The 228,626-nt window shown below is 40.5% G+C and overlaps 8 protein-coding genes across 15 annotated transcripts; 2 read left to right on the plus strand and 6 right to left on the minus strand.

Moving 5' to 3' along the window:
• Positions 1 to 725: 725 nt before the first annotated feature.
• Positions 726 to 31,004, minus strand: LOC113134103 (uncharacterized). Its single transcript, XM_026313339.1, has 6 exons — positions 30,873 to 31,004; positions 14,149 to 15,384; positions 13,578 to 13,792; positions 1,926 to 2,135; positions 788 to 1,037; positions 726 to 734 (listed from the first exon to the last, which is right to left on the minus strand). Exons 1-6 carry the CDS (start codon positions 31,002 to 31,004, stop codon positions 726 to 728), a joined length of 2,052 nt encoding a protein of 683 aa, XP_026169124.1.
• A 28,889-nt stretch (positions 31,005 to 59,893) lies between these two features.
• frrs1a (ferric-chelate reductase 1a) lies at positions 59,894 to 80,956 on the minus strand. 3 transcript variants are annotated; one of them, XM_026312650.2, is made up of 18 exons: positions 80,727 to 80,956; positions 73,582 to 73,814; positions 72,516 to 72,750; positions 72,017 to 72,159; positions 71,820 to 71,914; positions 70,471 to 70,618; positions 70,218 to 70,334; positions 66,004 to 66,075; positions 65,695 to 65,793; positions 64,991 to 65,135; positions 64,332 to 64,445; positions 63,863 to 63,978; positions 63,704 to 63,790; positions 63,231 to 63,328; positions 61,906 to 61,964; positions 61,682 to 61,822; positions 61,500 to 61,558; positions 59,894 to 60,323 (listed from the first exon to the last, which is right to left on the minus strand). In XM_026312650.2, the coding sequence occupies exons 3-18, from the start codon at positions 72,718 to 72,720 to the stop codon at positions 60,231 to 60,233; spliced, it is 1,791 nt and encodes a 596-aa protein (XP_026168435.1). In that variant the 5' UTR covers positions 72,721 to 72,750; positions 73,582 to 73,814; positions 80,727 to 80,956; the 3' UTR covers positions 59,894 to 60,230. The 3 variants fall into 3 exon arrangements, with proteins under 3 accessions (XP_026168435.1, XP_026168436.1, XP_026168437.1); XM_026312651.2 differs by lacking the exon at positions 80,727 to 80,956 and adding an exon at positions 76,746 to 77,209; XM_026312652.2 differs by lacking the exon at positions 73,582 to 73,814.
• On the plus strand, positions 75,431 to 111,145 carry agla (amylo-alpha-1, 6-glucosidase, 4-alpha-glucanotransferase a). Of its 3 annotated transcripts, none has more exons than XM_026312646.2 (35): positions 75,431 to 75,534; positions 77,969 to 78,097; positions 80,884 to 81,094; positions 81,382 to 81,551; positions 82,066 to 82,269; positions 83,741 to 83,922; positions 85,324 to 85,435; positions 85,943 to 86,069; positions 86,364 to 86,466; positions 87,967 to 88,064; positions 90,488 to 90,627; positions 90,777 to 90,964; positions 91,856 to 91,979; positions 92,782 to 92,945; positions 93,205 to 93,306; positions 93,721 to 93,876; positions 95,011 to 95,161; positions 95,285 to 95,409; positions 95,491 to 95,603; positions 97,099 to 97,233; positions 97,589 to 97,719; positions 102,671 to 102,807; positions 103,009 to 103,142; positions 103,267 to 103,442; positions 103,636 to 103,738; positions 103,925 to 104,048; positions 105,782 to 105,883; positions 106,427 to 106,538; positions 106,690 to 106,825; positions 107,231 to 107,343; positions 107,495 to 107,706; positions 107,863 to 107,960; positions 109,012 to 109,099; positions 109,284 to 109,417; positions 109,492 to 111,145. In XM_026312646.2, the coding sequence occupies exons 2-35, from the start codon at positions 78,010 to 78,012 to the stop codon at positions 109,607 to 109,609; spliced, it is 4,611 nt and encodes a 1,536-aa protein (XP_026168431.1). In that variant the 5' UTR covers positions 75,431 to 75,534; positions 77,969 to 78,009; the 3' UTR covers positions 109,610 to 111,145. The 3 variants fall into 3 exon arrangements, with proteins under 3 accessions (XP_026168431.1, XP_026168434.1, XP_033181529.1); XM_026312649.2 differs by lacking the exon at positions 91,856 to 91,979 and adding an exon at positions 92,249 to 92,372; XM_033325638.1 differs by lacking the exon at positions 75,431 to 75,534 and adding an exon at positions 77,290 to 77,427.
• A 3,981-nt stretch (positions 111,146 to 115,126) lies between these two features.
• LOC113133948 (ADAMTS-like protein 2) lies at positions 115,127 to 137,211 on the minus strand. Of its 3 annotated transcripts, none has more exons than XM_026313022.1 (19): positions 137,073 to 137,211; positions 130,924 to 131,013; positions 130,497 to 130,600; positions 127,206 to 127,281; positions 126,952 to 127,054; positions 126,372 to 126,517; positions 126,034 to 126,157; positions 124,741 to 124,821; positions 124,303 to 124,478; positions 123,748 to 124,162; positions 122,502 to 122,853; positions 122,067 to 122,167; positions 121,375 to 121,501; positions 118,769 to 118,982; positions 118,215 to 118,370; positions 117,910 to 118,080; positions 117,578 to 117,754; positions 117,047 to 117,200; positions 115,127 to 116,873 (listed from the first exon to the last, which is right to left on the minus strand). In XM_026313022.1, exons 1-19 carry the CDS (start codon positions 137,163 to 137,165, stop codon positions 116,725 to 116,727), a joined length of 3,009 nt encoding a protein of 1,002 aa, XP_026168807.1. In that variant the 5' UTR covers positions 137,166 to 137,211; the 3' UTR covers positions 115,127 to 116,724. The 3 variants fall into 3 exon arrangements, with proteins under 3 accessions (XP_026168807.1, XP_026168808.1, XP_026168806.1); XM_026313023.1 differs by having other exon boundaries at positions 115,127 to 116,870; positions 121,375 to 121,504; XM_026313021.1 differs by having other exon boundaries at positions 121,375 to 121,504.
• Positions 137,212 to 141,282: 4,071 nt separating this feature from the next.
• On the plus strand, positions 141,283 to 155,966 carry rnf2 (ring finger protein 2). Its single transcript, XM_026313029.1, has 9 exons — positions 141,283 to 142,180; positions 144,217 to 144,313; positions 144,703 to 144,863; positions 146,239 to 146,321; positions 146,446 to 146,578; positions 146,673 to 146,772; positions 148,993 to 149,165; positions 149,358 to 149,547; positions 152,853 to 155,966. Exons 1-9 carry the CDS (start codon positions 141,960 to 141,962, stop codon positions 152,952 to 152,954), a joined length of 1,260 nt encoding a protein of 419 aa, XP_026168814.1. The 5' UTR covers positions 141,283 to 141,959; the 3' UTR covers positions 152,955 to 155,966.
• A 503-nt stretch (positions 155,967 to 156,469) lies between these two features.
• Positions 156,470 to 161,210, minus strand: LOC113133953 (actin-related protein 2/3 complex subunit 5-like). The gene is made up of 4 exons (XM_026313033.2): positions 160,962 to 161,210; positions 159,882 to 159,954; positions 157,824 to 158,000; positions 156,470 to 157,189 (listed from the first exon to the last, which is right to left on the minus strand). Exons 1-4 carry the CDS (start codon positions 161,099 to 161,101, stop codon positions 157,127 to 157,129), a joined length of 453 nt encoding a protein of 150 aa, XP_026168818.1. The 5' UTR covers positions 161,102 to 161,210; the 3' UTR covers positions 156,470 to 157,126.
• Positions 161,211 to 171,816: 10,606 nt separating this feature from the next.
• LOC113133952 (uncharacterized) lies at positions 171,817 to 176,689 on the minus strand. The gene is made up of 7 exons (XM_026313030.2): positions 176,490 to 176,689; positions 174,548 to 174,692; positions 174,331 to 174,426; positions 173,509 to 173,653; positions 173,181 to 173,326; positions 172,924 to 173,063; positions 171,817 to 172,477 (listed from the first exon to the last, which is right to left on the minus strand). The coding sequence occupies exons 1-7, from the start codon at positions 176,587 to 176,589 to the stop codon at positions 172,329 to 172,331; spliced, it is 921 nt and encodes a 306-aa protein (XP_026168815.1). The 5' UTR covers positions 176,590 to 176,689; the 3' UTR covers positions 171,817 to 172,328.
• A 2,500-nt stretch (positions 176,690 to 179,189) lies between these two features.
• On the minus strand, positions 179,190 to 188,010 carry c17h5orf22 (chromosome 17 C5orf22 homolog). 2 transcript variants are annotated; one of them, XM_026313028.1, is made up of 11 exons: positions 187,754 to 188,010; positions 187,127 to 187,222; positions 186,220 to 186,365; positions 184,508 to 184,657; positions 184,273 to 184,406; positions 182,912 to 183,207; positions 182,180 to 182,242; positions 181,032 to 181,153; positions 179,937 to 180,003; positions 179,538 to 179,677; positions 179,190 to 179,446 (listed from the first exon to the last, which is right to left on the minus strand). In XM_026313028.1, the coding sequence occupies exons 3-11, from the start codon at positions 186,303 to 186,305 to the stop codon at positions 179,290 to 179,292; spliced, it is 1,215 nt and encodes a 404-aa protein (XP_026168813.1). In that variant the 5' UTR covers positions 186,306 to 186,365; positions 187,127 to 187,222; positions 187,754 to 188,010; the 3' UTR covers positions 179,190 to 179,289. The 2 variants fall into 2 exon arrangements, with proteins under 2 accessions (XP_026168813.1, XP_026168812.1); XM_026313027.1 differs by lacking the exon at positions 187,127 to 187,222.
• Positions 188,011 to 228,626: the final 40,616 nt, after the last annotated feature.

A 228,626-nucleotide genomic window follows, 5' to 3' on the forward strand; every position in this document is an offset into this window, starting at 1 on the left:
TAATGACTGTAGGCTGAGGTTAGCGTTAAATTAAGATTAGGTAAGGGTTAGGGTTAGTCAGGTAGTGGTTATGATTAGGGTTAGGGTAAGTCTCCAGGAAATTAATATAAGTCAATGTAATGCCCCCACAGTATAAGTATGTGTGTGTGTCAGCCAACCTTATGGTCACAAGACAAACTGGATCGTTCCATTTTACGGGTCCTGGAGGGGGATGAAGGTGAGGAGACACATTTGTCTCGATCTTCTGGTACTGAAATAGCATTAAAGGAAAGACAATTACAAAGAAAACAAATATAATGTTATTAGATTATCATGAGACAGACAAAAACAGCTGTACAGCTCTCTGTCTGGTATTCAGTCTGGTATTGGTGTTCAACAACTGTTACTGAAGGGTAAAACATCATCTGCGGCTGCATTGAGTTCAGATACATGGACATGGAGATGGACATGGACAATACGTACCATTGCATCTGATGTTATTGTGCAGGCCTGGAGACACCAGCACAGTATCGTACCGCTCTCTCCCTCTTTTCCAATCCTCCTCTCTATTCCTTTTCCACATCTCCTCCCTCTGCCTCCGCCACTCATCCTCTCTTTGCCGCACCATCCTAATTTCCTGCTCAACCAGTGATTGGCTGCTGAGGGAGCGCAACTTAAAAAAGGGATTGGAGGAGAAAGTGCTTTCCTGCATTTCCATGGGCACAGGAGTGGAACTCAAGCAGAACTCAGAAGCACTGCGAATGATCAGATTGGAGGTTTCCACAACAATAACATTGGCAGATGTCACTGCATCCAGGCTTGTTGGCCAATCAGAAAGACCCCCTATTGCAGAAGACAGTAGGTGGTTCCTGGAGGCAGAGTTGGAGGAATCAGGCTCCCTGTTAGGCTCCAGGATGATGACATTGTTGGCAGTCATTTCGTGGTAGACAGATCGAGGAAGGGAGGATGAGTAGGAAGAAGAAGGTGAGATGGACAGAGTAGGGGTGCGGCAGGCCGGTGGTCGGGGTGGCGACCTTCCTGTCTGTAGGGTGGATGGTCTGAACACAAAACAATAGAAAACACACAAATGCAGTTCTCCCAAAATGCACACAAAGTACCCTCTTTTAGCTCATTGTTTTGGTTTTCTAACCTGTATTGTAAATAACACTCTTAAACTTATTTACAAACACAGCAGCAGTTTTCAGAAAAACTACTTTGATAGACCCACTGCACAACACCTGTCTCACACCAAACAGCAGACAGACACAGTTGGTGGCAAAACAATGAAGTATATACAGTGTACAATAGCTTAAGAGCCAGATATTCTACTTAAGAGTAATAATATCATTGTAAAGGGAGCTAACATGAGAGTGAATATTGGATTTATATTTGTCTGATTTGCAAGTAGGTTCTTATTTACTACCATAAAAAATAAAACTTGATAATATGTCAGTGTGCATGATGCCAAAAATGCAGTCTTAAATTAATTTAATCATTGTGATCTTTTAAATTTCAGTCCTGAACATACTGGCATAATGTATTTACATTTATTCCATAGTGTAACAACTTTGAATTGTCTCTCATTCTAGCGTCTGTATGGTACTGGCTCAACTGTAGGGTCAGTTTGGCCAGTTAAATTAAATAAATGGATCCTGGTGCAAATATATGAGTTAAGATTTAGACAGTTGTCTTCCATTGCAAATGTACAGCTATAGCTCAGTTGACAATGGAATCACGTCCATGAGGTATATCCTAAGGTATGACGTGCATTCACCTACACTCTTTGACTCCCAGTCTACAGCACAAAACTCTTGATTTGGAACTGCATTTATACTGATGAAACGTTTTTTAAAACAAACCCAAAGCGTCACTTAGGATGCCAAAAACAGCTCATGTAATAGAATGGTGGCAGCAAAGAATCTCAGTCAATGGATCTATTTGTTTACCTGGGTATAGCCAGACCCTGTGAAATAATCCCTCTCTCCCTGCGGTGTCTTTCGTCTCTCTCCAGAGTCAGTCGGATCTCTTTTTCCACAGCACTCTCTGGCTCCTCCAGGGGGCTGCGGTATGATAGGTCATCAAGGCCTGAGTCCTCTGAACTGGGAGACAGTGTGCAGGACACAGGGGGCTCCCTGGGGAATGGGGGATGGATCTCCCTTTAAGAGGAAAGGAGGTGTAGTGATTTTGACTTTATTCATTTTCTTATCAATTATCTGTGAAAATCATCAATGAATTACCTTGGAGCACCAAGTTATTTTCTGGGACTAGCCGTTGATATGAATGCAATTATCAAATTTGGAAATCTGAAGAACGACTTCAGAACAGTAACCTAGTAACCTTATAGCTTCACAACCAACAGAGACCAGGAGATAAGGACTGAGGTTTCTGTTGGGTATTGAACTTGTTGGTATTTTGAGCCATTCTGAAGAAGCTAACATAGCTGTATGCTAATTTTGAGTGTTTTAAACTGAGGAGTTGTTGATGCTAATTGTGATTAGCTACCAAACTAACAAGTGAGCTAACAAGCTAAACTAAGTAACGCCACTCAAGCTGTGTGCTGAATGAGAGTCAAGCAGCACGTACCTCAGTGAAACACTATGCGGACAATAGATGCTAATAAACTTAATGGAGGATTGCTGAGGTTCCCCTGTTGATTTAACAGTCTCAATCATTGATCTTTTTTTAATTTAGTTTATATCACTTTCCTATTCATATCACAGTTATAATTGATTTTGTTACTATTATCAGCTTAAAGGTACTACAGCCTAAGGTACAATTGTCTCATTACATTATGCTTTTCCCTTTTTGTTGTGCATAGACCAATATATACAACCACTGTAATCACTGCAGAATTTTTTTATTTTTTATTTTTCTTCAATAACCTACTGTCAACCTAAGACAATTTTGATGACTTTATTGCAGCTGTAGGCTTAACTGCTTTATTTAGCTCTAATAATTGCCTTTTTGTTTAAACACTGTTTACTTGAATTTTGAATTAAATCCTACCACTGGGTAAAGAAACTGACAACTGATTCTGCCTTGACTGCCTACAGAAGCAGATACACACATTAGCCAGCTTACCACTAAAACTGAAGGCCCAGAAACTAAAATGACCCAGGTTGAAGGAACAAACAACACCCTGGAACAGACCCTGCTCATGAACATGAACTGGTGACCATATAAACTCAGCTCACTGAGGTAAGTGAAGGCCGTGACGGAGCGGTCAAGCTGCTTCAGTGGAATTTGGGAGAATGAGACAACTTGAAAGCCCAAGATGTGGCATATGCTCAGCACATGGAGAAAGACTGGGTGGCAGTCATGGCCTAATGGGTAGAGAGTGGGACTTTTAACCTGAAAGTTGTGGGTTTGAGTCACTAGACCAAGGAAAATTTGACTAATAAAGTTCTACTGCAGAGGTGAAAATGGTACTCAAATACTTTACTTAAGAAAGGCATCATTACCAAAATACAGAAGTACTCTCTATACTTTCTGCCGCTCATACAACTGTTCCAATTAAGTTTTGACAGGGTGTGGGGTTTGTAAGTGAAAGTTTGTAAGTAAGTTTTCAAATGCAGGACCATCACCCAAAACGGCATAGACAGACCCGACCCCAATATACTGACCAGAACCGTGGTCTCTCCAAACCACCTTGGCACAGCAAAGATCGTAGGTCAACAAGACCTGTATCGAGTCACCATAAAAACTCCCCAGGGGATGACCACCCTGATGATCATTCTTTGCTCACAATACTGAGCCCAAAAGAGTGAGATGAGATCAAGCAAATCATACGTAATGCAAAGAAGAACAAGAACAAAAAGGCGGATCTCCTTTCAGTGACCTCAACAGTCCAGCAACTAAGAGGCAAACCCCTCCTCCCCCTCTCACTGAGATAGTGGACGAAGACTTGTATTCTCACCCTAGTCAACCTGAGAGTGCTCTAGCACCAGTCCATGCTACAGCAGCTCAACCGAATGCAGCTGGAAGGTCAGAACAGGTAGGTAAAAAAGCCACTTCACCGACTGCATTGCATTAGTGGTGCAGTTGGAGTCCAAAAATGCGCCTCCACTAAATCACGCTTCATTCATGGAACACTACCTTTCCAACAGTTCTTGTGCCACCTCACTGAAAGAGGCATTGCACATAAATTTTACTTCTCTGACCTTGGAAAACGTGCTGACACATGAAGCCCTCCTTAACACAGGTGTAGACATCAGTCTGATGTTGTCCTCTCTCTTTGAGAGGCTGCAATGGAAGTCAGCCCAACATGGTCGATACTTGAAACTACATGATTGTAACCTTGAAGTACAGCCATATGCTACTAAAGGTACAACATTGGTTTCAGTGGCCCTGGTACACATCACCATTGGACCTATGAACCTTGTCTACCCTGTGTATATCTCCCCTCTTGACTCCATTCCTCTCCTCGTGGGCAAAGACCTGCTCAATCGCTTTGAACCACTGACTGACTTCAAAAGCTTGCAAATCTCGGCACAGGTCCGTCAACCTCTGCCTATCCCATCTCAACCAGTTGCAGAACCACAATGCTGCGTTCTTGATGTCACATCTCCGAATGATGTAACGGACCAGCAACCCAAATCTGACGCAAATCCTATCATGACCATGGCTGCAGAAACAACACAGCAACCATCATGGCCCCCAGTTGAGCTCTTGTCATGACACACCTTCTTATGTGCTTTGACTAAACCTGCTTCGGACACAGAATACTGTCCGCAAATCCTCCAAGGCATCATGCTTAATGGGAAACAGATTGACGATGTCAGACTGACTTTGTGGTCTGAAAGGTCTGCCATCAGCAGAATACTTTATGTTTCACTAGTACAATCTAACCCTGGTCTCCATTAGCAACTAAGCCAGTCTGCTTCCCACAGGATCCCATCTTATGGCCGTGCTGCCTGCTGATGGCGTCTGTGCCCTGCAGACACAGTGGAACCAGCAAACTTTGACTCATTCCTTTCTGTTTGTTCCTGATCTGCCTGGTGCGAATAGATGTACGTGTAGACACGATAAACAACGTTTTATGGTCTTTTACTGGACCTCAAACTACCTCCTTGCAGTATGATCTGAAGAACTTAAAATCAGGCCAAATCATACCAGAAGCCTGCCAAGTTATTACTGGACACCAAGTAACTGTGCCAGCTAAGACACTGAACGTGCCCCTTCGGCTGCATATCAGGCCTGGGCAAAGCCTCAACCACACGCAGGCGTTCTTCCAGCCAGCACCTTTGTTCTTTCACTTAGGACTGACGTTGCAAGTTAGCCCACTGCTAACACTGACCGTAAAATCTACATGTATCCAGGTGCATAACCGCACCACAGAGGAGATACTGATTCCCAAGTACACCCAATTGGGATGACTTATATGGTCAGATTTTCATGACTTTATGTTGACGGTCCATATGACCGGTCACATCCCACCTCCGCTACTGTCTGAGACTTCAGACAGTCCAGTGGTGCATACTAAACCATCTCAGGCCATAGCTATTGCCCCTGTTCTGATACAGGTGGATGATCCAGTGTTCCAGTTTGCCCTCACATACAGCCAGCATATGACACTACAGGCAGTTACTGTCCTGTCTGTCAGGTCTGACACAAATCTAACCCCCCGAACACTCTCGACACCATTTCTTTGACCAAAGTCTATCAGGATAGTATCAGGAGTATGTCAGGACATGGTCGCATGTTTTGGAAAAGCAATCTTAACCCTCTGGGGTCTGAGGGGGTTTTGGGGTCCTGGACAAATTTTGACATGCTCTGACATTTGTGCTTAAACATATTAATGGCTAAAGTCTGATAACACTGTAATCAGCACAAACTGGGCTACAATATGTTAGCAACTTTATACATGATTGTATACATATACATAGTGTTATCCTTAGAATACGGGTCTAAACAGCTGTAGACTTAAATAAGGGGTTTGGAACCTCCAGCTGTAGTCTACTTGATCCTAGACATAAGAGTCCGGGACTCAGGATCGTCTCCGCAGATAGTCTGTGTTGAGGTACTTTTAGTCCATCGGGGATGGGACAAACTGAAAGTAGGGGACCCACAAATATGGGTCAGCGTGGTCCGATAGTCGATATCATAGGGGGCAAATATGGTGACAAAGCGGTGGCATGCCTTTTATTTTTATTCTTGCTTATGTATTTTTAACCTGCCTTTTATTTCTGTAAAGCACTTTGAATTACTCTGTGTATGAATTGTGCTATATAAATAAACTTGGCCTTGCCTTGCCTTGCCATGATTGTGTTTTTAAGAAAACAGTGTTTATGCATGGTTAGTGAAAAACTACAATTTTTAAGTCACTGAAATAAGACCATAAAACACAAACAGAACATTGGTTCACAAGACTTTGGAGAAATGCATCTTGTAGTGTAAAGTGTTTACTTCAAAATTATGTGAAAGTCATCTTGTTCACTCATTCACAGTAAACAATACACTGATTTAAATTTTTTAATTTGTTTAGAAAAGACATATGCAAGAAGGTGTGTCTCAGGATGAATAGTCATGTGATTTACCTGAGAAGACAAAAGACGCACTTAACGACCAGACAAAGACCCGCATAATGAGCCTTTCAGTCAATGTGGCTGATAGGGCATTAGTGCAATACAATACAATACAATGCGGTGTCAAACGTTCGTCATTTGAGTCGTGTTTTTACTCTGAGGACAAACTAAACTCTTCATCACTGTCTGGAATATACGAAGCGCGTCTTCACCTGTGTGTCGTGCCATCATCCAAACGCACAGAAAAAGTGAGTAAATTCTATGATGAAGTTTGACATTTTATGCCATTTCTTGGGGGCGTACACAGAACTACCTGGCTTACCTCAAATTATTTCCATATGAACAGTGCGCTCAGTGCGATGTGGGATCACATTAGCTATAATGAGGTGAGACAGGAGAAACTGTACTGCTCCTTACTTTCATACGGATTAAATAAAAAGAGATGATTTCTTTTTGACTTGACTTGTTTCATTTAAAAGAAGATATTTCAAAGTTTCTAGCCATGTATTTCTTATTTTTATGAGGCAAGTATTCGCTGAGTCAAGGTGGCAGTGAAGTAATCACGCCATTTAATGAGATCCTCTGAAATCCACAATTTTGAACAAAATAATATTTTCCCTCTCTGTAGTCCTTGCTCAGAATTAATTTATGACTATGAATTTCCCGCCTCTCGGCAAGAATAGATAGAAGAGACAATTTGTTCATCCTTGCTTCGCCCTTCTCCTCTTTCCGCTTTGCTCATTCCTCTAGGTCAGTGATTCTTAACCATGGGTCCGCGGCCCATTCTTGGGCCACGAGCGCCAAATAGTGGGCTGCAAAAAACTTTCAGCTCTGCACCAGTGGTCCGCAAGGGCCGCGGGACTACAATGCAGCTTCCCACCACTTGGTGGCAGTGAGTCGCCAGCCAGTTGTTTAACACGCTTCAATAAGCAGCAACAGAAGAAGTCAGTTCCAAACTTTTGGCTGAAGATATGGAGAAGTTTTTAAAACTAAAAAATGAAGATTAAAGTGGTGCCAACCCCTCTTCAAAGGCTAAATTTGTGCGCAAGGGTACGGAGGTAGCGAGGCAGAGCCCAGAGCCCAGTGGGTTGAGTGTGGGATAACGCTATCCAACGAAGCACTGAAGCCTTCAAAATTAAGGCGGCATCTAGAAACCAAACAATCAAAGCTAGTTGGAAAGCCGGTTGATTTTTTTAAGAGAAAAGAAAATGGGCTTCTGATACAGAGAAGATCTATCGTGTCACTGACTGGCGACGCTAAATGTGCTTTGAAGGCCAGCTACCTCGTAGCCAGACGTGTGGCGCAGAGTAAGAAAGCGTTCACCATAGCGGAGGAATTGGTTCTGCCTGCTGCTGTGGACATGCGCCGTGAGATCATCGGGGAGGCTGCTGCAAAGAAGCTGAAGACCATCCCACTGTCAAACGACACTGTTTGTCACCGTATTGCTGACATGGCCTCAGACATACAGCATCAGCTTCTGGAGAGAATAAAAAATAGCCAGTTTTTCTCTTTGCAGCTAGACGAGTCGACTGATGTCACAAATGCTGCACTGCTGCTGGTTTTTGTTCGCTATCGCTGGGACAGCAGTTTGCAAGAAGACATACTATTTTGTGGAGAGCTACCAACTCGAGCTACAGCTGAGGAATGTTTCCGCTGCATGGATAACTACTTCACTGAGAATGGCCTGGACTGGCAGAACTGTGTTGGAGTGTGCAGTGACGGTGCAGCGTCAATGACTGGCAGGCAGCACGGCATCATCTGGCAGATACTTGATCATGCGCCAGAAGCTAAATGGACCCACTGTTTTCTCCACCGTGAAAGCCTTGCAGCAAAAAAATTGTCACCAGAGTTCCACGAGGTGATGGATGTAAGTGTGAAAACCATCAACTTCATTAAAAATAATGCTGTGAACTCCAGATGTTTTGCTAAACTTTGTGAGGGCATGGAAGCAGATCATGTCCAGCTGCTCAATCACAGTGAGGTAAGATGGCTCTCAAGAGGACTTGTCCTCAAGCGATTGTTTGAGCTGAGGAATGAGGTTTTCTCTTTTCTCACTGAGAGAAAATCTCATCTTGCACATTACTATACCAACACCAAGTTCACAGCTAAACTTGTCTACCTCTGTGACATTTTTTCTCTGCTGAACCAGCTGAACATCTCACTTCAAGGGAGAAATAGCAACATATTTTTTGTTGCAAACAAAGTTCAAGCTTTCAAGAGGAAACTTGCTTTGTGGACTAAGAGGGCCCAGGAAGAGAGAATGGACATGTTTCCACTTTTGTCTGGCATTTTGGAAAACTCCCCTCAGGTGAAGATCAGTCATTCAGTCTTTCAGCACCTCTCACAACTGGCAGAGAAATTTAATGAATACTTTCCTGAGGATCCCAGAGAGGGGACACATGTGGGTTGTGGACCCATTTTCAGTGGATACCACAGTGGATACCACTGAAAATGATGTTGCTTTGCCCTCACATCTGGAATCACAGCTTCTGGAAGTTTCCACTGACAGCACTTTAAAGGGGCAGTGGGGAAAACTGGACCTAGGCTCCTTCTGGATTGTTGTCTCAAAGGAGTACCCACGTCTAGCACTGAGGGCTGTGAAACTCCTTCTCCCATTCACGGCTACATACCTGTGTGAATCAGGGTTCTCCATTGTGGCCACAACTAAGACCAAAGCTCGCAACAGACTCAGAGCATCACTGGAGGCTACCCTGAGAGTGAGCCTTTCCCCCATTCCACCCAGACTGGATCTGATCATGTCTGAGAGGCAGGCCCAAGTGTCTCATTAAGAGGGGAACATAAATTGGGAGTTGTAGCATGTTAAAAAAATGACACAGTCACTGTTGTGACTGTTATTATTCATTTGTCACAGATTTAGAGAGTAACTTCTAGTTCTGCCATGCAAAAATTAAGAATGCTAAATTGTCAAATTCATCAGCAGGTTATAAGGCAAAATTTAATTTGCACTTTATTTAAATTTCATTTACAGTTTATTTATTTAATTTAAAACTTTTATTTTAAATGTATTAATTTTATTACCACAGAATTTTATTTATCAGAATTTCTGTTCAGTTTTTTGAGAGTATCTAAATATTTTTGGAATTCTGATTTATGTGTTAATAAGCTTGACTTGAGCCTTTATATTTGTTCCTGTAGCAACTTGATTTGTTATAATTGCTAGCCTGTTCAATGCTGTTGTATCGTGTTACATACACGATCGAAAATAAATGTTATTGAGATGATCACAGTGTATCATATCATTTATTTCACAAGGTTTTAGCTTGTTAAACCTTAAGTGGACTTGATTTAGTTATTAAATACAAATCAAACCAAGAATCAGATCAATTGAAATTAAAGTGTTAATATTTGAATGGGCCCCGGGCCACTTTGCACTGGGAAACTTGGGCCCTGGGGTCAAAATGGTTAAGAACCCCTGCTCTTGGTCTTTTGCCCTTTTTACAGTTTTTGTATTTTTTTGCTTCAATTCGAATTCTTGGTCCTTTTTCTTACTTAGTTTTTTTGTAACTTTAACTTTTAAATACCTTATTTTTCTGTAATAATCAAGTTACCAATGACAAGTTAGATAGCAAAGTTTTTGTGTTTTTTTTTAATCACTAATTGAAGACGTACGGCAGCAACTCACCAGCCCAGCTGAGTTTCCAGCAACTACATCGCCAGGCACCCAAAGCACCCCTCTGACTCTCCAGGTGATGAAGAGGTGTTTCAGGTTCGTTAACCCGAAGTTTGCCTCCCAGATTGAACGACATTGTGGGTTACTGCCAGCCAGCCTAGGCGAAACATCATCAAAGTAGGCTACACCTGCCTCTCTCTATTCTCTGAATCAGCTGGTGTCTCACTTACTGCCGCACCAAATAATTTTCCAAATTGTCCACGTTTATTAAGTAATTCCTGTTGCTAGTTCCTCTTCTAAGGGTCGGTGATCAAACTACAATGCCACTTTGACTACTAATAATTAAAATCACATAGAGGTAGATTAGTTCAATTGTTATTCATGTTATTTGCAGTAACACTGAAGTACACAATTCTATCATTTATGCTCAGTTTTAATAAATGGCAGAAATCTCAATCCTTCTCTTCTGGTCTCTGTTGGTTGTGAAGCTATAAGGTTACTGTTGGGTATCAAACTCGTTCTTCAGATTTCCAAAGTTGATAATTGCATTCACATGATTTGAATGGATAGTCCCCAAAAATGACTTGGTGCTCTGGGGTAGTTCATGGTTTTCACAGATGATTGATAAGAAAATTAATAAACTCAAAATCGCTACAGAGGCATGGGCAGATTATAGGCCAATGGGCCCCATGTAAAAAGCCCATATCCCTCAATTTTGTTGTTTTTTATGGTAGTTTTTAGTCATTTGATTCACTTTCAAATGGAAAGGTAAACAGCATCTTCACGGTTCTTGGGGCCAGGGACCCCCCTGCAACCCAGCTACTGTAACTTCCTACAACCTTGCAAATAAAAATCATTGCTAAGTCAAAGAAACTATTAAGGAGAAGAAGAAGAAGAGTACTTTATTAATCCCCAAGGGGACGTTCAATTGTTACAGCAGTTATTCTAATTTAAAGTTATTAAATGTCATATTATTTAAACTACTATTAATTAATAGTAATTAATAAAGTAATAAAATCTTCTTTTCCTTTCGGCTGCTCCCTTCAGGGGTCGCCACAGCCAGTGTTAATTTTGACAGCAGATTTTAATTTAGTTTTAGTCATAGTCTTTTGACTAAAATGCAATTTTAGTTTTAGTCATATTTTAGTCATCTGCTTTGTTTTAGTTTTAGTCTAGTTTTAGTCGACTAAATCTACTGTAGATTTAGTCGACTAAAATCTATTGGGTTTAATTTAAGTGTAATTTAGTTAAACTATTGTAATGTACAAAATAACTTAAAATTAAATTAAAACAAGTTTCATTAAACATATGGAATATAGCCTTTTCATAAAAGACCAAAAATTAGATATGCATTGTTTATAACTTGCATATGATATTCTTCATTCTTTAAAGCAAAAGTGTTTTTTAAATATTTAAAAGAAAAACTGCTCCACATGGTTTACACAAAGTCTTGTGTCTGTGGTACTCTTTCTTGGCATGAAACCATGCTGCTGCTCACAAATGCTTACTTCTCGCCTCAGTCTAGCCTCCACTACTCTTTCCCATAACTTCATTGTGTGACTCATCAGCTTTATTCCTCTGTAGTTTCCACAACTCTGCACGTCTCCCTTGTTCTTAAAGATGGGCACCAGTACACTTCTCCTCCATTCCTCAGGCATCCTCTCACTCTCCAAGATCTTGTTAAGTAGCCCAGTCAAAAACTCTACTGCCTCCTCTCCTAAACACTTCCATACCTCCACAGGTATGTCATCCAGACCAACTGCCTTCCCACTCTTCATCCTCTTCAACACCTTCCTCACTTCATCCTTACTGATCTTTGCTACTTCCTACTCCACAACAGTCACCTCTTCTACTCTGTGCTCTCTAACATTTTCCTCATTCATCAACTCTTCAAAGTATTCCTTCGATCTTTCCATCACACTTGTGGCACCTATCAACACATCTCCATCCCTGTCCTTTATCACCCTAACCTGCTGCACATCCTTCTCATCTCTGCCTCTCTGCCTGGCCAACCTGTACAAATCCACCTCTCCCTGCTTAGTGTCCAACCCATTATACAAATCCTCATACGCCTTTTGTTTGGCGTTTGCCACCTCTACCTTCAATTTACGCTGCATCTCCCTGTACTCCTGTCTGTTTTCTTCTGTCCTCTCAGTGTCCCACTTCGTCTTAGCTAACCTGTTCCTCTTAACACACTCCTGAACTTCCTCATTCCACCACCAAGTTTCCTTATCTGCTTTCCTCTTTCCAGGTGACACACCGTCCTACCTGTCTCCCTGATCACTTTAGCTGTAGCTGTCCAGTGATCTGGAAGAACCTCCTGACCTCCCAGAGCCTGTTTCAGCTCCTCTCTGAAAGCCACGCAACACTTCCACCACTCTTCTGCTCTGCCCTTGTCCTCTTCATCTTCCTCACCACCAGAGTCATCCTACACACCACCATCCTATGCTGTCTGGCTACACTCTCCCCAACTACTACTTTGCAGTTAAACAAAGTAATAAAGTAATTTATTTTGGGGGCTTTGTGTGTGTGTGTGTGTGTGTGTGTATGTGCGTGCATGCGTGTGCAAGTGGTGTGTGTGTATGTGTGTGCGCATTATTGTTTATATTGTGGAATTATAGAGTCTTATGGCCGTGGACACAAAAGACTTCCTGAATCTCTCAGTCTTGGCTTTAGGGGGAATTAGTCTGTGGCTGAATGAACTTCCCATTCGCCACAGTTCATCATGAAGTGGGTGGGCAGAATTGTCCAGTATGGAGTTTATTTTGTCCACCATCCTCCTCTCTGCCACAGCCTCCAGACTGTCCAGTTCCAGTCCAACAACAGATTTTGCCTTCCTGATTAACTTATTTGGTCTGTTGGCCTCACCAGCCTTGATGCCACCTCCCCAGCACACAACTGCAAAGAACATTGCACTCGCTACTACAGACTGATAGAACATCTTCAGTAGCTTGTTGCACACACCAAAGGAACAGAGTCTCCTGAGGAAGAACAGTCTGCTCTGTCCTTTCTTGAAGAGTGCATCTGTATTGTTTGACCAGTCCAGTTTGTTGTTAATGTGGACTCCAAGGTATTTGTAGGAGTCCACAATCCCTACTTCCTCTCCAAGGATGGAGACAGGGACTGGGGGTCTTCCTGCTCCTCCTAAAGTCCACCACCAGTTCTCTGGTTTTCTTGATATTGAGCTTTAGACAGTTGTTGTTACACCAATCAACAAAGCTTTTTATCAAGTGTCTGTATTCCTCATTGTTATCATTATTAATGACAATAACACAATTTAAACTGTTTAAACAGTTTAATATATAAAGTGCTTAACTTTCCTTATAAGTTTAAATCTTAAAATTGTGGTATACATGTATTTTAGTTTTGATCTAGTCAGCAACTTGTATCTGCAAGAAAACAATTAGAAGAGTAAAACTAGCAGTACCTCCAGTATTTCCTACCTGTGTTTGAGGCGTGGGCTGCGAGTTGGGGGGTATAGTGAAGTGTGTGTTCCCTGGAAGCTTCCCTGAGCTCTGAGCCCAGGTTTAGGAATGGGCTGTCCTTTCACTTCCTCCTCCAACTTCTTCCACTGCTGTCGGGCCAACAGAAAGTCTACGTGCTCATTGGAGACATTTTCACTGAGGGTCTCCTGGTGCACACAGAAATCTACAGGAACCTGACAGAAAATATGACATTCAAGTTTGAATTACTAAAAATATAGGATGTTAATGGGACAAATTGGACAAGGCAGCATATGTGAAACACCAGTACACCTGACTTTGCGGACTCTTTTTGACTGTTTATAATGTTTATTCATACCTGTTTTATTTTTGTGTACTAATGAATCCCAAATTATAAATTGATTATCTTGTTGAAAAAAGTAAAATGAGTTGTATACTATAGAATCCTCCAATAAGATTGTGTTAGGATTCTAAGTTTGATACCTGCAAAACTTTACAGTTAATAATCAAGATGTCTGTTGGACAAAAAGTTTGAGTTCACATGTTCTATGTGAAGCTAGAAATAGCTTACCCTCCTGTCAGGGTCTGTGGAGCTGGCTGTGGAACTGACAGAAGGGGACCGCAGGAAAAGATCTCTCCTTGACCTCATCTGCTCTTTATCATCATCCCTACTTACCCTCCTCACCTCATGCTCATTCTCTGTTTCCTCCTCTCTCTGCTCCTCTATTTCAGTCTCTATCTTATCTTCTTCTGCTTGTCTTTCTTCATGGTCTCCTGCTCTCTGCTCTTCCTTGTTCTTTCCATCACATATGCAATCATGTATCCCTCCAACTGCTTCCCCCTGGCTAGTGACATCAGATAGTGTGAAGGCTGCCCACTGGTCATCTCCAGTGTCACTGTCTGAGTACACAATAGCCAGCTCAGCCTGAAGGCAGTCGCTAAGGTGACCATCACTAAGGTCATCTCTGTTGCCAAGGTTGTTAACCCAGGCATCCTGCATCATGGTCCCTGCTGACTGCTCTGAAGGACAGGTGACAACTAGGGGCTCTGATAATGAAGGACACAGTGGACTGTCAGAGATGAAGAGAAGCTCTAATAAAGCATCTTCTTTTGCTTCTCCAACTATCTGGGCCCTCCAATCATCTTCTGCCTCTGTGTTTTCTCTCCCTCCGTCTTTTCCCTCTGTTGCTCCACTTCCTTCATCTTCAGCCTCTATTTTTTCTCTCCCTTCATGCTCTTCATCCATTTCACTTTTCTCCCCATTGTCTTTCTCTTTTTTTCCTTTACTTTCATCTTCTCCTTTAACATTTCTTCTACCTTCATCTTCTCTCTCCAATCCTCTCTCTTCAACCTCTCCTTCTGATTCCCCTCTCCCTACTTCTTCTCCCTCCGCCTCTTCATCCTCTACTATTCCTCCATCTTCTCCCTGTCTTCTTCTCTCTGCATCTTGTCCCACTTCACTTTCACTCCCTCCCTTTTTCCCCGTCTGCTCTCCTATCTCAAACACAAGGTAGTCACATTCATCTCCATCTCTTTTTCCACTTTCAAGTTCTGCAGCGTCGTTTTCCTCCCCATGGACCTCTGGGTACTGAAGCTCCTGCACTTCCTGACTATGGCTGCTAAATAAGTTGCCTCTTTCTAGGTCTGTTGGTGGTGGTGGTGGTGAGCTGATCTCCATGGTAACCGAATCTATTTCCTGCGTAGCAGAGGAAGAGTTTTCCACAAGGTTGTTGTTTCCAGAGCTACTGTTGTTGTGGTTACCATCTGTTAGCTCCGGTGTTGTCCTCCTTAGACCAGCTGTGGCTCTCTGTGGAAACATACATTTACACTATAAGGCCTGATCACCGATACACATAAGTTTTTTTGTTATTTATGCAGTGTATTTTTAGTATAAAAGTAGTAGTAGTAAAAAGTAGATGAAATGTTGAAAAAAATCAAAATCTACACTGTGGTCTTAGGATCTTCTGCATCCTGCCATGTCTGTAACTAAGCATGCACAGAAGTCATATTACAGTGTGTGATGTCACGTAAGGCAATGTAAGGCCTAAAACATACTTTATACAAGTTGTCTCTTCGCACTAACCCTGTAGCGCCCAAATTAAGAAAAAATGAGCAAAAAAATTTTTGACCTCTCAGATATTGTTTTAGGAGGCCTGTGATGTAGGTTTTTCAATTTTTTTACATTTTAGTAAGTTTTTAGGGACACGTTGTCATGTTGCAACGTTGGGCCTAGTTGGGAGCAGAATTTCTGTATTTGTACTCACTTTGTCTGAACAGATATACAAAACATTTAAGCATTCATATGCAGGGTTGATTGCTTACTTAGCCCCACAACAGTAAATATCATGAGTAATAATCTTGGGTCTTATATTGTAGTAGATAAACTGAAAGAATAGGCAGGGTGGTAGGTCAAAGTATTATCATTTCAATGCAAATGCAAAAATCCTCTACATTCAAACAATACTGTCTGGTTGGCCTATTATGCTCTCCATTTATCATACTAAAAGGTACACATGCATCCCCCCACAGCACTTACAGGTTCACATTCAAGACCATTCACATCTGTCCCCGAACAATGCAACAGGCATCCCCCCAAAACATCTAGAACATTCAGATCCTGTTTTTCTATCTCCTAATGCAAACTGCTACTTGGGCAACACTCATAAAAACAATCTCAGGATCATTTAGAAGTTAAAAAACAAAAATCTACAAAGATACAGGGAGTTTCAGATACTGCTTTAGCTGAATTTATTCCTGTGTTTAATTATGGTCTAAGCTAAACTAAGAAAAAATTAACAGAAAAGCACATTTAGAACTTAGTTACAATGAACCATCTAACACTTTAAATTGCTACTACAATTATTTTCAATGCAGTGTCCTTATGTAATGTGTAAGGTGCACAGCCTATTTTGACTACCACTCTGGGCCAACATTGTAGAATTAAAACATAGACATAAGGTGCACAAGATGAAATATTGAAATATTTCAACACTGGTAATTGCAGGGCTAGGGCTGTGCAATTAATCGAATTCTGAATTTGATTTAGATTTTGGGGGTCAACGATCACAAAAACTATGTAATCGAGAAAAAAACATTTTTCCGTTATTTTGACGCACACGCGCACATTTCGCCCAAACTCTCTCAGCCTATACTGTCGGTGGTTTTTGTGGTATCTGGTGGCATTTGAAAATCGACGTGAGTGAAGATGGCAGAAAGCGAGCAGCCACAGAAGTCTTTGGTCAACAAAAGAGGTAGAAGCAGTTCCGTTGTTTGGATTCAAAGAAGCAGATGTGGATCAAAAACATATGTGCAAGATTTGCTACACGGTGGTGTCGATATGACATTTGAATATATTTTATATTATTTGTTCTAAGGAGAATTCAATATTTTGTTCAATAAATGCAACATATTTCCAAAGTCAATGAGTAATTAGTAGGGCAGCATGCTGGATGAGTGGTTAGCGCTGTTGCCTCACAGCAAGAAGGTCCTGGATTTGCAACCCGGTCTTTCTGTGTGGAGTGTTCTCATGTTCTCTCTATGCTTGCGTGGGTTTACTCCAGGTACTCTGGTTTCCTCCCACAGTTCAAAAACATGTATGTCAGGTTGATTGGTGACTCTAAAATTGCTTGTAGGAGTGTGTGTGGTTATTTGTCTTTGTGTGTTTATATGTGGCCCTGTGATCTGATCTGATCTGACCTGTCCAGGGTGTACCCCTGCCTTCCACCTGAAAGAGAGCTGGCCTGTGACCTTGGTTAAGGAATAAGCGGGTATAGAAAATGGATGGATGGAATGAGTAATCATGTAAAATAATTGCGATTTCAATAATGACCAAAATAATCGTGATTATGATTTTTTCCATAATTGAACAGCCCTAATTCGCACCCAAATGACTTGAGCCTGGACCAATGTGTGTCCCCGATGAATATAGCCAGTGCACCTTGGTCGAGTTGGTCAAGCTCATTCCACATCGCTGATAGTCAGTTGTACTGAACATTTGTGTGGTTGAGCTGAAGTCAACCCAAACAGAAGGGGTCAGCTAAAATAGGTTATGACTTAGTAAAAACTTCTGTTTTGCACTAGATCGGTGATGCTGAAGACCTGGATTCATACACTCGAGACATGAGTGCACACAATTGTTATGACCCCCTCCTTGCTTTTCTGTTATTTTGCAGGTGGTGAAGGTGGGTGTGATCCAGAGTGGATAAGCAAGTGGTGATTGAACGGTTACGAAATGAAACCGAACAGGCTCAGATAGCGTTACAATAAGCTAGATTGGAATTGGTTAAGGATGGTTAGCTTTCTAGGGAAAGTAGTCCAGAGGGTATGCGTTTGGTTTCTTCAAGTTCTCCTGTTGTGACTAATTTACGGCTTTTGCCAAAGATCAATGAAAAAGACCCTGATTTGTTTTTTTCTTTATTTGAACGGATTGCATAGATAAGGAATTGGTCAGATTCGAAGCGGATTTTGTTGTTGCAGAGTGTTTTTTTTTTGGTAAAGCACAAGAAGCATATGTGTCTTTGAGTGGTGATAATTTAACTTATAAATTAGTTAAGGATGCTGTATTGAAGGTGTCTGAGCTGGTTCTGGAAGCGTATCATCAGCATTTTAGAACATGGGAGAAGAGGACTAACCAGTCGCATATGGAATTTGCGAGGGAGCTGGCTAATCACTTTTATCACTGGTGTATGGCTTCTGATGTTAATGATTTTGAGAGCTTGACTAATTTGGTGATTCTGCAACAATTCAAAAATACTTTGTCTAGCCGAGTTGGCACTTTTCTTACAGAATGTAAGGTTACAGCTGTCAAGGAAGTGGCTGCATTGGTGGATGAGTATTATTTGATTCATAAGAATTGGCCTGGGGGAGGCGTTTCAGTGACCTCTTATGGAGCGAAAACCAAGGACTGTGACGTCGCCCGGCATGGCGAAGCCGGGGCCCCACCCTGGAGCCAGGCCTGGGGTTGGGGCCCGTTGGCGAGCGCCTGGTGGCTGGGTCTCCTCCCATGGGGCCCAGTTGGGCAAAGCCCGAAACAGCGACGTAACACCGCCCTTCTGTGGACCCACCACCCGCAGGAGGATCCATAAGGGGCCGGTGCCTAGTGGATCAGGCAGTGGTCGAGGACGGGGACCTTGGCGACCCGATCCCTGGATGCTGAAACTGGCTCTAGGGACATGGAATGTCACCTCACTGGGGGGGAAGGAGCCTGAGCTTGTGCGGGAGGTCGAGCGGTACCGACTAGAGATAGTCGGACTCACCTCCACGCACAGCCTGGGCTCTGGAACCCAGCTCCTTGAGAGGGGCTGGATTCTCTTCTACTCCGGAGTTGCTCGCGGTGAGAGGCAGCGAGCTGGTGTGGGCTTGCTCATAGCTCCCCAGCTCAGCCGCCACGTGTTGGAGTTTTCCCCCCAGAGTGAAAGGGTCGTTTCCCTGCACCTTCGGATCAGGGATAGGTCAGTGCACAACAGTGCAGAGTACCTGACCTTTTTGGAGTCTCTCGGGGGGGTGCTGAAAGGTGCTTCTACCGGGGACTCCATAATTCTGTTGGGGGACTTCAACGCTCACGTGGGCAGCGACAGTGAAACCCGGAGGGGCGTGATTGGGAGGAACGGCCTCCCCGATACGAACCCGAGTGGTGTTCTGTTGCTGGACTTCTGTGCTAGTCACAATTTGTCCATAACGAACACCACGTTCAAGCATAAGTGGATCAGTGCACATGGCACCAGGAGGAAGCGGGACAGACTTGGCAGGCCCAAACGTACTATGAGGGTCTGTTGGGAATGTTTGGCCCAACCTGCTGTCAGAGGGGTCTTTAACTCACACTTCCGAGAGGGCTTCTACCCGATCCCGGAGGAGGCTGGGGACATTGAATCCTAATGGACCATGTTTTCCACCTCCATTGTCAACACGGTGGCTAGGAGCTGTGGCCGTAAGGTTTTGGGTGCCTGTCGTGGCGGCAATCCCTGAACCTGGTGGTGGACACCGGAGGTAAGGGATGCCTACCGAGCTTGGTTGGCTTGTGGGACTCCCGAAGCAGCTGGCAGGTACTGCCCGGCCAAGCGTGCTGCAGCCCAGGAGGTGACGGCGGCAAAAACTCGGGTATGGGAGGAGTTCGGTGAGGCCATGGAGAAGGACTACCTGTCATCCCCGAAGAGATTCTAGCAAACCGTCCAGCACCTCATGAGGGGGAAACAGTGCTCTACCAACACTGTTTACAGTGGAAGTGGGGAGCTGCTGACCACGACTGGGGATATTGTCGGACAGTGGAAGGAATACTTCGAGCATCTCCTCAATCCCGTCAACACGTCTTCCATAAGGGAAGCAGGGGCCGGGGATTCGGAGGCTGATTCATTCATCAGCCAAGCCAAAGTCACTGAGGTAGTTCGGCAGCTCCTCAGTGGCAAAGCACCGGGGGTGGATGAGATCCGCCCCGAGTACCTCAAGTCTCTGGATGTTGTTGGGCTGTCATGGCTGACACGCCAGTGCAACATCGTGTGGCATTCAGGGACAGTACCCTTGGATTGGCAGACCGGGGTGGTGGTTCCTCTTTTTAAGAAGGGGGGCCGGAGGGTGTGTTCCAACTACAGAGGGATCACACTCCTCAGCCTCCCGGGGAAGGTCTATGCCAGGGTACTGGAGAGGAGGATTCGGCCGGTGGTCAAACCTCGGATCCAGGAGGAACAATGCAGTTTCCGTCCTGGCCGTGGAACACTGGACCAGCTCTACACACTGTCAAGGGTGCTCGAGGGTTCATGGGAGTTTGCCCAACCAGTCCACATGTGTTTTGTGGACTTGGTGAAGGCATTCGACCGGGTCCCTTGTGACATCCTGTGGGAGGTGCTCCAGGAGTATGGGGTCCGGGGCCCTTTACTGAGGGCTATCCGGCCTCTGTACAAACGGAGCAGGAGCTTGGTTTGCATTGCCGGTAGTAAGTCAGATCTGTTCCCAGTGCACGTTGGACTCCGGCAGGGCTGCCCTTTGTCACCGGTTCTGTTCATTACTTTTATGGACAGAATTTCTAGGCACAGCCAGGGGCCGTAGGGAGTCCAGTTCGGGGACCACAGGATTTCATCTCTGCTTTTTGCAGATGATGTTGTCCTGTTGGCTCCATAGGTTTGCAACCGAGTGTGAAGCGGCTGGGATGAGAATCAGCACCTCCAAGTCCGAGGCCATGGTACTCAACCGGAAAAAGGTGGCTTGCCATCTCCAGGCCAGGGGAGAGATCCTGCATCAGGTGGAGGAGTTTAAGTATCTCGAGGTCTTGTTCACGAGTGAGGGAAAGACGGAACGTGAGATTGACAGATGGATTGGGGCATCAGCAGCAGTAATGTGGTCAGTGTACCGGTCCGTTGTGGTGAAGAAGGATTTACCGGTCAATCTACATTCCTACTCTCACCTATGGTCATGAGCTTTGGGTCATGACCGAAAGAACGAGATCGCGGATACAAGCGGCTGAAATGAGCTTCCTCCGCAGGGTGGCCGGGTGCTCCCTTAGAGATAGGGTGTGGAGCTCGGTCACTCGGGAGGAGCTCGGAGTAGAGCCGCTGCTCCTCCACATTGAGAGGAGTCAGTTGAGGTGGCTCGGGCATCTGTTTCGGATGCCTCCTGGGCGCCTCCCTGGGGAGGTGTTCCGGGCATGTCCCACTGGGAGGAGGCCCCATGGAAGACCCAGGACACACTGGAGGGACTATGTCTCCCGGCTGGCCTGGGAATGCCTCGGTGTCCCCCCCGGAAGAGCTGGAGGAAGTGTCCGGGGAGAAGGAAGTCTGGGTATCCCTGGATTCGGCTACTGCCCCCGCAACCCGGCCCCAGATAAGCGGAAGAAGATGGATGGATGGATGGATGGCATTTAGGAACCCTGTTAAAATTGATCCAATTAATAAGTTACCAATTCCTCGGGCTGGGTTCTAAGGAAAGGGAGCATACCCGAAAGGAGATATGCGTAACTACTGCAGGGAAGTTGGTCATTGAAAATTCCACGGTCCATTGCTGAAAGCTAAGAAACATGCGGAGGGTGGGCGTGTGAAGCCTGTTGTCTTGGCTACAGGTGTTAGTGAAACTGCAAATGTGGAGGGGTCATTTATTCCTTTTGTTAGGAATGGATTTTTGAAATGCTATGCGGTTTCCTGAAATTTTCCTTGTATGTGCAGTGACGTGAGTGATGGGTCGGACTGTTATGGAGACTTCTGGAGAGGTTGAGAGTGTCTTGTCACACTTGCCTGAAATTCCTCTTTCTATTTCTCACGAGTTACAGAATGAGCAGAAGGTAGATCCTTCTTTGGAGAAATTGACTGCATCGATATTATCAGTGGATGATATAAAAGATGTTGTTAATGGTTATTTTTTTCGGGATGGCATTTTAATAAGGAAGTGGGTGCCCCATGGTGAAGATTTTGTGGGGGAGCCCATGTCCCAAGTTGTGATTCCATCCAGATTTCGCGATCAAAACTGGCCAGTTAAAACTGGCTCATGATGGTTCTGGACATTTAGGAGTCAGAAAAACATATGATAGAATTTTGCAACATTTTTTTTGGCTATGGATGAAGAAGGATGTTTCCGCATTGAATATCTGATTATTGACTGTGTTGGGCTGTTGCCTCGTTCAAGATCAGGTTTCCAGTACATGATAACGGTCATGTGTCAAAGCACAAGATATCCAGCAGCTTATCCATTGCGTACCATCACAGCTAGATCAGTTGTAAAAGCTCTAACTCAGTTTATTTCTGTGTTTGGGATTCCAAGGGTTATTCAAACTGATCAAGGTTCTAACTTTACATCTCACCTGTTAGCCCAGGTGTTAAAGTTATTGGGGATCTGTCATAACTACTCTTCTGCTTATCATACACAGAGCCAAGGGGCTTTAGTGCATTTCCATCAAACTCTGAAGTCTTTTTTATGTGCTTATTGTACAGAGCTGGACAGTGACTGGGAAGAGGGGTTACCGTGGTTGCTCTTGCTGGCACGGGAAGTGGTGCAGGAAAGCACTGGGTTTAGCCCAAATAATCTAGTGCTTGGCCACACGGTTTGAGGCCCATTGTCTGTGTTTAAGGATGGGTGGACGACCAGGTTTTGGCTCTTTGCCCGGTGGTGAGTTCTTCTTTTCAGGCAAAGTTTTCTGGTCCATATACCGTAGTAAAACGTGTTTCGGATCAGAATTACTTGATTTCGATTCCTGGTAGTAGGAAGTCTGTAAAAATGTTCCATGTGAATTTATTGAAACCATTTTATGCTCACTCTTGTGGGGTGCGGAGTGCTGCCCAGTCTGAATCACCACTATCACGACCTGTCTTGGTGACGGACACCATGGGTGTAGTTTCAGTTAAGAGTGCAGATAATGCTATTCTTGAAGAGCTGTTGTCTGGCCGATTGAAAAACTCTGAGGCTCTTAAAAACCTAAAGCGGTTATTTGGTCATTTATCTGAATCTCAGGCTGTGGAATTTGAGAAGCTTATTTTAGAGTATCCTGCGTTATTTGGGGATGTGCCTTCTCGCACAGATTGGATTGAGCATGATATTGACATGGGTGACGCACAACCTCTACGTCAACATTTTTACAGAGTTTCTCCTGAGAAGTGACGATATTTGGATGTTGAGGTAGAATATATGGTCACTAATGATATTGCGTCTCCTTCCTTAGCTAGTTGGGCTTCTCCTTGCTTGTTGGTGCCTAAAAGTGATAACACTCCAAGGTTTTGTACAGACTTCAGAAAAGTAAATAGGGTAACAAAGCCGGATTCCTTTCCGTTGCCACGTATGGAGGACTGTAAAGACCAGGTTGGGGCAGCCAAGTATGTAAGCAGGTTTGACCTCCTGAAAGGTTACTGGCAGGTACCTCTGTCCAAAAGGGTGCAGGAGATCGCATCTTTTATTACCCCAAATGGGCTGTATTCATATAAGTATAATATATATATATATATAAATATAATTCATATAAGGCAGAGCCTTTAGCTATCAAGCTCCTCTCCTGTGGAACCAGCTCTCAGCCTGGGTTCAGGACGCAGACACTCTCTGTACTTTTAAGGCTAGACTTAAAACCTTCCTCTTTGACAAAGCATATAGTTAGGGCTGGCTTCAGGCAACCCTGAGCCATCCCTTAGTTAGTTATGCTGCTATAGGCCTAGACTGCCCGAGGACCATCGGTGCACTGAGCCCCCCCCACCCCTTCTCTCCCACCTCATGTATATTCCACCATTGAATGTTACTAACCTTGTGCTCTCTCTCTCCCCTAGTTTGTGCTCTCTCCCTCTCTCTCTGTTCTCTCTGTACCTTCTGCAGGTGTCCCTGGTCCTGGAGCTGTATATCGCTGATGTGCAGTTACTGGCCCCACCAACTTGCAGTGTCTATTTGTTGTTTATTGTTGCTGTTCTTTTCTCTCTGCTCTATCCACTCACCCCAACCGGTCGAGGCAGATGGCCGCCCAAACTGAGCCCGGTTCTGCTGGAGGTTTTTTTTTCTTCCGTTAAAGGGAGTTTTTTCCTCTCCACTGTCGGCAAGTGCTTGCTCATAAGGGAATTGTTGGGTTCTTAGTTTTAGTTTTTGTAAAGTGCCTTGAGATGATTTGTATTGTGATTTGGCGCTATACAAATAAAATTGAATTGAATTGAATTGAATTGATGCCCTTTGGATTAAGGAATACACCTGCCACTTTTCAATGTTTGATGAATCGTGTTGTGACTGGATTGGTTGGCTGTGCCGTTTATCTGGATGACTTGGTAGTGTATAGTGACTCTTGGGTTTCTCACATGCAAAGAGTAAAGGCACTCTTTGAGAGGCTGGCCGAGGCTAAGCTCACTATAAATCTTGCTAAATGTGAATTTGCCCAGGCTACAGTGACTTATCTTGGACGAGTAGTTGGTCAGGGCCAAGTGGCCTCGGTACATGTAAAAGTGTTGGCCATTGAGCAGTTTCCATGTTCTACAACTAAAACGTGGGGCAGTCGTGGCTAGTCGAGTCTCAGGTCCGGCAGGAATTGTCGGTGGGCAGAGTGAACAGCCAGCGCTCTGTCCACCCTCAATGCCACGACTGAGGTGAGACCCTTGAGCAAGGCACTTGACCCCCACATTGGCTGCCCACTGCTCCAGGTGTGTGTGCACGGTGTGTTTGTGTGTTTACTACTGTGTGTGTGCACTTGGGTCCCCTTGTGGGACTAATAAGGGAATTAAGTTTAAGTTTAAAAAGAGCTAATGAGATTTCTGGGCATGGTAGGATACTATCATTTTGTAAGAATTTCTCTACAGTTGTTGCACCCCTTACGGATTTGTTGAAAGCTAGAACTGCATTTGTCTGGACTACACAGTGCCAAGAAGCCTTTGATAATGTAAAGTATCTTTTGTGTTCTGCACCAGTGTTGGCTGCACCATGTTTTGATCTTCCTTTTGTCTTGCAGGTGGATGCAAGTTATGAGGGTGCGGGAGCTGTGCTGATGCAGAGCGATGAGCGGGGGATTGATAAGGCAGTCAGTTACTTCTCAAAGAAGTTGAATTGACATCAGATAAATTACTCAGTTGTTGAGAAGGAAGCCCTGGCTTTGATCTGGGCTTTGCAACATTTTGCAGTATATGTTGCTTCTGACAGTGCACCAGTGGTGGTATATACAGACCACAACCCTTTGAATAAGAATAACAGGAATAAGAAAACCTTTATTTGTCCCACAATGGGGAAATTGCATTGTTGCAACAGTAAGTACAGTACACAGCAGAGAGCCAGAAGCAGCAAGATGTGAGATAAATAGGAAATTAAAAATATTAAAGAAGTACTAAGTACCTTTTTGCATAGCGTGTGATGCCCTAATCAGAGAATATGTTGTTGTTTAGATGGTTATTAGATGGTTGTTGTTTCTGCACTCTTATAATTTGGATATTCGTCACATTAAAGGCTGTGACAATGTTGTTGCAGATGCATTGTCACGGGCCCCACTTTCAGGATAGAAATGATTTGGGGACCAAATGGGGGTAGGTTGAAACATCGGGATAATAAGTGTTTTTGTTGTTTATGTTTGGGTTGATTATTTTTTGTGTTTTGACAGTGTCCTTGTAGGACTCTTGTCTTATGTGAGGGGGGATTACGACCCCCACCTTGCTTTTAATGTTCTTTTGCAGGTGGTGAAGGTGGGTGTGATCCAGAGGCGGAGCTGAGGGAGTGAGTTTCCTGAGTCATTAGTGGAGCAGGCACACCTGGGCCCCGTGTGCTGGCTCTTTTAAACGGCTGGGGAGCTCAATCCTGTCTCTCTCCTCTTCCAGAAGCACCTACCTGGCGTTTGGGCAATGGGGGTTTGATGTTTTAGGGCTAAGAATAAACATACTAATTGGCTTTTTGTGTGCATCTCCCTTTGTTGTGTCATGGCCATGCGGCTCGTTTTGTGACACAAGCATATACATAAAACAGTGGATTAAAGAGTATACTGCATATATGGACTATCATTGTTAGTGGGCAACTCAGTCCTTTATATTGTTACCATGGTGGCACTCTGTGGGCTGTGAGTGGGTTAGCAGAATATTATGGTCTGTTATTCCAGGCATGTGCTGTTGACAGATGGGAGTTATTGCTATGGTAACACTAAGTATAGCTGCAGAAGCAGGGAAGCTGCTAAGTCAGTTTTCTTCCAGTTAAGTCACAATGTTCAGAGCAATATCAAATTACAGTATTTATCCACTGAAGATCCACTGACACCTTGTACACACTTCAAAAGTTATATTTATCAGTCGATGTGAAGACATCACTTTTTTTCCTTTGCTTTACACAGCCAGAAGATTCTGATTGTGTTTACTGATATCTCACCTTTATGGTTAAGGTTTAGTTACATTGGTTTACTCATTTAATCTCCACTTTTGGTTCTTAAAGGCAGTGGTTATGATTAAAAGCATTGACTGCTGGTACAGACAGGATACAACCCTAGATGTCAGCCTCAGAATTCTATACAAATAGATATCAAATGAGGAGAGTGTTAATGGGGTTAGTATCTTTATTGTCATTAATATGTCTTAATGCCACACACAACTCATTTTTGACAAAGAATTGATATTATTGCAAAATGTTACTAAACACGTCAGGAAAAAGTGTACCCTATGTGTTTGAACAAACAACCAATAATGTCATTGTTTATGGATGGTGTCACAATGCCATTTTAAACCTGTTGTTCAGAGTTAATCTTGTTTTTAAGTGACAGTGCTGCTTATTTCATGAATAATTTCTAAGTATGGATAACAGTCAATACCACTCTCTCACACAGGCTTTCTATCAGTGCTCTATCATACTGAGCTCTGTGTAAGGTGAGGAAACAAGACTGATTCATGACTGGAATAAAATCAAAGTCTGGAGTGACTGCCAGAACTTGCTGACTGTTGCAACACATATCTGCCAGGCTCAATCAAATCTCACAGGGTATTGCATACTACATAAAAGCTGCAGAAACAACTTCACGCTTAAAATATGTAGTCTAGCTTTCCAACACCATTATTCACTGTAGGTCACTACGCAAACAGCAGCTTGTAACTAACCTTTGTCATAGCAGACATTTTGACTTGTCATAGCAGAAAAAGCCCAGGTGTAACAACATTAACAATGGGTTTGTTCTCTTTAGGTCTGCTATAAGCCAACAGAGTGAATCAACATGCACATAGCATGAACAGCCCAGATACAGACAGCCTGAATGGAATTCAGGAATGAATAATGCTGCACTTCCACTGCTCTAACCTAACACTGCCAGTTGATCTCTTTCTTGTCATCCTGCCAGGTTAGAGATTTTGGGAACATGTGGTAAATCCGATCAGAGCCCATTAGGTATTTTTCTAGCCATTATTTGGTATTAGTTGAATGAATTACAAACTGATGGATGAGCTCTGATTTCATTTAGTTTTGCCAGAGTACAGCTGTTGTCTACATCTGCCTGTCTCTCATATAACCTTGAGCTGCAGGATCTGTTGCTGAAGTTGGCTGCAATTATTATTGTCACTTATAACCACCTGCACTGCAATTATTAACAGTATGATATATTTTCAAACATCTTCATCCTTGACCTGACACTTTGAATGTTTCTTTGTGAGCTGTGAATGTCCACTGTCAAGGATATACATACTGTAAGTATGGCATTACATCAATGTCAAAACGAGAGGGCACAAGAACACAGGGTGAAAAATATATACCTGCACGTTTTAACAGTTTGCAAACACAAATATCCCACTTACAAGTGCAAATGTGAAGCTTGCGAGCACAAAAGAACTGTGTGTATGTTTAACATATCATACTCAAACTCTCCATTTGATAGTCCTCGGATGCCAAGTGCATTTCCCTTTTCACACTCTGTGCTTGACTGCAGTGTTAATTTCGTTGACGAAATATTTTCATTACAATTTTCGTCGACACGTTTTTACTGACGAAAACGAGACAATAACAAAACAATTAAGTGATGATGACGAAAACTATAATTAAAGTATATTGACATTTTTGTTAACTAATAAAAACTAGACGAAAATGTGAGTGAGACGTTTTTGGAAAAGATCCAATCAGAATTACGTGTAAGATGCATGCGCACATTTGAAAAGTAACTGATCCACCCGGCGACGCGGGATGCACGAGTACACGACATCATCATAGCCTACATTGGGTTTCTGTCTGACTTAAACTATAATGAAATGGCAACAGCTGGGAGAAAACAAAGAGAAGATATATGGGTCAGTTTCATGTTTGATGCAATGGCATTACTGCTAAATACAGTTTTTCTTTTAAATATTGTTGAGTTGCACTTTTGCTTTAAAGAATGAAGAATGTCATATGCAGGTTATAAACAATACATATCTAATTTTTGGTCTTTTATGGAAAGGCCATATTCCATATGTTTAATGAAATTTGTTTTTATTTAATTTTAAGTTATTTTGTAATAGTTTAACTAAATTACACTTAAATTAAACCCAATAGATTTTAGTTAGTCGACTAAAATTTTATGCTGTTTAGTCAACTAAAACTAGACTAAAACTAAAACAAAGCAGATGACTAAAATATGACTAAACCTAAAATTGCACTTTAGTCAAAAGACTATGACTAAAACTAAATTAAAATCTGCTGTCAAAATTAACACTGCTTGACTGACATTTTTGTGCACGAAATAACATGGGGGGTTGCTTTGAGGGTGGGCTCATGGATGTTTCTCAGTAAATGCTATTGGTTACTTTTGTGATGCAATAAAACTGGATAAGCAATTGTCGGCGTCTTTGTATCAGACATATAGTATCGTATAGTGATTAATTTAATAACCCTATAACGCCAAATGTATCATATATGATACATGAGTTTTTGAGCCCTCAAAATTACTAAAAATTGCATTGTATCACATATGATACAAATTGAAACTCATGTACAGAAATTAATATTTGAAATTTTTTTTGTTGTTGTTCAGAATGACCAATAAAGGCTCCAGTTTCAAAGAATTAGAATTTTCTATGAATTGTTTAATGGCTTGGGCTTTACAGGGTTAATGACACTGAGCAGCTGAGGGTGAGCTTAAATCAGAAAAGGTGCGTTAATAAAACAGAAAGGCATCTTGGGGTAACAGACTTAAGACACATATTTGCCATTAGCTGTAATGTTACCCCATGACTTATATTTTGTGTCTGCTTTCCTTCAGACTTTAACTGTGAAAATGATTTACTCTGAGCTCCCAAACACGTCTCCCAATGCCGTTTAAGACGTTTGTAGTATCAATTTTGGTTTCCCAGAATGTACACATTGGAGGTAATGTTAGTGATAGTAAAATTAGCACTGGCTTTCACTGAGTCATCATACGCATTTCCAGGGCAAATTAGTGCTGGGGTGGTCCATCAGGAGGCTGTTAGGCTGCTACATGAACTTGGTGTCTTCACAGCTACATGCAAATGTACTCTATATGTCCAGTTAAATAACACTGAACTAACGTTAGCTAATCAGACATCACATCATACTAACATCTACATCTGAGGTTTTAACACTATCATCAGCTTATAGAATGACTATATCAATACACACTTAAATAATGAACGTTACCAAAAGATAGAGCACAGTGTTGATATATTCAGACAGTCTTTTTCTTCTGCTTTGGTGTGTAATAGTAGATGGCATCCCTAGGTTGCATTACTGCCAGCTAATGTGTGAATACTATACCACCATCCTATTTTATACACTCAGTCCTACTCTTTCCAAATTCAACTCTACTTATACTCATCTCTGATCATTGTGAAACATATCCACCCTTTCCCTAGAGTATTTACTGCATGATATAATGACATGTTTTTCAGATGCTCGCCCTTGGTTGCCATCTTGAACTTCTGGAGAAGTTGTCAATCAATCACTGTCAATCATTCAATGTACAGTCAATCACAAGCCTGTAAGTGGGATATTTGCACTTGCAAACTGTTAAAATGTGCAAGTTATATTTTTCACCATGCAATGCCTTACATAAGAGAGAGATCTGTTGACAGTGCTTGTGGTGCCTCTCCACTCATTTGGTCTATTTAGTCTCAATATAGTGAATCTGCAATTCTTCAGAGAAGTCGCACCATATTAGTAAGGATTGGAGAGATGTTAGCTGCACAGCAGCTGTCAGGTCTAATCCGCATTTCTGATTGCTGCTTGTCTGGATTTGATCCAGCAACTTTTTGGATTACTAAGAAACCTCTCTAACCTCTGTCCACTTTTGCAACTTCCCTTTCAATTTCAGATTTAGAACATATAAAAGCCAGTTTCTATTCAGAATTGCACTGCCATAAAGGGCATTAACATCTAAAGCCACTGTTTGATATAATATTTAGTCTGTCACCTCTGTGCGTGTGTGTGTGTGTGTGTGTGCGCGCGCGTGTGTATTCACAGAGCAGTTTAAAGCAGAGATGAGGAATAAGTAATGGTACCTAGTCTCATTAGTTCGCATTCAACAATTCACTATTGTATTCGATTCTCTAGTGTTGTTCTGTCAGTTACATCTGTTCCATTGTGTTCTTTATTTCGCCCTGTAGTTACATTCTAGAAACATTCCCTGCTACACCATTGTCTTCTTTTACATTCTGTCACAGGAGTACCGAGCTAAGTGTGTTATATAAGACCTGCTTGTACTGGGCACAGCACCAAAATTCGTGACAGATAAGCGTACATACAGAAGTCGAGAAAACGGGCTTTGATGGTAATTCAAGCTGAGCATCGGCTAAGCTTTTGGTGGCCGCCAAAACATCCCCAAATCTCCTGCGCACGAGGAGTAGGCCGTAAACGCCCCAGAAAAAACGTGCTTGATATTAAAGACGTTGCTGCCTTGTGTCATCGATGTGTTTATTTACCTACCAACAGCTTCCAGCACAGCAGCCAAAACGAGATCATCTCCAGGCGACCGCGGCGCGCGCATTCCTCACCACTTCTCCCCAGCGGCAGCGCGAGCAGCCAGGCGGCCACCCGCTGGCGCGAGGAGGGACGCATGCAAGCCGACGGCTGCGATGCGTTTATGTTTGAGTGGTGGAGAGAGGTAGAGAGTGAAGGCAGATGAACAGAGAGAGAGAGAGAGAAGAGAGAGAGAGAGGGAGGAAGACTATATCGACCTGTGCTATTATGTTGTCAGTGAATTAGAGCAGAAGAGATAAATCTATATTGGCAGGCTGCTCTCTCTCTCTCTCTCTCTCTCTCTCTCTCTCTTTCTCTCTCTATCTATCTATCTATCTATCTATCTAGCTATCATCTGCTCCACGCGTGTGCTGCATCTGGCCATTCACGCCCTCCAGGCTCCAATACTGTACGAGTCACCTTTACAAGTAGGCTAGGCCTATAGTGATGTAACATTCACAAACTCACAATCTGATTGGCTGTGTTAGGGTGAGATCACGATTGACTGCACTTTTAATACAACTAAATGAGGTTGGTAGTGCTTGAGAACATTCCATTAATTTTCACTTTAGTTTAATAAATTGTATGGAGGTCTACATTCAAGATTTGGGAATGATGCTGTGGCCCAGATTAAAGACATTATTTGTGGAATCCAATACCATACAGACCAATGCCTATTAGAGTACACCCTGATTTGACATGCATTCACTGGTAAATATTGATGCCTCAGATTTTGTACTTTTTCACTTGTAGGCCCAGGTGTGTAGTTTTCCAGATGAGTAGCTATGATCACCTGGCACATGCTTTTCTTGGTTTCTGTACATCAGTATTCCAACTATGACTGTTATGAAAGTCCCAGGAGAAGTCATCGAAATTTAATGACCCTGCTAGAGTTTGATCCATGATCTTTAACAGTTACTGATGGACTGTTATGTAATGTGTGTGATTGTGTGTGTGTGTGTGTGTGTGTGCGTGTGTGGTGCTGGTGGCGGCGGGGAAGGGGGGGGGGGGGGGGGGGCAGGGGTGAACTGAGGTAAGGTTGTCAAATCACATCTGGCTGAACGGACCAAATGCAAACACTAATACATTTGGACACACCATTGAATTGAATGAGAAAGTGTGTCCAAACTTTTGACTAGTAGTGTATATTAGGTGCCAGCCAGACAGATGAACTGGAAGAGAGGGAGACTGAGAGAAAGACATGGGGAGACAAAATTCACTATTGAACTGCCACCAAAGTGATGTAATGATTTAGGCTTAATTCTGGCAACAATTTGCTTTGAACCTCAATAAATACATGCTGTAATCATTACATCAGTTCAGGGATTATTCAGGGATTATTCTAAATTAGAATGAAGTAGTTCATAGTTTCCCTTAAAAAAACTATCGCTATTGCAGATGATTATAATTAATTGTCTCACATGTGGGCAAATTCTAATGGGTGTCTTTAGAATGTGTAGTAAAACAAGAACAAGCTGAGTCTGGACCAAATATATCTATCTTGTGGTCTCTGTAATACGGAATAATAGATATGCAATTTGTTAATTCTCTTGGAATCAAATAAATGTGCACACTTCCTGTTCATATAATCAATATTATCTCACTCAGCGATGTCACAGCAGGGTTGCTTCACAGCTGTCAAAGGCAAAACAGCTGGTGTGGTAGAACAATTTTAAACTTTTAAACTCTTACAGCTTGTGCATTATAAGTATGGCACTTTGTAACTTTGTTGCAATGGGGGTTTTTTTAGTATGGTGGCACTGTTCAGTCCCTATAGTCTGTTGACTTCTTTCCGTGTTTTCTGTCCTTGGTCACTAGCACCATCAACCCCTGTCTGTAACTTTTTATGGAGCAATTTGTCCTCCAATAGAGCTGGTTAAATAGGGGCTACTAGTACATGATGCAAGATAAATAATAAACTCTCCTCTATTTAGTTTTTTTTCTCTTGGTGTCATGAAAGCTCAGTATTTTAAAGACTACTTGCTGCTCAAACATATGAGTTTGTGTGTCAAATTACACAAGTTGAATTTGATTCAAGACAGACTTGAGTACACTCACTTATGCATTGAATTATTCAATGTGAACTGATTTTGCTGTGGAATTTTGCAGTTTTCTATGTTGGTAAAATATAAAATTACTGCTGTTGTTTGTTGGCAACAAGCACTGTGGATTCTTTTTTAAAAGGGCTGCACTGTGAGTTGAAATTCCTGAGCTGTTTGTAGGTGCAGCTGGTAATGCATGTGACTCAGTATTCTTTAAAGTACACTGAGGGTCTTTTAAGTAATATTAATACCTGAATAACTAAAGTGGAGAAATATAACCACATCATCAGACAGTTGTCTCTTAATATAAGTATCAACATACGTTTACATGGCAAAATGCCTATGTTGTGATTGTTTTGCATGCAGAGTTCAAATCATTCCACACGTTTCTGTTTTGACAAGTACATGAAGGGCATAGTCACAGCTAGATGCTTGTTTTCTCTCCATTTGATTCTGTGTGAACATGAGCTTTGTTTTTTTGCATTGCTCAATGATAGATCAGTGAAGCCATGAGACAAATATTGAACAAACATACCCCATGGGTTAAGACATGGGTCTTAGGGCAATGGGTTGAATAGTCATTTCCCCATTTTTAGGCATTACAGCATATTTGCAAGTGGTAGATACAAATATTCCACTGGTGTTCTGCAAATTCCATCGAAGACCACTGTGACAGATTGTCCAACAGGTAAACTATATCTTCAAGGATGGAGCCTTGTAAAATTTCTTCTGAAAACTGTGGTTGGATATTATATTAAATTAATGAACACTAAAAGTTGCATCAAATAAACTTAAGCAATGTCACTAAACACTAATCCAAAATACCAAGGCTTGTTCCAAGTAAAAAAAGAAACTCACTGGTCTTCAATTTCTCGATGTATTTCAGAAGATACTTCTTGAGCAAAGATCTATTTTTGCAGTCATTTTTTTCTACTTTTTTCCCACTTCTATCTTTGTTAGTTATGTCTCAGATTTATCAGAATGTCTTTAGACATAAATGTGGCTGTCTGGATGAAGTGTGAGTGGCAGTTATTTTCAAATGCCCAAATAACTGTCCGGAAAGGCTACTGATAACCACACTCATTAGGTCTAATGATGCTACTGCTAGTACAGACATGTATATGTGTTTTATGTTGAGCATTAAACATCTAAGAATCTTTAAAAAGAAGCATGTTTTGGATTCTGAAAGACTGAAAATCAAACCTGCCTTAGACAATGTTAAATTAGGTGATCTCATGACCAGGGTTGAAAGCCTGAGAAATGGATGTGCTTGATTTCCAAAGTTTTATCCTTGATTTAACTTCAGATCAGATAATAAATATTACTACAGTATAAATGCAAAATACAAAATACAAAATGACCTCTCCATAAGAAATGGGATGCTAACTATTGCTGAGCTTCTCAACAGAACATTGTGTGAACATCGTATGATGTGAACATACAGCTCTACTCAAATGTAAAAAACAAATAGAAAATCACAGCAATATCTTGACATTAGCAGTTATAATTTCATCGTCTTGCCAATGTGTTTCCTAAGTCCTACAAAAAACTTTAAAAGGCAAGCATAAGCACAGACAACATAACTAGATATGTCCTACCTGCTGTTCCAGTTGTGGATGTGGTGTGTGTCAGCTTTGTACAGTGATATAAATCTATTTCTATCCCACTGCTCTCTTCTCCTTTATATTATTACTCTTTATCCTTTATACCCCCCACCGTCCTGCATACATCTCAGTGCCAGCAGGGGGCATATTGCATATTGAGTGTGTGTGGGCAGCATCCAATCAGAAAACAGCAGCTTTGGTGACATTTGCAGCACACAGGTTTAGTCTCACATTGACACACTTATTATAGCATGGATACAGGCATACACACACATGCACACAAGTGAAGCACATCTATCATCTGTGACCATCTTAGCCAACCTTTCAGAGGATTAGTCTGTTTTCTCTCCCTCGGCAAGCATGTGCAGAATGCATGTCTCTTACATCATTGTGATTTTGTGTCTAATGCAGCACAACAATCCTTGAGTTCCAAATAAGGCAGGCTAAAACAGTTAATGATGTCATACTGTTTTACATGCAATGCTGTGTGGGGTGAGAATGTTATGTAATATACTGATGTACAAACGCAATGTGTAGTATTTTTTATTCACAACTACATTGGATATTAGCTTTGGGTTACAAACATGAAATATAAAAATAACATGTGATCTTATGATATATTATCTGGGTAATGATTCTAATTTAATTTAATTTGTTTTTGTGTGATTTAAAAGACATATCATGGTCAAAATGTCAACCTGCACCCATTACTGAGTTTTATTCTGAAGTTTTTCCTGTCCTCTATGGGTTCCTTTGTGTATCTACTCTTACTTCCTTAGTCAATGTCCTGATTGCCTGTGCATATATCTAGTTAGCATCTTGTGCTTCTGTATATTAACCCTGTTACTTTGGTTACTGCTTTAATCCCTCTGTTCCTAGATTTACTCTTTGTATTGCTGGATTTATGTAGGGTGGTTGCTTGTTCTTTCCCTGTCCTCTGTATTTTTAGCTTTTCCTGAGAACCACTGTTCTATAGACTTTTTCGTGGAAGACTATATCAGACTCCTCAGTCTACATTGTGTTTCCCTTGCCCGTTAAATCCCTCTTTGGATTTAATTGCACTGCATTGTGTGCTCTTTGTGCAAGCTAAAACCATGACATTATGAACAAGCCAAAATGGACCCAGCAGCCAGAGCCAGAGAATTAAAAGTATTCTGGATTTAAGTAAAATCACTAAACACTGACTTGAAAGCCACTGCTGACATCAACAGGAGCATTGACACTTGTTCCTGCATTGAGCAGCTATGTCAGAATTGACCATGTCTGATGCAAGAGTGGGGCATGACCCAGTTTGTGGCCTCTACTGCCAAATTGCGTGCTACAACAGAGGGGCTATGGGCTGCACAAATTCCCCTAACCCCCCTACGGGAGTTGATATTCCCAGAGTTCCAGTCTTCCCCTGTTCTGGTGTTATAATCTGCTCCTCTGTTGGCCCTCCTACCTTTCTCAGTGTGTTTGGTCCTCAGTCTCCAAGTGTATTTCTACCCCAGTCTCTCAATACACATCAGTCTCAGTGTACCTCTACCCCAGTCTCCCAGCATGTCTCTACTCCTGCCCCCGAGTTCTCTTCAGAGCTCTGAAACCAACTAAGACCTGGGTTATCTGGATAAAGCTAGGGCTTAAGCTCAATACACAGGACATGTGTGTGCAAGCCAGACCTGCTAGAGCTCAGGCATATCCTCAGCCAGCTTCATCAGTCCTTCGCAGCTCCTCCAACAGGTCTTGAAGACAGCGTTGCCAACAGGATGCACCTTCGCCAAAAGCCCCAGCTTCACCTAAGTCCCCTGCTTTCCAGTATGAGTCCCAGCCTAGGCCACAGCCCTGATCTTCACCACCACCTCAGTTAATGCACACATGCCACATTACCCGGTGCCAAAGTTGTCACCTCAGCAAGGTAAGGGCCCCCATTGGAATCCCAAAACTTTAGCAGTCAGGGAGGGGCATGTCTTATCCAAGCAGTCTGAAGCCAAGACTGGTCTGCAGACTGGTTAAAAAAATAATTCACAGTTCTACTGAAGGCTAAAGCTATATCATTAGATAACATATTGCTGAGGCTCTGAGGTTTTTAGGCCCAAATACATTAACTTTAGCTTTCTATGAATTTAGAAGTAAAAGGTTACTGGTCATCCAGGCCTTTATGTCTTTATGACATGCTTGAAGTCTACCTTGAAGTCTAACTATTTTCAGGTTCATCAGGTTGTATAGTTAGATATAACAGAGTGTCATCTGGAAGGCAATGTATATTAATATAGTACTTCCTATTAATTTTACCTAAGGGAAGCATGTATTGGTTGAAGAGAATCAGTTTCTTTAATCCCATTCACGTTCCCACCTCTGTCATAAGATGCTATGGTCAGTGGAGTCAAATGCAGCACTAAGATTTGGCAGGACAAGTACAGGTGGTGACTTTTAATTGTGCTGTTTCTGTAATATTATGGGCTCTAAATCTGCTAATCGATGTTAATACTAATACTCATCTATAAAAAAGTGCAGACATTAGTTGGCAGTAACATTAATGCAACCTAAGGATGCCATCCTTAGGTTGCATTAATGTTACTAAGGATGCCATCCCCTCCCCATGGACTCCCCATGGACTGCCACCTTGCCGTGGTGGGGGTTTGAGTGCCTCGACAACCCTGTGAGCTATGCTGGCTGGAGCTGTGTGCTCCTGGTAGGGTCTCCCAGGCCAGACAGTTCGAAGGATAGAGGCCAGATGAAGAGCAGTCCACTGGCCCTCCAGGTTGGGGGTTGGGCTGGGGGCTAACAACCCACTCCTGTAAAAAACAAGCTTGTTACAGAAACCGCAGCAACGCAACCGAAAAGAAGCTTAGCTGGGGAGGATTTCTCTCCAGAAGAGCTCATGACGCGAGCCGGTGAAAGCCTTCGGGAAGCCAGTGCGCCGACCAATCTTCCGACAGTCAAGACTAAAACTAAGATCGGAACCTGGAACATCCGTACTATGTACGAAAGTGGCAAGACAGCACAAGTAGCAAAAGAGATGAAACGATATGCTGCCATAGGCACTGATAGGGTGGGAGCCTGTCTCTGCAAGGATACTGACAGCACGATTCAAATCAAAGGGAAGAAACGTCACCATCATACAGTGTTATGCCCCCACCAACACCGCAGAGGAAGATGAGAAAAACGACTTCTACAGTGCTTTACAAACTACCATTGACAAAGCGCACAGAAGAGACCTCAAGATACTGATGGGGGACCTGAATGCCAAAGTAGGCAACGACAACACCGATAAAGAGTTCATCATGGGCAAGCATGGCATCAGAGACATGAATGACAACGGTGAACTGTTTACAGATTTCTGTGCTTTCAATGACTTGATTATTGGAGGCACCATTTTCCCCCACAGAAGCATCCATAAGAAGACCTGGACATCCCCTGATGGAAAAACAGAGAATCAGATAGACTACATCACCATCGGTCGCAAGTGGAGAAGAAGCCTTCTAGATGTGAGGGTGAAGCGTGGAGCAGACACTGCATCGGACCACCACTTAGTACAGGCTACCATGAAGTTGAAACTGAGAGCCCACAAGGACCAAGCACAGAGATTCTCCTTCAAGTACAATGTCCAATGCCTGAAGGACACCAGAAAAACTATAGAGTATCAATGCAGCCTGAAAAACCGCTTTGAGGCACTAGCAGACCTGGCTGAGGAGATGACGATAGAAGAATACTGGCAGGAGATTAAAAAGATCTGGACAGACGCCTGCCAAGAAGTCCTGGGAAAGAAGACAAGAGAGCATAAGGAGTGGCTGACAGCAGACACCTGGGACCTCGTGGAGGAGAGGAAAGTACTGAAACAGAGGATCAACCACAGCCATGACCAGCAGGAGAAAAGAGATCTTCAGGCAAAGTACTTGGAAATAAACAAAAAAGTGAAGAAGGGTGCCAGAGCAGACAAGAGGAAATTCATTCATGACCTAACGGAGGAGGCAGAAACAGCAGTAGGCAAGAGAGATATGAAGAGGTTGTACGAAATTACCAGGACTCTTGCAGGCAAGAACACGCAACCAATGTGCCCTGTGAAAGACAAAGACGGGAAAACCATCACAACTGAAAGCCAGGAGAGAGAACGATGGGCCCAGCACTTCACCGAAATCTTGAACAGACCCCCACCAGAACAGCCCTCCACTATACGACCAGCAGACAGCCTTCTAGACGTAAAAACCAACCCTCCCACTAAAGCAGAGATTATCAAGGCAGTGAAGAATATTAAAGCAGGCAAAGCAGCAGGCCCAGTCAGCATACCCCCAGAAGCCCTGAAAGCCGATGTCCCCACAACAACCAACATGCTCCTCCCTCTGCTACAGAAAGTCTGGACACAGGAACAAGTACCTGATGAATGGAGACAGGGGCACCTTGTCAAGCTCCCCAAGAAAGATGACTTATCCAGCTGCAACAATTGGCGAGGTATCATGCTCCTGTCTGTTCCCAGCAAGATTTTGACGCGCATCATGCTAGAGAGACTGAAGGAGGCTCTAGACAAGAGATTGAGAGACGAACAGGCAGGCTTTCGGCAAGACAAGTTGTGTATCGACCATATTGCCACTCTGCGCATTATTATAGAGCAGTCCCTTGAATGGCAATCTCCACTCTACTTAGTCTTCGTGGACTTCGAGAAGGCCTTTGACAGCGTGGACCGGGAGGTTGTCTGGAATCTCATGGCACACTATGGGATCCCACCCAAGTTCATTGCCATCATCCAGCAACTGTACGCCAGTTCCACATGCCAGATTATCCACAGAGGCAAACTGACGGAGCCCTTTGAGGTTAAGACTGGAATGAGGCAGGGCTGCTTGCTGTCACCGACCATCTTCCTTCTAGTAGTGGACTGGATCATGAAGAATTCCACCAAGAACGCCAACACAGGAATTCGATGGACCTTCACCAAGCAGCTCGAAGACCTCGACTTCGCGGATGACGTCAGCCTACTGTCTCACCGACAACAAGATGCACAGCAGAAACTGAATAGACTCACAGAGGAAGCAGGCAAAGTTGGACTTAAGATCAATATCAAAAAGACAGAGACCATACGAATAAACAACAAGCAGCAAGATCAAATCCAACTTCAAGGATCCAGTATTAGTGATGTTGACAAGTTTGTCTACCTGGGCAGTGTGGTGAGTAAGGATGGAGGAGCAGATGAGGACATCAAAAGCCGCATCAATAAAGCTAGGCATGCCTTCAATACCCTGCGGCCCATCTGGAAATCTACCACACTCTCCAGACAGACAAAAATCCGCATCTTCAACACCAGTGTGAAAGCAGTTTTACTGTATGGTTCAGAAACCTGGAGACTGACCAAGACAACAACCACCAAACTACAGGTGTTCATCAACAGATGCCTTCACACTATCCTACGCATCAGATGTCCAGAAAGGATCTCTAATACCACCCTGTGGGAAAGAGCAAAGCAGACCCCCATTAACCAAGAGATCCGAAAGAGAAAATGGGGCTGGATAGGCCACACTCTGCGCAAGAGCCCGGATAATGTCACAAGGCAGGCGCTGGAGTGGAACCCACAGGGAAAGAGGAAAGTAGGCAGGCCAAGGGAGACGTGGAGACGCTGCACTGAGCGAGAGATGAAGGCAGCCGGATGGACATGGGCTCAGTTGAAGAGAGATGCCCAGAATCGAGTTCGCTGGAGGAGTGTTGCTGAGGCCCTATGCTCCCAAGAGGAGCAAAATGGATAAAGAGAAAAAAAAGAGAAGGATGCCATCCGCCATTAAACACCAAAGAAGAAGAGGAGACCACTTGAGAGCGAAAAACACATTTGAGGAGGTACAAAACACAATTTGAGCATGATATTATAATAAAACTGCTCGTAGCTCTTCTTTCTGTGCGTAAGCTTCACATTTGCACTTGCATTCGGTTATATATGAGATTGCACTCGCAAACTCTTAAAATGTGCATTTCTGTATTTTTCACCTTGTGTTTTTGTGCGTCCTAGTTTTGACAATGCTGTAACACCATAGTGATCACTTATCAAATCATATACAAAGAAAGGTTTGGACAAAAGAGACCTGATATTTAATAATGGACATTTGACTGTTCTGTTTTTCTATTCAGTAAGAGGAGTGGTCTTTATGAATAACTGCTCTTGTGTTAACTTCTGACTTACATAATTTAGGCATCCAGGGCTCGTCCAGGACCTTTGTATCCTATACAACATGATGCCCAGAAAGGGAGAAGTAGCTTGTGTTGTGAAGAAAAAAATAATAATAATAACGATGGTTGGAAGCGATGGCTAGTCTGAGCAACTTTGTTGAGCAGCCCTGTGTTGAAAAAATCAACTTGTATCGTAAAGACGATTTGTTAAACTTAGCTGCCCACTACCATATAGCAGTTTTGCGCTATTCTGTAAAAAGAGAGATCAAATCAATTGAGGAATTGATTAAGCGGGGAATATTAGTACCAGCTGTGAGTGAAGCTTCACCTCTGTCTGCAGATCCTGGTGTCTGTACTCCTCCAGAGGGGGATGGGAAAGTGGCAATTCCAATGGAATCTGCCACACTTGTGTGCGCTCGGTTTAAAATCGAGGCTGTCCATGCCACACTGAGGTGGATGCTATGAGAATATCTGCCTGCCAGAAAACCCCTATGACTTCTGAAGAAGCCGGCAGGCAAACTCAAATGCAATTTGAAATTACTGAAGATTTCACTCTAGCCCCCATGTTTCGTGACTAAGAAGTTGACTCATATTTTTGTGCATTTGAGAAGATAGCAACCACGATACATTGGCCAGCTGAAATGTGAGCAATATTGCTACAATGTAAGTTAGTAGAAAGAGCACACAAGGTTGTCTCTTCTCTTTGTCTTGTGAACAGTATGAAGAATAAGATTGTTAAAGAAACAATATGATGTGCCTATGAGTTGGTACCAGAGGCATACTGACAGAAGTTTCGGGGGTATAAATAATCTCCTAGTCAAACATATGTAGAGTTTTCTTGAGAAAAGAGTACACTTTTTGATAAGTGGTGTGCCGCTAGTGGGGTTGCTAACAAGTTTAAATCCCTGTATGAATTGATATTGTTAGCAGAGTTTAAGGACAATTTACCAGACAAATTGGTTATGTACCTCAACGAACAGCAGGTTGATTCCATTACAAATGCAGTCACATTAGCAGATGAATTTGTGTTAACCCACAAACAAATGTTTGCATCTTCTCCTCATCCTCCATGGAAAACCCTCTTACCTCATTTGGGGAAGAGATAGTTTTCTCAATGCACAGCTGACAGACCGGGGCGACAAAGTATAGTTTCGGTGATGTTTTTATTGCCATAGAAGGGCTCATCTCATTGCTGTGTGCCCATCACTAAAGTGGAAACAATCACAGTTGACAGAACCTGAGATAATACGGGTGGCTTTAATAAAAGATACATCCAACAAAGAACTGCTGATCAGGGAGAATGTTGAAACAAACCCATATTTTAAACCTTTTCTTTTGAGTGGCAGCAATCTGTTAAAATAATGAAAAATACAGGAGGTTCCCAGTCTCTAATATGGAAGGCATTTTACCATTCTCTACCTAATCATCTTGTCAATCTAAAATGGTTGAGATGGGTTAATTCGCAGCACCTTTGTATTGGATTCACATCAACTCCTTGTTTATGACAGGAGAAGTCAAGGTCACTGTTCTCCCTCAATTGCACATTAAGGCAGTTGATTTTATTCTGGTTAATGACTTAATCAGAGGCTGCCCAGGAAATTCTGGGGAGACCTTACACTCGCAGTGAGTTTATTAAGGCTCAGAAAGAGGATGTGATGCTTTCTAAGTGTCACTCTACAGTCTCCTGAAAAAGAAGATAGTGTATCTGTATGTTGATAGGTTACTGATGCATAGAAGGACTGGTGATCCTCTTCTGATGATGCTAGATGGCCAGCGATGTACCAGGTTGTGGTACCTCTGTTATTTGTAAAGAGAAGGAGAGGGCCCAAATGCAGATCGGTATTTAGCAAGTCTTTATTTACAGGATTTGAAAAAGAAGCAACACGACCGGAGATGAGATGCGTCTTGAGCTTTAACTCCGAGTTGATGAAGACCCCATTGAGACCGGAGTAGATTGCAGCTGGTAGGAAGAATGGCCGCCGGCTGTCGGATGATGACCAGAGGAAGCGGTGATCCTGAGATACTGGTAGTAGGACAGCAGGAGATGTAGGAGAGCAGTTGGGATATAACCGGGAGATCAGTCACGGTTGGCAGACTAGATGAACTGGTAATGTAAGTGCAGGAAACTAGAGCCTTTATTGCTGAATTGGATCATGGAACGCCCCTTCTCTCTCTCCCGACGCACCTGCAAGCCATTAACTAAGGAAGGAGAAAGGACTAGACATACAGTGAGAAGGAGCCAAAGAGGTGGCACTGCTCCTCCTGACAGGAGGGTGATACTGCCGCCTCATGGCAACCTCAACCTTATTGAGCATGAGTCTTGGTGCTAGAACATGATCACATGTGGGCAGGACATCTTGGAGTTACAAAATCTTATCATAGAGTCTTGAAGCTTTTTTTTTTTTGGCCTGGACTCAAAGTCAATGTAGTCCTCCACTGTAGATCTTGTCATGCATGCCAGTTAGTTGGGAAACCAAACCAGAAAATTCCACCAGTTCCTCTTGACCCCATACAATAATGAATGAACCATTTGAGAAGGTGCTAATCGATTGTGTGGGGCCACTGCCTAGAACAAAACCTGGAAATCAATTCCTGTTAACAATAATGTGTATTTCCTCTAGGTTCCCTGGGGCAATTCAACTTTGACACATCACAAGTCAAAGTGTCATTAAAGCTTTAGAAAAGTTCTTTTCAACATTTGGATTACCTAAGATTGTTTCAAAGTGATCAGGGAAATAACTTCACACCGAAAGCTTTCTCCCAAGTCCTTAAGTCATTAGGCATTGAACATGTGACCTCTAGTTCATACCATCCTAAGAGTCAGGAAGCTTTAGAAACGTTCCACCAGATGCTGAAGGCTATATTGAAGAAGTACTGTCTTCATTCACAGACAGATTGGGATGAAAATATCCCCTTTGTCCTGTTTGCCTCTCAGGAGACTGTCCAAGAGTCTTTGGGATTCAGTACGGCTGAGGAACAGTAACTTGGTCCAGAAATTAGCTCCAAGGACATTCCCAAGTATATTAATATAAGTTGTGGGAGTGATTACTGAAAGCTTGTTCTTTAGCAAAGGACACTCTGGCTTCTGCCCAGAAGAAAGAAAGAAAAGCATTGCTATGATTTGAAAGATGTTGCGAGATTCTTTCAACCAGGGAACCAGGTTCTTGTTCTTTTACCTGACTCTGGTGCAAGCCTGTCTGGTAAGTTTTCAGGTCCCTATAAGGTACAAAGAAAGCTGAGTGACACAGACTACATCATACAGACTGAAGGAAGAGTTTGAGGTGTCACGTGAATATGCTGAAACTGTACCATTCCAGAGAAGATCCCTTGGAGCTACAAAACTTGGATGGACAGGTACAAGGAATCTCTCCAGTGGTTACAGTGTCTCAAGTGGAGGGACTGTTATGATGAGGATGAGCTTGAGTTAAGGAAGGTTGTAACTCAAGGGGCTAGACTCAGTAACTCAGAAATACTGGGCAGACTGCCACAACATTTGGCCTATCTATCTGCAGAGCAGTATCGGGATATTCTTCAGACTTCAGATAACTTTATTATTCCCCAGCGGGGCAACTGGTTTGAACAGCATCTGTGAGGTGTGAGGTTCACACACATACACACACCCGTAAATGCCATCCAGGCACAAAAAATATATAAATAAATAAATAAATAGCAATGAGCTGACCAAAACACGAGGAATAATGAGCAAGTAAGATCAAATAAATATATTTTTTTTAAAAACAAACAAACATAAAGAGTTTAAAAGGCGAATTGCAGATGGAATAAAGGATTTAAGGATTTTAAATATTGGTTAGTGTTGGTTCTAATCAAACATTTACACAGAGACTTTCTTTTCTTTGTTCCAGGTTGAGCTCGTGACTTTTAGGAGATACACACTTGGTGCTATCCCCGGCTGCAGCCCCGAGTCTAACCTAGCACACTTTAATTTATATGTGATGTGGTTACATGACTTCCAGGCACCATCTCACTTTACACAATAGGGGAGAGTTGAAACATAGGCTATCTTCAAAGTTCATACAGAGTTCACATCCATATATTCACATGTCTTGGTGATTTGCACAGAAAAACAGAGAACATCCTTAACTGTGATATGCCTGGTTGCACCCTTTACATAAATCTGTCTGCAAAATGACAATTCTCATAACACAGTTAGCAATTTACAATGCCCTTATTCTGACAGTTAGTTTTACATCGGGGTAGAGTATACCGACGATCTAAGGGCAACAAAGAAAATTCATCATTTATAACATGGCCTGGTGAGGCTAAAATACATTGTGCTTTCCTCACAATTTGTTGGTCATAAAAAACCTACAAGTCTCTCAGTTTCACTCCTGGGATTTTTGGTTCTCACAATACTGTTAAGACTATTCCTTTCCTTCAGTGTAAGACAGTGGAACCAACAAATAAAAGAAAAACATAGATTTTAATAAAAAACGGATGAAAATGACATAGGATTGTAAGTAGTAATAGTTTGATGCTGGTGCGCGTGTATGGTGTGAAAATGCATGTACATGAGAGCGCATGTGAATGTGCACGCACGGATTGTGTGTCTCGTAAAGTAAACCATGTCATAATATGACACCGTCACATTGAAAGAAGTGTCAAGTAACACCTTCACAAAGGCAGGGAATGTCATAGTTCCTGAATAGGCAGGATTTAGGTGCATTTGGCTCTAAAATGATATTTCTATGCATCGATATAGGGTGTTATCATGTCGTTCTTTCTGCTCAGGGAATGGTAGGGAAAGGGTCCTTTAAATTACCTTTGACCAATAAAAATACAGTGGAGACAATGTAGGTTTTATGTGAAGGATGAGCCAGAGAGGGTTCCCCTGAAAGACTTAGGGTTTTGAAGGTGGTGGCGCCAGTAGTGGGGAATGCCGACTGCAGCTGCCTACAATAACTCTAAATGTCCTTTGTTTGAGTTAGTGCAGAAGATCTGCACAAGTTTAGGTCAAACTGGGGATACATCCGTTTGGCTCTTCAGGTGCGGTGTGGCCAGTCAGAGGAGTACGCCAGATCGGACCAAGGACTCCCATTCCTGTGTCTCTCCTCGGACTCGGTGAGATCAAAACATTTTATTTTTCTCCTTGGTATATCAAGTGTAAGCGATCACATTTTTTTTTTTTTTTGGCATTTTTGGGTTTTTTTGTTTGCTGGAATAAACAGTGTTGTGGACAACAGTGGACTATTCCATACGTGGACTTCTTTTCTTGGATTATATTTCAAAGACTGAAAAATCGATTATCAGTAACAATGATTCTTCGTTTAAATGGACAAATAGATTAGAATGATACACACACACACACACATATATATATATATATATATATATATATATATATATATATATATATATATATATATATATCCAGCACATAACATCAGGTTGTATATAAAAACAGTCTCAGGATGCTGGATTTGGGGTGAAGTCCTCCATGCATGGTGAAGAGCTTCCTTGTCTTGACATCAGTGGCTTCTATGTCCTCTTTTGAGAACATCCTGTTTATTCTCCATGCTTCTATTTCTCTGGTGTACCTCTTCAGGCGTGTGGCCAGGGCTGTGAGTCGTTGTTTGGCAGTCTCCAGGGCCTCTGGTATGGACAGCCTGCTGTATTTCTTACCCAACTTCATCCCCCTTCTCTGCAGTTCTGATAGTTGGCTAACTTCTCTCCGTGTTGCCCTTATTTTTGCCTCTAACCTCCTTCTCCATGCAGGGTACTGCTCCTTGGTGGTGGAATGTATTTTGTGGCCAAGCATCTCAAGGATCACTGTTGCCATGGTGTATGTCAGCTTGTTGGTCTCGGTGATGGTCACAGTGGGGATTGTTCGTAATGCTGCATTCACATCTTCTAGTAGACTTTCAGAGAGTACTTCACTTAGTCTTGGTAACCAGCTGCGGAGGTTCCAGGTGTCCATCTTGCCTACGATCTTCACTCTCAGGTCAGCTGCTCTTGTGTTGAGCGTGTTGGGGCTTGTCATTGGGGCTTGATACCCAATCTCGGGTGGGGGTGGTGTTGTTTCCCCCCTGACCTGGCATCCTGGCTCCCCCTTGCCGTAGCATTTGTGTTGTATTTCTTCAATCTCTAGTTGTGATAGCAGCTGCGATTTGCGGATGTTGGAACACTGAGCTACTAGATGCTTTGGCCCTAGTGTGGATGGTGGGTTTCGAAGTTTCCATAGGTCCCACATCCTCTTCATGTAACCCCTATCACTGGGGTTACTCATGTAGTAGCACTCCAACAGTTCTCTGTTATCAGCCCTCGTCCACGAGTGTCTTGTTCCAGTAGCCCATTTCTCATCAGGTTGCCCTGGTCCCCTAGCACCTGACGCGGACCTTGTTGACCCGGGCGACGTCAGAGCCGGTATGATTCATTAGTGAAAGTGTGTTAATATGTCAGCACTGTTCCCTTTGTTTTCACAGATCCACTTGAGAATCTCTGCCATCACTGTGGATTGGAAGAGGCGGATGACAAAACATTGGTAAAGATGGAAAAAGTGGAATAAAATAGGAATTTGAGCGATACTTCAAAGCATGGAGAACTAATTGATTGACATATACAATCTTATAATAATGATAAGGTTGGTAAATCAATGGTAAATGGTTGGCGCTTTTATACTATTTATCCATTCACCCACTCGTTCACACATTCATACACTGGTGGAACAGCCACCAGGGGCAAAATTGGGGTTCAGTGTCTTGCCAAAGGACACTTCAGTCTGTGGACCAGGGAAGCCAAGGATCAAACCACTAACCGTCTGGTTCATGGTCGACCTGCTCTACCTCCTGAACCACAGCTGTCGTCAATAAAAAAAAAACAAATGCACATTTAGAAATAATGATTAATAATTCATATCTTTATGGCCTCTATGAGATAAAATGCTGATTTTGCTTAATAATCCAGATTTCTACATAAAAAAAAAATTTAGTTACAGGCCATCAGTTAAAATGGGATACCTTCTGAGTTGAGTTTAAGCAGAAATTCTGGTGGTTCCTCTTATTAAAAAATTTTCGAATGATTATATTGTATTATTGCATTTGTGACATACATTTTTCATATTTTACCTTCTAAATGTGTTTGTATGCGATGTGTGTTTGTGTGCTTGACTATGTATGTGTGTGCATGTTAGTGAGGCATGTGTTGTGCACAAATGGGCTCACACTGGGAAAGAGTGAAAGAAACATTTGATATAGAAGTGATAAGTGTTGAAGTAAAGTAGCCTAACGTTAAACTATTTATTACAGACAGCATGAAAAACAGAAAGGATCAGAAAGGAAATAAGAGGGTCAGAAAGGATCATAAAGGAGATAGAAAAGATGACTGTCAGGGAACATCAGTGGGTTGTTACAGAAAACCGGCAAGGCAGGTTAGTATTGGTTCCAAAACTTCTTGCAAAGCAATAGAAATCTAAGCATGAGGAGCTGCATGAGCTGCAGAACTAAATGAGTGGTGAGCCAATGGTTTCATGAATATGAAAAATTATTGAAGGAACTCAGCATTGAGGACAACCCATCCCACATATGGAATTGTGACGAGACAGATCTCCAAGATTAATTCTCCTCCACCAAAGTGGTTGGACAAGTTGGCCAAATGCGTATGGAGGTAAAAGGAAAAGGGAGAGACGACCACCTGTTTGGCAGCATTCAATGCTGTAGGGACATACACCCACACTTTGGTCATTTTCAAAGCAAAGCAGCTGTGTTCTGAGTGGCTCTCTGGATGGCCAAACAATATATCTGTAAGAGTATCCGAGACTGGATGGATAAATGCTAAGCTTTATTTGGAGTGGGGTCAGATGGTCCTGCAGGCACTCCCAAAGGAGAACCCCAAGCCCCACCTTCTACTCTTAGATGGGCACAGCAGTCATGTTTCTAATCTAAAATTCCTCAGCCTTATGAAGAGCAGGAATGTCCACATCATGTTCTACCCTCCACACACCACCCATGCTCTGCAGCCTGCAGACAAATCATTCTTTAGTCTTAAACATCACTGGCTTGAAGAGGGGAGGAAGTGCACCAGACTTACGGCCGGCCACAGGCTCCCAAAAGTAGAGTTTTTCTCTGTTTACCACCGAGCTTGGAAAAAGGCAGCCACTACTGACAATGCCCAAGCAGGTATCAGAGGGACAGGGATGACCCTCTAAATAAAAAGATACTACCAGAGAGTGTTTTTGGACCAAGCAAAACTACAGAACGTGCCCTGCCACCCACTCTTACTGACCCACCCACCAGACCCCAGTCTCTTCCTGGAACACTTGTCCATACCTCAAACTCTTCCTGACCTGCCTGCTGTCCTGACACCCACTGAACGATCTAAGGAACCACTCTACATCTTCTAGAATGATCATCAGCTTGCAGAAGAAGTGGTGTTTCAAGAGGTAATGTTGGAGCCAGTGCCAGAAGAAGAGAGTAACCTCTTCTATGCAGGAGAGATAAAGAACCTTCCACCTCTACAGTGAGTGAATAAGCATAATATAACACCCACAATTGCCCATATCATATCAAACAAACATTAACATCTCATTTCTTGTTACATTTCTGTTCATTATCTTCTTTTCTCGTAGTCTGTTGTAAGAGCAGTCACATTCAGTGACTTGATTTTATGACGAAAACTAGAGAGGCCCATGAGAAATAGAGCCAAGCCACCTTCTTACCTTCTCACAAGTCAGGAACACCTTGACTACATAAACACAAAGGCAAAAAAGCAAAACAAGGGAAAGCAACCAAGGGGAAAAAAGAAAGGTAAGAAGAACCACAGAGAAGGAAGATCAATGCAAAGTTTGCCATTCCCTCTACAGCGACCCCGGTGACCCAAAGGCAAGTGAGGACTGGGTGTGCTGTGAACACTGTAGTGCCTGGTTTCATGAGCGCTGTGATGGCATTTCTGATGATGACAGCTTTATCTCTGCTTTTGAAAAACCTTCAGATCACACACACACACACACACACACACTAGTTGTTCAGGTTATTGTTACATTTTTCATGAAATTTATGTTTTACTGATGAAATTGATTGAGAGGTTTGAGTGTCTTACCTCTTCTCTTTGAAATTCTTTGCAGTCATCGTCTGTTAACTTTCCAACGGTTCTCTTAACACTACTTGTTATTGTTACATTTTTTTCATAAAATTAATTGAAATTGATGTTTTAATGTAATTCAAATTGATGTTCTCAATAGTAGCGGGCATAAACGCCTGCAGTGTTTTTAATCACGTGACACACCCCATCCATAGACCATCTGGCTTTACTTACATGACGTGCATTACTACCTGATCCAAAAACCCTAAGGATTTTTTTGGCAGGGGGTACATCTGTGAGTATTGTTACAGTACATATGAAACAACTCTACTCCATACTTGCAAACGTCTATGTAATGTTTGTTTCACACAGTGTCATCAGTGCCCAGGTAGAACAGTTAAATGTGCCGATTGTAAGTGTATCTGCAAATCAGAACATTATCAGCAGCACAAATTAACAGAACCCAAACACAACTTGATACCGTGTCAGGAATTTAAATACTGTGAAGCATGTGGTAGAATCTACAGATATAATAAGACGGCTCACAAATGTAGCCATTGTGGCATTCCCACTAGTGTTTCATACAGCCTTCACCACTTAAAAAAGATTCAACATCCACTGAAAATTATCCTCTGTATGATTTTGAGACCAGATACTGTGACTGTAGTGTCCTGTTCCTGATCGCTAACAGGGACACTACTTACTACCAGAAGACGTGTCTGATGCATTTTTCAGCTTGTTGGTGATAAAATCAAATGATGGGCTGTCAGCCATAAGTATGACTTAAAATACTTGCAACTTTATTAATGTCCAAAGATAATAATTCATCAATGTACAATGGAATTAAAAACCAGCCAACAAACCTTCCCGCACAACGGTCAAAGGACTGTTGCTTCCTTCTGGTAGCGTCACTGGAGAGGACCAACTGCGTCTATTTAACAACCCCCACCACAGACACCCCCAATATATATCGTGGTTATGCATTTATAGCAGATAATGTGACAGGTTTTGACAGCTACATTTTAGTGGACTACTTCGTCAGATAGTGGATTGTTTCCAGTGTAATTGTGAAGGGCAGCCGAGTCATTCTGATGTATGACACCCACCACCAACAGCTGTGGAGTGATTCATTTCAGTTTTCTTCCTATAAGTTTGTCCAAAACTCCAGTTGCATTAGGTTTTAGTGGTGAGCTGGCAAAGGGGAAAACAGAAAACAAATTCAACACAGTGGAAAATGAGTCTTATGCTGGTGATAAGGCCAAATTAATGGCATGGTCTGACACTGTGAGAGACAGCATGTTTGTTTTGCAGGATCAACTGGCCTACTACTGTAGAAATGATTTGAAGGTGTTGCAAAAGGCATGCACGATTTATCGCTCAGTATTTCTGCAGTGCACACAGGTGGATCCATTTACTTTGAACACTCTGGCATCAAGCTGCATGGCCGCGTTCAAGACACTGTTTCCACCTAGCTACACTCTGGCTCTCACATACAAAGGAGTGTGTGTACAATAGAATAAAGCGTTTTTGGACATCTCCTTAGAATGGCTGGAATTTGTGAACTCTGAAAATGCGCGATAAGGCACACACTCAGAGAGGGTGAACATGGTGTGGGGCCATACTTTGTGGACGGGTACAATCTGACCACAAACACCTGCTATGAATTTGCAGGCTCCTTTTACCACAGCTCTGTCAAGTGCTATCCAGAAGCCAGCAGGAATTATGCTAGTTTAACAACAAAGTGAATACCATGCGGACATATTATGGTTTCATTGATGTGGTGATGTGGGAGTGTGAGTGGTCCTCCTTAAAAAAGTCAGATCTTGCTGTCAAAGTATCCTGTGAATATGGTAAATAAATCAACTACTATGATTTCACCAGTCTTTAACCAACGGTTCAATTCAAGAAAGACTATCCCACAGGCCACCCACAGTGCTGAAAATTATTTCGACCTTGTCAATGCACAATGTTAACCTCGAATGCACAATGTTAGCACGTAGAGGTCTGTACCACCCCATCTTGCCCTACAGGTGCCACTCCAAACTCATGTTCCCGCTGTGCCATACGTGTGCTGAAGAGCTAAATCAGGTCAGTGAGTGCAGCGACTGTGACAGCCAATTGTCGGGCATGTGGGTGTTTTGACCTTGAAAAAGTGATTCAAAAGGGATACCGGATTTCCCAACAAGACTAACACTTTGTTTAAGGAATATGTCAAGACATTTCTGAAATGCAAGCAAGAGGCATCCAGTTATCCCAAACATGTCAAAACTCCAGAGGATCAGCAAAGATACATAAATGACTATCACAAGCACGAGGGCATCAGGGCTAGACCCAAACAAGATCATGGTTAACAAGGCAGTTAGGAGTTGTAACAAGCTACTTCTGAACTCCCTGTGGGGCCGGTTCAGCGTGAGGACCAACATGGGCTTCAGCGAGCTGATCATAGAACCAGTGAGATTCACTGAATTGATGTTTAGTGATCATTATGATGTGAGTCAGTTCTGTTTCATCTTTGACGAGGTAGCCATGGTTCAGTTCAATTCAATTCAATTCAATTTTATTTGTATAGCGCCAAATCACAATACAAATCATCTCAAGGCACTTTACAAAAACAAAAAACCCAACAAATCCCTTATGAGCAAGCACTTGGTGACAGTGGAGAGGAAAAACTCCCTTTAATTTAATAAGAAATTCAGCAGGTTACTAGCACTGAACACACAGCTTTCAACTGCATGTGATGTCCATTCAATACATTTTATTGATAATTTTAACCATTTCTGAGATCGCAGGCATCTTTTTAAGGGAGATGGATTGTCACTAAATAAATCAGGAGTAAAAGCTTTCACCTCCAACCTATTTTTCTTCCTGTGCCAGAATCTTCCCTCTGCCAAGGACAAGATACGACGGGAATCTGCCAAGGACAAGATACGAGGGGAATCTAAACAAAACGAAGAAACACCAAAACATCCAGAGCCAACACTCTCCCCCGAATGCCCTAACATGGAGAGAAGTCAGAGCAAAGATGTGGAAGCCACACCCCTTCCACCAGCAGACTGTGAGGATTCACTTCCCACAACCCCGCAAACCCTACCTAGTTCACCATCTTCCCGGGGCATCCTATTCCCTATCACCAAGAACCTCGCCAACCTGATGAAGCACATCACTACTGGGCCCAAACTGACCTCCTCCCCCAGTGTAATTTTCACCCCCAGAAGCCCCTCAAAGCGGCATGCCCCACCAATTCCTCAGCAAGCTCTGCTGCAATCATCACAACTGCAGCATCCACCACCCCCTCCTCCACACCGTCACCGAACTCATTCTTTGTCTCCACAGCCTGATAACAGCACAGTAAGCTCTAACTGATATGTGCTGGGTCCAGGCTGTAATACTGTTAGTCATGGCTTTCTCCAGGAAAAGCCGGGGCCCAGTATGCAAATAGCTGTCTCAATCCCAGTTTTGATAGGTAACAGAAAAAGTTTGGTAAATCTACAGAGAAACAAGAATCCCCCAATTCATTCTGCAAATTTATATATCCCTTGCCAACCACAGTATGTCCCAAAACATGGGGAAAACAATGTTTTTAACACACTAAATTTATCTCTTTTAAATGTCAGGTCTTTGGTAGGCAAATCATTTTTAATATTTCTGAGGTGGTGGTGACTGATGTTGCTCTTTCTGATCATTGCTGTGTTGTTTTAAAACAACCACCCCTGCTGCTTTGAACACAGGTGAAACAGAGGTAGTCAATACGCGGAATATTAACGAGAAGAGCTGTGCATTATTCATTCAGGCTTTTCCACCATCAGGAACCATGCCATTAGCCCCTGATGATGATCTTGTAAGCAGTTTCAGCTCTAAAGTTATGATTGTTATTGATTCCATTGCCCCATTTAAGACATTGTCAGCAAGAAAAAAATCACCTTGGAGAAATGCCACAGTGGTTAAAATTCAGAAAAGAATATGCAGACAAGCAATTCAGTTCAATTCAGTTTTATTTGTATAGCGCCAAATCACAATACAAATCATCTCAAGGCACTTTACAAAAACTAAAACTAAAAACCCAACAAATCCCTTATGAGCAAGCACTTGGCGACAGTGGAGAGGAAAAACTCCCTTTAACGGAAGAAAAAACCTCCAGCAGATCCGGGCTCAGTTTAGGCGTTAACACAAACCAGTTAACCAGACTTCAAGCGTGTCTAACTGACATAATTCAGAGAAAAGAGAACTTATTGTATTTGGGCCTAAAAACCTCAGAAATAACTTTTCTAAAATTATAGCTACTACAGATGGCACAGCCCTGGCCTCCAGCACTACTGTGAAAAACCTTTTTGACCAGGACATGTCCTTTAACTCACCCATAAAACAAATCTCTAGAACTGCATTCTTTCACCTGCGCAACATTTCCAAAATTAGGAACATCCTGTCTCAAAAAGATGCAGAAAAACTAGTCCATGCATTTGTTACCTCAAGGCTAGATTACTGTAACTCATTAGTATCTGGATGTTCCAGTGTCTCCATAAAAAAAAGCCTCCAATTAATCCAGAATGCCGCAGCCAGAGTCCTGACAGGAACTAGCAAGAGAGATCATATTTCTCCTATATTGGCTTCTCTTCATTGGCTCCCTGTAAAATATAGAATAGAATTTAAAATCCTTCTTCTCACATACAAATCCCTTCATAATCAAGCTCCTTCATACCTTAAAGACCTCATAGTACCATATTATCCCAATAGACCACTTCGCTCTCAGAGTGCAGGCCTACTTGTGGTTCCCAGAGTTCTCAAAAGCAGAATGGGAGGCAGAGCCTTTAGCTATCAAGCTCCTCTCCTGTGGAACCAGCTCTCAGCCTGGGTTCAGGAGGCAGACACTCTCTGTACTTTTAAGGCTAGACTTAAAACCTTCCTCTTTGACAAAGCATATAGTTAGGGCTGGCTTCAGGCAACCCTGAACCATCCCTTAGTTAGTTATGCTGCTATAGGCCTAGACTGCCCGAGGACCATTGGTGCACTGAGCTCCCCTACCCTACCCCCCCCCCCCCCCCCCCCCTTCTCTCCCACCTCATGTATATTCCACCATTGAATGTTACTAACCTTGTGCTCTCTCTCTCCCCTAGTTTGTGCTCTCTCCCTCCCTCTCTCTCTCTCTCTCTCTGTACCTTCTGCAGGTGTCCCTGGTCCTGGAGCTGTTTATCGCTGATGTGCAGTTACTGGTCCCACCAACTTGCAGTGTCTATTTGTTGTTTATTGTTGCTGTTCTTTTCTCTCTGCTCTATCCACTCACCCCAACCGGTCGAGGCAGATGGCCGCCCAAACTGAGCCTGGTTCTGCTGGAGGTTTTTTTCTTCCGTTAAAGGGAGTTTTTTCCTCTCCACTGTCGCCAAGTGCTTGCTCATAAGGGAATTGTTGGGTTTTTAGTTTTAGTTTTTGTAAAGTGCCTTGAGATGATTTGTATTGTGATTTGGCGCTATACAAATAAAATTGAATTGAATTGAATTGAAAAAGTCTCCAGTTAATCCAGAATGCTGCAGCCAAAGTCCTGACAGGAACTAGCAAGAGGGAAGGGATCATGATCAAGCTCCTTCATACCTTAAAGACCTCATAGTACCATATTATCCCAATAGACCACTTCGCTCTCAGAGTGCAGGTCTACTTGTGGTTCCCAGAGTTTCCAAAAGCAGACTGGGAGGCAGAGCCTTTAGTTATCAAGCTCCTCTCCTGTGGAACAAGCTCCCAGCCTGGGTTCAGGAGGCAGACACTCTCTGTACTTTTAAGGCTAGACTTAAAACCTTCCTCTTTGACAAAGCATATAGTTAGGGCTGGCTTCAGGTAACCCTGAACCATTCCTTAGTTATGCTGCTATAGGCCTAGACTGCCCAAAGACCATCGGTGCACCGAGCTCACCTACCCCTCCCCTCCCCTCACATGTATATTCCACCATTGAACGTCACTAACCTTGTGCTCTCTCTCTCCCCTAGTTTGTGCTCTCTCCCTCTCTCTCTCTCTCTCTCTCTCCGTACCTTCTGCAGGTGTCCCTGGTCCTGGAGCTGTATATTGCTGATGTGCAGTTACTGGCCCCACCAACCTGCAGTGTCTATTTGTTGTTTATTGTTGCTGTTCTTTTCTCTCTGCTCTATCCACTCACCCCAACCGGTCGAGGCAGATGGCCGCCCAAACTGAGCCCGGTTCTGCTCAAGGATTTTCTTCCATTAAAGGGAGTTTTTCCTCTCCACTGGCACCAAGTGCTTGCTCATAAGGGATTTGTTGGGTTTCTCAAGTGCCTTGAGATGATTTGTATTGTGATTTGGTGCTATACAAATAAAACTGAATTGAATTGAATTGAATTGAATTAAAATCTAAGCCAAATCAAACATGCAAATCACAAATATGACTTCCATGGTTAACAACGACTGCCACTGGTGCTGTTGACCTACAGGGTACCAGTGGAAATTGGACTACTGTTGGTCGAAGAAGGAGAGGAGGAAGGCATGTTCGTGGGCAAAGAGAGAAGAGGAAGGGCAGGAGTGAAGGACTTAGAGTAGGGACTTTGAATGTAGGGACTTTGTCAGGGAAAACTAGAGAGTTGGCTGATATGATGGAGAGAAGAAAGATGGATATCTTGTGTGTTCAGGAGACCAGGTGGAAAGGTAGCAAGACCTATAGATTAGGAGTAGGGTTCAAGCTGTTTTATCATCTTGTGGATTTAAAGAGGACTGGAGTAGGAGTTATCCTGAAGGAGGATATTGCTAGGAATGTTCTGGAGGTGAAGAGAGTGTCAGATAGGGTGATGAGTCTGAAGCTGGAAGTTGAAGGTGTGATGTTGAATGTTGTCAGTGGTTATGCCCCAGAGGTAGGATGTGAGTTAGAAGAAGGAGAAATTCTGGAGGGAGATGGATGAGGTGATCCAGGGTATCCCTAGTGGTGAGAGAGTGGTGATTGGGGCAGACTTCAACGGACATGTTGGTGAGGGAAACAGAGGTGACGAGGAAGTGATGGGTAAGTTTAGTATGCAGGACAGGAATGCAGAAAGACAGATGGTGGTAGACTTCGCAGAAAGGATGGAAATGGCTGTAGCAAACACATTTTTCCAGAAAAGGGAGGAGCATAGGGTGATATATAAGATTGGAGGCAGGAGCACACAAATTGATTACATCTTGTGTAGACGTTTCAACTTGAAAAAGATCAGTGACTGCAAAGTAGTGGCTGGGGAGAGTGTAGCCAGACAGCATAGGATGGTGGGGTGTAGGATGACTCTGGTGGTGAGGAACATGAAGAGGACAAGGGCAGAGCAGAGGACCAAGTGGTGGAAGTTGAAAAAGGAAGAGTGTTGTGTGGCTTTCAGGGAGGAGCCGAAACAGGCTCTGGGAGGTCAGGAGGTTCTTCCAGATGACTGGACAGCTACAGCTAAAGTGATCAGGGAGACAGGTAGGACGGTACTTGGTGTGTCATCTGGAAAAAGGAAAGCAGATAAGGAGACTTGGTGGTGGAATGAGGAAGTTCAGGAGTGTGTTAAGAGGAAAAGGTTATCTAAGAAGAAGTGGGACACTGAGAGGACAGAAGGGAACAGACAGGAGTACAAGGAGATGCAATGTAAAGTGAAGGTAGAGGTGGAAAAGGCCAAACAAAGGGCATATGAGGATTTGTATGACATGTTGGACACTAAAGAGGGAGAGGTGGATTTGTACAGGTTGGCGAGGCAGAGAGACAGAGATGGGAAGGATGTGCAGCAGGTTAGGGTGTTTAAGGACAGGGATGGAGATGTGTTGTTGCTGTAGGGGAGTTCAAGGAGGAGGTGGGACTGCGCCAAGGATCGGCTTTGAGCCCCTTCTGTTTGCTGTGGTGATGGACAGGCTGACAGATGAGGTCAGACAGGAATCTGTGGACCATGATGTTGGCAGATGACATTGTCATCTGTAGTGAGAGCAGGGAGCAGGTGGAGGAAAATCAACAGTCAACAGTCCAGAGCAATGGAGAGTGTGGAAAAGAAGTGAAGAGACGTGTGCAAGCAGGTTGGAACGGGTGGAGGAAAGTGTCTCATGTATGACAAAAGAGTGTCAGCAAGAATGAAAGGAAAGGTGTACAAGACAGTGGTGAGACCAGCAATGTTATATGGTTTAGAGACAGTGGCACGAGAAAAAGACAGGAGGCAGAGCTGGAGGTAGAAGAGCTGAAGATGTTGAGGTTCTCTCTGGGAGTGACGAGGATGGATAGGATCAGGAATGAGCACATCAGAGGGACAGCTCATGTTAGATGTTTTGGAGAAAAAGCCAGGGAAGCCAGATTGAGATGGTTTGGACATGTTCAGAGGAGGGACAGTGAATACATTGGTAAAAGGATGCTGAGGTTAGAGCTGCCAGGAAGGAGGCCTAGAGGAAGACCAAAGAGGAGGTTTTTGGATGTAGTGAAGGAGGACATGAGGATAGTTGGTGTGGGGGAGGAGGATACAGAGGATAGGGTTGAATGGAGGCAGATGATTCGCTGTGGCGACCCCTGAAGGGAGCAGCCAAAAGAAAAAGAAGAAGATTGACACTATATGTATGAAGGCATGGCAACATGTGTTGCCAGTCTGTACAGAAGCAGAGCTGTAAAGCATAGCTGTAAAGAAGGGCCGGGCAATTATGGCTGATGATGGTTATTTTGTCTTAATTTTTTGCAGTTACCTGTATGACCTTTTGTCGGCCTTCCGTTGTCACTTGTCTTACATTTGCAAGAAAAAGTAATGACACTGTTTGCAGTTTCCTGGTTTTCTGCATAAACTGGTCATGAAATGTGATCTGATCTTCAACTAAGTCAAAATACCAACAAACAATATTTCTACGCTGATAAAACATAAACAGTCATGATCGTCACCACACCTGTTAAACATACAAAGTGAAAAAAGCAACTTTGTTTTAATTGAATGAACCACCTTTGGAAGCAATAACCTTATGGAAGCTTTTCATGTAGCTGTTTAGGAGGAATTTTGGACCATTCTTCCTTAAAGAAGCCATATTCTCTTAGTCCAGGATGTCTTCTGTGAAGCTCTCTTGAGATCATTGCACAGCACCTCTATTGGGCTTTTTCTTTTAACTGTATGTAGTTGTTTTTGTCATATGGTCGTCTGTTGTTCACAGCCTGTGTCCCCCTCTCTCCATTAATAATCCTGAACATGGAACAATTAATGTTGTTTGTGACAGGGATACGGTGCCTCTCCTTGTTCCATCTGCGCCTGGGTATCATTTTTAATAAATCATAACTCTGTATCTGGACTGGTGACCTGTCCAGGGTGTACCCCTGCCTTTCACCCAAAGAGAGCTGGGATAGGCTGCTTCAGATCCCTGTAACACTAATTAGTAATAAGCGGGTGGGGATAATAAATGAATGAATAATACTGTATCTGAAAAATTTCCTTAGGAGGCTTAATGTGCTTTTTGGAGTGTAAATGTTAAACTTCAAGGTAATTTAATGTGATGACTTTCCACATTCACCCCAAAATTATTTGCTCTGTTTATGGTAAACTGTTTAATCTGAATGCAAAATTAATGTAAAAATGTCAAGAATTACCCGGGAGCAGGAGCCAAGTGCAGTCAGCACAGAGTGACAGGACAGTTCAGTGCAAGGAAAAAAGAGTGCAGACAAGCAAAGGAAAAAACCACGAGATGAAGGTAATGTGTACACTGAGCTCTGGGAGACACCAGCTTTCAAGGAGAATAGAGTCCAAACATGTTTCAGTGAGCAGGGAAAAACAAGGGTAATCAAATGTGGCATATTGACATGAGAAGAAACAAACTGGCAGCGAATGGGTGATTGGGCAGGGCAACAGGGATGCAGAATCTAGAAAGGACCACCATAATGCAGATGGAACAACAAACAGTCCTGGGAGGTGAGCTGAAAGCAGGGGAGGTTCATGGAGGGTAGCCACGCAGGTGGGCTGGAAGCTGGGGTTGCTCTGGAGGATGATCTCTGAGGTGAGCAGGAAGTTGAGGCCATTCAGGAAGATCGGCTTGAGGATAGACAGGAGGCTGTGGTTGTTCTGTGGGGTGGCCTCAGAGTTGAACAGGAAACTGTGGTCATCCTATTGAGTGTTCTCTGACGTGAACAGAAAGCTGGGGCCTTTCAGGAGGGTGGCCCTGGCGGGGCAGAGGCATATGGCAGCTGACGTCAGGAGGGATGTCCAGGAAAAAGTCTTCGGCTGTGCTGGGACAGGAACTGAGGTTCTGTTGTATACTTTATTGCTAATTCAAGAATTTTCTATTAATGAATTTAATAAGGCCTATAAGAGCTACTATTAAACATTAATAATGCATTGAAAATAGGATAGGATGTCAACAGTAAACAGTAAATGCAATCAAAGACCTGAATATGAACAATAAAAACATACACTAAAAGATTTGATTTAAATAAAATTTGCTCTGTGGTTGGATTAATATTAATGTTCCTCATTCTTTCAGTTAACTTTAAATTATACTGTTAGTCTGAGATGTGTTTTGAAAAGTCAACTTTTAAATCTTGTCAGTGTGTCATGATTTTGAAAGATTTTTTAAATGTCAAATATTAGCAATAGAATACAGCAATGTAATTAGACAACCAGTGATTACTAAAACCAAGGCAGCCAAGGTGACAGACTTCATGATGGACCCCTAAAACAAAAAGTAAGGTGAAGGTTAAAAAATAGACCTGTTCTTAAAAGACATTTGTCACAGCACTCACAGCACTTAGCTGCACTTATGTGGCCATGTTCTTGTGAAATATCATCAATGGAGGCCCAAGTAATCAGCTAAAAATGGCTAGGGGTGGCACAGTGGTAAAGCACTTAGCACTGTCTTCTTGGTCTAAAGGTTTTCTATATCACTTATCCTGTACATGGTCACAGGGTGGCTGGAGCAAATTCCAGCTGACATTGAACAAGAAGGGGGGGCACCCTGAACTGATCACCAGACCCATTGAGAAAAACACTCACACTCATATCTATGGGCAATTTAGAGTCACCAATTAGCCTTACACTCGTGTTTGGACTGTGGAAGGAAGCCAGCGCCGTTAGAGAAAATCGACAGGCAACAGTGCGAATCACAGCACCACCATCCACTATGTACCTTAAATTTACATTACAGTCGGGATAACAGGTTGATCACTTAGCTGCATCTCATAATCAACATGGATGGAAGAATCGCTCTGAAAAATCGTATTAATCTATGAACAGCTGAGAAGGTGATTCCACTGATACCATTTCAGCCCTAATGCAAACTTCCAAGTTCAACGTATTAATGGGAGTTATGAGTTGGAACATGCCTGCATCCTAAAAAAAAGTTAAGAATAAATTTCACTAAAGGTGATCGAATGCAAAAAAACAAACAAAAAAAAATTCTTAACGGAAATGAATGTTGTCAAAGGCCCAGTGTGAAAACAACATACAGACCATCTACTTTAGGAGACATAAAAAAAAGCTATCAGACTAACAACCTATACAGACAGATGAGGACCACAAGGTGTTCCACCTGGACCTATGGTGTGTGTTGAAAACACAGTAGAGACACAAGTGTAACAGTGGCTAACATGAACAGTAACAGTATACTGGGACATAGACACCTAACTGCAACTCTTACGAATGTTATTAGTTAAATATGTTTGATAAGTTAAAATGACTGCAGTGAGAAAAGTCGATACTGTGTTACTGAGCACAAAGTTTAAAACAATGAATGGGTGTAGTTTTTTTCTAAAAATACCTAAATAGACAGACTAATAGATATGAAAAGAAACAACATAAAAACCACTTCAGAAAAAATTGCTTTTCACGCTGTTGTAAAGTAGATACCTACCCAATGACAGGGCTCTGACTGGTCAGAAAGAATGGCTTGTTGGTCATCTGACAGCAGTGCTGTAGGTCAAACAAACAATAGTTGGCATACCACAATATCCCTTTAAAGTGTGCTAAGTTTTAACAATTCAACACACTACTCTCAGTAACATTGACTTCATCATCTGTTTAAAGTTTTTGTACATTTTTTGATGTGGTGTTTGTGGACCAGAAGGAGGAACCTGAATAGTGCCAGCCAAGTTACGTAACCAATCAGGACATGCATTGCCCATGGTTGAGGGAGAAGCAGTGATGACTGATGCATCCCCAGGAACATGGCCGCCACTGTAGCCACATATTGAACACAATATAACTTTAGTCAACAAGTTAGGAAGTACTGAGGAATAAATAATTGTGCACAGAATTACCTGCCATGATCTCAGTCACAGAGCCAACTCCCCAGTGGGCCCAGTTAAAGATATATCTCCTGGAGAGATATACAAACAATAGCAATAACCTAATATTCTGTAATAACCAAAATAATTAAATAGAAATAGAAATTATACATCTCACAACAGTGTTCCATTTACAAGCAGAGTTAAAAAGATTACGTTACATTAAGATTAACCCTGAATCTCCAGCCCCATTATTCATAATGGTCTCCTTGGTATTCTCCTTCCCTGTTGGACTGGGCAATAATGGTTTGTTTCTCATTCAGAAAAAAAAAACGAACTGGTCATATTGTGATCCTTCTGGACCAGTGGCAAATCTAGAAATTTTTTACATGAGGTGGCAAAAGGTTTTGGTAGAGTGGCATAAGAAGGTGGCATATGTGGGGGTTCTTGTGCAAAATAAAAATGCAGTTCTACTTCTGTACAAAAGATCTACCAATCAATTTTTACAAGGGGGCACAATCCAGTGTCTTCATGTGCCGGTCCCAAGTCTGGGTAAATGCAGAGGGTTGTGTCAGGAAGGGCATCCGACATAAAATGTAAGTCAAATCAAACATGACTTGAATGTAGGGACTTTGTCAGGGAAAACTAGAGACTTGGCTGATATGATGGAGGGAAGAAAGATGGATATCTTGTGTGTTCAGGAGACCAGGTGTGATGTTGAATGTTGTCAGTGGTTGGTAAATGTGTGTTTCTCTTCCTGACAGTAGATCTATGAAAACAACAGATTCACAGAAGATGCACAGTGAGCTGAAGAGTGACACAAGTGTCAACTTATCGCTGCAATGACTCCTGTGTACACAGAGTTAGGCAGGTGGTCAATGTTATGGCTGATCGGTGTATACAGTACACTGATTAACTTTGTCCCCCTCACTTTTTTGAACCAGGACTGAAACAAAAACAATTTTGACCAGTTCAGCTACCAGCTACTAGCATAGGTACCCTATTATCTTATTCCTGTTAAAACTATCTTATGAATCAACTGCATAAACATATGCAATTGCTGCCATAGACAGAGTATTAGAATACTGATATCATGAATCCAAATTCCCTCATTGCACCTGTTCCCTCCTTAATGAACTAAAAAAAAAAAAACCTTGTATGAAATAAAGTAACATAATTCTTGTGAAATCCTTCATATTGAATTTTATGGGGAGAGTACAAAAGTCACTTTTAAGAATAATGACTCTTCAGCACTTAGAATAAGCCTTAAAAAATATTTTGTTATTTGTGCAAAATTGAAACAATACTGACAGAATGTCCTCAGTGCAAGGAGAGTCACCCACATTCATAGAGTTTACCTGTCAGAGTCAGGTAGTGGTCTGAATGCAGCTATTATTGGCTGAATCAGAGATAATGCCAGAACACCACAACCTAGGTAGGGATGGACACCTGCATGCTGCACATGCATGCACACACACACACGCACACACACACACACACACACACACACACACACACATATATTAAACAGCAGGTCATTATTTTTTCTACAATCTGTGGGTGTATTGAGTTGTTACACACATAAAGTACATAAACTGTGCAGCTGTACAAAGTGCTAACTCTCTCCCACAAAAAGCAAGTCCCCATAACGTCAGCCATTACATTTTTGGGTGAGGACTTGTTTTAAAGTTGGGGTTACGGTAATTGCTAGGGTTAGGTACATAGCAGTTAGGATTATGCTATATGGAAAATGAATGTAAGTCAATGTAAAGTCTTCTGGAGTGATGCAAACATGACTCTGTCTTTATATGGGTGTGTGTGTTTAGTGTACCTTGCTCCAACCCTTCCTGTAGAAAAATGGGAGACCAAAGGCTACAATGGTCAGAGTCACAGTTAGGATCATTAGGCCTCGGTGTACCTACACAAACATGCATAAAACATAAGTGCATTGCCATTTCTTCGACTTAAACTGTGGGTGTTCGATATCTACCTGGAACCAGACTTTCTGACCAAGCAGAGTTTGATTCGGCCAATCAGGTTTATAAAAACTGGCGATGAAGGTGCCAACACTTCCTGTTAGCATCCAGGCTAACAGCATAAGTGCACCTAGAGAAGTTGAGGCAATTCAGCAGTTAATTTCCTCAGCAAAATACACATCCCACTGGAGATTAGTTTGAAAAGTTTACACTGTTTGTTCCAGTTTATCACAACCCTGCATGGTGAGGAACATCATAAGAGCTAATTGTAATAATATGAATTGACACTTGGCTGTGTGTAATTAACTGATTCATAAAGAATTAGGATTTTTACTAGTACTGTATTCTACATGTTGTAGGTAACTCGTAAAGTAATAGAAAAAAACCTGGTTGAGTCTGAATAACATGTTCTTTGATTCATTTGACTGTACCAGACATTCACCAGAGAGTAATATCAATGTAAAAATTACGAACCCAACCTACCATGTAATTTCATTATGGTGGGTGCTCGGGAGCCTGTTAGAATCTCAGGGGGGCTGGTGATACGTTTTCTATGAGTGGAGATTAATGGTTGCCGACTGTGTTTCCATATTTTACCTAGAAGAAAGAGATAAAAGTAAAGTTGAATTTCTCTACAATGTTTTACGTTTTGCAAACATACAGTATGAATACAGTACATATTTATTTATGTATACAAATCATGGTGCATTTAAGACATGGTACAATTAAGTTTTCAATGTTACTGTCAACAGAATCTCAGAGGTCAAATAAATCTGGAGATACTAAGCTGACACATTCTCTCAACAAAAGCAGCAGTAAACTGGCCTTATTCAGTACACACAAATATGGGACAATTACGATTAGTGCTATTTACTGTATGGCCAAACTGCAGCATCTTTATAACATTTCCTTTCATGTCATGTATTCATTCAGTGTTTCAATCTTGCAAGATCAGTTGAACACTAACCAGAATGTTATATCCGTAACATTTCCTAATGACATCCTGTTGTCCAAAAAAGTGATACCCATTGATCAAACTGCCATGTGATATAATAAGAGCTATGACCAACTGATAAGAGCTTTAATTAGCTTTAATGAGACTGATGACTGCTAGTGCATGTGTATTTTGCATCAACTCTTACCATACTGAGCATGTCCATTGGCTATGAATAGAAAGTACTCTTGATCCAGGTCATAGCGGCCAGGATTGGCCAGTTTGACTGGTCTACTGAAAGTGCACTGGATCAATCCGTCTGTGAGCCTCCATGACACTGCAGAGAGACCAGACTGCAAACACAGTCACAGAAAAAACAGCAACAATGTTATGCTAGTTTACAACTTCCTTTCTCAGAGGATATACTGTATATTAATTTCATGGTTGTGTTGAACTATAGAGTTACATTCATAATGTGAGTCTCCTAGCTTAGCATGAAGACAGTAAACAGGGGAAAACAGCTAGCCTGGCAGGGGATGAAGGCCGTGTCTGAAACCACATACTTCCCTACTAGATAGTATGCGATTTTGGCCGCAGTCAATGTCTCTTACTATATCATTGGTTGCCAGGTTGGTGAGGACAGGTTTTAGAAGCTCAGAGTTCCAAAGGCAAAAGGAACTTAGCAACCTTATTTTGATGACCCAGCTGTTGTGTGATTTAAAAAAAAAAACAGCATTTTGCAGGTTGCAACTATGTGGACTCTACTAGCTATCTCCATGTTAACTCCATCTTAAATTGAGCTTTCATCATTATTTAGATGTCAGTGTTCTCTGCTCCTGTATTTCAATTCATGTTGCATTACATTTTATTCAGAGAAAGACTATTTTTGAATGTTAATGTGTTCTTTTTCACCTGTGACTGGTCGTCAGGTTGTGTTCGCCCACTGATGATGGCAGCGCTCACTAATACTTTTTCCTCATCTTTTACACACATATACGCATCATCATTGCCCTACACACAAAATGCAAATATACACATATAAGAATACAGAATGCATATTCTGGTTACATTCAATATGGTATTTGAATCATAGCAGAAAGTTGTTCTCAGAAATCACACACATGATCACAGCTGTCTATTGTCAGTATACACTAACAACAGCACAGCCTACAGTATAAAATACAGTAATGTATTTTGTTTTGCACTGAGGGACTAGCTTACCATCCAAGTGTCCCAGGACAGAGCAAAGGCAACATATCCCTCTGCTGGGCCACTCAGCTCAAATCTTACAGACTACAGATGTGATGAAAATGCAGGAGGTTAATGTTTTTCAACAAAATTCACTGTAAAATTATTCATTTCAGACAGTTTAGTCAAAATGCTGCTATGAATAATATCAAGACATGAATAAGTGAGCAATGGAAATTGATTTTTCTGGTCCATTGAGCATTTGGCATTACTGTATTGGGTGATAATATTATATAAGTATTCAGCATTTGCCTAGGTACTGTACATTGATAGAAACCCAGAGTGGGTGTGGCTTACATGGAGGATTGCAGAATGAATCAATAAAGTTGTCTGAATCTGAATTCAACATGATAGTTCTATTTCATCCACCCTGACCGCCAGAGGGCTTCATGCCAAGGCTGACCCCAAAATTGTTTGTTTATAGACCCTGAGTTGTAGCTGGGACTAGCCCCTGATCTCTATCGGCTTTTCTCCTCCTCTCGCAATCTGAGTGCATTGCCTTTACAATCAGGTAATGTTTAAAGCGCGCATTTAGATTAGTCCTTTTACAATTTACTAATATTTGTGTCTCCTATTTAGGCAGTGGAGTCCCCGCGTGCGGTCCAGAGTAAAGGCCGCAGCTTGGGAAAGGAGCCGTTGCTTTGTTTGGCGTTGTTTATTTGCAATTGTCCGCAGAATTTGGCCCGTCTGACCCAATCCTCCCTGTGGTGAGCGCCGTGGTTGGGGCTTCCAGTGCGCTGTGGCGGTGTGTCAGGTGTGGTCCACCAAAGGAGCGCATTTGCTGTTCAGGGGAAAGGACTCGTTTGGCCCGAGCCCACTGAAAGTGCAGGCAATGGCCTATTATAATTGGTCAATGCGCAAGGTGTGCAAAACTGCCAGGGGTCCCCGCAGGTAGCATGGGGGACTGGCCCACACCCCACCATGACGTGGGGCTGCGTGAGACCTTTCCGAAAATGTATGTTATGATTGACAGGTGGCCGTGGGCCTGGAAATTGTTAGGAATATTTCTTCTTATTATTCTTCAAGTTCTGTAACAACCTCAAATTTGAATTTGAATTTGAATACATTGAGCCTATGGGAGGACGACCGACATTTTTTTCATTGCAGTCACCAAACTCGTCACACCTCTTCATCCTTTGGAGGCAAGAAAAAAAGCTTATCATGTCAAAGTCATACGACCAAATTTGGCACAGACATCCTTTAGGGTATCCTGATCAAAAAAGCCAGTCGAACCCATGCCCTATTTTTAACGCTGTTGCCCTGGCTATGACCAAATGTCACCATTCATTTTCAATGGGAATTTTGCAAAATGTCCAGTTTTTGCACACCTCGTACTTGAATGAACTCGTCCTATGGCTTTTGACCGAATGAGCTCATTCTTGATCAGCATCATCTAGGCATGTGGGGCAGCCAAAGTTATCCAAATTTTTTTGCTAACTTTCACGGTTTTCCCCTGCCAGACCCCAGATGTTGACCTATGTATTTGCCATCTCCAAATGTGATAACTCACACACGCATGGTCGGATTTCAATTGGACCAATTGATGAATTCTAGACCCCACCGGCCTGAACCCATGTGATTTAAGAAAATCACAATAGATGCAATAGCGCCCCCTATGTAGTTACACTTACTTTGTCAGAACTGTACCACATTTGGCACAAACATCCTTCAGGGCATTCTCATCAAAAAATTCATGGCAAATGCTGTTGCCATGGCGACGACTGAAATCAGCTTTTCATTTCCAATCGGAGCTTTATACTACTAGTTACAACTGCTGTATAAGTGCCCACTGTTGGTCAGGGCACGGGTCCACTCAAGGAGGTGGTCCACTGTGGGGGGTGCGGTCAATTCGGGGGGGGGGAGTCGCTTGGGGGGATTGGTCCGTTTGGGAGGGGTCAGCCCGGGGGGGTGGTCCATTCGAGGGGGGCAATCATTTCCGGGGGGGGTCCCTTGAAGGCGGGCGCACAGGGGGGTGGTCCATTCGTTGGGGGGGCGCTTGAGGAGGCGGTTCGCTCGCGGGGGCTATATTTGATTTTGATGTTTTTTTTATTACAGACTTATTTATTCGTTTGGTGAGTTTGATTTAAATTTTTGTGTGCCTTACTTTGTTCTTTTGCTTGCATTATTTGCTTGTATGGTTTGGAATTTTTGGTTTGCATTTTCTTTTTTTTCCCTTTTCTATCTGCATGGTTTGTTATGCTGTGGGTCCTTATAATTCGTGTGCTTCATTGATTTGACTGTGTTCGATTATTAATTATATTTTCTTTTGTCATATCTTGATGCACTGCTTTAGAGTGTTTTAACGTTATTTTTATTTTATTCTATAGGCCTATTGTGTTTTAAATAATCGAAATAAAATAAAAGTGATTTTTGTATTGTATTTAGGGCCTCATGTCCCTCTTTTGTGTCCACACCTAGAAGGGCCTTTATTTAGCTGGCTTAAATCATTTTTCGGGTTCCTGGGGGTCATCTCCCTGGGTGGCGTTGTTGACCTCCTGTCTCTTATCCATCCATCCATCTTCTATCCCCGCTTTTTCCTGAAAGCCAGGGTCATGGGGATCTGCTGGAGCCTATCCCAGCTCTCTCTCGGGTGAAAGGCAGGTGTACACCCTGGACAGGTCACCAGTCCATCACAGGGCCACATAGAGACACACAAAGACAGACAATCTCACACACTCACACTCACTCCTATGGGCAATTTAGATTCACCAATCAACCTGACATGCCTGTTTTTGGACTGTGGGAGGAAACCGGAGTACCCGGAGTAAACCCACACAAGCACAGGGAGAACATGCAAACTCCACACAGAAAGGCCGGGTTGCAAACCCACGACCTTCTTGCTGTGAGGCAACAGTGCTAACCACTCAGCCACCATGCTGCCCCTCCTGTCTCTTATATTTAAAAAAATAAAAATAAAAAATAAACTCACTCGCCACAACTGTAATAACCTTTGTTGGGTATGTGGTGTATAGGCCCTCTCCACCCAGCTTATGGTGCAGTGGCTTGTCTAACAGGTTTATTCCAACTTTGCTGCTTGGTGCGGTGTTGGGCCGTGCACCTGTGCAGTACAGACAGTGGAGCACCTCATCATAATAGGGCTCACTGTTATGTGACCTGTGGGGCTGCACTTCAGGCTGATGATGGCCACGACCTCTGCCCGGCCTGCCTCTCCTGATCACTTGAGGGAAGGGCTGTCTGACAATCTATGCATGAATTGCAGCTACATGTAGCTATGTAGTTATGTTGGCATTACTGTCGTCGGCAAGTGAAGGTGACCTCCCCCCTTCAGGTCAAGAGACATTAGCCCCGCCGAGGCAATCAAAGTACCTAGCTGAGCCCACAGTTTCAATGACTTCCCCTAGGAAGAGGGCAAAATCAGGACGTGGACTCTCTTTGAAGGTTGAGTGGCTGTCTTTTGAGTTAGATGAGATCTAGGCAGGCAGGGCTGTCCACTCCGCCTATTCCTGTCTTGGCTCCGGAGAATGATGTCCTTTCACTGGCCACCTTGGCCTCTCATTTTCTGGAGAAGGATGACGAGGGGGCCTCTTGAGCTTCAGAAGTGAGCTCAATTTCTTCTGCTCGGAGCTCACTGAGTGAGGCAGGAGATAATTCCATGCAATGCATCATGCGCATGGCTCTGGAGCGTGGGTCGGTGCTACTGCTTTTGCTGTTCCCCCTTCCAAAGAATATCTGAGGGAGTTACATGCATGCTGGAAAAACCCTGGAGCCCTTTCACGGCTTTCAGCTGAAGGTCTAGCACTGGCGGCCATGCACAATGCGGCGGAGGCTGGCCTGGAGCATGGATGAATTAGGAGAGTTACGCATGTAACTATGGTTCTATGAATCCTAAATGACCATCAGAGCACTCTTGTCAATCAGAATCCTTGTGTTACCATGAGAAGATTCTTTAGGAACAGAGCCTTGGATGACACCAGAATATATCACCTCCTGGGGTCATTTGGGGTCACAGGTTACTTTTTTTGGTGTAATTACTCGAACTGCGCATGTGCAAAGGGAACATTCAGTGGCCTCAAGGTCAGAACAAAGATTGACTTTTAAACAAGGCAATATAGTAGTTTAACTAAGACAATTCCTAATGTGATGTTTATTCACGTTAAAATACATGTCACATTTAATTGATTATTTGTATTAACTGGATTAATAATTAAAATTGTTAAAAGTAAAACCTTTTTTTCTGGCCCCTCTGTAGTCATGGACAGGAAGAAGCAGTGAGGATCATTTGGATCACAGCCAGGAGGGTCTAGCAGGCAGGATTTTGATTGGCCACAGCCTTCTGAACTTAACTAAAGGTGTAAGATGATGTTGATTTGTCAGTCTGAACATGTTAATACTGATTTCACATTCAGGTTCACTGATTACTGCATGTTCCAATGATAAAATCATTGGCATCATCGTCCATCCAAATGTTGTAATACTCACAGGTCTAAACAGGCTAGGGGATGTGGTCATCTGTACTGGAGGAGAGGTAACGGTGGACTGAGGTGGGTAAGGTGTAACACCATGGTGATAGATGACTGGTCCAGGCAGCTTCACCCATAATACACTGTAGTGGGCAACTACAGTCACACTGGAAAATAAACCCATACCTAGATCCAAAAATTTATCTATATAATAGTTACAGGTACATCACTTCCATAGGTGCCAAGCTAAACAAACCACTAAAGAAAGGTTTAGTTTTAGTTTACACGCAGTCACACATTTCCTAACATAAGCTAAAGACAACTTGTTTATTGCTTACTTGATCTTTTTTCATCTTCGTTTGAAATTTGTACTTTATATGCAGATATAGTCACAACATTCTGGTGAGTATGTTCAAACACACTTATTTTGTGGAGAATATCTAGTATAGAAACTATGATATTAGAAAAAAGACAACACAGTCTCTCTCCTACAAATATGTAGTGAAATTCAAAACACAGCTGTTCATTTCACTCTGCTGTGGTTTTGTTGTTACAGAGATCCATGGTCTAGAATGGCAATGCAAATCAGGTTTTTACAAAGTTACAGATTGCACTAGTCAGTCAGCTGGTAAATGCTTCTGGCAGCTTTGGAAAGATGACAGTTGGTTCATGATTTTGTGGGGTAGGGTGTTCAGCTCAGCGCTGCTCAAATCCAGCAGATTTCTCAGTGCACTATGTCCTCTGTATGAATACTGTGTTAGTGCTGGGACTACAAATACTGCCACAATGTACAAGTATTGCAAGTAATGCATTACATTATAGTGCAAAATGTTTCATGTAAATTGAAATTTCCTATTCAGGAAGTTATTTATGTTACATTTGTTACATCCTCTTTACTATGAAATCTGCCAGTTTATGTAATATACCGTATACTGAAAGCTACTGCAGCAAATCACCTGTATGAGTAAGGAATATATATAAATTCAGTTCCTACAAAATATGGCATCACAGAAACAGATCACGCAATGCAGAATTAAGGGCTTCCTTTACTGTCCACTTTCATTGACAGAACTCAATAACATCAAGTTACATTAAGAAGTAACTGGGCTTACTGAGTCAGTTTGCTGACTTTTTGACTTTTCTGCACTTTTGCTTTTTTAATTATATCATACGTATAACTCAGAAAAGATTTCAAAGGTTAACTTTAAATTAGTATTTAGAAAGAAATTTAGCCATGCAATGGACGTGTCCTGTACCCTGCCTTTCACCCAAAGAGAGCTGGGATAGACTCCAGCAGATCCCTGTGACCCTAATTAGGAATAAGTGGGTATAGATAATGGATGGATGAAAGAAGAAATTTATACTCACAAAAACTGAACTTCATTGGGAGAGTCTTGAGGGGCATTCCAGACAACAACAACCTCTTTCTGTCGGGCATCACTTGTATGGCTCACTGCTGAATCCTAGGCACACACACACATGCACACACACCCCTTAAAGGTTGTGTTCCACTTCTTCATTCTACTATATTGAGTGTGTTTGTGTGCATGTGTAGAGATGTGCACCTGTTGCTTATTACAAGTGAGCAGCTGTGTCCTTTTGGGATCTGTCAGAGTGAAGGTGCCCACAGTGAATGCTGAACCTTGACTGGCTGTACCTTTGGCCTGAAGCAGAAAGCCCTCAAAATGTGATGTTCCAGAGAGGATGACTACAAATGTTGATACAGTTATTTTAGTATAACAATATAATGTAATAATTTTCAGTTCCAAATAATATCTTACTTCTTATGAAGTATTATTGTGGAAGGTAAGAATGACCAGGTTTAATCTTCAATGGAGTCTTTTACTTGGATTGGTTTGGTCACATCTTATTTATATTTAGTACAGATATAAAGAGTTGTGTCCATTTAAAAGCTTCAAGTAAACTTGCTAATAAAAATGTCATTTTAAAATATTTTTTAGGATGAAATGCATTTTCCACTTTCTTACTTGAAAGTGTTACTTGTTACAGCACTAGGTTTTAAAAATATTCCCATTCATACATTTCATGTCAGTTTTGAGCTACCTTGGACATGATCGCCAGGGCTGAACGTGGTGCTGTTGGTTGTTAGAAGATAGGGGCTGGGTATAGTCTGTCCAGGAACACCATGGTGGGGTTCCATGTTGCCACAGGCTTCTGTGACCTTGCCATTGGCATAGCAGCCTGCTGGCACCCAGTAATGCAATGAGACAGAGATGAAGAAGAGACAACACAAACCCACAGACGACATCTACAGGATGGATCAGCTGTCACAACGTGCCTGAAATAGGAAAAGAAATTACTCATTCTTCAACATGACAATAATGCGACAAGAGTAGATAGCAAAAGGTTTCCTTCTCTCTGTGTGTTAAGTGTTCACAGCATGATATGCTGTGTATATGCTCAGCTTCTACACAGTTCTATTATACAGGATTTCCTGACATATTTCTTGGTCAATCTGAAAACGTAGTCCTATTGCATGGTGAGATACCACTGTAGTAATGGCAGCTTATTTACTTCAACCTTCGTCTTCCAGTATTTCTAACCATTTGAGAATTTGGTGTGAAGGGTTGCAAGTCATTTCACAGTTTTTGACATTCTTCCCCCTTTGCCAACATCTTATTAGTAGTGGAATGAGATGGTGAAGAGGTTTAAGGCTTTAGCTTCAATATGTTGGGTTTTCAAGCCAAGGCTGTTTATTTTGATGGATTTTATTTATTCATTCATTCATTGTATTTTATAGAAATATTGATTTAGACACCACTCTATTCCTCAGTGCACACACGACCTGTATCTCTTATTAGGTAAAAAGATACCTGAAGGGGTTTTCCCCCAGCCCCCGGCCTGTTTGATGGCCACGTCTGGCCCATGTATTTGGAACACAACAACAATCTTTAATGTTAATATTTCCAGGAAATGTTAAAGAAAAAACATTTTCCATTTACATATTAAATAAAATGATTTCCATTGTATTCTGTTGAATGCAATATAAGCTGCATCTGATATATTCTACACTTTTTTGGACATTTTACTGTAAAGAAAGGCCCTCCACCTGTAAAAACTGACATATAGAAAAATAAGAGAAAACCCCTGTACTGATGCAACTACTCACCACTTTGTTGCAGTAGAACAAAAAATCTGCCTTAACTCTGCAGAAAAATTGCCATATGTGACCAAGGAGCATGTGAGGGCCGTGTCATTTCCAGTGTTCCAGGGATCATTCTGTTTGTGTCTCTTTTAAAACAGCCGTTTTACAACCTGGTGAATGGACTCTTGGAACATCCGGATATGACTTTTCACTCCAGGGCAGGTGGTTTTCATTACTTTATTACCATTTACAGATACCTGCATATTTGTAGAAGAGTAGAATTAAAGGTGATTATAAGAATGTCACAATTATGCCCTAAAATGAATTCAGTAAAAAGAGAACAGATAGGAAAGAGGAATTCAACAGTATAGAGAGATGCTAAAGTGAAGTGGCAAGAGCAGGGTTGGCTGTTATATGCCAAATTCTATAAGTTTAGATTGAAGTATGATGTGTGAATTGTAAACCACATAGATACACACAGAACAAAAAACATTTCAAGGACAATTGCTGATTTCTGTTTCATGCCAGTATTTGTTACTGATCAGTCTGATGAGATGTTTTGCTTCCGACTGTAGACTTCCTGCCACTGATAAGGGAAGGCACCACATGCTCTGCTTTACAGCAAGTACAGGTAGTTGGCCCAAATATAATATTGCACTATTGCAGCAATGTTTCAATTATACCTTTGTTTTATTGTGAAGATGTTTATTGCTGTTACTTCACATTCACAAACTTTACTGCCATTTCTACTTTTGTGTTTTCCAGTAACTTTAAGAGCATCGTTGTATTTATTTGAGTGACCTGTGTCATATTTTAATCTCTGGGGAAATGTTACCTTAAAAGTTTGGAATAAAGTACACCATGCTTTTGACAAGTACTCTTGCTTGCCTATTTTCCCCTTCAATTTGAGTGTTAGCTATAGTTCATTATTTTATTGAAGTATTATTTATTAAGACAGACTTGATAGGTCACCCTGTTGTGAAGTACAGTCAAGAATTTGATCAGGCAAGGTTATGGCTATAAGTTTTGTTTTCCAAATATACTAAAAATGCTATTTCCGATTATATATTAATTATGCATAATAAAAACAACTTACAATAATCTGATAACAGGAAAACAAATGTAATTTCATTTTTGATTGCATTTAATTGATGATTACATTTACTTTTCTTTTGGATGAAATAATATGTGTTAACTTACTAACAAGTATTCTAGCAATACAAGCCTGGTGGGCTGCTCTGCATCTGGCCAAAAACTGCACTGCCATATGTATGTATGTATGTATGTGTGTGTGTGTGTGTGTGTGTGTGTGTGTGTGTGTGTGTGTGTGTGTGTGTGAGGTAAAACTTAGAAATTGCTCAACAGAAATTTAAAGAGGCAGAAAGCTGTTCGTGTGCATTTTGCCAGCAATATCCAAATACATTAAATAATTTATTTCTAGAAATATTAGCGTTACACCAAATTCCCCAGCAGTAGAGTACATTGACTTACGAGACTTTTTTAAAGCATTTGTTTAACATGTAAAAACTGTTGCGAGAAAACTTGATTGTGTCCATTTACAAATAACCTGCAAGTACAAATGCAAGTACTAAACGGTAAATTACTTTGTACCTTATTTCAGCATACACTGACACTCCCATGAACAATGTGCTAAATTCCTAGCTCTTTCAAGACTATGCATAGGCACAGTACACGTATGGAAGTACTGGGCAGAATGTAAGACGACTGTGTGCTATTAAATGGATTTGCAGTAAACTAGCACAATTTTTTTCAGTTGAAAAAACCCCCCCACAAAGGTTTGATAACATCTACTGCATATCAGAGTAATTAATTGTTCCAATTTACTCGGGTTATTACGGTAATGATCTGCAGATCACGCCTCCTCAGTTCAGCCTCGGTCTACCCAGGAAAAAAAGCCAGACCTATTACGCTGCAAACTGTTCTGTTGCTGTCAAGGACCGGACATACTAGTGACAGGTGAATGGGAATTTACAATGAAATGCGCCTTTGCATTGTCAGATAATATTATTATAAAATATGAAATCTCTGCGAGTTGTGTCCCCAGCTATTGACTGGCAGGTCGGAAGATAAATTACTAGCCACGGTAACGTTAGCTTGCTGACATGACTTTGGCTAACAGCTATTACCTTTATGTTGACGTGAAGCCTGGTAATTCAGCTTTACACTCTTTAACGGGAAAATGCTTTCACTGATGTTTTGACGAACGAATGTAGATGATAACATTCTTTGTTATTAACTAGCTAACGATTATAACGTTATCTTGTTTAATGACGACTGGTTGCTACCTAATGATGCCACATGAAACACAGCAGTATTATTTTAACGTTACTTCGGTAAAATGGTCAGTACAGTGCATTCTGGTTGGGCCGAATTAACCACAACTTAACTGTGTTGTCTTATTGAAAAACGGTGTCCTTTCCACATTTTACGTTTGCCGAATTAATGAGTGGTTACTAATGTGTTTTTAAATGGTACTTTGTATTGAATAAAGATATGCCAGTAAGCAATCAGCTTTAAACTATCACTCTTTTAAGTGGAATTTTGAATCCAGCCAACCTGGACGTTCACTCCCCATGCTTTGCGTCACCGGGCGAGCAATAATCTGCAGTGACCTTTAACTAATTGTACATATGTATCTCTGTCACATTGTATCGGTATGGACTCATTGTGCCAAGCACTCTGTGCAGTTGTGGAGGGAGTTTTATAAATAGATAGCCTGACATTATCGGATGGATTCTTGACCTTGTCTTGATCGGACCGACGCACTGCGCAGACTCGGAGGCAGGGTTCAGTGGGGTTCAGTGACTGCGGATGCATCGACCTGCTCCAATTCTTGTACAGCTAACCCCAAATCTGGTCCCATGTATAAGTCTGGGCTACTGAAAGGCTGCTTCAGATCACAAATGCCTATTTTCTGAGTTTCTGAAACCCTTGGCAAAAATAAATAAAAAAAGGTAATAAGTATGGCATTTATGCACATGTATTCATAAAGCATGAATTCCTATATTTGTTCTCATTAATGTATTACTGTGCATTTGCATTTTAATTTTGTTCAGTTGCAGTTTCTAGGTTTAATCCATTATTAGCTATACCAGCTTGTCCTGTAGCATGCCACAGGAGAGTATGTAGCTGGTCTCAGCTAACATTGGGTGAGAAGCAGAGTTCACCTTGGACACGTTGTCAGTCTGTCTCGGATCCAGTAAGGCTTTTACATTTGAGAAGTTTCAGAGGTGTCGGTCATGACTTCCAAGAAGGCTGCAAAGGCTAACTGGCTATAACATGATCAGTTTTTAGCGGCAGCTATTGTCTGTTTGAACCAAGGTACATACTTTGTGGTGTCCAAAATATTATGACTAACTTCCTCATACTGTGTTACAACAGTATGCTGTGTGTACAAGTTTGTACAAGGCATATCTCAATCAAACCTATTGCTTAAAATTGTTGCTTAACATTTTAACTCTTCTCATCTTCATGCCAACTTTGTTGAATTCTGTCCAGTTCCAACTTGTGAATGCTCAGTTTGGTCAGTGCATTTTGTGTTTGTGATATGATTTTGCAGACTTTTACCATTGACTTGTTCAATTAGTTTAATGCATCTGTAGCATTTTGCTGTTTCTCACTATGCAGGGTACATTAATGGAAATCAGAGGTCAGCAGAAATAAACGATACTGCTCCTTGCCATAGATGATCCCAGTGTGTGGAACTCTACAGGAAGGATAAACACCAAACTATCAAAAGTTATTCCCTCATTCGGTGTTTTGGTGATGGTGGTGGAGAGCGCTGTCTAACACGTCACTCCAAAATCTTCCATAAATGTTTAGTTGGGTTGAGATCTGATGAAAATGAAGGTAATAGCACTCATCAAACCGTTCAGTGAGCCCTCTGCCTTTTATAGAAACATCTGCATTTGTTGTTTCTCTGCTCACTTTTTTTTTGTCACCCATCAAATAGATACTTATTACAAGTGACTCACCCAAGTGACATGAACAAATCCTGAAATCCCTAAAATTCAACCTTCCATATTCAGATACTAAACCATTAACCAAAGAATCCATGCTGATCCGTAAACAAATACCTTTTGTTCTTAATACTTCAACATTGGACCCTAAAGCGAAAATATATCATTATACATACCTCAATCGACAATAAATAGTTTGCAATTACGAACCTAAAAAGCCCAAACAACAAAGATGAGGCAGTTACAGGAGTAGGCGGTTTGGACTACTTCTAAAATCCGAGGAGTGCAATTTGAATTCAGTGTGGCACATTTGCAGTCCCGCAATGCTGTCAATGCATTATGGTGTGGTGGCGAATTCCACTGAACCCACAGAAATCATGTTTTTTTTTGTAAAAAAAAAACTGTTGTAAATCTATGTTTCGTTTTTACAGGAGGCTGGATATCATATAACTTTTGAAGAGAACTTCTTAAGATGTTGCCTCAGCACCTGAAGCAGATAAGAGTCCTAATGCTTAACGACAAGGAGAATTTAGGGAGGACTCTGTTCAGACTTGAACAAGGTAATGCCTTCATAAATAACTGTCTTTTACTTGGTTAAATGATGATTATTTTTCAATTAATAGGTAGCAGGAAGAGGCCTATGCAATGTTCTATCATATACAGTCTAGTTTTATATAAGCCAATTCTACTGTAGTAACTAACATGGATATATACATCACTCATATCTTTTAGGTTGGAGGTGCCGGTAGTTGATATGTTAGTCTGATAGCATTCAGTATATTTTACATGTGAAAATACCAATTCAGTTTAGTCACTAAAAGTAAAGAGATACTCTTGTGTCTTTTATGGAATTGGTCTTGAGCTTCAACTGTGTGTGATAATATGGTTAAATCTGCCCTTGGCAACCAGTGTAATGTTTAGAAGGAAATATATACATCATTAAGCACATACTGTTTATGACTGATTTAAAGGGAAATATCGGATTGAGTGTCTGAAGATAGTGCTTTGTTTTGCTTTTTTAATGTAATGTCAGGCAATCCTAGTTTGTGTCTTGTATGTATAAGTGCTATTGATTTCAACAGTAGTCTTGCTAAATTTGATACAAGCCTAACAAAAATATCCTCCATTTGTGGGAGTTAGAAAACATTTGAATGAGTAAAACAAATAAAAAATATAGTATGAGGTCTACTATTGGTTTATTTGTGATATGTTACGTGTGTCTTTTTTTTTTTTTGTAAAATGCCTTGAGATGATTGTATTGTGATTTGGCGCTATACAAATAAATTGAATTGAATTGAATTGAAATGAAGTGAGTCTGCAATCTATGAAAGAAGTAAATCCTGCTTTAAAGGTGCAATATGTAAAATATAAGATTTATAAAAGATAGATTTAGTGCATCTAGTGGTAAGATTGCAGAATGCAACCTTCTGACCACCCCTCACACCCCAACCCTGTCTGTAGGCACAAGGGAGGGTATGGTGGTGGTCACCGTTTACACACATTGACATTCCCTGTCTGGAGCCAGTGTCTGGTTTGTCTGTTCTGGGCTACTGTAGAAACATGAATGTAGACCCACTCCCTAATGTAGATTGAAATACTCATTGGATGATTAAGGAAATACAATGATTAGTATTTTCTGGTGAGTACACAGTAATGACAACGTAGTTGTGAATACTTTGAAGAGTTGATGAATGAGGAAAATGTTAGAGAGCACAGAGTAGAAGAGGTGACTGTTGTGGAGCAGGAAGTAGCAAAGATCAGTAAGGATGAAGTGAGGAATGCGTTGAAGAGGATGAAGAGTGGAAAGGCAGTTGGTCCTGATGACATACCTGTGGAGGTATGGAAGTGTTTAGGAGAGGAGGCAGTAGAGTTTTTGACTGGGCTACTTAAGATCTTGGAGAGTGAGAGGATGCCTGAGGAATGGAGGAGAAGTGTACTGGTGCCCATCTTTAAGAACAAGGGAGACATGCAGAGTTGTGGAAACTACAGAGGAATAAAGCTGATGAGTCACACAATGAAGTTATGGGAAAGAGTAGTGGAGGCTAGGCTGAGGTCAGAGGTGAGCATTTGTGAGCAGCAGTATGGTTTCATACCAAGAAAGAGAACAGCAGATGCAATATTTGCTTTGAGAATGCTGATGAAGAAGTACAGAGAAGGCCAGAAGGAGCTGCATTGTGTCTTTGTAGATTTGGAAAAAGCGTATGACAGGGTGCTGAGAAAGGAGCTGTGGTTTTGTATGAGGAAGTTTGGAGTGGCAGAGAAGTATGTTCGTTGTGTCACCGTGCAAAGGAAAAGAAGAAGAAAGAAGTTGTGAATACTATATTCCATTTCTGCTAATAAATCCCTCTAAATGTTGTACATTGAACCTTTAAGTTGTAATATGTAGGTTCAATACATATGTACAAAATAAGGTATCCATTTACAGAATGTGTGTGTGTGTCTGTGCACACTGTGAAGGAGCAGCTAGTTGTGTTGAAGAGTACCACTTGACATTTATTGCACTCTGAACCTGATAGGGACTTTGTGAGCCCCCTTTCAAACTAGTCTATATATAGACAATCCTGTCAAGTCCCTGACTGTGAATGACCAGGAATTTTAAAATTTTTTTGGCTCATCTCACTGTGCCTCACTGTGTGTCTGGGTGTGAGGTATTCCTTTGTACATTTCAAAGCAGCAGAGCTGTGTCTTAACATGAGGTGTTTAAGATGGGAATTTCTGGCAGGTGAATGTGGATGAGGGAACAAGCAAATAAATGTAAGTTAAGTGTTTGTTCATTTCAGTACTGCTGGACAAAGTGAATGAACCTTTTCAAAAATTTTGAGATTCCTGTTAATGTTATGTAATCTAAAATTCAGTCTCTAAGTTGTGTATGATGTGTACAAATTACTGAAAAGTTAATGTGATTTTAACAAAGGATAAAAACAAAGTAGACCAGCTGATCCATAAAAAAAAAAAAATTCAGAATCTGAATCTGTTTGGACATCACTTCAACTCCCTGTAGCCCTATAGTCCCAATCCAACCATCATGCCAGACTGCCTCAGTAACCTCACCTTGACTCTCTCACACACTCACACACGCACTAGTAACACTCATGTTTAACTAGTAACACTCATGTTTAGTGTTTTTCATTTATTTATTTTCTTTAATTTGTGAGATGGAGAATGATTTAGATACAGTTCCTCTCTTACCTTTACAAAGTTGATACTGCTGTCACAGTCACTGCTCTTCCTAGTGGCCTTCTGCGCTCCTTGTGCCTCTGGAGCTGGGGATGATTTTCACTGTAAAAGCACAAATATCTAGGCCATAAACATCAAACAAAAAACAGGGACATTTCTGTCTTCTCAGGTTTTGAACTGCAGTTCCGCCTGGGTCCAAGTCTTCAGGGCAGGAAGGTTACGGTGTACACCAACTACCCACTTGAAGGACAGCGGTTTGAACGAAATAACTTCCGTGTTTTGAAGTGGAACTACCCCGCAGGAAGTGAAGATGACTCTGATAAGTTCTGCTCTCTGGACCTTAAAATAGCGGGGTCCTACCAGTACTACTTTGGACATGGGTACAGACTACTTCCCACATATGATAATACATTCAATATAGTTGCATCATATTAACCTCATAAGAGATTATTATTTGAATTTATTCCTTCTGAGTTTGTGTTTTTTGGTGTCATTTGTCCTTTGTTTATTCTGCTTTGTCATGTTTTCAAACTTTTTCTCCCAAAGAAATCTTGTTTATTCCAAGTAGCAGTTCCCTAGTAGCAGAGCACTTTGCTCTCAATCTCCCCCATTGTTTTCCTTTAGCTTGCTCTATCATGATGTACTCACCTTATTCTGTTTCTTGCAGAGACACAGAGAAATCAGGAGGAGGATACATTGTGGTTGACCCTGTTCTACGTGTTGGAGCAGACAACCATGTCCTCCCATTAGACTGCATCACCATCCAGACCTACCTGTCCAAGTGTCTGGGACACTTGGATGACTGGCCAGATAGACTAAGAGTAGCCAAGGAGTCAGGTGTGTAGCTTTTTATTTATTAATTTATTAATGTAGTTATTTATGTCTGTTATTATTATTTTAATATAATTTAATAAGTTGTGAACAGATTAGATGATGAATTAGTTGATAAGTTTAGGGGATTGACAGTTTTCACTTCTAACTTGACTTTGAGTAAAGAGAAATACAGTGTACAACTATATTGGTGAGCAGAGTGATAAGAAAGCAATCGTTGCTCCTTGCAGCCAGGATTTCCGTCTGAAAGAAAAGAGAAAGCGATTTATGACAAAGTTTGAATCATGATGTGCCATCTAAACCTTAGAGGTCACGTGAGGTCACTGGATTATGTCGATCATATTGGCACCTGTTGTTTTTTTTTTTTTTTTTTTTTTGTCCTCACCTGCAACCTGAATGATTGAGCTCAGATGAATTAGGGTCATCATTAATTATAGTATTAAAAAATACTGTATGAAGCCTTATTGATGCTGTGCAGGTGTATTTCAGTAACTGTCTCCTTGGTGTTGTCCTTTTCTAGGGTACAACATGATCCACTTCACTCCTCTGCAGACACTAGGAAAGTCCAGGTCATGTTACTCTTTAGCTGACCAGTTGACCTTTAGCCCTGAGTTCAGCCCAGAGGGTCAGAGCTACACTTGGGCAGATGTAGGGGCACTGGTGGAAAAGTTAAGGAAAGAATGGAACATGATCTGTATTACCGATGTGGTTTATAATCATACTGGTGAGTAAGCACGTTAATCGATGTGTGTGTCTTTTCTTTATTCTAACATATACAACGGCTCAACCAGTGGTAACAACCAAGCAGAAGCGCTCTTGTAGAAAAGATCATATTTTTCATAACGGCCATTGTGAATACTGTGCCTTCATTCCTGTTGCAATCTTTAATCTACAGTGGAAAATTAAGTTGCGACTATTTGGATTATCAGTGAATTCTTTTAATTTATCCAGCAAAAATGCCCAAAATTTACTTTCCCTAGTCTCTCACGTGACGATTTGATTTTTTTTTTTTTTTTTTTTTTTTTTTTTTGTCAGCTGCGATAAACTGAACATTTTTGCCAGGATACATCAGCAATTTTATAATGACACTTTGGCTTCTGGGAAATTGTGATACGGATTTTTCACAATTTTTAGACATTTTATAAATAATACAGTGCTTGAGAAGATCATGAGCAGCTTCAGTTTAGTTAATTGTGACTGCACAAGAGCGTTTAGAGTTACTGCCTAATGGTTAAGTGGTCCACTTGAAGGGTCCACTTTTATATCTCACATTTTAAAATTAAATATACATGCTCTACTGTTTGCAGTTTGTAATGTATCTACAGTCAAGGGTCTGAACTATCACTGGAGGTGATTATGAGTTGGCAGAATCCAGTCTTTTTTCTCTAGACAGTTCATTAACCTTGTTCTCTTGGCAAGTTCATAAGATTGGGTACCTGAAACAAGCACACATCAAACGAAGAGCATGATAAATACAACAGGTACCACAACTGATTCATTGCCTCTTAATCTGACAGTATTAAGTGTAAACTGTATATAGATTCAGTGGTGTATAATTAGTGAACACATGATGAATTTAGAGAGGAGTGGGCACAGGACCAGGGCTAGATTTTTATCAATGTATGTATTTTAGACTGTAAGATGTATACCACATGTATGTGCTGTTTCATTAGCACTGTGTACTCCTTGTGTGCCCGTCATACCATATCACACCAAAGTCTCTCCTTTACAACTGATGTAATTTACACTAAGATGGAAAGACACCTTTATTCCATATTTCCTAAACTATTTAAATAAGGCTGGTTTTCTGAGCTGCAACTAGAAATGTAGCATTACCTGATGGATGCTTTTCTACCTATTTATACCTGTTTATGTATTTTCTCATATAATACCTACTTGTTGTACCGAAATACAGTTTTTGCAGCTTGGGGCTTTCTATAAAAATTAAGTATGGATGCCAGTTTTTGTTCAGTTTTTAAACCTCCGGAAAAACATTACTATAGCTTTTTTTTTTTTTTTTGTGCCAATGTATCAAATGTCATGACACATACCACATCTCAATACTCTATATTTGCAGCTGCAAAATGAAAGTTTAAATCTAACTCAAATGTCATATTTATTTATATTACATAAAATAGTTGAAATACTTAAAACAGTTAAATGGGGGTGATTTAATTAATTGTTTCTACTTATAGCTGCTAACAGTGCATGGATTAGAGAACATCCAGAGTGTGGTTACAACCTGGTCAACTCTCCCCATCTGCGTCCAGCCTGGGTCTTAGACAGAGCTATCTGGCATTTAACAACCAGAATAGCAGAGGGGCGCTACAAGGCTAAAGGCCTTCCTCCTGAAATTACCAATGAGAGCCATCTGAATGTGAGTACATACAATCAGCATGGCACAGCTGTACTGACTATGAAAACAGTGGACATGACACACTTAATGACTGGCATGTCTCAAATGGGATTTCAGCATCATATATCAGGATTAATTAAGGTACTGTATTCTTAATGTTGTGCCTTGCCACTGAAATATAAGAAAGATGCTAACATTTATCTGTACAACCGCTGACAAAATGTTACATGAAGTTAAAAATGTCATTTATAGCCAAAGTGCAAAAAATGACATGTAGAATGTTTTTCTTTGTGTTATTGGCAAACTAACAAAGGACATCATACTGTTTTTGGACTTGGATTGTTTTTTCCTCTAATAGTGAATACAGACAGTGACAATAATTATACAGGGTGGGCCATTTATATGGATACACCTTAATAAAATGGGAATGGTTGGTGTTTTAACGTAACTTTATTCTTTCATGAGTTATTTACAAGTTTCTGACCACTTATAAAATGTGTTCGGGAGACCTTGGGGGCCATTCAACTGGCCCACGACGACCAATCCAGTTTCCTGAAAAGTGGATTGGTCGTCGTGGGCCAGTTGAATGGCCCCCAAGGTCTCCCGATCTGACCCCCTTAGACTTTTATCTTTGGGGTCATCTGAAGGCAATTGTCTATGGTGTGAAGATACGAGATGTGCAGCACCTGAAACTACGGATACTGGAAGCCTGTGCTGGCATTTCTCCTGTGGTGTTGCTATCAGTGTGTGAAGAGTGGGAGAAGAGGGTTGCATTGACAATCCATCACAATGGGCAGCACATTGAACACATTTTATAAGTGGTCAGAAACTTGTAAATAACTCATGGAAGAATAAAGTTATGTTAAAACCAAGCACACCATTGTTTTTCTTGTGAAATTCCCAATAAGTTTGATGTGTCACATGACCCTCTTCCTATTGAAAAAACAAAAGTTGGATCCAAGATGGCCGACTTCCAAATGGCCACCATGGTCACCACCCATCTTGAAAAGTTTGCCCCCTCACATATACTAATGTGCCACAAACAGGACGTTAATATCACCAACCATTCCCATTTTATTAAGGTGTATCCATATAAATGGCCCACCCTGTAGAAGCAAGTAAATTTTGAGTAGGCATGTGATGAGAGATAAGATGGAGAAACAGTACAGTTCCACGCTTTTGGTGTCGATCATGTTAGAAGAACTGTGTGCTTACGGCACAATTCCAGACTGTACATTAAAACATGGAAATCAAATTACAGAATTGCATATCTATTGTACAATTTTAACACCATATTAAACATTGTTTCCTGAACTCCTTTATATTAATACTGTAAAATATCATTTTTCAGCAGAATTTTGCAGGCAATAAAAGCTGTGATATTTATGTCTTTGCTTTTCTCTATAAATGTTGATTTATTAGGCCATCCGTAGTGTGTTGTGGAAGGACATCTATCCTCAGATCAAACTGTGGGAGTTCTACCAGGTCAAAGCGGAGAATGCTGTGGACCAGTTCAGAGCCCTCCTTCAAAATGGTGTGTGGTCCACTGAAGATGAAAAGAATAGCGGTCTACACCTTATGTTTGTAAAACTCAAAAAAAAAACTGTCAGTATATCAGCAGAGCAGGTGAAAAACAACCTGAACCATAAATATACACTTCTCTGTAAACATCTGTATTGACTATAGAAAAGGTGTATCTGTTCTGTCAGATCCACAAAGGATGGATGACTGAATAAAGTGGCTAATGTGTGGCGGAAACACTTAGGAGCTTTTGTTTTAATAAAATGCCAGAGCTTCCAAAATTCAGAGTATATATTAATTCAGATCTGTCTGAGGATGAGTTTCCACTGTGTTTCACTGAACTGACAGATACACTTCATCCATTATCTACTACTTAGTCCTGCTATCCAGGGTCGCAAGCTGACAGATAACTTTTTGCATTATTTGTTGCCATTGTGTTACAAGGAATTCACCGACTGTCTAGTTTCAGTTTGTTTGGTGATTTGCTATTTAGTATCTTTTGCATTATAATTGTTTTTAGGCAACAAGCCAGACCGTAGTAAGACAGGAGGGAAGCAGGGCCTGAAGATCATTCAGGATCCACAGTACCAGCGTTATGGCAACACTGTCGACATGGACTCTGCTCTGGAGACATTTATACCTCACAGGTCTTACCCGACACAACACGCCATCACTGTTATTGTAAAATTTGTGTTAAAATGTATTTGGTTTACTGCCAGCAGCTTTCAAGCACATGTAAACACTGTGTAACAGTGTAGTTTCTTACCATTGAGACAAGTATGAATAGACTTGAACAGCAATGGGAACATTTGTACTTTCAGAAGCACAAATGTGTCAGGGCCTTTATATGTACTATTCCGGTGGACACTTAGAGTATGTATACATTGCAGAATGTAAACTATTGGTATTTTTTGTTTCGTGTTGCCTCTCTCTCGTTACAGCTTCTCCCCACAGCACATTGAGGATTGCTGTGGTTGGCTAAGACAGAAACTGGATGAAATGAATGAGGAACAGTATCAAATCATTCAGCATCATCAGGAGCAGGTAATGTTATGTGTAATGTAGCACTGGGCAGGATTACTTCTGATGGAATCTGTATAAACTATCACAACAGCATAATATGACTAAGTATTAAAGGAAAGTCAGACATACCTGACCACCCCATGTGTAAATGTACATGGGAGCCAGCTGCTGCCAAACCTGATATGAATTTGGGTAATAATATTTTGGGTGATATTGGACATATAAAACACCTCATGTCATCTACATCAAAGGTTTTTCATTTATTTCTTGTATAGCAATGATGTCCAAACTTTTTTTCACTGAGGGCCACATACAGAAAAATATACGGAGGGCTGTACGAAGTTGGGTGGTTGAAATGTGAAGGACATCACAGAGATGGCTGTCAGTCTCAATCTGGTTCACAATCTGCTTTTGTTCAGATTTAACAGAGAAAATGTTTACTCACATATGTTGAGCCAAATAGACTGATCATTATTTTTGTGTGGCATCTCATCAGAGTAATCTTGGCCTCTTTCAAGCTCCAGTAGAAGTTGGGTAGGGAGCGAAGCTGATGTTGATTCTTCAGAGAATCATGTCACTGCATTTCAATAAGTTCTAATTGCAGACTCTTCTTCCACATCTTCTGCATCCATCAGGAACAGCTTGATTTCTTTCTCAATGACAGAAAAATCTTAGAAGCTCTGGCTGAATTCTATGATCACAAACATATATTTGCCCTATTTGGCAGAAAGCTTGGCCTCTGTAGAAGCACATATGATTTCGGACAGGATGGGGAAGTCTGTGACAAAGTTGCATAGTTGTGACTTAAAGAGATGGAGCTTCACACAGAACGCTTTCAAGTGCGTGTTGTGGCACAGGCCCTCTTTGCTGTGCTCTCATGACATGTTATTGAGTAAAAATCAAAAGCACTGACAGTTCATGTTTTAAGTTAGCTGACAAATCCTTCAATTGGCCACACAACTGTGTTTCTGGGCAAGTTAACTGTGTTGAATTCCTGCATTTTCTCCGGGAACATTATTCCTGTGACTTTAGTGAGGCGCTATTTTGAGAAAGGTCTCCCGTTTTAGGCAATGAGTTGCGCTACCTCATAACTGGCTAATTTAGGATTTTTTTGTGTTCCGTTAGCAAAGAAAAAAACTGTTGTTGAGCTAACAGACTAGCTGCCATTCACTTAACTTTCTGTTCTCACTTGGCACCAGTGTAGGATGTGTAAGTCAGATGTTTGGTTTCATAGTGTTGTCGCACATTATATTCTTTCATCACTGCTGTAGTTTCATTGCAAATCAAACAGACACACCCTTGACTTCTATGAAAATATATATATTTATATATATTTTATTTATATGTGTCTGAAATTTTTACAGTTGGCTCGCAGACTGTAGTTTGGACACCCCTGCTGTATACTAACCTCCAAAATGCACTGTTAATATTAGAAATAATCTATGTTGGATAGTCCTAGTATGTATTGTAAAGTGTAATAAAGGTAATAATTTTTCATCATGTTCACCTTTTTCTCTAAAGGCTGTCAGCTGCATTGTGGGAAACGTAGTGTATGAGCGTCTGGCCGATCATGGCCCCAAATTGGGTCCTGTTACCAAGAAGAACCCTCTGGTTACCAGGTAATGCGTTTAAAGAGAGAAAGACAAAATAATGACATAGGTCCTGTTTAGACTTGGTTTTAAAATGTGTCTTGGATGATTGGAATACATAGAGAACTATCATCATCAGTCTACATGTGTTAATGTACATGCGTGTCCCAGTGGTCAGCTAGACTAGACTTCGGTTTGGGTTTCAGTTGCTGGTGTGTGTGCTAAGGTCAGTCTGGCAAATACACACTTATGACATCAGCCTGTTGCCAGACAAGCTCTATGTATCATATGGATGAACAGTAGAAACAATATTTCAACAGTTTTTGTACATGTACGGGCAGTTTCTGCTTTTGAGGTCGACAGGATAATATCATGTGGGACGTGCTCAACAAAGTAAAATTATACAGATGATACATGGTGAAATGCGTACTAGTCTCCTTTGGCAAGTGGTTTCAGTGATGGTTTCGGAATCAGTCTTGGTGGTATACTTTTTATTTTGCGCTGTCCCAAACTTTTCAACAGAACCACCCCGTTTTAGTTAAGAATGTAAGAATAGTTTCATGCACCCCCCCCATGGTATAGGGGGGCATTCACACACACTGAAACACACAAAAACCTCTATTGCTTCCAAATGTCAGTGGAGTTTATTTTAAATATTGTAATTTATACAAAACTGCAACTTGAACAAAACAAAATACATGGCATCTTAACCTATTTGCCCTTTTAAACTGTTAATGTTAGTATTTTCAGACACACAACACACTATGATCTCTCTTCTCATTACCCACTATTGTAATATATGCCTCATTTTATTTTCTTGTCTTTGCTTTGGAAGCTGTGCTTTGAGTTGGTAAAGACTCATCCTCTTCTGTAATGTTGTGTTTACCTGGGACTCCTCTCATATCCTTGTTCCTTTACATCGCCAGTAGGAACACTGAAGTAACAAAAGATGTCTGACATCATTTATACACAACATTCAACAACTCTAGCAAAAATGTTCACGTTTTGATTTGATCTATTAAGATCTCTGAATTTACTCTGTTGCATAGGCAGCTTGGATGTAGCGGTCATTAGTTTTTTTTCAATGTGAAAAGTTTTATTTACACTACTAAAATTAACATTTACAATGCTAGCTGCCAGTGCAGCGTTGGTGTTTGACAAATCAACATAAACATATGTCACTCCTGGTTCTTATTGTACTGAAAACAACCTTATTGTACTCAAATGTCCCTTAAAACAGCTGTTTAAGAACTATTGTAGTTCTCAATCCCTTATCTTTTAATATATAGTAGTTTGCTTTAGCTTTTGTTTTTTTCTACCTCAGATGGAGAGACAGAATAATATTTTGTTGTACCATAATTGTCCATGCCTAGTTTGATGATTTGTTCTGGATCAAAGTGCTGACCTGATAGATGCAGCTAAAGATCTCACACACTGTCATGGAAATGAAAGTGAATCTAAAAATAGTGACCTCTCAAATGAAAGGAAATAAATAGTTGTTGGCTTTTTAAGTGGTGGTTTAAGTGTTCAGTTTATCAGCTTCTTTATATCTGCATAATTTAGGTTAGTTTCAAAGCAATTCCATGGCTCCTAACCTTTATTCACACTACATTGTTAATCCACAACTACAGTAAGATTGTACAAGTGTCCTAAGACCTGTCTGCCAAATCAGTAGAAGCAGCAGTAACAGTAATAGGAGTAGCCAATAAGAGCAGGGCAGCCAGTCTGCAAAAGATTTGAAGATGTTCATCAAGTAGTATGGCAGGGCAGATGGTGAGAAGAGGATGGGAGTAGAGATGGTTGATATAAAGATATCACAGTGTTGGGGAAAACCTGTAGCACAGACTTGAAAGCTCCCCTGACAAACTGTGAAATGTTTTCTTCACTGTAGGTGTTCCTCATTCATTCTGGATCTGGCTGATCATACAGCAAAAATACCCAAATATAGACAGCATATTACTTGGGGACAAAAGCATGCTGGACCACTGGTAAACTGTAATAAAGACGCCTATCGTTCTGTCCCTCTCTGAAGAGGCAAAGTCAGAGCAGCAGGCCTGCTGTAGCTGGACAGATTGCAGTGTGTTCTCCGTCACTGATGAACATTTAATCAAACACCCCCCAGTGCAATAAGTGTAAATTAGTGCAAGTAGTGTAAAATCACAAACTGTAAATATACAACAATCATCTGGAAGCTGTTCTCAATACTTACTATTTCTATTTCTTTTGGCTTTATTCTTCTACACGTATCATGTGAGTAACATGTAAGCTTTGTTTTAACAGTGTAACTACTTTTGTGTAATGTAACAGCTGATTTGGTTGATGCAGGCACACAGTAATCTGAAGAATAAATGGCAGAGTTGAATCATTTCCAGATAACAGTGGTATAAAGTTCACAGTAATTTGAAATATGGAAGATGTTGGTGGAGCTCAATGTTTTCATTTGCCTGTCTCAGGTATTTCACCTTCCCATATCAAGATATGACACTGGAGCATGAGATGAAACTGCTGGACCAGCCGGACAAGACATGTCACTTCCTGGCTCACAATGGTTGGGTGATGGGTGACGATCCCCTGCGCAACTTTGCTGAACCTGGTAAATGCAGAAAAAATGGGACAGAGAACATCATCATCAATAATCTGAGACTCTCATGCAACATAAGCAAATTTTAGGTTTTTCAGGTGAACTGCACTTAAATGTATAAATTATTGTAACTGTTGGATGTGAATTTTTATTCTCTGTAGGCTCTAATGTATATCTGCGCCGGGAGCTGATCTGCTGGGGTGACAGTGTCAAACTCCGCTATGGTAATGGTCCTGAGGACTGTCCATACCTGTGGGCGCACATGCAGAAATACACTGAAATCACAGCCAAATATTTCCATGGAGTCAGACTGGACAACTGCCACTCTACACCATTGCATGTAGCTGAGGTACTGTCATGTTCAGTATTATTTTATGCACTGACTTATCAGAAAAATGCATAATAACATACACTTTAATCAGTAGATTTACAGTATAGTAGACACTTGGATAAGTAGTAGACACAGAGTTCACAGCCTCAGTTGTTCTCAGACTTTTCCCTAAAACCTAACTAATAAATTGTTCGCAGAAACTCCTGCAATTTTGCAGAAACTGCAAATATCCTCTGCAATTTTTATGACTTTTTTTCATGGCAATATATGATTTTTCATGCATTTTAACACAAAATTATTAAGAACAATATAATTTACTAATTTTAGGTCTTAATCTAGCTAATTGCTTGCAAAGAATTTACATAAAACTTTCACTAGTGTCAGAGTTACAGAATGGGAGCTGTATAGCACCTTCAGTATAATGGTCAGAAATAGTCTGACTACATTAGGCCATTATAATTACCAACAGATTTTGTCTTCCTTAATGTAACATCCACCTGAGGATGAGCTGAATTTGCAAAGACAAACATCACCGTCTTCACATTCACATCTCACAGATTGACAGAAGAAGATTGACACAGAAGCGCTGTCTATATTGATGTAAACTTTCTCATATTTATTGTAATATCTATTATTTCATTTGTAATGAAACACAGAGCCTGAAGCACAAAGATTTGTAACTGTCCCGATACTTAGGCTCTTCACTGTATTCCACAAAACCAGACAGACAAATGGTATTTGATTAAGAATCAATAGTAAAAATGTGAATAGTGGGATGAGATATATGCCACAAACCCAGTCTTTCTGCATGCATAAAGTATACTAAGATTTTGTTTATCAGTGTAATCCTGTTAACAGCAGGCTCTTCTTCTTTTCTTGTCTGTAATGGTGGTATATTGTCTTGTCCAGGCCATGCTACATGCAGCCAGAGCCGTCAGACCCAATCTGTATGTGATAGCTGAACTGTTTACAGGCAGCGAGCTCATTGACAATGTGTTTGTTAACCGGCTGGGAATTAGCAGTCTTATACGAGGTATAAACTCTAGTATGAACTAACTGTGCTTTTGTCTCTTTCCTGTGTTCTCAATGCATTGTTCTGCTTTCTGCTCTTTTCTCTCACACTGTTCTTGGACTGCATGGTGTGAATACTCTGAGGCCTGCATCCTCTTCCTTATTAACTGTCCTCCTCCTCCTCATTCTCGCTCTTTCCAATTCTTTTTTTTGTACTTACCTTCTACTCCACCCCTCCCTCCCTACACTGACTGCTTGGTTTTGGTGCCTTGCCTTGCTGTGGTTGACCAGTTCATGCTGGATGTGGCCAGAACAGTGTGTCCTAACCTTTATGTGGTGGCTGAACTGTTCACTGGGAGTGAGGAGCTGGATAATATCTTCGTTACAAAACTAGGGATCACATCACTGATACGAGGTACTGTATGTATTCAAATTGCACACACATTACATGCACCTACAGAATACACTACCTAATGGACAGCTTAGGATACCAACGTAGGTATTTATGTAGATTGTGTATATTATTTACTGTACATACAGCAACAAATCAAAGTGAAAACCACTATGGAGTGTGTCATCAAATCTCCAGAGCGCCTTAGAGCCGTTCAGTTGGTACCAGATAAATGTTCAAGTTTAACCCACAGCTTCAATGTACTGTATGTTTAAGGCATTTTATCCATTAGCTCTCAAAGGCAAAACAAACCAGCCAGGTTGAAATGTGGCTTGAATTGCACCAAGTTTGAATGTGTTAATTCTTTTGTAATAACTCTCCATCTCTGTCTCACCAATTTACCTAAAAATAAACACACACACTATCCATATAGAGGCAATGTCAGCTGGTGACAGCCATGAAGAGGGCCGACTTGTCTATCGTTATGGAGGTGAGCCAGTAGGAGCCTTTGTTCAGCCCAGTCTCCGCCCACTGATGCCCTCCATTGCTCATGCAATGTTCCTCGATGTAACCCATGACAATGAGTGTCCTATCCAGGTGGGTCCCTGTCAGAGTCAGATTAGGATGAGTTTGAGGAACTGAGGTTGCTGATAACTTGTTTTACTGTGTATAATTGATTTTTTTGGCCTTTGTAGGCCACAACAAAAAATTGCAACAGTTATGTCTGTTATCACTTTTGTAGGTTTTCCATTTACTTACTTAGTTATGTTTGTAATGTGAAAAATTCTTATGAAAACAGGTCAGTGTGTTCAGATAGTATGCAGTATATAACTATCTGTTTGACTCTCTTTGATAGCTGCGTTCAGCTTTGGACTCTCTGCCGAGTTCTGCGATTGTCTCTATGGCCTGCTGTGCTACTGGCTCCACCAGAGGATATGATGAATTAGTGCCACATCAGGTTCGCAGACGCACACAGATATTCTACTTGATAGAATTTTGAATTAGCACTTTTTAGCAGTGGGTGTTTTAAAAACAAATATTCAGAATATTTGTCTCAAACACTGTACTTAATAACAGACTTATTCATCAAATTAAAAAGTTATCTTCTAAATCTGAAATACATTTAAAATGAACTCAAAAACATTGATTCCCCACTACTATACTATACAGACTTCGCTATATGCACTTCTAATTAGGTTTAGTCACCAGTTGACTTGACTGAATAAAACTATTGCCAGTTACTCTTCTGTGGATCAATTACTTGACTACTTGTAGTTTACTTAGTATAGAATATGAAACGCCTAATTGCTTTGCTACAGAAGCAAATAGTCGTAATTAGTAGATTGAGTGATTTGTGTATGTATGTGTGTAGATTTCTGTGGTTAAGGAAGAGCGCTTTTACCTGAAGTGGAACCCCTCAGCGTCCCCCACCTCCGCTGGTGAGGTTGGATATCACACTGGCATCATAGCTGGGAAACTGGCACTCAACAAGCTGCATCAGGAACTGGCTGCCCAAGGATTCATACAGGTACAGAAACACGATGTGCCGTATGTACACAAAACACCAGAAAGACAACACACTAAACATGGTTTCCTGTCATTCGACTTTTTGTTTAAGGGTATTCATAAACAGTACATTCAGAAAGTATTCAGACCCCCTTCACTTTTGAAGAGGGGTTGTTATGTTGCAGCCTGGTACTACAATTGTTTAAATTCATTTTTTTCTCATTAATCTACATTCAGTGGCACATAATGACAAAGTGAAAACAGAGTTTTAGGAATGTTTAACATATTAATTAATCCTTTAAACCCGAGGCTGATTTTTAGAAAACTAGAAAAGCCCTTCAGAAACGCCCAAAATGTTTCAATGTTGCATAATACAATTCTAGCAGGATTTAATGGTAAAATACGCTTTAAATGGCAAAAACGAAAAAAGGAGAAATTTTTGAACCTTCTGTCTGGTCTGAGGTCCTGAACACTGGATTTCATTGAAGATATCTCTGTATTTAGCTACATTTAGCTTTTCCTCAACCCTGACCAGTCTCCCAGTCTGCGCTGCTGAAAAACACCTCCTGTTGGGATGGTGTTGTGCTCCTGGGAACCTTCAGTGCAGCAGTTTTTTTTATTATAGCCTTCCCCAGCTCTGTGCCTGTCAACAATCCTGTCTCTGAGCTCTGCAGGCAGTTCCTTTGACCTCATGGCTTGGTTTTTGCTCTGAAATACATTACCAGCTGTGAGGCCTTCTATAGAGAGGTGGGTGTCTTTCCAAATCATGTCCAGTCAATTTGATTTACCACAGGTGGACTCCAGTCAAGGTGTAGAAACATCTCAACAAAGCTCAAGAGAAAGGGGAGGTACCTGAGCTAATTTTCATGTGTTGTTGCAAAGGGCCTGAATACTTATGTAAATGTAATATTTCACTTTTTCCTTTTTAATAAATTTACAAATATTCCTGAAATTCAGTTTTCATGTTGTCATTATGTGGCACTGAATGTAGATTAATGAGGAATTTAAACAATTGTGTATCAGGCTGCAACTTAACAAAATGGAAAAAAGTGACGGGTGTTTGAATACTTTATGAATGCACTGTAAAACAAAGCATTTATTCATTTATCAGCAAACAGCTTGTCAAACTTTAATCTGTAAACATCTCCCTTGTCAGGTATATGTAGACCAGGTTGATGCAGACATCGTTGCAGTCACTCGTCACTGTCCCTCCACCCACCAATCCGTAGTGGCAGTGTGCCGGACAGCTTTTTGGAACCCCAAAACCCACCAGTACAGTACCAGTGTCCCTCCCATGTTCATACCTGGTATGGCAAGAATATCATTACATTATATTATTATATATATATCAGTTCTTCAACTTGTACAACTTAACCAGGTTACCAAAGGTGAGAATATTCCTTTCCCCTGCTCTGTCTTCCACTCTACAGGTAAGATAGAAGAAGTGGTATTGGAGGCAAGGACAGTGGAAAGGGATGCTGAGAATTATAAGAAGGATGACAACTATATCAATGGCCTGCCAGAATACACTGTGGAAATAAAAGAGCATATATCAGTAAATATGACTAGGATCATTTTAGGATTATTGTAAATGTGTATCTTTGAAAAGATTTATCTAAAATAATTATGTGTACAGTTGCAGGAGAGCACTGTGGTGAAACAAGCTGGGGTGACATCTAAAGGTCGATCAGAGTTTGTACAGGAAATCACTTTCCAGAAGTTGACTCCTGGCAGTGTCATTGCCTTTAGGTAAATCACACACACCTAACGAAAAATTGGACATAAAAATTGTCAGTATAATTTGTACAATCCCAGTTCCAAAAAAGTTGGGACGCTGTGTAAAATCTACATAAAGACAATGCAATGATTTACAAATCGTATAAACCCATATTCACAACATAGAACATAGAACATTCAGAACATAGAAAACATATCAAATGTTTAAACTGAGAAAATGTACCTTTTTAAGAAAACAAAATTAGGTAAAAGTTGGAGCAGAGGCAACAAAAGGCTAGAAAAGCTGGAAGAGCATCATCAACTAATTAGGTTAATTGGCAACAGGTCAGTAACATGATTGGGTATAAAAATACCTTTTTAAAGAGTCAAGAGTCTCAGAAGTAAAGATGGGCAGAGGTTCACCAATCTGTGAAAAGTTGAGTCTACGAATTGTCAAAGAATTTCGGAAGAATGTTCCTCAACATAAATTGCAAAGACTTTAATTTTATCATCATCTGCAGGACATAATATCAAAAGATTCTGAGAATCTGGGGAATTCTCTGCCCTCAAGGGACAACGCTAAATTGCAATACTGGATCATGATCTGTGTGCACTAAGACAGCACTGCATTAAAAAGACATGATTCTGTGATGGAAATTACTGCATGGGCTCAGGAATACTTCCAAACATCACTGTCTGTATGCAGTGTTATCCAAAAATGCAAGTTAAAGCTTTATCATGCAAAGAAAAAGCCATATATGAACATGATCCAGAAATGTTGCTGCCTTCTCTGCGCCAAAGCTCATGTGAAATGGTCTGTGGCAAAGTGGAAAACTGGTCTATGGTCAGACAAATCAAAATTTAACATCCTTTTTGACAACCATGGGCGCCGCATCCTTCGGACTAAAGAGGAGAGTGACCTTATGGCTTATTCAGTACTCAATTCAAAAGCCTGCATCTCTGATGGTACTGGGGTGCATTAGTGCCGGGGTACTGAACAGACCTGCCTGCAGTGCAGACCTTTCACCAACTAAAAATATTTGGTGCCTTTTGAACTTAAAAATAGGGCAAAGAAGACCCAGGACTGTTGAGCAGTTAGAATCCTATATCATCCCAGAGGGGAAAACATTCCTTTCCCAAAACTCCTGCAACTGGTTTCCTCAGTTCCCAGGTGTTTACAGACTGTCGTTAAAAGCAGAGGGGATGCTACACCATGGTAAACATGGGCCTGTCCCCATAACATGCATAACATGTTGCTGCCATCAACTTCAAAATTACCTAAATTTTCTCTTCTTAAATGGGAAACTTTCTCAGTTTAAACATTTGACATGTTTTCTGTGTTTTGTTGTGAATAAAATATGGGTTTATGAGATTTGCAAATTGCTGCATTGTGTTTGTATATAGATTTTACCCAGCATCCCAACTTTTTTGGAATTTGGGTTGTACCATTGTTCCGTCTATTGTATATTAATTCCATTTGATCAGCTGTTAATCATAACTGTGTAGTCACTCTCTCACCTCCTCACAGGGTTAGTTTGGATCCCAAGGCCCAGAAGTTGGTGGGTGTGCTGAGGTATTATTTGTCCCAGTTCAGCCCGAAGTACAGGAGAGGCAGCATTGCGGATGAAAACCCACCAGAAGCACTGCAGAAGCCACTGTTAGAGTGAGTACATATGTACACATGTCGCTGATGTGTTATGGAGACAGGACTTGTTTTAATAAGTCCAAGATTGTACTTCTCAAATTCTGTTTACAGGTCTTGGAAAATACTACTACATATTTTAAAAAATCATTTTGGGTAAATTATTTGTATGATATTATGGAGAAGACAATGAGTACCTTTCCTTTTGATGGACTAGTGCAGATACAAAAAAAAAGCATGGATTATGGGTGTGCCATTTAAGTATATAATACTGTAAGACAGTGTGGAATAAGGAAATACCAGTACCAGTGTGAAATAATACTTTGGTCAAGATGCACACGTGAGTTGTTATCTTAAAGAAGTGTGTGTTTCACAGGCTCATGTCCAAGCTGACATTAGCAGAACTGAATATCCTGCTGTTTCGCTGTGAGTCAGAAGAACAAGAAGATGGTGGTGGCTGTTACAGTGTCCCAGGATGGGAGAAGCTCAAATATGCTGGACTGCAAGGTTAGTATTGAATAATATAAGGCGGTGTTGCACATAACATCTACAGGAGTTCAGAATATAGTATTCTAGCAGAGCTATAATTTTCACCAAAAATGAGTAAGGACTACAGTTGTAGCGGTTCCAAATGTCACTTTTACCACAGTATGTCTGGCAGTGGCTTTGCATCAGAAGTGCAATGATTTTAATCCTGTGCCGGGCTGAAAATAAAAAATCCAACATGCAGTTCTCCTTTCTGCCACTAGGTGTCGCAAAACCTATTATTCTGTTTGTGGATGTGCAAATATACAGGTAGTGCTGCAGCTAAATAATTATAATCTGTATCTAGTCAAAGATCTACTACACATGGAGTACAGTGTAGTTTACTAAAATAGTAATAGTAGTACAGTTTGCTAGAATTAAATAGGAGTCGGAAAAAATATTTTTTTTTCTATGAACAATTCTGAATCAATGCGGAAAATTTAATAATTGATTTTAATATTTGATTGAATAAGGTCCACCAGTTGGACACGTTTTACCACTACCGGACTACAAATGCATGTGTGTTGGTAGCATATGCGCTACAAAAACTAGGCTCATATGTTTAGGTGCGTGAGCTACATGAGAAAATGGCAGAACAAACAAAACCTATACGAGCGGCACCTGCTTCATTAAAAGCTACAGTTTGGAGACATTTTGGATTTTATGAAATTGAATCAGAAGGAAAACAGGATTCTACAGAATGTAGATCTATTGTCTGTTTGTATATTTGTAGTAAGTAAACGGCAAAATCAACTGGAGAACAAACAGAATTAAAACTTTTAAATGAGGACTGAAAAGTGAAGGACGATGGTTTCACGGCTTTTACTCCAGAATATTTGTCTTTTGGACTAAAATCTTGGAGGCATTTTGTTCACCAGACTTGCGAATAGACTGATATGCCGTTTCAGTACATGTGTGGATCGTACACATCAGCAAAGGAAGAATTACCATCTTGCTGTGTTTGTACTCTTATTAAACATTAAGGAAGTATTGTCACTGTGATCATTCAATCCTGAATTGGTTTATATTATTTGAATTGTGAGGTTTTCTGCTTTCGATTGATATATAGTTTGTCAGACTTAATTCAAATTAGGCCGATGATCTTTAGAAATACATTTGGAAATGCATTGTCTACGCTGTCCATTTCTACAGGTAGCAAATAACGAAATTATGCATTGATGCCTTGTTTTTAATCGTGGGCCTCCAAATCAAATTCAGTCGTGCAATGCCTAAAGATTCCCACCCCTAGAATTAAAACATCTTTGTGAGCACTCATTTTAAATCTGATATATCACACAGATGCTGTCACAACCGTATATTCAAAAAATGCAGCAAGCCTGAGTACCTCAGTGTTTTCGTAGTTTCTTATGTTTCGTCTTACAATGTGCACTGCCATGAGCAGAGTAGTGTCCGCTAGGGAGGAACTGTTGACCCTGTTGAAGATTGGACCCGAGGAAAAACATGGATGTAGAGCCTGGGCTAAAATCTATGATGAACAATAAAATGTGGAGACATAAGCATTTTCTGTCCTCTGTGCTTATGGGGACTGTTAACTCGTTGCATGTGATGAACTGGGGGCGCTTGTGAGGAACCAACGGCTTTACAAGTAGTGCAGTTTGATATGTCTTGCTGAATCCTGGTTGAACGACAACATACTGGACTTGTGTGGCTATACCTGGCTTCACAGCTGTACGAGCAGACAGAGACCCTAGGATGAGCGGAAGGTCAAAAGGTGGGGGGTTATCCTATTTTTCGACCAGATCTGATCACAGCATAGTCTGTCTTCAGCCCACATACAGACCCTGTGTGCAAAAGCTTCCTGTTACCACAAAGTCTTTCAGGACATGGTCACTAGAGGGACGGGATTCACTGAGAGACTACCTTGTGTACACAGACTGGGATGTACTGATGGAGGAGCAGGACATGGACATGGACAGGAAAGTCCACATCATCACTGACTACGTTAATTTCTGTAGAGACACTGTACTCCCAGTTAGTACAGTACAGTGCTATCCTAGCAATAAACCATGTATCACCAGTGACATTAAAGACCTCCTGAACCAGAAGAAGAGGGCTTTCAAAGACAGGGATAAGGAGAAACTGAGGAATATACAATGGGAGCTCAAAAAGACACTGAGGTGAGCTAAGGTGGAGTACAAGAAAAATTTGGAAAAACAGTTGGAGAACAATAATACCAGGGAGGTGTGGAGAGGGGTAAGGACCATTGCTGGTTACAGTCTGAAGAACTGTCTATGAAAGGTGATGTGGACAGAGCAAATACCTTCAACCAGTATTAGATCAGGTTTGACAATGTGGCTACTTCCACCTACATCTCTACAGCTACTTCCTCCATCACCACCCCAACAGTTGCTCCCTCCACATAGACCTCCATCTCGACAGCTCCTCATTACATGTCATCCTCTACAACTGCTCCCTCCACCTGTATCTGTACGGATCCTCCCTTCACCCTTATTACCTCTGCGGTTTCCCCCTCCACATATGCAGCTGCTCACTCTACCTCCACCTCTGGAGTTCCTCACTACACCTCATCCTCTATGACTACTACCTCAGTCTCCACCTCTGTGACTGCTCCCTCTACCTCCACCATCCCTTTGTTACAATCTGAATAACTGTCTCTAACAACGGAAGTGGTTTGAGCTGAGCTCAGGAGACTTCGGCCAGGGAAGGCAGCAGGACCAAATGGAGTGTGTCCTCGGCTTCTGAAGGACTGGGCAGGACAACAAGCTGTCTCTCTTCAGAGGCTCTTTAATATGAGCCTTCAAATGGAAAAAATCCCCAGGAAGACGTCCTGTCTCATACCGGTGCCCAAAACAGGGCTGAATGACTACAGACTGGTGGCTTTGACATTCCACATCATGAAGATCTTTGAGCGGCTCCTTGTTCGTCGCATGAGACTGCAGGTTGAGGAGGATCTTGATCCCCTTCAGTTTGCCCATCAGAAACACATGGGTGTGGAAGATGCAGTGCTGTACATGCTGCACCAGGCATATGCCTATGTCCCATACTGCGAGACAAGCTTCTATGTATGTGGATTGCCCCCTCCCTGACGTCATGGATTATGGACTATTATTATGGACATCCAGACCGCAGTATGTCAGGCTGGGGAGATGTGTTTCTAGGACACTGGAATGCAGCACTGGGGCTCCACAGGGGATTGTTCTTGCTCCTTTTCTGTTTCTTTTCGGTCTACACATTGGACCTTAGGTATAAGTCAGAGTCTTGCCACATTCAGAAGTATTATGATGATACGGCTGTTGTGGGATGCATGTGTGGTAGACGGGAGTGCAGGGACCTAGTGGAGGCCTTCACTGACTGGAGCAAAAAGAATCATCTTCTCATGAACACCACCAAGACTAAGGAGCTGGTGGTTGGTTTTAGGAGATCAAAAGCAGTGTGCCAGTGAGTCTGCATTGATGGACAGAAGATAAGTGTGCAGACCTTCAAGTATCTGGGAGTGGTACTGGACAGAAAACTGCCAGTGGTCTGCCAATGTGGATGCAGTGTACAGGAAAGGGAAGAGCCGCCTCTTCTTGAGACGGCTCGGTTTGTACAATGTCTGCAGTGACATGCTGTGCATGTTCTACCACACTGCCATGGAAAGACCACTGTTCTATGCTGCTGTCTGTTGGGGGAGTGGCATTATGGACAGGAACTGTAGGCGTCTGGACAAATTGGTGAAAAAGGCCAGTTCTGTTCTCGGCAGGGGCTGGACCCTGTCAGAACTGTGGTGGAGCAGCAGATGTGGAAGAAGCTGCTTTCTATATTGAACAATAATAAACACCCCCTCTATGATATACTGACTAAACAGAGTAGCAGCTGCCGTGGGAGGCTCATCTCACTGCGCTGCAGAACTGAGAAGTTGAGGAGATCCTTTGTCCCCACATTAGACTTTTTAATAGTAACTGTTGATATGTTAGTTATGCTATTTATGTTATATGTTATTGACTGGGTGCCTCTATCTGTTTATTGTATATAGTGTCATTTCTGTGTTATATCTAAATATGAAAGTTGCAGATCTATTGATCTATCTGTCTTGTCTTTACATCATATAAACTGATGTGAACTACTATGCTGTACAGTATTGCAACGTGTATCTGTGTTTATTTTCTCTCCTGCATTCCTTTCTACGTGTACATCCTTTGGCTGTATAAAATAAAAGTAATGACGAGAAATGTATTAATGCTAATAATTAATAAAGTGACAGCTGCAGCTGTCTGACAATCTATACTGTACTGTATATTCAGATCCTTTTTCATTCTCTGTAAATTGTAGTAACTAACATTCATTCTAGGTATACAGGAGAGAGGTGCGTTACAGTGTTAATGGTTTTCCACCTGACGCAGTCTCTTAAAAATTATGTTCCTACACAGCAAAATCGCCAGTGTCAAATAAACTCGGTGTTAATTAAATACCAAAAAGTAGGAGTGGGATCATGTATAAGAAAACGTGTACATGCCATACAGTAATCTTTTGCTCAGCTCAGTTTAAACTCTTGCCAATTATTTTGTTATACATATGAGATACACTTGTTAGAATTTTTTTCATTATCACGACTTACTGTATTTTCTCCTTATACTGACATTTTCTCATAATAAAGTGAGCCTCAAACAGTTACACTATCACACACGCCTGCAGTTTCAGTGATTGTCAACTGTACACCTCAGGTCTGCAGCACTGCAGTAAAGTCAGAAAAATATTCAACCTGTGGTAAGACAGACAACAAAAGTTAAATATTCTGAAATGAATGACAAACAGTCATGGTGAAAGTGGCAACTGACAGTGGCAGAGAGTGACACTGAACCGCTACTACTGCATAAAATTCAAATATAATGTAGTTTTGCAGTGGTCAGCTTTTCTACATGTTGATCATGTGGTTTTAGAAGGTTTGTTGTGGTTTTTGTCAACTCTGCAGGTCTAATCTCAGTGTTAGCCGATGTCCGTCCCAACAATGACCTGGGCCATCCTCTGTGTGCTAACCTCAGACAAGGAGACTGGCTGATAGACTATGTCTCTAACAGACTGATACACAGAGAGGGAGCACTTGCACAGGTGGGGATTTAACATCTTTAAAGAGCTGCTTCACCCAAACTAGTAACTTATTTTAATATAACCAGACAAACAGTTTTAAAGTGTTTCCCAGCAAAACAGAGGCCAATTAAATTTTCTTTATGGCGCTCAAAGTGAAGAAAAACGATGTCAACAGCAGCGTGTTTTTCTGGAAACAGTGTTCTGGTTCCTGTGTGTCTGCAGGTCGGTCAGTGGCTGGCAGCCATGTTTAACTACCTGAAACACATCCCACGCTATCTCATTCCCTGTTACTTTGATGCTATCCTGGTATCAACCTACACAGCAGCCCTGGATGCAACATACCAACTTATGTCAAGGTAGAATAGATGGCTAGAATTGTTGAGATGTGAAACTCAAAGACTTAAGGGCTGAATTTTTCTAATTAGTGAAAATTGGAATAAGCAAATTGCTGACGACTTTTTGTCTCTTTTATCCAAACAGCTTCATTCAGAATGGTTCCAGCTTTGTTCACCACCTGGCGCTGGGTTCAGTTCAGATGTGTGGAGTTGGACGCTTTCCTGCCCTCCCTCCCCTTTCAATGAAGCTAGATGAAGTTCCCTATCGCGTCAGTCCAATCACAGGCCAGAAGGAGCAGTGCTGTGTCTCACTGGCTGCAGGTAGTCTAACAGAAGATGCTTCATGTTGTTTCTGTGGTTCAATTTAAGACAAAACAAACTCAAAATCATCCCAGTGAATTTCTTCAATTATTTTCAGAAAACATTCACATAAAAATAGAATTAATTATTTAAAGTATGGAAAAAGAGGTAGTGAAGATGCCGTTTTAATTGATTGAATGTGCAATTTCTTCAGGTCTTCCTCATTTCTCGTCTGGGATTTTCCGTTGCTGGGGGAGAGATACTTTTATTGCTCTCAGAGGACTGATGCTACTCACTGGGAGACACACTGAGGCTCGGTATGTGTATTCTGGTAACACACAGTATATTGGTCAGTTAGACTTTCAATAAAAAATTATTGGCCTAGAATGTATTTTATTGTTTGTTTTACAAACTTTTATTTTAAATATCAGCACTAAATTTATTTTAAGACATCTTCAAAAGTGCTACATAACGAAATTCTAAAATAAATCACATCTCCATAGTAACATCATCCTGGCCTTTGCGGGGACATTGCGTCATGGTTTGATTCCCAACCTGCTGGGTGAGGGTCGCTGTGCCAGATACAACTGTCGGGATGCTGTGTGGTGGTGGCTGCAGTGCATCCAGGTGGGCAGACGCACACACTATATCCCTGAGGCAGATCCAGTGAATGGTGATATTCCACTGAGTTCTCAAACACCCTGACCAGTGAAGAATGTAGAGTGACTGGTACCTGAAAGCTTGTTATTAAATGGTCGGTTTTAGGTTATTTGGTAACAAGCAAACAAATTTAACAATTGTTTAAAAGGTAAAATGTAGAATCTAAGAGAGTTGGCTAGAAAGATGTCTAGCAAATGCAAGAATTTGCTATATTCATATACAAATGAACTAAACTGATTGAATTCTCCCAGCCCTGCATGCTCATCTACTGAATGATCACCAACTGGCCGTGTGATCCTACCCGACACTGTTTTGCTAATTGTAGATCCGGTGGAAACATTGTGTCCAAATTGGATCTAGAAATTCTCTTACATTCACTTTTGTGAATCTGAATGTGCAAATTTTTCCCTTTTTTTCAGTTTATATGCTGAAACTGTACTAGTTACAGTTGCAAGAAAAAGTATGTGATCCCATCACTTGGATTTCTGCATAAATTGGTTATAAAATGTGTTCTGATCTTCATGTAAGTCACAACAATAGAAAAACACAGTCTGTTTAAACTAATACCGCACAAACATTATATGTTGTCATGTTTTTATTGAACACAATGTGTAAACATTCACAGTGCAGGGTGGAAAAAGTATGTGAACCTTTGGGTTTAATAACTGGTTGACCTTCCTTTGGCAGCAATAACCTCAACCAAACGTTTCCTGTAGTTGCAGATCAGACCTGCACAACAGTCAGGAGGAATTTTGGACCATTCCTCTTTACAAAACTGTTTCAGTGCAGCAATATTCTTGGGATGTCTGGTGTGAATCGTTCTCTTAAGGTCATGCCACAGCATCTCAATCGGGTTGAGGTCAGGATTCTGACTGGGCCACTCCAGAAGGCGTATTTTCTTCTGTTGAAGCCATTCTGTTGTTGATTTACTTCTATGCTTTGGGTCGTTGTCCTGTTGCATCACCCATCCTCTGCTGAGCTTCAGTTGGCGGACAGATGGTCTTAAGTTTTCCTGCAAAATGTCTTGATAAACTTTGGAATTCATTCATTCACTGTGAATGTTTACATGTTGTGTTCAATAAAAACATGACAACTGTATTTACATTTATATTAGAATAGCTGAACATTTTCAAAGTTTCAAAAGACACAAAACCTAAAACACTGTAATATTTTATTTTATTTATTTGTGTAAAAAAAGAAAAAGTTTTATCTATGTTCTGTCAGCCAGAAATTAAGTGGTCATATGTCCTTTCTCTCTCACAGTAAACTCCAGACAATGTCATTACAATCACATCCAGAGATTGTTGGAGTTGTTGTTTTAACACATGCAACCACAGTGAGAGACGGAGCTCATACAAGGGGCGGACTGACACATTGATTCAGGCTGAGAATTTGACTCCATCCCAGGCCACTTGAAATGCCAAAAATATTGGTGGACAACCAAGTGGACGGTTGCTGTGCACTATGGTTGCTATGCTGTATGGTTGCTATGTGCATTGCCGAGAGACGCTATGACTCTTTTTTGGCACCATGGCAAGACTGTCATTCTTGGCAGGAGAGTTATATAATAAGATAAACTTGGTTAATTCCTGAAGGGAAATTCAGTATACATATTTACATTAGATGTGGCATAATTCCCTGTACTACTAATACTTATTATTGACATCTGATGCTGATATTGATGCTTATATTCTGGTCAGGACTACACTGCTCATGTTTCCCAAGGGCATGAAATCCTCCGCTGCCCAGTTACACGCATGTACCCTACTGATGACTCTGAACCTTGCAAACCTGGAGAGGTGGTATGTACACACATATACACACACACGCACACACACACACACACAGGTGACGTGCTGTGCTGTCTTTGCCGTATCTAGCAGTTGCCACCATTTTCAGATTTTAGACAGGGGTTGAAAACACTTCTTTTAACTGTGTGTTCACTAAATAGAATAGAATAGATCTTTATTGTCATTGTTTTGAACAACGAAAGGCTGTTTAGCAGCTCACAAGGTTTTGGCATAACAGCCAAATACAAATAGAAAATAAAGAGACAAGAGGAGAGGTATTCCAAAAGGAAAGCAAGTAGAGGAGGGGGCTGAGGACACACCCCTGTGGTGGTGTAGCAGTGTTCAGGATGAGAGTTGATGATGTGTAACCTCCCATCCTGACATTCTGAGGTCTGTTGTGCAGGAAGTCTAGTATCCATTTGCACAGAGAACTGCCTAGGCCCAAGTTGCTCAGTTTTTGAATGAGGTGGGGTATGACTGTATTAAATGCTGAACTGAAATCTACAAACAGCATTCTTACATCATTCTGTGTGTACTTGTTTTGTGTGTGTTAAGGAGCAGCCTCTGTATGATGTGATCCAGGAGGCTCTGCAGCGGCACCTAGAGGGAATATCCTTCAGAGAGAGAAATGCTGGACCCAAGATAGACATGAACATGAGAGATGAAGGTAAGGCAGAGTGTTTTAAAGTGACTAAAGGTAGAGATTTTGCTTTAACTCATAACATAGTGTGACCGACTTCTTTTAGAAATCTGTGTTGTTGTGAACATTTTACAGTTTATTAGCAAAACTACTATTTGTCAATGTTTATTTTTTTTAGGGTTTGACGTGGTTGCTAAGGTGGATCCAGACACAGGATTTGTCACTGGGGGAAACCGCTTTAACTGTGGCACATGGATGGATAAAATGGGAGAGAGTGAGAGAGCAAGGAACAAAGGCATCCCTGCTACTCCCAGGTAATACACACAATACTTCATAGTTTTCTAACAGCTGTCAGAAAGATGTCACTAATAGTTCCTTTGCAGTAATTATTCAGAGGTTTTGTTGAGAACTCCATTTTGGATTTAATTTAGAAAGAAAGAAAAAAATGCTAAATGCTCTGCTAAATGAGTGAGTTTTACATTGTTGTTTGAGCAAAACAGATAAGTTGAGCTTTAAGAAATTGACTTTTTCTCTTTTTAATTGAGTTTTATAAAATAAATTGAACTTTAACACTGACAATAAATGAAAAGGTAATTGGATTGGTTTTTTTCTTTTTTTTTGTAAAGTGCCTAGAGATGATTGAATTGATTAATCATTAATGTAAATAATGTAGTTAGTTGCAGCCTGATTGGATGTGTGTTATGACCTTGTCTGTCCAGGGATGGAGCAGCAGTGGAGATTGTTGGCCTCAGTAAGTCAGCTGTTCGCTGGGTTGTGGACCTCTATGCCAAAGGACTATTCCCTTATGATGGAGCTAAAGTACACAGAGATGGTATTACTTTCACTCTCTCTCACTCACACACACACACACACACACACACACACACACACACATATACACACAATAACCGAAACATTGCATTACCAGTGTTTTTAGAGAAAAAAATTAATGTCCATAATAAAATGTTTGCACTTTGTTTCAGGTAAAGAGTTGTTTATCTCCTATGCTGAGTGGAACCAACAGCTCCAGCAGTCATTTGAAACAGGTTTCTGGGTGTCAGGGGACCCAAAGGACCCCAATGAGAAACAGCCTGATCTGGTGCATAAAAAGGGCATCTATAAAGACAGCTATGGAGCCGCCAGCCCTTGGTGTGACTACCAACTGAGACCTAACTTCACTATTGCCATGGTGGTGGTAGGTAGAAACTCACTAGATTGATGAGTTTGGTCTTTTATACCACATGAATAGAAATTTGGTTATATATAAATAACTCTTTTTATTTAATTGACAGGATCTTTAGTATATTGTGCGCTAGATTGCTGAGTTGTGATTGGCTTCCTGTTTTTAAAGGCTCCAGAGCTGTTCACAGTAGAGAGAGCCTGGAAGGCTTTGGCGGTGGCTGAGAAGAAACTACTAGGACCACTGGGAATGAAGACACTCGATCCAGAGTAATACCATTATATGCTACCAATACACACACACACACACACACACACACACACATTTATTTTATGGCTGAACTTCAGTATCTATCCCTGCTTTTAAGTAATTGTCCTAATTGTGCCTCAAAGCACACAAAATAGTGTAATTGCCAGCTCAGTTTTAAGCAGGAGTGATGTGAAGCTTGTATATTGGTCAGTAGACTGGTTTATATTACTCTAAGCCATGGACAGTTGCAGGGTTTGTATTTAGGACATAACCACAGAAAAGAAAATTGAATGAATTACTAGGTTTGAGTGAGAAATTAAAAAATCTGTGTTAAAATAATTTAAAATAAATTGTAGAGATTTGACATTTAAAATGACCGTTTTGGCAAAAGGTTCAGCCTGAGGAATGTGCAGATATAGACCAAATTGCATGTGTTTGAAGTTGAGGTGCTCCTGCGAGCATAATGAGTCACTTTTCAGCACAACACCCCTAAGATAAGTAGCTGGCCAGTAAGAATGTAGTACGGTAACAGTCCTACGGACACATTGAGGACATGATCCTGCAGCAGTCGCTCTAAAGCAGCTGTAACACCTGTAACCACAAGGTTTTTGTGCCAGAAATGAACTGAAAAAAATGAAACTGTAAAATAGAAAATTGTAACTGAAAGAATTTAGCCTAAAGACAGAGGTTAAGCATGACATAGCTCTTATGTCTTTGAGTCAGTGGGGATTGACATTAGATAAAGCTGAGGTCTATCTGCTCAGTGAGATGTGCAGTTACTGTGTCCATTGGTGTGAGAACCATAAATATTCTCCTGAATGACTAATTATCTGAACACAGAAACCTGGAACAAGAAGACACCACTGTTGTCCACATGACTTTCAGCCTCTGCAGCTGCAAGTGTCACCACTTGCTGCCACAAATAGCTTCATCACTAGACCTAACTACTCAATAAATACATTTGTGACCAACTATTTTAATTATCGATCTTATTGATTAGTTGTTGCAGCTACATATTTGGTAAGTTTTGTGTTGTACACTTAGTCATATGCTGACATTGTGTTATCCTAGCGACATGGTATACTGCGGCGTCTATGACAATGAGCTGGACAGTGACAACTACAACCTGGCAAAAGGTTTCAACTACCATCAAGGACCGGTGAGTCAGAGCAGTCTGTGCTGCAGCAACAGCCTTATTGCAAACCAGAGGGTGGGGGAATAGTCCTGATTGTAATGATTTTCATTTGTGCAGCACTTTCTGCACTCTGCCCCACTTCACACATATTGGTGCTACATTCACATTCTGTAACTATCTGTGTTTGCGTCTGCGTCTGTCTGTGTAGGAGTGGCTGTGGCCAGTAGGCTACTTCCTGCGTGCTAAACTCTATTTTGCCAGAAAGATGGGAGAAGAAGCCTATGCCAAAACAATCAACCTAGTTAAAAATGTTTTGTCAAGACATTACACCCACCTGGAGCGGTAGGTCTGCACTCTGTTCACCTCCTTCTTGTGTTTGTTTGTTATCAATCTCAACCTGTCCTCTACTTTCCCAGGTCTCTATGGAAGGGCCTGCCAGAACTGACTAATGAGAATGGCCAATACTGCCCATTCAGCTGTGAGACCCAGGCCTGGTCTGTGGCCACTGTGCTGGAGGTCCTCTATGACTTGTAGTTGACCTCAGCACAGCAGTCCACCCAGCCCTTCAGGCCATAGCTCCTGCTGTAGCTAAGGGAGTGACAGAATGCCCCTGGGCTGAAGTTTCACTGAAACACAACTCTGACTCAGCACCAGGTTCAGCCCCATTTATAGTCAATGACTCTGACATCACTTCCTGTGGTCACAGTGGTTTCCAAGCCTCATATATGCTCTGTGGGATAAGAAAGTATATTTGAAATATGTTTGCGTTGTTACTTCTAGTTAACTTTAACACATTTGAGTGCTGCTTTGTGTGAGTTTATGCTTTACAACATAAAAACCAGTGCTGTTCTCCAACTGAATGAACAATGAGTAGTTAGTCAGGTCCAATTTGCCTGCACAGAACAGCTAAGGTCTTTCTTACATTTGGTGGCTTTTATCTCCAAGTTCCCATGTTTTAATAAGAGCTTAGATTTTCCAGTCCCATCTGAAATACAGCATACTCACAGGTTTAGCCATTATTCTGAGAGCGTGTATGGTACCGGTGCTTTCAGCATTCATACTTAAAGAAATACGTTGTTGGTCCATATTAAGTATACTGGTATAGTACATCATTGTCATGGTCTTGACCAAATAATCTTTCACCAATACAGTATGCTATCTGAATCTCACACAGATCTCTTCTTATTGAATTGGAAAGACAGGGCTTAAACACCAATGCAGCATAATTCAGAATGTACATTTTTGGACTTTTCCTTTTCTTTCCTGTTTTCTGTCTAAAATTGCATAAATTGAAATCTGCATATAATAATCCGATTTTAAACTGTGTGTCTACTTAGAAAATTATAAAATAGCATCAGCTACAGACTACATATGAAGTTTGGTCCCCTGCATCACACAACACATTGTAAATGACCAAAACCAGAGGCCAGCTCAAACACCTTTAATTTTATTAAATTAAGGAAGTGGAATAGATTTTTTTTTTTCTAAAAATTTGGCCTGAGATAGCTGTATTTAATCAGATAAAAACCTGTTAGATACTAAATTAATTCAACTGGTGTCAGCCCATTTTACCAAGTATCAGACATCATTGTGAATCAAAGCACTTTGACTAAACATCCAGAAGTGAAATAAAATGACAAAACATCCTTGATATCAGCATGAACAACTAGGGTATGTACTGTCTACAAACCTTAACACCTTCGGTCACTCGATTATACATGGTTCTCCAACTTAAATCTGTCTTTTTCTGGGCCTATTTCCATAAAGTATAAAATACCAAAACCCGCCACCTGATGCCTTTATACAGCAAAATAAATATCATACAAAACTGTCTTCCAGCTGTTTGCTCTTTCATTAATTCTATGATCTGCCATCATTATTCAACTCTGTGAAAAAACAGTTTTCTATGTCGGCATTGTTTTTGCAGAGCACTATGGAGCTCTATGTTTCCAGAGGTTTCTAAAGCAGTTTCTTTTAGTGTGTAACCATCTCTGCTGAAAGCCTCCTACTGTCTTAAAGCTGCAGATGTAATGCATGATGAATTCAAGAAAATAACATAACACATCAGCCTTTCTTTAAAAAAAAATCTAGTGAGAAGGATAACAATATATGTAGCATGAATTATTGTGTGTAGGTAGTTTAAAAACAAGCTACGAAAAGTCAGCGTGTTTTTACACAAACGTAGCGGTTGTTTATTGTAACACTTTTGTTGCTCTGCTTTTGTATAATGCAGTTTACCACTGGCCAGCAGTGCTAGTAGAAAACTAACTTAATTTGCCAGTGAAATAATTGATTTAATGCAAAGCAACATTTACAATTAGATACTAACAAACTTTTCCAGTAATGTCACATGTCCACAACCATTCACTGTTCAGCCATGTGGAATTGTTATTACTTTAATTATTCATTAACCATTAACAGTATGATAGGATTTAAAGTGATAACTGGAATGTTGTCCACTTATAGATGTACCCTTACTGTGACATGCATTCACTTTGTCTGTCTGTGCTCTGTCATGTTGTGTGGTTTCCTCTGGTGTATCTGTTGCCAAAGGCAAAGCCATGCCGAATAAACTGTTACATGACAGATCTTGGTCTCCTCGTGTCTCTGTCTAACTCCTTTTAAAACTGATGTCTCACACTGCATCTTCAGAAGATACTGTCCTGACACAAGCGTTAGGACAGGGTTTCTTTCTGCACATTTAGCTTGAACTAAATTAATGGACACTACACTAATGTGCCAAGTCTCAGCTTTAAGTTACTGTATATCAGTATGGAAAGCACTGTGTGGGGGATGTGTGGTACATATTCCTGTACTAGTCAAGTACCGTTTTTCTTGTCAAGCACATCTTGCTATTTCCAGACTGATCTTGTTGCTTCTGACTCACTAGCCTACCAGCTGCTAGCATGGCCTCTCCTCTCTCAGATGAGGGCTGAAGGGGGGAAGACAAAGTGAATTGGTGTCTTCCAGCTTCTGATTACCTGGATCAGGTGTGTTCAGCCAATCAGCAGTGGATAGGGCAGGGATAGTTGGGAACCACTGATGTAAATCACTGAACATTAAAGAGACGACTTGGTTTAAAGTTAGAGTAAGGTTAGGGTGATGTTAAGGTTAGGTTTGGGTGAGTTTAAGGTTAGGATGAGATTAAGGTTAGGGTTACGGAGTGGTTTAAACCTTAGGAACATCCATCCATCCAACCATTATCTATACTAAGTATACTATTCCTAATTAGGGTCCCAGGGATCTGCTGGAGCCTACCCCAGCTCTCTTTGGGTGAAAGGCAGGGGTCCACCCTGGACAGGTCACCAGTCCATCACAGGGCCACATAGAGACAAACAACCTCTCACACTCACACTCACTCCTATGGGCAATTTAGAGTCACCAATCAACCTGACATACATGTTTTTGGACTGTGGGAGGAAACCAGAGTACCTGGAGAAAACCCACACAAGCACAGGGAGAACATGCAAACTCCACACAGAAAGGTCCCTGATGGGTTTCAAACCAGGAACCTTCTTGCTGTGAGGCAACAGTGCTAACCACTATTCCACCATGCTGCCCTACCTTGGGAACAAGAAAGTATAAATAGACATTTTTTCTGTGACAGGTTTACTTACAGAGTTCATTCACACCACAATAGCTAAGATATACTATATATACAAATGATGACATCATCAAACTAATAACTTGTCTGAAAAAGCAATTCTCCCCCAGTCTACACTGTATGTGACTGAAGTCGAGCAAGTGTAACTGGAACTTGAATTACTTGGCATTTGGTTTGACTGGTCACTGTAGGGAATTTCATGTACTTCCTGACCCTGCAGTGGGTTTTATGAATGTCACAGCTTACAGATGAACTTTGCCATCTGCAAAGTTGTATTTCAGAAAAGATTTTAATAATACTAGACCAAAGTAGAAGGATTTATACTAAAAGGACTAAAAGCAACAAACACAGCACACTATTGCCAGAAGCAAATCCTGACCAACCCCTTATACCTAGCTTATCATGTAGAAGGAACACAGAGAATTTCTTTCTCTGGAGCAAGATTCTCCAAATTCAGCATGCTTCACTGCTGGGATGATATTGGGCAGCTGACGAGACGTGTCTGGTTTCCTCCAGACATAAAGTTTAGAATTGAGGCCAAACCGTTTAATCAGAATCTTGTTCCTCACAGTCTGATAGTCCTTTAGATGCTTTTTTGCAAACTCCAAGCAGCTTTAATGTGTTTTGCACTGAGGAGAAGCTTCCATCTAGTCACTCTGCCATAAAGCCCAGATCGGTGGAGGCTGCAGTGATGGTTATCCTTCTGAAACTTCGTCCCGTCTCCACACAGGATCTCTGGAGCTCAGTCAAAGTGACCATCAGGTTCTTGGTCCACTCTCTTACTAAGGCCCTTCTCCTATGATTGCTCAGTTTGGCAGGGCGACCAGCTCTTGGAAGAGTCCTGGTTATGCCAAACTTCTTCCATCTGAGTGTTATTGAGGCCACTGTGCTCCTGGGAAGCTTCAGTGCGGCAGGTTTTTTTTTATTGTAGCCTTCCCCAGCTCTGTGCCTGTCAACAATCCTGTCTCTGAGCTCTGCAGGCAGTTCCTTTGACCTCATGGCTTGGTTTTTGCTCTGAAATACATTGCCAGCTGTGAGGCCTTGTATAGAGAGGTGGGTGTCTTTCCAAATCATGTCCAGTCAATTTGATTTACCACAGGTGGACTCCAGTCAAGGTGTAGAAACATCCATAGGAACATTATTCTTTTTAATACATTTACAAATATTACTAAAATTCTGTTTTCACTTTGTCATTATGTGGCACTGAGTGTAGATTAATGAGGGATTTAAACAATTGTAGTATCAGGCTGCAACATAAAACTGAACAAAGTGAAGGGGGTTTGAATACTTTCTGAATGCACTGTAGTTACAGTATAATTTGTAAGTCCATATATTGACCTTTGAAATTATAATTTGTAATTGTGCATTTGCTTTGTAATTTTGTCTATTTGAACACTTTATGTGTTAAAGGTCAGACACAGATATTTGTCAAAACTTTTTAAATTTTAATGAAAATAAGACGGAGGTAATAATTTTTGGCCCGGGTGGTACCAGTGGGTCTTTTCCTGTGGACTTGGGCCCTCTGGCACAATTTGGAAAGCCTGTTGTCACTAACCTGGGTTTTAGGTTAGATAACAATCTTAGACTGGACAGTCAGATCGGTGCAGTGGTGAAATCCAGTTTCTTTCAGCTGAGATGTTTAGCGAAGATAAAAATACATTCTATCAAGAGATCTCTTCACAACTTTAATTCATGCTTTCATTACAACTCGGTTGGACTATTGAAACTCTCTATATGTTGGTGTTAGTCAGTCCACATTGTCTCGTCTACAGCTGGTGCAAAATGCTGCTGCACGCCTTTTAACTGGCACACGAAAGAAGGAGCACATTATCCCTGTGTTATCCTCACTGCACTGGCTGCCTGTTCATTTTAGAGTTCATTTTAAGATTCTTTTATTTGTTTTTATGTCTTTAAATGGACTTGCCCCACCCTACCTCGCTGAGCTACTGCACTTGCACTCTCCTTCCCGGTCGCTCAGATCGGCTGGGCAGCTGCTTCCGGAGGTGCCGAGGACACAGCGGAAGCTCAGGGGGGATAGGACTTTTTCCGTTGCAGCTCCTAAACTCTGGAATTCATTGCCATTCCACATCAGACAGGCCTCTTCACTGCCCATTTTTAAATCTGCTCTTAAGACCCACCTATTCTCCTTGGCTTTTGATCCAGCATGAGTTGTTGTTTATACTCATGTTTAGTTGTGGCTATATGTTTTAATTTATTTTATTATTTATTAACTATTTTAATTACTATTAATATTGATTAATTATTATTAATATTAATTATTTTTAGTATTTCAATTCTTGTTATTGTATTTTATTCTAGTTGGATTTTTCTTATGTTCAGCACTTTGGTCGGTGGTTGCTGTATGTAAAGTGCTTTATAAATAAAGTTGACTTGACTTGACTTGAAAAGCTGATATTTTATTCTTTGTGTGATACAGTAAACAAAAATAGCAGCAGTAGCTCTGTGGGCAATGTAGTAACAGGTAAACAACACTGGGAGAGACAATGACCATCATTGGAAAATTTGGCCCCAGCAATTTCCACTGGTGGCCATGTTGGCCCAGTACCACACTCCTCTCTCAGCTGTTGCTGTATTTGCACTATACTATTTTGTGGTGCAAAATAGTAAATTCTGGTGCATTTCTATTTACTTCCAACTTGACCTGTTTATTATGGGTAACCATAAGTTGCTTCCAGAGAAGTCAACACTCACATCTCCCTATTCTCAACAAGTGAACCATTATACAAGTAGTACACTCAAGTGGAGACACATGAACGGATCTGATTGACTCCCATGCACATTCCCTTATGTGAAGCCCATAGAAACATGTATCAGACTTTATTTGTTGTGAATGAGTGCCCTTTTGTTGATGTATTGTTAATATATATCATCCAAGTACTGCAGCAGTGTGTTAGTATAACTATTTTCACTATTATATTTGCAACATTATACTTAAAATGTATTTAAAACCAAATAGATTTTAGTTTAATTACCATGGACCACTGCCCCTCTTGATGTTGCAGTTGTAAAAAAGCAAGTGGAAATTACTTTATTTCTACTTCATCTCAGTTTATTTTGAGTGTCTTCTAGATGTATTATAAGGAGTGCTGCTATTTTGGAGCTGTGATGTGGTCACTGGCAGAAAAAAGAGCAGGAGCTACAAACCAATATGGCACCAGCTGTTCTGCATGACCAAACCATGGAGTGCTGTATTTGGATAACAGGACACAACTAGACCAATGCTGAGATGGTCTATGGTTTAGTCTGTGATGGTTTGTTACCACAGTAACAATACACCTGCCTTGGGGCTTTCATATGCTTTTGGTGCAACTATTTTAGTACATTGTGAGAAGTATGGGAATGGATAGATTATAGACATTTAGTATATGGACCATCACCTTTAAAAGTGATCCACATAGGGAAGGGTTTCCTAACCCTTATAAATGAAGACATAAAAAGCGAAGAAAGAAGGATTATTAAAAGACTGGTTTGCTGCTTTTGTTTTGCAGTGACAGATAACAGCAATCCTAGTGTATTTTCACATTGTCTGGGGAGGAGGTGGTCAATGAATAGAACTAGTAGCATGTTGACTAAATGGTCAGGGTGTCTGTCAGTTGGAGTAGACCAGAAGTAGGCAGTGTTAGGCGAAGGTGTCAGTAAGCTTTCAGTACTGAAGGTAAACATCAAGTTGCTACAAAGCGAGGATTGTCCTGTGTCTGCAAAACAACTTAACTGTTGATTCTTACAGGAAACAATAGGAGTCAGTAGTGATGATAGTACTTTGGTTAAAAAGAAAAAAGGCTATTTACTTTCAGGAGCAATTCTAGGAGGGAACAAGAACAAAGGGATAACATTGGCAAGTAGAAGGCAGTGATCACATGTTAACCTTTGACATCAGTGATAGAATAATAAGGTAGATGTTGATGTCCAAAGGCCACCCGTTGCTAGCAGCAGGTCTCTGTGTAGCACCATTAAGAATATAGTGTGAACTTTGGTACCAGTAGTTGGTATTGAGTGGTTAAGGTGAGAGGTTATGGTTGAGACTTCAGGGCCGTGGTGCCTTACAGGACTGGCAGCAAGCTTTTCTGTAGTACCAATGGGAACACAGTTTCACCTTTAGCACCAGGGCACAATTTGCCGTTGTCTTGTCTAGGCAGGAGTCATCTATTGCTACTGATGCTGCTGGGGCTGCTGCTGGATAAACACAAAGAAAGATGAAAAATGTCTTAATTGTGTTAACTGCCAAATTTCAAGTGCACTATAGTGGTATAGCTAGGAGTTAATCTACCCTTCACTAAAGGAGCTGAAAGTGTACTCAAATGCTGTATCAGCTTTACTAAATGCCTACACACTATCAGTTTTTGTACCTGGTGTGTCTGTTGGACAGCTCTGGATTTCACAGCTTTGTCTGCCTTTTGGCTTGAGGGCAGAGTCACAGCTGTGGCCCCTGGTTATCAGTTCCTCGCCCTGGTAACACTTGACTTCTCGAACCTGGACCCCATTCCCACAGGTCTTACTGCACTGTGAGGGCATGACACAACAGGGCTTGTAATTTTTCTCTACATATTATTGATGACCATATTTAAAGACACCCAGTTCAAATACAGGTGCACCTACAAACAGTGTTGGGAGTAATCCATTACAAAAGTAATACCATTACAGTAATATATAACTTTTTAGCTGTAACACAATAATGTAATGCATTACTAATAAAACTTTGGTAACATTATACCTGCTACAATCTCAAGAACTTATGTTACAACACAGCAAGACATTTCATCACTAGAGAAAAAAAATAGTCTGTCTATTTCGTGTTGCTGGAATTTGATGGCTGAAATGGATTCTACATTTTGAACTTAGAGGAATTTACACAAACAGCCTGGCTTGAGATTAGTTACCTGGGACCATGATGTAGTGAACCATTTTGAGCAGGGTCTTTGGAAGCAGGCGGAGCTAGTCTCTGGTCTGTTAGTTTGGTCACAGATACTGTCTGGAAACTCTTTGAACACACCACCTTCCAGTCCAGCACACACCACCTGACGCTGGCGGACACCACGGCCACATGTAGCATTACACTGGTACACCCACAGAGGAGAAAAAAAAAAAAAAACTCTGATTTTGCTATTTTCTTAAACAGTCACATGTTCTAGCCAGCACCAGCCAAAACATACTCTGCCCAAGACCTCTCAAAACTGAAGTCCACTTACACGGACTGGCTCTAAATGTTTACCTGTTGCCATTCCTGTTCGACCCAATGGGGGGGACAGTCCCTGTCGCCACAGGGGTAGATGGCCAATGGGCGCAGTGACTGGTCACACTGCTCCTCTGACATTACCACCCCACCTGATGATCGACACATTACAGCACGCACCATCCTTCCCTCTCCACAAACACCTGAGCACTGGCCACGATAGAGAATTTTTTCAATGAAATGTAAAAACTACATTTTAAATGAGAAATGTTAGAATGCTTGGTGCAGTAATTGTTCAGTGTGTATGCACACAATGATGAAGCTGTGTGTGTTGTTAAACTCACAGGTCCCCAGTCAGAAACTGTCCATCTTCTGTCACAGGGTGGGCCTCCACATTCCTGGCTTTCTATTGGCTGAGAGGACTTATTGCACAGTCTTGTTGCTGAGGAACAACGAACTTCCCGAGTCTGAACACCCCGAGAGCCACAACGCGCAGAGCACTAACAAACACAGCATCATCTTTAACATGTTGGTATTGATTATACTACTCTGCACTGATATTTATTACCCCTCCTATTATTAGTATGATTGTCTATCATTTTCAAAAGCAGTATTTAGAGGTATGTGGTATGTAGATGCACATTTCCTGAGTTTTCAACTTCACAAAAATGCATCTACAGGGTCACATGGTAACAGAGTCAGAATGACAGACACCAGCATTAAAGCATAATGCCCCACTTCCCATGGACACTAGCACGGTGACAAGTCATAATATTATAATCAATCCATCCTTAGAATGCTAAAAAAGTATGAAATACAATTGCAATTGCAAAAATTTTAATTTTGGTAAATGACAATACTAGTTACATTCAACAACAGAGCTGTAGCATGTGGTTACCTCTGACCACTCAGCCACCTCCCACTGTGGCCCACAGCTCTGACCAAGGCAGACCTTTCTGCTGGCTGGTTTGTGCAGGTCATGTGACAGACACAGCGAATCATAAACAGAGGAGTCGAGACCAGGTGACAGCATCTTCCAACAGCGCACAATGCGGTACTGAACACCCTCACCACAGGTTCGAGAGCACGCACTCCAACCACTGGTCTCCCATCTGAAAAGTGGAGAGATGTGTATTTAGTAAGGTCTTCACTGAAAATTAATTTCATTTCATGGTGGAATATGTTCCTGTTTATAGAAAAAAAAGACAATACCAGTTTAACTTGAATGAATGTTGTCTGTGTTGCATTTAATTGCATCACATTATTGTGTTTGTCAATTTAATGTTGCAATTGGTAAGGGTGGAGCTAGTTAATGTTAAGTTATATATTTGCTTCTAATTTAAGTTATTTTAAATACAGCAGGGTAGCCTGTGAATTTCTTATTGAGGATCACTAAAGTTTAGGATTATTTATTTTTTTTATTTTATTATTTACTATATATACTTTTTATTATAAAACTGATAATTTAACTAGTAACTACAGTTATAAAATAAATGCAGTGAAGTAAATGCACATTATCCCCTGAAATGGACTGAAGTCAACATATGAAGTAGCAGAAAACAGAAATACAGTATTTACTGACTATAGTTGTAGTACTTAAGAATAGTATTTGAGTACATGGACTAAGTTACTTTCACCAATGTTAAAGGTGCAATATGTAAAATGTGAAAGATTTAGCAACATCTAGTGGTGAGATTACAGAATGCAATCTTTTGACCCCTCCTCACACCCCACCCCTAATTTTTCAGACACGAGGGAGGGTACGGTGGCCATCACCTTGAAAACAAAACACAATTCCCTGTCTAGAGCAAGTTTGTCTGTTTTGGGCTGCTGTAGAAACATAGCAGATTCACATGTCTACCTCTGTGAAAGTACGACCCACTCCCTAGGTAGATTTAAACGCTCATTCTAAGAGTACAAAAATGCAAAGTTTGTATTTTCTGCTGTTTGCAGACTAATGGGAACATATTTATGAATACTATATTCCATTTCCGCTATTTGATCTGTCTAAAAATTACACATTACACCTTTAAAAGGTAATATAAATTTGGCATTGTCAGCACCACAGTCCACAAATCAATGCAGTAATTTGTAGAACAAGTCACCAGTTTAGCCATATGCAGTTTGGACCTTTACTAACATTAAAAACAATTGCCCTGACAGAGCTAATGGGACATGGGCTTTACCCTCAAACATATGACTGGATAAACTTATAGCTTTTTCTGGAAACATCTCTGTAAAGCAAAATGGTTCATGACAATTACACCAAGGAGTCATGGGGACACCAGTCACTTAAATATAAGAGCCTAGTGTCTGCTGCAAAAGAGGATGACACTGAGTGAGAGACGGAAGAGAAGCAGTATTTTTCTTCCAATTACTACATGTATTTTTCTTCCAATTACTACATGTATACATATTTTAGCAAGTATTTTCCACCCTGTGAAGAAAAGCCATTTTTTTGACTTGCATGACAAGTTTGGACTACTGATGAATATCATGTAAAAAAAATTTAAATACAAGAAAATTAGTGAATGCCACAAATTCTCTGTCATATTTGCCATTTAAGAATTGTTTAACTTTTTTCAACATAAGGCCCAGTGCAATTTACAGCTGAACCATGACTGATCCTGTCACTTTGCAGACTATGAAACTGTGGAACCATGTACACAGAAGGTAAGCTGATATGGGACAAATCAGTGTGTTTTACACACACAACAGCATGTAGAACTTTTATAAAAATAAATCAGGGCTTTGATTTTAGAAACAACTCATGATTTCTATTATATTTCTGGACATGAATGCCATTGATCATGCTGATATCTAAATTTCAAATTTTGAAAGTTGTGAAAACAACATCCAGAATGCTGCAGCCAGAGTCCTGACAGGAACTAGCAAGAGAGATCTTATTTCTCCTATATTGGCTTCTCTTCATTGGCTCCCTGTAAAATCCAGAATAGAATTTAAAATCCTTCTTCTCACATACAAATCCTTTCATGATCAAGCTCCTTCATACCTGAAAGACCTCATAGTACCATATTATCCCAATAGACCACTTCGCTCTCAGAGTGCAGGTCTACTTGTGGTGCGCCTGGTTCTGCTGGAGGTTTTTTCTTCCGTTAAAGGGAGTTTTTCCTCTCCACAGCCAAGTGCTCGCTCATAAGGGATTTGTTTGTTTTTGTTTTATTCAAGTACTTTGAGATGATTGTAACTGTGATTTGGTGCTATACAAATAAAACTGAATTGACTTGAATTGAATTGAAAATTGACCGCCCTATTCTTTGGTTTGTACTTTGATTAGATTTATTTAGTTTTTCTCTTAACACTTGCTTGATTTTGCCTAAGAGTTTCAGGTTCTATCAGATTCAAGCATGCCTATGTCGTGCAACTTTAAATGTTACTTTCCAAATTCAGAGGGTATCATCTCAAATGTATGTTTTTCTGATCTCTATGAGAAATTTAACAACCATATTATGTCTAGTTTGTGTCAAGTGGTAAAGCCAGTACCTTGGAGGACATTCCTTTCCAGTGCAGAATTCATGTGTGGGCTCTGGCCTGGTCAGCGAGTCACAGTAACTGTCATCAACTTCAGTACCGTCATACCGAACACACAATGCATAGCTAGTAGTGATACCTGCTAATACACATAGTGTTAATAGAGTATATACAGACTGCTGACATACTTTTACTTTAGATCTATAACGCACACAATGCATGTATAGTTCTTTGTGTATATTATAAGAAGATGAAAATGAACAGGAACAAGAAGAACTTTACAGATTATTACAGGTAATAAGGTGATAATGCACGACAGTAATAAGAAAAACAATTGGCAAAAACACTAGTCTACTATGTTCTTTGTTAGGACCCCTCTTGATGCATCACCATTCTATTACAACAAGACCGGGCATGTTTACCAGAGGAAAAAAAAGGAGCAGTGGTAAAACTGTCCTAGTCAGTTTAACCTATTAAATACTTTCAGTAGTTTCAAACCAACGTTTATACTATGTTCTGGGACACCACCTGAAAAGTCCTGATATGCAATATTAATATATTGGATCTGCTATATCAGCAAGTCAAATACAAATATTTTCTATGGTCATGGTAAACAAAATTTCACATCCTGAATTATCAGAAATTCCACATTTGATAAATGTGGTTATCATATTGATGTACTTGCATATAGCAAGTGCATTTACCTGTTGTACAGGTTGAGCTGCACGGCGCATAAGCAGAAACCTTCCAGCGATACATGTCTGCCAGACTAATATCTGGGTCTAGACCCACATCAAAGTCATTGCTAGAGAGAGAGACAGATAAATGCTTTTCTGACACCTAATCTTTTTCCAGTTCATTTTATAAATACCCACTGAAGTAACAATTACTGTGGCTACAAAAGAGGCAAATTATGTAAATTAGGTTACATTAAAAACAACTCAAACTGTAGCAAACGTTTGCACAATTATTAAAATGGGGTGGATACAAAATCACAGAACTGATTTTAATTTTCATAAAATAAGCATTAAAGATTCAAGACACTGAACATCATATTTAGCATAAATGTGCAGTAATTGAGCCCCATGGTATCATGGTTTTTTAGCAAAATATCTTAGCTACAGAATATTTCCTCATACCTTTCTGTGTTGGCTGCCTGGACTGCAGACACCTGTGACAGCTGTACCATAATAGCAGTATATGAGTCTGAGTGTGTGCCAGGCTCTGTTTCCATGAGTTTAACAGAATGTGTTTCGGTAACTGTGAGCATATCTGAGTGAATATCCAGCAGCATGCCTGTATGTGTTTCTTTGTCTGCAGAGGCCGATATTTCCAAATGTGAATTAGTATCATTAAGTGTGTGTTTAACAGTGTATGTGTTCGCATCTGTCTGGTTGTGTTGTAGATCCTCCAGTAGCAGATAGGGGGTCTCGTCAGGTAGGGATGCAGAATGAATTAATGATGGCTCATCGATCAAGTTTGAGGAACTCCCTTAATGGACAGAAAATCAAAAACATTACAAATACAACCTATTAATAAGCCTGGTAGCACTACGTGGCTCGAAAGAAACAACATAACTGAACATTTTGCTAATGTTAATGCTATATGCTCTAAAACAAGTGCTGTTTAGGCAGTCTAAATGGGATTATTGTCTGAAAGCACTGGTATCAAATGGATTAAGTTTCAAATCTGGAAAATGGACAATTATACCAGTGATTGTTTGCATACACCCTGCCAGTAGTAAGGTTGAAGTAAAGTAAGCCAGCTGATTGTTGGCACAGCAACGTCACCTCTGCACAACATTCAACAATGCTACCATAAACTACCATCACTTGTGGTTGCTATTGTACTGAAAAGTAATTGCTAGGAGCTAAAAAAGTCCCACAAATAGCATTTTAAGAGTTATTAGAGCTCTCAGTTCCTGGGGTGCGGACACACAAACTTCCTCCAAAGGTTCTAAGAGCTATGAAAAAGTTTCTCCAGTCTAAAAATGTGTAGTTTCACAAATTCCAATTGGTTCAGGACAAATCAAATCATGACAAATAAAAAAGGATCATTCAATACAGTAGTTCGGTTGACAGTTCTTTAAAATAAATAAATCATAACGACACATCATCAACTATCGATCAAATATCAATATGCAGAAACCCATTAAAACTACAGTGTGCATTGCTGTGAAATTATGCAGACATAAGAGGTTAATCATTGTTTCTGAAAAGCTGTTAACCACATTATTATTTTAGGTTTTAAACATTTATGAAATTATCAAAACTGTCATTGATTGTCAGCTAGCATCAATATATTGTATAGTAGCAACTTCTAAATTTGTTTTTAATTTAAAAAAGTAAAAAGCCTGATTACAAGAGAGACACATCTCAGACTCACGGTAGCTAGATGGTGCTGGAGGTCCCTGCTCTTCCACATCATTGTGGCTGAATACATGACTGGTGACATCAGCCTGCTTGTAGATCAATTTATCCACTTGCGGTGGAGGACTGGGTGTCAGGATCTTCCACACCGCTTTCTCCTCCTCTTCTTCTTCCTCTAGCTGGATGTCTGACTGGTCAGTAGCTCCTAGCTGGGTGTTGAAAGGATGCACAGATGCCATATGCCCTCTGCTGTGGTTTGATAACATAACTTGATCCACTCTGACATCCTCATTGACCTCATTATAGGTGAAGTTGCGAAGAGAGTGGGCAGAGCCTGTGGTGATGCCTTCTGCAGCAGTGAGGTTATAAGACTTCAGGGGGATGGTGTATTCATATGTGATGTGGGGGTGCTTCCCATTCAAGTTGTAGTACTACATACACATAAAAATAACACTGATACTGATTTACCACTTTCTACTGGTATAAAACATAATCTTGTTTTACCAAATATGTAAAACTTTAAGTGCACAAACTAAATGTGTGTTGGAATGCATGTCTGTGTGTGTACTACCATAATATTAAGGCCCTGCAGTACTGGTCCCTGGGCAATGATGTATTCCAGCCCATCAGAGAACACATTGCTTGGACGTCGGTATTTAAACACTGTACCCGCCACACGGAAGTTTTGAGGATTGTCAAACACAGTATTTCCATTGAAGAAGAAATGACCAGCTTCATCTGACAGGGCTAGATAGGAGGGAAACATCAGGGGATGGGACTAAGTCAGTGATAATTACAATTGGGTCAGAATCCATATTGACATGATTACTAATTTCCATTATTGTGGTTCCTGCAATATAGCTGCTGGTTTTTATCTTGTATTGACAGACTAAAAATATTACAATATAAAACATCCTAGAACCACTGTTACAGAGTGCTTTAAATGTTTATTTAGATCAGTTAATTGTATACTCTTTATATTGACCTTAAAGAAGTTGTAGGTTCTCACCCAGGATGTTCTCAGACTTGTGTCTCTCTATGATCTGTATGTCTGTGGCTCCAGGTGGGATGTTTGTGATGAACACATAGCCTGATGACAAATATACGACTTTAAACACAGGTCTGACTCGCTAATGTGAAATATGTAAGAAAAGAGTGTCACAAATGAAACAAAAGACAAACACTAACATGGTTAAATGTCAATGACACAACATGGGCACATATGTGGAACAGGTTAATTTTATTTCACCTTCTCCAGAAGCACTGAAACTGATATCTAGACAAAAGTATCAGACAAAGTGAAATATGTTTCACCTGATGATGGCTCTGGTGAACTTCATGCCCAAGAGGGTTATGGCAGTGCTGGAAAATAATGGTGGTCACACAAAATATTGACACTTTGGGCCCAATTTGGACATTTTCACTTAGGGGTGTACTCACTTTTGTTGCCAGCGGTTTAGACATTAATGGCTGTGTGTTGAGTTATTTTGAGGGGAGAGCAAATTTATACTGTTATAGAAGCTGTACACTCACTACTTTACATTGTAGCAAAGTGTCATTTCTTCAGTGTTGTCACATGAAAAGATATGATAAACTATTTACAAAAATGTGAGGGGTGTACTCACTTCTGTGAGATACTGTATCTCATGTCTCAAAACCAGGAGGGTATTCCAGAAAGGCTTAGTGATAACTTCTTCCACTTCCATGGTGATACAATACCAAAATGCATTAATTTTAGGATGCTTACATCATGGAAAAGAAAAGAATCTTGGCTGTAGCATCTAGTAGCCTTTTAATTTGTTGCCCCCATGAGGTTAACAAATTCTTGTGTCAACAGTAGGATTGTTGTTAGGGAAATTCAAGTCTGCAAAATAATGAAACTGAAAATGGACTATACTGAAAAAAATGATATTTTTGTTATTTTAATTCACTCTTTTCTCCAGCAAACTGCCACATTTCTAGCTTTACTGGATTAAAATGAGTTTCTGCTCTTTATTTATTTGTTGCCATGATAAAATTACAGTATTGGATGTGATAACCTTTTATGGACATTTTAGATTGAGTGAGATCTACTCAGAGTTTACTTCTGAAATACCTCTGTGCACAGATCAAAACAGAACAATCTGCATGCATAGATAACACAAGAGTTAATACAAAAACAATGTCAGAATTTAAATGTGGATTGAGAATATTCTGTTTTACTGTGGCAGTATAATCAAATCCACCACCAGATAAATTGATTTTAATTGTAACTTATACTTGGGTCCACATCTGTCCACATGTGTTTGTGTGTGTGTGTTACCTAACTGTGTGAGTGCCTTCCTGTATGATCCAGAGATGCGTTGGCATGACGTCCCATTGCCTCCACATACTCCACATGTGTCTACTGTCTTAGTGCTATACAGCTCTCCATCACAACCTACAGGCTGCAGAAGAAGAGAACTTAAAAAACAGGTTTGTTATTTATTTAGAGGCTTCATTCATCCAGTCAGTCCATTATTCTCACCAACAAGAAACTCACCAAGAAACACTGGCTTTAAAATAATAGAAAACATAATTTCACAGCACTGAATATATTTAATACATTTTGGATATTCTAAAAGAGGAAAAATATTAAATCACAATCACTGCATTGATTACCTGACATACTCCCTCTATGCAAACTCCTTGGTATTTTGTGTCACGACAGAAGGTACCATCATGGGCAGGAACTAGCAGCTGTCGCTCACCACTGATTGTTGTACACTGCAGGTCACAGGGCTTATTGGAGATGCTGATGTAATCAGCTACACAGGAAAATACATATTTTTAAAGATATTTACTTCATATTTATATGATTTATATGTAATAGTCTATAAAATACAAAAAATGTTACATCTGTTTTAATTTGGAATTGCCTAAGTCCACAACTGCTTAGTGCAGCTTTAACTAAAAATGAATGACAGATCCAAAAACTTCTGTAAATGTTGGACTTAGTAAAACTGAAATACTCCCTGTATGCAAACACAACAATTATTACCAGATACTCATTTGACAATTTTGCAACAATTTACTTCTATTTATTCAAGAAGGAGCAACATGCAAGTTGTAAGCTGTCATGTTCAGTGTAAATAACTACAGCCCACACCAACGCAGTTTGCTTTCCAGTGATTTTGTTAGCTAAATATCTAAATATTGGGACTTGGGAGGCAGATGAAAGAAAGTCTCATAGAAATTATACCTGGGTATAGAGGTATCCACTGGTAGTATCTTCTCCCAAAGGCTTTAGAGTTGAATTGTGAACACTGGTGCTGTTTAAAACTAACACTGGAGCTGGGACAGGGCTGGAAAACACAGATACATAGAAGCAAACACACACAGACACAAAGCACAGAAAAGTATACCTATAGATTAAACGACAATTCAAACTTGACAAATGTCAGTATGTGCTATTTTCAGGTTATCCTTAGTATCAATAGCAGTGTATCATCATACCTGGTTTGGACAGAGCTGGTACTGCTTAGGAGAGCCAATACAATATGAGCTGTTTACATTCTGGGTGGTGGATAGCCTGGGAAAGAGACAGAATACACTTTGTAGTTAATAAAATGTATTACATGTACAACAGACAAAATGCATGACCCCTCAGCATCACATTCAGCAGTAAGCAACATTACATCAGAGAGAGGGGCTGGGAACCTATTCCATGTGAACGTCTTTTCTTCACCAGTCCACACAGTGTAGGAGTCCATACACAGGAAAGATGTGAGGTAGTGACTTAACTCTCTCCTGCCATTTAAAACTCTGTCAAACACTGTGTAAGAACAGTTGATGTTTAATAAGGAATGCTCTTGCTTTAACATGGGACCCGCCAACAATGCCTCTACACTGCCTATTGAACAGCTGAGGCTTAGTTGGTGTTTGGAAATGTATGAACACAATGCGATGAAAAGAAAAGCAAGAATTACTGTTATGGCCATACAGACTTATGTGACTCATAAGTCATGCATTCCTATTTCTTTGTAGTATAAGCAGTGATTTGATGACATTTATCACTCATAAAAAGGTAAGTTTGTCTCTGTAATGAGAAGCTAGAGCAGCCGCTACTATGAGCACACAGTACTTATGTAAACTTTTCAGGCACTTGACAAAAACTCACACAACCCATTCAAAATGCTATATACTGAATAATGCTAAAGGTATCTCCATTACTGTCTTCTATTCTATCCACAAACCACTAACTACCCTGAAATTTATTACCGTCACTTCCATTTTTGGTGACTGTTTCACAACTTCAGAGAGTCCCTTGTGAAGTGCCTTTCTTTCTCAAAAAACCACTACTGAACCACTTTTCTGACCTAAAGAGATATACTGTAAGCACAACCTATATTGATCCACACACAATTTCTAGACTACTTTTATCAGTTATCAGCTCCCCAGTTCATTGACGAAGCAAGAGAGATAGAAAACACAGGGAAGGATAGGGGCAGATGTTTTCAGTGAATACGTTCTGACAAACCCTCAGGTAACTACATTATACCCAGACAAAAACCAGTGGACTGGTGGTCATATAATGGAGCATTTAGCACCTTCACAATTTAGCACCCAAAAGTTTTCTCAGGAGTTGGCTGAGACCAAAAAAAAAAAAAAACAGGAGAGTGGTGCATCCAAACAGGGCTCCAAATGTATATTATGAATGATGAGAACCAGGTGTCTAAAACACTTTTTCTAATACAAACTTTCTAATAAACTATAAAAGGTGTTAGCAGGTGGGCAAAAAACATGTTAATGTGGCCCCAAGTATTAACAATAGGTCATCTGCTACTGTCCCAATACTACATCTATAATGACTGACAGCTCAACAGAGAAATCAAAATGTGACTGCAAAATTTCCCCAAAACACAATCAATCAATTAATCAATCAATCAATAAACAGTAACAGCTAATGGGTCTACTTTAGGTGTAGTAACATGGATATTAAACTTTGCCTAGTTTAAAAGTGAAAACTCTCACCACAGTAAAACTGTGATACCTGATATAGCTATTGTCTTTAGTTTTCTACTGTACGTAGCTGTGTGACCATACTATCAAGTGCCTAGGTTTATGTTTTTAGAGGAAACATGAGATGTGATCAACATTAGCTGATTCTGAAGAAGAGAAAGAACTTGGATTTTGTGACAGTGCAGGAGTAAGGCCCATTTATTTACTTGAAACCAGCTGATGGAAACACATCACAAGAGCCTCAACACTTCAAAGCTTTGCAAAATTTCACAAGTAACATGTGCCTGCAGCAGTTGTACCAAGAACAATCTGTCGGACTGCTGTAATTTATGTTCAATATGATTCTAATTCTGTATGTGTGTGTTGGGGAGGACCTAAAGAACTCCAACATGGAGTTATTGCATGTGTCTTTCATTATCATGTTAACTGCACCCTCACCCACCCACATACAGACACACAAAAATAGTCTATCTGTGTCCCTTATTCTTCAGCCCTTCTTCCTACACTGTTTAGACAGTAAATTAGGAGAGACAGCAGGAAGAGTTGAGTGGAAGGTCACTATGTGAGAGTGTCACACCTAATCGGAAGAAGGTGATGAGGAGAGGACCAGAGAGGAAGAGGAGAGAGAAGAAAAGAAGAGGAAGTAGGCGAAGGAAGCAAGAGAAAGGTTAAAAAAGTGGAAATGACAAAAGGGTGAAAAAATTGAATGAGGATTAAAAGGGGCAGACATAAAAGAAGAAAAAGAGAAGGACATGAACAAGAACAGAAGTAAGAAAAAAGAAGGATAGGAGAAGGGGAGAGAGAGAGCCAACATTAAAGGCAGAATGGAGTTAAACTTGGTTGACAGAAACCTCCACAAGTTTGACAGAGGGGATTCACCCACATTCTGTAAATACTCTATGTATCTTACCCAAGCCTCCGCTGGGCTATTAAGCATTTTTGGCACAGTAGCCAAAGTAAATTACTGCAACTTTTGCATTCACCACATGACGCACACTGGCCCAACAAGCATTTTTCTCATAGACATCACTGGAAAACAAGAGGCTGTAAAATGGTAAATACATTTTGAGTGTCATAAACACTGTGACATGACTCTTTTATGATCAGAATTAGATCCACTGGTCCCAGTATCACAAGGAAACCCTAAGAGAGTCTTAGGATATTTATATTTCTATAAATTTCATGTATTGGGGAACCAATACGAGGCCAGCCGGCCTGCTCAGTTGGAGTTTCAGTAGTGTACATGCTCTATGGACTGCAAAAATGTTGAACCAAGAAAAGCATCAGTAATTTTATGAATAGAATAAAGGAAATAGTTGTATGAACTCATACAATGCAATACAATCAGCCAAGTATAATGCCTACATTACTGACACTCCATACTGCCTGTTGGTCCCATACTACATTCTACCCTCACTATTGAACAAGGCCCTAAAATACTTGAACTCTACTATTTGAAACTTGAATAAACCTTCTCCAAGTCTACAAAATACTTGCAGACTGCATGACCAAACCCCCATGAAAGTAACTGTCCAGTGGTAAAGAGCAGTTGTTCCAATATTAGGAAAGGAATTTCTTTTCCTGGATTTGACGTTTGAAAATCAAACTGTCCCTGGTTTGAACCACCATAGACAGTCACATGCAGATGTGCTTGTACTCTGACATTACACTTGAATTTATAACCCCTTCAATAGTGAACCTGACAAAGATTTTGGGATAGGAGCGTAACGTAAAATCATGTTTCACCTACATGTGTGCAACCATATAATTTTTTAAACACACTACCTCTGTATGAGACAGTGTCTCTCCTGACTCCTCACACCTCCTCCACAGCTTCTGGAACAAGAGGACCAACTGGACCACTCCCCCCACCACTGAAACACCTCGTCCTGGGAGAAAACCGTACAGGACAACAGTCAGAAAAATGCAAACCAAACAAGTGTGTCATTTCAATTAGGGACAGGTTCAACATACGAAACTAAGTTAAAGAGCACTTTTAAAATTGCCCTAAATATTAAGCAGTCTTCATACATCAGAAAGAATACAGAAGTGGAAAACCCTGTGACAGTGACAGGTTGCTGGAATTCTGAAATCCCCAGCATGTTGTGTGCATCTTTGCCATAGTGTTATAATGTTACACATCTTAATCATTTACAATACAAAAGTAAAATACTGAAACATTAAAAAGAGTGCAAATGTGTAATTACAGTACCTTGTTGCCTGTCTGTTTAACATTCAGGCTATCATGGCTGTGTGGTTGTAGAGGGAGGTTATACTGCTCTACCCTTTCTTCACTTCTGTCCTGGCAAACACACACCACATACATAAGACATTAACATTAAAATGGAACACATGTAATAGGGTTCCCACTAATAGGGAACGTGAGCTGGGTTTAGACCGTCGTGAGACAGGTTAGTTTTACCCTACTGATGATGTGTTGTTGCAATAGTAATCCTATTGATACGTATTGGGCTACGTATCAATGGATGCCTCATATAAAGAAATCTCAATTCAGTTGAACTCTTGAAATACACAGGTGAAAGAAACTTACCCTAACCATGTAAATGTTCCAATTGCTGACCACTACACTAGAATGCCTTTGTGGCGTTGTGATAGCACTGGCAAGATCAGTATTCTACTGAACTCTCATTCCCAGCCAGAGTCTTCCTTTGTTGTGTGTTTGTTTATTTCCTCTTTGTCCTTGGTCATGACTATCAACTGCCACACCTTATTGAATCTTATTGTATCTTATTGAATTTGCCTGGGGTTTGTGCCCTCTGCCAGATCATGGCTACATGTTTGTTGCATGTTATGGGCTGCATGTCATTCCTGTGTCTGCGTCAGTCAGTCACTTGTTTCATCCGGTTATCATTCTTGCAGTGGTTCATCATCATCACCATGTGCCTTTTCACCACTCCTGGACTCAACACTCCAACAATTAAACCAGGTTACCAGTAGTGTTTTGATTCATGGACTTTTCTGTGTGCAATGCTTTTTGCTTTCTTGTTTTGCATTTCCCCTCTTAGTTATTTGTATTGGCATCAGTGTTTTAGCCTCTCGTTTTTATGTTTAAATAAACCTGCAAACTCACACCTGACATGGCTCTGCCTCTGCGTTTGGTTCTCACCCTTAACTTCACTCTGAAGTTAAGTATGAAATTTAACCTGTATTCCACAATATTCCCTTGGGGATTAATAGTACTCTATTTATCTCTCTACAGTGTCTACATGAGTAGCTACTTGAGGGAAAATATACTGTAATATGTTTCTATTTCACAAACTTATAAAAAAAATATTTGGGCTTTGACAAGAACTATATTGTTATTTTCAGCTTTTTAGCACATACAAAAATGGCACTGCCAGCTGCTCAGCTGCATTTTGGTTAAATTATTCCTCTCATATTTGACTCTAAATGTGTTTAAGAAGGTGGCTGCTATTTGCCAAAATGTGCTGTGTGCAAAGAATTATTCCTGCAAACCACTGTCTTTTTACTAGTACACTGACCAAAATTATAAATGCAACATTTTTCATGAGCTGAACTCAAAGATCTAAGACATATTCTATGTACACAAAAGGCCTATTTCTCTGAAATATTCTTTCCAACATGAGGTGATGGTCATGGATGAATGGCACAACAATGGGCCTCAGGATATCGTCACAGTATCTCTGTGCATTCAAAATTCCATGAATAAAATGCACCTGTGTTTGCTGTCCATAACATATACCTGCCCATTCCATAACCCCACCACCACCATGGGCCACTCGACCCACAACGTTGTCATCAGCAAACTGCTCATCCATACGACGCCATACCTGTTGTCACCTTTCCAAAGTGCCAGACACCATCGAATGTGAGCATTTGCCCACTCAAGTCGGTTACGACGACGAACTGCAATCAGGTCGAGACCACAATGAGGACGACGAGCATGCAGATGAGCTTCCCTGAGACGGTTTCTGACAGTTTGTGCTGAAATTCTTTGGTTATGCAAACCGATTGTTGCAGCAGCTGTCCAGGAGGAGGTGCAGGTGAAGGGCTGGTGTGGTTACACATGGTCTGCGGTTGTGAGGCCGGTTGGATGTACTGCTAAATTCTCTGAAACGCCTTTGGAGACGGTTTATGGCAGAGAAATGAACATTCAATTCACGGGCAACATTTGTGGCATTGTGCTGTGTGATAAAACTGCACATTTTACAGTGGCCTCTTATTGTGGCCAGCCTAAGGCACACCTAGGCAATAATCATATGCTTGTCTAATCAGCATCTTGATATGCCACAGTGAGATGGATGGATTATCTCGGCAAAGCTGAAGTGCTCACTAACACAGGTTTAGACAGATTTGTGAACAATATTTGAGAGAAATAGGCCTTTTGTGTACATAGAAAAAATCTTAGATCTTTGAGTTCAGCTCATGAAAAATGGGGGCAAAAACAAAAGTGTTGTGTTTATAATTTTGGTCAGTGTAGATATACAACTACAAAAACATACAAAATAAAATACATTACAGTGTACAGAGGTGAGAACATTCTCAACTTTGAAGGTGCAAAATATTTGTTATTGTGACACAAACATTAGGACAACTAACAAATATACTACATGTAAATTAAACACGAGTCACAACATCAGAAGAATAAAATGTGCTTCATCTCAATTAAAAGGCTCCATCAAGCGGGATTTTTTTTATTTCTACACTGAAAAACACACATACACATCAAGGCTCAAACTCCCAGAGCTGAGCTGTCTCAACGAGGCCCTAAACAAGCCTACACAAGCTCCTTACTCTGTCAGATTACCCTCTGGCTAATACAACACATAAACATACACACCACTGTAGTGTGTGTTTGAATATTTGTGTGAGCCATTTGTGAGCCATAATTAGACAGGAATAGGTGCTTACTGTGAAAGCTATGGCAGTCAAAGTGTTTTAATGGATGACATCAGGTGGTTCATCTGAGAAGTCAACTTTCTGTTTTAATCGATGACCCATCAGTGCAAGTACCTTATCATTGTCAGTGACTAAATGAAAAGGTCAGCTGACCTTATATTACAATGTTAAATAATTAACAACCAGTGTTAAAAAATTCAAATAAAAAAAAGTTTAAATCCAGCAGCAAGTTTCTAAACAATTTGGAACTATGGACAACTGAATAGTCTGACGGGGTTGACATTATAAGTCAATATTAGGTTATCCCAGGTACATCTATACAATATATTTACATGACTGCTAAAAATTATAAATTTATTTTTCACATGTAAAATGTCCTGCTCAGAACACAAATTGAACACACCTACTAAATAACAAAATGTAAGGGTTCTCATCAATATATTTATATGTTTTACAGTCTAATATCAGCTGATATATTATCAACAGATCTTAACCCAAATATTGCTATCATTGCATGCATTAGTCCAGGTTCAAGGACACGATTACATATGTGATAATACTGACGTCTCTAAAACTGAGCAGTGTTAATTTTACTTGAGCAACATTCCTTAGTTATAAAATTAGGATTGCTAAGCGGCAAGTGGGTATTAAGTATTATTAAATTCCATTCCTGTTCTCAGATCTCTGCACTGGCTTCCTGTCGCTTAGAGAATAGACTTTAATACTGCACTGCTCTCTCTTCATGACTCTACAGTACATCTCTGACATGTTGCCATACAAACCATCTTGGACTCTTCAGAGGTAAAAAACTTTTCTTTTTACCTATGAATATGACAACTGAAAGTGTTTTGTCTGCACTCATTCTCTTCTATTTAATTTTAAGTTAATGATTTATTCTATTTAAAATCCAATTTTTCTGTTTTTTTATTTTAATTTTTGCCTATGTACTTTTAACTTGTCTTTCATAACTGTAAAGCACTTTGAATTAAGTCTGTGTATGAACTGTGCTATACAAATAAACTTGCCTTGCCTACTTAATGGTTAAATAAAACTTTTTTTTTTCACATTACTTAACTGTTGCTACTGGAAGGCAATGTCTTCGAATAATCTTTGCCAAAAACATAACAGATATGTCAGTTGTAAAATGCAGTCCACAACTTTCCTTTTATATTACTGCTATCATTATTTCTATGTGTAGTAAATTATATACACTAAAGAGTATGCATATATTTTTCTAATCAATTCTTTAGTTTCTTTGGCCAGAATGATAAACTCACTGCTAACCAGACAACAACGGTGAATTTTATCAGCTCTGTTTAGTCCATTCACGTGGCTAGAAAGCAAACAGTGTTTATGGTTTAGACAGCTGAGAAAAGGGTCTGTAAACAATTGTTTGCACAGCCTTTGGTAACGCATTTGTTTAGAGTTTCAACCATGAGACCCCAAATCACCCTGCTGGGCTGGCAGCAGCACACTATCACCATGTTGTCTTCTTTCTACAGTCTATGTAAGCCTTTTGGTCACACAGGCAATCAAGCAGCTCATTTGCCAGTATAGCCAAATGGTCTGTCAGTGATGTAACCTTCGAATATTAGTTCAAAGACATGATGGCTTCCCTGGCAGTTGCTGTCTATTTGAGAGACTAAATTACTAAATACTGTTATGCTTAGCCACATACTGATTTTTTTTTTCCACAACACGTTGTGCAGTTTAAAACATTGCCTTTACTGTCATTAGCAAGGATAAAAATCAATAAAACGGTGAAGTACTTTATGTGAACCAAAACATCAATAAAAAATAAATAATTCGTTTTGTAAGCAGTTACAAACAGCTAGCCTATCAAAATTCCCCAGTGTGTAGTCACTCATCCAATTACACTGTAATTTATGTAAGTTACAATCAGACATAACTACTGTCCAACTTAAGAGTAGGCCTCAGCAGGAAGGTTTTTTTTTCTAATAATAAAGACGCTACACTTCCTAAGTTCTTAGAGGAGTGAAGCATATATTTCTTACACAAACAACAAATATGAGGTTAGAGAGGTACAGAAAGTACAGCACAAAAAAAATGTTTATCTGAATACAAGATGGGTTCCAGTGGTTAGTTCCAAGTTAGTAAAACATCCAGGTTGATTAGACTTTGCTGCCAATGAAACCCTTATTGAATCCCTCACACAGCCTCAGTTAAGTCACTCTTCCTTCTTTACAAAAAGATGTATACAAACACATGATAACTCAGTGGTGGTATTAACAAACATGACAGACTGACCTAAACACTCCAGTCAACAAGTCCACAAGTCAACAAAACCACAAATGCTATGGTTAAATATTTACGTACCATTTAGCATTTTAAAGTAAGAACTTGTGTTATGACACATTCTGTAAACTGTCAGACTCTGTGATGATGTAGGGCAATTAATTTGTCTTCAGGTAAAATAAAGTGCATAATGCTTCAGAAACAGTGATTCATTTAAAAGATTTAAAATTTCAAGAGTAGGATTATTTTTACTTACTTTAATGGCGATTAGTCCTTAACTCACAGTGGAAATCAATTGCGTTTTACAAAGAGCTAGATAATTACATATTATGTTATATACATTGTAAATCAATGAGATTAAAATTGTTTGGCACTATACTGAGTAAAATAAATGGAAAATTTTAAACAATACACAAACATTCAATAGAGGATTCAAAACGGATGTCGATATCGATAGTTTTGAATCCTTTAAAAGTGGATAAGGAATTTTCATCACATCTGAAAAAATGCTGCACAGCCCCGTCCTGATCTGAATTAACTAGGTTAACTGAAACATGAACAGAAAAACTGCAAGCATTGTTTCCGCAAGACCCATCATTCAAAATGATCAAGTGTAACAAAGCTGCTGTTTTTAAACTATTATAAGCAAATATGCAAGTTAATACTGCAGTCCAAAAGTCGACCTCCGTCAGAAAGGGTTTTGGTTTAGGGTTAAGACAGGCCACACACTATGACAGGTTACTCTGTAAGAACGTTTGGAAAAAAGACACGCCATTCATAATACATATAATTTATATCATTTCAATGCTGTGTGTCGTGTCTTAAACACATCTTACAGTGGGGTTCATTCCTAACGCAACATGCAGCCAAGCATCCCACAATACCTCACTATTAGACAGTACTGACTTTTCGAGGAGGTTCGCCGAAGGACCAGTGACATTCCGCATTTGATTAACAGCTAGCTAACTACACTGTCTTTTTTCGAAGCCCGGATTTTAGCTCATACAGTAACGCTATCGTTGCTGAGCCAGGCTAATTAACGAACTGAAAAATGGCTCCGATAATGAAGCTGAAAACTAAACAGTGGTCTACAGAGTCATGAAGCTGACAGACTAGAGAAGTAACGTGAACTACTCTCCCCTGGAGCAAACCACTCAGTCCGCCTCCAAGGCTTCAAGTCAAACGGCCGTTGCGAGGTGAACGGCTGCTCTGCGAGCTACTTACCTTAATGGGCCACTTGCTCCTTAACGGGAGAACCGGGAGATGTAGCAGGAGAAAGGAGCAAACCGGGAGAGCTAAGCCTCCGTTACCGAACATGGTTCATTCATGTCACGGAGCGACAACACTTCCCCTCCCCTTACCTCCGTCTCCGTCCTCACTCCTCTCATCCTGCCCTCCTTGCTCCGCCCATTTCGACCCCCTTCTCATGTAACTACGCCTTCTGGCCACGCTCACGCTCACACAGTGAAGGTTACGCACGCGCAAAAGATACTAATATTTTGATTTCATTCGTTACATCCACATGATGTTTTTCACTTACAGCTGTCCAGTGAAGAATTACAGGAGATCTGCACCGCAGAGACGCTGCTTCATTGCCTGGTCTACTAACCTACACAGACAAACAAATTAATTGGACTCTTTGTGTGTGTGTGTGTGTGTGTGTGTGTGTGTGTGTGTGTGTGTGTGTGTGTGTGTGTGTGTGTGTGTGTGCGCGCGTGTTATTGTTTATTTTGTGGAATTATAGAGTCTTATGGCCGTGGACACAAAAGACTTCCTGAATCTCTCAGTCTTGGCTTTAGGAGGAATTAGTCTGTGGCTGAATGAACTTCCCATTCGCCACAGTTCCTCATGAAGTGGGTGGGCAGAATTGTCCAGTATGGAGTTTATTTTGTCCACCATCCTCCTCTCTTCCACAGCCTCCAGACTGTCCAGTTCCAGTCCAACAACAGATTTTGCCTTACTGATTAACTTATTTGGTCTGTTGGCCTCACCAGCCTTGATGCCACCTCCCCAGCACACAACTGCAAAGAACATTGCACTTGCTACTACAGACTGATAGAACATCTTCAGTAGCTTGTTGCACACACCAAAAGAACAGAGTCTCCTGAGGAAGAACAGTCTGCTCTGTCCTTTCTTGAAGAGTGCATCTGTATTGTTTGACCAGTCCAGTTTGTTGTTAATGTGGACTCCAAGGTATTTGTAGGAGTCCACAATCCCTACTTCCTCTCCAAGGATGGAGACAGGGACTCGGGTGTTCCTACTCCTCCTAAAGTCCACCACATCTGGTTTTCTTGATATTGAGCTTTAGACAGTTGTTACACCAGTCAACAAAGCTTTTTATCAAGTGTCTGTATTCCTTATCATCGTTATCATTATTGATGCATCCAATGATTGAAGAGTCATCAGAGAACTTCTAGAGGTGACAGGTTCCTGAGTCGTCGTGGAAGTCTGAGGTGTAGAGTGTAAACAGGAATGGTGCCAGTTCCTTGTATTGTGTTGATGAGGAGTCAGATGGTGAGGGGAGGGGAGGAGGTATTGGAGATGAGGTATACTTCAATGTTGTATGGCTGCTGATAGAGGAGATGGCATCGGTGGGCAATGAGGAGGCAGCAGAGGAGGTGTCAAATCTATTGAAGAACAGGTTAAGTTCATTAGCAAACTTTGAGTCTCCTTCCACAGCAGTGTGTGACTTCTTATAGGCAGTCATTATTTTCACTGTTACATGTAAAGTGTTGCACCTCTGTCCGCTTGCACTAGTGAGAACCCAGGCAGTTCAAGCGAGCTGCCTGGTATATTTTCATTCAGTCAGGTCTTGGTGAAGCAAATCAAGCTACACTTTCTGTACTGTCACTGGCTGCTAGCTAAAACAGAAAGTTCATCCACTTTGTTGCAGAGTGACCTCACATTCCCCATAATAATTGTTGGGAGAAATGGTTTAAATCTCCTACGTTTTTCTCGATACTTCATTCCTGCTCTGCAGCCCCTCCTACACCTCCTCAGGTCTTGGGGGATTCCAGGTTTTATACCGAGAAGCAGACTTGTTCTCAGTATAGATGCCGTTGCCACAGAAATGTATATATACAGTTTCCATAATCTCCATATAATAGAAGATCCATAATTAGAAAATCCCAACTCATATCAGAGAGAAAGCATAGATCTTGATTTGACTTGGATTATCAGATGATAATTCAGTAAACTTGCAAAAAACAAACAGAGGAGCTGCTGTAACTGGCTGCCACCTAACAGGCACCATCCTAGAACAGAATTTGTTGTAAAACCAAACAATTTTTTAACAATCATTTTATTTTATCACATTCCTCATAATATATAATACATACATATACAAATTTATATGTACAATAAGTAGTTTTATTGGACCTAATGTAGATCTAATGTAGTAATATAGTCCAGCTGCTGGAGGGGGCTATTCCTGCGAATTCTGCCTGTGGATTTTTGTTTTTTTATTTTTAATTTAATAAAAATAATAAAATTTAATAACAATTTTAATAAAAAGAGAAACTAGCCTGCACGTTTCATTTCAGTTATAGGCCTACTTTAAATGTTTACATCCCAGCACTCATTCAGATCCTGTTTCTCTTTATTATCATTGATGAACAAAATTTTGCCACTTTTCAACTCAGAAAGTTTGATAGATTTACTTGATATTTTCACAGATGCACAGATGCATCACACTGAGGAATGAGTTGCTATTACGGCTTTTGATTTAAATCATATTTCTGTGATTTTGGTGATTTAATAGTTATATTAAAGAGCAAATTTTGATTGGGCCCATAGGTAAAATTCATGGGAAATTTTCTCTATGCTGGTATGTGCTGGTTTACATGGACATACTGTAGAAAGGCTTCAGTGGTGTAGAAAATACCTTTAACTGTAGCTACAGGCCTCTCCTCATATGATGATAAATATTGTGTAGGAGTTGTAGTTTTTACAACTTCATTCATACTTTTCTAAAAATCCCAATTTGTTTGAATCTTTGTTGCAGTGTTTGAAATAATGTACACTGGGCTCTATGAAGAGAAACATTCAGTGGCTGTAGTGGTGATAAGCCAACTAAAGTAGGGAGGATGTTGAATTGGTTTTAAAAAATCATCTCTAACTGTGTTTCTCATCCTCACAGTAGAGCTATGAAAACAACAGATTCACAGAAGATGCACAGTAAGCTGCAGAGTGACACAAGTGCAAATCTACTGCTGCATTGACTGCTGTGTACACAGAGTTTGGCAGGTGGTCAATGTTATGGCTGATCGGTGTGTTGTGTCAGTGTAAATGATGTGTTTCTCTGCTTTGTGGGAAATGGCCGGAAGGAGGCGCTCTAAGTGTTACCTTTAAATTCTTAAGAAGGACATGCATTAAGATTTCCAAGCATGTAATACTGGCAACAAATACATTCATTTATGAACTGTATTTCAGTTTGGCCACATTTCATTGGCAAAGAAAATTGTTAAATATATTTATTGTATTTATGTAGTGATGGTGATTTTTATAATCTATTATGTTCAATTTTCCAAAACTTCTTATGTTCACATCACCATGATAAAAACTGCTATAAAAAATAATAGTCCCCATACTCAGAGATCCTTGCTGTGTGGCTCAAAATGTTGGTAACCTACTAATTATGGTAACTCGGAACTAATTTTCTGTTCTGTGGCAGACCCAAATCTGGGCAATGTTTTCCGTTACACTTGATACATTCGATAATATTGTGTTTTTCTCCTCACATTGTGATGTCCTCTATGAGACATACATGTTTTATTGTTTGTGGGACATGTGTAAAGGGTCTTGGAGTAGGACCAAATACAGCAAAAGTAGTAGTCAATACATGATAAGTAGCTTATCCCTGATTGTTACTGTCATGTTTTTTAGGACACACGCAAGTAAACACTGAGAGTCAGTTTACACAGAGGTTTATTAACAACTCAGGGAAAAACAAGCAGGGAAAGATACACTGTGAAAAGAAACACAATACCGTACACACAGAAGTTCAGACACAAGGGATCCACAAGAATCCATGAACACTCATCTAATCCAAACATAGAGGACAGGTTAACAAGACACACCTGGAAACAATCAAATGCTAATGAACAAAAGCAAAGCTACAACAAACAAGAGACACACTAGGAACAGGAAATGCTTTAAAATAAAAGACATAAAACAGGAAATAGGGATTGCGACAGTAACTCAATCTTCATATTTCTTACAGGTAAGCTGACTGTACTCAACACTATGCTAACAGTAGTATGTTTTAGCAGAGCGATACTCTGGTTCTTTGAATTGGAAGACATCTGATCCTGTGTTATCAACTTGGGGCATTTCCTTCAGGACATGCAGATTCGTTTGGTTTGGTCTCTGACTCAATCTCTGTTCCCCACAAGCTGTCTCCTATCCATTTTATGTAGGCTATTGTTCAAGACATAGTAGGCTAGTATCTTTTAAATCATCATATGTCATATCAACCCATTCAATAGAGCATCTTCCACCTAACATCATACGTTTTTAAAAACCTTGTTACTGTATATTCTTTCCAGTCTCGAACATGTCAAACTGTCTCTGCAAAGTTAAATTAAATAATTTGATTATAACTGCTAATAGCTGTCACAGGCAACCACTTTAATACCACCCAGCTGGGAGGTAACTACACTATGCAGTTAAAATATATATTGTGTAATTGACACTGATTTTTACAGTAGCTATATTTGCAATTGACAGTAGCAGCAGTAAAATTATCTACTTAACAGTGAAGTAAAACAATTGAACTGGTGGTAAATACCTACATCTAATCAACAGGCTGTTCACTTCACTAGAGCTCTGAGATCTTCTGGTGTTATCAATGGAAAAACTACATCATAGTAAACAAAGCATAGCCAGCATGAATACAACCTGAATGATTGAAGGTGACTCTAAAGGGGAGATATAATTTAGACGCTGCAAACATGGTGGCTACCTGCATCACTTCTTTTTAATAAATGTTTAATTTCAAAATCTTCTTTCTGTTTTGCCCTTCAGGCCACATCAGGATTTGATGTATTTGTGCCTTTAGATTAGCAGCTGGTAGGCCAGTTCTCACCTGTTTCATTGCTGGGAGCAAGGATTATGTTTTTCTCAAATAATTTAAGTGCCGTTTTTTTTAGACATACAGATACGCTGTCGGTTGTTTTTAGTCATCTCATCCTGTCCTGCCATTACTTTGTGAGTCGGGACCCCGGGCCCCTCTGGCATAGGGCCTCAATTTCCCAGACTACATCGCTTCATGTGCATCCGCCATATTGCTTTCGACTAAACGCGCTGGCAGGATCGGCTCTTCAACTGAAAATGTAAGTAGAGAAACAATCATATTTATATAGTCTGCGAATATTTTGCTTTATTTCTGCATAAGTGTCTCACTGGCCGTCCAAATATTAGAGTGCAACTGTTTCAATGCTGGAAATAAGGTTCGCAAAGCATTTAGACTACCTAGGCTTCAAGACATTGGTTCGTCGGCTCTTTCTGTTGTTGTTTTCTGTCAGCGGCAAATTACATTCACGACCCCCTCTAAATATTTCAGATATTAGCTTTTGTGTCATTAACGTTACAATTTAAATAGACAACATCTAAGTGTTGCGGACGTATATACATGTTTTATGATCTGTCGGCTACATGCATGCCATATCTTCAGCGTATGTTACCTCTAATGTTGGCGTTTCGAAGAATAGCTAGCTCTGTGGTGGGTAGTTAGCATGGACGTGTTAGCCGAGCCCCAGAGGTTTTTATACGAAATCTGTGCGAGAGGTTTGTGTAGGAGTAGCGGTGGGTTACCTAACCCTAATAAGATTGTCAAATGTCAATGTTTTGTTCTAGCAAAATAAACTACACAAGACCGCAAGCCACAAACACACGTATCTAAACTGAATCAGCAGTGGTAATACCTAAGGTTTTGTTTATTAATAACCGTGGTCCAGAAAACGTATAAACCGCCGTGGCGATGTTTCAAACTGTTAGTGTTTTCTTTACGTTCAGCATATGTTAAAAGATCCATTAGCTTGCCTTTAGCCAACGTGTGTGTTTAATCTAGACCACCCCTACTTTCACCTCTTGTCTGTCACGTGTATGGTCACAGAAACTCAGCAGTCAGAGTAGATATGAATAACTCACATTCAGCTTTCTAAAGGTGGTCAGATAACACAGACTGGCCATAGGACGAATAATTTTTGGGAAAACAACTTTCTACCTCTTCTTAGCTTAAAACCTAATAGGACCCATATTTAGTCCTGAGTGTTAATTAGTGTCAGGTGGATAATGCTGCAAAATAACGAACTTTTTATGATTTAAGTGGAGTTGCACTTAACTCAAATCGTGACCTAAAATGTCTGTTAACTTAAGAGTTTTATATGAAAATTCCCTTTTTGATGATTCCTGACTAAATCAGACTAAATCTGAAACACCCCAGACCTTCAGCAGGTCAGAGGAGCATCAGTTATTGCTTTTGGTAACCTACATCAACAGACATGCTGTAGACATCCCATCATTTTTTAGTAGCTATCCAGATAGGAAAGTAGATTGGTAAGAAATGCTTAGGACAGAAAAAACACTTACTTTTGTGGTGTAATTTATAATTTTCTCCCAGATGTGTAAACAAATGTATGTTTATTAGAGCATGACATTTAAAGTAGAATAATTGCAAACTCTATTTAAGTCTTAAATCTAAGCAAATAGAAGTGTGTTTGGAAAGTAGCCCTACTCTAAAACCACCATGTACAAATGCTGATGAGGAAACATAAGCAACACCAAATGCAGATGTTCTGACCTTCTTGAGTGTATTCTCTGTTAGAATATGAATGACATGGCTAGGTGTGAACTTCTCTCTTCCCTTTGAATAATATATGTGTGTAAATTACTAGTATTTAATTGGTTATAAATATCTACTGTTTCCTATAGCTATACTAATGTTAATGTTATTGAGATGCTTTCCAACTGAGTTATTGAGTTTTTTATCAGTCCACAATGCTGTGAACATTTTGGCCAGTTTTAAGTCAGTTACTGCAAAGCAATTTTTGTTCAGCTCATTCTAAGTATTTTTTAAAATGGCCTTAAAATGCATGAATTCTAACGGTAAGTCTCCATGTTTTGGCAAAACTACAGTAGTGTAAGAATATAAGCATAGGGTCCTGTGTAATTTCTGCTTAACCTAAATATCTTGTATGAAACAAAACAAAATAAGCAAAAACTCACACTTAAGGAAAGCCTTAAGACCTACTATTAACCTCTGTAGAAATTGACTGACTTTGTTGTCAACGTCAACTCCATGTTGTGTGGGGAAAGCCAAGTTCTATTCTGCTAAGGTTGTCCAAAACAATTTATTTTTGTGTTGCAGTGTTGCAGTGATGACTCAGACAGTTCAGACCAATGGGGTTCAACCCCTTAGTAAGACCTGGGAACTGAGTCTGTATGAGCTACAGAGAACTCCACAGGTAAGAATTCATACCACATCAGTCCATTTACAGACTATAACATTTGTTCTTATGCTCTTTCTTTCTTTTTAAAAAAAATTTACCACTCATATGTTATGTTTCTTGTGTAGATCTTTAAAATTGTTTTTCACAACTCTATGGTACTGTCTCACATTTAAATCAATTCCTATCATTTTTCATAGTAAAATTGCTACTGAAAATAAAACACTAAGGTGTGCAATACTAAAAACTATGACTTTTCTGTTGTCATGGTTGTGGAATTTTTAGCACCTACAAACATCAGTCACACAGGAACTATACTGAGTCAGTTGTGTACCACTCCACAGATCAGTGTATTTATGTATTGATGTGCACTAATCTACATCTTGATCTGTCTCGGATCGGCAAAGGAGGCTATAACAGATGGACTCGAGATAGCAGTGTCACCCAGGTCCTTGCACAGCGAACTAATGTGTCCCATCTGTCTGGACATGTTGAAGAACACAATGACAACCAAAGAATGTCTGCATCGATTCTGCGCTGATTGTATTATCACAGCTTTAAGATCTGGGTGAGTTTTTAACCTTATAGTAGTAACCAGGAAAACCCCCTCTCCCATCGCCATAGGAACACCATTCCCACTGGCTCATTTAGTCACAGTTGCTGAGGATAAGTAATGGAGACTTCTGAGGGTAGGGAGAGTGTCAGGTGTGGTCTCAATAATCAGAAAAAGCTGTCACTCAAAGACTGAAGCTGATGAAATTACAGCGCATGAGGTATGTGCAAACATGAACTGTTTGACACAGCATTATTGGTAAAAAGATAAGTTCACATTTTTGTCATAAAACAGTACTCTCATGCTGTCGACTGCTTGAATTGTCCATTTTCTGTTTTAAATGTTTTCATCTGTGACACAGATTTACCAAACAGCAGGCAGTTTCACGGTCCATATTTTAATTATATATATTTATAACAAAGACATAATAAAGACCCTGTTATCTGAACATCAGTCACCCTCCCTGCCAAGCATGAGGGACTTAAAAGAAAGCTGTCAGCATTGCACGCCATCATCACCTGACGCCCGAGTGTCAAATGAAGACGGAGTTCACAAATGAGTCCATTCCTTTGTGCCCATTTTGACAACAAAGATACTCCTCAACACAATTCAGCATTTGAATTGACAGAATGACATCACTTACATCTCTGTGTATTCCTAGCTACCATTATCAGTCATTATTATTGTGTATGTTAATACAGTGGAGATCATCGAAACAAATGCTGCTTACATAGGCACTGCTCCCTAGTCAGAGGCCTTCTTATTGCTTTCAACAGTGACATTTGTTCTAATTCAGTTTTGACATTAAACTCTCAAAAGTCAATGGAGAAATGTTTGTGTAGATTAGTTATGCATTGTCTTGCAAAGTGAACTTTAAAGTGCCCACATGTAGCCTCAGGCACCTCTGCGTATTCAGGTTTGACTGGATCTATTTTTTTCTAAGTTTGTTTTAAGTGAAATGTCTTGTGTTAAGATTACAGTATGCTCTGGACACCAAGCTAGTGCTAGTTTCAGACTCGAGAGAAAATCACTCAGGTCCTCCCACCCCTCCCTGTTCCTCTCCTGTTATGCTTAATGCAACCCTTTAACTACATCTTCATTGCAACCTCAGCTGATGCAGGAATTGGGAGCTTCCTAACCTGTGAGTGAGCCATAGTGATGTATTCCTGCAGCTAATACTTCACTGCTGTTAGGCTGTTCAGTGAGCATAGTTCACAGTAACTTTGACAGCACATCTTCATGTTAAGATGTTATGGAGCGAACTAAAATATTAGGAAACAGCTCATGTTGTAGTTTTAATAATAGCAGTTCAAATTGGTACTTCAGCACTGTTTTAATTGATGACATTGATGAATGTTTCAATATATCTCTGTTCACCATGTCTTTCCAGTAATAAAGAGTGTCCTACCTGTCGTAAAAAGCTGGTATCTAAGAGATCGCTCCGTCCAGACCCAAATTTTGATGCTCTGATTAGTAAGTAACCATGAGAAAATTCAAGGGGTTGTCATCACTTAAAACTGTCACAGTTTAGTAGTGTTTAAATGCTATGTACAATATATAGTAATCTTTTGTTTTATGCCTTTTCATCCCATTTTAGGTAAGATCTACCCCAGCCGTGATGAGTATGAAGCCCACCAGGAGAGAGTGCTGGCGCGCATTAGCAAACACAACAACCAGCAAGCCTTGTCCCACAGCATAGAGGAGGGGTTGAAAATCCAAGCCATGACCAGGTAAAGACACCAGTCACAACACACACAGGTAATGCAAACACAAAAAGTTTGTTTGTTTGGTCTAAGAAATTACATTTGCATTTGTTCTTGTTAGACTGCAGCGTGGTAAGAGGCACACAGTGGAGAATGGCAGTGGAGCTGAGGACAATGGGGACTCCTCCCATTGTAGCAACGCTTCTGTCCACAGCAACCAGGTGTGTTATTATATACATACACACTAACATGCTATATAAAATAAACAAAGCACGTGTCACGTCATGGAATCACTGTAGTGCTGTGACCATTTGGCAAAACACAATGGGATTGATGTAACAGATGATATTATTATATTTCTGTTAAGTATTAGGCTATTAGTAGGTTATTTTTCATTGATAATTAATTTTCTGAGATTATTCTAATATCATTTATGAAAGAAATAATATTTTTGTGTTTACCTTTTTACCTACAGTGGGTACGGAAAGTATTCAGACCCCTTTAAATCGTTCACTCTTTGTGTCATTGCAGCCATTTGCCAAAATCAAAAAAGTTCATTTTATTTCTCACTAATGTACACTCAGCACCCCATCTTGACAGAAAAAACCAGAAATGTAGAAATTTTTGCAAATTTATTAAAAAAGAAAAACTGAAATATCACATGGTCATAAGTATTCAGACCCTTTGCAGTGACACTCATATTTAACTCACATGCTGTCCATTTCTTCTGATCCTCCTTGAGATGGTTCTGCTCCTTCATTGGAGTCCAGCTGTGTTTAATTAAACTGATTGGACTTGATTAGGAAAGGCACACACCTGTCTATATAAGACCTTACAGCTCACAGTGCATGTCAGAGCAAATGAGAATCATGAGGTCGAAGGAACTGCCCAAGGAGCTCAGAGACAGAATTGTGGCAAGGCACAGATCTGGCCAAGGTTACAAAAGAATTTCTGCAGCACTCAAGGTTCCTAAGAGCACAGTGGCCTCCATAATCCTCAAATGGAATAAGTTTGGGACGACCAGAACTCTTCCTAGACCTGGCCGTCCAGCCAAACTGAATAATCGTGGGAGAAGAGCCTTGGTGAGAGAGGTAAAGAAGAATCCAAAGATCACTGTGGCTGAGCTCCAGAGATGCAGTAGGGAGATGGGAGAAAGTTCCACAAGGTCAACTATCACTGCAGCCCTCCACCAGTCGGGGCTTTATGGCAGAGTGGCCCGACGGAAGCCTCTCCTCAGTGCAACACACATGAAAGCCCGCACAGAGTTTGCCAAAAAACACATGAAGGACTCCCAGACTATGAGAAATAAGATTCTCTGGTCTGATGAGACCAAGATTGAACTTTTTGGCGTTAATTCTAAGCGGTATGTGTGGCGAAAACCAGGCACTGCTCATCACCTGCCCAATACAATCCCTACAGTGAAACATGGTGGTGGGAGCATCATGTTGTGGGGGTGTTTTTCAGCTGCAGGGACAGGACGACTGGTTGCAATTGAAGGAAAGATGAATGTGGCCAAGTACAGAGATATCCTGGAAGAAAACCTCTTCCAGAGTGCTCAGGACCTCAGACTGGGCCGAAGGTTCACCTTTTAACAGGACAATGACCCTAAGCACACAGCTAAAATAACAAAGGAGTGGCTTCGGAACAACTCTGTGACCGTTCTTGACTGGCCCAGCCAGAGTCCTGACCTAAACCCAATTGATCATCTCTGGAGAGACCTGAAAATGGCTGTCCACCAACGTTCACCATCCAACCTGACAGAACTGGAGAGGATCTGCAAGGAAGAATGGCAGAGGATCCCCAAATCCAGGTGTGAAAAACTTGTTGCATCATTCCCAAGAAGACTCATGGCTGTACTAGCTCAAAAGGGTGCTTCTACTCAATACTGAGCACAGGGTCTGAATACTTATGACCATGTGATATTTCAGTTTTTCTTTTTTAATAAATTTGCAAAAATTTCTACATTTCTGTTTTTTTCTGTCAAGATGGGGTGCTGAGTGTACATTAATGAGAAATAAAATGAACTTTTTTGATTTTGGCAAATGGCTGCAATGACACAAAGAGTGAAAAATTTAAAGGGGTCTGAATACTTTCCGTACCCACTGTATCTTGAACACATTTTGACAATGTCCTTTAAGCCTTACTGCTCATTTTGAATCGATATCAGTGTTGGGAAAAAAGTACATTTTCACTTTTTAGTAGCCTCTAGAGACCCTGTTATCTGCGTTTTTCTTCAGTTTTATTAATATTTAATTTTGTAACTTGTCTCGTCTAAATGGGAATTACTGAATCATTTTGTTATATGTTTCACAATTAAATAATATTTTGTCAAATTTTATTTGGCATTAGTAAATAAATATAAATGTTTAAGGGATATGAATACAAATAGTTTAACAACTAGTGTTCATACAAATACTGTCTATTTTTGTCTGCTTCCTCAGGAAGCGGGTCCAAGCATTAAGCGCACCAAGACAAGTGATGACAGTGGTTTGGACATGGATAATGCTGCTGAGAATGGGGGTGGGGACTCTGTGATTGATGGTGGTGCAAGTGAAATAGAACTGGTGTTCAGGCCACATCCCACCCTGATGGAGAAGGATGACGGTCACAACAGGTAGTGTCACACAGAAATACATTTTAAAGTTAATATAGTTAGTCTATACTAGGGCCTTTACTACATTTTGATTCGTAAACTGAGCCCACTAAAAAAATCAGTTTTAAGTACACAACCACATCTGTACCATGTCTTGTTGCTCTGTAGTCATCAGTTGTTGAGTTACACATGTTGGAATGTGTGTGCTTGTAGCATGGAGTTTGTCCCTCGCTACATTAAGACTTCTGGCAATGCCACAGTGGATCACCTATCTAAATACTTGGCTGTGCGATTGGCTCTGGAGGAGCTGAGAAGAAACACTGAGGCCAGTCCTGTTAATGTGGAGGCAGCTTCAGAGAAACAGTACACCATCTACATACCTACTGCTGGAAACCAGTTCACTGTGAGTACACACACACACGCACACACGCAGACAGCGATCATCTGTGCAGCAAAGATAGCACTGTACTCGGAATTTAATTTAATTAGAATTTTCCGGGTAAATGTAGCAAATCATCATCCTTTTGACTACTTCTAAAATACTGTAGCTTTGGAACTCCATCTATCCATCCATTTTCTGCCAATGATCTGGGCCTGGGTCATGGGGGCAGTGGTCTAAGCATAGATGCCCAGACTTCCTTCTCCCTGGTCATTTCCTCCAGCTTTTCCGGTGGAATACTGATGCATTCCCAGGCCACCCGAGAGACATAGTCCCTCCAGCATGTCCTGGGTCTTCCCTGAGGACTCCTCCCAGTGGGGCATGCCCTCCCGTTCTCCCTAGGGAGGTGTCTAGAGGGCATCCGGAACAGATGCCCGAGCCACCTCAGCTGGTTCCCTCTCAATGTGGAGGAGCGGTGGCTCTACTCCGAGCTCCTCCCTGGTGACCAAGCTCCTCACCCTATCTCTAAGGGAGTGGCCAGCCACCCTGCGGAGGAAACTCATTTTGGCCGCTTGTATTCGAGATCTTCGATCAGGGTAGGAACGTAGGTTGACTGGAGCTTCGCATTTCAACTCAGCTCCTTCTTTACCACAACAGACCGGTACATCAATCGCGTTGCTGCTGCCGTTGCACCGATCTGTCTGTCAGTCTACCGTTCCATTCTTCCCTTACTCATGAACAAAACCCTGAGATACTCTCCTCTGACCTGGAGAGTGCAAGCCCCCTTTTTCCAGTTGAGAACCATGGCCTCGAATTTGGAGGTGCTGATTTTCATCCCAGCTGCTTCACACACGGCAGCAAACCGCCCCGGTGCATACTGAATGTCCTGGCTCGATGAAGCCAGCAGGACAACATCATCTGCAAAAAGCAGAGATGCAATTGTATGGTTCCCGAACTGGACTCCCTCAGGTCCCTGACTGCATGTAGAAATTCTGCCCATAAAAATAGTGAACAGAACCGGTGACAAAGGACAGCCCTGCAGGAGTCCAACATGCACTGGGAACAGGTCTGACTTTCTGCTGGCAATGCGAACCAGACTCCTGCTCCGTTCATACAGAGACCGGACAGCCCTTAGCAAAGGGCCTTGGACCCCGGGGTCCATGCTCGAGGGACATGGTCGAATGCCTTCTCCAAGTCCACAAAGCACATGTAGACTGTTTGGGCAAACTCCCATGAACCCTCGAGCACTCTGGAGAGGGCATAGAGCTCGTCCAGTGTTTCACGACCAGGGCGAAATCCGCATTGTTCTTCTTGAATCCAAGGTTCTACTATCGGCCGAATTCTCCTCTCCATTACCCTGGCATAGACTTTCCCAGGAAGGCTGAGGAGTGTGATTCCCCCTGTGGTTGGAACGCACCCTCCGGTCCCTGTTCTTGAAAAGAGAGACCACCACGCCGGTCTGCCAGTCCAGAGGTACTGTCTCCAATCACCACGAGATGTTGCAGAGTCGTGCCAGCCAAGACAGCCCAACAACATACAGAGATACCTACACTGTACACAGTGTTGGCAGAGCATTGCTTCCCCCTCCTGAGTCGCTGGACAGTTGGCCAGAATTTCCTCGAGGCTGACTGATAGTTCTTCTCCATGGCCTCACCGAACTCCTCCCAGATGCGTGTTTTTGCCTCTGTCACTGCCTGGGCTCTTGCGCTCTTGGCCTGCCGGTACCTCTCAGGTGCCTTGGGAGTCCCATGAGCCAACCAGGCTCGATAGGACTCCTTCTTCAGCTTGACGGCATCCCTTACTTCCGGTGTCCACCACTGGGTTCGGGGATTGCCGCCCACGACAGGCACCGGAGACCTTACGACCACAGCTTTAAGTGGCCATCGTGACAATGGAAGTGGGGAACATGGTCTGTGTGAGCGTTGAAGTCCTCCAGCAGAATGACGGAGTTGGAGCACTTTCCACCACCCATCCTAGGGACTCCAAGAAGGCCGGGTACTCTGTACAACAGTAAGAGACCGATCCCCAACCTGAAAGCGCAGGGAAATGACCCTCTCATTCACCTGGGAGAACTCCAGCACATGGCAGCTCAGCTGGGGAGTTACAAGCAAGCCCACACTCGCCGGCCACCTCTCACCATGGGCAGGTCCAGAGTAGAAGAGGGTCCAGACCTCCCGGTTGTTTCTCTTCTCTATCTGGCCCTGTCATGGACTGTCCAGGATGTACCTCTGGCTTTCACTCAAAGAGAGCTAGGATAGGCTCCAGCAGATCTTCATGACCCCAGTTGGGAATAAGCCGTTATAGATGATGGATGAATGAATGAAATTATCTTTAGGGTGTGGTACATTTCAGTGTATTATTTTGATTAAGACTAGGGATGCACCGAAATGAAAATTCTTGGCTGAAACCGAAAAAGAGGAAACCAAGGCCGAAAACCGAAACACCGAGAGAAATTATGCCAATTATTAGTACCATTGCATTTATGGCTATGGCTATACTTTACTAAAAGCAAGGCATTGCAATTGCGTAAATTAATATTAAAGTTTCAAAGAATAAATCAATTACAAATTATGCAAATATTTATTTAGCACATTGCAACAATGCAGTGAAGTAGCGATCGGAATGTTTGGATTTCAGGTGATAAATTAAACCCGACGTGGAGAAAGTCTTTGCAGATGCACCCCCTCTTGAAATTTCGGCATTACATGTTTTGCAAATCGCTGTCCGTGGGTCTTTCTCAGATACACTGAAATACGTCCACACCGCAGACATGTTGCTTCAGAGTCCGAAAATTTTCGGCCGAAAATGGCCCAAAGGTGCATTTTCAGTTTTCGGCCGAAAATTTTCGGTGGCCGAATATTCGGTGCATCCCTAATTAAGACCCAGTATAATGCAGTAGAGGATGTTTTCTAACTTCTTTCGTATAGAAGTTCAGTGTCTTTATTTAATTTGCAATTAATGTTACAATTGGCAATTCAATATGCAATATGGCGTGTGTTAAAGTTATCTTAGTACCATTAGCTTGTTAGCTAGGTAGTGATCTGATTATCTGCAAACATTACCTGCAAGACAGGTTCTGCTCTTTAAATTAACAGTACTGCTAAGGTTAAATCTGCATGTAACTTTATATCTGAACCTCAACCAGCTGTTGGTGTGTGTGCACTCTCCTGCAGACAGCATAGCTGTATCTAAAACATTAATTTTAATTATTTAACCTACCCAGAGTCTAACTCGCTCCATGAGGCTCTGTGCCAGCAGATGATAACTTGATGGTAATTTTAGAGAGTGGGAAACCTGCTCGATGTTTCATCTGTTAACTCTGTCTGCAGGTTCTAAATGGCTCCTTCTCTCTGGAGCTGGTCAGTGAAAAGTACTGGAAGGTGAACAAGCCCATGGAGCTCTACTTTGCCCCTACTAAAGAACACAAGTAGACATAACACACAGACATGCATACGCACACAAATACATACACACTCACCAGTAGGAAGTAAACAGATGGACTTGGCTACACCTACACATACATGAAACAAGAAGAGAGGAATGTGTATGTCTGAAGGAGATGACAGGGGTTGGTGAAACCCTTAAAAGGACTCTTGTAAAAAGAAAAAAACTTGTTTTATATTCTCTGTATCTTTCTGTGTATTTCTATCATTCTTTCAGTAGAAGGTAGCAGATCAGCACAGCAGCCAGCAGATAAATCAGAGATAATGGACAGCCAACAGTGACTATAGATTCTCTCGAACTCAGAAAACCAGGCTCAATTTCCAGTCTGAATTAGGTGTGTGCCATTTAACATGTAAAGAACATGTATTATACTGTACTGATTTTCAGCAAAGGCCCATTTCCCACTGTGTCCACCCCAAAGGAAAGAGAAATGTGGTGAAGTTGTCAACCCTAAACAGAAATCACTGTTGGACACATGTGCGGGCAGTTTGATTTAGAGCTTCAGAGACCACTTATGTGGACCATACTGTTAAAGTAGAATTTCTTCTACAACTTACAAATTACAAAACACCATTAAGTAACGCAGAACATACTATCCAGCTCCAACATTAACACTCATGAACATAAACACATAGATACCATAGGGGAATATGCTGCTCAACTGTACATGCCCATGTAAGACAAATTTGGCATTTATCAGAGCATAGAAAGGTTATAATGTGTCTAATTTTTTGTCCACTGTAAACCTAAACATCACTGTTGAATAGTTCACATCGAAAATTTAAATGCCTCAGAAACTGGTAGTGTCTTTCTTGGATCATGTGGCTGACAAAATGGACTGGATTAGAGGTTTAGATTAGTCTTTGCTTCTAAACAAATTGCTCTTAATTGATCAGTCAGACACTGATTGCAGCCAAGGTTTTATTAGACCCATATGGTACATATGATGTTATCACATAGTGTATAGGAGCCTATGAAAAAGCAGGTGTTAAACTGTATGTTTGAATAGTAATTGGTAAAAAGTGTGTTCACACTAAGGAATATAATTTTTTTTGACCAGCAAGGGGTAAGCATATTCATTGTCTATATAAATATATGAAGCTGCAGAGATTGAATCAGACAATTTGTTTTGTTAGATTTGTTTTCCTTATGACAATGTTCCAAGTGTTCCTCTTATCCATTTTTGACATGTCTCTGTTGTCTTTCAAATAAAACCAGTGAATGGTGAAGGTTTGAATGGCCATGCAACTGAATCAGTCTAATAGGTAACAAGGGAGAGCACCAAATGAATGTAGCTCTGATGACTGACAACAGTGCTAACAGTGTGAACAGCTGTGCTCCAGCTTCTCCGACAGCAGGGTTTCTACTGCTGTGCTTGGAGCGGTGTTAAGTGTATACTAGAAGAAGCTTCTCTCAGACCCATTTGGAAAACCTGGATTGGGAGTCCCTGGCAGGATCTCATAGCTGTTGTCTTGATCTGTTACCTGTAGAAACAAACTCTGAAATCTGTGGCTGTCCTTTTTATAAATGTCTTTTGTAAAATGGAAAGGAAGGAATGTGTGTGTGTGTGTGTGTGTGTGAGAGAGAAAGAGAGAGTGAGAGAGAGAGATTGGGTGACGATGGGAGAGTGTTTTTGCAGCACCATAGACAGACCATTACAGTATTCACATGTCCTGCACTTTGCTGTTAAACCACGACTGACTCACCACTCACTGGAAGTCACTTCTAAAAGAACGGACACTAACATGATACCCAAAACTCTTCATCTGCAGACTTTAATTGTCCATGTAGCTACCAGCGGGCTCTGAATATTCCCCAAAATCAGAGCTGAGAAAAGTTGTAACACTTTTAAATGTTTGAGATTAAGATTGAGCAAATGTGAAGCCACTTGTTTTTGTACCATAACGTCCCAATATTTACCCTGTTATTTTGTTCTGTACATGATTTGGGCAGTTGTCAGGCTCTGAAAGACCTGTTGGACAAACCACTAGCATCAAACCAGGGGCAGGCTGGGCATCACAAGGCTTTTTTTTTTTTTTTACCATGGCAGAAAAATGTTGCATGAATAGGGTTAATGTTGAATATGATCTGTATGCACTGCCGTGGCCACAAGGGGGCCGATACACTAATCATGAGTGATTGGCTGAGTGTATTGGTACATCATCTAAAATGAGGCCTTGGCAGCCTGTATGTTTCAAAAATTGGATATTTTTAGTTTCACTAAGAGCTGGAAAAAATTTCCAATTTGATATTTTGCAGTAGAGTTAACATGTGACTTATTTGATTCAAGAGTACTATCACCTACAGGATTTTACATGAGGAACAGTTTGACATCCACAATCTCACAGGTGACCTGATAATCATAGGACATTATTATCACATTCGTAGATACATACTTCACTACATTTATAAAAGAATTCAGGCAGTTTATGGTTTCATTTTATAAGAATTTATTGCAATTTAATAGAAAACTTCTGCTGACCCATATTACTTATGTTAATTTGACAAAAACCATTTTTCTTTCAACTGCATCTCAGTCTTTATCAGTGTATAACATTTACTCTACTGTCCAGTTAAAAAAAAAAAAAAAAGTGGATTTTAATTTGGCATTATTTTGTCAAATTTTTTGGACAAGAAGCAAATTTCCCCACTTCATTTCTGTTGAGTTCTTGTAATACATGTTAATGTGCCAAGTCAGTGTATCCTATGTCAGTGTAAATGACTCATTCAACTCACAATGGACAGCAGAGATTGAAGAACTTTCCACCTGGTGTAGTTTTAGGACAGAGAAAACAAGGTTCCTTTTAGCAGTGGGTCAGATGTGTAAAAAAATCTGCTTGAGTCACAACTCCATGAAAACAGCTTCACTCATGTCTCATATGGTACCTGTGTGTATGATTAGCTGTGTGTGGAACCTGTATTGCATCTTTCTGTTTGGACAATAAACTGAATTTGTGTGTTCAACATAGAACACAGTGCTTTTTCCTCTTTTCTAATTTGTTACTCACAAAAAATGAGGTATTGTATCCTGGGTGGTGTGATATATTCACCTTTGGTATAAAATCAGTATTTTACACATCTCACTTCTTTAACTGGATGTTCCTAGAGAAGTTGAGAATTTGTCAAGGTAGATTTTATGCTCCTATACTAAACTACAGCAGGTTATCAATCAGCTCAAACTGTTCTTGTAGAAATTCTTCCCTTCCCAGGTTCAGCGTTTCCTGACTGGTATTTACCAGTTTATTTTAATAACTGGACACTGATAATTAATACATTGCATTCACTGTTAATCTATAACTACTAACCATAGCGTCCTTTAAGGCATTTTTATGATAATATATGACTAATCTGAGAGTACTAAAACTCACACAGCTACTGTATGTGGTTTCAGACCACGCATCTACTAATCCTGACAGCACCAAGGCTGACTCTACATGTAGCAAATTACAGAAATGAGATATTTTGAACTAATACTAACAAGACAGGAACCGACTCGGTCAAGCTCGCATTATTTTGTCTTTTATTTGAGATATAAAAAGAAATATAAGCAATGTGGAATTGGTGTAAGTAGAAAAAAATCAAAGATGTTCAGAAGTTAGAAGGTTAAAGGAAAAAACAACAAAAAAAAAACCTCCTATTCCCAGCATGCACTGGGCCAAAGGCAGGAAAATGCCCTGCACAGCTCACCAGTCTATGACAGCCTTCTTGAATACTTCAATTCAGTGGATGACTCAGAAGCTTCAGGGAGGACAAAGGAGGAGGAAAGTAGAGGAAAGATGTTACAGTGAGCCAGCAGAGGCATCAGAGCAGCTGTGAAGCAGTCTGAAAGGAGCAAGGAGCTGCTGTGGATAGGATGTGTCTGAGTGAAGGGTCTGGTGTGCCTGTTCTCACTGCACAGCTGGCAAACAGACAGTTTGAGGTGCCAGCACCTCCCTGCTTGACTGTCAGCACTTCTAAATCCCAGAGGTGTGACTGAAGATAGTGAATGCAGAAAAAAAGAGGAAAACACAGCATCAGGAAGACACTCAGCTCCAGTACAAAAATAAATGGGATTGTGTCCAAGAATCGAAAAAAGAGGAGGCCTGTCCTGTTATCAGCTCTGGTGACAGATCACTGAGTAACATCTGTTCACAGGTGGAGTCTGTTGGGTCTCAGATGATCAGACAGTCTTCCTGGCAGTCAGGACTCTGACTATAGAGCCCACCCCTCCCACTGCCAGAGCCTGAGGATGGAGACAGACAGACAGACACACATACACACAATAACTACTGCTCATCAAGCAAATTTTGACCAAGTTTTCCACACGCATGTGTTGCCTCTGCAGGGTTTCAGTAAATGTAGCTGATTCCAGAAAAAAAGAAGCAAATTGACATTTTCCTTGAACTACATGTCCTCTGCTTTTCCAATAACCCACTGCTAAAGCACTTCTTTTAAGTAAAAAAACCTGGGTGTAAATTAAACTGTAGACTCCTATTCAACTTCAGAGTTGAACAGGACTGAAAACATGGTGTGAGTCAGATTTTATACAAGTTTTCATATGTTATTAATCCACATAGTTTGTAAAGAGAGATGGGCGCTCTGAGAAGAGTATCAAGGGGTGACAGGGAAGATGAGGAAAAACAGGTGATGCCCATCAAAGAAAGTAGCACCGTTCTTGTTCGTGGGTTTGCTGTTGTTATGGCAGATAAATGTTTGTTGCTAAAAATGTAACTGCTTTACACAAAGTTACACTACCTCATGGACTCGGCTAAGCCCTGGTGACCACAACTATAAAACCCCAATAGTTAAAAAAACACTTAACTCTTGGTTTATTGACAGCACTGCTGTTATTCATTTTATTATTACCAACTACGTACCTTTTCATGCCACTGCAGGAGTACGGCACTGCTGTTGTCAGAGGGTTTCTCAAAGCCTCTGTAGATGTATTTCATCAGCAGGTCCACTCCTGCTCTGTCTAGCGATCCAACAGCCTTCTCTATGTCACTGCTCTTAAAACTGCTCAGCACTTTGACCACCAGCACCTCTGCTCGCTCCTACACAGACACACACACAGACACACAGAGACACACACACACACACCAGAGGTTAATGACTCAGCTTTATCTGCTGAATTTTAACAACCACATAAAATCCATCACTAAATCTTCCTAATACCACCTGAAAAACATTGCTAGAATAAAAGGTTTTCTGCCTAAACAAGATGCAGAAAAACTTGTTCATGCATTTATCTTCAGTAGGTTAGATTATTGTAATGGCTTGTTCACAGGTCTTAGCAAAAAGTCAATCAGGCAGATGCAGCTAATCCAGAATGCTGCTGCCAGAGTCCTTACAAACACCAGGAAACTGGACCATATCACACCAGTTCTTAGATCACTACACTGGCTTCCCGTTAGTCAAAGGATAGATTTTAAAATCTTATTGCTAGTTTATTAAGCACTAAATGGTTATGGACCAAAATATATTCAAGATGTATTAGTTCCCTATGAGGTTTCCAGACCCCTCAGGTCATCTGGGACAGGTCTACTGTGTATTCCCAGAACCAGAACCAAACAAAGTGAAGCAGCATTCAGTCACTGTGCTCCTCACTTGTGGAACAAACTTCCTGAACACCTGAGGTCTGCTCAAACTGTCAGCTCATTCAAATCAGGACTGAAAACTCTGTTGTTTACTACTGCCTTCAAATAATTGTTCATCCTTGTTTTCTTAATGTGCTTTTATGTCTTATTTTAATTAAAATTTATTTTATTTTAAATGTCTTTGTTTTTAAATGCTCTTTTCTATGCTTTTAATGTAATTATATGCCTTGTAAAGCACTTTGAATTGCCTAGTGTATGAATGGTGCTATACAAACACATTTGCCTTTGCTGAAGCTGATGAACTGCTAATTGGAGAACCAAAAGGCAGTCCAGGACCATCCAGGATATTTTACACATGCAACATTCATCCAATTTAAAAGGGGAGCTTAGAGAAGGTGAAATGTATGAAAACAGAAGTGACAGACATCTGTACATTAATTATAATTAACAGCAGAATCTTAAATGCTGCTGGAATATGTAAACAGGTAAAAAAAGTAGATCTTATAACTTTGCAACCAACCTGCAAAAACTAAAAGCCTGCTTGAGTAACACCCAAGTAACAAGATAGTTAAAGGTGTAATATGTAAACCCCGTCTGTAGGAACCAGGGGCAGTACGGTGGACATTCCCTGTCTGGAGCCAGTGTCTGGTTTGTCTGTTCTGGGCTGTAGAAACATGAAAGTAGACCCCCTCCCTATGTAGATTGAAATGCTCATTGCATGATTAACAAAATGCAATGATTGGTATTTTCTGGTGAGTACACAATAAGGGCAACATATTGGCAAACTATTATTAAATTTCTACTATATTCCTCTAAATGTTATACATTGAACCTTTAATTTGCATCTAATTTTGCTTTGAGTTATGTTGTTAAAAGTCAGTTCAGGACACAGTTCCTCATTATTTCTTCTGCACTTCCTCCTTTTGCTCACGCACACAGCTATTAAAAGCTGGATGAGAACATGCTTAAAGCACTGTGCAGAGTAAAGGTATTGATACAGTATCAAGTGACAGTAACTTTTGCAGAACTGATTTTCTTCCACCTGCTGACTGGTCTGTGTTTATTTTAATAGTGTGTCGGCAATCAGGCACCAACACCAAAGACATTCTGCTCCTGATACCATCACAATGAACTTCCAAGAGAATACAACTGATACAAAGACACTGGTACTATGTCAGACAGCTGCTTAATCCTTCAGATAATTTCACTAATGAATGACAAGAGGGATGAGAATATTACAGATCAAAGGGGAGAGGGGGTTTTCTCTACTGACATCCTCTGAGATCATTACTGCAGTTACAGTACATAATACCACTTTGCAAAGACACACACTGGTACCTTGGCGTTCTGGTTCTTGGTGTTGACTGGAGGGTTCTTCAGCACAGCATGAAGAGCTGCATTCATGTTCCCCTTGCAAAACAACAGTCAAGGACTATGTGGTTTCACATGATAGACATCTATATACATTTCCAGAAGGACATGAGAAAAAGTATTTGTCACAGTGCACTACGGTCACAAAATGTGGACTTGTGTTATGCTACTCATGGTGTTAAGTTACTGTTAATCAAATTTTCCAGCTCTTCTGATTTTTTGCAATTAGGTGCGTAGGTAAGAGAAGGGATAAAGATTAACAGCAGCAACAGCATTTCAACACGACAGCCAGCAGCTTGAGTTGTAACATAAAGGCATAAAAACAATATGATTTTAGAAATAAAGGCATGGGTCTAATAATAGTCCATCTTGAATATAGGCCTGGTTCCTTGGTTTAAGGTGTTGACAATGTTTAAAATGTCTGGTACTTGGCTGGGAGCTAATGCTTCATTTTCAATATATTTCTGGATCTAGTGTTCTCTTCCTTAAAGCCGTATCAAGGCTAATCAGTGGTGAGGGTATTATTCAGATCCTGGAAAAAAGGGTCAAGCTACTCTACACAGATGGCCTAATTACAATATAAGATGCTGCATTAAACATTTTCATTGTGAAAGTATGAATATTATGCAGAGTGATCCCTTGTATTGCAGTATTAACACTGACTCACTGGGAATGGGCAGGAATTCAGTGCAGCTGGTTGAGCAGGAACCATTTGCATATCTTGTGCAGTCCAACTCATATGAATGCATCGCTTTTTCCTAACTGTGTCATCTGACAAGTATGTGAGTATGGACGTGTTCATGTACACGTCCATAAACTACTTCATTTCTACTGCTGCTGCTGCTGAATATTGGTAAGACACAGTGTCAGCGCACTGGAGCGACCGCACCCTCCTGTCTGCTGCCACCCGGAAGCCGCACTGACAGTGCCGCACTCGGTCCCGTTCACATGCCGCCGAACTGCAGCACGACATAAATACCTGGACCTGAGTCCACAGCCCTGCTCCAACCTGCGCAGCTGAGCCCGCTGTCACAGCACAAAGGATATTGCCTGAGCAGGGAGTCTACTTCTGCCTCGTCCGGGCCACCCTGGTTCTCTCCTCCGTCTTCCTCGTCCACAAACTTATTCTCGTCGTATTCATCTACGTCTACTTTCCTGAAGCGAGCGGAGGCTGTATTTTTAGACATATTGAACACACTAATGAGGTCTGAGCAGATACTTACAGCCGAACTGTCCAGTTAGCAATCCTACCGCTTCCCTACTTCTTCACTTCCGCTTCTTTTTCTTCTTCACTCACTGTTTTGGCGGTTGATAAACTAGGGTTCAGATACCTCACCGCCACCTACTGGACTGGAGTGCGCACTACAAGATTAATTAAAAAAAAACAAAAAACAATTGTCCTCCACAGGCTGTAGCCTAAAGACAGAGGTTAAGCATGACATGGCTCTTATGTCTTTGAGTCAGTGGGGATTGACATTAGATAAAGCAGAGGTCTATCTGCTCAGTGAGATGTGCAATTACTGTGTCCATTGGTGTGAGAACCATAAATATTCTCCTGAATGACTGTGCTGCCACAGTCTTTGAACTACACTTCATCAATAAATAGAGGTTTAGAATTTGCAATTTATATCACTGGCCAAGAAGGCACAGCAGCATCTCTACTTCCTCCGCAAACCGAGAAGAGCCGAAGCCCCGGCAACCATCATGTGCACCTTCTACAAAGGCACCATCGAGAGCATCCTGACCAGCTGCATCACGATGTGGCACGGCTCATGCACAAGTCAGTCCAACAAGCCATAGTAAAAGCAGCTGAGAAGATCATGGGTGTCTCTCTCCCCTCCCTCCAGGACACCTACAACACACGTCTCACCCTCAACTGGGCGATCCCACCCGTCCATCACCCACCTTCTTTAGTCTGCTGCCATCAGGAAGGTGACTGAGGAGTCTCCAGGCCTGGACCAGCAGACTGAAGGTTAGCTTCATCCACCAGGCTGTCAGAAAGCTGAGCCCCCTGCCCCCTTCTGCCCCCTGCACGCACAAACTCTGACCTCTAACATCCCCTTTCCCCCTTGTTTTATTGCTTAATGACTTTGCAAAGTATTCATCATGGACCTTTGCCCAGATGAGAACACCACATAACTGCTGCTGCAAAAAAAAAATTCTGGCACTTTGCTGGCACTCAAAAAGGCTTACTTTCTCACATTGGATTAACACTTTTCGCTGTATCATACATCATATGAATTTATGTCCATGGTGAGCAACAGGCTGTCAGTGGATAGCAAGTTTATGATATGTAAATGATATGTAAACCAAGGTCTCATAGCCCCTCCTCTTTAGCTTTCCTTTGACTTAAAGAACTGCACCATTCCCCTCAGCAGCTGAATATAACAGTGAACAGTGGTTTTGGTACAGCTTATTTAATAATGAACTGGTAAATTTTACTGTGTATTAGCTTAAAACCTCATGTGAGTATAAGAGTTTCAGAATCTGTACCAAAAATTGTACCAAAACTATTTCACCCACAATGCTTTTCAACCAAAAGTTACTAACTGAACAATTACTGTATTGTCTCACCCCTCGACCAAACCAGAAAATATATACCCCCACCCCCCACTCCAATCCGTGGCAAGTAACTTTAACACAGTTTGTAGCTACATTTGGCATGACAAGAAATACCTAACACAAGAATATCTATACTATCTATATCTATATTGAACTATTATTTCATTTCAAAGTCTGATCTGGTATTATTAAAGTGGGTAAACATTGATTGCATTCGATATGCAAACAGATTGAATGTTACTTAAAGACGAGAACATCTCTGTTTATGTAAATTCTAAATGTACTGTTCGGTGGTTAAATGGCCTTCATTTATATAGTTCTTTTCTGCCTTAACAAGTGCTTGCAGTTGTTGTGAAGGTAGTCTATACTGTATATCCCAGACAGGTATTGATGGTTTCCTCCTATCTATTGTCTTGGCTTGATTTAAATTGGTTTGACATATTTCTCTAAAATAACTATGTAATATGTGATTAAAAGCCTTGGGAAAAGTCAGTGAAATGTTTATTTCCAGCTGTTAAGGCCATTTACCTACATTGCACTTTTCTTGTCTCTACTCTTCTATCTCGCTAGAAGGAAACTCTTCTGATTTCCTTGGCTGTGATTCCCATTCACAGTCTAAAAGTTATATCCAAGTAATTTTCCCCACATCGCCTTACCAGTATGATAATATAAATGTTATCAAGCCTGCATTTAGACATTATGACCAATAGAGGTCAGAAAAACAGAGCCAGAAAACAAAATGAACTGAGCAAAAAAAAAAAAAAAACATTACATCAACCTACCAGGTAACTTTTCCACATAACAAAGAGCTCTCAGTGTCAGATGTCAGAAAGTTTTCTTTGACTTTTAATTGCTTGTGACAACGTTTTAAATTAGAACAGCTGGGTAGTGAAAGTGAACAAAAAAGTTATTAAATAGCCTTCAGCAACCTGCAACATGTGAGTGCATTTGCAATGTATACTACCTGCATGTTGCCACAAACTGAAACTAGAATTTACAGAGAAGGTACCTCCCCTTTCTCTTGATCTTTGCTGAGATGTTTCTACACCTTGACTGGAGTCCATCTGTGGTAAATCAAATTGACTGGACATGATTTGGAAAGACACCCACCTCTCTATAGAAGGCCTCACAGCTGGTAATGTATTTCAGAGCAAAAACCAAGCCATGAGGTCAAAGGAACTGCCTGCAGAGCTCAGAGACAGGATTGTTGACAGGCACAGAGCTGGGGAAGGCTACAATAAAAAAAAACCTGCTGCACTGAAGCTTCCCAGGAGCACAGTGGCCTCAATAACACTCAGATGGAAGAAGTTTGGCATAACCAGGACTCTTCCAAGAGCTGGTCGCCCTGCCAAACTGAGCAATCATAGGAGAAGGGCCTTAGTAAGAGAGTGGACCAAGAACCTGATGGTCACTTTGACTGAGCTCCAGAGATCCTGTGTGGAGACGGGACGAAGTTTCAGAAGGATAACCATCACTGCAGCCTCCACCGATCTGGGCTTTATGGCAGAGTGACTAGATGGAAGCTTCTCCTCAGTGCAAAACACAGAGAATCGTGAGGAACACGATTCTCTGGTCTAATGAAATCAAGACTGAACTGTTTGGCCTCAATTCTAAACTTTATGACTAAAGGAAACCAGACAGCTCTCATCAGCATCACAGTACCATCCCAACAGTGAAGCAATGTGGTGGAAGCATCATGCTGTGGTGGTGTTTTTTAGCAGCAGGGACTGGCAGACTGGTCAGGGTTGAGGAAAAGCTGAATGTAGCAAAATACAGAGATATCGTCAATGAGGGCCAGTGTTCAGGACCTCAGACTGGACCGAAGGTCGAACAATGAGCCTAAGCACACAGCTTTTTTATTTTATTTTCTAAAATTCTATTTTCATTTTTCCCTCATTATGCGGCACTGAATGTAGATTAATGAGGGATTTAAACAATTGTAGTATCAGGCTGCAACATAACAAAACTAAAAAGTGAAGGGGGTTTGAATACTTTCTGTACGTGCTGCTGTCTGGATCTGGTTTACATTAATTTGAGGCATTACTGTGTTGTAAGCCCATGTGGTTTGGGTCTAGTTGTAACCATTACACAACATATCCTTCATTCCTAAGCTCTCTGCCAACTGAAACCATTTCATTTCAGCACAAATTCAAAACACATCATTTTATAACCAAAATTCAAAACAGGTTCTGATTTTGAGAAACCTCAATATTCTATGGAGAATCTGGAATGAACTGAGACTCTGTTAGGTAAATCCTTTAACAAATAGACTCAGAGGACGAACTTTGGTAAGATTATATAGAGGTTTTACTTGCAAGGAGTAACAGTCACACAGCACCTTGGTACAGCATGAGAATCACTGGCTGCTTGCAGCCCAACACATCAGTTTTCATGGAAATACAAAAGGGAGGGGATTTCTCACAGAAAGACATCTGGGCCCTTCTCAAATAGTCAAGGTTAGAGCAAACTGTGCTCACTGAGAGCAAAAATTATATTTCCACAATACACAATAGGTCCTATTCAGAAGTGTTTCAGTTATACTAAAGTAAGGTGGATCAGGTCACAGGAGGTAAACATTTTAATTTCTCTAACAGACTCAAATGTCTTTTAGGTATTTTTATTGTCTTTGCAAAGAGGACTGTCATGACAAAGTAAAGCACTCTGCCAGAGAATGACACAAAGGTCACAATAAGTTTTATACAGTATTATCAGGATGGATATAGAAGCTACCGGAGTATACACAGGTTGTACATGAACATCAAACCTAAACCATTAACATAGATCCATGTTCTCATACACGTGTACATCAACATTATTGGCAATGGCCCGTCTCATCACATTTGGCCAGTTTAGGTTTCACTATGGCATTTTCTCTTCTCACTCATTGGGTGGTATCGGCCCAACCTTCCACACCTCCATCTCAGACAATGAGGCTGTCATTCAAATACAATAGGTACATGAAATCTCGGCTGCCGAAGCTCAAAAATCCCCTTTCCTCCACTCTCCACTCCTCTGGCTTTCATCCTCTCAGGAGCTGATCAGCAGACCTGCCATGGACACAGACCTGATCACTATCTGCAACTAATCAACACACTTAACCACCTGTAAGAGTGAGAATGAGAAAGAGAGGAAAAGAGGGAGAGAGAAAAAAAAAAAAAACGCTGTGATGTAACAATGTGAAACCAAAAGAGTTAAATCTGAATAACCAGTAATGCCTCTGGATGCCATGACACCATCTCTGCTGCTGTAACTGCACAGAGATCTGGGCAGACCTGCAGCAACACAAGCAATTCAATTCAATTCAATTCAATTTTATTTGTATAGCGCCAAATCACAATACAAATCATCTCAAGGCACTTTACAAAAACTAAAACTAAAAACCCAACAATTCCCTTATGAGCAAGCACTTGGTGCCAGTGGAGAGGAAAAACTCCCTTTAATGGAAGAAAATCCTTGAGCAGAACCGGGCTCAGTTTGGGCGGCCATCTGCCTCGACCGGTTGGGGTGAGTGGATAGAGCAGAGAGAAAAGAACAGCAACAATAAACAACAAATAGACACTGCAGGTTGGTGGGACCAGTAACTGCACATCAGCGATAAACAGCTCCAGGACCAGGGACACCTGCAGAAGGTACAGAGAGAACAGAGAGAGAGGGAGAGAGAGAGCACAAACTAGGGGAGAGAGAGAGCACAAGGTTAGTAACATTCAATGGTGGAATATACATGAGGTGGGAGGAGAGAAGAGAGGGGAGGGGAAGGGAAAGGGGGGGGTTAGGGTAGGGGAGCTCAGTGCACCGATGGTCCTCGGGCAGTCTAGGCCTATAGCAGCATAACTAACTAAGGGATGGTTCAGGGTTGCCTGAAGCCAGCCCTAACTATATGCTTTGTCAAAGAGGAAGGTTTTAAGTCTAGCCTTAAAAGTACAGAGAGTGTCTGCCTCATGAACCCAGGCTGAGAGCTGGTTCCACAGGAGAGGAGCTTGATAGCTAAAGGCTCTGCCTCCCATTCTGCTTTTGGAAACTCTGGGAACCACAAGTAGACCTACACTCTGAGAGCGAAGTGGTCTATTGGGATAATATGGTACTATGAGGTCTTTAAGGTATGAAGGAGCTTGATTATGAAGGGATTTGTATGTGAGAAGAAGGATTTTAAATTCTATTCTGGATTTTACAGGGAGCCAATGAAGAGAAGCCAATATAGGAGAAATATGATCTCTCTTGCTAGTTCCTGTCAGGACTCTGGCTGCAGCATTCTGGATTAACTGGAGGCTTTTTATGGAGATACTGGGACATCCAGATAGTAATGAGTTACAGTAATCTAGCCTTGAGGTAACAAATGCATGGACTAGTTTTTCTGCATCATTTTGAGACAGGATGTTCCTAATTTTGGAAATGTTGCACAGGTGAAAGAATGCAGTTCTAGAAATTTGTTTTATGTGTGAGTTAAAGGACATGTCCTGGTCAAAAATAACTCCAAGGTTTTTTACAGTAGTAAAAAGTACAGTAGTAGTACTCCTACAAGTTTACAGAGCATTTAATATTTGATGACACCATACAATAGTATAACACACATTTTTATGTCACAGAGCAATGCTGAATGTGGTAATAAAGAGGAGCCATCCACCCATCTACATCCACATCCACTGCCCAACTACCCACTGTAAGATTGTGTCTCCTGTTAAATAATGAGTTGCAATAATACTAAGTGGCTATGGCACTATGAACATCATTATTTTTGTGTTCTTCTAGCTCCCAGTGAAACAACTGTACAAAGTATACTTGGAGCAAATACACAAAGCAAACCTAGAGAGGGATCATTTAAAACTGAAAATTACTAAGACCCAACAAGAAATCCAGCTGCTGGAACACAAGTTAATGGGTGGGTAAGGTGATATGGTGCTAGTGGTGTATGATGGTTTTAACAACATAAAATGGCCCTTTATTGCATCTGTACTTGCAGGAAATAAAGAAAACTTGATACGTATTGTTTCCCTAATTATTCTGCCATCTGGCACATCTTGAGGGTAGGAAAGATGGACTGTTTCACTTTCTGCTGGTGCAGGACATTGCTCTCTTCGCATTGTCGCTATGTTGTGGAGAACCACACATGCCACAGTAATGTCACAGGCCCTGTCTGGTGTGACCCTGATCCTGTGAAGGCACTGAAACCAGGCCTTAAGTATGGCTGTAGTCATTTCAATTCTGGAACATAGGGAAGTGTATGTTAGTACTCATAGGCAAATCTGTGGCTTAGTGCATAATTTGTGCGTCGTGCACAGATCCTGGCCACTTTGCTTTCACATTCGTTATTACATGTGATATGACCTTAAACACACAGAACAAAAAATCTGCATTAACTGTGATGGAATTATCTTTCATAATGGATGCTAAAGGCCACTGTTTACATTAATGCTGTGGAAGGACTTCCTATTGACATAAGGGAGCCACGATAGTCTCATCTATGCAGCCGATCACGCCTGGAAACCCTAAAATATACAAATTTATTTGTGTATAAAGTGTCAAAACTACAGGCTGAATGTGCCCATTGTTGCTTGTAGTGATTCCTGCAATTTTGTAGAATTCTTCTTTGATAAGATGCATGGTTCTGTGATTGTGGAAGACCACAAGACCACAGCAGACGTTTGAACACAAGGGTCACATTTCTGACTGCGTGACAGGCAGTTGCCTTTGAAATGTGTTCTGCATCACCGATGTTATAAAGGAAATGTTATAAAGGAAATGTCCACTTGCAAAAGAAAGAGCTACTAAAAAAATTTGTTCTGATTTTGGAGTGTGTCCATGAGACGTCATATGGGTATGTAAGAGATGAGGATATCAAGATAATGAAGCAGGCTGGCAGAAAACAGTATCGCTCATAAAGATAGTCTTCAGGAAAAGGAAAGACGTCTAGATGGGGTTTGATTACTCTCTTGACGCAGAATTCTGCAAAGCAAAAGGTCACACCATGTCTCCTGCCTCTTCTTCAGTCTAAATGCCAATTGGCTCAGAAACAACTCAGGGTTTATCAAACCCGTCAGCGAGCAGATTTGGTTCATGAAGTTACCGCAGTAACTGACTCGGTCAATCTGAACCCGCTTTGTGAAACCGAAATCCCTGAGTATCCCTCATCTCCAATTTAAACTCTGGGTTGTCGCTAAACCTGCTTTCTGAAAAAGGCCCCAGGTGTCAGTGAATCAGAGTAATCAGAGTAAGTAAGCTTCTCCAGCCCCAGTGTCCTCTCTGGTTGTACTTAAAACACACAGAATCACAGGTTCTGGAATTAAAAAGAAATTCCCTTAATCACAACCTGTAATTATAGAATCTGTTAACTTTATACAAGGGCTGTTACAGCCTGCCTGTATGTCCACTCAGACACTGAGGCACTGAAGGTGTTATGGTCCTACTCCCAGATGTATAATTAAGGAGAGGACACAATAACATGACCACCCACGAAAAAGCAAGAACAGCCGAGATGTTGCTAGAAAAAATGGGTCTATTAAGTCACAAAACGAGTGAAGTAGGAGACCATAGGGGTGGTACAAAAACAAATGAAAGTAAGAAAACAAAACACAGGCCTCCATGCCACTTGGCTAAAACACTAATTAACAAAAGATATCCTAAAACAAAAGACGATCTTATCTATCAAAATGGCGGTGAAAAAAACCACAGGGAAGCCACTAACCTTTTATGGAGATACTGAGACATCCAGATAGTAATGAGTTACAGTAATCTAGCCTTGAGGTAACAAATGCATGGACTAGTTTTTCTGCATCATTTTGAGACAGGATGTTCCTAATTTTGGAAATGTTGCGCAGGTGAAAGAATGCAGTTCTAGAAATTTGTTTTATGTGTGAGTTAAAGGACACGTCCCGGTCAAAAATAACTCCAAGGTTTTTTACAGTAGTGCTAGAGGCCAGGGCTATGCCATCTAAAGTAGCTATAATTTTAGAAAAGTTATTTCTGAGGTTTTTAGGCCCAAATACAATAACATCTGTTTTCCCTGAATTTAAAAGTAGAAAGTTACTGGTCATCCAGGCCTTTATGTCAGTTAGACACGCTTGAAGTCTGGTTAACTGGTTTGTGTTAACAGGTTTCATAGATAGATACAGAGTGTCATCTGCATAGTAGTGGTAATTAATAGAGTGCTTCCTAATGACATAGCCTAAAGGAAGCATGTACAGGGTGAACAGAATCAGTCCTAGCACAGAGCCCTGCGGAACTCCATAACTAACTTTTGTGCGTGTGGAAGGTTCATCAAGGACATGAATGAACTGGAATCTGTCCGATAAATAGGATTGGAACCATTTTAATGCTGCTCCTCTGATACCAGTCACATGCTCCAGTCTCTGTAATAAGATGTTGTGGTCAATGGTGTTGAATGCAGCACTAAGGTCTAGGAGGACAAGTATAGAAACAAGTCCATTATCTGAGGCTAAGAGAAGATCATTGGTGACTTTTAAAAATGCTGTTTCTGTACTATGATGTGCTCTAAATCCTGATTGAAAATCTTCAAACAAGTATAAAATGTGAGTACTTTTGCCACTTCTGGAACACACTGATTAAATAAGTAGAAGCTTGCTAGACAGAAATGCAAAACAAGAACAAACAGGTGTCATAACAATGATTCATAGTAAGGAGATCTTCATAAAGTTCATAAAATTGATTTTCGATTACACAGTCACCATGCTGAAGACCCTGTGCAGCAGGTTAAGAAACTGGATATAAACAGGTCTTTCACCTCCTGCCCAAGCTTCAATTTCTGTTTAACAGTCCTAAATACTTCTGTAAACTCTCCTCTCCATACTTGTTCTTCTCTCATTCCATTGATTCACATCCTCTCAAAGCAACATAATTAGTGTTTCGTCTTGAATTGTGAACCTATGATCTACAGGGACACTTTCCATGGAAGTATTTTTTTGACTCAGAATGTTCCATTTTGTTTATTACCCAGTTACAACATTTTCATACTCTGCTCTTCTGTTAATAGTTTCACAACCTCACATTTAGAATAATGCATTTTCTTCCCACAGCTGTGCCAATAAGATTGGGATCTGTAAGAATAAGAGTTTTTGGGCCCCAAATGAAATGAATGAATGAATTATAAACAAAGTAAAGTGTTTTGGCAGACTGGTGATCCAGCAGTGTGTGTGCCATTCTTACAATACTGATTAATTTTCCATCTCCTAAAGCCTTGTCCAAAATGGCACAGTATTAACTTGACAGAATGTACAGAGAAGACAAAGAAGTTAGAAATCCTGTTAATGTGCATATTTCCAGTTCCCAGACAGACAATATATGTGAGACAGGGAAAGACATCAACTTAAAGCAGACTTCAAGGATTTGAACCAGAGGTAAACACTCAGCAGTTCAAGTTCCTCCTTTAGTTGGAATAAAACAGAACCTGAGAATGTCCTCTGCATTCTTCTGTGCTCAAACACATTCCTCGTGTTTTACCCATGTTTCTGTGTTCCTCTTTCACAGCACTGCAAGCAAGTCAGCGTGGTGAAATAGATGGAGCTGGCATTAAAATTTACAATCATAGTGTGTCTTTTTATCTATTATGTGAAAGTGAAATTCTCATTCAAGTCACTGAGAAAGTTAAATCAAAGCAAAAATTTCAGCAGTATAAGACAAAACCCTGCTTTGTACAGAGTTTGAATCTACGGAGGGGTCTAGTGACTATACCCAGTGGACACAACTACTGCATGAGCTGTAAAACTTGGATCACACATGAATCTATAGCTGTACTGACAAATCATATGAAATCATATCCTGTTGAAAAATATGTATCACACTTGCAGATTACTCTCAGATCCTAGAACCCAGAAAAACCACAGTGGGCTTTAGGTGAGGGACTGGAAGAGGAAAGATGTTGAGCTGGAGCAGCAGAATGTTATCGGCACAACACGCCTTCTCACCCCAGACTCTTCATCTGTGAAGTCGCAGATGTACCAGACAAAAGCTTTGACGCCAGCATAATTTTACACATAAACACTAGTGTACTTGGAGTTTATTTGCAGGTTTAAGATGTAGCCCTACCAGAAGCCACATGGAGATATCTTCTCTGTGAACTTCCACTTCTGGTTTCTGTAAACAGAAATGATGACATCTGATGCATTTACAGTACTGCTGGTGTTGACATCATGGCAGAAACCTACTCAGCAGCTGCCACATTATAGATATTATGTCAGTCAGAAAACCTCTGAAATTAAGTTATATTCAAGTTATGAAGGGAAAACAGGTTCTGTGCGAACCTCACCACTGGCAATTTATATACATATAATGCAAACTATTTCTTCCAATCAATTTCATACATTTTCAGAAAATCAAACTGTAATAGATGTGAATCAAAATCTTTTATTTGGCAAATCAGAGTGAAATCTAAGCGGTAAGTGCTTTTAGAAAATGTATCTGCTTAGTCAACTAATATGTCAAAAAGCCCAACATATATTGAAGCTGTATCAAATATTGTTACTGCATGGATATGAAATAAAGAAGCCATAAACGCAGTAGCCTAAAAATAGCAATACAAAACAATACTAACATGCATGTTTCTGTATCAAATGCTCTTCATATAGACAATGTAAGTAGTGGTAAACAATCATGGCGGTTTGATAGTATTTCAAAGAAAGTATTTCAGATATGAAAGTTTTGTTGCACTGTCTGAATTTCAGATTGAGAGGAGAGATTTTCCCACCTTCCCATGAACAATTTAACACATGCAAAGTTCTATCATAAAACTTGCATTCCCCAATATACACTGCAGTGGTTTGTATGAATACAAAATCAGTGTCAGACATCAAGGCTTAGAGCTGAGGCCCATCAGTGGCATAGGTGGTGCTATGTTCTAACCATTTAAGTAAAGAGCCTGAACTTGCGGCTGTCAAGGGGTGATACCATGAGCCGAGCTGAACCTGGAGAGTACAGAGGCCTCCACCTGTTCCTCCAGATGACCGTACAGACTCGTGAAACCAGCAGGACACATGCTAACACCAGCAGTACAACTGATAGGACAGAAGAAAAAAAGAGACCAATAGATGATTGGGTCACTTTTGAGAACAAGAGTTGTTTTACGTTTTACTGTAAATCTAAAGAATAACCTTCCAATATAAAGGTGTTCACCTGTGTCATACAGTGGCTTCAGACCCCTTCACTTTTTATAGACTTATTTTGTTGAAGGTATCTTTTAAAACTGCTAAAACATAACATTTTTACCCATCAACTTACCCAACAATACTTAATAGGAGAAAATGGCCAAATCTGGGTTGAGCAAGGTGGATGGATATTTTATCAAATTAAAACACAAAGTGCAAAGTCAATTGGTCTGAACCATACCTAAAGCTACTGTACAGTTTTAATGTCAGGTGGAAAGGAGGTAGCTTTACTAGAAATGCTGAAGCATGGCTGGTGTTTCATCACCTGGTGGTGTTGATGTTTAAGTTCAACTCACCCATGAACACAGAATTTGGAGTGGGATGAGATGGGTTGAAATGTCTGAAGACGTTTCCAACCAGAGCCACAATCACCACAGGGTAGACTGTCAGGATGTTACGCACCCAACGGTCCAGCACCCAATTCTCAAGGATGAACCTAACACACACACACAAATTTCCTCTATGAGCAGCTGTTGTCTTAAGTAACATTTATCAAGGTTCACACCACTCTTGTGAAATGCTTGTCATTGAACCTTGTCCACTCAGACCTTACCATCCCACCACCTCTGCAAACAGGATGCACAGAGAGGCAGTTGCTGCTGTGCTCCTCTCCACACCCCAAAGGTGGAGAACCAGAGAGAAGTTGATCAGAGAGGCGATGGATGTCCATGTGGTGTAGACAGCCAAGCCATTCTGCACCTGAATAAATAAACAGGTACAAGCACAAAATATAAATGACATTATCTATGTACAGATCAGATTGTATATACTGTATATATATATAGTATATAGTAGATCTTTAAAAATCATTATTTTCATTAAACATGTCCTAAATAAATGGTCTTGTAAAACTTTTGTCAGGCAACACAAACTCTGCCTACCAGTATGTTGAGACAGGCCAGATCTTTGCGATGGTATGTCTGTAACCAGAGTCCATAGTAATCAGTGGCAAAGCAACAGAAGAATAAAGCGCTGTAGTTGGAAATCACTATCAGGATTGATACAACAAAAGTTGCCAGCATCAACCTGCAGACCAGAAAGAGTCTCCATGTCAACTGTTTCATTACAATTTGCATTTCAGACATATTGTAGTTAACATTAAATCTGTCTGGATGAATGTAATTTTAAAATCTGTCTTGATATGGTCAGTCATATCATACAGGATAAATGGCATTTTTAGGGATTCCCCAGCAACATATATCAGTTGCTCTACAATGACATTCATAATCGTGTGGTGAACATCTAGACTAAGATCAGGTAGTATGAGCAGTCCCACAACCTAAAGTATTCCCTTTGCACTACTAATTTAATCAAACTAAAAACTAAAATTAGGTACATGTGCTAAAAATAAATTAAGCAAACATAACTAATATCAAATCACAAAACTTATTATAGTTTCAGAAGATAATTAATAAATGTATTTGCAAAGTAACAAATATATCTGAAACCTTTCTGGTGTAGCCAAACAAATTCCAACTTAATAACCACACAATGTTTTATAGTGGGTTGTAGAGAATGGACAAACTCATTTGGCTTCCTCCACACAATTTAGAGTCACAAATCAACCCAACCTGCCCAACCAACTTGACCTAACCTCAACCTATGTTTCCTGCCCACAGCTACCCTCATATGATTGCTTTGCTTTCAAATGTTTATGCAAAAAAAAAAAAAAAACATAAGTACAGCAGATTCCATAAACATACTCTCTGTCCCACAGCAACAGCCATGTAATGTTCATCACCATACTGGACAGCCAGCAAAAATAGAAGGAGTAGGGCAGCAGACACTGAGCCCAGGATCTATTAACAGAAAGAGAAATATCAGTTTCTTCTGCATGGTGCTCTGGAGTAATGAGTTCTATCAGACAGACTCAATCTACATAAGTTAATATTTAAGACTGATGCTCTGATGTCTCCTTACCCTCTGAAGATATATGCAGTGATGTATATAACCATCAGCGTGAGCCAGGTATAGATAACACCCCAGATAGAGAAGGTCCAGCCAGCAGGAGTGATGTCTGTCTCATAGCGGGCTGATACGTTACCAGTACTGGCATGGAAAGGTCCTGGAAACAACAAAGACATTCAGCCACAAGAGCTTTAGCGAGGTCCTCAGACTCAAGTTGTCTGGAAAGGCCTTGTTAGCTGTTGGTATCCCAGTTCATTATCAGATGAACTATGAGGTGCTGGGTGCTGCTGAGGTCAGAGCATGAGAGCATTTGTATACAGCATCATTTCAATGTTGAAACTAAAAGCTCAAACCATGAAAAAGTACAGTATGTGGACAAAGTATTATTCTAAAAACACAGTCATACTTGAGCTGGATTAAAGAGCCCTTGGTCAAAGAATTTCTCAGATCCCTTACCCAAGCAACAAAGGTAAAAGTAAAAAGGTATAGTGTCAGTTGAGCTATCTGAAGATACCCCAACATTCAATAAAAGTACACAAGTTTTCTAAAATGTATTTAAAATATCAAAGTAAAACTTTATATGTAGCTATATAATTTTGTTTTCTGTAATACACTCATGAACTGCAAGTTTATTAAAAGGCAGGGGGAAAAAATTGTGTTCTGTGATAACTTAGCTTTTCTCAACCCTTGAAACACTTAATAAATGTATCTCTTTGGACCTCAAACAGTTTATGAGAGGATTAAAGGGGAAATCTCTTTTTGACGGAAGTAATGACAACTTATATAGAGTACATGTGATAAAGAGCCCCAACTACAACAGTACTTTTTCATAAGGGGTCACAGGTCAAAATGTTTGGATACTGCTGGTTAGATGCATGCTGGACAGCTGCCTATCAGATGTTTCTGTATGTACAGTCTTAACATAAAAAGTAACTACTAACAACAGCTGTCTGGTAAATGTTGGCTACTAAAAACTTAAATATTTCCAACTAAAATACAGCAGAGCAGATGTATAATAGAATAAAACAGAAATAAGTAAAGTACAAGTGTGTTAAAGTTGTATGAAAGTATAGTAGTTAAGTACAGTAGCATGTACTGAGTAAATGTACTTAGTTTCCAACATTGCTGAAGTGCATGTAAACACAGTGCCTTCAGTCTGCATATCCCACAGACCTCAGATGTCAACAGTGGACAGGGACCAGTTTTGGAAATACTGGTGTAGCTAATGGATGGACAGAAGGACAGAAGGACATCAGCACACTGAGGAAACAAAGTGCGCCCTCCATTTGACTGCCTGAAAATGGATTTCCATGCCACACCCTAACTAACCCATGGATGACTGCTTCCTCCACTTTTTCTCTCAAGACCAACATCAGAAACACTCCTGTTAATTCTTCAGTCAAAGCTTATCTGAGTTTATTGGGACTTTTTATCGAAGGTCGCTTACAAGAAGTATAGTGATTTGTGTTAACTGAGACACTCATGTTGATTTCTGCAGCATAAAATAAATTCAACTCTATGTCTGAATGTAAATGTACATGTACAGCTCAACGCCACTATCAGCTAGAGAAGGGCAAAATAACCTCCTTTTGTAATTTGGATGAACCGACCTTTAACCTAACTTTGTTCAAAGACCATCTTGTATCTCTGAAAGTTACTGTGTCCCACGAAACACAGCGCGGTCATGGAAATAAGTCGTGTAACGGGAACACTTGCTGCCAGTCAGAGCTCGGTTTCGTAACCAGTGAAAACACAGTTGTATAAGAAGAAAGTTTGGGTTGTATCAAATTAAAGACTGTTAAAGAGCCAGCGTCGGAATGGTTTTAAAGCAAACAACGTTACATTAACACTAACTCTACTATAGTGTATAACCTACACATGTACAGCAGCATAGCTCTAACGTAGCACTCTGGAAAACATAAAGTGTCCGGATACCGTTAAGGTACTTACTGACCTTTGCCTGCTCCGGCCAAAGCGTTAATAACTAAAACGACGACAAACACCGCGGCACACAAGATAATCACAAGAATTCGGGGTAAACTGTTGTCCTTCATTTTCGCCACTTAGTGTCCTGCTGCTCGGGCCGTAGGATGTCTGTAGCTGTCTGTAGCTGTCTGTAGCTGACTGTGGTCAGGGCGGAGAAACATACAAGCGCACGTTGACTAAGTGATGCGTTCACGTGCTGGATGTAGCCCCCCTCCCCCACAGCCTTGGAGCATACGTGTGTAAAACACCAAGAAATCAGCCTTTTCATTTATGCTGATACTATGTACAGTAATAACTGGACCTTCATCATTGTCATTACGTGTTTTTTAAGTGTTTTGAGCAGATATGAGACGCATTTGGGCTCTAGTAGCGTCCTCTATAGGAAAACTGGAAAAGCAGACAACAGTTCTGCCTACAAAAGTCTACTCTGTGGGTACATGTGCTGTAAAAATATTGTCTCAGATTTGAAAATGTCCATGTTACCTCAGAATGTGTACTGACAGAAAGGTACTGAACCATTTGTTCATGTGTGGAAATAAATATTCATGCACTACGCGTGTCCTGTGCTGAAATGTTAAGTCATTACAACTTTGCCATGAAATTTATTCTCAGTGCTGAAAAGCGTTGAAATTGTCATTGTTTTTCAACCCTATTTCCTCAGTTGATTGAATGAAATCTACACTCTGGGTAGGGTCATGAGAAAGAAAAAAATAATCAACAAATAACTCAATCACATGGACACATTATAGTACTTAATTTGTGCTCTTGGTTTAAACCAGGGGTCTCAAACTCAATTTACCTGGGGCAGCTAGAGGCAGAGTCTGAGTGAGGCTGGGCCGCATCAGGTTTTCCACCAGAAAAGCTTTGTTAAAAAAATTCCAATCTTCTTAAATCTCTTTATTTTTTAACACAAAATAAGATAAAAAAAATAAACAAATTAAGAATTAATAAGAAAATAAATAAAATAAATATAAAATAAATAAATCAATCAGTAATAAATATGATCTTTTAAGTCTGTTATTGTTTTGTTGTATCTGTTGTCTAGGCAACTACATTGTAAAAGCTAACGTTAGCTTGTAAATTTTTTTTGTATTTTTATTAAACAGATGTACTATTCTATTTTAGTTTCGGTTTCAGTTTATAATATCTATATTTTCTATTTAATATTTTTATGGTAATGAAGAATATGCACAATGCATAATGCACAGTGTATATGCAAAATAATGATCTGATGAAAATAATCCTGAATTTTAGATAAGATTAAAAGGACTACGTTTATTATACATTTTGTGTTTACATTTTTGAAAACCAATGCAAGTAGTATTTTGCAGAAGTGGTGTCTTTGTATAATGTATTAACGACGATTTGAGAGAAATATGATGTTATTTAATATAAAACCATGCAGAAGGCGCTCTGTGGCGCGGCAGGAATTTGAACAGCGTCCTGAGTCGTAGCTGGGCGCCACGGACAGACGCCGAACGGGACCGCCGGTGTGCGTACACTAATAATTTTAAAGACGTGGCGCGACGCGACGCGACGCGACGCGACGCGACGCTGCGTTTCTCGTTCGGTGTGCGACCCCTTTAAAGTGCCATACATATCAAACTTGCGGGCCGCACTAACATTAAACTTCCATATTAACGCGGGGGCCACAAACTATCGTCCTGCGGGCCGCGAGTTTGAGACCCCTGGTTTAAACATTTATCTACTAAGCAGAACTTATCTCCATGCCAGTGACTCTCTCCAGATCTCTTAAAAGTGAATAGTTTAGACTCATAGACTGGGATATGTGGATCAGGTTTCTGCTTTGTTATAAACACCACCTTGCATTAATCTTTGAAAGCCCAAGAAGTCAGTACTTTCATTTTTAAAAAGGCTCAATGGCTGGCTGCTCGGGTTTTAGCAAACTTTACTCAAATAGGAGAAAGTAGTTTTCTTCTCACTTTTTTCAGTGGCAGATTAATCTGCATTTAATTCTCTAATATTTGGGCCAGCAGGATGGTGTATGTGAGTCAAAACAAACAACGTGTGTGTTTGTGGTAAAGAAACATGTCATCCAGTGCAAGTGTGGCACACTGATAATTTTTTAATAGATTAGGGAGAGGAATAAGATATTGCAGACTCTGATAAAAAACACAATTTTTATCAGCAGATACCCTCATTCTTGGTTTTGGCCTTCAAATATGGTTTTTTGACTGTGAAGACAGAACCTTACAGTTTCAACCTGTATTTTCACAGTAATCTTGTTTCTTCTGTGCATGTAAACAGCGTCAGTGCCTTCTACAAAAACTAGATCTAGGATGAAAACTGCTATGGCCACTACAAATGTTAACACTTCACATCAAGGACGCACATCCCATGCTTCTCAACAGCCACTGCCCTGCTTGTTTTCCAACTTGTGCTCTACCCACTGCTGATTACCTGGATCAGGTATGTTAGTCAATCAGATACCATCTCAGATGAGGATGAACGGGGGGGGGAGACAAAGTGAATTGGTATCTCCCAGTTTCTGATTGGCTGAACAAACCTGATACAGGTAATCTGCAGGAATAGTTGGGAAACCAGCAGAGCAGTGGGCCTTGAGGAGCATGCTTTGGGGACCCCGCTTTATGTAATCACAGAAAAGTGCTTCAAAACAACCCAGCTGTTAGACACAAGAGTATAAATATTCAGGTTTCAGTGCATCAGTGCTGGATGTATCACTTTAATGTGGTTGCCTTGATCAAACAGTACATCCATTATATCTAAAACTAACATGTTTATGTTTGTCAACAGTTCTGTGATTGGCAGTCTGGAGTCTCTGTGCTATTGTTTTCATAGTCTTTGTGCAAGTCCAGTGGTCCATACAGGCCCTCCAGTACAGCCAACACCCTGCTCTGGACTGAATCCACCTGCTCTACTGGGCAGTATTCATCTAGACTGGACCTGAAACACACACAAACACATTTAACCTCTCTGTGTGTGCTACTGCCTACTACTTCTGCAGATCTTTAACAATGTGGTTCGTGTTATTTACCTAGACATAGTAACCAGTGTAGGTTTGGGCAGAGGCCTCAGAAACAACTGTACAGCTGATAGGAGTCTTTCGATCTCCTCATCTGTGCTGATATGGTGAGGCAGCTCAACAGAATCGCAGGTTAACCCTGCTTGATGGACCTGGGAGAGAACAGATTGTAAGATATAGAGTAGGGATGAAGAGGAAGAGTAGGAGGAAAAAAATGGTGGGATGAAGTGAGCAGTTAACATTTTCTAATTAGCACCAAGTACAACTCAGGATGAAGTGACTGTTAGTGTGGAAGTTGTCTGGTCCTAAACCTAGTCCTGGAGAAATTTCAATTTTGAAATGATAACAGCCAAAGAGGAAAAGCCACAGAATCACCATTACAATATATGGTGCCTTAAATGTTATTCCTACCATCTCATAGTCAGGGCATGGATTTCTTGACTTCAGACTGGAAACCAGTTTGGCCAATGAAGCCATGCTGTAAACACATGCATAAAAAAGTTAAGATAATTCACACTGACCACATCCAGAATAAGAATTTCAACGTTTTTACTAATCACTAATTACTAATTCTTACTTCTGTCATTTTTGCATTTTTTTTTTCATTACATTGCGAATTTCGTTCAAACAAACAAAATCAAGGAGTGTCAATAATACATTATTCAGTCATGGCTCTCTAAATGTCTGCTGTGATTAAGTCCGATAGGTACATTTGTGTTACTAAATTTCATCAGCTTGACTCAGCTTGTCTAGGATATTGTGGCAAAATTTAAATATGCGTTTTTTGCCTAATCTAGTATGTAAGACACCTTGGACCAAGACTCTTTAAACTGAAATAGAAGATTTGTTCACACTTGATAAAGCTCCTCCAGAACCTCACAAGAAGACTACTGCTTACTACTCATACAGAGAACAAACTTATACTCCAGATCAGGCGACAAATTTATTTTACCTTATCAGATTTTTTTACTTTTCATGAAGCATCAGGACATACTTCAGCTCTAGGCAGATGTTGATAAGTTCTTGACTGAAACACAGCAGGTAAGAACACAAGAACGACTCCCAAACTCACTGAAATAAATATTTATTTCCACTGGTTGTTTTTAAGTCAGAGGATGTTTTCTTTTAAGGTGCTTGTGCAAAGCAGTTGTGTTTTACAGAGTGAACAAAGCACTATTTGATTCGGCCTCTGTTTAAAGTATTCCCACACATTTGATGATTGTGGCCTGGCTTTATGCGATGGATTCGCATTTTCACCATGCCTCGGAGAAGAAGCCATTAATTGAAATGAATGTAAACGTGACCGTCGATGCACTTCAGGTACATCATTGTATTTGCATGGTCAACGTAATCACAGCCCTACTGAAATATAAAATCAGATGAGTCACTCATTAACCTCAATATTAACTGTAAACATTGTGAATAAAATTCACAATAACGCAGTATGTGCTTAATGTCCATTCTGTACCAACTGTAGTGAAATAAATCCAGACAAGTGTTAGTTACCCAGGGTTTCTGGCCCAGCGTGTAACTGTCTCTTCTCCATCATCCTCAAGAAGATCAGCAAATGCTGCTTCCAGATCCTCTAACTGATGTATACGGTGATCCACACACTCATCCAGCTCCTCCTGGACACATGCACACACTTATATCAACACTGAACATTTAATTCAGAACAAACAGCAATTCTCTTTGCTGCAGTAATTGAGGTATTGCTGCAGCAAATTACAAAGCAAAATGTAGAACAGTAACTTAAAAACACCTCAGTAACCTGATACTTTATAATTAGAGTAAAACTGAGTGATTCTGAAATGTTTATTGTTTGTAAACCCTACAGTAACTTAAAAATTACATTCTCACTCACTCTTGTAGCAGTAATATGTTGGCACAGCATATGTTGTATATACAGTGGTGTGAAAAAGTGTTGGCCTCCTCCTGATTTCTTATTTTTTTGCATGTTTATTACAGTTTAATGTTTCAGATCGTCAAACAAATATAAATATTAGTCAATGAATCCGATTGAGATGCTGTGGCATGACCTTAAAAAGGCGGTTCATGCTCGAAAACCCTCCAATGTGGCTGAATTACAACAATTCTGCAAAGACAAGTGGGCCAAAATTTCTCCACAGCACTGTAACAGACTCATTGCAAGTTATCACAAACGCTTGATTGCAGTTGTTGCTGCTAAGGGTGGCCCAACCAGTTATTAGGTTTAGGGGGCAAACACTTTTTCACACAGGGCCATGTAAGTTTTGGATTTTGTTTTCCCTTAATAATAAAAACCTTCATTTAAAAACTGCATGATGAGCTCACTTGTGTTATCTTTGACTAATATTTAAATTTGTTTGACGATCTGAAACAAAGTGTGACAAACATGCAAAAAAATAAGAAATCAGGAAGGGGGGCAACACTTTTTCACACCACTGTATAGTATACAACAACTCTGAGTACACCCCTGGCCAATCTCAATAAAAGGTTGAATAATTACAAATCCTATTCATTTAATAGAATTGAATTGGTGTTTGTATGCCTTCATTATTGGTGGATTTGGCGTATGTGTTTGTATGTGTGTGTGTGTAGCAGGGTGGCTAGTGGAGGTAACGGAGTGCTTTGTAAACTTTTGTGAGAACCATTTATAAAGCAAAAAGTCTGACCTGATCAGCATCAGGGCTGGGTCCTCTGAAATTGTAGAGTTCCTTAAGGATGGTGTACTCTTCCTTTACACAAAGACAACATGAAACTGTAGTTAGGTAAAGAAGAGACATTGCATGATACATCTCAAATGGTTATTTACTTATGTAAATTGCCACATTTGTGGTGCTTCAGATTTTGTCTGTTTTTAGCTAAATGGAGTACATAAGTGTAAGACTGGATCCAATGTTGCGCAAAATGTGAACTTTGGGCATATTATGATTGTACTCATAAACTTGGATTAAACAATTCTGAGATCCAGCATAATTAAAACCTGTTATTTAAGAACAGTTTGATGTGTATAGAAGACAAGCTTGGATCACATCACCACATGACTCCTTAGATGTATATGTTCACAATCTAGCCATCACCTTGAATGTGATACTGTATCAGACTCCATTTGTTGTTGTAGCAGCACATTTGTTTGTAGTTCAATAAAGGGTTGTTTCTTTAAAATCCCACGCACTATTTTCTGAGTGATTTATTTCCTGTAGAAACAGGCCAATTCCAAAACATCCTGTTTTTCAGGAAGTAAATTTTTTTCCATGTGATCTTCAGAACACTTGTAAAGTTGTTTGATGTAAAAATAAACTGGTGATAAACACTTTCAGCTTTTGTAGATATTTGATTAAATAAATGATTATAGTTAAAAAGTACAAAAAAATGATCAAATCGTTATGTTAAAATTGATGTACCTCTGTGTATAATTCCTTGAAGGGGTTCTTACATGAGAAGAAATCCAAATCAATGTCCAAGATGTATGGCTCCGTCTCAAGTAGAAATGCAGATATTCTCTTGACAACATAACTGGTTGATCCTTCCTCTTCCTCAGCTCCTGAGCCTATCACATTGCAACCATGTTCCTCTTTGATGTTGCTGCCCTCTGCTGGTTGCAGTGTGTGAGTGGAGCTGCTGGCTTCCTCCGCTTGATTACACTCTGTCCGGGCTCTCTTGGCAAACCACCTCTCTGTGCCCTCCTCGCGTTTTCTTTCTGAAAAGTGATGTCAGATAAAACAGCAAAAACAACAGACCATGAACATTAATGAGAAGAAAATTGCTGTAATCTCAAGTTCAAAAACAAATAAAAGGGAATACTAATAAGTAAGAAATCTATCATTATATTGTATTATGTACTATATTTGAGGGAGGAAAAAAACATACTAATGTGTCATCTCTTGACAATTGTTACAAAACACTACTGGCTTCCTGTCATGGTCCAAATACATGCGGTGACTGGTGACACTAAAGTTCCTATAGGTGTGAATTTAAGGATTTGTATCTGTCAGCTGTTGTTTTCTGTCCATTGTGTACCCCATGTCTCACCCAATGTCTGCTCGGATTGGCTCTAGCCTCCCTGTGATCCTGGACAGCAAGATAATGGATTATGACACAGAGGTCTGAGTTGACTGACGAGAGTTCCAAATAACCAAAATCTACATATTTTCTTCATCACAGTGACTGCCTTAGGAGTATGCTGAAATTGTTTTTTTTTTAATCATACAGCTCTAGTCCCAGTGACACTGCTGTTTTGATAGTGACAGAGGACTCATCATTTGAGTGCCCAGGTTTGTGATACAATCATAAGCAGCTATGTTTCTGACTAGGCATACAAATCAAGAACAAACAGAACAAGTCCAAGTGTTCCTCCAAGAAAATGCGTCATCTTTGTGCTGTGGTAATTTGTGTTTGTTTGAACATGTCCTGACAATCAGCAACAAGCAAGAAATTTCCTATTTTGTTATTGGTGGCTTCCTAGATTTATTCACATTTGCCAACTAGATAGCAGAGAAAAGCTCCAGAGATAAAATAAAAAGCACCTAGTTTAAAGCACCTAGCTTTTCAATTTAAATGCATCCAGTCTGAACACCTGCTTGTCAAGTACAGTAATGGAGATCTCTTATTGGATAAGAAATACTCCAAATCAGAAGGAACTTGTGAGTGGAATGGTACCAATATTGAAAGCCTCCAAGCCTAACTTAGGCAAAACTACAGATTGATGGTAAACACAAGCTCCCTATCTTTTGTCCACCCACCCTCTACAAGTCAAGGTACATACCAGTAAGTGAGAAATGACTTGGATTGACAGGATTGACTTTGACCACGTTCAGTGTTAAAGGCTTAGAGTTTTCCAACTGCTCCTCACAAACATATAAACCATCACTGAGGAAGTAGTTGTCAGTGCTGGTCACCCTGTAACCAAATGAGAAAAGGGGAGACAAAAGAAGGCATAGAGTTCATGAGGATTATGTTGAATCATATGTCAACAATGAATGTTTTAGTGTATATCCTACCTGATGGTGGTAGTGGATGAATCTCTGCCCACAGCCATTCTGTGCTCTCCCTCTCTGATCTGTTGGGCCCAGTATGGATGCAGCCATGCCACACAGGACACATGACCAGCATACACCATGGGCATTATCCAATTTTCTATACTCAACTCGCTGAAAAAAATGGAGAAAATATAACCACTAGTAGTGAATGGCGGCACCCAAAACAATGTGACATTGTTACTTTTGGAACACTATTACATCCATCTATCCAGTACACACAACCACATATGTCTGCAGGTGGCTAGTGAATACAGTATTTCAGCACATATTGGGTGAAAGGTTGACAGGTCACTGGTCTGTTTTTGTTGATGAAATCATCTTGTCATAGCATCACAAGCAAAGGTCAGTTCTGAATAGTTTTGGATTTACTTGTCCAGGTTTAATTATATCTGTCTCTGAGATTTCTGCCTCCAACCAAGTACAACACAAGTGAACAAAAATTTTGTTTGGTGCTCACAGCACTGAAAATGTAGATTTGAAAATTAGTAGCAGCTTGTCTTTCTAGAAACAGTATCTCTGTTACTCTGCAGCCGTCGTTCTCAAACTAAGAGGCATGCCTTCTTGGCAGGGGCTGAGGGAGAGATGTGAGAACAAACTACATGGGATGAAAGAAACAGGTGCAGTACAGTATTCTGGAAACAACAGATAGTCACTTCTCATAGGTAGACCGGTTGATTTGGCCCATTTATCAGCTCATGGATGTAATTAATGCACTTTAAAACCCTTAGTGTCTCTGATAGCTGTAATTAGTGTAAAAAATCATCCTCCTCAGAGTCATAACTCTGTAAAATTTGAGCAGACATGATGCACATTTTTTCAGAGTCATGTGACTTAGATTTTCCAGGGCTACTATTATATGCCAGATATTCATTGCAAATAACTAATTAGAAACCTGACATCATAGAAAAAAAATGCACTTCTAGCCACAGAACCCACCCGAGGATCCCCTATGGATCCCCATGTTTTCATGTTTTATCTCAAATGTTTTGGCATGGTACAGCGCCATACTTTGAACACCCTGCCCAAACATAATTGACACATATATTTGATAATACAAGAGGGACTATTTCCTCAAAATAAAGTGGCATTAGTTTGAGCCCTTTATTGGGAAGCAGCCATGGCTTCTTTAAGAGCAAGGACTCCTCTGTGTTTCAAAACAGGGCCATATATCCATTTTTTCCATGGATATTTGTACATATGGCTGGGAAGAATGATGCAAGAAAAAACAGCCACAATGAGCTGAACAGATATAGATTTGTTCATCACATGCTCTTATACATCATTCAGACCTACAAGTCAAAAGTAGGTATAGTTATTATAACTTCGAAAAACAATATCTTAAGACTAATTAACTCATAAATGCAACTTCTTGCCACTCTTGTCTATTCTGGGTGAACATCAACCAAGAGGTAAGTGGCAACAGTCATACACTGGGCTCAGGTCACAATTACTCATGACACAGATAGAAGTTCTAATGATAAATTGGTTCTGCTGAGTTAAAGCAATGACCTTCTAAAGACTTTTTAGTTTTTTCCCCACTCTTTTAAAGTTACCGCCTGTTGATATAGTCCTTATCTTGTAGGCAAACAGGTCACTACTTGTGGATAACTGACCCAGCCCTGGAATGAGATGAGCTGGGCTGTAACACACTGAACATTTCAGACAAAACTTACCTAAAGAGTTTCTCCTTATCAAAGACCGTGTCCGCACACATGTTCACGGGGATAAGCAGATCAGGATGGGAGTCCAAATGAACCATCTTTATGTTCTGCAGTGGGAGGTGTCTTGACGCGATGGCACGGTAGATGTGACAAACCACCTAGTCAAGATACATTAAAATACGCTATTTTAAATATTTGACCCATTATTATGTGATGAATCATAAAATTAGAACTCTGTAGAAATAAAAATAAAAAAAAAATTCAAATACCCAAGATGTAGAAATTTGCCAAAGCAGAAGCTGACAGTAAAGTTGCAGCAATTGATAAAATTAGTCTGTGCTCAGTTTACTGGAAATTCAGCTGATTTACCCCTGACTTCTGACAAACAGAAGAGAAATTTGGCCCACATCATAAGCTGGTACAGATTTTTGGCAGAGAATGAGTTGTTTACACATCATTCTTATCTGCTGGGACACTCATCAAGGCCACTGTGATATTTTTAAAACAAATTTTTGCAAAAATGGTTATTACTTCTCCACTAGGACTGAATTTAATAATTACCAGAATGAGTATTTTGTCAAGTAAAATGTAATAGAAAACAGAAAAACACCCATTCCCTGATCAGAATGTGCACTTAGTTTTCTAACATAAAAAAACACACCTGAGAAGCTCGAATAAAATGAATATTTGAAATATTTGCTTGAAAAATGAATTGTTGCAGCCCTATTCTCACCATGAACCATAAAATCTGGTGAGACACAAATGTACTTAGAGATGAAAGAGTGCAGTGTAGTATTGTAGCCTACAAATTCATCTGACAGCTGAGATGAAAGAAAGACTAGTGGATAAACCTGGTCACAGAAATGATGTAAGGTACAACTCTTTTTACATGAGTGAGAGATCCATCCATTAGCCATACCCGCTTATCCTGTGAAGGTCATGGAGGGGTTGGAGGGAACCCAAGCTGACACTTGGTGAAAGGCAGCATGGCCTGCTGCCTGGACAGGTGGCCAGTCTATTAAATACAGGCAATTTAGAGTCCAGTCAACCTAATCTGCATGTCTTTGGGCTGAGTAGCAGGAGAAAACCGATCAGGCAGGCTTCAAAGCCAGAACCTTCTTGCTGTGAGGTAATAGCACTAATCACTTCACCACCTCTAACGCCATTAATTACACGTTTAGGTCAGGATGTTGGGCTTGCTTAGAGGCTGGGGTTGGCTGAGGGGCGAGGGGGCGGGGTTTGTTAACAACACAGAAGTGACACGGTGTCTATAATTGTCACTGAACCGCAACCTAAATGCCACCTAATTTTAAATGAAATGTCACCATAAAAACTAATAGTTGTAGAATTAAACTTCACAACAAGGAGCATAATGTAGTAATATCATGTTTTTGTCCAGCAGCTGACGCGTGTGAAAAACATGTCGCAGATGAGGAGCGCACACTTAAGGCTGTGCTTTATGCTCAGTGATAATGCAGAGGGTGAGTTATATCCAGCTAACCTTACAGCTAGCTATAATTTATTATTATTTTGAAGGCAGGCTTACATCGTGGTGGTCCTCCACAATCCACACTGGCAGCTCCTTGTACAGTCTCTTCAGCGGTAAGGTGGCGGAGTTCATTTTAACAGAGGGAAACTAAAACTAGACTTTAGTCATTAATGTCGCGGTATCATATCTCCAGCTTCAGCATTCACGCTGGCAATACTGGAACTACCTTGATATTTTGACTTGGCAAACTACCTATTGCAAATCCACATCGGTCCTTTTACTTCCCCCCCACGCACACGCAGCCTGTCCTGTCTTCTTCGTCGTGGCGATTTGTAACCGGCAGAGCATCATCGCCACCTACTGTTAAATTATAGTACATAATCCTTATATTCTTGCAAACAGTGCTGTGCCTTGGGGTGTACCTTGCCGTTGGGTGAAAAGATTGGGATTGTAGTACACCCATAAAAACTGAAAATCTATTCCTAACCCGATTCTATACAAACATCATCATGCTTCATGAAGTCTTTCAGCCTGACCCTGTGAGGAGTATGTTTGAGATTCTGTCTGAACACACTGGAACTACATTTAATTTCCCATTATAAAGCTAATGGCATTGCCATTATTTTAACAGCTCTGATCAGCTATTCTCTTTGTAATTTTAACCTTTAAGTCAAAGACATAAAAGGGAAAACAAGTTTTTAGATCCATTAATAAATATGCTGTCACATAAAACTGTTCAAATAAGCCTGAAAATTATTTTTGAATGTTTTTGACCCAATATAAAGTCCAATTATTGTCTCCTAATTCCTAAAAACATTACTTCCCCATGACACTGTTATTGTTTATGACATTTATGCAGATTTACCTAATAATTGAACATTCATTTCTTCCCTCTCATTCAAATGGAGTTGACTTTAATTCCCTACAACATAATTACAACGCCTAAGCTTGAAATCTGTGTAACCTTTTTAAAGATGTACACCTATTCAAATACAATACAAACATGATTGAGGCCTGACCTGACTAATTTAGGCAACCTAAACATTCTCTGAAGTAGATTGTAAGCATGTTCGTTTATTGGAAATTAGCAGAGGAGAAGTTCTTTTGGTTCACACAGGTGAATTTAATTGAAATTCCAAACTCATGTATAAGGAAACCTTTCTTGGTCAGAAAATCACAGTCTGCAAGCAGTTAGGTGCAACCAGCCTCGGAAGTAAGAGATGCAAAACAAAGGGAAACATGACATTATATGTCAGCCAAGAATCACATCTTATTGGTTGACTACAGGTGGGGGAGATCACGGTTTAGACTTGACTCACCTTCGTTGGTGCTCAGGCTCAGTCCTGGCCTCTTGGCACTTGTCTCCTCCAATCCCTGGGGGCCAGCGCCCTGTTGTGAGAACTAGGAAGTTAGAAGCTTCAGTCTTACCTGTCATTCCCTTATTTGGAGTTATTCACCAATCATCAGTCGAGCTGCAGTGTCTCCTCTCAGCCTTCAGCTTTCAGTGTCTAATTATCCTGAGTCACAACACATTCTTAACCTGCAATTCATAACCACATCTACATAGGTATATTAGTATGCAATATTAGTGTGAGTGTAAGTGGTGTGTTCCTTCTGCAGGATCCCACGCTCTTTTCAATACCTTGTGTGTTTCTTCACACCGTGGAGACAGTGCTTTTAACCTTCTTTTTTTAGTATGTCAGGTCTGCGTAACTCTTTGCAACAATGTGTGCATAAACAATATTTAACAAGCTAAATAGGATATAATTGCTAATAATATTTTTCCCAACAAGATCTACCAGCTAGACACTCAAGTATCACATTGTATTCTAGACGTTTTATATTTGTCCTTTTTTTTTATATTACTATGTGACCAACTCACCACTGCTCATAAGAAAGGTTTTAATTTCCCCCAGTACCTGACTGCAAAGGCTGAGGGTCTTTTTCTTCAGCTTTCGTCCAAGTAAAAAGACTTTTTGAAATTTTTCTGTACATAATTTTAATCACCACGGAGGAGAGCAATTTTCAATAGTTTCTTCCTGGATTTTTTCTATATATCTGGACAGGACTATGCATGAATGTAATTTATTATAATTACATTAGCTCGAGGGATTTTCTTCTTACCCATATACTTCTGTGATAAAGAATTCCCAACATGATCCCAGACAGACCTACCAAATCCTTTATCCATTTATACATTTCGCCAACAATATCCAAATTGTCTCATTTTATCAGATGACTCTCCTTACAAAATATGTACTATGCCTTTTCTATGTCAAAGAAAAGCATCTTCAGCCTCTTCATTTGCTTGAGCTTTCCTCATGTCTAACTCCAGGCGCATCAGTGAATTTGTCGTGCTGTGCTCTCTTCTAAATCATTCTGACAGAAGGAGAATAAGACATTTTTTTGTTTTTCATCTTTTTCTACCCATTCATCCATAGTCTTGCATATATGCAGTAACACAGCTATAGCACTATAATAATCAACACGTATCGAGTGCTTTTTAATTGAAACAATAACTGAATCTTTCCACACCACCGGCAGCTTCTCCTCCTACCGATTCTATTATCCAGCTCCAATAGCTTTGCCAATGCAAAATCACTAAAACTGAATAACATAATATAGCATTATCTTTTCCAGAAGGATTCATTTTAAACTTATTTGGACCCCTACTCAACCCATGAATGGTAAATGGTCAACATGAATTCATCCAGCTGTCTTCAGTAAGAAAGAAAAAAGACAGAAGCAAGAATCAAAGGCTCCCAGTGTCATACAGCATAAATATGATAAGAAAAAGGACAGGAAACCAGGGTATAAATGGTTAAATTAAGGTAAACTAATCCAAGCAGCCTGTCAGGCTCCATAGGAGAAAATGTTGACTTTAGAGAGTTGCAGCCAGTAAACACATCATCACCACACTGTAATACACACTATCCCAAGGAGACACCGAACTGAAAATAAAAGAGGTGTGAAGCAGCACTGGTTAAAATTAGATGTGTCAACAGCTTTCACATTCAAAATTAGGCTGGAACTAGTCATCTTTTTATATGTATCTGGAATTATCCTTGTATTGAAGTAAAACAAATACAATGCCTGATTCCAAAACACATACCATTTAAATCAAAATATGCAAGCAATAAGCACTGTAGTCAGTATATCCAATTATACTAACACATATTTTCTGTGCAACATATCACAATATTTAGCAATCACAGGTTTAGAATATAATGTTTTCATAAAGAGTATTGTAATAAAGCCTATATGTACTATTATTACACTGGAATTGCCTACTTTAACATTCAAATAACTACATACAGTAAAGACAAAGAATATTAATACTTTTGTATAAATGTGATAAATACTGCAGTTATGTAATGTATTCCTCTCTGCCCTGGGTCTAGTTCAGAGTAGGCCAATACCAATCAAAACTGTGTATACTAACAGCAGTGAGTCTCAACTTTCTCTGTACCATACAACAAAGAAATCAGAAAGCCATAAGTGGGCCATAACAGAAAATATGTATCATATATTGTATAAAAAGGAAAATAAAAAAATAAATGTACAGGCACAGAAAAAAAAAAACATCACCATGTGAAGATTTTGTCAAAAATAAAACCTGTTGCAAACTCAATGTAAAGTCAATAAACCTTACCATATACAGTCTGAATAGTGATTATTCAATTGCAGTTATTATTGTTACATATGTATATCTGGAATTTATAAACTGCATATATTTCATTTATTGTAGTGTGAAAATATTTTTCATTATAGTATGGTTAATAGTTACGTGTAATGTGAAAGAGGAATCTTGTAGAGATGCACTGAATTATCACTGACTCCACAATTCTCCTCAGCTCCACAGTTTTTTAAAGTATTTTAATGCATTGCTTTGTTTTTATGGACTGTAAACATTTGGCTTTCAGTCTCACCACTCATTTTCGACAGTTAATAAAGAAAATATACTAAATATCTAACTTTAACTACTGGCAGTGATAACAACTGCAGTATAAGCGGAACTAGTCATTCTAAAGAAAAAGAAAAAGGGGGAATGCAGAAAAATATATAGTAAAAGCAAAAACTCTTCCCATCAGCTTGTGTAATCAATAACTCACAGACATACATACTGTACCCACAGCTGGAAATTCAACTCCTAAAACCATTTTCTTCTTCATCATTTTAGACTAACTCTTGTCAGGTGGACCAGTGTTCCTGTATAGATGTATGATGGGATTTATCAGTGTGTGAGTGTGTGTGTGTGTGTGTGTGGGTCCGTGTATGTGTGCGTGACTGTTCATATATCCACCCTTTGATCTTGGTGGCCTCTGAGAGCAATGGGAGGCTTTGATCTCTTCCTTTTGGTTTGGACCACAGCCCATAGGAGATGACAGCAGGACGATGAGTGGAGACAGCAACACAGACAGAAGAGGGATGAGTGAGGAAGAAAGAAAGAGCAAGATTACAAGTATAGCAGCATACTTGGTGTAAGTACAGTAGGGGGTGGAAGAGAGTGCAAAGACAGAGGAGATGAACAAAAACAGCAGGAGATTTGTGGTAGATAAAAGAATGAGAGTAATGGATACAAATAGAAAAAAATGCAGAAAAGATGAGAAAAAGCATCTCTGCTCTAAGTTTATGATGCTAACCATATTTCCGGATATTTGGCATTAGCAGTATTAAATTTCAATTTTTCACAACCCTGTAAGGATGAGCAGTACATAAAGGATAGATGAATATTTTCAGTACACCCAAATTACAACAACAAAAATGTTGACTTTCTTTAAGTATGTTTCTTCTACATTTAGTGGTATCTGTCCTTCAACAGAAACAATAATTCACGTTGGAAAACCCACATAAACATTGTAAAGAATTTTTATAGTGGCAGTTTCTTTGAAAAAATGTAGTTCCATACATTTCAATTCAATTTTATTTTATTTGTATAGCACCAAATCACAATACAATCATCTCAGGTACGTCACAAAAAACCCCAACAAATCCCTTATGAGCAAGCACAAGGCGACAGTGGAGAGGAAAAACTCCCTTTAACGGAAGAAAAAACCTCCAGCAGAACCGGGCTCAGTTTGGGTGGTCATCTGCCTCATCCAGGTGGGGTGAATGTATAAGGGGAGAGAAAAGAACAGCAACAAAAAACAACAAATAGACACTGCAGGTTGGTGGGGCCAGTAACTGCACATCAGCGATATACAGCTCCAGGACCAGGGACACCAGGGACACCTGCAGAAGGTACAGAGAGAACAGAGAGAGAGAACAGAAAGAGAGGGAGAGAGCACAAACTAGAGGAGAGACAGAGCACAAGGTTAGTGACATTCAATGGTGAATGTTTTGATCCTTCGATGTCGGCTCTTCCTATCATTGTGAAGCAGAATTCACCAAGCGTTGGATTGTTCACCCACTAATAGGGAACGTGAGCTGGGTTTAGACCGTCGTGAGACAGGTTAATTTTGCCCTACTGATGATGTGTTGTTGCAATAGTAATCCTGCTCAATCTCTCACATACATGTGAGGGGGGAGGAGAGGAGGAAAGGGGAAGGGAAGGGAAGGGATGGGAAGGTTAGGGTAGGGGAGCTCAGTGCACTGATGGTCCTCGGGCAGTCTAGACCTATAGCAGCATAACTAACGGATGGTTCAGGATTACCTGAAGCCAGCCCTAATGATACGCTTCATCAAAAAGGAAGGTTTTAAGTCCAGCCTTAGCAGTACAGAGTGTCTGCCTCCTGAATCCAGGCTGGGAGCTGGTTCCACAGGAGAGGAGCTTGGTAGCTAAAAGCTCTGCCTCCCATTCTGCTTTGGAAACTCTGGGAACCACAAGTAGACCCGCACTCTGAGACCGAAGTGCTCTATTGGGATAATATGGTACAATGAGGTCTTTAAGGTATGAAGGAGCTTGATCATGAAGGGATTTGTATGTGAAGAGAAAGATTTTAAATTCTATTCTGGATTTTACGGGGAGCCAATGAAGAGAAGCCAATATAGGAGAAATATGATCTCTCTTGCTAGTTCCTGTTAGGACTCTGGCTGCAGCATTCTGGATTAACTGGAGGCTTTTTATGGAGATACTGGGACATCCAGATAGTAATGAGTTACAGTAATCTAGCCTTGAGGTAACAAATGCATGGACTAGTTTTTCTGCATCATTTTGAGACAGGATGTTCCTAATTTTAATAATAATAATAATACTTTTTATTTATAAGGCGCTTTAAGAACAGCAAGAGCTGACACAAAGTGCCGTACACCAAAACAAAGAATTTACATATATATATATATATATACATACATATATACACACTTACACACACATACATGAATAAGAATTTTAAGAGTAAGTTAAAAGTTTTTAAAAAAAATAAAAACAATAAAAACAGTCCATGATCATTCCATCACGCCGGTCCAAAGGCTTGAGTATACAAATAGGTTTTAAGTTGTACTTTGAACATAGCTAATGTAGGGGCTTGTCTTATGTTCAAAGGCAAATTGTTCCACAGCCTTGGGGCAGCAACAGAGAAAGATCTATCTCCACGGAGCTTCCTCCTCGTTTTTGGTACCTCAAGAAGCTGGAGGTCGGCTGATCTAAGGGAGCGGCTAGGAGTATAAGGGTGAAGGAGTTCAGTAAGATAAGGAGGGGCAAGACCATTTAAAGATTTAAAAACAAATAATAAAACCTTAAAATGAACCCTAAAAGACACTGGCAGCCAGTGGAGTGCAGCCAGGATTGGTGTGATGTGCTTGTATTTTCGCGTTCCAGTTAAAAGACGCGCCGCCGCATTTTGGACCAGCTGGAGACGTAAAAGGGATGCCTGACTGACCCCAAGATACAGAGCATTACAGTAATCAAGGCGTGATGTAACAAAGGCATGAATTACTAGCTCAAAGTGCTGCTTTGACACTAGAGGTCGTAGTTTTGCCAAACGCCTTAAGTGAAAAAAACCGGATTTTACCACTGCACCGATTTGCTTATCGAATTTAAGATCCCTATCCATTTTGAAACCTAAATTAGTGACCAGTGGTGTAAGATATGATGTCAAGGGACCTAGATTAACACCGGAAGATACACTAGAGGCACTAGAGCCAACCAACATTACTTCTGTCTTTGCCTCATTAAAATGAAGAAAATTTAACGCCATCCAGGCTTTAATGTCATCAAGACATGCGAGCAAACGTGCAATTGAGAAACCCTCCTTTTTCTTCAATGGAAAATAGACCTGGGTATCGTCTGCATAAAAATGGAATGATATGCCATGTTGTCTAAAGATGTGACCCAGAGGAAGCAAGTAGAGGGAAAAAAGTAAAGGGAAAAAAGTAATTTTGTTCTAGAGATTTGTTTTATGTGTAAGTTAAAGGACATGTCCTGCTCAAAAATAACTCCAAGATTTTTCACAGTAGTGCTGGAGGCCAGGGCTATGCCATGTAAAGTAGCTATAATTTTAGAAAAGTTATTTCTGAGATTTTTAGGCCCAAATACAGTAACTTCTGTTCTTATGTTCTGTTCTATGAATTTAATTTTGTTCTATGAATTTAAAAGTAGAAAGTTACTGGTCATCATTAGACACGCTTGAAGTCTGTCTAACTAGTTTGTGTTAACAGGTTTCATAGATAGATACAGCTGAGTGTCATCTGCATAGCAGTGGAAATTAATAGTGTTTCCCAATAACATTGCCTAAAGGAAGCATGTACAAAGTGAACAGAATCGGTCCTAGCACAGAACCTTGTGGAACTCCTTGACTAACTTTTGTGCATGTGGAAGGTTGATCATGGACATGAACAAACTGGAATCTATCCGATAAATAGGATTGGAACCATTTTAACGCTGTTCCTTTGAGTCCAATCACATGCTCCAGTCTCTGTAATAAGATGCTGTGGTCAATAGTGTCAAATGCAGCACTAAGGTCTAGCAGGACAAGTATAATTCAATTCAATTCAATTCAATTTTATTTGTATAGCGCCAAATCACAATACAAATCATCTCAAGGCACTTTACAAAAACTAAAACTAAAAACCCAACAATTCCCTTATGAGCAAGCACTTGGCGACAGTGGAGAGGAAAAAACTCCCTTTAACGGAAGAAAAAAACCTCCAGCAGAACCGGGCTCAGTTTGGGCGGCCATCTGCCTCGACCGGAGTCCATTATCTGAGGCTAAGAGAAGATCGTTGGTAACTTTTAACAGTGCTGTTTCTGTACTATGATGTGCTCTAAATCCTGATTGAAAATCTTACAATAGTTCATTCCTGTGTAAGTGGTCTGATAGCTGCTTAGCAACAGCTTTTTCAAGGATTTTAGAAATAAATGGTAGGTTGGATATTGGTCTATAATTAGCCAAGACTCCTGGATCAAGACTAAGCTTTTTGAGTAGGGCTTTGGTTACTGCAGTCTTAAGTGGTACGTAGCCTGATACTAGAGATAAATTTACCAAGTCTAATAAAGATGAGTTAAGTAATGGCAGGGTGTCTTTAAGCAGTCTAGTCGGGATGGGGTCTAAGAGATATGTTGAGATGAAGCAACTACTGGTGTGAATTCAGTGAGATCTATGGGAGAGAAGCAGTCTAATAACTGAGGTCTTACAGATGATTCAAGAGCTACTACAGTAGTACAATACAGGAGTTCAGATTAATCTTTTAAAGGATTATGGTTGAAGTATATAATTCTGCTGCAGCATTCTGCAGTTATTTTTTTATTTTCAAGATGGATATTTGTCATAGGTATCCCTGACAACCATTCAGAATTGTTGACAACTTCACAAATGTTCACTCCAAGCCCAAAGTTGAAATTTGTTCCAAAGATAGATGTTGATAGCTTTGAATTATTTTTCAGTACAGAAGTGCAAAATATAAGACAACAAATTATTTCCACTGTGATTAATCTTTTCAAACTCTGATTAATAATCACCTAACCATACCCTTAAAAATTGAATTTTTTAGACTATCACGTGGCACGCAAACAGTGTGTGACACTATAGAATTGTTGTATTCTTCCAAATATATCATTCTTGACTGATGTTTTTCCTGATCTAATGAAAAAGATGTGGTCAAATCTCTTCTGAAAAGAAGTAATTTAGATCCATCTCTGATAAATAAGTAGACATCTCAAATTTGCAAATTGGCAAAATCATTCATAAAGTAGTGCTCAGAGGAGTTACTATTTAGACATAATATCCATCCATCCATCCATCCATCCATCCATCCATCCATCCATCCATCCATCCATCATCTATACCTGCTTATTCTTAACCAGGGTCACAGGGATCTGCTGGAGCCTATCCTAGATGTCTTTGGTCTGAAAGGCAGGGGTACACCAGTCCATCACAGGGCCACATAGAGACAAAACAACCTCACACACTCATACTGTATCAGTTTGGCCTACATGGTCCTGCAGTGTTCAGTACTTGGGCCTACTCTTTTTTAATTTATATATGCTGTCATTATGGAACGTTATACCGTAATACTGAATACCACAGCTATGCTGATAATACTCAGATCTATTTGTCTTTCTCAGTTATTGCTAATGCCCTATTAGACCAGTTATGTAGGTGCTTGGATTTTAAAACTAATAGATGAAATCAAACTTTCTACAGCTGAATGAGGATAAGACTGAAATGATTTGATTTGTTAGTAAAAGAAGTAGATGCCAGACCCCTGCATTACCCAGCATTTCCACAATATAAGAACCTGTGTTAAGAATCTTGGAGTTTGGTTGGACTCTGATATGAATTTTGAGAATTACATTAAAACCCTAACCAAGTCAGCAAATAACAATCTCAAAGAATTGACCAGCCTCAGAAACCTAATATCCACATGACTTTAAGAAACTCATTCACAGCTTTCCTCTGTGGAAAGACAATCCAATGGCTTCAACTTCTACAAAATGCAACAGCAAGAAGTGTTAATGAGAACAAGGAAGACTGAACGTTTTGCTACAGTTCTTCAAACTTTGCACTGGCTGCCTTTCTCCTTTAGAATGGACAACTAAATTATACTGCTGACCTGTAAAGTGGTACGTGATCCTGGACCACGATATCTAAGAGGTTTATTGGTGAGGTACATACCTAACATACATCTTGAGATCACAAGATCGTAATTTGTTAATTATCCATAGATTGATAACTAGCATGGGGAAGTTACTTTTAGTTATTATGCAACTAAGACATGGAATGTTCCTCAAGGATTTAAAGTTTATTGATACTCCGACTACCTGTAATGGAGAACTTAAAGCGTTCCTGTTTCTCAAGCCTTTAAATAATTTTCTTGCACTACTCTCGCCTGCACGTTTTCAGTTTTATTGCTGTTTGTATATCATGTTATAATTTTTGTTTTGTCTTATGCTAGTTAATTGTTAATTCAGTTAAAGAGTTTTATTCTATTGTAAGAGTTATCTTTGACAGGATATGAGTGTTAGATAAATTTGAGTTGACTGATATGACAATGTCATGTCCACTGTAGTTTAACACCAAGATGAGAGACCACCTGTAATTGACCAGGTGACAATCATTTTTTCAGACTCATCATCAAAGTGTCTAGGTTGGAGTTGGAGTTTGAATTTCCACTTTTTTCCATTGTCTGTTGTGAAAATTATGTCATCTGGTAGATGTTTTTGAAAGTACACAGAGCTAAATAAAATTAATACTATTCACATTTGAAAAACAGGAATATGTTTGTAAATAGCAAAGCCTCCTTTAAAGGACATTTCTAAAACTTGGTTTGAACGCTCAGACAGAAAATGGGTAAGAAAACCAGAAAATGGTACAAATAGGTGTTCAAACATAATACAATCAAGCAGCTTTTTATTGATCTTCAGGGAGTGATTATATATTTGTGGTTGCAATTAGTGTACAAGAGAACTCTTTCCTCATGGTCACTGATTAGGTTTAAAGCTTGCGTTTAATCTGTGGACTAAATTCAGTCATACTCTACAGGAAAACCAACCTTTAGGAATTACAGGTTGGTTCTTTGAGGTATGTAATTCTGTATCTCTGTGTGTGTGTGTGTGTGTGTGTGTGTTGAGCACGTTTATGATGGATCACTTTAATGAAATTTGCTCAGTACTCATCCATTCACTAACATCCCACTGTTTCCTATCTCTCTCTGTCTTTTGCTCTTTCTACTGACTTTCTTTACTCTGCTTTCATTTCACACTGCCTCTAAAATGAAAAGTGTAAATTGTTTTTCTTTCTCATCAAAAGGATCAAAGCAGGGGTATGCTTGGCTTTGCTGATTGCATTAGATTGGAAGTGAATAGGGTGACACAGTTTTCGAAATTCCTGAATCAATTTTTCCCTCACAAAATGACATCAGACATCAGAGTTCAAAGGCTGTTCAGTGGAGTCCTTGGCTGATTCACTCTCCGTATGCCAGTGCAATGTTTGTGCTATCAGGTTTGGTTAGAGGGACATACTGTACCACAATATATTGTCTTTCAAATAAAATATGATCTGGTTCAGTATATGTCACACATCTTATACTTATTTGTTTCCTCTGAATAGTTTGTATATGTTGAGGAGAAGAGAGGAGATGAGAGGAGACCAGACCAGAGGACAGAAGAGGGGAGCAAAGGAGAGGAGAGGAGAGCAAAGGAGAGGAGAGCAGAGGAGAGGAGAGGAGACCAGACCAGAGGAGAGGAGAGGGGAGCAAAGGAGAGCAGAGCAGAGGAGAGCAAAGGAGAGGACAGGAGATGAGAGGAGAGCAAAGGAGAGCAGAGCAGAGGAGAGGAGAGGAGAGATCCTAGTTGCATTTCTAATTATGCTAATTGAAGTTTAAATTAGCCTATGAAAAACGTAGGTAAGCAAAACAGGTGAGAGATGTTAGTCCACGCCCCTGAGTTGGTTTCACTTCACACCTGGTTTGAATGGGCTCGTTAAGTGACCAAAGGGGTGAACTCATAAGAGGGTCGTTAAGGTCTAATGATGGACTCATTCTGATTCCCCAACAGCCTACAGAGTCTGTCGTTCCTGAGAAACATTGGGTTTGTTCTTTAATTTGCTGGGAACAGATGAAAGAGCAGCCTGGTAGATTGAAGACAGATTATGTCTGAGTCCTCCACACCTGTTGAGAGAGGGTTTCTCCACTTGGACATGGATAGCTTCTCTGACACCTCTTTCAAACCATCTATCTTCTCTGTCTCTCACCTGTTTTGCTTAGATCACTTAGTGAGCCTATTGGGCCCAAGGTGGAGTGAAACCAACCTGGGAAATAAATTTGGAGGTTCCTGTCCAGCCTCTCTCAGACTGATGAAGCCACTTGGACGGGTGGCGAAACGTTACTGAAAGTCCAGTTGCCATGACTCAATACATCACCCCTTTGCTCATATATATCTATACCATCATTTAAGACTAAAACTTACACTTATATCAAGAAATGTAAACAATTATACACTTATAATATGGAGTGCGAAAAACTACGTACCCACAGCGAGCTCACTCGTTTCTGCTGTGGTACGATAAGAGAGGAGATACAAAAGGGGAGGGTCACCTGCAGTACCATGCAAAACCAACAGAGGGGACCTCCGTAAACAGATAAATAAAACCTACAAGAATTAGTGTCATTTTATGGAATTCACACATTCTTTCTTGATATTACTTTCCTTTTGAAACCATGTTACATCCACCCCCACTGAATCACATAAAATAGTAGGACAATGAACATGGTACCAGTAAATCCGCGGTAATACTAGGAACCGCACAAAGAACACCATATGGAAGAATTTCCTATAAGAGGAGCATCAAAAACACAATTATCCCATAAGGATGAAGTGACGAGAGAGTAGTGCTAAGCTCTCCCACCAACTACTGACAGTAAAATTATCATGTTCCTCGAAGCACAGGTCGAGGTGGAGGAGTAGCTGCAATCTTCCAGTCAAACTTATTATTAAACTTTCATCCTCAGAACAGTTATAACTCATTTGAGAGCCTCACTCTTAGTCTCTCACATACAAACTGGAAAACACAAAAACCAGTTCTACTAGTCATTGTGTACCGTCCACCTGTCCCTTACTCAGAGTTTTTAACTGAATTCCCTGACTTCCTGTCTGATTTAGTGCTTAGATCAGATAAAGTCATTATAGTGGGAGATTTTAACATTCATGTAGATGTTGAAAATAACAGCCTCAGCATTGCATTTAATTCTATATTAGATTCAATTGGTTTCATTCAAAACGTTAATAAACCCACCCACTGTTTTAATCACACCCTTGATCTTGTTCTGACCTATGGCATCGAAATTGAACATCTAATAATTTTCCCCCCAAATCCTGTTTTGTCAGATCATTCTTTAATAACTTTCGAATTTAAAATGATGGATCATGCAGCGTCTGGAAGAAAATTCCACTACAGCAGATGTTTATCTGACAACGCTGTTAATAAATTTAAGAAAATGATTCCATCTTTATTTACATCTATGCCAAGTATAAACATAATGGAGGGCAGCTGCCTTAATCCTACTCCCTACCAAATTGATCATGTTGTTGACAGCGCTGTAACTTCACTGTGTGAAATGCTTGATTCTGTAGCCCCTCTGAAAAAGAAGTTAGTGATTCAGAGAAGACTAGCCCCATGGTATAATTTACATGTTCGTACCTTAAAGCAGGCATCACGAAGGCTGGAAAGGAAGTGGCGTTCCACAAACTTAGAGGAAATTTTTCTAGCCTGGAAAAACAGTCTACTAACATATAAAAAAGCTCTCCGTAAAGCCAGAACTGCATACTATTCATCACTAATAGAGGAAAATAAGAACAATCCCAGGTTTCTTTTCAGCACTGTAGCCAGGCTGACAAAAAGTCACAGCTCCGTTGAGCCCAGTGTTCCCTTAGCTCTCAGCAGTGATGAATTTATGAGTTTCTTTACAAATAAAATCACAACTATTAGAGATAAAATTCAGCAGATGCTTCCTATACCTGCAATAAATGAATCTTTTACTACAGTAGCTCTTGAATCATCTGTAGGACCTCAGTTATGTTTAGACTGCTTCTCTCCTATAGATCTCTCTGAATTTACATCAGTAGTTGCTTCATCGAAATCATCAACGTGTCTCTTGGACCCCATCCCGACTAGACTGCTTAAAGGCACCCTGCCATTAATGAACTCATCTTTATTGGACTTGGTAAATTTATCTCTAGTATCAGGCTACGTACCACAGGCCTTTAAGACTGCAGTAATCAAACCTTTACTCAAAAAGCCTAGTCTTGATCCAGGTGTCTTGGCTAATTATAGACCAATATCCAACCTGCCATTTATTTCTAAAATCCTAGAAAAAGCTGTTGCTAAGCAGCTATCAGACCACTTACACAGGAATGAACTATTTGAAGATTTCCAATCAGGATTTAGAGCACATCATAGTACAGAAACAGCACTGTTGAAAGTTACCAACGATCTTCTCTTAGCCTCAGATAATGGACTTGTTTCGATACTTGTCCTCCTAGACCTTAGTGCAGCATTCGACACCATTGACCACAACATCTTATTACAGAGACTGGAGCATGTGATTGGTATCAGAGGAACAGCGTTAAAGTGGTTCCAATCCTATTTATCGGACAGATTCCAGTTTGTTCATGTCCATGATGAACCTTCCACACGAACAAAAGTTAGTTATGGAGTTCCACAAGGTTCTGTGCTAGGACCGATTCTGTTCACCCTGTACATGCTTCCTTTAGGATATATCATTAGGAAGCACTCTATTAATTACCACTGCTATGCGGATGACACTCAGTTATATCAATCTATTAAACCTGTTAACACAAACCAGTTAACCAGACTTCAAGCCTGTCTAACTGACATAAAGGCTTGGATGACCAGTAACTTTTTACTTTTAAACTCGGAGAAAACAGAAGTCATTATATTTGGGCCTAAAAATCTCAGAAATAACTTTTCTAAAATTATAGCTACTCTAGATGGCATAGCCCTGGCCTCCAGCACTACTGTAAAAAACCTTGGAGTTATTTTTGACCAGGACATGTCCTTTAACTCACACATAAAACAAATTTCTAGAACTGCATTCTTTCACCTGCGCAACATTTCCAAAATTAGGAACATCCTGTCTCAAAATGATGCAGAAAAACTAGTCCATGCGTTTGTTTCCTCAAGGCTAGATTACTGTAACTCATTACTATCTGGATGTCCTAATATCTTAATAAAAAGCCTCCAATTAATCCAGAATGCCGCAGCCAGAGTCCTGACAGGAACTAGCAGGAGAGATCATATTTCTCCTATATTGGCTTCTCTTCATTGGCTCCCTGTAAAATATAGAATAGAATTTAAAATCCTTCTTCTCACATACAAATCCCTTCATAATCAAGCTCCTTCATACCTTAAAGACCTCATAGTACCATATTATCCCAATAGACCACTTCGCTCTCAGAGTGCAGGCCTACTTGTGGTTCCCAGAGTTCTCAAAAGCAGAATGGGAGGCAGAGCCTTTAGCTATCAAGCTCCTCTCCTGTGGAACCAGCTCTCAGCCTGGGTTCAGGAGGCAGACACTCTCTGTACTTTTAAGGCTAGACTTAAAACCTTCCTCTTTGACAAAGCATATAGTTAGGGCTGGCTTCAGGCAACCCTGAACCATCCCTTAGTTAGTTATGCTGCTATAGGCCTAGACTGCCCAAGGACCATTGGTGCACTGAGCTCCCCTACCCTACCCGCCCCCCCCCTCCCCCTTCTCTCCGACCTCATGTATATTCCACCATTGAATGTTACTAACCTTGTGCTCTCTCTCTCCCCTAGTTTGTGCTCTCTCCCTCCCTCTCTCTCTCTCTCTCTCTCTCTGTACCTTCTGCAGGTGTCCCTGGTCCTGGAGCTGTTTATCGCTGATGTGCAGTTACTGGCCCCACCAACTTGCAGTGTCTATTTGTTGTTTATTGTTGCTGTTCTTTTCTCTCTGCTCTATCCACTCACCCCAACCGGTCGAGGCAGATGGCCGCCCAAACTGAGCCCGGTTCTGCTGGAGGTTTTTTTCTTCCGTTAAAGGGAGTTTTTTCCTCTCCACTGTCGCCAAGTGCTTGCTCATAAGGGAATTGTTGGGTTTTTAGTTTTAGTTTTTGTAAAGTGCCTTGAGATGATTTGTATTGTGATTTGGCGCTATACAAATAAAATTGAATTGAATTGAATTGAATTGAAAACATCCACATACATTCCACAAGGTCCTTCCATATTCAATCTCCAATAACAAAATAAAGTAAATAGAAAAGAAATGTGCAAACTCCTCTCAAAGCTCGGGGGAAAAACAAAGGTATGTGCTGTCCAACCAATGAATTCCAAAAGTGAAACTGAGAAAATACGACTTTAGACATTTTTAACTTGAACTCGAAGGACATGTAATGAAAAATATACCGTCTTAAGTAGAAACAAATTTTATCACCGACATACGAACAGCGTGAACATTGTGTCCTGTTCCCTGAATAACTGGCTGTGCTGACATGACATGTATCAGTCTGTTCACAGGTTTAATGATCTGACCAAAATGTGACCTGACCTGCCTAAGTGGACTAGCACATAGTGTTACACTGTTAGCATTACCTACAGGTGTGATTGAATGAACTGAAGAGTTGGACTGGGGAACTAGAACTGTCTCCGACTCTGAAACTTGTGAATATGAGCTTCCACTTGCATAGTCCTCAGAAACAGAGGTTTGTCCAGCAGTGGGCAATTCAGATGATAGACTTTCAGATGCTGTATCCGAGGGAGCAGGCAAACCTCCACACTGAATTTGATCAGACTTATGTGTGACCATGAGGTAAACTTGAAACCCAACTAGCAGTTCTGTTCTCAAGTCCAGAATTCTGGACTGACATAGAATCAATCTCAGAATCATTAGTGGTGTCCACACATGAGGATAAGTCCCTGCTTCCTAGCATTATTGATCCATTCAGGTTGTCACAATTGTCATCATCCTCCACCTGATCAGATCCTCCCAAATCACTTTCCAAACTAATGTCTTCTCTCACACATGAAGAATCTACTGAAGTAGACCTCTGACTTGAGCTAGATATTTCCGAAAGATGATCAAACACCAAGGTCTTTTCATCCACTGGTAAGAAATTGCATGCCTTCTCTGTTCCTTGGAGGCGTGTGTACGCGCAATCAACAGTGCTTCCTTTAGATCTTTAACCAAGGTAGCCACAAACTTGTCACAACTGGTCACAGTTGGATCATTCAAGACAGAGTGAAAAACAACGTCAATGGGCAGGCGAGGTACACGACCAAACATCAAATAAAAGGGAGCGTAACCTGTCGTTTCATGTATGCTGCAGTTGTAAAGAAATGTCAGTGTCTGAAGTCGTCTTGGCCAATCCCTTTTTACATCCGGCGACAAAGCACGAATCATGTTTCCAAGGGTTCTGTTAAAGCGTTCCACACTCCCGTTGCCCATAGGGTGAAATAGCGTCGTGCGGTACTTGTTCACTCCAGAGACCTTTAACAGCTCACGAATCAACTTGCTTTCGAAATATGGGCCCTGGTCACTATGAATCCGTTCTGGAAGACCATAAATACAAAAGTACCTATCCCACAAGACCCTGGCAACTTGCTTGGCGGATTGATCCCTACACACAAAGGCACGCGCCAGTCTAGTGAAATGATCAGTCACCACTAAGATGTCAACAGACTTGTTTTTGGAATCTTCGGCAGACCAAAAGTCTATGCAGACAAGCTCTAATGGCCTACTTGTGGAAATGTTCTCCAATGGGGCTCTTGCATTGGGATCAGGAGTTTTGCTCACAGTGCAGCGGTGACATTTACGCACATATTCTCTCACGATGCAATCCATGTTCAGCCAGAAGAAACGCTGTCTGACGAGACTGACAGTACGAGACTGACCCTGATGACCACAATCGTCGTGAAGTCCTTTTAGAACTACATCAACCAGAGATTCTGGGACAACGTACTGATGATGCTTCATTTGCAACAGTTGGTCATGTGACACTCTGTACAATATTCCATGTCTCACAACCAATTTTTCCCAATGCTTCAGATAACGGATGACAACAATTGATTCCTTTGTTCTTTCTCTTCTCGAAGGTCTATGATGCCGCTCAACATAGTACAGGACTCATGCCAAGTGCCTATCACTGAGTTGTTTGTCACGCAGCTCTTGTTCGGAATACGCTGGCAGTGTGTCCTGTCCTCCAGACATCATCTGAGGTAAGTGGTCAATAACGGTCATTGCTCGAGTCCTGGCACCAGCATTCCACTCTACGTGCGAAGTCAATATAGCAGCAAGGTTATGGCATAAATTGATGACACTTTGCCTCTTGTCTGAGTAACATGAGTTTCTGAATGCATTCTGCACTGAATCCGTTGACATTGGAACTACAGAAAAATGTAAACTTGAAAATCCATGTTCAGCTAACTCAGCAATGTATGTCACTTCGACTGATGGAAACAGTTGGGAGTGTGCCTGGACTAAGCTGCTTGCGTCATCACGTTTCTGTGACTGTGTCGAGGTGCATTGTGGAGAATTGGCGGCAGACGATGTGCTCCCAACTTTCTTACTTTCACCTGATGTTGTGGTGTCTAGCTATTTTCAAGGTGAGCAAAACCGGTTATTAGTATAAACTGAGTGCAGTTGCAAGAGATGTAACATGTTTATAATATTTTGAAAGTTGCTCTGGACTTTTAGGCTTTTCGAGATCAACGGTTATGTGTAAAACAGCGTTGGCTTTAGCTAAATAGAAGCTAACGCTAACCGCTAACGTTAGCATTATTCGGCCAGCTTCTGCTGTGTATGCAGTGCCAAGACTGGTTAATTTTATTACTCGTTACTTTATTACTGGTTTTTTGACGTCTCACATAGTTGTGGAGGTGTATTTTCAGTTAGTGAGCTATTTGATAGTTCATGCATATAATTATTTGCGCGAATTTGCCGTTTTCCACGGTGTGTAAATTAATTTTGTAGCATGATGGCTGCTTTCACCTAGAGATTGTGAATACAGTGGATTTTACAGGATTTCTCCCTGTAATATTTCTGAAATATATGCTGGTTAAAAGGACAACATCACTCTATTTTCTTGTTAATATGATGAATTTTCAGATCTAACCAAGCATTTCCATTATGGGGTATTGCAACATAATCTCACAAATATGCTGCATAATTTAGCAATTATGCAGCATATTTGTGAGATTATATCACTGTACCCTGTGATATCAATATCACACTTTGTGCATCTTCTGGAGAAAAACTTTGCAAAATTAACCACATGGTGCCAACAATATAATTATAACTGCTGTTTTCTTTCTTGTTATAGGTCTGTATATTTTGCAGGTTTTCAAGTAAGATAAACTGGTAAGTTATTTTATTTCTCAAATTGCTTAAATTATTGCTGAATTTAAGAGTAAAGGTACTCCAATGTTAAAACCATCATCAGGAGGAGGCACAGGTAACAAAGAAATAGCAGCTAATAAATACCAGGTATGTCAGCTGATCACTCAGGTAGCTCAATACAATACTTTAATCTGAAAGTACTCACAGAACTAATGACAGTGCTTCCCAAAGCCACTCATGATAGTCTAAAGGCAACAGTAAGGCATTTTTGTTTTTTTGAAGACAGGAATTCTAAAGCTTAATGGCACAAAGGATCATGGAATACCATGTAAAAGATAAAGTGATGTTTAAGTCTTTGTTGCTTAGAATAAATTGAATATACAGATTTTTTTAACAGTTTGTACTTTAAATATGAGAAGACTTTCCCTGCTATAACAAAAATGGTAAATGCTATTTTTGCTTTTTTTTGTCTTTCTTTTGCAGGCCACAGATAATGAGGACGTGTTCACTAAGGGGATGAAAGTTGGACTTGTGATGGCGAAAGAAGGAGAAGCTGTCATTGATCTGTCCGCTCTCCATGAGGAGGCAGTAGTCCTCTCGGACCTGAAGGACTTCCCAACTGCCATTGCCATGCTGATGGGCCTTCTTTTTGCCCTCAACATAGACTATCCAAAGGAACTTAGGTACACATTCGAAGTTATTCAAAAGGTCCTCATGAACATTGGCAGTGTTCGTCACTTGTGCATGGTCTGAGAAACAGACTCCTACGAAAAACCATGTGAGACTGTACTCATCTCATTCAAATGCCTGAGTGTTACAAGGGATGTTCTTTTTGGTTTTCAAGTTATTTTGTGGCTGTTTTGCAAAATACTAAATCAGTACAAGGATTCCAGAGAGGCTCCATTTGCCATGATGGTGGTCTAATGGAACTTGGGTACATATTCAGAGTTATTCAGAAGGTCCTCATGGACATTTTTGGACAACAGTGTACCTCACTTATGCATGGTTTAAGAAACTCATGACTTACATGGAAAACAGTGAGAGACTGTGCTAGTGGCTCATCTCATTCAAATGGCTGAGGAGTAAAAGAGAAAGTCCTTTTGACTTTCAAGTTATTATTTTGCTGTGAGTTTTGCACATTACTTTCAGGTTAACTTTTTTCTGCTTTGCACATTACTAAAATAACACTGTTGCACACTTTTTTTTTCAGAGGGTATAGACTTCTCGAGAAAACTACTAGTACTTGAGGTACTATATTGTACAGTCAAAGGTTCAAAGAATATTGGTTGAGGATGTGTTCATTACTTGGGCACTGTTTGAGAAACTGAGTCATGCGGAAAGCTTGTTACTGTTAATAAATGGAAAACAAGATGGATGTTAATTCATTATTTTCATGTTTGCCTTTGAAATTAATTTTATTAAGGGTTTTTAAAATTGTTTCAAATTATTTAAATGTTTTGCATGAAATTTAAATCAAGTCAGATATCAAATGCGGAGGATGACGTAATCCACTTGCAAGCTAAAATTAACAAGTTGTAGTTAGAAACATGACTTTGGAGGATAAACCCGTGGACGTGCAAACCAGATCCTGCCTAAATACTTTGAGACTAGTGGGCCTGCCGGAGGGTCCTGAAGGACTTTCTGGAGAAGTGGATTCCAGAGGTACTGGATGCTGCGAGTCTGCAATCCTCAGGTATTACTGAAAGAGGATGTAGAATTGGGCCAAACAGGGTTAAAATAAGTGGTAGAACATTTGAATAACGTGACACACTTGAAAGTGCTTTAGCGTTCAGAAGCCATTCTCTGGTACTGAAGAAAAAAAATTCTGTTAAATATATACTTTTATAAGACTAATAGACATGGGATATTTTAGTTTAAAAGAAAAGACAGTTGTGGAAGAGATTTAAAGTAAACAAGTTACATATGTTACAGATGAGTGTTAATAGTTGATATAGAATGGAGCCGCAGTGAGTGTTCAGTTAAAGAAATAAAGGGTGGTTTGACTGATATGGTTTGACTAGCTATGGAACGGTCCTTAGCGATTCTGGGAGTCAGGATGTTTTTAGGGGGGATCCCGCAGAAGTGGGAAAAGGGTAGTTCAGGTTCAGTGTGTTGGATGTGGGTTTGAGCATCCAGGTTCGCCATGTTTCCCTGTATTTTTATTTTCATACTACAAGGTAATCTATTTTTAACATTTGTCAGAGGTGTTAAACAAGTCATGAATAAATTAAAGGAAATAGATGCCAAAGTTGTGTTTTTACAAGAAACACACCTCTTAGAAAAGGATATTATAAAGATAAGGAGGAGATGGCAGGCTAGTGTATTTTCAACATTCTCATCACAGGCCAGAGGCGTGACCCTCATTCATAGTACAGTCCTATTTCAAGTGAAATAAGTACTCAAAGATAAGTTTGGAAGATATTTAATAGTTCCTGGCTCTCTATTATCAGAGAATTTAAATTTAGTAAACATGTATGGCCCCAATATAGATGATTCAAAGTATTTTGTTTTCCTTTAACAAATGTGAAAACATGAAACCCATAAGATGATAATAATAATAATAAAGATCAAAATGGATTTATCATGGGAAGGCAGGGTGTCCATAACATAGGGGTATTGAACATTATTCATACTAACAAAGAAATGTCAGATACAGCACTCCTATCATTAGATGCCAAAAAGGCCTTTGACAGGGTTGAATGGCCCTATCTTTTCAGTTTTAGAATTGAAGATAACGTCATAAAATGGGTTAAAGCAATATACAAAAACTCGACTCGAAATAGTTCAAAACCAATTAAAATTAGTAAAGGATGCCGGCAGGGTTGCCTGCTCTCTCCTTTGTTGTTCACAATGGTAATTGAACCTCTCGCAATTGGAATATGTAATATGATACCTGAACAAACATGTAGGGTCTTCTCCAATATGAGCCCACCCCTCTTGACAAAGATATATAAACCTGGTGCTGTAACACTAAGAGGATTTCTGCAAAGGCTCCTCTCTGGACGTCTGTGATTAAACCTGAGATGGTTTATCACACTTGTTTCTGAAAATTAGCAACTCTCCAACTTAAAAGAAATTTCCACGACAGGTATTACGGGGATGCACAGCTGAGATCTGTTATCTATTTTTCAACAAGTCAGTCTCCACATTGGATAGAAATGTCACACAACCTATTCCTACCTTTTCCCTTATACATATGGTCAGATACAGCAAAAAAAAAAAAAAAAACACACTGATGTACAAAATTCTTAATTATAAGACCCACATTTATTGTCTCAATATAGGGTAATCAGTTTGTACCAGGAAAAGCAGATGAAACATTCAAATTGTGGAAACTGAATGGACTTAAAATGATTCAAGATGTTTATTTGACAAACTGATATTATGATGTATTTTGAGGAGCTGAAGCTTAATTTCAACCTCAATAGGAAACATTTTTTTCCAAATACCTCCAGCTGATAAGCTTTGTTAAAGCAAATCAGAATATTGCTCCTAATAGACCCCCACATTCATCATTAGGAAAAATGATAATCTAAGAAAGGGTATCTGAATTTTACGAGTTGCTGACAACTTACTCATCTGAGAATTCACAGTATCAGATAAGGGCAGGGAAGGAAGATTTGCAATTTGAAGTTTTGGATAAGGATTGGAAAGCAGTCTGTACTAAGGTTCACACTGTCTATAAATACTCACCTTAAAACTTACAGTATAATGCAACCACAAGGGGGCACAATCCAGTGTCTCCATGTGCCAGTCTCAAGTCCATGTAAATGCAGAGGGTTATGTCAGGAAGGGCATCCAGCGTAAAATTTAAACCAAATCAAACATGCGAATCACAAATATGACTTCCATACCGGATTGGTCGTGGCCCAGGTTAACAACGACCACCACCGATGCTGTTGACCTACAGGGTGCCAGTGGAAATTGGACTACTGTTGGTCGAAGAAGGAGAGGAGGAAGGCGTGTTCGTGGGCAAAGAGAGAAGAGGAAAGGCAGGAGTGTAGGACTTAAAGTAGGGACTTTGTCAGGGAAAACTAGAAACTAGAGAGTTGGCTGATATGATAGAGAGAAGAAAGGTGGATATCTTGTGTGTTCAGGAGACCAGGTGGAAAGGCAGCAACGCCTATAGATAAGGAGCAGGGTTCAAGCTGTTTTTATCATGGTGTGGATGGAAAGAGGACTGGAGTAGGAATTATCCTGAAGGAGGATTTTGCTAGGAATGTTCTGGAGGTGAAGAGAGTGTCAGATAGGGTGATGAGTTTGAAGCTGGAAGTTGAATGTTGTCAGTGGTTATACCCCACAGGTAGGATGTGAGTTAGAAGAGAAGGAGAAATTCTGGAGGGAGATGAATGAGGTGATCCAGGGTATCCCTAGTGGTGAGAAAGTGGTGATTGGGGCAGACTTCAACAGATGTTGGTGAGGGAAACAGGTGACAAGGAAGTGATGGGTAAGTTTGGTATGCAGGACAGGAATGCAGAAGGACAGAAGGTGGTAGACTTTGCAAAAAGGATGGAAATGGCTGTAGTGAACACATTTTTCCAGAAAAGGGAGGAGCATAGGGTGACAAGAGTGGAGGCAGGAGCACACAAATTGATTACATCTTGTGCAGATGTTTCAACCTGAAAGAGATCAGTGACTGCAAAGTAGTGGCTGGGGAGAGTGTAGCCAGACAGCATAGGGTGGTGGGGTGTAGGATGACTCTGGTGGTGAGGAAGATGAAGAGGACAAGGGCAGAGCAGAGGACCAAGTGGTGGAAGTTGAAAATGGAAGAGTTATATGGCTTTCAGGGAGGAGCTGAAACAGGCTCTGGGAGGTCGGGAGGTTCTTCCAGATGACTAGGCAGCCTCAGCTTAAGTGATCAGGGAGGCAGGTAGGAGGGTACTTGGTGTGTCATCTGGAAAGAGGAAAGCAGATAAGGAGACTTGGTGGTGGAATGAGGATGTTCAAGAGTGTAGAAACTAGCAAAGATCAGTAAGGATGAAGTGAGGAAGACGTTGAAGAGGATGAAGAATGGAAAGGCAGTTGGTCCTAACGACATACCTGTGGAGGTATGGAAGTGTTTAGGAGAGGTGGCAGTAGAGTTTTTGACTGGGCTACTTAAGATCTTGGAGAGAGAGGATGCCTGAGGAACGGAGGAGAAGTGTACTGGTGCCCATCTTTAAGAACAAGGGAGATGTGCAGAGTTGTGGAAACTACAGAGGAATAAAGCTGATGAGTCACACAATGAAGTTATGGGAAAGAGTAGTGGAGGCTAGGCTGAGGTCAGAAGTGAGCATTTGTGAGCAGCAGTATGGTTTCATGCCAAGAAAGAGTACCACAGATGCAATATTTGCTTTGAGAATGCTGATGGAGAAGTACAGAGAAGGCCAGAAGGAGCTGCATTGTGTCTTTGTAGATTTGGAAAAAGCGTATGACAGGGTGCCGAGAGAGGATCTGTGGTTTTGTATGAGGAAGTCTGGAGTGGCAGAGAAGTATGTTCGAGTAGTGCAGGACATGTATGAGAGCTGTAAGACAGTGGTGAGGTGTGTGTAGGGGTGACAGGAGTTCAAGGTGGAGGTGGGACTGCACCAAAGATCAGCTTTGAGCCCCTTCTTGTTTGCTGTGGTGATGGACAGGCTGACAGATGAGGTCAGACAGGAATCTCTGGACCATGATGTTTGCAGATGACATTGTCATCTGTAGTGAGAGCAGGGAGCAGGTGGAGGAAAATCTAGAGGTGGAGGTTTGCTCTGGAAAGGAGAGGAATGAAGGTTAGCCGCAGTAAAACAGAGTACATATGTGTAAATGAGAGGGACTCAAGTAGAACGGTGAGGTTACAGGGAGTAGAGGTGAAGAAGGTGGAGGATTTTAAGTACCTAGGGTCAACAGTCCAGAGCAACGGAGAGTGTGGAAAAGAAGTGAAGAGACGTGTGCAAGCAGGTTGGAACAGGTGGAGGAAAGTGTCAGGTGTGATGTGTGACAAAAGAGTGTCAGCAAGAATGAAAGGAAAGGTGGACAAGACAGTGGTGAGACCAGCAATGTTGTCTGGTTTAGAGACAGTGGCACTGAGAAAAAGACAGGAGGCAGAGCTGGAGGTAGCAGAGCTGAAGATGTTGAGGTTCTCTCTGGGAGTGACAAGGATGGATAGGATCAGGAATGAGCACATCAGAGGGACAGCTCATGTTAGATGTTTTAGAGAAAAAGCCAGGGAAGCCAGATTGAGATGGTTTGCACAAAATGCATGGAAGCTAGAGGAACTTTCACTGTATTTGGCAATGCAGTAAATTATTTTGGGAAGAGGTAAGAGTCATAATTGAAAAGATAATTTCAAAAATTTTACTGGACTCTAAGCTTCTTTTGTTGGGCTTATATTCAGAAAAAAATATATAGAAGTGAATAAGCATTTCTAGACCTCAGCTTGCTTTATGCTTATGTGTAGCTCTGTTGTGGTCAAAAATGCACAGACCAAATACTGTTTAATGGATAAGGCAGATGTCAAGCCTTCTGTTAGTAAAGATAATCTACATATTCTAGGTGAAAGAGCATGTATTTGACAACAATATGGAGTCCTTTGATTACTTACATTAAAGATTTGGATTTAGCAGATGAAATGGATAACTAATGCTTGTGGACAATGTGGTTCTGACCTTGTATAATTAATATTTTTTCCTTTTGTAATCTGTATGATATATGTATATATATATATATATACATATATATAATCTCAAGATTTTATGGGATTTTTCAGTGTGATCAAGTATGGTGGAGTAAACAAGTAAAAGACCCAATCGTCTCCAGTGTTCATTTAACTGACAATACGATCTAGCATCATACAAAGTATTTAAAAAAAACAACAAAAAAAACAACATTACACCCTACATGTCCAGGCTAGACACTTGAATGTAAAATAATAATACAAGCTCACTCTAAATCAAAATATTTCTCCAGGTCATGTCAGTTATCAAGAAACTAGCCTTAAAGACTCGCGTCAGGCAGTCAAAGGTCAGGTCATTTATGGAGTCAGGTAATGACTTTAGGGGATTTGATAAGCTCTTGATGTAAGCGCTCTCAGAAAACAAGTGAATCTTTTGAGAGTCCAGCAACCCACAGGTTCCAGTGCAGGAAACAAGTCCTCAAGGTTCAAGTTCGGACTTCAGGAATCGGGTCAGGTCCTCAGGAATCCAATTAGGTTCTCATGGGTCAGTCTAAGACCTCAGGAATCAAGTTGGGTCCTCGTGAGTCATGTCAGGAATTAAGTTAAATCCTCATGCATCAAGTACTGTCTTTAAAGGTCCCTTGAACTCCCAGGTAACAAGTTTGGCCTTCCATAAACCAATAAGGCATTCAAGGGTCAAGTTAGGCCTTCCGGAAAACAGACTTGGCCCCCAAGGTTCAGGAATCAAGTGTCAAGGTTCAAATAATGCCTTCAAATATTCAGGTCGAGCATCAAATAATCAAGAGTCAAGTAATACCTAGTAATGGGCAAATGATACCGAGGCTTCGGAGCTTGTGTCACTCTTCCTGAAGCGGAGTGATTCGAAACACTTAAAACACATCATATAGGCTGTGATTCCCATGTAATAACCACTTGCCGAACTTAGAATCTTCTTCTAAGTACAAACGAATTGTGAGAGGTCCAGACACACAATTAATGTACATATATCTTTAAGCAAACTTACTTGGGAATAAGTGGCATTCATCAGGCTGAAACAAGCTCTTTATTACAAATTTCTGTAGCTAAGAGCATGCAGAGTGGTGAATCTGTCATGGAACACAAAGAAGTAAGAAAGTTGAGATGGGGGCTATTGCTTATGGTAGAGCTTGACAGTCCTCAAAAAAAACAAACAATAGAGCTAACAAAATAAACAGGGTTGCTGCAGAGGACCCATTGTATGCAAGGAATCAATTTAAATCAATCTCATATAAAAAGCACCTCTCACACTTTCAACCTAAAACCAGAGAAAACACTTTATCTCTTGCTATTTAAAAGACCACGGTGATGTGAACAAGTGACGTCAACACTGGAACCCAGGTTGCTCCTGTTCAATGGGCTACAGTAGATGACTGAATGTCCTGGGCAGCTGAATTAATATGAAGCAAAATGCTTTGTCAACTCCTCTGTATAAGTGAAAAAAATGTATTCATGCAAAAATGTGATAAAAAATAATACATAAAAACTTCAGGTGATATTCAAGGCACATACATTACTGCAAAACGTGATTGCTGGGTTTTTGAAGTTGGTGGTTTGGGTAATCAGTGTTTTGGATGGATGCAGCTGTCGGAGGGAAGGGCTAACGATTGGACTGATGAGCCTGAGGGTGCAGAAACAGCTTAGGGCTGCACAGCCCACACAAGGCTGGCTCTACAGCTTCTCAAAAGTGTGAGTGGGTGGGTTGGTGTGCATATTTTGAGCATATATGTGTTTATGCATGTAGTGTCCTGTGTGTTTTCGTAAGTATTTGCATATGTGTGGAGGCATATATACCAATAAGAATGTTAGGGTTTAGGCAGTGCATTAGGCAGTGATTGACATGAGGTTGTGTGTGTGAGAGTGAGATCCTTATCTACTGTGCTGACTTCTCTTAGAAACATGAAAAGAGAGGATAAGAGTGAATGCTCCCTTTAAGTATTAGAGGACTTGTGTGTGTCCAAGTGTGCATCTGTCAGTTTTACTTCTTGTGTTTAACACTTGACCATGGCCCACAAGTGTCAAGTGAAGCATGAAAGATAATACCACAAATCAATAAAATCTTGGCTTGGATGGTGACAGACAGCCTCAAGGAGACCCATGTTTTTTGGACATATCTCAACTTCTGAACCTTTTCAGGCCTGACTAATCAAGGCCAATTTTCTACATCAGAGTAGCTGTGAACACAGCACATTGGATGTGTGAACATGTTTAGCTAGTGGATCAGAGAGCAGCAGTCCTAGCCAGGCAACAGGCTGTCACAGATCTTAGGGACCCAACGACTGGAGGAAAACCTATACAGCCCCCGCAACCACATAACAAGCACATTTCTTATTTGCCTCTCCCTGGTAATAATTTCAGCATAGAGAAACACTGTAGAACGTGGGACTCATCAACCATGGCCACAACAAATTCTTAGCAATCCATGTCCTCTTATTCACTGTTGTCCTTATATGACACCCAGGAAGCTATTATGTTATTCTGTCTTCTGATTGGTAAATAGAGTCAGATGATGAGTGGAATTTAGACTTATTTGGCACGGGAAGCAGGTTCGGTTCAGTCTCGGGCAGTCTTGGACAGTTCAGTTTGTTGCTGGTTCAAACTGTTTCCTTTGGCTTTTATTCTCTCAGTTAGCTTTTAAACACCACTGTAACATACTGTATAATACAGCTGAGCAAACAACACTGCTGTTTGGAGATAACCTCAACCTCATTAATATACAACTGCAATAGGCTGACATATTTACTATAATGTGTACTGTGCAAACCAGTGTTTTTGTTGAGTCTGCCTTCTGCTGCTGTTCATCTCTGAGTGAAGGTTTCTATGAATGAGGCCCTGAAGGAAAAATAAGGTCAGACAAAAAGAAGTGCTAGTTATTAATCAAAAGAGGAAAGGACATAGGAAATGAAAAACATTAGACAGGGATTAAATTCATTTGTTGTCAGCACAATAACCTGTCAAGTGGCGCATCCTTCCATGATGTTAAATGAAATAATCAATGACTTTAATGGAGAACTCAGATGGAAGGCACTGCAGTTAATGGTTTTATTTTATGCTACAGTACAGAACTCGTTATTTCCCACTGTTTCGTGATGAAATATATGGATTTCAAGATTACGGTTTCCTACATCTCTAAGACATTGCACACCTTTCAGTGTACTACTAGCAAACAGCATTGCTTTTATTATAAATGGATACATAAAACAAGGAATCTTATTTCTACTGGGCTCAGTTGCATTTTTCAGTTCTCTGTAAAAATAGGTTATAAGCAGCTTGTATTGCAGGACCCAAAGCATGTTCAGACACTGTGATGTGTATAAATATGATGGCATTTATATTGCTACATGCGCTCATGTGAGGATGTTACAGTCTCTCTGTACACAGATCTGGTTTTTGTCTCTTTCAATTGCACATTGCATTTCACATTGTGTGTGGTTTTTTTTTTTGATACACTGGTGTTCCCACCAAGTGTAAAGGGCTTTTACAATGTTTTAATTAAAAATGGTTTCTAATTGAAAATGCACATACAATTAAAATCAGGTGGGTGCAAGCCCACTTACTGCTGGTCTGTCTGTCTGCCCAGCACTTTGGTCCACATTGAAATATCTCAAGTATTGCATGAATTTCTGTAAAGGTTATTCAGATATTTATGGTCCCATTAATCTATACTTACTAACCCATAATAACCATAAATATGGCTTATTGCGTTGAGGTTGGAAAAAATAGCAATGCCATCCATTTAAAGTGAACTTCAACAACACAGACATACTGTAATATTGCATTAATGCAACTTACAGGCTTAGCACAGTAAAATGGGTTAATGGGTTTTCTTTCTGAAGTCATTAGATTGGTTCTACACAGTAAATCACTGGAGTAAATATTATTGAATTTAAGCAGCAAAACTGTAAATTCTTTGGTTTGTCACCACTGAAAAAGAAAATACTGTTATTCTCCAAAGCTAAATACACGTACTGACAGCATCCTGGACACGGACAATTTAATTTTGATTTTACAGTATAAACTGTGACTCTGTGCACAGCTTATCATTTACTGTGAAGAAAAGCATTTAGACTAATAAGGCTATTGTAAGATCACATCAGAACATCCATCCATCCATCCATCCATCCATTATCTATACCCATTATTCCTATTTGGGGGTCACAGGGATCTGCTGGAGCCTATCCCAACTCTCTTTGGGTGAAAGGGAGAGGTACACCCTGGACAGGTCACCAGTCCATCACAGGGCCACATACAGAACATTTACATAAATAAAGGTCCCACTATTGTGCCATGTCTGTAAACTGCACATATCCAGAGAAATATATTGATATTGGTACTGTGTAATGGCCACAGATGTTTAAAAAAGTGAAAGAAAAGGACTTACATTCTACATTTGCTTGGTCAGCATGAAACTGTGTCTGTGCTCTAGATTAAAGAAAACTTTTTTTCAGCATTTTAAGAGCAACACATTTTGTCTTATGCTTCAGGTCAGCAGGAACTTAAAAAAAACTTTTTAAATATTTAATCAAAACCCAGAAATGCATTAGTAGCTTAAACCTAAGAGCAGATGAAGTGCTGCTGCAGTGTATCATAAGCTGTGAACATAATGCAGACAATTATACTTACTTCAAAGTCAACTTGGCAAAGGAAATTGCTAGTGTACAATATTTTTTTTGTCCGAAACAAATTGCTTGTTCACATTGCGTTGTGAAAAGAACAACCTTGTTGAATGAGCTAAAATGATGGCTGGTGATTGCAATTAAAACACATCTGACCCTTAAATCAGATGTGTTTGTGGTGGTCTTTAATGACAGGCTGCCATGGATCAAACCACAAACCACATTTGTAGTGTCTCATGAGGAAGGTGAAGCCCTGTAATTCTGCTCTAGTGTGTTTTTTTGTCTGTTAAATGCAGTTTTGCTGTGGTTTCTGTACTGTGGGGTGAACCAGGAATGTCAGTGTAAATGGCAAAAATAAAGATAGGCAGAAATCCAGAGAGCTGGAATGACACAGAGATGACAGTGTCTACGACAAAGTGTGTCTAAGATGTTTTTGTAGGATAATGGAGGATATGGACACTAGAAATTGTTTTATTGACTGCTGTAGCAGAGTAAGAGCACCTGGCTGTCACACACATTAAATACTATTCTCTCTCTCTCTTTTATCTCACAGGGGTTATGACAGTATCACAAGAATGTACTTTAATTTTAATTTCACTCAGTTTTCACTTTGTTTTCTAATGTTTATTTTTGACCACTTTGTTCATTGAATATAATTTTCTACTATTTTTATCTATTCATGCATTTAATGCATATTTTTATTTCCTGTGTTCTGGTAATTTGCTTTGGTCCATTAGTGCTGTAATTTCCCTGCTTTTATGGATCAATAAATGGAACCTTGAATCTTGTGTACAGGAACATGTAGTAGGCAGAAATCCCTGGAGCAACCATGAAGAAACAGGAGTTCACAGTTGACTCTTTCAGTACTGGTGGGGTGCAGGCAGCAGAGCAACTGATTGATGCATCAGCCTACCCAGCCATAACACAATTGAAGATATCTTCCCAGGGTAGGTTATAGAATTAGTAACTACTGAAAAAGATATAGAGAGCTGAAATACTCTGTTATGAAAAGAAATGTTACAGCATAATCTGGCAACAGACTCTCCAACGTGTCTCATTTTGTGCTCACCCAGTTATGTTTTGCACATGCTTGAAACGTAGTGTCAGGACACATCCTCTGCCGACAGGAGGAGTGAACGGATGCTGACTGTGTTGGTGCACAGCTGTAGAGAGAGCTGGAACAGCATGTGCAGCAGCTCCAATCTATTATTTAACAGAAGCACAGGGAGTACAAGGCGGTATGAAGATTTCAGAGAGGAAGCCACTGGCCTCAGAGGCTAGTCTTTCTGTTTATCTCTCTTTCTCTCTCTCTCTCACACACACACACACACACACACACGCACACACACACACACACACACACACACGCGCGCGCGCGCGCACACACACACACACACACACACACACACACACACACACACACACACACACACACACACACAGCAGAGACTAGCATGTCTTTCAGCGGGGAATCTAAACCCAGATGCCATTAGCTGTCTCCCAAGTCCAGACCTGGTGGACTTGGATTGGTGATGCTTTTCTGTTTCAACATCAAGCTTCAGGAGTTTCTCCTCAAAGTAAATACACCAAATGTTTTCAATAGGTTTGTTATAATTATCATGTAGCCTAGTTATAATTTCATTTACAGTAAATGAACCCATTCATTTTTGTCTTCATTTTAGACTGTGATCTTTACCATATCCTCCTAACTTTGCAAAACACTTTGTAAATCCTGTTTTAGCAACATGCTTTGTGAAGATTTTTTTTTTTTATTTTGGTCAAATTTTTGTATGAGAAAGAGGCAACAAAAAGAAATGCTATTCTCAGCAGTATGTGTCACAGATCGGCCAGGCTCCCCCTCAGACAATCACTATAATCCGCTTCACTTGTGTTCTAACCACGATCACATGCACCTCATCACCACAGTCATCAAGCCACATATAAAAGCACTCTCCACACTCCCCTCCTTGTCCGATCTCGTAAACACGACGTGGACCTTACTCCTACGGGTGAAAAGCTAAGTTACTGTCCTCTGTTTCTGTTCCCTGCGTTATCCTTCCCTACCAGATTGTCTGTCTTCGTGACCAGCGTGTTCCCTGTTCGAATAAATGTTTGTGTGAATTCACTTACCTCTGCGTCCGCCTGCATACATTACAGTATGGTGTTTGTGTTTTAAGCGTGAATGTCATTATATATTTGTCCTAAATGTGTTTTTGGGTTTGTACTGAAAATGAGACTAGAGCCACAAATTTTCAGGTCTTGAATCTTGCAAATGTTCTCTAGCACTGTTTGCTGTTTGCTTATGTGTGTCATCAAGACAAATGCAGAAAATTTACAGTAAATCCCAAATCTAATTTAGTAGCAGTGTATGAACCATTGACAGTGTACTGCAATATAAAGCATTGCATGTGTTGTTCTGGCTTTTAGTTATGAATAGATCATCTGATCCCATTACAAATCTCAGATCTTGTTTTGCTGTGTAAGAATCAGATTGAAGGCTCATGCATGAGCACAGAAAGCAAAGACCACTGATCTGCTTTGCATCACTAGAGGGTCTACTTATGGTTTAAATCCACTATATGCATTTATCTTTAATTTTAACAAAGAGGGCACAGAAATAATCACATCTCATTGCCTGTTCCAGAGTTGAATGGTCTAGGCTTTGATGTTGCATGACTGAAAAAGAGTATTATGTGGGTATGCTTAGCTACAGTAACGTTTTACTGAGAGTGGTGTATTGATCAAGTTAGAGTGGTGCCTTTTTGACTTGGAAAAAGACAATTTATTTTTAGACAGCCACAAATGTTCAGTTGGTCTCAATCGATTGGATGACTGGAACAGTGCAGAAAGGTGTGTTTTAGCTGGGTGAGTGGAGTGATGTGAGGTGGACATGATGGGATGTAATTACTGCCTTCAAAGAAGTCACAGCAGCTTCATTAAACACTCTCCGCTGCACCCTGCAGATGAATGATCTAAATTTCATCTCAGCCATCATATCCCACACATGAATTGGGCATAATTGCAGTGTTTCAGTTTCTTCAAATGAAAGCAGTTCTCAAAAACCTGAGTGTTAAAATGCTGCTCTACTTTGTCCTGAGATAAGCAGTTCAAAATGAGAACAGAAATTTAATTTTGTTTAACTGAAAATATTTTTTAAATGAAAAATGTCAATGTTATACACCAGAACTTTAATATTGTGATGCTTTACTGCTAACACGGAACATTGCATGCAGTGGTTTGATTGTCATAAAATGATTCTCACTTTCCTCTCATAAAAACTACACTAGAGGTGGAGATTACAGCTCACTTTACTAATCTAAAAAAAGTTGTTCACGTCGAAGAGTCACAGTGATGTTGGCTATTTTTTCTGCGCTAAGCTGCTTTTTCACCACTCCCATCGGTAAGTAGTAACATCTAGGCTTGATGTTATGGTGCTGGGTGGAAGAGCAGAGTTAGGCTTTCTGGAGATGTAAATTTGTGTATCGTCTGCATAACAATGGAAATGTATTCTGAATTTTCTGAAGATAAGCCCAAGAGGGAGAAGATAAATGAGGAACAGAAGGGGACCAAGGACAGAGCCTTGGGGAACACTACAGCTGACTAGGAGAGGCTGAGAGCGGAATTTTCTTAAGTATAGTTAGTTATTATAGTATAGTTTAGTATACTAAAAATCCCTAATTGAGTTGTATTCTAGAGATGCCTACACCGCAACGTGACAAAGATCTTCCTATTTTTCTCACCAATGGGTCCGGCTGATAAGAAGAAAACTGCTCAACAAACGGCCTGCCAAATTGATGAGCTAACACCTCAGAGATAGCGCTAACTGGCTGAACAACTATGGAGACGATCCTAACTGAGATAAAGTCTGTGGCCTCTCATGTGAACATCGTGGATGTCTCAGTTGGTGCTCACCTGGACATCAACAGCACACTGAGTGAAATAAAAGTATCTGTCACCTCAAAGGAGAGCTCTTTATCTGCTCTCTCTGGCCGGGTTTTGGACCTGGAAAGGTGCATGGAAGAGGCTGAGGACAGCGTCTCTGCTACAGAGGACAGCCATGGTGCTTGTGCCCGCATAGCCGACATGGAGAAGACAGTGAAGCAGTTGTAGCTAAAAATTAATGACTTAGAAAACCATGACTGATGCAAAAATGATCAATCTTCCAGAGAAAACAGAGGGAAACACCCCTCTTGCGGACTTTCTTCAGACAACATTTCCAACGTTAGTAGTGCTGCCCACTGACTTTCCCCCGTTGGAAATTGAATGTGCCCAACAAGGCCTGGCTCCTGCTCCAACACCAGACAAGCCCCTGAGAAGGATCTTTGTGGGTTCTACAATATTCCCAAAGAGGGGCTGTACTCAGAGCATTCCTGAAGAATCCACTATGCTGGCTTCACCTCTAATGTTACCAGTGTAGAAAGACGGACCAAATGTACACTGAGCCCCCACCAAACATTGCATTTTCTTTTGCAGTTACCACATTTTTTATGAATACAGCACTTGTATTTCTATTTTAGTCTTAATAGTTCATATGTCATTATTTCTGCCTTGTGTGTAGTGTGTATTTAATTTTAATTTAAAGTAATTATAATAGTCTGCATCATCAGTTCAGTTTAAGGATCTTGCCAAATGTCTCCTATTCTTATAACTGGTCAGCAACAAAACCAACAAAGCAAAACCATGATGAGATATGACAGTCTTCATCTCTTTCTCTTTGTCTGTCACAGGTGGTGCCAGTAGCAACTCGGTGTCTAAAGCCAAGCAGTTACTGTTTACAGAGAGAAGTCTCATCATTCACTGCTGACAGATTTCTACTTCCACTTTTTCTTTTCTGGATATGCTGTCTTATCTCAGACCATCTGTGGTATATCTGATTCAACAAGGACCTCACCAAAAACAGTAAGATCCAATAAATGTGCTCTGAAGTAAGTGTTCAGATCCTCATGCTTTCTGTTTTTATCTCAACAGGCAGAAGGAGGATTATACCATTTTGATGTCAGACTCTGCCAAATCCCAATATAGGAACTGCTAGTCTTCAGCACACAGGCTGTTATCTTTCCAGTAAAATATAAACATTATATTAAACAAATTAAAGCTAAATAATATTTTACAGTTTCTTACATCATAAAATGAGTGACAACATTAATGTAACGTATATCATAGTTCTGGATGCATTTCAGGTTAATAAGCCAAATTATTACTGTTTAAAAATGATACAATTGAACAGGTTGTTCCTGCACCAGAATGTTTACTTTCATCTGTTTATATTAAGCAGCATAAAAGACTGATCTGAGCTGGCAAGGTTTCCTCATATTGAATCCCTTTTTGTGGTAACAGATGCTTGTTCGTTCTGCCACTGCCCCCTCTGCTTCACACTCAACTTCACAGTTTCACACACAAAAAGAAACTCTTGAAACGGGCATCCCTTCAAGTCTTGCTCACTTTGCTCCCTTCTGCCTAGAATCCATTAGGAATTTCACACACACACACACCTGAAAACACAATTTCTCCATCTCCCCGAAAGCACTTAATAGCACCTGGCGCTCTCTTCTGTGCTATCAGACGAAGATGGAGATGCAAATGGTCAGTGATTGGCTGACAATCTAAGTGCTTATGCATTGTGCATTAAGCTGCCTAATTGTGAATGGGCAGGGTTACAGGCCAACATAAATTGAGTTGCATTTTATTTGCATAGTAAGGATCTGATGCAAACTTAAGAAATGAGTGGTGCACATTGTAGTTAGCTGCACTAATATATAGATGTACATATGTGATAGCTGGTCGAACCTTTTTGGCAGCAATGACTTCAAGCATATGCTTTCAGTACCTCAGGATCAGACCTGCACACTGTTCAGGAGGAATTTTGGACCACTCCTCTTTACAGCACAGCTTCAGCTCAGACACATCTGTAGGATGTCTGGTGTGAATGGCTTTCTTGAGGTCATTTCACACAGGATTAAGGTCTGGGCTCTGACTGCGCCACTCCAAAAGGCTTATTCTGTGGTGGATGTTGGTAAGCTGTGCCTTTTGTGCACCATACATACTGCTGGGTATCCTTCCTAAACAAATATTTATCTTCTTACAAGGAGAGCATTGGCTTCCTGTGTGGTGTTTTGCCATTGGAACCCTGCTTGTTCAAAGAGTTGTATATACACTCATTAACAGAGATGTTTGCCAGTTCCAGTGACATCTTCAAGCCTTTAGCTCAGGGGTGGAGAGCCCATGTTCCTTGAGGGCAACTGTCTATATTTTCCAACTATCCCTGAAACTGGAAGATACCAATTCACTTTGTCTCCATCCCTTCCAACCTCATCTGAGATGGTATGTTCTAGCTTCTGGTTGACTGAACAAACTTGATCCAGGTAATGCAGGCAGTAGGTAAAGCAGGGATAGTTGGAAAACAAGCAGGACAGTGTCCCTGAGGACTGGAGTTGGACATTCCTGTTTTAGTTGTTACTTGTGAGTTCTTCTTTACTTCATTAAAGATTTTGTGTTGTCTTTGGAGTCATCTTGGCTGGACACCCACTTCTAGGAAGCCAAATGACTAAACTGTCTCTATTCATAGACTACTGTCAACTGACCTATGCCTAAACACTTTGACATGATGTTGAATCCCTTTCCAGCCTTATGCAGATCATCTTCTCCTGACTGTCTGCCTTCAGAGATCTCTTTTTTGAGAGAAGTGGTTCATGTCAGCAGATGGTTCTTATGAACAGTAAACTCAAAATGTTTGTCTTTCGTCACTCAAAGCTCTTAAACCACACCTCCAAATTCATTTCATAACTGGACTGCAGGTGTACAGAGTGAACAGGAATGGAACCAGGACAGTCTCCTGTTGTGCTGCTGTATTACTGACCACCACATTAGACAGGGTGCTCCTCGGGCATGCAGACTAAAGCCTATCTGACAGACAGTCAGAGATCCAGGAGAATGTGGGAACACCAATACCCATCTTCTACAGCTTCTCAATCAACACAGTTACACAACTTCAGCTGACTGTGCCATGATGTGTTTCAGCCATCCTGGACTGAATCTTTTCATCATGTGCCTAGTTTTTTCTGACCTACACAGTGAAAAAGTAAAATATACACATTGGGATTTGGGGACTTGTTAGCTCTGCTTGCTGCCTTCTCCAGCTGATCCAGGGCTGTGTTTTCTGTCTATGGCAGAGGGAAAAGGCCAACAGTCTCAGTGAAGCAGCTCAGTACCTTATCTGTTCTGTTCCTTAAAGAATGAATGGTCATGCATTTTTGAGTGAATCTGGGTCTGCACTTCTAAATATACATAGTGTGGATGTGTGTGTGGCACTTGTGGTCTAGGGTAGTGAGCTTGACAGTCATTTTTCATCTCCTTACATGACATCCCCATCAAAGATTAACAGTGAGAAAAAAATATGAAAGACTAATGGAAGCATGCGGTGTACTCATAGCATGGAAAAGTTACTGCTGTCATGACTAATGCTGCCACTGGGTAACCAGTCACACAGATAAACACATCCACACTGAAACATGAACTGAAGTGACTGATGTGCTCTGCTTCTCACAGTCCTCTGTCCATTGACTGCAGACAGATAGTGGAACAGAAAAAAGAGCAGAAATAGTATGAAAAGTAGAACAGTGTTTTCTGTAAAAAGTAAAAAGTGTAAGTTATCTATTCATTTCTTTGTTTCATTTAGTGAAAAACACATCTTCATAGGGAATTTAAAATGTATATAATGGTCCATTTCTGAAAGATGATGAAAATTTGTGGTAAATAAAAACAAAACAACATATCAGTAATGCCCTGATACCAGAGGGGATTTCACTGCACCACTGGAGAGCATGACAAAAACTTAAGAGTAAGTTCAGTATCATGTGGCCAGCACCATTCCTCATTAACTATAAAGGTCTCAACACAGAGGTCCCAGCAAGGAAATGATAAGTACCTTGGAGAGCACCTGTGCTGCCTCTTTGGGTGAAGCATCCTAAAACAAACAAAAACAAAACAAAACAAAAAAGTAATCAACAGGGATGCAGTATTTGCTGTTTGCTACAGGTTGGTGTTGGTGGAGAGATGATTTCCCTGATGGAACAGAACTATTCAAGTGGTGGCCTTGACATCCACTCTGACATATCTGCCAGACAAGCAGTGATGTCTGCCTCCACCATTGTGTTGTGTTGGGTTGGGGGGGGCTTGATTTGTTGCCTGTCATCAGTATAACAATGGTAGGAGAAGTCATATCAGTGTATGATGTAGTAGCATCCAACTTCCTGTGATGGAGAAAGAACATATCCAGGATGGAGTCTTGTGGAACTGCTGTTGTCAGGCTGCATGGTTTAGTCACTTAGAAGAAGAGGAAAAAGAAGAAGAAGGAGAAGAAGGAGAAGAGGAAAAACCCTTTCTGGTCCTACAGCAGGGAAATTCACATAGTCACAGCAGCAAGTAAGGCACACCAGCAGGAAGGAAGGACCTGAAGTAGCGATGCATCACATTGTTTGGGATGGAGCAGTTTGTCATTGAGAGTTGCCCAGTGCTGCCAGAGTCTCATTCATAGGTTGAGATTCATTCTCCAGCAGGAATGTTGACTTGGCTAACATTCTCCTGTCACCTGCCACGTGCACTGGGTCTAGGGGACTTCCTAGTACAGAGCTGGCCCTTTTGATTAGTTTGTCTCTTCCTGTCAGTAGTCAAGATGGGTGATGCCTCACTAGACCACTCCATAGAATATGGCTAGTCCTACCACTGTCATCAAAAAATCTGTTTTGGAGTGTCCCCTGTATTCCAAAAGACCTCAGTCTCCTCAGCAAGCCTGTTCTGGCCTTTCTTATAAAGGGCCTCTGTGTTATATGACCAGTCCAGTTTATTGTTGAGGTGAACACCCAGGTACTTCAGTGAGCTGTACATGAAGTCTGCAGTATGCAGGGTGAAGAGGAATGGTGTTCTCTGTGGGGCCCCTGTACTGCAGGCACCATGTCAGTCCAGTGCACTCACATACTGTCAGCATCATCCACCCCAATGCCGGGCTGGTGAGCAAACTGAAGCGAGTCCATAGATGAGGTCACCTGAGGTCACCTGAGGGTGGAGATGGACAAGGATCAGCCTCTCCTGCCATCTGGACCTGCAGATTTCCTCGCTTTGATCTTCCTGAGCTCATTTCTCATCTGGTCTATTGTCAAACTGTGGCAGGGGGGCAGGGGGTCAGAGTGCTAGATTGTGTGGTTGGGGGGCTGTTAGCAGTAGGACTGTTAGAGGGTGGCTGTGAGTGGACAGTCCAGCAGTTAGGGGTAGATGTGGGGGAGGTGGCAGGACTGTCTGCTGGTAGTTTGAAGAGGGGGGTTGCAGCAGCAATGTCTGTGAGGGGGGTGTGGTAAGATGATCAAATTGAGATCATTCACCCACTTCTGGTCCTCCACAGCCTGGGAGTTGGATTTTCTATGGCTCGAAATGGATTTGAGACCTTTCCAGACTCCACTGATGTTGTTCTGGTCCAGTGTTTTCATCAGAATGTAGTCTAATTTATGGTAAACTAGAATTACAACATTATGGTTGTCTGCCTCTGCCAACCAGCCAAGTTATGCTTTACATGCATGTTAGACCACTGACTATGATTTGAACAAATTCCTTAAAGGCTTTCTTATCATGTTCGCAAAAATGGTAGGAACGAGAGGTCATTGTGAACTTCACTTTATACCATCCAAATCTAAACATCTCTAGGTCCAGGTGGACTGTAATGCCAAATTTAAAGAAATTCCCTCAAGCATACCTGAGGTATTGCATTCACAAGAATGGGGTGTATGGATGAACAACCCAAAAACATAATGCCTCTGGCCTCAGCTATCACAGAGACATAAAAAAGCAGTGACATAATGAAATGTAGAGCTTCTAGGAGCCTAGCTTTGTAATCCAGCCTCGGGTAGGTTTTATATATTCGGGCTGTCAAATTTAATGCAATGAGTTAGGACAAATTCCACTCTCACATTTTGTGATTATTGTTCAACTTTCCTACATCAACTTCCAGTCCATAGTTGGGAAACACACTTCTCCCTCTCACTTGACACACCCTCCATCCTCATGTACACAACATGCACAAGCGATGCACTGAGCTATTCTAACAGGAACTATATCACTCACAAGATTATTACCCTCAGCCCACCCCGTAGTTTGGGAAATCAGGAAGTGGTGCAGTGTAAAGTTGGAGGACCAGGGAAAGTGTTATTTTCTGTACTGTCTCAGTGGAAATTAATTTTCAACCAAAAGGAGGTTTAAGGGTTAGCAAAAGCAACAGATGTAACTATGACAAAGATGAAAATGGTGTGACATCTGTGTTAGTCATTTAACTAAAAAAACACAGCTATTTTAACTGTAAAAGTTTATTTTGATAAAATTAAACAGCTTGATAATACATCATATAATG

Source organism: Mastacembelus armatus, chromosome 17, assembly GCF_900324485.2.
Source record: "Mastacembelus armatus chromosome 17, fMasArm1.2, whole genome shotgun sequence".
Classification (NCBI taxonomy): domain Eukaryota; kingdom Metazoa; phylum Chordata; class Actinopteri; order Synbranchiformes; family Mastacembelidae; genus Mastacembelus; species Mastacembelus armatus.

Coding starts and splice junctions, on each gene's coding strand:
- LOC113134103 (XM_026313339.1), bottom strand. CDS start 31,004: ATGCGTCCCTCCTCGCGCCAGCGGGTGGCCGCCTGGCTGCTCGCGCTG. Junction 15,385..30,872: donor TGCTGTGCTGGAAGCTGTTG/GTAGGTAAATAA, acceptor ATGTTTCCACAG/AGAGCCACAGCTGGTCTAAG. Junction 2,136..13,577: donor AGCCCACGCCTCAAACACAG/GTAGGAAATACT, acceptor TTCCTCTTAAAG/GGAGATCCATCCCCCATTCC.
- frrs1a (XM_026312652.2), bottom strand. CDS start 72,720: ATGTCGTCTGTGGGTTTGTGTTGTCTCTTCTTCATCTCTGTCTCATTG. Junction 70,335..70,470: donor CCCCTAGCCTGTTTAGACCT/GTGAGTATTACA, acceptor TTACACCTTTAG/TTAAGTTCAGAAGGCTGTGG. Junction 66,076..70,217: donor CAGAGGGGCCAGAAAAAAAG/GTTTTACTTTTA, acceptor TCACATCTGTAG/TCTGTAAGATTTGAGCTGAG.
- agla (XM_026312646.2), top strand. CDS start 78,010: ATGTTGCCTCAGCACCTGAAGCAGATAAGAGTCCTAATGCTTAACGAC. Junction 106,826..107,230: donor GGCATCCCTGCTACTCCCAG/GTAATACACACA, acceptor TTGTCTGTCCAG/GGATGGAGCAGCAGTGGAGA. Junction 107,344..107,494: donor AGCTAAAGTACACAGAGATG/GTATTACTTTCA, acceptor ACTTTGTTTCAG/GTAAAGAGTTGTTTATCTCC.
- LOC113133948 (XM_026313021.1), bottom strand. CDS start 137,165: ATGTTCGGTAACGGAGGCTTAGCTCTCCCGGTTTGCTCCTTTCTCCTG. Junction 130,601..130,923: donor TTAAACAGACAGGCAACAAG/GTACTGTAATTA, acceptor GTTTTCTCCCAG/GACGAGGTGTTTCAGTGGTG. Junction 127,055..127,205: donor ACCAGCTCTGTCCAAACCAG/GTATGATGATAC, acceptor TGTGTTTTCCAG/CCCTGTCCCAGCTCCAGTGT.
- rnf2 (XM_026313029.1), top strand. CDS start 141,960: ATGTTTTTCTCAAATAATTTAAGTGCCGTTTTTTTTAGACATACAGAT. Junction 146,322..146,445: donor AAATTTTGATGCTCTGATTA/GTAAGTAACCAT, acceptor ATCCCATTTTAG/GTAAGATCTACCCCAGCCGT. Junction 146,773..148,992: donor CTTCTGTCCACAGCAACCAG/GTGTGTTATTAT, acceptor CTGCTTCCTCAG/GAAGCGGGTCCAAGCATTAA.
- LOC113133953 (XM_026313033.2), bottom strand. CDS start 161,101: ATGTCTAAAAATACAGCCTCCGCTCGCTTCAGGAAAGTAGACGTAGAT. Junction 158,001..159,881: donor CCAAGAACCAGAACGCCAAG/GTACCAGTGTGT, acceptor GTGTCTGTGTAG/GAGCGAGCAGAGGTGCTGGT. Junction 157,190..157,823: donor TCCTGCAGTGGCATGAAAAG/GTACGTAGTTGG, acceptor CTCCATCCTCAG/GCTCTGGCAGTGGGAGGGGT.
- LOC113133952 (XM_026313030.2), bottom strand. CDS start 176,589: ATGAAGGACAACAGTTTACCCCGAATTCTTGTGATTATCTTGTGTGCC. Junction 174,693..176,489: donor TTTGGCCGGAGCAGGCAAAG/GTCAGTAAGTAC, acceptor TGTTGTTTCCAG/GACCTTTCCATGCCAGTACT. Junction 173,064..173,180: donor TTTGCAGAGGTGGTGGGATG/GTAAGGTCTGAG, acceptor TGTGTGTGTTAG/GTTCATCCTTGAGAATTGGG.
- c17h5orf22 (XM_026313027.1), bottom strand. CDS start 187,828: ATGAACTCCGCCACCTTACCGCTGAAGAGACTGTACAAGGAGCTGCCA. Junction 184,407..184,507: donor TCATCCACTACCACCATCAG/GTAGGATATACA, acceptor ATTTGGTTACAG/GGTGACCAGCACTGACAACT. Junction 182,243..182,911: donor TCAAGGAATTATACACAGAG/GTACATCAATTT, acceptor CTTTGTGTAAAG/GAAGAGTACACCATCCTTAA.